The 288,358-nt window shown below is 47.1% G+C and overlaps 1 protein-coding gene across 1 annotated transcript; it reads right to left on the bottom strand.

The window, feature by feature from the left end:
• Positions 1-118,052: 118,052 nt before the first annotated feature.
• On the bottom strand, positions 118,053-270,259 carry MRPL58 (mitochondrial ribosomal protein L58). The gene is made up of 6 exons (XM_078654486.1): positions 270,063-270,259; positions 241,390-241,423; positions 233,829-233,888; positions 187,213-187,295; positions 119,742-119,911; positions 118,053-118,589 (listed from the first exon to the last, which is right to left on the bottom strand). The coding sequence occupies exons 1-6, from the start codon at positions 270,225-270,227 to the stop codon at positions 118,505-118,507; spliced, it is 597 nt and encodes a 198-aa protein (XP_078510612.1). The 5' UTR covers positions 270,228-270,259; the 3' UTR covers positions 118,053-118,504.
• Positions 270,260-288,358: the final 18,099 nt, after the last annotated feature.

The following is a 288,358-nucleotide window of genomic DNA, read 5'->3' as shown; positions in this document are numbered from 1 at the left end:
CCGTGGGTGCGACAAGACACGTGGGACCGGCCATCTTGAAGAGACTGCACTTCGCTTCCAGCACGACTTCTGAGGCATCCTCGAGTAAGTGATTTGGGGATTGAGATGCCCCAGCCCCGAGCACCTCCTGCACCAAAGACCAGCCCTCCAGCATCCACAAGATCTGCGTGGGGCCCTTTTGCTTGATTGCTGCTCGATGCGTTATCTGGTCACTTGCCGGTTGCTAGTGACCTCCTAGACGACGATCCACGAAATCTACACTGCTGGTGTGGTTGCTCCAGACTGGCCCTTGCTCCCTTCCAAAAGAGGGGCACCCTGGACCTTCCTGGTCCACTCCAGACGCCGTTTCCACTCACCGCGTGGGTTGCCTTTGCCAAGGCCTGTTGATTCCAAATCCGGATCCGACACCGCCGACAGCGAGAGCCTGCGTGGGACAGCTCGTGCCTCCATCCTGGTTGTCGAAGACACCTCCTGGTCCACGTGGCTGCAGAGACAAGCGTCCACTCTTCACCTGATCGCGACAACAGCATCTGGTTCCCTCCTGTTCCACACCGGTCACTGGCTAGTGACTTTGAACACTGTCCCCTCTGCTTTCAGGTCCTCTTCTTCCTCGATCCACCCTTGGATCGCACCGGACATCTTCCTCCTGGTCGCCTGCATCATCTTTCTTCAAGGCACCATTGACTTCAACGCGGAAATCCGACACACTTTCACACCTATGCACGCGCAGCCCGTGGGTGAGGTAACGAGAGCATTTCGGTGCTCATAGGTAGATTGACTCTCCTAGTGTCCAGATGCCCATTGACTTTGTTCCGCATCCCGCGTGTGAGTTCACACTCTGCACACGCGTCCCGTGGGCCTCCTGATACTTACCTAAGGTTAGGGTAGGGTAGACCCAGCGAACCTACAGCCTCTGGGCATCTTCATTTCCTAAATCGTTCTACTTAACCCATTTACTTAGTATATGGTTTGTCGTGCCCGTAGGGCACCATTGTAAATTGTGCGACTTATTGTGTTGTTCGTAAGAGATTGTCATGTGCTTAGCCCTCTGATCTCATAAAGAGTTCAGAGGTGTTTGTTATTAATAAATAGACTGTTTATTTTCATAACAACCTGTGTGGTGTCCTTTCATCTGTTATTCAAGGGGTTATATCTGGTAAAACAGCTGGCTTCACATGCCAAAAGAGTTTAGCCTAAGACTGCTTTGTCCATGCTACCATTAGGATATTTGGTCTATAAGGTTGACTTACAACCAATCACCATAAGGGTTGTTTGGACTGATACAAGGTGATCACAAGAACTAGTGAGCATCATATATCAGGCCAACTTCTCACATTGGTGTGCAGAGGTTGGGATTTGAGCTTGCTGTTGTTTTTACCAAATATAATCTTGAAATATCATTCGAAAGATCACATAAGGTACCATAGGTACATATAACAAGCTTAGAAATACTCTGAGTTCTACTGAACCAGCTGTTGTAGAAGAAAGGGCCTAGCACACCCTGACTACAACTCTTAGCAAGGTATCAGTAGGAAAACCCATAGTGTAGGTAAGTGCACCACTTACACCTCACTAGAAAGCATGTCTATCACAGGAGAAGCCTCAGTGGCTCCCCTTGTGGTTAGTGACCCTCCACAGGTCCTTTCCAGATATGCAGCCCTCACTTCCAGGAGATGAGACAATTGTGTACCTCCAGGAAACTGAAACAGGGTTCTAACCCTACCACTCCTTTTCTGTTAGGTCTCTTAGAGACATATGATGCTAGAAGGGCTTCTAACCCAGGCCCCTCTGATCCAGCAGATGGGAGCCTGCTCCCCTTAGAAGAGAATCCAGACTCTAACCTCCCTGAAACAGAGAATTTAGATGGTAGGGAAGAGGGAGACTTATCTGAGGATGAGGCAGACAATGGCCAACCTTTAGTCAGCAGACTTACAAGGGCCAACTTAGACCTACATAGGGAAGGAACTGGGGGAGCCCCAGTGCCATCCACAAGCAGGTCTAACCTTGGGATTAGAAGAGATAGGTCTCACTCTAGTGACTTCAATAGATCTGTTCACTCCCATGCCTCTCATGCATCTGCTCAGAGGAGGATGACTTCCCCTCAGAGGAGAGAGCACGAGGCAAAGATGAAGGAAGTTAATCTGAGGATCCAAAGGGAAGAACTTGCCCTTGCCAAAGAGAAACTTGCTTTTGCCAGAGAGCAACAATTGAGTGGGGTAGCACCCACCGGTGGCAGCAATATCCCTAGGGATAAAGACAGGAGTTTTGATAATAGACACCTGAGTAAAATAATGCCCTCCTATAAAGCAGGAGATGATATCCACAAATGGATAACTGCTCTGGAGAGGGCCTGCAAAGTACAGCAGGTACCCCAGAGTCAGTGGGCAGCTATATTGTGGCTCTCCTTTGAAGGTAAAGGTAGAGATAAGCTCCTCACTGTTAGAGATGAGGATGCTAATGATTACCTAGTCCTGAAGATTGCACTGATTGATGGGTTTGGCTTAACAACTGAACAGTACAGGTTGATGTTCAGAGACACCCAGAAAACTCAGGCTCAGGATTGGACTGACTTTGTTGATTGTGCCACTAAGGCTTTAGAAGGCTGGGTACTGGGTAGTAAAGTTACTGATTACACAGGATTGTACAATCTTTTTATGAGAGAACAAATCTTAAATAATTGTCAGAACCAGTTGTTGCATCAGCACCTGATTGACTCAGATCTGACCTCTCCCCGAGAATTGGGAAAGAAGGCAGACAGATGGGTCAGAACCAGGGTCAAGCAGCAGAACCAGAACCAGGGTGGTGGCCAAAAGAAAGCAGACCAAAAGGGTAGTAATCAGAATCCACAAAATGACCAGAAGTCTTCAACAGGGCCCCAACAATCCAAGGAGGGTGGGTCCCAGAATTCCCAAAAGAAGAAGACTGATGTTCCAAAGAAACCATGGTGCCAATACTGTAAAAGTAAAACTCACTGGTTTAGTGAGTGCACCAAGAAAGGCCAAACTCCTACCACTACTGTCCCTAAGTCACCTGCACCCCCCTTAGTACAGTTAGTAGTGGTAGTTTACCCCCCAAGGCTATAGTAGGGTTAACCCTGGGAACTGAGGTGGGTTCTGACTTAGTCAGAATACCTACTCAGGCTGTTCTTGTTTGTACTGGGGACATGGATATGACCCCTACTGTAAGTCCCAGTACTCTGGGCAAATACAGGCAAGCACCTTTAATCAATGGAAAAATGGCTCAGGCCTACAGGGACACATGTGCCAGTGTCACTATTGTGACACCTACCTATGTGGACCCTGATCAGATCATGCTAGGTTCAGACTACCTAGTGACCAATGCTAGCAACGTCACTACCAATCACAGTATGGCAGTTGTTAACTTCTCCTGGGGAGGGGTAACTGGCCTCAAAAGGGTTGTAGTTAGTTCAGACCTCCCAGTAGATTGTCTCTTGGGGAATGATTTGGAATCCTCCCTGTGGTCAGATGTGGAGTACAGGACTCCTGTAGAAATGTTAGGTCTCTCCTCACATGTCCTTGCTGTGACCAGGTCACAGGCCAAGGAATGCCCAGCTGAACAAGTGCTGGATCCTGGAAGAATGGACCAGACACTACCCAAGAGGAAGAGCAGTAGGGTTAAGGCAGAGCCTCCCCCCTGCCTCAGGTTGAGGAATAGTCCTCTCAGGAGGCTGACCCAAAGACCCCAGAAGGAACTGTCCTAGAAGAGTTTGAACCTGAACAGGTTGAGTTTCTTGGAACAGGTGGACCTTCCAGGGCAGACTTGAGGCAGGCACAGTTATACTGTTACTCCCTTGAACCCCTCAGACGGCAAGCTGCTGCTGAGGCTGCAGGGAATGCTACAGGTGCCCACAAGGTACACTGGGATGAAGGACTCCTATACTCTGAGGCAAGAGTCCCCAAGCCTGGTGCTACCAGGAGGCTGGTCATCCCCTTGTCTCTCAGAGGTTTCCTTCTCACCTTAGCCCATGAAATTCCCCTTGCAGGACACTTAGGCCAGAACAAGACTTGGGACAGGCTTGCCCCACACTTTCACTGGCCTCACATGTCTAAAGACACCAAAGAGTTTTGTCGCTCATGTGTCACCTGCCAAGCCAGTGGCAAATCAGGTGGCACAACAAAGACCCCCCTTATACCACTACCCTTTGAAAGAGTGGGGATAGACATTGTAGGACCAATGGACCCCCCAACAGCATCTGGGCAAAGGTTTATACTGGTGGTAGTGGATCATGCCACCAGGTATCCAGAAGCTATTCCCCTTAGGACCACTACAGCTCCTGTTGTGGCCAGGGCCCTACTTGGAGTTTTCTCCAGAGTGGGGTTTCCTAAGGAGGTTGTCTCTGACAGAGGTGCAAACTTCATGTCAGGATACTTGACTGCAATGTGGAAGGAGTGTGGTGTAAATTACAAATTTACCACACCCTATCACCCACAGTGCAATGGGCTTGTGGAGAGATTCAACAAGACCCTAAAAGGGATGATAAAAGGGTTACCTGAAAAGCTTAGGCGAAGATGGGACATCCTTTTACCCTGCCTCCTGCTTGCTTACAGACAGGTCCCACAGAAGGGGGTTGGCTACAGCCCTTTTAAGCTTCTGTTTGGGCATCCTGTAAGAGGACCCCTATGTCTTGTAAAGGAAGGATGGGAGTTACCTCTCAAAAAGCCTAAGCTTGACATAGTGGACTATGTACTTGGTCTCCGCTCCAGGATGCCAGAGTACATGGAGAAGGCATCCAAAAACCTTGAGGCCAGCCAAGAACTTCAAAAAGCTTGGCATGACCAAAAGGCTGTCCTGATTGTGTATCACCCAGGACAGAAGGTGTGGGTGTTGGAGCCAGTGGCCCCAGCAGCTCTCCAAGACAAATGGTCTGGACCCATGCCATCATTGAGCAAAAGGGAGAGGTCACCTACCTGGTGGACCTTAGAACTCCCAGGAACCCCAGCAGGGTGCTTCATGTAAATAGGCTCAAGGCATTTGTCGACAGGGAGGACATGGGCTTGCTCATGGCTACAGATGAGGGGCAGGAGGAAGAGAGTGACCCTCTCCCAGACCTGCTCACTCAGAATCCTGATGATGGGTCAGTAGATGGTGTGGTCTTTTCTGACAGCCTCTCTGAACATCAACAAAAGGATTGCAAACAGGTTCTTCAATCCTTTAGACAAATGTTCTCACTGACACCCAGTCAGACAAACTGGTGCACCCATGAGGTGGACACTGGTGACAGTCTGCCTGTCAAGAGTAAAATCTACAGGCAACCTGACCACGTCAGGGACTGCATAAAGAAAGAAGTACAAAAGATGTTGGAATTGGGAGTCATTGAACCCTCAGAGAGCCCTTGGGCTAGTCCTGTAGTTCTAGTGCCAAAACCTCACACCCAGGATGGTAAGAGAGAGATGAGGTTTTGTGTAGACTACAGGGGTCTCAATGCTGTCACTAAGACAGATGCCCATCCAATACCTAGGGCAGATGAACTCATAGATAAATTAGCTTCTGCCACATTCTTGAGTACCTTTGACCTAACAACTGGTTATTGGCAAATCAGGTTAGCTGAGGATGCCAAGGCCAAAACAGCATTTTCTACCCCAGGAGGTCATTACCAATTTGTGGTGATGCCCTTTGGTTTGAAAAATGCACCTGCCACTTTTCAAAGGTTGGTGAACCAAGTTCTCACCGGGTTGGATGACTTTTGTGCAGCATATCTAGATGATATTGCTGTCTTCAGCTCCACCTGGGAGGATCACCTGATCCACCTGAGGAAAGTTTTGGAGGCCCTGCAGAAGGCAGGCCTCACTATCAAGGCCACCAAGTGCCAGATAGGGCAGAGTCACGTTGTGTACCTGGGCCAACTTGTAGGTGGAGGCCAGGTTCAACCCTTGGAGAGCAAGATACAGGCCATAAAGGACTGGGCTCCTCCAACCACCCAGACACAGGTCAGAGCTTTCTTGGGCCTGTCCGGTTACTGTAGGAAATTTGTCAAAAATTATGGGTCCATTGTGACACCACTCAATGACTTGACAAGCAAGAAAATGCCAAAGAAAGTTCAGTGGACAGTTAGCTGTCAGAAGGCATTCGATGACCTGAAGCAGGCCATGTGTACTGCACCTATTCTCAAGAGTTCTGACTACTCCAAAACCTTCATTGTCCAAACAGATGCATCTGAGTTGGGTGTGGGAGCTGTTCTATATCAACTGAATATTGATGGTCATGACCAGCCCATTGCTTTTATAAGTAGAAGGCTGACCCCTAGAGAGAAACGTTGGTCAGCTATTGAGAGGGAGGCCTTTGCTGTGGTTTGGGCCCTGAAGAAGTTGAGGCCATACTTGTTTGGAACTCACTTCAAGATTCAGACCGACCATAAGCCCCTCTTGTGGCTAAATCAAATGAAGGGTGAAAACCCCAAACTTCTTAGGTGGTCCATTTCCCTACAGGGGATGGACTTTACAGTGGAGCACAGACCAGGGACTGACCATGGCAATGCAGATGGTCTCTCCAGGTATTTCCACTTAGAACAGGAAGACTCACCTGGTCAAGGTTAGTTTAATGTCCCTAAGTTTGGGGGGTTATGTAGGAGAGTAGGGTCTGCAATCCTATGGTCACCCCAGATTTTTGCTTTTTGCTTCACTGGTTTACGACTTCCCCTGGCTGTGGGCCTGCTAATCAGACCCACAGCCTAGCTGTTCTCTCTCTAAATTGACACACATGTACTTCAGGTGCATTTACCAATTGGTATTGGGACCCCCTTATCAGCCCCTGTACAATGTACCTTAGGTACCCAGGGCATAGGTGAACCCAAGGCCTACCAGGGGCTGAAGCATGTATTATGCCACCCCTGGCAGGCCATCTATACTGACACAACTGGCTGCTAAGACAGCTGGGGCAAGGTGGTGTAATCACCCTTTGCTGTAGATATAGTATACCTATATCTAACCCCAAAATGGACACATATACTCCTATCAGTCACTCCTATGGCAGGCCTGATCAATCCTGAAGGCAGAGTGCTTGGAATTATGTGAGATGGTGCTCTAGCATGAGCTGAGCCTGTCTGCAGCTTGCGGAACCAAGTCCTTATAGCTGTTCCATGATAACGCTATACCATATACTCTTAAGTGCATTATAATCCTCGCGGTTAAAGTTAACTCGAGCCTCAGCATCACAAAATGGATGCTACCACCACAGACACAAGTCTGACCTCCTGCTGCTGGGAGTCCTTCCAGCGAGGTAGGCCTGGACAAAGGGTTTCCTGCCTTGGGAGGTGCTAGCACCACCCCAGACAGGATTTTGTGTATTAGGTAGGAAAGGCCTGAAAGGAATGAGACATGCCTGGGGCACACAAGGTGTCCCTGTGCATATACCGGTTCAAACCAGTTGCTCGGGCACTCCAGCCCCCAGCACTGGCACAAAACCGGACAAAGGATAGGGGGTGTAACCACCCCCCTTCCTGGTCCCACCCATAGGAGGGACCTAGTCATAGTACTGCCCCCTTTAGCAGGATAAAGGTAGGAGCTGGTCCCATTCCAAATTAGATTATCCTGAATTGAAACTTTACAAGAAGAAACTCTGGACTTCGACGTTCTGCTCCACAGAAGACTGAAGAATCTCCCTTGTGGGAAAGGAGTGTCCACCCTGCAACTGCAGGCACCATCAAGCGTCCTAGCGGTCCACTTTGTCGTCCTTCCTGCCGGATCCAGACTTCAGAGCCCGACGAGACCCGGACTCCCAGACCTCTCCGACCTCTACCCACATCTGCAGCACAGCTGAGACCCGTGGGTGCGACGAGACACATGGGACCGGCCATCTTCAAGAGACTGCACTTCGCTTCCAGCACGACTTCTGAGGCATCCTCGAGTAAGTGATTTGGGGATTGAGATGCCCCAGCCCCGAGCAGCTCCTGCACCAAAGACCAGCCCTCCAGCATCCACAAGATCTGCGTGGGGCCCTTTTGCTTGATTGCTGCTCGATGCGTTATCTGGTCACTTGCCGGTTGCTAGTGACCTCCTAGACGACGATCCACGAAATCTACACTGCTGGTGTGGTTGCTCCAGACTGGCCCTTGCTCCCTTCCAAAAGAGGGGCACCCTGGACCTTCCTGGTCCACTCCAGACGCCGTTTCCACTCACCGCGTGGGTTGCCTTTGCCAAGGCCTGTTGATTCCAAATCCGGATCCGACACCGCCGACAGCGAGACCCTGCGTGGGACAGCTCGTGCCTCCATCCTGGTTGTCGAAGACACCTCCTGGTCCACGTGGCTGCAGAGACAAGCGTCCACTCTTCACCTGATCGCGACAACAGCATCTGGTTCCCTCCTGGTTCCACACCGGTCACTGGCTAGTGACTTTGAACACTGTCCCCTCTGCTTTCAGGTCCTCTTCTTCCTCGATCCACCCTTGGATCGCACCGGACATCTTTCTCCTGGTCGCCTGCATCATCTTTCTTCAAGGCACCATTGACTTCAACGCGGAAACCCGACACACTTTCACACCTATGCACGCGCAGCCCGTGGGTGAGGTAACGAGAGCATTTCGGTGCTCATAGGTAGATCAACTCTCCTAGTGTCCAGATATCCAGTCGTTTTAGTCTTAACTAGTCGGAACTGTCTGTTACTTACCTTTTCGTAATTTGTTCTGCCCATTGACTTTGTTCCGCATCCCGCGTGTGAGTTCACACTCTGCACACGCGTCCCGTGGGCCTCCTGATACTTACCTAAGGTTAGGGTAGGGTAGTCCCAGCGAACCTACAGCCTCTGGGCATCTTCATTTCCTAAATCGTTCTACTTAACCTATTTACTTAGTATGTGGTTTGTCGTGCCCCTAGGGCACCATTGTAAATTGTGCGACTTATTGTGTTGTTCGTAAGAGATTGTCATGTGCTTAGCCCTCTGATCTCATAAAGAGTTCAGAGGTGTTTGTTATTAATAAATAGACTGTTTATTTTCATAACAACCTGTGTGGTGTCCTTTCATCTGGTAATCAAGGGGTTATATGTGGTAAAACAGCTGGCTTCACATGCCAAAAGAGTTTAGCCTAAGACTGCTTTGTCCATGCTACCATTAGGATAGCTGGTCTATAAGGTTGACTTACAAATAATCACCATAAGGGTTGTTTGGACTAATACTAGGTGATCACTAGAACTAGTGAGCATCATATATCATGCCAACTTCTCACTCCTATTGTCTGGATACCCTCGAGGGTGACTAGCAGTGCTCTACAAATACTTGCAGATTGATTGACAACCATGCTTATACTCACTCGTCAGATACTGCAACTGCTTTTAGAACTGCCAAAACACTTCTAATACTCGAAACTGGGCCATAGAATTCAGGGACATGGGTTGAACTTGGGCAGATTCTAGATCTTTTCTGGGGTATTTCTAGGTCCCTACACTTCAGTGACAAACCATCCTCATTGCTACAAGTTGATAGGCGCACCTTTCTGTACCTGTAAGCTCTGGTGTAATCATCAAATAAATTGCTCTACTGGTCATATGGAACTTTTGTTTTTGACTGGAAGTGTATGAAAGGCGCAAGCATCAGCACCACAAATCAAATTACAGAAAAACCTATTTGGCTGCACAAAAATGACCGAGAGGATGATGTCCAAACCATGAATGTTTATTAGCAGATTAGTCAAAGTTGCAAGATTTAATCAATCGAAAAATCAATTTATCAAAAAGGTATATATATCGATTTGGTCAGTCTATCAGAATTTTTATATTATATAAAAGAAAATGCAAAACATAACCAAATAGGGGATGCAGAATAGAAAGTATATGGGTTCTGCAAAGGAACTTCCTAAGCTAAATAAAAGAGAGAATGAGGAGGGGAAATTCTAAGCAGAAGTGTCAGTGTCAGAAGAACCAAATTAAGGTTGAGGGGAAATAGGCGTAGATGTTCAAGAGAGAAACTTGAGCACCAGAGGTAGGAGAGCCAGCAGAGTTGAGTAAATGTATTCCTTCAGCAAAGTCAGGACAGGATCTGCTAAACTGTTCTAAGAGACACACAATTAAATCAAATAAATTCTCTAGAAACTTGTTCCCTCACAATACATATGGATGTGGCTAATCAGGCGGCACCGTCTTGGTGAGCGTCAGTTCTGTAGTAGGGGATCTCTGTTATAGTCATAATCTAGTGAATAGTCCCGCCCATGTGCGTGGACACCGGAGCAATCAAAAATAATCTTTTAAGTTGTCAAAACATGCAGAACTGCACAGACACTTAAGAGAGAATTTAAAGACAGATAATGCAGCCTATATCCACAGGCTACACTGTCCAGTACTTCAACTAGAATTTCCACCAAAAACCACAAACAGCACAGCCTGTCCAGGTTTCTCCAAGAGAAAAACCTTGCCTTTAACAGCAAAACCCTCTGGAATGATAGAGAGGAAGAAGTGGACAGACAAGCCCCATAGGCTGCCATTATGTGGCTCAGAACAGGATACTGTGCCTTTAAGAGAACTTTCCAGAAGCCTCACTGTATCCCAGAATGCTCTGCAGGTCCCTTTTACTTTCAGTTCTTTTTTTTCCGGCTCCTGCTAGCAGGACCCTAGAGCATTGAGCTCTCCCTTTCTATGGGTTTATTTGGTGATTTTTTCACTTTTTCAAAGTATTCGAGTGTTTTCATTTGAAGTACTTGGTGCTCTCTTCCTTGTGTGTGTTCTGAACACCCTTTTATTTGTCAAAATGCCTGCTTTGTTTGACAAATGCCCAGAGTGTTCGAGGAAGAAGGCCAAGTCGGACCCACACGAGGTGTGCATCATCTGCCTTCCCTCATCTCATGTCCCAGAGGAGTGTGACATTTGCCAGGGCTTCTCCAGCAGGACCCTGAGAGATAGGATGAAGATCAGGCTCCAAGGCCTGGAAGACAGAAGACGGAAGGCACAAGGTGGGTCTGGGCAGATGTCCTCTGCCCATGCTGAGGCCTCTGGGGGGCTCCCCAGGTGCAGGAAGAACAGCAAGCGTCCCTATTCTCCGCTGGCGTCGATTGCACCGACGACGGCATCGAGAGGGATGACTGCAGTCTGTTCCCCGTCTCCCCAGGGCTCTGGGTCAAAGCGGCGCTCGGCGTCGAGGGAACTGAATAGACCGCCGTCGAGATCTCCGGTGACGATTTCATCGTCGTCGTCGTCTAGTGATCGACGTCGAGAGGTGGCCCGCCATTGGTGAAGAGGAGAAGGTCGTCGCCAAGGGGATCCTTAACGTCCAGGATGACGTTGAAGTCTCACAGGCGTTCGGCGTCGAGGAGACGCTCGTCGTCGAGGCACAGACGGTCGCTGTCGAGGCGAAGGCGCTCGCCGTCGAGGCGAAGGCGCTCGCCGTCGAGGCGAAGGCGCTCGCCGTCGAGGCGAAGGCGCTCGCCGTCGAAAAGGAGGCGCTTGCCGTCGAGGGACCGGCGGTCGCCGTCGGGGCGACGTTCTTCGAGGAATTCTGGCACCAGAAGTCAGTCTAGCCAGCGGCATGTGCCGATAGGGGACTCCATCACCTGGGAAGAAGGGAAAGTCACCAGGCTCGGTGTACTCTGAGGCGTATTCTCCTCCTAAGCCGAGGTCGACCCCACCTCCTCCTCCCTTGCCCAAGGAACCTCCTCCACGGACTCCCCCCCGCCTCCGCTTCCACCTCATCCTCAGCCTCATCCTCAACCTCAGCCTAAGCCTCTTCCTCAGCTTCCATCTGGCGGACCGCCTACGGTTCCTCCGAGGACAGCGTCGCTGCCACGGTTCCCGACTCCACCTAAGGGGACCCCTCAGCCGAAGCCCACAGTCAGGCCAAGGTCGAAAACTCCTGTGAGGCCTGTGGAGCATCCGAAGCCAAGGAGATCGCGCTCTCGCTCTGGTCGTAGGGGGAGATCGCGGAGTCGTCACAGGTCATCAACGAGATCAAGACGACGCCACAGGAGGCGCAGATCACGGTCCCACACAGACTCTTCTGGGACCTAGGACTACTCACCGACTTTGTCGGAATCCCCTGGGACGAGGGTGTCGCCCGTAGACGACATCGTCATATTCCAGGACGTTCTGCTGAGGGGTGCAGCTAAGTTGGGCATCACGGTGACGGTGCCTACGCCCACGATGTCCGCAATCTTCGAGACGCTCCACAAAAAGCACCTGTCTCGGCCATTGCTGCCCCTCGTACCAGGATTGGTAGAGCCCGCCGAGGAGTTGTTTCTCACTCCTGCGGTGACAAAGGCTGTTCCCTCCAGGCTCCTTAAGAAGTACCGGACCCCGGATTCTGACCCGGCTTTCCTGCGGATGGATCCGACACCGGACTCTGTCATAGTGACGGCGGCTAGGAAGCAGCATGCCACCAATCCGTCATCTACGGTACCTCCTGATAAGGAGAGCCGCTGGATGGACTCGGTAGGCAGAAAGGTCTGTGGGACGGCATCTACTGCGATGAAGGCGGCTAGTGCCACGGCTTTGCTAGGGCGATACGATCGAGGCCTATGGGTGTCCCTCCAGCAATTCGCTGAGCTCCTTCCTCGAGAGAAGAAAGAGGATTTTCAGGAGATTCTGAAGGAGGGGATGCTGGTGTCGAACCAACTCATCAGCGCGGCGGCTGATGTGTCTCTTCTGGTGGCACATGGGTACTGTCATGGTGTCAACCAGCGACGCCACGCTTGGCTTCGACTTACATCGCTCAAGCCGGAGGCTCAGCAGTGGGTGGCCAATCTGCCTTTCTCGGGGGAAACCCTGTTTGGCAAGCATGCGGATGACGAGATGGCCCACATAAAGGCGGAGGCCGAGACCCTGACGGCTGTAGAGTTGGAGAAGCCCAAGGAGAAGAAGACCTACCGCCCATTCCAGAGACGGTTTGGGGAGCAGGGCAGAGGGCGTTGGCAGTCTTCCGGACAGCAGCAGCAACAACAGCAGCAGCAGTTCCGAAGGCCCTTCCAGAAGCGCCAGAAGGGCAGAGGCGGCCAGCAGTCCGCAGCAGCGAACAAAGGCCCCGCTGGGTCTCGACCCTGAGCGGTTACTTCCCCTACATCCGTTACCCGCTCCGGTGGGGGGAAGCGTCCAATTTTTTGTGGCAGAGTGGAGAAAAATTACTCAGGACAAGTGGGTGCTGAATATTGTTTGCAATGGTTACAGTCTTCGGTTCACCAGCCCGCCTCCAGCAATTCCTCTGGTCAGCTCGCGTTTTCAGCTGCGCGAGCTCCAGGCGGAGGCCAATATCCTGTTAAGGAAAAGGGCGATAGAAGACGTACCTCTGTCTCAAAGGGGAAGAGGTCTATACTCCCGGTTCTTTCTGGTTCGCAAGAAGGACAAGAACGAGTTCAGGCCCATTCTGGATTTGCGACAAGCAAACAAGTGGATTTGCAGAGAGAAATTTCGTATGCTGTTGTTGCATCAGATTTATCCTCAGCTGCAACAGGGAGACTGGCTCTGCGCTATAGACCTACAGGATGCGTACTTCCATGTGCCCATTGCACACAAACACAGGAAGTTCCTGCGATTCCAAGTCGGCGCCAATCATTATCAGTACACAGTACTGCCATTCGGGCTGAAGTCTGCGCCCAGAACATTCTCGAAGTGCATGGCAGTGGTAGCTGCACACCTGTGGAAGAACAAGGTGTTTGTCTACCCGTACCTGGACGATTGGTTGATCAAGGCCTCCTCCTTCTCGGAAGCTCAAGCGCACTTCCAGAAGACGTGCGTTCTCTTGAACAAGCTGGGATTGCACATCAACATGTCCAAGTCTGTCCCGACTCCGGTCCAGTGCATACAGTACTTGGGAGCCTCCATCAATACGCTGTCAGCAAGCGTGTCTCCTTCGGAGGAGAGACGATTATCACTCCTTCGGAAGGCTCAAGCTCTTATGACCGCTCCATCTACAACAGTGAGGACGGTGTCTTCTCTACTGGGGTCGATGGCCTCTTGTATCTTCCTCACGCCACACGCACGGCTGCACATGAGACCATTGCAGGAGTGCTTGGAGGATCAGTGGGATCAGAGGAAAGGATCTTGGGACGACAAGATACGACTGTCTCTGCATGCTCTTCAGTCTCTGAAGTGGTGGTGTTCAGCGGAGAATCTCCTCAGAGGGGTTCCCTTCCACAAGGACATTCCCACACAGACTATCTTGACGGATGCGTCTCTCCACGGCTGGGGGGCGCATTCCAGAGACTTACAGATACAAGGAACGTGGTCCCCGACGGAGTCCATGTATCACATCGATTTCCTGGAACTCAGAGCTGTTCACTTGGCACTGAAGGCTTTCCATCCGTCCTTCCAGACCAACTCTCTGCTTGTACAGACGGACAATACGACCACGATGTATTACCTCAACAAGCAGGGGAGCTCGAGATCGCGCACTGGCAGAGGATTGACGATAACGGCTACCCATCTGCCAGGTGTGCAGAATGTTCAGGCCGACGCACTGAGCAGACTGATTCAGGAAAACCACGAATGGGTCATAAACGACGAAGTACTAGGAGAAGTCTTCGCAAGGTGGGGGACTCCAGACGTAGATCTGTTCGCCACCGCCGAAAACAGCAAATGCCGAGACTTCGCCTCCAGGTACTACCAGCAAGGGACGCTGGGGAATGCGTTATGGATCAACTGGTCGAACAGCTTTCTGTACGCTTTTCCACCCATTCCCCTGATTCCAGCGGTGCTCATCAAGTTGTCCCAGTCCAGGGCGCGGATGATCCTGATTGCCCCGGAATGGCCCAGGCAGTGGTGGTTCACAGACCTGCTTCACCGGTCTCTCCTTCCTCACATACGGCTGCTGTGCAGGCCGGACCTTCTCACGAAGTTCGGGGGGCAGATGGTGCACCCCAACCTCTCGTCTTTGAGTTTGGCGGCATGGCTCCTGAGATAGTCCAATATGGCCATTTGAATCTACCAGAAGATTGTATGGACATACTGAAGGAGGCTAAGCGACCTTCTACTAGGACTTCCTATGCTTACAAGTGGAAGAGATTTTGCATCTGGTGCAAGTCCAAGAACTATGACCCAACGACGTGTAAGGAAGATGTTATCCTTCCGTATCTTCTACATTTGGCGCAGTCTGGCCTTAATGTCCATTCCATTAAGGTTCATCTCGTTGCGCTGACTGCCTACAGGAAATGCCCTTCACAGACTTCCTTCTTCCAGATCCCTGTGATCAAAGATTTTTTGGAAGGCTTGAAGAAAGTGTTCCCTCCTGTCCGGCTTCCTTCGCCTTCATGGGAATTGAATGTGGTGCTGTCCAGATTGATGAAGGAGGCTTTTGAACCTATTCACAAGGCTTCGTTGCAGCACCTATCCTGGAAGGCAGCGTTCCTCATGGCCATTACATCGGCCCGCAGGGTGAGTGAAATTCAGGCTTTGTGTTGCCAAGAACCTTATACTGTATTTCATGCTGCTAAGGTTGTTATGCGTACTCACCCTAAATTTCTTCCAAAGGTTATATCTGATTTCCATGTTAACCAGACCATAACTTTACCTACGTTTTTTCAGAATCCTTCATCTCCAGCGGAAAGGTCCTTGCATTCCCTGGATGTTAGGAGGGTGTTGAAATTTTATCTGGATAAAACCAAGGATATTCGTAGGTCAGACCAATTGTTTATCAATTATGGATCAGTCAGGACCGGTCTTGCTGCCTCAAAACAGTCCTTCTCGAGGTGGATTGTGTCCTGTATACAATTGTGTTACCTAAAGGCTAATAAGACCTTAGGAGGTAAACCTAAGGCTCATTCCACCAGGGGCAAAGCTGCCACGACTGCTTTGCTACGTAATGTTCCAATTGCAGAAATCTGCAAGGCGGCCACTTGGAAGTCGGTCCATACCTTTGCTAAGCATTACTGTCTGGACACTGATGCCAGAGCAGACGCTCAGGTTGGGCAGGCTTCGCTGCGAAATCTGTTCGCACAGTATTGGTGTTATTTCTTTTTCTCCACCGCCGCTTTGGTGTGGGGATGGGCTTGCCATTCTATTCACTAGATTATGACTATACACAGAGATCTCCTACTACAGAAGGAGTAGTTTCTGTCCTGTAACTCCAGTTCTGTAGTAGGGGTATCTCTGTTATAGTCAAAAGCGCCCACCCTCCTCCCCGGTGGAGAGATATATTCATGTAAGGAATGCTACAGGTCTGGCGTGTTACGCCTTCAAAAAGAACTGAAAGTAAAAGGGACCTGCAGTGCATTCTGGGATACTGTGAGGCTTCTGGAAAGTTCTCTTAAAGGCACAGTATCCTGTTCTGAGCCACATAATAGCAGCCTATGGGGCTTGTCTGTGCACTTCTTCCTCTCTATCATTCCAGAGGGTTTTGCTGTTAAAGGCAAGATTTTTCTCTTGGAGAAACCTGGACAGGCTGTGCTGTTTGTGGTTTTTGGTGGAAATTCTAGTTGAAGTACTGGACAGTGTAGCCTGTGGATATAGGCTGCATTATCTGTCTTTAAATTCTCTCTTAAGTGTCTGTGCAGTTCTGCATGTTTTGACAACTTAAGAGATTATTTTTGATTGCTCCGGGGTCCACGCAGATGGGCGGGACTATTCACTAGATTATGACTATAACAGAGATACCCCTACTACAGAACTGGAGTTACAGGACAGAAACTACTCCTTTCTCCATTCCTAGCACCACCCACAACCGTTGAAGCCAGCCAGTCAGCGTGGGAATTTGAGTGGTGCGTCAGTGAATCAGAATGTTCGGCAAAGCTGCTTCTATGGCAATCGCTATCGGACGTCCCCTGCGGGACTTGAGTGGGTACATTAGTGGGTTGAGTAGTTCTAAAAGTATGTAGGAGGGAAACCGATGGAGTTGAGTGTCTAAGTGAAGCTCTATGTCATCCAGGACCTGGGACCAATATGGCTGTATGTGGATGCAACTCCAGAGGATGTGTTCCAGCGTACCACTCTCCCCACAGCCCGTCCAGCATAAATCGGTGCGGCGAGGGTCGAAGAGGTGTATGCGCTCCGGCGTATAGTACCAATAGGTAACTATCTTCTTGAAGGTCTCCGTGAGGCTCATATGATACGCTGAGAGCCTTGCCCTTTGGTAGATGCCCTCCCACTCCTTGTGACTAAGGGTTCTTCCTAGATTCCTCTCCCATCGGGTGCGGCTTGCATTGTAGGTGTATGTAGTGGGACTAAGGAGCATCTGGTAGATGTTAGATATGAGCTTCTTGTCAGAGGTGCGGGTGATCAGCACTTTTCATACGGAGAAATCAGCCTTTGTGCTTGTGGCCTAACATGAGGGTGTAGTGCCCAGTGTCGAACCTGAAGGTATGGCAGACGCTCCGCCTCGGGGAGGCCATAGTGTTCCCTGAGCTATGGAAATGGCACAATACCCTCCAAGTCAAAGAGATGTCCCAAAGACGTGCAAGGGGAGAACGCCAAGCTTGAAAGGCTCAGGCCTCTGTACCTGGATGAAACTCCGGGTTATCAAACAAAGGCGTGAGAGGCGATGGGAATGTAGTCAGTTGTGCGTGAGTGCTGGTGCAGTCCCAGGAATCCATGATGTTGTTTGTGTTGTATGACACGTACAAGTTAGCTGATCAGTGAGATTTGTGGAGAAAGGAGATCCCTTGCAGTGGTCTGCCTGCAACTGCTTGGTCCTGGAACAGTCAGTGCTTTTCTGATTCCAGCTGCTGCCATTCTACCAGGTACCTGAGCTGGGCAGCGTGAAAGTATAACTGAAGGTCAGGTACTCCCACCCCCCCTTTTCCCGGAGGGAGAATTGCAACCTGATGGCGGAAACGTGGCTTGCGGCCTTGCCATATGAAACGCGAGACGTCTGCCTGCGTCTGCTGGATTCAGCCCAGTGGCGGTCGGAGGGGAAGTGTCTGGAATATGTATAGAACTTGGGGGAGTATGCTAATTTTAATAGCTGCTATCCTACCCAACCAAGGTATTGTGCAATGTTTCCATCGAAGCAACTCCTTTTTGATCCGCGTGCGTAGGGTGGAGTAGTTGATATCGGTGGTGGCCTGAATGGTGGGAGCAAGCTGGATGCCTAGATACGGAATCGCTTCCGTGGACCATCGTATCAGATGGTCTTCTTGGAGGAAGGCTAGGGTATTTGGGGAGAGGGAGAGGCTAAGAGCCACTGATTTATCCAGATTGATTTTAAAGCCTGACCCTTGGGTGAACCTGTGTAGCTCAGCGGAGAGGGCCCGCACAGACGTGATCGGGTCCAATAAGGACAACAAGACATCATCAGCATATAGGCTAATGGTGTGGGTATCCCCTCCAAATTTGATCCCTGTTATTAGGGGGTGGTGGCGAATTTTGAGCGCAAGGGGTTCCATGTAGAGTGCAAAAAGGAGGGGGTAAACATCACTTACAACAAAACTTTTACAACGCACTACCATTACAACGCGGTCATTACAACGCAAACTATTACAACGCATTGCGCTGGGGGGGCGCTCTAGGATAGGGAATAGGTTAATTTACTATCCAATAACCTTCCCTAGTGTCCACGGGGACTGGAGTTGGAATAGTAAATTAAACTATTCACTATTCACTATCCAACACCCAAAAGCGCTATGCGTTGTAATGGTATGCGATGTAAAAACCACGTTGTAAAGGCAGGCGTTGTAATAGCCTGCGTTGTAACGACATACATCCGCCCCTCCCAATCGCAAACCGGGAGGACGTATGGCCGTTGACTCGGACTGTCGCCATTGGCGATCTGTAGAAGTTAAGAATGCGAGTGCAGAGTTTTTCTCCAAAGCCAGCCGCGATCAGTACTAGGGCCAGTGCACCCTATCAAAGGCCTTTTCGGCATCTGTAGCCAGGAGCATATATTCGCCCTGGGTGCGGGACCCTTTCTCAATGAGATGTAGTATGCGCTTAGTATTATCGCTATTCTGACGTTGGGGAATGAAACCAACCTGGTCAGGTTCGACCAATTGTGTCATGTAGGGCGCTTAGCAGGTCGCTAAGATGCTAGTGTATAGTTTAATATCTATATTAAGCAATGAGATGGGTCTATATGCACTACAGGCCGTCGCATCCTTTCCGGGCTTCGGGATCACGACTACTGCTGCCTCCAGCATCCCCCCTGGTATGGCCCCAGTGAGCTCGAAAGTGTTAAACAATCGCGTCAGAGTGGGGGCAACTGACTGCAAGAAGGCCATCGGGGCCAGTGGATTTACCCACTTTAAGGCGGGATATTGCTGTTATGACCTCCTCCACCTGTATGGCCCTGTCTAGATAGTCTGCCTGCGCTGGGGAGAGGGAGGGCATGCCGGACACAGCTATGTACTCTGCGCTGCATTGAAGATCAAGTGGGTTCCAGTGTAGAGATCTGCGTAGAAATCTCTAAAGGCTTCGGCTATAGTTGCGTCATCTGTTACCGACTCGCATTCAGGGATACGTATGGCCTGAACTCCCTGTCGCTGCCTAGTCTCACAGAGGTTGTTGGCCAGGAGGCAGCTGCACCTGTCCCCGCCCGTGTAATAAGAGTGTTGCAGCCTGAGTGCTGCGTATTCTGCTTCGTCTGGATCTAGGGCTGCAAGGTGTTTCCTTTCTGTGCAAAATTGGCGCAATGCCCTGGAGGCCCCCGTCCTCTGATGAAGTTGCTCAAGTTCTGAAACCCTCTGGGTGAGTTCGGCCTTTTACGTTCCCTATCCCGATTTTGGGCAGAGGAGATCGCAATCAATTCCCCCCCGAAGCACGGCCTTCAAGGTTACTGTGGTAATGTTTAGAATTGTATGATGCAGTAGAATTGCATCACAGTGAATGTTCTAATGTAAACCAGTACTTGTTGGGACTACTGAAGGTTGCTACATGAAACTTGTACTCCATTAAAGATATTTCAAGAATTTACATGAAGCTTTCTTTGTGGATTATTACAGTTACCCACTGTGTAGCTATTGAGGTGTCAGGGTTAGCGTTAAGTGAGTGAAAGTCCGTGATAGCTTTCTGAATTTGGGCAAGAACCTGAGGTAGCTGCAGCAGCGTGTCGCGCAAACGCCAATGTCTGAGAGGGTGAGGTAAGCATGGAAGCTGAAAGTTAACCAAGACCGGGGAGTGATCCAACAGAGAGGCCGTCAGGTTGTCCACCCTAGACACATACGTCTGGAGGGAGGAGGAGCCCAGGAGATAGTCGAGGCGTGCATAGGTTTTGTGTGCCCCTGAATAAAGGTATAGCTGCGAGTGCGGGGGTGGGAGAGGCGCCAGAGGTCGGATAGTCCCAACTCCCGGGTAGTGCTTGGCCCGAGGGCGGGAACACTCCGGCCTGGTTTGTCCTCTGGCAGGACCGATCTATATCATTATCAAAGACTACATTCAATCAATTAGTCATTTGTTAAGCGCACTACATACCCGCGAGGGGCTCAAGGCGTTAGGGGGGGAGGTGGGGGCCGCTACTGATTGAACAGCCAGGTCTTTGGTATCCTCCTGAAGATCGGCAGATCTTGGGTCTGTCGTAGGCTCAGTGGGAGGGTGTTCCATGTCTTGGCGGCGAGGTGGGAGAAGGATCTTCCACCGGTGGTTGTTCTTCGGATGCGCGGGATGGTGGCGAGTGAGAGGTCAGCGGAGCGTAGGTGGTGGTTGGGGGTGTAGAAGGAGAGCCGTCTGTTGAGGTAGGCTGAGCCGGTCTTGTGGAGTGCCTTGTGTGCGTGGATGACGAGCTTGAAGGATATCCTCTTGTTGACGGGGAGCCAGTGCAGGTTTCTCAGGTGGGGGGTGATGTGGCCGTGTCGTGGTACATCGAGGAACAGTCGTGCCGAGGCGTTTTGGATGTGTTGTAGTCGATTGATGAGCTTGGTCGGGGCTCCCGCGTAGAGGGCGTTTCCGTAGTCGAGTCTGCTGCTGACGAGTGCCTGGGTGACTGTCTTTCTTGCATCTGTCGGGATCCATCTGTAGATCTTGCGGATCATGCGGAGGGTGTTGAAGCAGGAAGAGGAGAGAGCGTGACTTGCTTGGTCATTGAGAGCGTTGAGTCGTGGATGATTCCCAGGTTGCGTGCGTGGTCGGTGGGGGTCGGGGCTGCCCCCAGTGCCGTTGGCCACCAGGAGTCGTCCCAGGCTGACTGGTTGGATCCGAGGATGAGGACCTCTGTCTTGTCTGAGTTCAGCTTCAGACGGCTGATCTTCATCCAGTCGGCGACGGCCTTCATTCCTTCATGGAGGTTGGCTTTGGCGGTGATGGGGTCCTTGGTGAGGGAGAGGATCAGTTGAGTGTCGTCGGCGTAGGAGATTATGTTGAGGTGGTGCTGTCGGGCGACGTGTGCGAGCGGGGCCATGTAAATGTTGAACAGTGTCAGGCTGAGGAAGGATACTTGGGCTACGCCACAGATGATCTCGGAGACTTTGGAACGGAACGGGGGGAGGCGGACGCTCTGGGTTCTGCCGGAGAGGAAGGAGGTGGTCCATTCCAGTGCCTTGTCTCGGATCCCTGCGGCGTGGAGCCGTGCGTGTAGTGTGCGGTGGCAGACGGTGTTGAAGGCGGCGGAGAGGTCTATGAGGATGAGTGCTGAAGTCTCCCTGTTGTCAAGCAGGGTCCTGAAGTCGTCGGTGGCGGCGATGAGGGCGGTCTCTGTGCTGTGGTTGCTGCGGAACCCTGACTGGGAAGGGTCCAGGATACTGTTCTCTTCGACGTATCGGGTTAGCTGTCTGGTAACGATTTTCTCGATGATTAAGGTTCCCCCCAAGGAGTACGGTCTCCTCCAAGAAGTAAGTGCCTATCCGCTGTAGCGGCCGCTTCCCGTATAGCTGTGAGAAGAAATTTAGTTTTCCCTTCGTTAGGTGCATAGATAGATCCCACTACAAAGGTCATGTTACCTAGCGAAAATTGGCATGTCAGCAGGCGACCCCTTATCTCTGCTTGCTTCTGAAGAACCCTCCCCGAGAAGGTCCGGGAAGTCAGAATGGCCACCCCTGCGGATTTTGTAACGTTGGAGGAAAACAGTTGTATGGGAAATGCCTTAGCCCTCAACCTATGGTGATCTTTGGAAAGGAGATGCGTCTCCTGGAGTAAACATATATCAGCCCCAGAATGCTCAAGGTAGTGTAGTATGGCCCTGCGTTTAATTGGATTATTCAGGCCACACACGTTGAGGGTAAGAACTTTAGGAGAACTGTGCGCCATCAGAAACCTGGGGTCAGTGTTGCATGCGATATGTGGCGTTGGTTGTGTTGTGCATTGTCTGATCCAGCAGTGCGAGGGAAAGCGAACAGTAGCCAGAGGTCCGAATAGGAGTAGAGTGTCAGAGGTACCTAGGGGAGGTGTACGAGTGGACCCAAACCCAACAAAAAAACAAACAAACACATTCGCACCAATAACAGTGTCTGAAACAGGAACAGAGAAGTCAAAGGTAAAGAGAAAACCCATTGTCTGGGATTGAGTTCGCCAACCTGGAGGGGCTGGGTGGTCGTCAAATTGGGGCTCATAACGTGATATGGGGGGGGGATCGGCTTCTCCCACTGTCCACCAGAGTTCAGAGAGGCGCATATTGTTCCAAGCTTCACTCGTTGGTGGTCTGTGCTCCGTGCTAAGGCGTCGGCTGCGGAGGCAAGGGCCTCCTGCTGTCCCTTCACGACTTCTGCTGTATTGGGCTTTCAGACTCGTCTTCTTCTTCTTTGACGCTGCCAGCCAGAGGGAGCGATTTCAGGGTCCCGGGCTGTTACTACAGTGGTCACTGTCCTCATCCTCCGGCATTGCCAGGCCCAACAGCCAACATGATTCTGTGAGGGAGCACATCTTGTGGAGCTTGCCATCTAAGTGGAAGATGAGGCGGAATGGGTGTCCCCAGGAGTAAGAGATGTTACGCTGCCGAAGATGGTCCGTGACCGGTAGAAACTGCCTACGGCGTTGCAGGGTGACCAAGGCAAGGTCTTGGTACAATACAGGAGAATGGTCTTGATAGGAGATAGGGTGAAGGGTTCTCGCTTTGGCCAGGATGGCTTCTTTAGTTTTGAAGTCTTGTACGCACATCAGTATATCCGCCGGGGGGGCATTGGGTGCTCGGGGGGGGGGCGACGCTGTGTGCTCTGTCCAACACTATTTCAGGGTCCTGTGCAGCCACCAAGATATGGCGGAACAGGCCTTGTGTGAAGGCGAAGAGATCTTTGGTGTCCTTGGCTAGCTTTACTCCGCGAATTCGGATGTTATGTCGACGTGATCTGTTCTTGAGATCCTCCAGATGTGTTTGAAGATCCAGTTGCTGATCCTGGAGCCGTATGACCTCCTGTTGGAGCATGGTTACCTCCTTTGTGGTAGTGTCGTGTTTAGCCTCTAGTGTTGCTACACGCTCCCCAACGTCGTCTACGTCTTTACGGATTTCCCGCATCTCAGCCGTCAGGTCCGTCTTCACTGTTTGTATGTCGGCTCTAAGGCTGTTAAAGAGTGACTCCAGGAATGCCTTAGTGATAGGCTTAGCTCCAGCGTCCGATTGGGGCTGCGTAGACGCCATTGAGAGGTATGCCGCAGCGGAATCCGGTACAGACTGGACCTTCCCAAATATGTCCTGCAAGGTTTTCTGCTTCCTCGTCCTGAGGGATCTCAGGGAGCGCCCGAACCAGCCTAGGACACCCGGCCTAGGATCGGGGGGGAGCTGAGGTTTCCACTTCCAGAACCCGCTGTGAGAGGGTTCAAAACCTGCAGTCGTCTTCTCTCAGGGCTCTCACACTCAGCGAGAGGGAAAGCTCTCCGGATAGTCCAGCAACGTGGGGGTTACGATTCAGTCAGTGTGTCCCAAAGCCCCCGCAGCTGCTCCGCATCCATGAATGCTGGCGCAAGCTACCTCCGGAGTCTCACCGCGGCCAGTCCTATGTCCCACTAAGCCCAAGCTCAGTTCCGCGCCACCATCCACCTGTCCATGCCTGCAGGCCTCAGCCAGGGGGGGGGGGGGGAACCACCCACGTTCAATCGCGCGTCTAGGCGCCCTCGACAACTCCCAGCCGCTCCCGGAGCACTCTGTGGCTTGTGTTCTAGGGGTAAATGCCCGTCCGCGCCTCCTCGGCCGCCAGGAACCACAGCCAGCCACTAGTCACAGAGGGGGTCTGCGTCATCCTCCGCAGCCGAATTCAGCGCTCCCCAGCTCTCAGGAATGTCTTAGATGCTGTTAGTGGTGGACGGCGGGCAGGAGCTGAGACAAACACGTCCTACCTCGCCGCCATCTTGGCCACGCCCCCGGCACGACCTTTTAGATATCAGTAGCTCGGTCCACTTGGTACAGAACGCTCTTTCTCATCTCTTCACACCACGTAAAGCACAACAAGTATCCAATTAACTTTGAACTAACATTCTTGAACAAACAAAGAACTGTTTCTTCTAACTAACGAGGATGAGAAGACACCTGTAGGGGAACAGAAAAATGTAGAAGCACATGGAAACCAACAGCACATTTCATCATTTATTTCATTTCAGTACATTTCATACGTTTAGTTAAATGGATTCAACTAAGTCATGAGCAATCCATTGATTACATTTGATTTATATAAATGTGGCTTGGCTAAATCGATATACTGCCATGCGTTAACACAGAGATTAATGTATTACCACATTGATTAACATACGGTTAGTAATTTAAGCAGTAAAATTATTCTGCTCCATACGTGTATCATATGTTAAAGTGGATTTCCCTGGCCTCCATAGAAGCAGAAGATGAGTGTATATCTCTTACCATATGCTCCCACTGTTTGCTAGAGTTTTGCCTATCTACGGTTTGTTCCCATTTCATAGTATTTATCAAGTGTTGTTTTGCTTCAGCTAGTATTTGACAGAGATTAAGATTGCTGCCCTTAGTGCCTATAAGTTTAGGGAAGAGGATCTCAAAAGTGTTTTTCTCTATATTGGCTGCTTGGAGGATGCGAGGGTGAGAGATCCGATGTCTTATCTGTGCATATTCTAGGCATCCTTTTTCAGTGAGTCAGAACTCAGCCTTGCATTGCTCAAAGTTTTCGTGAGCGGTAATGTAGCATATGTCAGATATAATTGTGCATTCCCCACTGCTGAAATGGGCGCCCTTCGCCAGTTGGTGTGAATTCACTATTGAAGTGGATGAGGGTGTAAAGGTGAAGGATACATCATCAGACTATAGGCTTCTGCAAATGTATCCCACCCAACCTTCAAGGTAGTACTAACTGGGGAGTGGCCAAGTAGGCATCAGGCATTCTATGTTTCTTCTCAATCCAAGTTAAGTCCCAGAGGGGCCTGCGTACTATTGCGTGATTCATATGGATATGTTTAGAAAAGTGCGAACAAATAGCAAAACATTCAATTAATTACTGCCAGAAGCTCTCCCTTACTTAAACTCTAAAAAACACATTGTGACTACCCAGCATGCATAGAATAGACACCCAAAATTTTTTTGGGTTTATATGAAAAAACATTATTTATTCTTTTTTACTAGACAATTAGTATATATTTGCTTTTTTCAAAGTTTTTATGCAATATGTACATTTTGTTTATGATTCAAAAATCATATGTATAGAAACATATATATATATATATATATATACACACACATACAATACATCAACAAATAACAGTAAACCGGTCAAAGCGCTTTATAAAGTAGGCAAAGCGGTGAATTGGGACTACGCGCGTTTCGGCATTCTGCCTTCGTCAGGTGACCGTCTTTGGCATATACATAGGACACAATATACAAGCACACAAATATTCGTGAATAGCGGAAAGAGTTCCTGTAATTTCCTTCTAGTGGCTTTGATTCTGTAATTTATGGCGGAACCTGTGTACGATCTTCACAGTGTTCGTAAATGTTTCTTAGCATTCCTCAAATTTTTCATGGACTACGGGTCAGAGGACAGCGACTGCCTTTATATTTTATCTACAATTGCATAAATCCCGAAACTGCCGGAATTTTGTTCTTGGACAGTGACGCTCTATGTTTATTTAGATGATTCTTCTAATGGCAGTTACTGTTATTCGATATCTTGGCGTCAAAATATAACAACGTCGTTGGAAAGATACTTGTAGTGCTTCGTAATAGAAGATTATGTCCTCTGTGGGGTTTCTGTTTCGCCGGCTGTGCCGCAAGGATTCTCTCCAGGATCGAAGTGTTTTTCTCTAAATTGGCTGCTTGGAGGATGCGAGGGCGAGAGATCCGATGTCTTATCTGTGCATATTCTAGGCATTCTTTTTCAGTGAGTCAGAACTCAGCCTTGCATTGCTCAAAGTTTTCGTGAGCGGTAATGTAGCATATGTCAGATATAATTGTGCATTCCCCACTGCTGAAATGGGCGTCCTTCGCCAGTTGGTGTGAATTCACTATTGAAGTGGATGAGGGTGTAAAGGTGAAGGATACATTATCAGACTATAGGCTTCTGCAAATGTATCCCAACCTTCAAGGTAGTACTAACTGGAGTGGCCAAGTAGGCATCAGGCATTCTATGTTTCTTCGCAATCCAAGTTAAGTCCCAGAGGGGCCTGCGTACTATTGTGTGATTCATATGGATGCCTTTTATTTTTATCAGATTCTGCCTTGGACCATTCCACAGCTATCCTCAATTGGCTACAGCATAATAGCGGGGGACTCTTGGAAGGCCATGCCCAGTGTTATCTCTGGCTTGACTAAGGAGATTCTGGAGCAGCCTTACGTTTTTTCTTCTCCACATACACCATGAGAGAAGCTTTTGAATATGATTTAAGTAGGGTCTATCAACCCATACTGGAAATGCCTGAAACAAAGATAAACGCCTGGGGAGGATGCTCATCTTAATGGTATTGATCCTTCGCATCAATGAAATGATCAATTTCCCCCAGGCCTCCAGATCCCGTGGCAGCTATCTTTGAGCTAGCTTTGAGGAGATGTTTTGGATGTTGATTGTTTTTTTTGTCCCCTAAGTACTTAATGTATTTCTTTGGCCCATCATAATAGAAGGAGCTCTGCTAATTCTTTGGCCTTGCAATCTGGAAGGGTTAATATTAAAGCCTCTGATTTCTCATAATTAATCTTGAAACCTGAGGCTAGTTTAAGTGATTTCAGATCAATTACAGCGGAAGACATTAGCATACAGATCCCAGAGTAAGAGGAACCCATCGGCATACAGGGTGATTTTGTATTCCCCGAAGCCAAATTTGCTGACTGCGACGACCTCAGATTGTAGTATTAGGCAGTCAAGAAGTTCAAAAATAAAAAGCAAACAAGAACATTGAGATGGGACATTCTATCAGCCGGAATGTGTCTGGCCAGCAGTCATTAAGAACATCTTCCTGTGGGGCTAGAGTAGATGGGAAAACAACATGCCCAAAAAGTGCCATTCAAACCGCATTTGCTTAAGGGTTATATACAGGAAAGACCAACACATCCAGTTGAAACCCTTCTCTGTGTTGAGTGAAAGGACCGTAAGTATGTCCTTCAGGGAAGCTTGTTCGATCAGATGGATTACTCACTAACATTAAGCAGGACCTCTTCGAGGTTAGCTGCCAGAATTTTATTGTAGAGCTTGCCATCTAGATTGAGGAATGCAATAAGACGGTAGAATGTGCAAAATCTGGCTTCCTTACCGGCTTTGAGTGACTGTGATAGTGGCCACAATCATTGTTAGTACATGTGATAGCCCTCTCGCTTGCACAGTGATTAAAACGTTCGACCAATTTCAGTGCTAATTTTTGTATGAAGGTTTTATAATATAGGGCCATAAAACTATTTGAGCCCGGGGCTTTATTCACTTTAAACATCTTAATTTCTACCTTAAATTTGTCAGCCTGTTTGTTCACGGTTTCCTGCTGCAATTGGGTCAGTTGATGGAGTTTAATATTATTTGAGTATTACAGCTGTTCCGACCTGGAGCTACATTTTCTGGAATAGCACACTGAATAAAAAAATAGTTCTAAATTCATTACGTTTCTTAGCATCATCAGTCAGGATACCTCCTGTGTGGGTTCACCTTTTTTTTAAATATATGTTCATTTTGTCGTTTGCTTCACAAACCATTGCTAATTGTGTTCCTACCTTGTCTACGGTACATGCACCGTGGTTTTTCAAATGAAGCAAAACTAGTTTGACTTTATTAGTATAGTGTATGTGAAGTTGACCTCTAGCTACAATAGGTTTGCAAATTATATTCCGACAAGGGTGGCTCGTTCTTTTATGCTCAATTTCTTGCACTTCCTCTTCTAGTTTGGGTACCTCCAAGTTATGGAGGCATGGGATGTAGGCCAAAATGGCTATTAATGTACAGTTTGTCACTGCTTAAGAAGGTTTCCACAAAACAAGGGGAACCTCACCATGATTGTTCAGGCATTGTTGTGGTCATCTTCTACCTGCCCAATACCTGGGACTTTTAATAATGCGGGATGAAGCTTTGCACGCAGATTTCCAGGTCTAATTCAGAGGTGACTGGGGCATGATCCAATTCCACTACTACACCAATGTCTAGGAGTCAAACTTGAGCTCCAAGGGCATTACTAACCATGATGCAGTCTATGCTGGAGTTCGTGTGATACTCATGGGAGTAATATGTGAATTTTATATCCATTTTATTTTGCTTACGCCAGGAATCTATCAACCCCAATTTATCAAGTGTCATTTTTTAGTTTCTTTGAAAATGCTCCGGTGTGCCCTAGCCTCTCCATCTCTCTGTCCCTCTCCGGGTCCCACACCTCATTAAAGTCTCCATTGAGGATAATACCACCCGAGCTAAAACTTCCACAGACTGCAATAGGAACACATCCTAAGCCGTCTTTGATGTGTATACCCTGGCTCGGGTGATATCCATGCAGGGTACCTACAAACATTAAGGAACGGTCTTTCTTTTCTGCTCTAGTCTCAGAATTTCTCAGTGGGAAATTGCCTTTAAAAAATAACTACACTCTCTTTGCTTGGTAGTGGCAGAGGAGTAAAATGCAGCACGATAAATTCTAGGTCTCATTTTGCACTAATCTTTCTTCTATAGATGATTGTCCTGCAAGCATAGGCTGCTAGGCTGCCTGTTTTTGAGGCTTTTCCAGATTGCCCCTCTCTTAATTAGGCAGTTCAGATTTTTAACATTCATAGTAGTGATCATAATCATCTGGCCAATATATAGGAAATGTGCATTTGCAAGCAAGAGCTCCTGTAAGTGTGCTACCTAATCTAACCTATCGTCCCGTTGGTGGTCTTGCCTCATTCCCAACTACCCTAAATAATTTATTAACTAAAATTTTAACTGGAATAGTTCCATTCCCTCAGTATTTACAGTGATACTAAGTCCAAGTTGTGTCGTGCAATCACCAGGAATTGAGAGGCAAGGGGCTTCCCTTGCTTCCAAACAACACCAGTCCAGCCAAGATGTTGCCCTGTCACCAAAGCAAATCTGTAAATCAAAGAGAGTGCAACTGGACCACCAACACAGCCCCAGGTGGCATCAACACATGCACTGCTGGATGTTTCCACATATCGTCATCCCCACCTCTTCCTTCAAGCGAGGCCAGGCTAACCCCAGCGTCCTCACCAGATTCACTTGAACATACCTTGTCACAGGGTCTTAGTTCCAAATCCGCCTCATCCTTTACCCTAATCCCCTCCAGCTCCCTTGGCTTCAGTGGGTCAATCAAGGGTTGGTAAGGTGCAACTACTCACCTGTGAGGGTCTCAGGGCGCTGGTGGGGAGCAGATCTGTCTAAGTGCTGGGGTAATTCGAAGAGCTAGGCCTTGAGGTCCTTCCTGAACTAGGGTAGCGTGGGAGATAATCTGTGGTGTTCCAGGCCTTAGCAGTGTGGAAGGAGAAGGACTTTCCTCCGGTTCTGGTCTTGTGGATCCATGAGACGGGACCAGAGCGAGCCAGGCGAGCGGAGGTGTCTTTTAGGTGTGTGGAAGGAGAGGCAGCTGTTAAGGTATGCTGGTCCGGCGTTGTGGAGGGCCTTGTATGCGTGGGTGACGAGTTTAAAGGTTATTCTTCTGTCTGATGGGAGTCAGTGGAGTTTACAGAGGTGTTGAGTGATGTGGCTGTGCCAGGGGAGGTCGAGGACCAGTATGGCAGCGGTGTTCTGAACATTCTGGAGCTTGCTGAGGTTTTTATGGGTAACAAAGAGTGTGTTGCCGTAGTCCAGTCTGCTGCTGATAAGTGCATGAGTGACGGTCCTTCTGGTTTCGGTGGGGATCCTTCTGAGGGTCTTTCGCGGCAGGCGGAGGTTACTGAAACAGCCCGAGGATACGGAGTTGATCTGGCGGTCCATAGTGAGCGATGTGTCTAGTATGATGAAGTTTCACGCGTGGGCCATCAGGGTGTGCGGAGTTACTAGCGCAGAGGGCCACCGGGTATTCCATGCGGAAGGGGTGGATCCCAGAATGAGGACTTCTGTCTTATCTGAATTGAGCATAAGGCAGCTGTTGCTCATCCAGGTGGCGACAGCTTTCATCCCTTCTTGAAAGTTGTGCCTGGTAACGTTGGGTTCGTTGGTGAGGGAGAGGACCAGCTATGTGTCGTCGGCGTAGGAGATGATGTTGAGGCCGTGGTTCCGGACGATGGTTGAGAGGCGGGCCATGTAGACGTTGTAAAGGGTGAGGCTGCGAGAGAAGCCCTGGAGCACTCCGCAGTTTGTCTCGGTTGGTTCCGAGAGGTATGGCGGAAGTCTGACCCATTGTGTTCTGCCTGTGAGGAAGAATCGGATCCACTTGAGGGCCTTGTCGATGATGCCGGCGTCATGGAGTCTATAGGTTAAGGTGCGGTGGGAGTTAGTGTTGAATGCTGGCGAGTTGTCCAGGAGGATGAGGGCCACAGTTTCACCCTGGTCGAGGAGAGAGCAGATGTCGTCGGTGGCGGCGAGGAGGACGGTCTCGGTGCTGTGATTGCTTCAGAAACTGGATTGGGAGATGTCCAGAATGTCATTTGTTTCGATTAAGTCGGCTAGTTGGTTATTGACTGCTTTTTCAATGACTTTGGCTGGGAAGGGGAGCAGGGAGATGGGCTTGAAGTACTTAAGGTCTGCAGAGAGTTTCTTCAGGAGTGGGTTGATTTTGGCGTGTTTTCAGTCATCGGGGAAGGAAGCGGTTTCGAGGGAGCAGTTGATGGTTCGGCGGCTGGGATGGTGGGTGTTGGAAGTGGAGGTCCCTGTCACTTACTGCCACCACCAAATGCTGGAGGCGTGTGTCCCCGACCCCTCGCTTCAACGTTAGGCTAAGTAAGGACACCGTCTGAGATAGCCCTGCTCACCCCCTTAGTAGCTTGGCACAAGCAGCCAGGCTTATCTCCAAGGCACAAGTGTTCAGTATGTAACCCCATGATGTCATCACAAATAGACTCCACACGAGTATTGATAAAATGAGTATAATGTTTATATAAGCAATTATACGATACGACCACACAATACAAAATCAACATATAAGAATGGGTAGTATTCTTTCCGGTGGGTTGGTAGGTTCTAATCCCAACCACCGCTTCTAACCAACAGTTAAGCTCACTTCTAACCGCTTCCCAAAAGGTTAGGCAAGTCGTATTGCTAGAATCATACATGTTGCAAAAGGAAACAATACTGCAATGCGTAACAATATTCTCTTATACTGTGCAAACGAGAAACAATGCAATGTGTAGCACCACAGTCATGTACTTTGCAATTGAAGGAATAATGCAATGCGTATCACCACCAGCATGCCCTGTACCAGGAAGAAACAAAGCAATGCGTCACGCTACAATTCTGTACGGTGCAATGAAGAAATAATACACTATGCCATGTTATACTCAGATACTGTGCATTGAAGAAATAATGCAATGCGCCACGTTACAGTTGGGTAATATGCAAGGGAGAAATGAATCAGTGCATAGCGCACCCAGCATACAGTTTGTCAGGCACAAATGAGGTCAGGCGTCATACGACAGTTTGATAGTTCGTTAGCAGCAATAATGTGTAATACGATAGTTTTACGTGCTCCGTTAACATTGCCCCCGTTATGGATCAAATGATGACACAAAAAGTACTGCTTCCTACTCCGGCCCCAGTACTGCCCCGTCTTTGGTCAGCACACGAGGCCCAGGTGCTCTTCACCAATTCCTGGGCTGCACCACAACATGCACCCTTGCGCGTCCGAGCCTCGCCTTGTCTCCCCGTGCACATCATGACCAGACGCTCCTCACCAACGCCTTGGCCTGCACCAAGACACGCACTCTAGGCGTCTGAGACTTAGCTTTTTCCTGGGTGCCCACGATCACAAGGCACAACTTCTGAGGGTCTCAAGCGGCAAAAAACACGTGCACACCGCATTGCTTGGGACTTCTCCAGAAACTCTTATGATACTGTATTTCCAAACAGGGAGCCAGCTCACCTAGAGCCCTTGGGGTTACAAGACACAGAACAGCCTTCTTCAAGCAGGGGGACCCAGCGCCTCCAAGCACAGTCCTAACAGCCTCTTCCTTATTTAGAACAGCAAACTGCAGACCAGCCCCAGATAACAAAGCAAGGATTGGTCTATCCACAGCACTCTCTTCAGTTGTTCCGTCTTCCGCAGAGGTTCCTCTTGACAACAGAATGGGTCCAAGCCTTTTCAGTCTCAATCCATATCTGTTTCATTCCAATGTTCAGGGGCTTCAGCACTCATAGTTATACCCCTTAATGTCTTTGAAGTTTGTATGTGCTCAGGGGTCCCTGGGATCCGAGCTGAAGCAACGGCTCGCACAGCTGACTAAAGCGGGAGGCTGAGAGAGTGTCCCTCCGGGCCCGCACCCCACCCCAGGTGTTGATCCACGTTACCTGGGGGGGCGGGGGGCGCGATCCCACTCTCCTCCCCGACATCAGCGACTTGGGCCTTGATCCAGAACTCAGTCACAGGCTGCGTCAGACTGGGGCCGGCAGGTCAGCTCTTCCTTGGCTGCCGGTCCGGGCCACTGCTGATAGACTCCGATGGCCTCATTGACTTGGCCCTCACTCCGGCGGTCTCAGTCCACACCAAGACCTGCCCTCAACACTCTGGAGACTTTACTTCAATTCGGTGCACACCCTAACCAGGCACTCCTCACCAGCACCTCAGGTTGCACATTGACATGCACACCGCGCGTCCACGACTCTCGTCTTCTCTGGTGCTCACGATGATCTGGCGCTCTTCACCAACGCTCCGCTTGCACCTCAACACGCCCCATGCGCGTTAGAGCCTCTCCTTTCCTCCCGGTACACACGATGTCCAGGCGCTCTTCCCTAATGCCCTGGCTGCACCACGACACGCACTTTTGCAGCCTTGGGCATTAAAATCAGTCAAGATCTTACCATGCGCCCCCAGATCAGCGCCGTTGTGTCATCCTGTTTCCTGTCCCTTAGAGTTATACGTAAGATCTCTCGCTTTTTTTCTAATGAAGCCCTCAACCTTATCATCTTGGCCATGATTATTTCTCGACTGGATTATGGAAATGGTCTGTATGTAGGCATTCCTGCCTACGAACTTCGGCGCCTACAATCTATACAGAATCAAGCTGCGCGTCTTATCTATCGGCTTCCCAAGTGCCACCGTATTACCCCTTTGCTTAAATCTCTCCATTGGCTTCCCATCCTACATAGATCCTTATTTAAGATGGGTTGCCAGATCTTTATGGCTCTCGCTGGTACTGGTCCAGTTTTTATTAACTCTCTGATCTGCCTTTACGTTCCTAGTCATAGCCTTGGCTCCTCTTCTTTAGTCCTTCTGAATGTTCCTCGCTTCCGGAGGAACAAATTGGGTGGCATGAGGTTTTCTACCCTTGCCCCCCGCTTCTGGAACGCTCTTCCTCTTTCTACAGGTCCACCACTGCCTATCTGGATTTCCGCAAAGCTCTAAAAACTCATCTCTTCACCCAAGCCTACCCACTGCAGTAACTTCTTATGGTGTTCCCCCCGTCTTGTCAGTCCATAGCGCCAGGAAACCGCTTGGTGTCAGAGCGCTTTATAAAACGCTTCAACTTCAACTTCTGCATGTCGGAGACTCACGTCTTCTTTTGGTGCCTACGAGGCCCGGCGCTCTTCACCAACACCCGGGCTGCACCACGACATGCACCCAGCACGTCCGTGACTCACTTCTTCCATTGGGTCACACGATATCCAGGAGCTCCTGTAATGTATTGTAATGTAATGATGTCTTGTAAAGCGCATGAATCACCCCACATGGGGTATCTCCGCGCTGTAGACCGCTGGGGAACCCGTCCTGGCTTTCCCTGTGAGATGGTCCCTACTGGGTATCTCCAAGGTGAAACCAGGCATCCCCGGCGTATGTGGGGGGCCGTTGTGGAGATGAGGCAAGCTAATGCCCAGAGTTGCCGAGTGTGATCCCTGGTTAGAGTAGGCACCGAGGCGAGAATTATCGAGTCCGCTGACCTTGGTCAACGACCCTGCCGCGTCAGGAACCTGGTCCTGGGCCGTCCTCTGCTTCCGGGTCTGCCGCCTCTAACCAGTGAGCCACACCACTCCACATCCTCACCAACACCTTGGCTGCACCACAACATGCACACTGCGCGTCCAAGTCTTGCTTCTTCCTTTGGTGCACACGAGGCCCAGGTGCTCTTCACCAACGCCTGGGCTGCACCACGACACGCACCCTTGCGCGACCAAGCCTCGCCTCGTCTTCCCGTGCGCATCACGACCAGACGCTCCTCACCAACGCCTTGGCCTGCACCACAACCCGCACACTACCCGTCTGAGACTTAGCTTACTCCTGCGTGCCCACGATTACAAGGCACAACTTCTGAGGGTCTCAAGCGACAAAAAGCATGCACAAACCACGTTGCTTGGGACTTCTCCAGAAACATTTATGATCCTGTATTTCCAAACAGGGAGCCAGCTTACCTCGGGCCCTTGGGGTTACAAGACACAGCACAGTCTTCTTCAAGCAGGGGGACCCAGCGCCTCCAAACACAGTCCCAACAGCCTCTTCCTTATTTAGAACCGCAAACTTCAGACCAGCCCCAGATCACAAAGCAAGGATTGGTCTATCCACAGCAGTCTCTTCAGTTGTTCCTTCTTTAGTGGAGGTTCCTCTTGACAACAGACAGAATGGGTCCAAGCCTTTTCAGTCTCAATCCATATCTGTTTCATTCCAACGTTCAGGGGCTTCAGCTCTCATAGTTATACCCCTTAATGCCTTTGAAGTTTGTATGTGCTCAGGGGTCCCTGACCCCCACTCCATAGATCAGTTCTGGGTGTCTCCTTCCCAATGCCACCTCTCTCCCTTTGATACTGGGGATCTGGATCCTTAATCACTCAGCAGGAGATGGGTTAATTGGTTTATAGCACCAGCCCAGGCCTTTTCACCTCCCGGGCTTCTCCTCCCCTTACTCTCCAGATGCAGAGCAGCCTGGTGCCATCTCAACCCCTCCCTGGGTCAAGACCTCTCCCAGCTCCTCTCACCTTTCAGTTCCAGACAGACAATCCACATTTTTGAGACACACAAAAATGCTCAGAGCACCGAACTCAGTCACTTTCTAAAAGAGTGGTTTATAAACAGACCGTGACAAAACCACCTTCACAGAAAGATGCATTATGACACAGAGTCCATACATACCAAAACTTCACCTCTCCATTATAAACTGACAGGAAACTAGGCTAACGAACACAACACCCAGCCTCCCCATTTTGTCCTATGGGCAGAATGGCCTTTCAGCCATGAAAAATGAAATGGAGAGATTTTCACTGTCAGAACATAACACACACCTCAGTTTATGTTCTGCCTTTTACCTACGCTGCACCCTACCAAGGGGTTCCTGGTACCTACCACAGGGGTGCCCCATGTGTATGTAAAAGGGAAAGTCAGGCCTGACAAGTGGTTGCACTTGTCAGATCTACATACTAACTCAGCATTCTGCACGCAGGCCCTACACTGAAGGCCTGAGTTCCCTTCTCTGCGCGCCCTTGCATTAGTAGCCCTTGCACACACAGTGCACATCACTAGGGACTTTTACTAGTTAGGCAAACATACCAATCATGGCCAACCAACCACCATTACATTTTACATAGGGAACTCTTGTTCTTTGATTATGATCCTCAGTGGCAAAGTACCCAAAGCATCTAAATTGGCATCTCTAGGTCAGGAAAACGGTCTGGGGGAAAGCAAAATGTTTAGGGAACTTTAACCAAAAAGGTCAAGTTCTACAGTGGAGGAGCGGCTCTGTGGAAAATGCAGTGTGGGCAGGAGTCCACTGGTGCTCTGGAGTGGATGCTTTTCATGGTCTATAGGGTGTTGACCATTGTGAGTGGGGTCCAACTGAGCAGGGCCTGTCGGGGCATTGGTTGAGGAGGTTGCTGGTGCGGTGGGGAGGTCCTAGTTGTTGTAGATCATCTTGATTTTGTGGTGGATTAAGGTGCATAGTCTGTTGCAGAGGTGTTGGGAGGGTGGGACGGAACGGCTCTGTGGAAAATGCAGTGTGGGCAGGGGTCCAATGGTGCTCTGGAGTGGATGCTTTTCATGGTCTTTAGGGTGTTGACCATTGTGAGTGGGGTCCAACTGAGCAGGGCCTGTCGGGGCATTGGTTGAGGAGGTTGCTGGTGCGGTGGGGAGGTCCTCGTTGTGGTAGATCATCTTGATTTTGAGGTGGATTAAGGTGCATAGTCTGTTGCAGAGGTGTTGGGAGGGTGGGACGTCTGTAGTTTCGCTGTTGGGTGTTGATTCTGTCATGGAAGGTCTTCTTCCTCGTGTTTTTGATGATGTGGTGGTGGCTGCTTTGAAGATGGTGTAGGCTTCTGGGGTTTTGTGGTTCCTCCATGTCTTTTCGAGTTGTCTGCAGGAGCATCTGGATTCTTGGAGGGCAGGTGTGAACCAGTTTGCTTTCTTGAAGTGTGTGCCGGTAGCTTTCTTGAGGGGGGGGCCAGGTTGTCGGTCCCTCATCGCATCAGATTTCAACATCGTTCTTGACCCCTTTCATTGAACCATCTTCCTGAGCGTTCTACAGCATTTCCATGTTAGTCTCCATGACTTGTAGCCTATGGCCCACTGAGTCGCCGTCAGACGTGAGCACTTGAATTTTTGCACCAAGTTCAGTTGGTAATTCCATTATACTCCATTCTGTATCCCTTTCTGTTCTTCTCTGAGCTATTTTAAGGTGCATAAACTCTCCACAAGGTCAATTTGTTTGTTAGTCAAGTCAAGTCAATATACAAATTTAAATAATTGAAACCATGGGGTCACACATTGCTTAATCCACCTTGCAGCGATCTTTTAGCAAACAATCTTTACATTGAAGCATCTATTGTGTCTTTGGTATCTCGGCTCAAAATCAGAGTAAACTGTTTGGTTATTGCCATTTTTTCCTCTCAAAGCTTGAGACTAAGTTACAGTAACTGCATACAAATTGGCATCCGCCTTGGTGCATCATGATACCCAACAAATCCGGACAGGACTTGGGTTTACACAGGCAATCATCTGTTCTCTGGCTCAGTGTCTGTGAGGTCTCCTGATGTATATACATGTCATGCCTAAGGAGATAATCCCTCAAGGGTCCCCATATAGCCTTTGACCTAGAAGTCAATGGTTGCATCATGGCATATGTTTCTATATGATCTATACGATCGTTAAAAATGACCATGTCCTTCAGCCACTCAGCAACCGTGGGGCCCCCATGTCTTTCCCATTTTATAGCCACTCTATATTTGGCCAGTAGGAGCAATAATGGGATCCAGAGCTGCATACCCTGTGGGAGCCGCTATACATACCCCAGCAAAGCTATAGGTAGGTTAGCCTCAATGTGCTGTCCCACCCTTACATAGTGTGGCATGTCCACACTAGGTAAATGAAACCAGCAAAGTCTTGGCCACACCTGAGGCACTTTTGCAAATATGGCTAGCAAGTTCTGTGCTGTCACGCTGGTGTGATGTAGGAATTTATAGTGCAGTAATTTAGGTCTGAGGTTCATGGAAATGATTCTGGTTTGTGTTCAGAAGTATGTACTTTGGGATTCAGGCAGCGGCTCACCAAGCTTTCTCCCATGTCTGTGAGGGCATGCGTAAAACGCCCCACTTTGCAGTTTGGATACAGCTGCATACAGTCTGGGGACCCACCCAGACATGTTCAGTGACTTAATGAAACCTGTAAGTGGTGGAAATTTGGTTAGCTCGTCCGGAACACACAGTATTATATGGTTGCCAGTATTACGCAGCCTAGCATATGTGAAAATATCAAGAATGGTGGCATCTCCTAAATTCTGACAGTGTCATTTTTGTCAGTGTGTTCTGCCCAATCTGTTCTACAGTTAGTGCCAGCAAAATAATATTTTTAGGCTTAAGTGCAGGTGAGTACAGAAAAGGCAGACCAGTTTTGCGACATACTGTTCTCCAAGCCCAACTTGTTGTGCCTTCAGTTTTGACCTCTGCAGTGAGGGAATGTCTAGTAGCAGCAATGACGCCTGTAGTTTGTACTTAGTTTGGTACAGTTTGGTGATGATATGGACATCCAGACTGAAACAATATTTCGCAAAATGACATTGTGCCATAAAGTACTACATTGCTAGATCCAGAATCTCAACCATCCCTTGTGTATAAAAGTGGTATTGTGATCCATCGGATCAGAGCCAGTCCATTTGCCCATACCAATTTGGTCCTTAGTACTGTAAAGTATTTATTCAAGGGGATGTTTGTGAAGAGGAGCACGAATTTCAGGAGTACTATCCTATTTATCAACACCAACCTACCAGCCAATGACAGTGGAAGTTTTGATCCAGGTGTCAAGCTGTTGTGTTAGCGATTCAAAAGCGGTTTCGTAGTTAAGCTGAATAAGAGAGTAAACTATTTTGTGCATAACCATACTCAAGTATTTAATCGAGTCAGTGACCCACTTGATGGGATGTCCCAACCCACAATATTTTGTGCTGTAAGTAAGTGGAAATAAATCATTCTTAAAGTTTATAGATATCCTTTACATTTCTTTTTTTTTATTGAGAGTTCATAGACATAAATATAGGACACAGGCATCTCATATGACATTCCAGCATATTTGGGGACACAACAATTGGTGAAAAAAGTTATCAAAACACTAGTCAAATACAGATTTAAAAGTGCTCGATAGTGCAGTCACAGTTCATATGGTCAAAAAGAAGATAATTTTCATTTAAAGTGCAAGGTGCTGATTCAAATACATACATTTTTAAGAAAAATCCTAAAGCTTCCGCAAATTATAATCAAGACCTCATTTAGATAAAGTGCAAAGAGATACCAGAGGACCTAAGATTCAAACACGATGGTGCAGTGACAGTTCCTATATTCAAAAGGAAAATTATTTTCGTTAAAGTGCAGAGTGCTGAATCAAATACATACATTAATAAAAAATCCTAGATCTTCCGAAAGATATGCTCAAGATCTTATTTTAAGTAAAGTGAAAAGAGATACCAAAGGGCCTAAGATTCAAACACAGTCCAGTACTTCTCATATTTTCTCACTGCTCCTGATCTTAATGCATATTTCTTTTCCATCCCTTGTATTTTAGACAATTTTACACTCCATGCATTGAAAGTAGGTACTTTGTCAGTTTTCCAGAGTTGCAGGATTAAAGATCTTGCTATTAGAGGTGCAATGAATAAACTTTTGTCGTGCGCAGAGATGGCAGTAGAGCAGCCCAGGGTTGCTATAGATTCATTAAGTGAGATTTGGGGGTCTATTGTACATCTAAGGTATTTCTCGATCTTTTCCCATAGATTCTGAATTTTTGGGCATTCCCATATGATATGTGTCCAGGTGCCTTTCTCTGCACAGCGGAAACATTTATCTTCTATTTGCGGGTATATATTATGGAGAAAATAAGGTGTTCTATAAATCAACCATTTCTAGTAATATTGCATACGCTTAAAATTTGCTCCTCGGAATATAACTGCATTGATTTTATTCAGTTTGTTCCAGGTTAATCTACTAATCTGTATGTCTTCCCTTCTTCTCCATCTATCCCTGATCTTTTCATATAACAGAAGAGATTTGCCTTCGTCAAAAATCTTAATCCAAATATTGACCTTGGGGCCATTAAGGGCTTCACTTATACTGGATTTATAGCGCAGTTTTTCTAGATCTAGCTTTTCCAGTGTAGCATTTAATCTAAAAAAAGACCATTTTAAAATTATATTAGAATGTTGAAGCCCTTTCTCGATCTCTTCTCATGTTTTCCAGCCATCCCCCTTAATGAAATCCTCGATCTTATCGTACCCATTTTCTTTCCACAATCTCAATGTATTTCTATCCAAAATACCCATTTCACCTGTGTATATATTCGCAAGTCTGGTTGAATTATTAATTCTTAGAATTTCATAATACGCCAGAAGCTGGGCTTTTTGTTTAAGTAGCCATTGTAAGGTCTTATAGTGTACTTTCTTAGGGTACTTGGTCACTCTTGAAGGATCAATAATAATTTATTCCCTTAAAATCTTTCTCATAAAAAAATTATCTGCTTCGTGAGTGTCTAAAAAAAGAACCTAAAACTGTGATGTGCAAATGTCGCATAATAATAGTCTCTAACATTCGGAAGTGATAATCCTCCTTCAGCGACCGAAGAATATAAAGTGCTAAGTGCCAATCTTGGTACCTTATTTGGCCATAGGAAAGAGGAAAACATACTATCTATCTGCTTAAAAAAGGAAGTCTGTTTTGCGCAAGGAGCTGCACTGAAAAGGAAATTAAAAAGTGGAAGAATAGACATTTGAATTAACGCAACCCGTCCCATTATTGACAAAGGGAGCTGATTCCATCGTGCTAGCTGAGAGCTCACCTTTTTCAGTAATGGAATATAATTTAATAAATAGAGATCTTCTATTTTTTCTGATATATAAATTCCTAGATATCTCTTCGGACGGGTATTATATGTCTGTCTAAAGTCAGTCAACAGAGTGTTTACAGTACAATTGCATAATATGATTTCTGTTTTGGTTTTATTTATTTTATACCCGCCTATTCTTTGAAAATCCACGAACACTCATCGTAACTTCTGACTGAGTGGCTATCTTCGAGTCTAGAAATAGGACAATATCATCGGCATAGAATTTTATATTAGTCATTCCTCTAACCGGAGCTGTATGAGCTCTTTTTTCCCTAATTGCAATTGCCAATGGTTCGATAAATAAGGCAAATAAAATCGGGGAAAGGGGACAGCCTTGCAGAGTGCCTCTATTTATTTAACATGTCCCTACGTTTAATGAGTTACTTAAAATCTGCACCTGGGAGTTCCTATAGAGTTGCTTTAGTAAAAATACAAATTCGTTTGGGAAGCCGAACCTCTCCAGGATCGCAAAGAGACAATTCCATGAGACCAGATTGAATGCCTTTTCGGCATCTAAAAACCAGATCTGTGCCTCCACCTTATTAACACTAAAAAAATTCAAAGTTTCCAGTAAAAAAATTGTATTGATATAAAGCTGTCTCCCTGCTACAAAACTACACTGGTCCGCCCCAATAAGTGTTCCTACCATCTTATTTAATCTGTTTGCAAGCAGTTTAGTAAAAATGTTGTAGTGAGTATTTAAAAGGCTTATTGGCATATAGGAGTTCACATTTTCCCTATCCTTATCTTTTTTCAAAATTATGACAACTACTGCAGTGCGAAAAGATGCTGGCGGCACCCCCCCTTGTAGTAGGTAGTTGGCAAGTGTTAAGAATTCAGGGCTGAGTGTTGCAGAAAATGTTTTAAAAAATTCCACTGGAATACCATCCTCCCCGGTGGTTTTGCAGTTAGGCAGAAAGCTGATCACCACATCTAGCTCTTCTTTTGTAAATTCCGCTAGCAGCAGCTCTTTAAAGTTACTTCCTAACTTTGGAATTTGTAATTCCTGTAAAAAGTCATTGATTGTTTCTAATGTAACCTGGTGAGATATCTGATATATATCTTTATAATGTCTGAGAAACACCTCGCCTATAGATGAAGTAGTCTCCATACGAACTTTAGATACTTCATCTTATATACAGTCAACTCTATTACGGACTTGATTTTCTTTTGCCTGCCAGGCTAGCAATCTTCCCGTATACTCGCTCTCTTCATAGTTTTTCTACAAGTATATCTTACTGGCCATGTCCCCTAATTCATAATAGAATTCCCTCATTTTTATTTTGGCATTAGATACCTCTTGCCTGTTGGCTTGGGTCCTATTTTTATAATATTCTTGGTTTGCATGGCCCAATCTGGTTTGTAATGCCATTCTCTCCTCCCTTTTAGTCTTCTGTTTTGATATTTCTTTGGAGATGATTAAGCCTCTCAATGCGGCCTTAAAAGCGTCCCATTATTCATTGATTGGGGCCGAGCCTTTATTTATTTATAAAAAAAAACCTTATCTCATTCTCGATTTCTGCACACCATTGTTGCTCTGCTAGATTTAGTTTATTGAAGTACCATCTTCTTGATAATTCTTTGTCTATCTTACCTAAAAATATTTCCATCTTAATGAGTGCATGATCTGAGAACGCATTTGCTAAGTGCTCGTATTTACCAGTTTCGAGATTATGTGAAGTTAAAAAAAAATCCAACCTGGATGATGAGTCATATTTTGAAGAGTGACGAGAATATTCACGTTTAAGCGGATTTTTAAAACGCCAGTTATCAAATATATCTAGATCAGTCTTACATCCCTGCAGGGCTATACCAACTTGTGGTTTATTTTGTCGCCGATCTTTTTTGGTGGAATCAACCGTGGGATTTTGTAAAAAATTAAAATCACCTCCCCATAGTATTTGACCAGGTATACCTGTCAGCGCTTGCTTTAATTGTAAAATAGGGAGTGGATCATCTATAACTGGCGCATAGATTGTAGCAAGTATTATATTTATCTGATTTATTTTCCCATGTAGGAATGCCCACCTACCATTCCTGTCTGAATGCGAGCCTTCAATATGGAACTGAACATGCTTGCCTATAAAGATACTCACACCCCTCTGTGCCGTCCCTGTTACAGATGAAAAATAATAGCCCACCCAGTTTCTAAACATTTTGCTAGAATCTGATAGGACCCTGTGATGAGTCTCTTGTATAAAGATCACATCAGGGTGGTGACCTTTTAGCCAGCTCTCTATAGCGTGCCTTTAACGACTGTTGTTCAACCCATTTGCATTCAAAGTCAAAAATGTCACCTTATTTCTATTCATAGTAAACTAAAGAAAAGGAAGTCCTTGCTTATTTTTATCCACAGGTTGCAGCTAATATCCAATAAAGTGCAATTTTATGCTCTATGTGCAAAGAGATGTTTCTGAAGTGCAATATGTGCAAGGTATTTTTCCTACTAGAATTACAACAACACTAAAACCACAATAAATACCTGCTATATGTTCTAAAAGACACGCCATTTTTGATTGTGAAAATTGCGCGAATATTGGACCAGCACACCAACATCGAAATATTATAGCAATTGTGCAAAATAGCATTAATGTGAAAATTAGGCAGTTGTCAGATCAGCTGTACAAATAATCTTTAAAGTGCGAATCATGTAAATGTTAAGCCAACACAGCCGGCATAAGCCTTATAGCAATTGAGCAAAGATACCATTAATGTGTAAACCGCACATTTTGTCATATCAGAGTGTTTAAAGTGCAAATCGCGCAGATATTAGAGCAGCATACTAACAAAAGTGCATTAAAGTGCGATGTTCAATGTGCGTAAAAAAAAAACAACGTTCCTTAGCAGCATTATTCATCCTACTGGAAATATAGCAATTCCTATAAAACATCCAAACAACACATTTTTCATCTATGAACTCTCTTTTTTCCACTGCTTCACCCCCCCCCACCCCACCCCCTCTAGAAGGGACGATAAAACCCCAGCTGTCCCACGGTCGTTCCCTCCTTCTCCTTCTTCTGTGATGCCATCTTATTGCATCCTGTCGTGTTTCCTGATTCACCCTCCATCTGCCCCATAGAAAAGATTTTTAAGTTTCTGGATTTCTTTCAAATGATTCTCATTTCCTTATGTTGTATTAAGACGTTCCAAAAGGGTCTGGGCTTCTTGTGTGTCCGTAAAGATAAAAAATGTCCCTTTAGCTATCATTTTTAATTTGGAATGTTGTACAATCATCGCTTGTGCACCTTTGGCCTTGAAAGAGTCAATCATTTTGATAAAATCCTTACATCTGTGGGCAGAGGCAGCTGACATATCTGAGAAAATGTTAAAGTTTTTGACTTCATCTGTATTGAATGTTCTAGATATTGCCACATTTAAGATTTGCTCTTTAACTCTGTAATCTGAAAAGTTCATTAAGATGGTTCGTGGATACTTAAAGTTTGCGGGTTTATGTGCGGGTACCCTATTGGCTCTCATAATTGTTAGATCACATTGTAGCTCAGGTATCGCCTTTTTCAGCAATGACTCAGTCCATTTAACCATTTCCGCTGCCTCCAGTCCCTCCGATACTCCCATAAGGCGTAGGATGGATCTCCTATTATAATTTTCTAGATCTTGTAGTTTTAACTCCATCTGGGACTTATTTCTGTTGAGCACCTGGAGATCCTTCTGCATGGAGATGATGGTGTCTTCCAAGGTTGAGACCTGTGCCTCCGCCTCCGCTACCCTTCTGGGCAGATTGCCTAGATTCTCCTCCATCTTTGTCAGTCTACTATGTATCTGAGATATTTCAAAAGCTTGTGACACTTTCAGATCCCTTAGTTCTTGGAGAATAGTCATGAGCATTTTCTGCACTGAGATATCCTGTTCGTCTCTTTTCTCTCCGAGATTTTCATCAACCCCTGAGGGCAGACATATTCCTTTTTCTGACGGTGATTCTAATTCTGACTCAGGTAGAGAAGCCAGCTTATCGGATAATATCTCTATCCCATCTATCTTTTGCGGCATCTGTTGGGGTGACCAAGTGTCCTGAGTTTCCCGGGTCTCCTCGGTTTCCGGGTTTAGTAGCTGGGCAAGGGAGGCGCATTTGCAAGGATATCTGTACTTATTTCTATAAGATCTACACGATCTATAGGTTCTGGCGTTCTATCCGACTTTGGTTGAGGCTGCGACTGTGTGCGTGGTTTGAGCTAACAGGGCGTGCTCGAAGGTAGGTATCAAATTCTGATCTTGCACATCCTGCATGCCTTTCTCACCCACTTTCACCTTTTCCTTCTCCCGGTTTGATTGTGGGGTGCTGGTAAGTTTACCTCGTATCGCCAGAGGTTTACAGTACAGGGGATACTGTTTAGAATTTACCGGATCCTCTTCCCTTCTGCACGGAGCATCCCCTACTTCTTTCTCCTCCCCGCCTCCTTCGCCTTCTTTATCCCCCACAGCCAGCATGCTTAGATCTGCCGACAGGTCCGATAATGCCTCCGCCTCTTTGTCTTCCTCTTCCTCCTCCTCTTCCAGGGATTTTGCAGAGGCATTTTGTCTGTTCTTCTCCGCCAATGCTAGCGCTCTAACTTTTGGGTCCATTCTTTACTGTGCATTTCTTCTCCCTTTCCTCGCACACTTGGATACAAGTACTCGCGCTGGTGGTGACTGGCCAGTTTTAAAAAAATCCTTTCCAGTACCTGCCTTCACCTGCTTATTTCTGACTTTTGCTGACATCTTAGCTTTTTAGTTCCTTTGGGGCAGAGAGAGTAGATTGTAGCTATCTCTTTAGAATCCTCAAAACTTTTATGTGAGCGCCTCGTACCCCTATCGCCAGGCAGATTATGCTGATGAGAGCTCTGAGAGGTCCAAGTACACCTTATGCTTCAGCCCCTGCCCCTCACTCGCCAGCGGTACAAGCTGAGATATAGTTCTTGCTCCCAGGTAGAGGTACAGCTTCAGGTTGTTAATTGAATTCCTCCAGGGGAGAACTTAACACGTAGCACCATGCCACACCTTGATACCACCTCGCAATGACTCTCCAGGTGGCTTTCCTCACACATTGCTATAGTGTCCTTCTCCCTATGCGTCCATATAAGTACCTCAGGAGGGGACCTCCCCGTCCTTCTCCACCATCGCCCGTCTGAGTGGGAGCTGAGTCTCAATATAGCGCCTGAGTACCGCACAGTGCAGCGCAGGGCTCAAGGCTCAATGTTTAGGTTTTCAGTGCTTTTATTACACACTGCCGCACGCTTGCACCTTACCGGCGTTCTTGCCCTTGCTCGAGCGTCCTCGCCTTCACCCACCTATCTCCTTCTGGGCGGGTAAATACAACCAGCAAGCTCCGAAGCTCAAGGGGGCTCTTTTTAAATGCTGCTATCTTCAGACGCAGGATCGTTTTCTCCTGTCTTGGCGTTTCTTGATGTTTTCTTGGCATATCGTATCGCCTCTCCTCGGCCTCTCCTCGGCGCCCTCTCTAGTAATCCCCTATCCGCCGTGCACGCGCGCACTCAGCTCTACCCAGTCGAGGCGATCGCGAGATGGGCGATGCGGCGGGAACAGCAAGAGAGGCAAGGGAGGCGGCTGTGATTCGCCGGCGGCTCCGAATTTGAGAGATTCAGAAAGGGGGGTGGTGATGAACAGAGTGCCTGAATTAAGCAGACCACTCTTACCCAGTCCAAAGATCAGGGCTTGATCCATCACCGTTTTTTAGCTCACTGCACCATCCCAGCTCAGAACTTGGCTATATGCAAATTAGTCTGTTCCTGTCCCAGTGCATGATGGGAACAGGGCAAACCAAACTACCAAGCCAATTCTTATACTGGGAAGGAAACAAGCTTCCGGGGACCGGTTTCTGCCATTTCAGGCGTCGTCGGCCCGGCTTGCTTGAATCCTGATGGTGCAATGAGCAAGGGACTCACATCTGAGTATACCCTTCCACGCTTATGGTGGACAAAATGATTCAGAAAAGGGGGTGGAGATGAACAGAGTGCCTGAATTAAGCAGACCACTCTTACCCAGTCCAAAGATCAGGGCTTGATCCATCACCGTTTTTTAGCTCACTGCACCATCCCAGCTCAGAACTTGGCTATATGCAAATTAGTCTGTTCCTGTCCCAGTGCATGATGGGAACAGGGCAAACCAAACTACCAAGCCAATTCTTATACTGGGAAGGAAACAAGCTTCCGGGGACCGGTTTCTGCCATTTCAGGCGTCGTCGGCCCGGCTTGCTTGAATCCTGATGGTGCAATGAGCAAGGGACTCACATCTGAGTATACCCTTCCACGCTTATGGTGGACAAAATGATTCAGAAAAGGGGGTGGAGATGAACAGAGTGCCTGAATTAAGCAGACCACTCTTACCCAGTCCAAAGATCAGGGCTTGATCCATCACCGTTTTTTAGCTCACTGCACCATCCCAGCTCAGAACTTGGCTATATGCAAATTAGTCTGTTCCAGTCCCAGTGCATGATGGGAACAGGGCAAACCAAACTACCAAGCCAATTCTTATACTGGGAAGGAAACAAGCTTCCGGGGACCGGTTTCTGCCATTTCAGGCGTCGTCGGCCCGGCTTGCTTGAATCCTGATGGTGCAATGAGCAAGGGACTCACATCTGAGTATACCCTTCCACGCTTATGGTGGACAAAATGATTCAGAAAAGGGGGTGGTGATGAACAGAGTGCCTGAATTAAGCAGACCACTCTTACCCAGTCCAAAGATCAGGGCTTGATCCATCACCGTTTTTTAGCTCACTGCACCATCCCAGCTCAGAACTTGGCTATATGCAAATTAGTCTGTTCCTGTCCCAGTGCATGATGGGAACAGGGCAAACCAAACTACCAAGCCAATTCTTATACTGGGAAGGAAACAAGCTTCCAGGGACCGGTTTCTGCCATTTCAGGCGTCGTCGGCCCGGCTTGCTTGAATCCTGATGGTGCAATGAGCAAGGGACTAACATCTGAGTATACCCTTCCACGCTTATGGTGGACAAAAAGATTCAGAAAAGGGGGTGGTGATGAACAGAGTGCCTGAATTAAGCAGACCACTCTTACCCAGTCCAAAGATCAGGGCTTGATCCATCACCGTTTTTTAGCTCACTGCACCATCCCAGCTCAGAACTTGGCTAAATGCAAATTAGTCTGTTCCTGTCCCAGTGCATGATGGGAACAGGGCAAACCAAACTACCAAGCCAATTCTTATACTGGGAAGGAAACAAGCTTCCGGGGACCGGTTTCTGCCATTTCAGGCGTCGTCGGCCCGGCTTGCTTGAATCCTGATGGTGCAATGAGCAAGGGACTCACATCTGAGTATACCCTTCCACGCTTATGGTGGACAAAATGATTCAGAAAAGGGGGTGGAGATGAACAGAGTGCCTGAATTAAGCAGACCACTCTTACCCAGTCCAAAGATCAGGGCTTGATCCATCACCGTTTTTTAGCTCACTGCACCATCCCAGCTCAGAACTTGGCTATATGCAAATTAGTCTGTTCCTGTCCCAGTGCATGATGGGAACAGGGCAAACCAAACTACCAAGCCAATTCTTATACTGGGAAGGAAACAAGCTTCCGGGGACCGGTTTCTGCCATTTCAGGCGTCGTCGGCCCGGCTTGCTTGAATCCTGATGGTGCAATGAGCAAGGGACTCACATCTGAGTATACCCTTCCACGCTTATGGTGGACAAAATGATTCAGAAAAGGGGGTGGTGATGAACAGAGTGCCTGAATTAAGCAGACCACTCTTACCCAGTCCAAAGATCAGGGCTTGATCCATCACCGTTTTTTAGCTCACTGCACCATCCCAGCTCAGAACTTGGCTATATGCAAATTAGTCTGTTCCTGTCCCAGTGCATGATGGGAACAGGGCAAACCAAACTACCAAGCCAATTCTTATACTGGGAAGGAAACAAGCTTCCGGGGACCGGTTTCTGCCATTTCAGGCGTCGTCGGCCCGGCTTGCTTGAATCCTGATGGTGCAATGAGCAAGGGACTCACATCTGAGTATACCCTTCCACGCTTATGGTGGACAAAATGATTCAGAAAAGGGGGTGGTGATGAACAGAGTGCCTGAATTAAGCAGACCACTCTTACCCAGTCCAAAGATCAGGGCTTGATCCATCACCGTTTTTTAGCTCACTGCACCATCCCAGCTCAGAACTTGGCTATATGCAAATTAGTCTGTTCCTGTCCCAGTGCATGATGGGAACAGGGCAAACCAAACTACCAAGCCAATTCTTATACTGGGAAGGAAACAAGCTTCCGGGGACCGGTTTCTGCCATTTCAGGCGTCGTCGGCCCGGCTTGCTTGAATCCTGATGGTGCAATGAGCAAGGGACTCACATCTGAGTATACCCTTCCACGCTTATGGTGGACAGAATGATTCAGAAAAGGTCCCCGGTAGCTTGTCTCCTTTCTGGTGAAGAATTGGCTTGGTAGTTTGGTCTGCCCTGTTCCCATGATGCACTGGGCCAGGGACAGACTAATTTGCATATAGCCAGGTTCTGAGCTGGGATGGGGCAGTGAGCTAAATAACGGTGATGGATCAAGCCCTGATCTTTGGACTGGGTAAGAGTGGTCTGCTTAATTCAGACACTCTGTTCATCACCACCCCCTTTTCTGAATCGATTTTGGCCACTATAGGTGTGGCAGGGTATACTCAGACATGAGTCCCTTGCTCACTGCTCCATCAGGATTCAAGCAAGCCGGGCCGACGAGGCTGAAATGCCAGAAACCGGTCCCCGGTAGCTTGTCTCCTTTCTGGTGAAGAATTGGCTTGGTAGTTTGGTCTGCCCTGTTCCCCTTGATGCACTGGGCCAGGGACAGATTAATTTGCATATAGCCAGGTTCTGAGCTGGGATGGGGCAGTGAGCTAAATAACGGTGATGGATCAAGCCCTGATCTTTGGACTGGGTAAGAGTGGTCTGCTTAATTCAGACACTCTGTTCATCACCACCCCCTTTTCTGAATCGATTTTGGCCACTATAGGTGTGGCAGGGTATACTCAGACATGAGTCCCTTGCTCACTGCTCCATCAGGATTCAAGCAAGCCGGGCCGATGAGGCTGAAATGCCAGAAACCGGTCCCCGGTAGCTTGTCTCCTTTCTGGTGAAGAATTGGCTTGGTAGTTTGGTCTGCCCTGTTCCCATGATGCACTGGGCCAGGGACAGACTAATTTGCATATAGCCAGGTTCTGAGCTGGGATGGGGCAGTGAGCTAAATAACGGTGATGGATCAAGCCCTGATCTTTGGACTGGGTAAGAGTGGTCTGCTTAATTCAGACACTCTGTTCATCACCACCCCCTTTTCTGAATCGATTTTGGCCACTATAGGTGTGGCAGGGTATACTCAGACATGAGTCCCTTGCTCACTGCTCCATCAGGATTCAAGCAAGCCGGGCCGACGAGGCTGAAATGCCAGAAACCGGTCCCCGGTAGCTTGTCTCCTTTCTGGTGAAGAATTGGCTTGGTAGTTTGGTCTGCCCTGTTTCCATGATGCACTGGGCCAGGGACAGACTAATTTGCATATAGCCAGGTTCTGAGCTGGGATGGGGCAGTGAGCTAAATAACGGTGATGGATCAAGCCCTGATCTTTGGACTGGGTAAGAGTGGTCTGCTTAATTCAGACACTCTGTTCATCACCACCCCCTTTTCTGAATCGATTTTGGCCACTATAGGTGTGGCAGGGTATACTCAGACATCAGTTCCTTGCTCACTGCTCCATCAGGATTCAAGCAAGCCGGGCCGACGAGGCTGAAATGCCAGAAACCGGTCCCCGGTAGCTTGTCTCCTTTCTGGTGAAGAATTGGCTTGGTAGTTTGGTCTGCCCTGTTCCCATGATGCACTGGGCCAGGGACAGACTAATTTGCATATAGCCAGGTTCTGAGCTGGGATGGGGCAGTGAGCTAAATAACGGTGATGGATCAAGCCCTGATCTTTGGACTGGGTAAGAGTGGTCTGCTTAATTCAGACACTCTGTTCATCACCACCCCCTTTTCTGAATCGATTTTGGCCACTATAGGTGTGGCAGGGTATACTCAGACATGAGTCCCTTGCTCACTGCTCCATCAGGATTCAAGCAAGCCGGGCCGACGAGGCTGAAATGCCAGAAACCGGTCCCCGGTAGCTTGTCTCCTTTCTGGTGAAGAATTGGCTTGGTAGTTTGGTCTGCCCTGTTCCCATGATGCACTGGGCCAGGGACAGACTAATTTGCATATAGCCAGGTTCTGAGCTGGGATGGGGCAGTGAGCTAAATAACGGTGATGGATCAAGCCCTGATCTTTGGACTGGGTAAGAGTGGTCTGCTTAATTCAGACACTCTGTTCATCACCACCCCCTTTTCTGAATCGCTCCGAATTCGAGAAGCAGAGCCGAAGGCTCGAGACCTAATTGTAGCTCATCAGGTCGGAGCTAGGTCGGAGCTAGAGGCCATCACCGAGCAGCCTCTCATGTGGGCGGGGCATGGTGAACCAGGAAACACTCCGGCAATGTGCGTGGGGTCACGGTGGCCGCATGCTCCCCAAAATGTATAGATATCCTTGAGTACTTCCCAAATAGTATAATTTCAATGATCACCTGCATACATAGAAAGCGACAGCCATTCACCACGAAAGGAAAATGCTACTTACCCAGTATGCATCTGTTCTTGGCAAGTAGAGCTGTAGAGTCACATGCCGTGCATAGCCTGCCATCTGTTGTTGGGTCCGGATGTTTGCACTTTGTTTTTGTCCTTTCCAGTCACGAGGTAGGTGACTCCTCCTTTCGGTGATAGTGCGCATGGGCATCGACTATATTGTTAGATTGTTTGCCGCAGTGGGTGATAATGGAGTTAGTAAGAGATGTCCATGTATCTAAGTAAGATGTAACTGCAACAGATATAGGTACTTGGGGAGGCGGGTGGGCGCAAGTGACTCTACAGGTCAACATGCCAAGAACAACAGATGATTACTGGGTAAGTAGCATTTTCCGTTCGAGGCATGTGAGCTGTAGATCACATGCTAAGCATAGACTAAAAAGAGTTATCTCCCAAGGCGGTGGCTAACCTGCAGCTGTTGCAGTGGTTTGAAATGATGTACGTAAAACTGCTTGGCCCACACTAGCTTGTTGTCTTGCTAACACATCTACACTATAGTGTGTTGTGAATGTGTGAGGTGTAGACCACGTTGCAGCTGTGCAGATATCATCTATGGGTATGTTTCCTAAAAATGTCATAGAAGCCCTAGTTTGCGAGTGGAGTGTGCTCTAGGATGAATTTATGTGGTGGAGCAAAAAGCGACAAATAGCTGTTTTGTCTTGCTGTGGTAAATAAATAAATAATACCCTATTTTTGACTAGGCATATAGCATAACAGATAGCTCAATAAATAAGAGTCAAGATTCGAGGTAGTAGGAGTTTCTGCAGGTTTATTACAGCATAAGGACAGGATCAGGACAACCTGCATAGGAATAGGACAATAAGGCCCGGCAGCTGCCGGGGCTGGGTCTGGGATGAGCGCGCTAATATTCAATAACAAAACACAGGCATATATACATAGCGCGAACACATAGCATTACATTGCAGTAGGCGTAGCAGTGGGTGGAGCAGAAGGCGTGACGCGTAGCAGTCGCGAGAGATAACAGTAAAAGTAGGTGTAACTGGGCGTGTACATAGACATGTGGTGCAAAAGTAACAGAATATGTCATGAATGGGCGGAATCATTGGAGGGGGCTACCTAAGGAGCCGGGACCTCTAACCTAATGGTGCGCGTAAACTGGCAATGACGTATTACTAGGAGAAGCTGGGGGCTATGAACTCTGTGCTAGGAGCAGAGACTAGAGTCTGGAGGGTCGGAGCGACATGTACCTAAACCCTATCTAGTATCTGATGTTTAGGGAACATGTTGATATAAACTAGAAGTCATGAGGGGAAAAGCTAACTTGATTCTAAGACTGGACCATGCATTATTCTACATGTAGTGCGTGATGAAGAATATTAAATGACCATTTAAATACAGTATTTCTCTAACGTGGAGACGAGAAGGCTAGACAATGACGGAAACTATTGATGCAGTTCAGTAGCTTAGGAATGCAGAGAAGGAGGACTGAACTGATAACTGGAACTATAACATACTTTTGGCAGACTCAGAGGCAGAGCCAAGCTGCACCGGGCACTGCGAGGCAGGAAGTAAGTGAAGGGTCGAGGATACAGGTGGGGGCTGTATCGCTCCTCAGCGAGGCTTTCAGGAGACAGGAGCTGAATCTGATGTCCGGGCCCTGTTGAGGCCTGGAAACGGGGACTTTATAATGGAATAACGTGCACACTGAGAAAACGTGGCAACGTAAATTTACATAGGCCTGATATTCGTAGTATTCACGAGGACTGGAAACTGACATACCAGAGGTGGACACAACTGTAATTGCGTCATTAATCAGACATGGGGAATAACATATGCATATTGGTCATGCACACATAACATATGATGGATGAGGCGTAGGGACACAGAACATGGCAAAATTTACTTTTCCACATTCCCTCCTTGTCACTACGTTTCCATCAGGAAACATCAATATTCATGATACCATCTATTATTTCATACAGTACCATTTGCTCGTCTCGAATTGTCTTGGAACGGGATTTAGAACGGGGCTTAGGACTAGGAATACAAGAGGTAGCACACATGCTGCAAATCGCAGGGCCACATTGTATACAGAGGCAGCAGCTAAATATGATCGCTACTGCAATACCTAGAAAGGACAGGAATTTCCATCCCCATGCGGAAATTATATTCCAGAACCAACCGGACCATGTCCAGGTGCCTGGATCTTGATGTAACAGATGGGCAATTTTATGAAGTCTGGTTATAGCTGAATAAACAGACGGCGCGTTATTTGGAATGAAAATGCAACAACTAGATCCGAGAACTCTACAGGCCCCGCCCCTATCGGCCAGTATGACGTCAAGGACGAGACGATTCTGTAAAACGACAATTCTCATAAAGGATTGCTCTTCGGTTAGGTTACCTAGAGCGGAGGCAGTCTCATCTACTACTGCTTCAAGGGTTCTTGTTAACCTACGGATTAGCTTACTATTTATAACTGTACCTAAATAAGGGAAAACACCTTTATCTATATCAATGAATTGTTCTGCGGCGGTTTCAGTATAATCGACAATCGGGAGATTTCTCTTGTGTCTAGTATGTACTAGGAAGGAATTCCTATGGTAGTCAGGTGGGGCTAGGAAAACAGGTGGCAGTAGGAAAGCAATGTAACAGGTTCCCTCCCAATCGAGGGGCAGACGAACATATGCGGTTTGACCACAAACAAAATAAGAATGACGTGAAGCTTTAAAAATAGATTTCCCACTGTCACTATACTTGATAACAGTAGTACATTCACTATGTCCTACGTGTACAGAACCATAACTACGGACACATAATTCGCCTTTGACTGGTAGTACTGAAATAGCAGGTGAGTCTGGAGTAGTATCAGACTGAACATTCAGGACCATGAAATTCGACGAATAATTACCTAAATTATAAACTTCATTTTCTAGATCTAAACCTGTTCTGTGGGGGAAACCTTGCTTGTCTGGAAAACATGTACTGTTAAGAAAAGACATATCTGTTGCGGATGACGTTAACGTGGACCATGCTCCACACGAACCATTATGTGTGAATGGATAAGGAAAGAGTGGCAGAACTCCCTTCGGTGTCTGGAAAGGGGGGAGTCGACCACACACCCAACAATTAGTGGCATTGCTGGTCTGGTGTGAGTAATGTAACATACGGATAAATGTGTTGTTACGCATAGCGAGGCGGTAAGAATATTCGTGAGGAGGCAGATCACTAAACGTGTGCTCTACTGTAACATTAGCAGACTTATTTACATGAGGAACTGGAAAATACAGATAGAACGCATAGCTGATGCAGGAAATCATAATGCTGATGAATAATATGAAACTTAGAAAAACGATACATCTGATTGAACTTTGACTGACTCTCTCACTATGGGGGTCTATTTTATACATGTCAGAAACAGTCTAACCGTTTCACCTAGGGGAGGACTTATACAATCAAACTGACTGACTTATTTTGCTAGACCTGAGCTTTAACTTATACTCCTGTTGCGGAGTTTTCTCTAACAAGGGAGGGGTTGTAGTAATGTCTTTTGCGGGACAGTCCTTTAAAACAATGTTTTGGCAGTCTTTAGAATCTTGGGAATCCTTGGAAATGTTCTTGGAGACTGGTTTCAATCCATTGAAAAGTTTTACATGAGAAAGATGGACCCACCCCTTCCTGCCTTCCAGCTTGACGGCAGTACGGGTGGTCAAGAGGACCTGACGTGGCTCTTTCCAACGAGGCTCCAGCGGACTTGATCTGTCAAAATTTCGGACCATCACAAGGGAACCTGGAACGATTTCATGCGGTGCCACCTCGGTGTTGTCTGGAAAGGCGGCAGCAACCTGTGAACGACATGAGTTGAGGGCAGACATCAAGGAAGCTAGGTAATCTGTCAACATATTACATGAAACATCGGTAATACTTCGGGGTCTAGGAGTACCCCACATGTTAGGGGGGCGGCCGAATACGACCTCATACGGGGACAGACCTGATCTGGAATGTGCGACCATGCGCATATAAAACAAAGCGACTGGCAGAGCTACTAGCCAGTCCACACCCTTGTCTTTGCATACTTTAGCAATACGGATTTTCAGGGTCTGGTTATGTCTCTCTACGAGACCGGCTGCTTCAGGATGGCGTACACAATGGAACTTCCACTGGTACCCTAACAACAGGGAAACGTGCTTCATTAACTCTGAGGAGAATGGCTGACCGTTATCAGAATATACGACTCTAGGGAGTCCATATCTAGGGAAAAATTCACGAACCAACTGCTTGGCAGTGGTCGCGGCTGTGTAATCTGGGACTGGATATGCTTCTGTCCACCTGGACAAAGCGCATACTACTACAAGGACATACTTGAAACCTCGACATCGCTCCATCTGAATATAATCCATCTGGAGGACCTCAAAAGGGTGGTCAGGGGGCTGGAAACCACCTTGTTCCACCGAGACACTTTTACCTGGATTAAACTGACAACATATCATACAGGTACGGACTTTCTGTTTGGCTGCAGCTCGTAAATGCTTATTGAACCAAATATTCTGGATACTGTCTAACATAGCTTTTTCTCCTAAATGTGCTGGACTATGTGCGGTATTGATAATGACTTGAACCATAGAGTCGGGGAGAAACCATGTGGCTCTACCCTTCGTTAACCATCCTTGATCTGTCTGGACCCCTCCTTGTTCAGACCATTTCTTGATTTCTTCGGGAGTAGCATGTAACTGGATATCTATGACATCTTGAGTAGGGTCCTTAACTGTCATGCATGTAGTCGGATCTGGAGTATGTGTCATGTTAACTGGAATGTCTGGAGTCTGTGCTGTAAGCTTGGCTGTGCGATCTGCTAGATCATTACCTTGGGAAATAATGTCAGTAATTTTCGTATGTGCTTTGCATTTCATGATAGCAATGGATGTCGGTAAATGTATGGCATCTAACAGGGCTTGAATAAGGAGACCATGCTGAATCTTGGTTCCATGAGAAGTCATGAAACCTCTCTCCTGCCAGAGCACTCCGAAGTCGTGTACAACTCCAAATGCGTAACGTGAATCTGTGTAAACATTAACTTTCAGGTTCTTGGCGTGTATACAGGCTTGTGTCAGAGCGACTAGCTCTGCTGCTTGAGCGGACAGGGTATCAATACGGTGTGTTTCAATAACTTCAGTGTCAGTAGTTACTGCATACGCGGCGACTAGTTCTCCTGTACTAGTTCTCATACATGAACCATCCACATAGAGTGTCAGATCGGGATCTGGTAACGGAATGTCTGTCAGGTCTTGTCTTGGCTTTGTCGTAATGTTAATTACTTCCACACAGTCATGTGGGTCAGAATTTGAACTAACTGATGGTAACAGTGTAGCAGGATTCAGGACGTTGCAGCGTCTAATTTCTATGTGTGGCTGGAACAGTGTCAATTCATAACCTGTTAAACGTGCAATTGTCAAGTGCTGAGTTTGTGTTCGGTTCAAAAGAACTTCCACGGAATGTGGGACTTGTACTGTCAGGGAATGTCCTAAAACTATGGAATCACTTTGTCTGATAGCTAGTGCTGTGGCTGCAACTGACTTGAGGCACACAGGCAACGCCTGGGCGACTGGATCTAATGTGCTAGAAAAATAAGCACAGGGCTTGTATTGTCCTGCTTGATCTTGTGTAAGAACAGATAATGCTGTACCTTCACGTTCAGTAACGAAAAGTGTAAAAGGCTTACTGTAGTTCGGTGTAGCTAGAACTGGAGCTTGGCATAGGGCTTTCTTTAACTCGTTGAAACTAAGTGTATGTTCAGATGTCCAAGGGAGGACAGTCGATACGGCTGCCTCCTGTGTCGTTAACTGTATCAGTGGCTTGGCTAGAAATGCATACTGGGGAATCCATTGTCTACAATAAGAAGTAAGGCCGATAAAGGCACGTACCTCCTTCTGGGTTCTGGGCTGGGGAAGACTCGCTATTAACTGGATACGGTCGGGTGTCAACTGCCTACCCCTCTTGGACAGCAAGTGTCCTAAGTATACCACTTGCTGGACACAGAATTGAAGCTTCGAAGGTGACACCTTGTGCCCCATCTCGGCTAGGAAATACAAGACTGTAAGTGACGCTCGCTCGCAATCACGTTCAGAACGGGCTGTGATCAGTAGATCATCGACATACTGGAGCAGGGCAGTGTCAGTTGGCATATGAATGTTGTCTAGTTGTCTCTTGAGTGCTTGACTGTAAATACTAGGGCTTTCTGTGAAACCTTGAGGAGCGCGTGTGAACATATAGCTCCTTCCATTAAAACAAAATCCGAAAAGAAACTGGCTGTCTGGATGAATTGGAACACTAAAAAATGCATTCTTGAGGTCTATGACAGTGAAGAACGTGGCTTCAGAATCAATGGCTGTTAATAGGGAAGAGATATCTGGGACTACTGGGTACTGAGGAATAATACATTTATTAAGCTCTCGTAAATCAATCACTAACCGATATGCTGGGGGTGCATTTGGATCAGTACGTTTCATGACTGGAATGATCGGAGAATTACATACATTGGAGTCAGTTTCTACAACTACTCCTTGAGCCATGAGCTCGTCAATAATTTTGGATAAGGCTGCTACAGCCTCAGGTGGCAATCTGTACTGTCTGATTCGGGGTAACACTACACCTGGTTTGAGAGTCACACGATAGGGTGTGATTTGCATATAACCTACATCAGTTGGACCTTGCGCCCATAAATGCTGCGGAACTTTAGACAATCTTGAATCAAAATCTCGTAGTACATAGTGACCCTTGAAGTCACGTAGGAACAGACGTATTCCCTCTGGGGAACAGCAAATGACTGCACCTAACTCTTTCAGTGTCTTAATGCCTAACAGATTTTCTGGACATGACTTAGTAAGTAACAGATCAGTAGTGCGGGACAGTGGACCTACTTCTAGAGTAACTGGCTTAGATATCTCATTAACTATTGGCTTTCCTGAAAATCCAAGGGAAACATTTCTTGAGCCTGAGAGCGGAGCCCCTGGAACTTCGGCATGACTAATTGTGGTCCTACTTGCCCCTGTATCGATCAAAAACTTTCTGTCTTTCCCTAATACTTGACTGTGAACATAGGGACCTTCTTGATCTACAGGTATCTCGATGAGAGGCAAGCCTACCTCCCTCTCTAGGCTGTTTCATGAATATGGCTGGTACTCTGGATACTCAGACTGTGCATACTGGTACATCTGCGATGTAACGTGCTGTGTTGCAGCGATAGGCTGCGGTACTGTAACTGTCTGTTGTGCATTCTGTGACTGAGGAGTCTGTGAAACTTGTTCTTGTCTCGGCGGACGTGGTCTTTCTTTAGTCTTACCAGTAGCTATGTTGTGTTTCAGAACTGCACACTCGTTTATAAAATGACCTGGCTGTTTACAATAATTGCAGTTCCCTTTAACGGGAGCTGCAGGATGACTGACTTGATTCGGACCCCTCTTCTGACTGTCTTGAGGAACAGATTGTGCAACCAGCACTTTCATTTTCGTGTCTTTCATACGTTTTCTCTCGTGTTCTTGCTCTTCCCTGATTCTATTCTGGTGATACTGAAGCATCTGGAGCATCTGGGACGGAGTATTTGCTTGCCAGGTGCTTTCGACTTTCAAAACTCGATTTTTAATTTGTGGACTTGAATTCTCGACTAATTTAGTAACGAAAAGGTGAGGGTATGACTCACTACTTGTCTTGAGACCACTGTTAATACTGAAACATTTTTCAAACCTAGAATAAAAATCACTAATATCTTCATCTTGTTTCTGTTTACAGGCTGAGATTGCATCCCAGTCTTCTTTTCTCGTTGTCAATAATCTGGGTAAAACTTGAATCAATAATTCTGGTAATTCTTTACATTTATCTCCAAGACCGGTACCTGGTACTCGTGCCTTGTCTTCAGCTTCTAGAGCTGTCCAATCGATCTTTTTCTCTCCCACCTCCCATTCTTTTTCCTTTAACTTTTCATACACCCCTGCGGGTAACAGGACCTTTAACATTTTAATGATATCTGGGTAAGTGTATTCTCCCATACGGAGCATGTCTTTTAATTCTCGATGGAACCCCGCTGGATCTTTGTCATGACAGGGAATTAATTTCTTCATTTCAAGAAGTTCCATCTTTGATATTGGAGTGTATACAAACACTCGTTGCATTTCGCCACCCGTCCCTTGGACTGGGTGGACTTCTCGTAACGGATTCTGTCTGTCTATGTAAAACGGTTTACTTTCTGGGGGTGAGACATGAACAAAATGCGGGTTCAAGAACGTTCTATATTTGTGGCGCTGTTCTAGAATTACACTAATTAAATCGGTACCTAGACCTCTCCATTTGTACTGGAGTAACTCGTTCAGAATATCATGTAACGGACCTGGATCAGAGTGTTGACCCTCATACAGAGTAATGAGGTGCTGAATCATATACATACCCACCAGTCGTTGCTCGGCTGGGGGCAGTTTCAGAAACATTTGTGCCACTATTTCGTCTGGAAAAGTGGTAGAATCAGTAATCCATCGGACTGCTGATCGGGCTAGTTCTTGTTCATGCATAGTACTTAACTCACTGTAACCGACTCGTGATTTCAAAATGTGATCGGTAGCTTGAAATACTTGTTCTAGAGAACCTTGTTCTGGTGCTGAATGATGAAAAATAGACTTGGGTTCTAGGCGTAAATGGCGATCTGGAAATCTAGATTTTCCTACATACGCTATTCTGGCGGGATTCTCGTCGTCTACCTCTTCAGTATCAGAGTTACTTTCTTTCTCACTTACTTGTGCTGCTTTACGTTGTTCGTGTATCTTTATTATCTCTTTACGGATTTTCTTGTACATACTCTCCATAGCACCGACGGTCTTGTGCTTACCCTCGGCTATATTATCACTCCACCTTGTCAGGATTCTCATTTCGGCTGAATCTTTAGACGGGTAATCTTGTTCTCTTATTAGACAATTGATCAGGAACTTTAATATCATGAGCTGGATCTCGGCTTTCCTTTGAGACATAGTCTCGCTAATACTTTCTGGATCATCCCCTGTACGGATGAAACGATATATTCTGTCTAGATCTTCTTTCATATTCGGTAAGGTGACTAGATACTCGGCCACCTTTCTTACGCGGAATGAATATAAAACCATATTATCCTCGCCTGGGACTGGATCATAGCAACATTCGGCAAGGGATTTTCTTATTTCTGCAACAGACTGATACCTAGGCGTACGCTGTAATGCTTGTGCATGTAATTCGGCTAACGTTAAACGCTTGTGTGGCGGCGGGGTTTGAGGAGGACCTCCTCCTGCGGCCCCTAAACTGGAGTCATCGACGGACATTCTTCGTGGTGGAGCGGGAAGTTGAAATGCTGGCTGGACCGGGGGTACCGTAGCAGGTACTCCGGTGTCTGGAAGAGCGGGAAGTGCCTGATTTATAGGGACTGGCAGAGCGCGAACAGGATTTGCATATTCGGGGACTGTGTCGTCCAAATAGGACGAAATAAAAATATCAGCTGCGGTCGGTTTGTGACGTAGCTTGGTCGGAACTAATGGTGGCGGGAAATTACTGGATGCCTCTGGGGTCGCTTTTGGCAAGCCCTCGGCAAGAAGAGGATACATACCCTTAATGAGGGCATGCCTCTGTCTGTCTAACTGTTCGGCTTTGACTTGTTCACCTATCTCGATTAATTCTCTTTCTTGGGCTCGTCCTTGGGATTCTCTACTTAACTCTGACTTTCTGACTTCCTTTTCCGTTCTTTTATGCGCTTCTTTACGCCATAACTCGATGGCATCTTTCTGTGACTGTCTGGCTTTCTTTTTCCATAATGCTTCTTCTACTCGCATGATACATTCGGCATCCCATGTACCCGATACGGGCCATCTATACTTTTCTTCTAACTGTTTGGTATACTCTACCCATAAATCTAGATATAATATGGCGCTTATGCCATGTTTCTGATACATAAAGTGACCTGGACTGTCCCTAGGCGGAACAGGAACTGCTGCTTCCAGCAGACCCTTTCTAGTTTTTAACTGACGTAACTTGGAAAATATAGGCATGACTGAACTGTAATCTGGACACAATACAATATACAATGAAAACACGAAATCACATCACACTCATACCACAACATTAAAATACATAAAGAACATTATAAATAACAGTTCGAACAGAATATTACCTGAAATACTGAGAACAGAAATACAAGAATTTTCTCGAGAACGGAACAGACTAGAGTTACTAGATGCACTGCTATAACAGTACGGAACATACCGGTCCCATAAAGGGACACATCAAGACCCGTATCCACCTAGGTGAACACTTCGTTTGTGAGTCTGGGCACCACCAACCCACGGACCAGGAGTCAATTTAGATTGGTCCTGTCTAGATACTACCCCAGCAATGGTACTCACCGGGCAGCACGGAACGGAAGGCCTCGGACTGGACTCGATTTCTACGACGACGAACTTCGGACTTCAGTTACGGGTGGGCCTCCGGATACCTCGGACCTTGGACTCTCGGCTTGGGCTCTGGTCGGGACTCGCCGCGTTCCTCCACCGTCTCGTTCGGATGCTGGACCGCCTCCTCCGTCTCCTCCGTGGGCCTGAGGGATACTTGGAGCAGAAATATCTGCCAGTGCACGGTATGGTTCCGTCACGACTGCAGAGGGTCAGGGGGTCGGCGTGGCTTCACCGACGCGTGGGGAAAGGGCAAGTCCCTATTCGGGCGCCATTATGTGGTAAATAAATAAATAATACCCTATTTTTGACTAGGCATATAGCATAACAGATAGCTCAATAAATAAGAGTCAAGATTCGAGGTAGTAGGAGTTTCTGCAGGTTTATTACAGCATAAGGACAGGATCAGGACAACCTGCATAGGAATAGGACAATAAGGCCCGGCAGCTGCCGGGGCTGGGTCTGGGATGAGCGCGCTAATATTCAATAACAAAACACAGGCATATATACATAGCGCGAACACATAGCGCGAACACATAGCATTACATTGCAGTAGGCGTAGCAGTGGGTGGAGCAGAAGGCGTGACGCGTAGCAGTCGCGAGAGATAACAGTAAAAGTAGGTGTAACTGGGCGTGTACATAGACATGTGGTGCAAAAGTAACAGAATATGTCATGAATGGGCGGAATCATTGGAGGGGGCTACCTAAGGAGCCGGGACCTCTAACCTAATGGTGCGCGTAAACTGGCAATGACGTATTACTAGGAGAAGCTGGGGGCTATGAACTCTGTGCTAGGAGCAGAGACTAGAGTCTGGAGGGTCGGAGCGACATGTACCTAAACCCTATCTAGTATCTGATGTTTAGGGAACATGTTGATATAAACTAGAAGTCATGAGGGGAAAAGCTAACTTGATTCTAAGACTGGACCATGCATTATTCTACATGTAGTGCGTGATGAAGAATATTAAATGACCATTTAAATACAGTATTTCTCTAACGTGGAGACGAGAAGGCTAGACAATGACGGAAACTATTGATGCAGTTCAGTAGCTTAGGAATGCAGAGAAGGAGGACTGAACTGATAACTGGAACTATAACATACTTTTGGCAGACTCAGAGGCAGAGCCAAGCTGCACCGGGCACTGCGAGGCAGGAAGTAAGTGAAGGGTCGAGGATACAGGTGGGGGCTGTATCGCTCCTCAGCGAGGCTTTCAGGAGACAGGAGCTGAATCTGATGTCCGGGCCCTGTTGAGGCCTGGAAACGGGGACTTTATAATGGAATAACGTGCACACTGAGAAAACGTGGCAACGTAACTTTACATAGGCCTGATATTCGTAGTATTCACGAGGACTGGAAACTGACATACCAGAGGTGGACACAACTGTAATTGCGTCATTAATCAGACATGGGGAATAACATATGCATATTGGTCATGCACACATAACATATGATGGATGAGGCGTAGGGACACAGAACATGGCAAAATTTACTTTTCCACATTGCGGAAAGGTTTTATCCTTTCTATATAGTAAAGAATTGCTTTTTTCACATCTAAAGTGTGTAAAGCACGGTCTGCCACAGAATCTGGTTGAGGGAAGAACACAGGCAACTCAACAGATTGGTTGATATGAAAAGCAGAAATTACCTTTTGTAGAAATTTAGGGCTGGTCCAAAGAACAACTTTGTTTTGATGTATTTGTTAAAATGGTTCTTCTATGGTTAATGCCTTAAGCTCACCCACTCTCCTCAGAGATGCGATAGCTATGAGGAAAGCTACCTTCCAAGTAAGAAATTGTATTTCACATCTATGCAATAGTTTAAAGGGTGTACCTATTAGCCTGGTGAGGACAATGTTGAGATTCCCTACTGGAGCAGGTGGAATCCTCTGAGGAATGATTCTTTTAAGTCCTTTTATAAATGCTTTGATGACAGGCACTCTAAAAAGAGACAGATGTTGTGTGTTCTGTAGGTATGCAGCAAGATGTAAGAGTATTAAAAGAGTACGCTAAATTGGAACGCTGCAGATGTAGTAATTAGCAAACTATGTTTTGAACTGAAGCGTCTAGTGGGTCTATTTGATTGTTATGACAGTATATCACAAATCGCTTCCACTTTGCTATACAGCATACTCTTTTAGTAGGACGTCTAGCCTCTTTGATAATGTTCATGCAGTCTTGCAGAAGATTAAGGTAGCCAAACTCTAAGATTTCAGGTGCCAGATCGCAAGGTTGAGATGGCTGGGATCTGAACGTCTTATCTCTCCGTGGCTCTGAGTGATCAGATTGGGAGTGAGTTGTAGTTTTTGGTGAGGTACTACTGAGAGCTCCAACAGGGTTGTAGAGCCCATGTGGGAGCAACTAGGATTAATATCAGGGATGCCTGTCTGAGCTTCCGAACCACCAATGGAATAAGTGGGTAAAGCATAGGCAAATATCCCTGACCAATTCATCCATTATGCATTGCCCTTGAACAATGGGTGTGGATGTCTGGATGCGAAGTTTGGGCATTTTGCATTTAGGTCTGTGGCGAACATATCTGTGTGGAAATCCCCACATTTGGAAGATTTGGAGGAGAACTTGAGGGTGGAGTTCCCATTCGTGGATCTGTTGTCTTTGACAACCGAGCAGATCTGCAATCTGATTGTTTACTCCTGGAAGGTGTTCTGCAAGGAGAAACATTCTGTGATGTATGGACCATTTCCAGATGTTCTGTGCTAGCTGGAGACAGTGTGTACCCTCTTGTTTTTTGTACGTAGTACATTGCTGTCATGTTGTCTGTACAGATCAGGGCAGCTTTGCCTACTAGATGAACTTGAAACGCTTAGAGCGCTAGAAAAAGAAGATTTATGTGAAGCTGGTTTTGTTGCACGTTCCACATGCCCTGAATTGTATGCGTCTGGAGATGAACTCCCCAACCAGTGAGTGATGCAGCTGCTGCAAGCACTATCTGCGGAACCAGGTCGATGAAGGGCCGCCCTTTTAAAGGTTTTGGGTATTCCACCAATGCAGAGAGCGGTGGGTGCGGCAGTCCACCAACACTAGATCTTATAAAAGACCCTGTGCCTGGTTCCACTTACGTGCTAAGCACTCCTGAAAGGAGCGCATGTGAGGTCTTGCGTAAGGTACTATTAGTATGCAAGACACCATCATCCTTAGTAACTGCATGAACACTGAAGCTGGCAAAGAGTGTTGAGGCTTGAACTGGCAGAGTAGAGTCTGCATGTTGCGGATTCTGGCCAGATTGGGATAGGCCAAAGCCTTTCGTGTATCTATTGTGGCTCCCATATATGCATGTGTGTTGGATGGCTGTAGATGAGACTGGGACAGGGTCACTGTAAATCTCAGATCCTGGAGCAACGGCACTGTTTTGTAAGTGTGATGGAGACAGCTTTCTTGTGAGCTGACTTTTATGAGCCTGTCGTCCAGATATGGAAAGACATGAATGTGTATGAAAACTCTGGGTGCTGTAGTTACTCCGAATGGGAGCACATTAAACTGATAATGCTGTCCTGCTACTACGAACCTTAGGTATTTGCGATGAGCAGGATGTATTGGGATATGGAAATAGGCATCCCTTAAGTCCAGAGTGGACAGAAAGTCGCCTTGTTGAAGGAGCGGAAGCACTTGTTGGAGAATGACAATGTGAAAGTGGTCCGATTGAATGTATAGATTTAGTTCTCTGAGGTCTAGTATGGGTCTGAGAGAGCCGTCCTTCTTGGGAATTAAGAATTACAGGGAGTATACCCCGGTACCTTGATGTTTTAGTGGGACTGGTTCTTTTGCTCCTTTTTCTAACAGGGAGAGAACTTCTTTTTTTTAAAGGGTAAGATGTTCCTGTGATCTTGCATGTGATCATGGAAGAATGTTGGGGGGAGTGTCAGTAAGTTACAGGCAGTAACCATATTGTATAATTTGTAGAACCCAGTAGTCTGAGGTGATAGTATTCCAGACAGGTAGACATTGGGAGAGACGTCCCCCGACAGGAGTGGAATGCTCAGGGTAGTGGAAAAATGTCACTGCTTGTTGTTTGCGGGTGAAGTGTGTGCTGACTATATGGTTACCCCAACTTTTTTCCTGGTGTTTTGCTGGTTTTCGACTTAGTTGGCCTGGGACCCTGCTATTCAGGGCCCAGGACTATCTGCTTTCTCTATAAAATGGACTCCATGTACTTTAGGTACATACCAGATTGGTTACTGGGTCACCCTTGTGAGCCCCTGTATAGTGTACCATAGGTACCCAGGGCATAGGTGCACCCTAGGCCTACCAGGGCCTGCAGCATGTATTGTGCCACCCCTGGTTTGCCTTCCAAACTGACACCACAGGTCTGTTCACACAGCTTGGGTAAGGTGGTGCAATCACCCATTACTTAGATATAGTATACCTATATCTACTTTTACATATAGACACATATACACCACTCCTATGGTTGGCCTCGATATAATCCTGGGGGAAGAGTGCTTGGTTTTATGTGAGAGGGTGCCCTAGCATGAGCTGAGCCCCTCTGCAGCTTTCGGAACCATCTCCTTATAGCTGTTCTATGATATAGCCATACCAAATACTCTTAAATGCATTATAATCCTCGCGGTTAATGCTAACTTTGGTTTGGCTTTATCAAAACATGTCGTGTAAGGTGTCAAACACTTTGGAATACTACCCCCTCCCCCGCCAATTCTGGCGGCGGGGGTAGCATTCCACCCTTCTAGAGGGAAAAGACTTGTATGTTACTGCTTTACCCGGTTAAAGTTAAACAGAGCCGCAGCATCACAAAATGGATGCTGTTGCCACAGACACGAGTCTGACCACCTGGTGCTGGTGGAAACTCCAGCAAGGGCGGCCTGGACAAGAGGTTTCCTGTCCAGGGAGGTGCCAGCACCTCCCCAGACAGGGGGTTATGTGTATTGGGGCAGGGAGGGCTTCATTCAGTGAATGCATCTTATCACTGCCTGGGGCACACAAGGTGCTCCACGCATAGCCCGGTTCAAACCAGTTGCTGGGGCACTCCAGCCCCAGCTCTGGCGCGAAACTGGAGAAAGGGAAAGGGGTGTAACCACCCTCTTCTCAGGTCGGCCCATAGGAGGGACCTAGGCAGGTAATCCAGCCCCCATCCTTAATACAAGTATAGAAGCTGTGTCCCCAGGACTTTAGATTATCCTGGAACGAAACTTTAATACAGAACTCTTGGACCTTCGACATTCTATTCTGACTAGAAGATGGAAGACAACTCCCTTGTGGTCAAGGAGTGACCACTCTGTTCAAACAGGCACCAACAGCAACTTTGCCGGTCTGCAGTTTCAAGGCTCCCGCCGGAACCCGAAGACTCTGCGACTCAAGAACTGGGATTCCAGACTTCTCTGACCCCGACCCACATCCACAGCAAAGCTGAGACCCGTGGCGGACACGAGAGACGTGAGACCGGACATCTTGGACATCCTGCATTTTGCTACCTGCACTCCTTTCCTGAAGCCTCAGTAAGTTGTGCATTGGGGTACAAGAAGCCCCAGCCCGAGCATCATTTGACCTGAACCCCAGGCCCCCACACTCCGCGAGTGTCACGTGGGCCCCGCCTTTACATTTGTACTCGACGCGTCTTCCCGGCTCCTTGCCCGTTGGCTAGTGAGCCCCCTCAAGTCGCCATCTTGATTTTGACTTGTGATCCTGGTTGCTCCAGGCTCGCCCCAGCTTCCCTACAAAGGAGAAGCGCCACAGACCTTGTTGGTCTGCAACAGAGCCAATCTCTACATCCTGCATGGGTTGAGGTTGCCAAGGCTTGTTGGGTCCAATCCGGATACCGACACCGCAGTCATCTAGATCCATCGTGGAACAGCTCGAATCAAGCTCCTGGTCATCGTCGATGCCTCCTGGACCTCGTGGCTGAAGAGACAAACTCACCTTCTTCACCTTCAAGAACGCGACATCGCCTGGTTCCTTCCTGGTTCCTTTCTGGTCACTGGCTGGTGACCCAGACTCTGTCCCCTCTGCTTTCAGGTTCTTCACATTACCGATCCACCCGGACACTTTTCCCCTGGTCGCCTGCAGCACTTCTTTGCAGCTCTCCATAGGAAACAATGACAAAACTAGACACGAAAAGGCACCTATGCACCCGGCTTCTCTGGGTGAGGTAACACGAGTACTCCGGTGCTCCCTTGGGTCTTGACTCTCGAAGTGTCCTAGTTTAAAAGGGTTCCATCCGGAAGTGTCCTTAACTTGTAACTTTTACGAACTCCATAGAAAGTCAATGGGGACCCGCGCCTGTGTTTAGACACTGCACGCAGCTCCCGTGGGTCTCCTACTTCTTAAGCTTTGGTTGCTTAGTGGATACCCAGCCATTCTACAGGCCCTAGGCCTGCTTTCTAACTCTCATGTGGTACTTATACCTCTTTCTTAGTATATGGTTAGTGAGGCCCCTAGGGCATGACGTATACTGTGCAACTTATTGTGTATTAACTGTGTGACTTGTATTGTATTTTTACCTCTGACCTCATAAAGAGTGCAGAGGGGTTGTGTTTAGATTAAATACATATATATTTGATATATACCTTGTGTGGTGTCCTTTCATTTGGTATTCAAGGGATTATATATGGTAAAGCAACTTGCTTAACTCGCCTACTGAAGTCTTAGCCTGCAGACTGCTGGTTCATGCTACCACTAGGATAGCTTTCTATAAGGTTGACTTTACAACCATCATCAATAAGGGTCGATTAGACTGGTGCAAGGTGCTTGGTTGTCGCCCTAATAAGAGGAGGAGGGAGTCTCTGTGGATATATTCTTGGAGCCACCACTGTAAAAGGAGCGACAAAAGGATCCCCTATTTGAAGGTAACTGCAAAGCCCCCATGGATTTGGCGACCTCAGTGTTTTTTTTTTCATTTTTTCCAACAAAGTGTTAACTGCTGGGCCAAAGAGGTGTTACTTTTCAAATTGTTGACTGAGAATAGAGGCTTGCACCTCAGGTTTAAATCCTGTAATTCTCAACCAAGCATGCCTGCGTAGCAATACGCTGGTATTTACTGCGCAGGCTGCTGTCTCCGTTGCATCTAAGGCACACATGATGGAGGTATTTGTTTTTATTTTATTTATTTGAAAAGTTTTATATAGCGCTGGCTAGACCCGGAGGTATCAGAGCGCTTTACACGAGGATCAGCGAGTTACAGGTTACATAGTTACATCAATTAAATCAAAGAATCACAGAGGGAGAGGAGGGGGAGGGAAGGAAACACAACGGGGAAACGAAGAAAACAGTGTCAGATGACCGGCTGGGGAGGTGACGCCTGAGGGTGTGAAACCAAGGACAGACTCCTCTATAGCTGCATATGACAGTTCCACCGGTGCATCGGCCAAGTTTGCTCGTGCACCGAGGTAAGTACAAACAGTTTTGGTATCCGCACAGAGTTACAGGTTACATAGTTGCATCAATTAAATCAAAGAATCACGGGAGGGGGGAAAACATCATGGGGAAACGAAGAAAACAATGTCAGATGACTGGCTGGGTAGGTGACGGCCGAGGGGGTGAAACCAGGGCCAGCCTTCTCTATAGCTGCATATGACAGGTCCACCGGGAATCGGCAAAGGTTGCTCATGCACCGAGGTAAGTACAAACAGTTTTAGTATCCGCCCAGGGGGCATCGTCAAAGGTTCATCGAAAGTTCCATCAAAGTTCCACCGGGCATGGGCCAAGTTGATCCGGCTCCGTGCTATGCATAATGTTCAAGGTTTCAGTCTGGGGGAATAGTCATAGATCAATTGGCAGCACCCATTCTGGAGTTACTGGGAAGCTAAGACTTACTGTCGCGTTGATATGCACACAATAGCAATGCTTCCAGGGGACAAGCCAGGACAGCCATTCTAAGTTCTGGCATATAGACTGTGTAAGCCTGAGGTTGTAGGGCACTTGGCAGTTGCCCCAAGTAATTTTCTCATGAAAAAGCCCAGCCTTCATGTGTGAGCAGCGGGGGACATTGGGGGAGCTTGATTTAGCCTCAGAGATTTTGGCTAAGGCTGCTTACTTAGAAATCTCCGGCCACCATTTTAAGGTCAGGCAGGCCGTGAAGCTACTTCCCGACGAGTCTCTATTGGGCAGGAGGGGTGTGAGGGGGGGCATTCTGCTGGTCTCCTGGGATAAGTTTGCTGATGACTGCTGTCGCTGCACCCCTGCAACTCGAGTGGTTGTTGTTTACATTGAGGCTACGCCGGCCGCCATTTTGGAAACAGGCAGGTCACGTGTCAGTGTCCCGGTGAGTCTTTGCTTAGCAGGGGCAGGGGGCACTCCACCATTCCCTCTCGGTGCAGGGCATGCAGATACCGGTCTTTTTAATTTCACCCCGCATTGGCATTACACACGGCTCGCTGTCCCGACGTTTCTGTGTCTCCCCCCGCAGCTCACCTTGTGGCACGCACCGGACTACGGATTTCCCCCGCCAGGAACGCTCGTACTTCTGGGGGTCAGAGAGTGATTCCCTACCCCACCGGAGCAGCGGTGGTCAGTTGCAACGTGGTGGCTCGTATCACCCCACCCGGTGGAATCCTCAGCGGCACTGTCTGTGTTACAGGATACGAGCTGGGGGCGCCACCACATCTCGACTACACACTTTTCAAATCTGGAATATATATGTTAATTCATCCAAGAATTAATCTCCAATTTAGTGGACTGGGCTGCACGTAGGTGAGCTACTTATGCGACGGAGAGCTGCAGCACGCTGAACAGGCCGGAGCTTTTGTGCCATTTCAGACGATACCGGCAAAGCGCCCACTTCCAAACAGTACTGCTGGTAAGGGAAATACCTTAAAGATGCTGACCTACCAATCACGTTCCGATCCGATGCGGCTGCGGTAATAATCCAATGCGCCAATATTCCTCGGGGTAATTATTTATTTATTTATTTATTGCATTTATATGGCGCAACAGCTACCCTGAGGGTTTCCCGGCGCCCTGGATCAGCATTCCTTGTAAACGTGCAGAAGGCAGTTATAGATCAAATAGCCAAGCTTTCACTCCCTTGCGGAATCGTAGGTAGCAAGGTTCCAGTCTTAGTTGGATAGGGAGTGAATTCCACAGTGCCGGTGCTAAATGGGAGAAGGATCGCCCACCTAATAATAGTAATAGTCAATCCACGTCCACAAATGTGGAAATCCTTGTTCAGAGCAATAAGTATTCCATCAAAATCTGTGAGTTCTGGAGGAGCTTCGCGCGCATCCGAGATGGCCACGTGAGCACAGGGCTCCCGAGAACCTCGCCACCTCCCGCATCTATCCTGCCTAATATCCTGATCCTGAAGATGGGTTATTGATGACACAGCCCAGCTGATATACAAGCTGCTTTCAGGGACTGATTTGGACTTCGGGTTCCTGAGTTATGACATCCTGCACTTTTGCGGCCAGACACCTGGGCCTTGAGTCGCGGCTGTAACCAGGCAGTAATTCAACAACACCGGCTAAAGGGGTCCAGCTCACGACCCAAATTGACTTTCGGTTTTGTTTTTGCTGCCTGGCATCGCTCCTCACCGAGACAGACACTGGGCGTGGCTGGCTACAGTGCTCATCACTTAGGCCTGGAGCCGGCCAGTGCTTGGCTGCGGAACTATATTGGCATTTATCTGCCTTTGGTGATCCCGTGGGTGAACTCTGAGGAGCCATTTGGACCAGATCTCAAGCGCCCCTCCGGGGCACCCAGCCCGCCATGACAGGCAAGCCTGAGGGTGACAAACGGAAAGTCAAGACCACCTTCCCGGGGAGGTGCAACTCAAACGAACGTTATGGATCGCTACACCCATCCTAAAGGATCCCCCGGAGGCGCACCAAGGGCCCGGAAAGAGGCGACTGATGACCCTACTGTGTCAGCAGATTTAACGTTGCAAGACGTTATGGGCGCCATTGCTGGCATCAAGACATCTATCGGCCAGCAATACGAGGCCCTGGCCCTGAAGCTGGACACAGTGGCCATCGATGTTAATCTTATCAGAACGGATTTGGCGAAGACTAATGAGAAGGTCAAATCTCTAGATCTGAAGACCTCCAGCCTCACGACGGACATGTCCGACTTGCAAACGGAAGTACGCAACTTGAGATCCGCCAACGATTTCTTTGCTCGTCGGCTGGAGGATTTTGAGGGCCGTGCTAGGCGCAATAACGTGCGTATTATTGGGGTCCCGGAAGACTCTGGGTCACTGTCCACTGATCTTCGTGTCGAGGACCTCATGCTCAATCACCTCACCCCCAAGGGTCTGAGTAAATTCTTTGCGGTGGAACGTGTACATAGAGTGCCGGGAGGACAGCCGAAGCCAGGTTTCCCCCCACGGCCGATCATCGCCAGAATTTTTAACTTCAGAGACCGAGACGCCATTTTGCAGGCTGCGCGGACGGGCTGTCCTACGCAGTTTGAGAACACCACGGTGAAGTTCTATCCGGATTTTTCCCAGTCCGTCCAGAAGCAAAGAATGGGATTTCAAGGGGTGAAGAGGCGTCTCAGGGATATGGCCTTGAAGTATGCGATGCTGTTCCCAGCCCGGTTGCGTGTGGAATATGAAGATTGGACACTCTTTTTTGATCGCCCGGAGGGAGTGAGTGACTGGCTAGATACGTTGCCCAACCGTCGCGATCGAACAGAACAATCAGGTGGTGCTGAAGGGGGGCTACTGGAACAAGAATGAACAATGGAGCCCGAGTCCCGGACAATGCACACAATAGACAACTGTGGCTTGCTGATTTCTGTGATCATCTGCTTTTAAGTACACTCCCGGAGGCGGCGGGAGAAAGAGGGACCCTTTCCTCACACTGCAAGTTGGGGTGGCTTTTGAGTCTATGCAGGGGTGCAGGGTGGGGGGAGTTGCACTGGGGTATTGTCGGGGAGAGAGGGGGGGAGTATGTTGGGAGTGTTTCATTTTCCTTTTTCTTCAAGGCAACAAACTGTTACAACTTTGGACTTTGGTGTGGAGATCATCGAGGGTTCGGATGGGGGGTAGGGGGCTGAAGCTACTGTGTTGGAATGTTAATGGGTTGGGAGACCGGATAAAGAGGGGGGTGGTCTTGCAGAGGTTGCGACGCCTCTCCCCTGATGTCGTGCTACTACAGGAGACTCGTTTGATTGGTAACGCTTGTTACGCTCTGAACAGGCGGGGATATCGTCTCGCTACTCATTCTGGGTTTACCTCTAGTTCCATAGGGGTGGGTATCTTGGTCAGGACTTCTCTTCCCCTGGAAATCGATGACATAGTTCTGGATGCTAGGGGGCGATATGTAGCACTCACAGGCAGGTGGGAGGGGAAAAACGATCTCATTGATATCAGTGTACATCCCACCTGGCTTACAAACCACTACTTTTGCTGACTTGGGTCGAGTAGTTTTGGGTCTCCCGAATGGTATCCTGATACTGGGTGGTGACTTTAATTCAGTTGTCTCCGGGAGGGAGGATCGCTATCCCCCCCAGAGTCCTCATGAGTGCACAATCTTGGTTGGGTGAATTTTTGGAAACAATGGGGCTCGTTGATTGTTGCAGATTGATGCATCCAGAACAGACACAGTATACTTTCCACTCAGGCGCACATGGTAGTCTTTCCAGACTGGATTATATTCTGATACCGGCGGCCCAATCTTCGTCAATTGGGGAGATTAGACATCTGACTAGAGGCATATCGGACCACTCCCCTCTATGGTTTCAGATAAATATGAATATAGGCGCTGATGGGAGGGTGGCCCCGATTAATCCATGGTACCTTCACGACCCCAAAACCCGTACTGAACTGATTAAGTCATTGGATCTGTACTTCGCAGAAAATGTGTGGTCTGTGTCTTCGCCTGTCTCACTGTGGGAAGCGTTTAAGATGGTCATCCGGGGACAAGCATTATCGATAATTGGGTGTGCTAAGAAAAGTAGAAATGAGGCAGTAGTCCGTCTTGAGACTGAAATTACTGAGTTGGAGAGTGCCTTGGAGCGGAATGTTACCCGAGATGCGCTTCACGTCCTCAGTCTCAAGCAACTTGAATATAAAAATGTGGTCACCGACGCAGCTAAGATGATGGGTAGGGAACAGCAGGGACGACTGTATGATGTAGGCGATAAGGCAGGGAAATTGATTGCTTGGCTGGATAGAAAGGAGAGGGCAAGCCATGTGATTCCGGTGATTGAGAAACCTGATGGCACGCGCGTGACTGATCCGGTTGACATTGTTGAATGCTTTGCTGATTATTTTCGAGAAGTGTATTCTTTGGCATCTGACAGGCCCGAGGAGGATTCTCATTTGTTGTTAAGGGATATTGCGTTGCCTTGTTTGTCTGAGTCCGACAGGGACTGGTTGGATGCTGCACCCTCAGTTGACGAGGTAGCTCTCGCGGTACGCTCTATTCGCTTCGGAAAGGCTCTGGGCCCTAATGGTCTTCCCATCTTACTTTATAAGCTGCGCCCTTACACGCTAGCGCCGTATCTACGTGATATGTTTTTGGCAGCGCTGGAAACTGGCTCCCTTCCTCGTGATCAGCGCCTTGCGACCATTGTGGTGATCCATAAGGAAGGGAAGCCACGGGACTGCTGTACGTCTTACAGGCCTATCTCGCTCCTCAATGCTGAACCTAAGATTCTTGCCAAGCTGCTCGCAAACCGCCTGATAAAAGTAGTCAGTGAGTTGATCCATCCGGATCAGTCGGGCTTCATTCCAAATCGCAACACAGCATTGAATTTGCGGCGCTTACATGGTGTTCTCGCGAGGGCGACGTCACTGCGTGAGCCGGCCATCTTGGCGTCCTTGGATGCCACGATGGCCTTTGATACAATCGAATGGCCATATCTCTGGGCTGCACTCATAAATTTGGTTTTGGTGCTGGATTTATTAGTTGGGTAAAACTTCTGTATGAGATGCCACTGGCACAGGTTGTGGTAAATGGTCGGGTCTCCGGACCCTTTGTTCTTGGGAGAGGCACGCGGCAGGGTTGCCCTCTGTCTCTGCTTCTTTTTGCCCTTGCTTTGGAACCCCTCGCTGCCTGGATACGGTGGGAGCCCTCGATGAGAGGCATACACTGGACTCCGGATTTTGAGGACCGCATATCGCTCTATGCGGACGATATTTTGTTGTACCTCACGTCGCCTCAAAAATCGTTAAATGTTTTGTTCGATGTGCTTAACTCGTTCCGGAAAAACTCCGGCCTCGTCATTAACTGGACTAAGTCCCACATATACGTGCTCGCTGGTGGCGTTCCCCTCCTGCCGCGTGGATGTCCTATCCAGGTGACGCAGTCCGGTTTTAAATATCTGGGAGTTTTTGTATCATTGGACCCTGCGGTCCGCTACGAGCGTAATCTACTTCCTCCGCTTCAACGTTTACGATCGGACGTAGTGAATTGGCGTAAATTACCGTTGTCTCCGTTAGGGCGTGCAGCTCTTTTTAAAATGATGTCCTTACCGCGGTTTTTATATGCACTCCAGAATACATTTGATGTGATTCCGGCGAGGTACTTCCGAGAGGTAGAGTCTTTACAGAGACAATTGATATGGGGCGAACATTCGCGTATCGTTCTTCCAAAGTTAACGCTTCCCTGGTATGACGGCGGTATAGCACTTCCGGATATCCGGCGGTATTATTGGGCTTCCCAGCTTGCTGCAATTAACCACGGAATGTATGGCCCGGCGTTGAATCCGGCGTTTGAAATGGATAGATGGCTGTTACCGGGGGGAGACTACAACAGGGCGCTCTATTCCGGATCCTCTCGTTTACAGCTTTCGGGACCCACCGGGATAGCCGTACAAGTGTGGCATAGTGCGACTGCGGCCATGGGCTGGAGAGATCGATTAACCCGTGCGACTCCGCTTTATATTTCTGCGAGACTGAGTTGCCTGTGGAGAACGAAAGGATTCGAGAAATGGGATATGATTGGTATCAGTAAAGTGCGTGATCTTTGGGTTAAGGGAATGATAAAGTCTTTCGCAGAACTGCAGACGGAATATAAACTAGGTGATAGGGAATTCTTCCGCTATGCTCAGGTTCGCCACGCATTGAATTCGGTTTTCCCCGTGGGTAGCGACATTCCGGAACCCCTCGAAGATCGCATACTAGATGGTCACGTGCCGGATAGCACTATTTCTCTGATCTACAAAAAGATGATCAATGATCGCTCGAGCTTGCTCGAGCACCTCAGGGCGACCTGGATTGCGGATGGTATTGAATTAGACGACGAGGACTGGCAATCAGCGATATCCTCACCCAAGGAGGTCGCAATCCCGGCCTGTCTCCGCTTGCTTAAAATCCTACATCAGATTTACGTTACCGTCCCCCGCTTGATCCGTATGGGCTATTCGACGGATGGCTTGTGTAGGCTTGGTTGTGGTCTGCTTGGTACCTTTCTCCATATAATGTCCTGAGATGGTGCTTTTTTGGAATCGCATACATGAGGTGATGAATGAAGTAACGGGTGCTGTGATGTTGCCAGAGGCCCGACGATGTTTGCTGAATGTATGGGAGCCGAATGACTATGATGTGTCGCAGATACGATGGACGACCCTTGGTAATATGATTGCTAAGAGAGACATTGTACAGCTTTGGGGTTCCCAGAGGCCTCCTACAGTGACAGCCTGGAAAGAGAACATGGACTGGTGCATGTTTAGGGAGAAGACTGTATATGTGGCGAGAGGCAGACCCAGAATATGGGGGAAAATTTGGAACCAATGGAACTCGTACCGGGGAGACATATGTACGCCCCCTCTCACGGAGATCTCTAGTCCCTCCCAGTCTCCCCGACCCTGATATTCCTGATGTAGTGTAGCGACTTTTGTTCTTGAATTTGTGTTTCCTGCCTCCAGCCCCCTCATCTGTGTAGGACAACTCCTGTATCGTAATATTGTATATCTCCCGTCCTCCTTGAGCGCTCGCCCGATTGATGTATTAATGTTTTATTGCCTTGTCTGTTCTTTTATGTTCTTTCCTTATAATAAAAAAGTTACCCAAAAAAAAATCTGGGAGTTCCTTGGTGTTTCCACCACGCTCGTCGCCAAATTGTAACGATTGACTAAACAGGAATTAGTGGAAATACAAGTTTATTTCAAGTTGAAACACCAGCGTAATGGAGCGGATATGCACAGAAACTGCTGAGGCCCTAGGCACAGAGCTTAGGGCCTGGATACCAACATCATGCATCACCGCAGGCTAGGTGATGTACGGTCTGTTACCAGGGACAAACACACTCAGAGACCTTCAGGACTGCTGGAGGCTCCTGTGATGCTTTAAAGATGTTCTTCTGTTTTCCAAAAATTGCCTGGTAGTGGGGAAGGAGACATAAGACCTAGTGTGCAGAAAGATGAGCCACAGTCCAATGACTTAGCTAGACCTTGTGTCGCATGTGGGGGTCCCTTACATGCAGCCCTTGGCGGCTGCATGTAAGAGTGGCAGTGATTCCTGTGACGGCTGCACCACGATGGCCGCAGGTAAGAGCACAGGGGGACCGCTCCCCCCCTTGCTACACCACTGCCAGTCTCCTGCATGACAAAGCTGCAATGGAAGGATCAGATGACGACAGCGACGCCGAAACCTGAGGACCCAAAGGGGTCCCCTTGTACCCTAACAAAGGAGAGGGGGTCTGGAAGGCTCAGACAATGAAGAAGATAACGACACCTGAGTCACAAAGGGATCCCCCTGCGCTTACCTGGGGGGGTGGGTGCAGGGGCCTCCAACCTCTTTTGTCTTTTTTCTCTTTAGCCCAGGAACCACATAGCGATAGGGCCGATTAGAATGCAGATGAAGAGAGGTGGATAAATGTACATTAAGAAGTAATGTGTGCCTGTAGATACACATGTTCTGCAGACAGTAAAGCAGTCCCTCAGGAATGCAGTTGTTAAATAGCTGATAATGCAGATGTTTGAAACCGTGTTCTTAAAATCTGCTTGGTCTGCAAAAGGATGTTGACTTGCAAGCACATCTACACAGAAATGGTTAGTGAAGGTGTGTGGTGTAGACCATGAAGCAGCTTTGTATATTTCCTTGACATGGCTGTTTCCTATAAAAGCCAGTGTGGCTCTTTTTTTTACAAAAAGTGCTCTTTGGGACACAGGAAATGTGTTTTTTGCTTTATGGTAGTGGGTTTGGATACATTTAACTATTCTTTCAGCAATACCTGCTTTGGAGATGGGAAACGTTTATGAGGCTTAGCAAACAGAGCACAACGTTGATTAGACTTACTAAAAGCTTGGCTTCTGTCAATGTAGTGCATGAGCACTCTCTTAACCTCAAGCATATAGAGCACTCTTTCAGCTACTGAGTCTGGAGATGGCAAACCGACTAGTACCTCACTGGGCTGGTTGCTTTGAAAACAGGAGACCACCTTTCCACAAGAGGAACTGCAATGCACAGGAGTGGAGGGGTTCAAAAGGGAGGCCACTAAATCTTATGAGTTATTAAATATTTAAGTTCTAAATGGCCACAGGGGTTGTTTTCTTGGGGGATAATCCTTTTTAGCCCTTCCAAACTTTGGGGCATATTTACTAGAGAATGACGCAGTGCTGCAAGCCATTTTGCTGTGCCATAAGAAAGTGCATGGATGTGTTGTATTTACAGCAATATGATGCATCCCTGTTCCTCTGCACTGGAGCACAATTGGCTGCCTAGCCCAATTCCAGCACCCTTGTAGCATGGTGCAAGGGTACCTGCATTGCAGGAATTATTGTTTTTGTGCAGGAAAGGAGACCTTTCTGTACAGAAACAGTCACTGATGGCATTTAACTCCTGTGTTAAAGTGGCACAACATTTGTTGCTATTTCTGTGTGTGCTGCATTCTACAGCACACATAGAAATAGCAACAAATGTTGTGCCACTTTAACACAGGAGTTAGAAGCTTGTAAAGCGTGTATATCTAGGAATGTGTCAGGTTCCTTGGATGTTGTGTGGGAACACCCACAGCAACACCCATGGAATGCCCCTTTCACGCAGAGTAATGCATGAAAGCAGGTCATATTGTAAATATGGGCCGGCACACTGCGTCGTCAGAGTGTCACAAATGTGATACTCCAGTGGCCTAAAGGTGCCGCTGGCACATTGTACATATGCCCCTTTGTATGGTGTCAGGCAAAAGGGTAGAAAAGCATAAGCAAATATCTACGACCAGTTGTGCATTGCCCTTGTATTGAGGATGTGGGTAGCTGGTGGAGAGGTTTTGGCATTTTGCCTTTTAGGGCGTGGCAAAGAGGTCTGTTGTTGAAGTTCCACAATGTTGGAAGGACCTGTGAAGGACTTGTGGGTGGAGTTCCTGCTTCTGTACTTGTTGGTGTGTTCTGCTGAGCAGGTCAGCAAAGTTGTTGTACCTCATAACGTGCTCTGCTAATAAGGGAATGTTGTGATGACTGCCCAATGCCAAATCTCCTGTACCAATGTTATCTGATTTTTTTTTTAGTATGGTCTTGTTCAGAAGCATTGGAAGAAAATCTCTGAGGATTAAGCGTGAAAGCCATTAGTTCCAGGTGGTTGATGTGGCAACCTTGGTACTTTAAAGCAAAGCGTCCAGACTTGTCATGCGATAAAGGTGGGCTCCCAAACCGATTTAGAGAGATATCTGTGGTGACAGTCACTTCGGATGCAGGTCTAGAAAGTGCCTGTTTCGCCATATTTTCATGCCATCACATCACAGTGGCATCACATGACCTTTCACTCTGGTGATGGCCTATCTAAGCTTTTCAAACGTTTACTTTATGGCCAGCTATTGTTAACAGACCATAGCACCTGTTGAGGGTGTAAACCATTGTTAATTGCCCACTCTTTAGTGGAAGAAAAAGAATAACCTATATATTGCACACTCAGAGGAAATCATTTAATTGCTAGTGATGGACATATGCTATATCTTCTGCCACATCCAACACGTTGTTCAATACATCGAGCAATTACTCTGCTCTTATCCTCAGAAGGCCAATTCCTCCCGGGGCCCCTGTGACAGTCGGCTCAACTTGTGACTCCTCTGGCTCTTTCCTAGCATCCTCGCCTGACTCTTCTATTAATTCAACCTATCTTTTCTTTTGCGATGTGTCTGCTAATCGCTCATTACCTCTTCGGCCAGGCCCCTAAACTGTGGTTCCCTTTTCCCCGAGGCAACAATTCATTTGGACTCGTTACCAGGAGGAGGGGCCTCACCTGTGGTCTGTGAGTTAGCTCTCTTGCGAGCGTTGGAAACTATCAGTGAGTCTAAAGGCAGCATACCCATGATCTAGGTGGGGTCAGTAGGTGCAGGTTTATATTTTTTCCCCACCCTGGGTGTAATGATCCTTGTCCTCACAGGATCCTTACAGATCTCATCTGTATGCTTAAACATCCCTTTAAGCATTGACAGTGTGCGAGTAACTTTCTGAGAGGAACTTAGGGTTTCGAACAAGAAATCATCTTCTAAAGCCTCCTTATGCAGCTCCACCCTATGGTAATGAGCAGCCCTGTTAAGCAGTTCAATGTATCCTATGTTGTCTTCGGGTAGTGAGGGTCTGGATGGATATAAATCAGGGTCAGTGTTCGTGTTTGGGTCAGTCTCATAATGGTCCTATGGGTCAGTATCTTGTGGCCTACACTGATCCCCATCCCATTCATCCTGGGGGTCAGGTGACAGTAGTGGTGGTGAATTTGTGGATGTGATGAGTAAATTTGGATCAGTGGGCAAAGGAGGTGGAATATAAGGTGGAGAAGGATTAGTACCCACATTTTTCTTCTTCAGGGGAATGTTGTAATCCTCCACTAGGCCCATTTGCCTTTTTTCCGGCAATTTGGCATGGATATGCCCAGTGTCTGGCTTTATTACCAGTTCTTTCTGTTTCTTTTCAAATCCGAAAGTGGACAGAGGCTGTTTTGACAGTCTTTTCTTTGGTCGCCTTTTTCGGCGTCGGAGTTTTCAGTTCCGAAGTCTTCGGCTCTGAAGATTTACTCCTTGGAATGGTTACCATGACATGCTTCGGTGCCAAAGGTTTCAGCTCAGCGCCTTTACGGGGTCGACTCGAGCCCGAACTGGAAGGTTTTTCTTTATGCTTCGGGGCCGGGCCTGAGGGCAGGGCGCTCAAAACTTTTTGTCGGTCCCGACCTTTGCCCGTTGGCAGAGGAAGGACCCGAGCCTTTTGTGTAATAAATACTAGGGGGAAGGAAGTCTCAGTACTCACGCTACGTTGACCTTGTGTTACTTCGTCCTTTGCGTTGGAGCCGGCTTCAGAGACGGAGATGTGTTCTTCCTCTACTTCAGATTCTTGTGCGTGGGATTCCTAATGATCGGAGTACTCTCTCCGAAGGGATCCGGTGAGGAGTGGCTTTGTTGATGCATTTCGGGACGTGTAGCCAGATGGTCACGAAGCACCTTATTTGATCAAAACAATCGGCACGAGTCACAGTGTTTTTCATCGTGTTCCGGGGATAGACAGAGGTTGCAAGTCAGTGGGCGGAAAATTAGCGCGACACCCGAGACAGAGCTTGAATTGTCTGTTCTATGGACTGCTGGCGAGCCCGACGTGGATAGGTCCAACGGCCCTCCACGAGTCTTCCGATCGAAGGTCTTTGCCGAAATGATATATGGAGAATGGGAAACGCGATCGAGAAACCATACCGTCGAGGGTAGTGGATTGCGCGTCGAAGGAAACCCAAGAAACGGTGCCGAGCCGGAGTGCAGCAATTCACATCCGAACCCGATGGCGGAAGAAACAATCTGACAATGGAGTCGATGCCCATGCGCACTATCACCAAAAGGAGGAGTCCCCTACCTCGTGACTGGAAAAGACTTCTCTGAACAAAAATAAAGTGCAATAATCCGGACCCAACACTAGATGGCAGGCTATGCACAGCATGTGATCTACAGCTCACATGCCTCGAACAAACAGTTATCTACGCTAATGCTTCTGTTTAAGTTGCCAGGTCAGAGGATCCATTGTGACTATTAAACAGTAAGGGCAACCGAGGGCATTCCTGCGCCATGCCCTTTGAAAGTATTTTGTCATTAGCACATAACGAGTTATAGGCCTTCCATATAACCTTAGCTGTGCCAAAAGACTATTTGGGATGCCATATCATTTGAGAATTTCCAACACAAATAGCCATTCCAATAAATCAAATGCCTTTTTGGTGTCCAGCAGACGCTGCTGCGTATATTTGAGGATTTATCTGAAGCGATACTGCAAAGACCATGCATAAAGTAAGCTCTGTTGACCTGTACAGCGTAATTCCAGACCATGCAGAAGATACTATACTTTCCAATAAGAGAGACAGTAGGGTAGCAATTACTTTGGCAAGTATCTAAGTGTCACAATTTATTAGCAAAAGCAGGTGGTCGGAGGCACACTTATAGTTGGATCTTTTCCCAGTTCAGGCTGTATAATTATAATTGTTTCCTGCATCAACAGTGGCAGCTCTCCGTTCTGCAATGCCTCAGTACATAACTCTATGAGGTGTGTGACTAGAAAATGTTTGTATGCCTTATTAAAAACATCTGTTGTCAAGCTATCCAATCCTGGGACCTTAAGTCCTGCCAGCGAGTCTATAGCCATAATCATCTCTTTTGCTGAGATGAGGGGACTCAAAAACAGATGCCAGTCTTCCAACAAAACCAGTTCTATTTCATCAAGATGTTTAACAATGCCGTCACGTTGTTCCATCACTCTAGTGGCGTATAACAATTTAGAATATTGCATAAACTTAAACAAAGAACCAGTTTCCCCCTCTATAGGTCAATGTTGGTCCCAGTAACTATGTAATGTTTTTGACTGACCTCTCCTCCATGTGGTCTAGCTAAGCCATGCTTACCCCAAAAAATTAACTGCTCTATCAGTTAGCTCTCTGTAGCAGCTGGTTTTGCTTGTGCAGGTATACTCATAGGGGTGTCTGGCAATTGTAATTTCTAATGGTGAGAGTATGCGTTCTAGACACACTAACTGTTCACGTATGTCCTCACGTATGTACACCTACATGTTGCACTGTTACCTTCCTCATATAAATGTATTTTATTGCCTCCCATAAAGTAGCAGTTTGTGATCGTCCCTGTATTAAACTTAAAATATTACAAAATAGAAGTATTACACAATAGAAGTTTAATTTATCTTTTAATACCAAGTCTACAATGGAGGATGCTGAAAATCTCTTGCGCGGCCGGTGTAGGCTTGATCCCAGCAGGGCCATTGTGTTTAGCCGAGTGAACCAACAATGTAGAGAGTAGGTGGCACCTTGCCGTCATCCATATGTGAGGCTGTCAAGTCTAGAAGAGGACTCATGAGCCGCAGAATAAAAAGCATATTCTATGGGATGCGCGTAAACAACTTGTCCATAATGCTTCATTGTCATGCATGACCCTTGCCTTCTGTGTGATCGTTTGGAACAATGTGGGCATCGAACACTAGATTAAAATCAGAATTAGAAATCAGCCTTCTCTATTCTCATGTATTTGGTGCAATATGAGGTCCCATCAGGATACAAACCCCTTGGGAGTATGAACTATATAACACAGAGTACCCGTGTGGAGACAACTTTAAAGCAGAACCGTGGGATGTCTCTTGTTGGCATGCAATGTCAATTGCATGTCTGTACAGATAGGTCAGTACTCTGCTCACCTTACGGCAGTCATTAAGACCCCTAATATTCCACATGAGCCATGTGATCACTTCTTGTGATGCCACAGAACCAGATCAGGTATGTTCTGAAAGTGTTGTGGATACATTTGTTGCTAGTCAGTGGTCCAGAGTTCAGTCGCAGCAATGTGTAGTACCACAATACAACAACCAATAGTGTCTGAACCCCCCTCCCCTCTCCCCCCAATGATGCTCTTAACTGTCAGTCCTGTAAGCCAAGAATTTGCAAATCAGCAAAAAATAAAACATAGTAAATGAAAGGTGATCCACACAATGAGGCGTAGCATAGTCCTGGAGCCTCATCTATTTCAACAGCCAGTGTAGTATAGCTAGGCATTTAGGTGCCCCTCAGTGTATTTATGTTTAATTATCATAACGGGGGTGTTGTAATATGGACTGTTACCCAATGACATTTAACGGTGTTTTTGTAGTCTCCGTTTGTCTTCTAGTAAACATTTTTAAAATCTAACAACTGTACCATCAAGTCATTCCTCCCCAACAGGCTCACGTTCTGATTCATGCGGACTCTGCCCGTCATGGGGACCTTTCAGTATGCAATACTTTCATGGAACTGGCAAGGGTTTGGCAGAATTTGGCTGCCTTAGTGACATTGGAGAGAGAACTTCTTTTATTTTTCCCATCAGATCTATTTTCAGCCGAGCGGGTTACAACATTGAGTCTTCTTAATGTGCACTTCACCTCTGTAAAGTTTCATCTTGCCTACTGAAAAGCAGCTGTGAACTACAAAAGGATGACCTTCATGTTGCAGCAGACCCTTTTCTCATGTCAACTATAGTATAGTGTTCCGGTCATGAAAGTTAGCAACCTCAAAATTATTGGCCTCAGCTGTGTAGGTCGTCTGTCCTATGACCTGTTCACAAGTTTCACCAGGAACATCCATGTCTAACTATTATGGCCAAAAAAATATCAGTTTGTCTCAATTTCACATAGGTATCCGTTTATCCAGTGTTTGTGGATTTGGCCAGACCTAGAATGGGCACATTGTTGCGCCTAGACAATGCTTCCAAATCTTCGTTCTTCGCTGCAACAGCCTGAATCGGTTTTTCCAGCTAAGCAACGTCAGCTTTGATGTCTGTTGCATGATCTTCCAGATCAGAGATCTTGCATTCCAGTCCATCCATTCAGACAGTTTGTCTATCCAGTCTTTCATCCAAGTGGTCGAGGCAGTTAGCAATCAAGTCTATTTTTGCATCAATGGATGACAGACTGGTTTTAAGGTCAAGCAAAAAGGCAGCTGTTATGTGTTGGGATCATGTTTCTCCCCTTTCAGTGAGGTGATCAGAGGTGAGTAATAGCATCTCAGTACAGCAAAGCGTGTTCCATGTATCGAATAAAGGTTTTTCTTGTTTAGTGTCTCCTATGCCTATTGTGGTTTCTCTCAGTAGAATTTTACCCCAAGCAGTATGTCCGATCTCCTTGCTCCACTTTCCGCATGTGGCTGCTACCATCCAGCTAACTGAAAGAGGTCTCTCCACGGCTCACATTAGACCCATCTCTGATCTACCTTGGTGTGGTAGTAGCTGGTTGGAAAACTTGTTGGTTTGAGCTGAGAGTTTATGGATTCATCCAAAATTTGCTTTCATAGAAGCTCAGCTGGTACTACAATTCTTGTGGTGTCTTCGCCTTATTCACTGTGAGAGGTGATAGGATAGTCAGGGTACCTCTTTCGTGTAGTTATTCCAGATTTTAGTTAAAGTACCCCAGCCTAGCCCAGATCCATGATCTGGACTTTTCCTTCATAAGGTACTCTGCGGTCCATGGCAATCCGTAACCAGGTCCCAGACGATGCAAGCAGTGGCAGCCTGCTGCTCCGCCCAACAGCGCAGCACAGCTCCACAGCTCCACTGCTCCACACTCCAGCACCCAGATCTTACTCACTGATGAGGCAAGGTGGCACCGCTATGTGTGCGAAGGTAACGCAGCTTTGGGATGTTGGGGATTTTATCAGGCCTTCCCAATATGGCGGGTAGGCAAAGGGGACCAGCTCACCAGCAGTCTCTGTCACAGCCAGTCCTCTAAGGCATGTCAGTCTAAGTAGTTCATAGTTATGGACAGGTCCACAGCCACAGTTTGTTGTTTTGTGCTCCCATGGGTCCAGAGCATGTTATGTTAGCCCCTCTCACACATCAAGGTGAGGTGCGCCAATTGCTCCTGGCTCCCACCTTCTGCCATGGATCTTTCATGCTGCTTGAGGCTCTGCGCTAGGCTGCCATCTTGGTCACCTGCATGTCCACGGCTTAAGGTCCCATTTTATTAAGGACATGGTAGGAGTTGTGTCTCTGTGAAGCAGTGCAGCACCTGTGCCCTTTTACTGAGTCTGACCAAGTCCTTGGTTTATCAAAATAGCCATCCCAGGGCCAACGTTTGCGCTTTCTTTTTCGGGGCATATGGTGATTCCAGCCAATCTCTTCCCTTGTTCAGGCCAGTGTTATTCATGGCTGGAAAAGCAAACAAAAGAATGTAAACAGAACTTTACGTTATGAAAAGTGCCTTTATTTGGTTTGGTGTAAATCTTTCTCCCGTTATGCATTGCTGATTTGCAAATCCACTGCACTCCAAATAGCTGGCCATTAAAGAAGAATTTCTTTTGCTGCCACTATTACCTTACATAGTGTTATGTACCCCCAACTCACGCCTAAGTAGCTAAACGACCTTTCACCTACATTTGTCCCACCTTGCTCTGCATAACAGTTCTAGCGCTGACCTTTTCCAGAGTTATGTGCTGAATAAATGTCAATTGGTTTCCTTGAAAGTAGACTTATTTAATATGCATGAGGATTCTTAGAAAGTCCCCTGCACATGACTTGCATAACAGGATTAACATACTCTGTATACAAGTCATGATCATCTTCATCCTAGGGCGAGAGAACTAGTTTGTATAATTGCAAGTTTAGATTTAGGCTCATTTACATAATCGTACTCATAACATATCTATTGTGTTAGGAACCCTGAGGCTATCTTTTTGGTATAAAAGAACCATACCTTCACTAGATAGATAGACAGAGGAGACACTGCCACTGGGGTCCTGCATGCCGAAGCTACAACACGCAGTGGTCCGACATCCCTTGAGGGGTCCCATCCAACTCGAGACCAAGACAGGTCCTTCATTCTCTCCAATCAGTTAATGGGGGCTGGCTTTCTCCTAAGGGATTCTTGGCTTTACACCCAAATACATGCTAGGCACACTTAAGTAGGGTCAGCATCGTAGGAGTACGCTTGATACTGTCATGTTTATATGCCTGCATATATTCACTGACTTAGCACCATGGTAGAATTCTACCTTCTATTTACTCTGTTGGTGCTTGTAATCTTTTACATTTGCTTCTGTCTAAGGACTGTCGCAAACCTGTTTTATACTAGGATGGCGCTGGTTCAATAAATGCTTGTTGAAAATGTCCCCACTGTTTATTCTGTGTATCTCTCTGAGACTAAGTGAGCACAATTGACTGAGCAAAAAGTACTGCACGGTTTCCATGATCCCTGAAGGGTAAAGGGTTGTCTTGTTTGATGGTTGCCAAAAACTATTAGCTCCTTGGTAAGGTTAGGGGTGCTTATAGTGGCACTGTGAGCTAGCTGGTCTAAAGGCTAACATATCCTTTGGGGGTTTTCGGAATCAGTCTACACACCAAGCCCTTAGTTTTTGTTATCTAAACGCACAAATCCTCTGTATGTTTAGGAACTACACAACAATACACTATGTAGCTAAAAAGGAATAGGAGAGCAGTGTTAACCTACCCTGACCCCAGAACCACCAACAGTTAGTGCATATATATATAGAAAAAATATACTTTTCTTCACAGGTTTTTGAATGCTATCAAAAATATTTAAAAATGGACAAGTATTCAGTGCACTACTGCTGCACTTGACCAACAGCCACAGATGGGCATTGGCCACATGCAGCAGGTTGGGAGCACAGTCCATTCTCTGCTGCCTTCCCCAATGGTGCACAGCCAAAGGGATTGCATAGCGAGGGGGTTGTCCCTTGTGGCATGACAAAGATCTGCTCCACAGAGTCAAAGGCCTTTTGCAACAGTGGTTGCTTACACCCAGGGCCTGGCAGTCTGTGGCCAAACTCCACGGCACATTTGCAGAGTGGGTTGGCCTGCTGTAGCATCTGTAAACCAGTCATACACACCAAGGTCACAATCAAGCTGGAGTACGGAACAACCCTCTATGCGGAGATCAGCAAAAAAAAAAAACTCACCTCACAGTGCAGACCATTCAGAACTCAGTTAGAATCGCTCTTAACCACTAACATCACACTACACCTGAAGAAGTTTCATTGGCATCCCATATACAAACTAGCATAATTAAATTTCTCACCCACACTTTCAAGGCACTTCATAACACTGGCCAAGCATACCTCAACAATTGCATCTGCTTTTACACATCTTCCAGACACCTGCACTTGTCCAAACTCCTGCTTGCACCCAACCCACATATATGTAAAAACCAGATACAGCAGACAAGCTTTATCCTACTTTGCTCCTTAATGATAATAAAATTAATCAAAGAAAATACATACACATACTTTTTCTCCATTTCTAAAACTTCGATTCAACTCAACAGTGGATAGTCTGCAACAACAAACTGACAGATCAAATATAAAGAACACTTAGGTCTGATTGTACAGATTCAATAGAAAGACAATATTAACAGATATAAGCATGGACATTATATATATATATTTATCTTTTCCAGAAACCCTAGGTTGCCTAAAGGGGATGGCAGGTTGGAAAGTAGTCTCAGCCTGTGAACTAGATAATATGTTTAAGTAAATAGGTATTTCTGAATTCCTTTGAAACACTGTTTTCCATGCAGGCATTGAAGATCCAACGGACTGGTTTGCATCGAAGCAGGCCTAGAGGGCCGTGGCCATGGCCACCACCAAGATGGCCGCAATCCTGTGAGGCTCCAGCGGTAGCAGCCTTCAAATTTACCGAATCACTGCCATCATCGCCTCCTGCAAAAGGATATGCTTTGTTGCAGTTTTTTAAGAGCGGGAGCGGTCATGGGAGCTGCCTCGGGGATCGGCCTGTATCCGCTAGATGCCATTCCTCATATTAGTGGCCTGCGTGACCCAGCACAGCCTCGAAGGTCCCGTAGTAACAGGGGCTGCGTGCGAACTTCAGGCCCGAGACCACCCGGTCTCACTGGTGCCACCTTTGGATCTGGCCAGACCCTCCTTTATCTTTTCACACACTTATTATTTTGCACTGCACCGACCCGTCTTATCAGATTCTTATGGTTGTCCTTGTGTTGGCATGTGGAATCCATGTGTCCGCAGATGGTACCACTTCTGTCTCAATGATCTAGAGACACTGGACCGAGGACGGAGGACCACATGAGAATATTGATCATACATGATATTGATGGGAATCCTACATAGGTTTTCATTTTGCTAAACACAGGGTTAACCATCTTCTGGATGACGCCTTGAGCTAGTACTCTTACTAATCTGAGACAATAGCTCCTTTCCTGATACATGATTCAGATGTTAGACCCATGGGTTTTCTAGGTTGATCGGATTCTGGTACAAGGGGGATACAACCTATGCAGGTCTCTAAATATCCCTCAGGCCCTCCCTAACGATGTGTTTATATATGTTCTGAGCGGCAGCCTTGCCGCGGGCCAATAAACGACTGTACTTATAGAGACAGTTGCTGACTGATCACTAGCTAATACAGTGATTTTCTCTTCTTGTGTTGCTGTCCTTACCTCAGGGACTCCCCCCTTTTCTCCCCCTTTGGCTGCTCCAACCTTCATTCATTATGTCAGAACGCAGAGGCATAGCATATGACGATACTGTCTATCAATCGATCCTAGACAACATGCCGAGTATTCTCGATACTCTACCAGCACCAGTAGTGATAGGCACCGACGATTGGACTAAGGTCCTCTCCTTAAAAAAAGTGCATTCCCGGACTCAGACCCATGGTGCCATCATGGCAGAGTACTTAAGAGCAAGCTGTGCACCACCAGGGCTTATAGTAACAAACGCACCTCGGCTCTTTCTTAATGATAGAGCTTTTCTGGTAGACTGGTCCTTGATAGCTTGGCGCTGCACTCGTGACTGGCTGATATTGATTATCAGCACATCAAAACGGGTAGCAGACGCATTACTAATAGACATACAAGCCCTGGAAGGACAAATCAAGGCCACTTTGACCACACCTGTTTATAAGAAACAGAAGGATGAATCAGACAAGAACACCAAGGACTATGAAGACACTATCCTTCAGTCCAAGTTGGACAAATTTAAGAAAGACTTGGCAAAATTTAAAATGGACAGAGTATACCCATACACTAGTGATAACTATAAAGCACCTGACTACAATCACAGTGGTAGAAAGTATGGGTCCAATTACTCAGGGTCCAGTTCAGACTCAGGGAGCGACCCAGGTACAATGGCCCCCGCCTTTGGAGGTAGAGGGCAACGAAGATCTGGAAGATACCAGACATTTTCGGGACCACCAATGATGCCAGGACAACCCTGGTGGCCACCAACCCCGTGGGGGCCACCTGGTAATTTCCAACAACCCTTTCCACAACAGTTCCAGGGCTATCCTAATTATCCCAACCAGCCGCTTTTTCGGTTTGGCCCCCGCCGGTCTCGGGGGAAAAAAAAGACCAGGACAAGCACAGGCACAGGCACAAGGCCAGGCTCAAGCACAGGTACATTGGGACGAGACGGAGGGTCCCCATGCAGGCACGAGGAGCCAGAAGAGGAGAGGTGCACAGGAATAGACATCATATCTGAATCAAGTCTAGTGGTGAACTTGAGTAAACGGATCCTAACAGATACAGAGGAACACATTTTGAACAAAGGCCTAGGTTTCGTCTTTACTGAGGAGGGAGATCCCTTCTTATTGCAAATGGAACTAGCTCAGTTCTTTCGCAAATTGAAATTACATTACTTCTTCATGAACAAAAACACTGACGATCCAAACCAAACTAAAGAGATAAATACAGGCCTGAGTGTAAAATCTACCTTCTGCCCCCCTATCCACTCTATTCCATCTAAAGTACTAACATTCGAGCAGGCTGTCAAGGATGATATAGAAAAAATTTGGTCCAATAAAAACAAAGGCTTTAATAATCTATCAAGAGGAGAGAGACAAGCTCTTCGAACTCTGACACAAGACCGAACTATCATAATCAAGCCAGCAGATAAAGGGGGCTCTATCGTAATACAAGATGTGGACAGCTACAGGACTGAGTGTTTGAAACAACTCAATAATAGGACCGCATACCAAATATTGACCTCTGATCCAACTACTAGACTGACCAGTGAAATCAAATCCATGGTAGAAGAGGCATTGGCAGAAGGCTGGGTAACCCAGAAAGAAGCACAATTTTTACAAGCCCAAGCACCCACCATGCCATATTTCTACACCTTACCGAAGGTGCACAAATCACAACGACCACCTCCAGGGAGACCGATTATCTCAGGGCAGGGGTCTCTCCTAGAACCACTCTCTGCATTTGTGGATCACTTTCTACATCCCATAGTACAGACGATGCCTACTTATCTAAAGGATACAGCCGATGTCTTGAGAATTATCCCCGAAATTGATTTCAACCAAGAAACAGACCTGCTGGTTCACTCGATGTTGAGTCCTTATACACATCTATCCCCCAGGATGAGACTCTAGATACCATCAGATCCATCCTGGGGGAGTCGGAAATCGACTCCATCACTCCGGTTCCCTTCATTATGGGTCTGGCCACTATGGCCATGAAGGAAAACGTTTTCAAATTTGAAGAGACCCTATACCTGCAAATTTCGGGGACCAGCATGGGCAGTATTTTTGCCCCATCGCTGGCGAACCTATATGTCCACAAATTTGAGGAACAAACCGTGTTGGCAGCAACTAACCCTTTCCTTGTATCTATATTGTGGTGGAAACGCTACATAGATGACGTTTTACTAATCTGGAGAGGCAACACCGACACTGTGCTTCAATTCCACCAGTGGCTGAATGCACAAAATGACTTCCTACGGTTCACCATTGAGACCAGCAAGGACAGAATCGCTTTCCTGGATCTCTCTATCTACGCCACTCAAACGGGTTTAGAAACGGAGCTCTACCGAAAGCCCATGGCAAGGAACTCACTGCTCCTATATGAAAGCCAACATGCTAAATCCTTACGAGATAATTTGCCTGTGGGTCAGTTCTTACGTCTTAGACGTAACTGTTCCACCACTGATACCTTCAATACTCATGCTAGTGTTTTATCACAGCAACTGATACACAGACATTACCCCAAGAAGCTGATACAGCGATCCTGGAAACGGGCGGCGAACAATAATAGGGAAGCATTGCTTGAAGCCTCTACAAGAGAACCCCTGCAAGATCGATTAACTTTGGTCAGTACCTTTACCACCAAGTCTAATAATGTACAGAACATTATAAGACGGCATTGGCGGATACTCAACAGCGGTAAAGAGAAGATTGAATATCCCCTTTTTGCGTTCAAGCGAGCCAGTAGTCTGAGAGACCGTTTAGTACACACTCGCCCTCAAGAACAAGTCAAGAGACAACTAGGCACCCTATGGGACCTACCTGCAATCAAAGGGCACCATCCATGTGGAACTTGCTCAATGTGCGCTCTGACCTATAGTGTCACCAGTCTAGACATCGGAACCACCAGACCATGGGAGTTACGTCAATTTTCCAATTGCAACAGTGAAAATCTAATCTATCAAATTACATGTTCTTGTAATGATAAGTACATTGGGATGACGACAAGGAAAGTCAAGACACGCATGCTAGAGCATAAAAGCACCTTCCGGTGTAAGAAGAACATATCAAAGCTGACAACACTTTTTGGAGAAGAACCATGGAGAAACAGACTTCACATGGACTGTACTCGAAAAACCTTTTATACCATCACATATTACAGACGCGATAGGTTTTCTGTTTCGGAAGGAGCAAAAATGGGTGTACAAACTGCGTACAGATATACAGGGGTTGAATGATGACATCCCCTGGCTGAGTCTGAAATGAACCTGAGTATTTTTTACAAACTTTCTAACGTTCCATTTCTACACTGGTACATAGACTTGGATACACTACTGGCACTGCACTCAAGCTACACCAGTACTCCAATTCTACACTTAGGTATGAACGCCTGGGTTTCTGAATAGGGAATGCACTACGCGTAGCACTCGCGGTTTCTTGTGCTATATAACTGACATCATGGAGGGGTGATACACCGACCTCCACCTTTGCTAAATGTGGAGAGGTGATGACAGTTTTACATCCATCTAATTGTTTTCGTTAGAATAGGCTCTGTGCCTTTTGCACTTTAGGTCCTGAACCTAGTTGCCAGCCTCGATTATGCCACATTACATTGAGACTAGAACTACAAGAAAGACAACGATGACAGCATTTGGTAGTTCTATCTCTTCTAATAACATACGGTAACAGACTACAAAAATGGACGCTATGACGTCATTTTGTAGTTCCGCAAGCATCGCGAGATCACGCGATAGCGGTGCTCAACAGAGATGCATGTAACGGTCTGATTACCAGCTTCAGACACATCCAGGATGCGTTAATAAATGTTTCCTAAACAAGACAAACTGGGCGTTAGGAATTTATTTCCAACTTGAAGGACAGCGCTGGGGACTCGCCGCCTATCCTGATTGGTGGAGAGACCACCCAATGACTATGAATAGGATAGCTCGAGTCCAGCTCTGTGCCTCCCCCTGTCTCAGCCATTACCCGAAACAACGCCGGACAGGTAAGGAGTTCCACCCTGGGCTCCCTTTGTTTTTTCTGTTTTTTCCGTTTTTCCCGTGATATACCTCTGTAGCAGACAGGTGGGTATAATACTTACAGAGAGAAACTGATCACTAGTGGGGTTTATAGATCCCTTCAATATTCTGCTAATTGTTTCACGTGAGCAGCATCCGATGGGGCTTTTTAGTGGGGTGATGTCCCAGCCAGTAAGGCTATAGTAACATAAGTTCTTCTTTTTAAGTAAGGGAGAGTAATTACACTGGTATACATGGGAATGAGGGTTGCAGTGGATAAAGTTGTCCCGCACCCTTATTTAGTTTCGGTGTACTTTCCTCTTACAGAGCGGGGTCTCACTACGCCTGAGCCAGGACGAGGTGAGGTCTCTTCCCCAGGCACCCTGGGTGAGTGATTATATGTACTGTATTTGACATATATTTAAGGCATGTTTTGTCCTTTGCTTATAGATGGTTTTTCCCTGTGTTTTTGTTTGGTTTGGTTTCTTCCTCTATAGATTCAACAGAATTACCAGGTGTCATGGAGGAGTAAAGCCACAGTATTTGGAGACTCATATCCTTTACTGTTCAAGTATATTATATAATTATTACTTTGAGTTTTGTCACCAACACATTTTTCGCAGTCGCATTATTAAGAGAACAGAGGCCCTGATGAAAGCCTAGGGTCATATTCCCGCTTAGGCTGAAACATGTCGGCCCCGATGCAGATATTGGTTAAACTGCATGAGTATTGTTTTTGCGCTGTTCTTTGGTTTTAATTAGGAAGAGGTCTTGGTAGAATAAAATTGGAGTGAGATTCTCTATCCTATTTTATCTTTCCACACACTTATTATTTTGCACTGCACCGACCCGTCTTATCAGATTCTTATGGTTGCCCTTGTGTTGGCATGTGGAATCCATGTGTCCGCAGATGGTACCACTTCTGTCTCAATGATCTAGAGACACTGGACGGAGGACCACATGAGAATATTGATCATACATGATATTGATGGGAATCCTACATAGGTTTTCATTTTGCTAAACACAGGGTTAACCATCTTCTGGATGACGCCTTGAGCTAGTACTCTTACTAATCTGAGACAATAGCTCCTTTCCTGATACATGATTCAGATGTTAGACCCATGGGTTTTGTAGGTTGATCGGATTCTGGTACAAGGGGGATACAACCTATGCAGGTCTCTAAATATCCCTCAGGCCCTCCCTAACGATGTGTTTATATACAGACCCTCCTGTTGTCAAGATCGGTGGCTGAAGCCACCGCCAGCTATGTGCCGCTTGATTGTTGCGTGCCAGGTGGCTTGGGCCGATCTTGATGCGCCCCGTTGCCCATGCGCTGCTTCACCTGCATTGCTCCATGGTAGAAAAGTCCCACCATTACCTTGCAGGCCTCTTTGGCAGGACCTGCTAGGGTCACGGGTCTGCTTTGCCCCTTGGTATTGTGGAGTGGCAGACGGAGCTTTCTCCTCCTGACGGATGCCATGTTCGGCTGACATGCTTGTCGACCTGTTGTAGGCTGATCTCTTGGATTCCTGAGGTGCCCAGTGGAAGGCACGCTTCTTACGTGAGAGTGCACAGGCAAGTGCTCCTCTCCCCCCCTGCTGCCCCCGGGGGGAGGTAATCTCTGCCGATCCACCATTGCACAGGTACAGCTTCCAGTCTGCTATTCATTGGACCCTTGTGCACTCTCGGGACCTGCCACACTGCCTGTTTTCCCCGCACTGGTGAACAGGCTTACTGTTTATCTGGGAGACGATCCCCTAAACTCTGTGTATTCCTCTTCAAGGCTGCACAACTCTTGCTAATTTACATCACAGTGACTTTTTCACATGTGGGGAGCGAACAAAGCAGCACCAGTGTCTGGTCATCACTTGCTTCGACTGCTGGGGAACCTCATCAAAATACATCTGCATGCATTTCTTCCATTTATATCCATTGTACCACTTCACTTGCTCCGCCCTCCTTTACCAATATTGTGCTGGTTGGTCACTTTGTTATCTTCTCTTGAGGAAGCTGCCTCACTTCTGATCCTGACCCCACCATTCACACTTTCACCTCTCTCATCTAGGACCGCCCTACCTGGAGACACTCTTTGGAGGTAGTTTTCTATGTCATCTTCACCACTGTAGTACAGCACTGTCTCCTTCACCTGCTGTAGCTTACCCTTCTGCCTAAATGGATCGCACAGATCCTAAACAGCATTGAGCCTATTAAGAGTCATAGATCTCATTCTGACATAAATTAGACCACTGATCGTGAACCAGATACTGCCACTACTAACGACATGACCGCCATTATGGCGGAAATCCAGGTGGGTTTTCGCGCAATGGACATGCGTTTCGATACCCTCACAGGTCGTATAGACCGATTGAGGGGGAATTCTGGACTGTCAAGGAATGAGGATCGACGGCACAGAGAAGAAGATATCGGGACTAGGGGAGGGTACCTTTTCTATGCAGAAATGTCTTGAAAAGATAAAAACGCAACTTGAAACAAGTCGCAATTAAGAATGAAGAGCTAGAAGCTAGGTCTCAGAGAAATAACATTCGCATTTCCAGCATTGCGGAAAATACCAACATGGGTATGTCAGACACATTTGTGGAAATCCTATTGATCTTGGACGGCTCCACCTTTGCTGTGGAATGAGCCCATCGTTCCCTGTTTCCCTGCCCTCCTGAGGGAACTCCTCCTCGTTTTCTCGTAGTACGTCTCCTTAATGACAGGGACACAGCCCTCGGCTTAGCCCGGGAGGGTGTCCACTTCGCTACCAGGGCGCCAAAATTTACATTTCTCTTAACTTCACCCCCCTCATGGTGCAGGAGACCCGTCGGAAATTCAGTGATGTTAAAAACACTCTTCACAAACTGGCCATCCGATAAGCAATGCTCTACCCAGCTCGTCTTCATGTGGAGCACAATGGGAAAACCCACATATTTGACAATCCAGCAGATGTCACTGCCTTTTCCAAACAAGCATTGGCATAGCCAATAGGTCTCGCCTTTGGGACCTTATAAGCGTTTAGCCATGCAACAGTTGATGTTGTTGCACCAAGGATATTGTGCTGGATAACTAAACACTTATAAGGTCCCAAAGGCGCTGCCACAAATCGACTATGTTCAAAAAGCAGAAGCAATACAGAAGAAAATGGTTCCAAGACCAAACACTTCAACGCACAGGGCGAAAGTTAACAGAAGGTAGGCGCTGCTCTGTGGGCGGTAAGGAAAAGGGAGGGACTGAAAGACAGATTAGCCAATAGAAAGGAAGACTTTACATGAGAAATCATGGTTATATAAGAAAACTACCCGAAATAGAGTCACTTTAGAAACAATGCGTGTGCCTAGAAAGAGCATGAGTATTGAAAACATTACATTAATAGAAACCTTCCAAGCTCAGAGTGTAGTGCAATTATAAGGGCGGAATGTTTCTAGTGCTGGCACAGCTTTAAAATAAAAAACAGTGCTAACATTTTATAGGGAAAAAAAAAAAGCAAACTCCGCAGGATGGGGACGGCTGCATATTTAACTGTAAGGAGATCTGTCTGTTTACATTTCCTGTTAAGTTCACTTACACTTTACATCAATGGTCTTTGATATCCATTCCAGAGCTTAAAATAATAATTGCTTATAATGAACTGATGCCTCATGTTTGGGTCACTTAGCTGTTCGAACAGGCTTGCAAACTGCTGCAATGTTACAAGAATGATAAACAACGCTTGCTTTCCACTGCTCTGCAGTAGCACTTATCAACCTCAGAGATGGCGCCTGCTCCATGTACTAAACGTATATCTCATTGTTTGAAATACCACAATTGAACAGTGGTACTCTTTGGACCCATATACAACGTTCAATTGTAGATGGAGAACTGTAAATGAGTGAATGCTTTTTTTACCGCAAGTTTGTGACACTTAAAATCTTCGGTGAGAAACACCCCCGTTCCTCAGTGTTACCCACCTATAATTATATATGCTGTATGCTGATAATGCGGTAAGACTTCTAAGTACTTGCAACACGTCACCATTTCCAAACTAACAAGTGCGTTCAAGTTATCAATTACGGAATGAAGAAAGGCTGATTTGCCTCACAAGGGTTCAGGCCTACGGCCCACAAGCAGCACACAGTATTTTGTCAGTAGGCACATACGCCCACTGAGCTAGCCTAGATAATAGCCATGGGGTTCTGGGGTCCAATATTTGTGACACACACATGGTCCGGTCTGGTCCTTTTGGACAGTATGAAGTGCTACTATTGGGGCCGTTTGTGATTTTTTTTTTTTGTTTGCTTAGATTTTCTCTTGGCTATGTAGATTTGCAGAGGTCGTTGGTGTGAATGACAACATTAAAATAGCACCGATTTTTAACCAACCACTTATTTTTTATGCCTTGTGTTACACTGCAATGTTGTTTAAAAGTAGACATTTTGAAGCCTTTTAAATCCTCGTGTACCTAGATTAAAAGTTTAGCTAGCACCCCATGTGCTTCTGGTAAATGAATGTCTTGGTAATGGTGGTTTAGGTGCAACATGCTGATGTTTGCCAAATACTACTCTGATGAGGTATTTATTATTGTGGGCGTTTTAATCCTGCAACAACTGTGGGCGAAGAAAGGACAAATCAATAATGTTGTGATAGTGAAACATTACTGCCGCATTTAGTATCGGTTTCCCAGATTAGCAACTCTACGGGTTGACAAAGATAACACATCTCAGATGGATTCTAAAAAGATAAGGGTAAGATTGCTGACTCTGAAAGAAACATATATGTGAACTGAGGAATAGCTCTGCTGCATTTGTTGTGGCTGAGCTGTGGAACTTTAGGAATGTTGTGAAGGTGACGTGCAGTTCGAGAGATCACTCAGCTGCGTGAACTGTTGTTGGTCTCTGAAACTCCACAGATAGATAGAGAGTTTCTCTGCTTTGATAGTGAAGGTGGTGTGCAGCGCGAGAGAGTTTCTCACAAAGGCAACACAGAAGTGAATGCCTGCTTGGGTCCCGGGGGAACTATTAAGTAAGCATTGATCGGGAAACACTGAGGGGTGACTGCAGTGTGCGCGCTCCATCGGAGCAGGAATGCCCTTTGAAGTATGTATAAAGTTTAATTCAGAATGAAATCCAGCCCCATATTTATTGAAACGCCACCTTAAATAAAATAAAAAAGAAACCTAAACATGACCTTTTAAAGCCATGAAAAACCAAAACCCAGGGTACAAAAAACAAGTGTCCGTTATAAAAACAAGGGGGAGATTAGCATTGAAGTCTCGGAGGCGCATACGGCAGCGAGCATGAGCAGCGCTCATGAAAACTACTTGTAACAAGCATTTACAATGCAATAGGTTTCGCATTTGTTGGAGAAAAGCATTGTAAATGGCAATATTTTTTATTTTTTAATTTCTCTTTGCAGAGGAACAATTCTTTATAGAAAGAAAATGCACACTATACCATATTATATGCTTTTATAGCAACTGTAACAACTGTACAGTAAAGCAACGGCTATGTTAGCGTAAAGAAGTGTGAAATGATGAAAACAAATAGAAACAAGAGTACAAATAGAAACAAGAGTTGCTGTCCGCAGGATCCTATGATGAGGTGCCTGAAATAGAATGGTCAGGTATCAGCGGAACTGTCAGAAAGGGCCAACAGTAGCACTTGAAGCCTGGTTTCACAGTATGAGAAATCCAAAATATCGGATAGAAAACCTAGCTGTAGAGATAGATCACTATCAATAGTAGATGTAACCTTGAAAAAGGGGGAGGATATCTTTTTTCTTGAGTCCCCTCACTCACCGGAGTTTCCTCACGGTGACATGCTTCATCAATGGGGCCCTCCCAACCCACTGCGGGTTGAGGCGCGCTACGACTTGCGAACTACGTAGGAGCACTTGTAAGTGAGGACTATGTATGATGCAGTGAACGAGGTGAGTGGGCAGAATTACTTTTATTCTTGCTCCTAGTAGATATATTAAAACAGCCGTTGACTAAGTTAAAGCCATTTGCTTTGCTAATGGTATTCTATAGCAAAGCAAATGGCTTTAACTTGATGAAAGGCGAGACCTATTGCATTTTTAATGCTTTTATTTTTTACCTAAAAACACTCGTTGGCTTCATAAATGTTGCAAGTCAACATGTTTTAATCATTACAAACACACTGAACATGACCACTGTTCTTAGGTCACTTCACACTTGTTTCAGAAAATGATGAGGAAGCTACCAAAAAAGTGTGGCTGCCAACTTTTGACATCTCCAAAACATGAAGTGAACCATGCTTCTGCAACAGGCTTCCTCATAGCGTTAAAAATAGAAAAGTCATACTGGCGTGTGCGGAAGCCTCTTTTGCCTAGGATCTGAAGCATACTATGCTGTTTTTGTGTAAAAGCATGCACGATTCACCAGTGAGTGGTAACGGATGCAGAGTTGGAAATAAGAGAAAAGCTCACCACCAGCACAGAACTACAACAAAACAGAAAGACAGCGAGTAAAGGGGAAAGCAAAGCATAGGCCCACCAGGGTGTCTGCCCCTCCACACTCCATGGCCCACCATGGCGTCTGCCCCCTCCACACTCCATGGCCCACAATGGCGTCTATACCCTCCACACTCCATGGCCCATCATGGCGTCAGCAGCTTCCCAATATTTTGCCACACTCAGTCCACCCCAAGTATCATTCGGAGATCCAAATTCCAACCTGCTCCCCCATAAAAATAAGCGAGGGGGGTACAATCGAACAGACGTCAGTGCTTGTTGCATGCTACTTGCCATCGCCACCAGAGGGTGCCAGTTAGCATCCAATCGGTATCAGCTATCGGCTGAGAATGCTGCCAGAGAAAAAATAAGTGGGCTGTGTAGAAACGTTCAGGAAGGTGGGGGCGGCGTAGGGGAACGTGTCAATAGAAAAAAATAGGTGATCTAGAAAAGGGGCTATCAAACAGGGTGCTATAGAGATAGGCAGAATGAGAGGGGGCAGAGACGGGTGGAGATGACATGTGACCGTGAAATAAGCTGGGCAGTGAAGGGGTAGATTAAGGGGGGGGGCGATAGAGTGGAGGAGGGAAAGATGAGCTGCGTGCCACTGAGTTGGTGCACACAGACGTCTGGCGCTGTAGTGTCTGGAAAGCAGAGTATTCAAGCACGATATAACAATGTTTCACTTTATCATGTCCCCTGGTGCAAGGGGCACAGCTCAGTTGCAGGTAGGTGGCCTGTAATAGCAGCCTTTTTCCTGAGGGTGGGGGGGAAGGAGGCAGCTTGAGCCGCGAAGAAAGCAGGCAGCTTCCACGAACATCAATCGTGACGTGCTACTGCCTAACAAAGTTTATGTTTTTTCAGTCTTCATTTTTCAAAAGTCTGATGATTCCCCCCCTGATATGCCAAAGCAAGCAATTATTTCATTAAATGCCTTAGACACATGGCTGCGCATGAAAAGGGATTATTAAAGCCCTGAGGCTCCTTCTACCTGGGCCTTCGTAAACTGCCTGTAATCTCTGCAGCAGGGTGCCCAGGGCCATGCCTCCGGGTCTCGGCCAGATCACATCCTCTTGTGAAGCAGAGCTGCAGGCGAGCATGCCCCTTCCACAGCCACCTGCTCTGTGGCAGTGCTCCGCAGCCCTGCATGCCAATGAATCCCCTGGCTGTGGCGCGAAGTGCAGCCGAACGCGCAGACAGGAAGTAGCCTCCTCCTCTGCTGCGCGGCACAGGCTGTGCTGCCGGGGATGCACTCGCACCGGTGTCACCGCTCCAGGGTCACCGGGCACTGCTGGCCTGCTCCCCAGCTGGGACGAAATCGGGGCTTTGCACAGGGGGTGAGCTGGCATCGGACAGCGGTGTCGTGCTCATGCAGAGGTGGTCGGTGCAAAGTGGCACTTGCGGTGGATACCAAGGAACCGCTCTTATTATTTCAAGGCTGGCGGGGAGGTGGGAGTGGGGGGCAGTCTCGGCAAACAACCGCATTTCTTCCTTCTAAAGTAGATGAGCAAAGTATGGAGGCGCCTCCCTTTACAGCGGGTTTGTTTTCCAGGCCAACCTTTCCCGCTGCCTTCTGCTGGTCGGTGATGGTCTCGTTCTTGCCCGGCCTCTCGCTTCCCACCTGGCCCCCGCTGTACCCAGACTTGGAGGGTTGGTGCGGATCCTACAGAAGAATGAAAAGCATCGGGCAAGAATGCCCAGTTGTCTAGGGGCTCGTGTGATGCTTGGAACAGCTTCCCCGAAACTTCACTTTCATTCTCCTCCTGAGCTATTTTGAGCTCCTTGTCCAGCTTGCCTTCGAAGAAGCAGAGCTTATCCTCGTCGGTGAAGCCGTTCTTTTTGACAAGGCCTTCTTTCAGCTGCCCTCCGGAGTGGACACTCAGGCCGATCTCGTGCAGCTTGCCCTCCGGCGTCCATGCGGGGGTGTCCTGGCAGGAATCTCTCGGCTGGCCTGCTCTTGCACAGCGGGCTGTACTCGGCGATTAATGTCCCTGTTCTCGCTTCATCTTTCGTAGATGTAAATGATCGTAACGGTTTAACGAAACATTTCAGAAACAAAACAATGTGTGTGTTAGGCGAGTGTGAGGCGGGTGAAGCCATATTCGGTGAAATTAAACACGGTTCTACTGCCGTATCTATAATCAATTTGTTGCATGTGGTCTAGTGTTTAATAAACTACGTACAAGCATCCTGGTTGACTCGAATCCCAAAAGATGTGATAGGTTGTGGTACGTTAAAATAGAAGGCAATGAGAGAGCGATCTTAAAGAAGTTTGATGGAAAAAAGAGCTTAGATTTAACACAAGCGCTCGCCATACAGAGACTTTTCTCTTTTGGAGCCATCCCACTTCGACGGACTCAGCCTGACTTCCTGCTGACGTAAAAGGTTTATTATCTTCTTTATGGGGCTATCTGTTTCGCCCCATAAAGAAGATGAGAAACCTTTTACGCCAGCAGTAAGTCTTGGAAGTTCGTCCGAATGGGACGGCTCTAAAAGAGAAAAAGAGTACGTCACTAACCTTTTCCAATGGCTGGCCACCGTTTAGCATGAACGGTGATGCCAGCCAATGGAAAAGAGGGGCGGGCTTAACCCTCACTAGTGAAAGTACTCGAACATTAAATCTCGCCAGCGAGACTGCGCATATGCGCAGCCTACGCTAGCCAAGCCCTAAAAAGTACAATAAGAAAAAAGTAAACGGAGTGCGCTTTGTATCATCCTCTTCAACCAAAGGCTTTCATTGTTTTTCATGGAATGGAATGCTGTTCCTAGGATGGCCTTTTCATCAAGACTATGGCATTTCGTAGATTGCAATTGTATTGTATTGTAATTGCATTTATATAGCAATTACTACCTCTGACGAGCCGTCAAAACGCTTTTTCGGTGACCAGCACGCTACTCTGCAATCCATAAAGGATTAGTGGTGAATTAGAATAGTGAAAATAAGAAAGTAATTTGGGTGGTGGCTATGTTAGTCAGTTATTTGGATTTAGAAGGATAGCGAAGGGGTAGAAGAGGTAAACTGTTTGCATTTGTATAGCGCTTGCTAGCCCTGATAAGGTGTTTAAGTGCTTTTTCGGAGAGTGCACGCTACTCTGGTACCCATAAAGAATTGAGGTACAGAGGGTAGGGGTGTGAGGGGGCTTTCAGACCTTCTAGACCCCGCACTAGAATCTGAGAAGCAGGGACAACTCACCCCTGAATGCAGTTTCATCATCCTCCGCCCCCCGGGCTTGGAGTGGAAATTTCCCCTGCTGCATTCATGTGAGATTACTACATGATACATTCACTTGTATTTTACATGAAAACATACACTGCAACAGGCAACACGGTGCCACACACCACGGTGAACACGCACTGCACGTGGTGCTGCCTTTAAAACTAAGAGCATGATTTCTTAAATGAAGGATGCTTTTCCAATGGTTTCAACCCGCAGTCCAAACATTAAGGAGTTAGGCTTTTGCCGGGACACTGTACTGTATTTTAATTGCATTTGCACAGCCTTACGAGCCGCGTTGAGGCGCAGCTTCTCTATTATTCGGTGACATGTTTAAATAAATCTGTTTTAGAACGTTCATTGAAGAGAAGCTCATTAATGCCTATTGACAACTGTGTTGCATACGGCCTTCCTTTCTCACATAAAGGGTAAACAAAAAGTTTCAAAGGTAAGACAACTAAAAGAAAACGAACACTCGAATTGTATGTATGTTTACAAGGTCTCATTTGTATTCCCATTATGTTTTGGTGAAGAGTCACCAATTCGTTATTTATTAGACTGCAGATGCAACATGGCCTGCAGCTTGTAATCGAGACACATTGCGTGTTCTTTAATCGTTTTATTTTGCTTACACAACATTTTAATGTATTACTTTTTTGTTTAGGAAAGGCATGTTGTTTGGATGCCTTGCTGTGTTATACAGATAGGGTGCCAAACAATCACCCGTGTGAAATAATTTGTTTTACTCTGCTGTCATAATAAAGTGGTGGATTAATGAAGATTTGTTTCACAAAGAAAAGACTAGAAAGGACAATGAATACGACTGGCTCCTTGTCAAAATTATCTGTTATGCAATATTTCCTGTGTATGCTCTAAGTTCACCACTTATGGTGCAAAATTCGTGTAACGCATTATCATCACACTCTTCTTTGAGGTACAGCTAAATTATGCTAATGTTGTCTGTTGACAAAAAAAAGTGCTCTATACCCAACTTCCATGTTTTCGTTGCGCAATAAGTTGATTTATTATTAGTGATGGGTCGGAATGTCCTCTACATAATGTAGAGTCATGTTCCCCTGCCACGACTGAGTGCCTGGTTTCCTGTTTTACCCCCATTCTAACTTCACACTAACCTAGAGAGATTAAAAGTGTGTGAGTGAGCACCATACAGAGAGAGAGAGGGCCAAAGCCCATCCCTTGGCAGAAGTGAGGCTCTGGGCCCGTCCTGTGACCTGAAGGGCCACACCAAGCATGCATTCATTTTACTCACAGTGGGCTAGTGCCCCTTTCTTGGTTCAGCATGTGGAGCTATGGTTGAAGCCTATTGTGTTTTGGGAATCCATAGTAAAACCAGATTTTTTTTATCCATGTCACTGGAGTGAACTGACCCATTCATGTCACTTTCTGCTGCTGTTTGCGAACCCAGATCCTAATGCTAACATCCCATCTGTATGTTGTGTATGTGGCCTTTATGGTACCCGAGTTGTGTGTGTGAGCCAGAGAAATTGAGGCATGTGGGTTCCATTTTGGAAGTCCCTGGCCTGTTCTTGGGCACACAATGGCAGTGAGATTGTTTTCCAAACAGTGGAAATATGTTGGAGGACATTTCTGACCATGAGGAAAAGAGACCTACACATTGAGGCGGGGACAGACGAGCAAGGTTCCTTCAGAAATTGAAACAGGCTTGTTGCTGAGAGAGGTTATTGGTTAGTCTTCATATAGCAATGGCAAATGGTAGCTGGTGGGGGTGAATGGTGAGACTGCCACCTCTATTGTTAATGGGAAAAGGACCCCTTCTTCTGAGCTCAACCTTTTCTCTCTTCCGTGTCGCTGCTGATGGCCAGGATCAAAAAGGTTCACAACTCTTTGTGCATATGTAGTGGGTGCTCCAGGCTGGAGATTACCGTGCTGAGGAGAGAATTGCTGTGCTGTCTGGAAAGCAGCCTGTGTAGGACACTTGAAAGGAGAACCACTCCAAATAGGCTGTGAAAGTGCGGACAGTGAGTTCACATCTTCTTTCTCCTTGGACTATATACAAGTGGGAACCATGGACCTATTGGTTGGTCCAGTTCCAAGTTATTTTTCACCAAGGAAGGGAGTGCTCAGCAGAGAACTCCTGACTGCTGTGCAACCACAGCGGATGTCTGCATGACAGCGAGCTTCCCAGAGGTGAGAGGACATCGTCTGGGGTCTTGTCTAGCAGGAAGAAGCTGGTCCTCTGCCCTGAAGCACCTAGCAGCCAGCCAGCCAGCTGGAAGAGGGAAGGAGCCTGCCAATCCTGCAGGAGGTGTGACTGTACAGGGAGTAGCAGAAGCAGGTTGACCCTGGGTGGAGTACGGGTCTGCCAGAAGAAGGAAAATTGTGGAGAGTGATCGGTCTACATGCTCTGAGAGGAGAATGCACTGTCTCTTCATTGTAGCAGTTTCAGACAGGAGTCATTGAAGCTGTAGATAAGAGCCTTGCCCAAGGCCGACTGCCACCGAACCCAAGAATTGTGCGAGAGGCAGACCGTGCCACCACCCAGAAACTATGTCCAAGCCGGACTGTACTGCCACCATCAAGAACTGTGTCCAAGGTGGATGGTGCACTGTAACCAAGGACTGTGCCCCAGGTGAACCCTGCAGCAGCAACCAAAGACCCTGCCACAACTGTGCTCATGCTGCTGTGATCCCCGACTCTTGGCAGCCCATCTACTGCGCCTCACCGAGACTCAGAACATAGTTCACTGCTCGCTGAAGTCTGCTGCATCATCTAGTGTTCATGCCTGTCTGTCAGAGAGTGGCCCATGTTCATGTTCTAATGCTCCCCTCCTCTGAATCACAGCTTTAACTCCAGTCGGCACATCTTCTCCAAGAAGCAGGAGTGAAGAGTTGTGTGTTGCCAGTAAAGAACTCCGATGTCCGTGCTATGGTGACACTCTGCTGAAAGGGGACTTTTGAATAACAGATGTACGTATGGATTTAAAAGGTAATCTGCACGAAAGGTTTGACACATGCCCAATAGAAATTCTAAACTCCTCGAGGAGACAAGCCTGGAATTCCCAAAGGAGATAGGGAGGAAGGAAGGCTGGGAGGGAGGGGGCACCCAGGAGAAAGTGTGAGCAGAATCTATGGCACAGTAGATCAAGTGCCTGTGTGTTATTTGTACCCACTACATGTTATGTGAGTATCAGATTTTAAATGTGTAGTAATTTTCTTTTACTAAAGTAAAACACCAGATTATTACACAAAGAGCTACAGCAGAACTACCATTTTGCGAAAGCACATTCGCAGCTTTCAGTTTGTCTGGAAGTATTTTTCAAGGTTCAAGTATATTGTGGTGCTCTCAAGGCATGTGCTCCCCCCCCCCCCCCCTTCCGCCCTTGGGAGACCAAACCAACTCTAGGGAATAAGAATCCCCTCCGAGGTATACAAACGTCTTGCACAAATGCACAGGTGATTCAGGGGAGAACACAGTGGGATCGATTTACAGATACAGGCTTATCAAGGCTTTATCATGTGAATTTCAAACAGCGGGAATGGCTATCTATTGATTCCTGGGACTACAGGTTGTGTCCACATACACGCTTTTGATTTAGGTTACGTCATAAATTATTCTGAAAATCTATATGAGCTTCTAGTGTTTTCTAGCCTTAAGAAAGTCCTTTCGGACGAAACACGTGTCGGCTGCCTGTTTCTCCTATATTGGATTTGTTGATATGAAATAAAAGGATATACAGAAGGAAATTGGAATCAACTTATGGACTTCCTTGTTTCTACTACGGTGGTGAAAGCCTATGATACAGAGTTTGACTAATGTTTGGGTGTGCCACGGCATTTGTGCAAGAAGTAAAGTAAAACACTAGGTTGGACAATCAGTTATTGTGCAGCTGGGCAATTGTTGAGTTCTCAGCTTCTATCCCACCACACCAACCATCTCAGAAGCCTGTGACTGCTCCTTATCACTACTATGGATAGTCTAGTGCTGGAGCGATTGTACTAGGCCTAGTTTTTCAGAGTCATGGTGGACAGACCCCAGGTCAGAGGCAAATGACCCCAGCCTCCACAGCGGACACCCAGTAGCCCCTGGTTGCCTGTGGCCCTGCTGAATGGGATTCTCACTGTAGGCCAGGTGGGGGCAACAGACAAAACCTGTTTGACCATTAGCAAACACTTCGCCTAACAAAAAGCAATAGCTATTGGCTATGCCAGTGTTTGTTTAAACTTGCCTCAGAAAATATCAGGATCATCAAGAGGAAACTGACAGAAATAAAGCAGGTAGGAAGTCTGGAGGTGGAACACACTACCAGGCTTGTATCCCACGAACTGGCAAGCTACATAAAGTGAAAAAATATGATGGCTGGAATGCTCAATTTAATGGTATTCACTATACCTTTCTCTCCGACGCATTCCAGACCACTATTTTTGCTTATTGTGCCACTCTTGATAGGGATTAGGTCTAAGCAAACCGGCCTTCGTTCTGCTCCAATCTGAACAACCCCTCTGTGTGGGAACACAAGCAACCACGGGTCAGCTGTAGCAAAGCTGGGCCTCGCCAGTGTTTTCCCATGGATTGAAGCACAGCAAGGCTCATTAACACCCACCTATGTACCGGTGAGCAGGTGCCGGTTATAATACCTGCAACGGGTGACAGCACTCCAGGTGCCCTGTAACCCCGCCCCTGGATCAGGGGACAGTAAGACATGCTTGTGGTTCGGTGAGATTAGACCCTTTAATAATAGCCCATGGACCCAAGCACATTAGGGTTCTGCGATTCCTGTCCATGAAACGGAGGACAAGGGAAGCTGCATGATGCCTGCCACTGGACAGAGTACAGCAAACACTGTATAATACCGCGTGTGGACCAGGGGGCAGGACGAATGACTGCCTGTAGACAGGAGCACAGCATATTATGCAGTATTCAGCCATGGGTCACAAAGCAGGGTGTCTGCAATGCCTGCCAGCTGCTATATCGCCTGCCCAGGACACTGGCACAGTAGGGACCCTGCCATTACATGTGCTAGGACTAGAGGAGATGGTGCCCTGCACCACCTGTCTGGACTGATGCTAGCAGAGAACCCAGTACAACAGGGGATCCAGCACAGAGGTCTTACCTTCCACTGGCTCTGCTGACAGCAGCACGGAGGGCCGCAGAGGCGACCAGCTTCCCCAGCCAAGAAAGGCAGAGCGAAGACTGCAGTGTGGGAGCCTCACAGCAGCCGGACCCTCGCCAGCTGCCCAGCGCAGGAATTAACCCCTGTCCAGGACAAGCTCTTTGGTGAGCAGCTCTGGATTATCAGCTCGAGTCTGGAAGGATCAAAATGTAGCCTGAAGGCACGAGAGGCAGGAAGAGCCGCATACCAAATAATGCAAAAACACGTTGCAGCACCGAGACCCACGTAAAGGGATGCAGCAGTGCCCAGTCCCACATTCCATAGGATCCATAGGCCTGTCAGAGCACGTCCAGTCCCACAGAATCGGGTCTTTGGCCTCCTCTAACGCTGTAACACGCCCGGGCAGAAGAACTGAAGCATCAGATTGTATATCACAACCACATCCCAAACCCGCAAAACACAGCAAAAGCACGAATGCCTTCAAATCAACCTCACAAATAGGTGTCAAGCCCTAAACTCAAACCAACAGTGGACAGCTCCGCCAACTCATGGTTTAAGGACATCACGGCTGTATCCCAACCTCACAAACTCCAGTGACAGTATGAAGTGTCGCACAAACCGTAAGCCATATCAACTGTAAAGTATTTCTGTTCCCGCAACCTGACGCCGTGCTCAGTGCTTCAAATGGGAAAATAGAAGAGCAGGTACTCCATATCAGAGTACCTACTTGTTTCTGAGAAGTGCCGATATTCTCGCTCTCAAAAAAAAATGCCGGCACTCCGTTCCGGACAGTACCGGCCCATTTAAAGCACTGGCCCGTACTACAAGTGCAGCACACCCTGCAACAAATTAAAGAACAGTGTTTAGGACACTCCCATTGCACCAACATTTCAATCCATAATCCGCCGCTCATCGTCTCAGGACAACATGTCCGTACTTCATCCTGATCAAACCTGGCTATCTAAACTCTGATCATGCCCCACAAACACAGTTAAGGATCGTCACGGGCAACATGGCTTCGCATCTACCAGAGTACAGCACAGCTGCCAGCCAGGGCCATGCCGCACACAGAATGAATATCCTGCATCTTTAACAGTGGCCACACGTTGGCCCTGTGCTCCTAGCCAAGTAGGTATAACACCTGACAGTCGCCTGCGTGGGGCATTGCAGGGCTCTGAAATCTAAACACGTACTGGTCATCCTGTCCCTCAGGAAAGCAGCTTCACTCAAGGGGGGGGAGGGGGGCAGGGCAGTTAGCTCCTCAGCCTGCGAATCAGCACTGTAGCGAGCTATGCTATGCTCACTGCCAAGAATCTCCCCAAGTCACCAAAAACACTTACAATACCAGGCCAGCGAGAATATACGTGAATGCCTTGATTTATGGGTGCATCACGTCGAGATATCTATCTATCCTTTTTCACCAGACACAGGCAAAAACTCATTTAGTCCTCTTGTCACTCTTTAACAACGGACTTCACCCAACATAAATAGAAATGAATGTAAAATAATGCATCCTCCTGTTACAGCATCAAGGCCTCGAAAAACTAACTCCATGCTCAAAACATTCAATGGAAGTACTTTGAACTAAAAAATAAAAATACAAACCAAAAATGTGTTCTGCTCAGCTGACAGCCACTACAAGAACAGTATCCAACACATGCTTTTGGAGTGTGTCGAAAAATCAAACATTTAAATAGAGTTAGATTTGAAATCTTATTGGTATTGCTACATCAAGTCCTATCCTATCCCATCGCAGTCTAAACTGCTACAACCTATTCCCATTGCTCATATTTCCTACATCACGTTGTGGGTTAGATACCAAGCCAAACAGACAATAGGATTACTACATTTTCGCACAATTCAACTGTGCATTTAGCTCAAGCCAAGCCTCTTGATCCCCCAACTAATCTTTCGCCAATAGAAACACTTAAGCTTATGTGGGGCGCTGAAGCGCTTGCCTACATGAGCACCACACTACACCATGTTGGGAGTGTGGATGGAAGGTTGTTCTTTCTGTTTGAATTCTATGTGGGAAGTGCTTCCATGTTGTGCATAACGACCACTGAAGTGCGGTTATCATGGTATGAGACGCAGGACATAGCAGTGTTGGATAATGAAGTGTACGAGACAGACATGCAGTTACTTGGTTTTTACGAAGCTGGTAGCTTGGAACAGCTCCATACGCCCCTTTAAGGCGTTTCATGTGATATAGTGTGGCTATCAGATTAATGTGGCGCTTGCACCTTCAATGCCTGGTGGAATATGCGCAAGCAGCACGGCCTTCTGGGATATACCTACAATCAAAGTACACAAGAACTCATTATACAGTCACGGCCAATTGTACTGGTGCTATGCAGTGAGTCACACTAGCATATGCTCCTCTGGAGACAGGTTTCCTCACCAAAATGGATCACTGCCCTAGGGCCTCTATAAACCAATATAAGCATTGCTCAAGGCGTACACCAACCAAACACAGAGACCAAGCCTGAGCATCAGGCCCAGACCTGGACAAGAATCCCAGCATATTTCATAGTACTCATCTGGAGAATTGTGTGCAGTTCTAGATGGCACACCTGGAGCATCATGACCAGTCCTGTGAAATACATTTCCAGAAAGAGAAAGAGACTGGAGGCCGACAACAAAAACAAGAAAACCATAAGGTCATTAAAGAGGCATTCATACGCCAAAAGGAAATATAGGAGACAGGAAGGTACAATACTGGTAGGCAAAGGCGTCAGCGAATAACACAAGACACTATGAGAGTCAGAAGGTCAGATGTAACAGTACTAAAGGTCTGCACAGTTATGACACGAACACGATTCAGAATGAGTCAGACAATAAAGATATGGTCAAAGGGTCCAGTAGAGATAATGAAGGAACAGAACAGGGAAAGGAAGAATAAAGTCGTAAACTTCTTATGGTATACTTACAAAGTGAATGCAGAAAACGAAAGACTTTATGGGGCACCGTACTCTTTTCGTCTACACACTGAGCTACACCCATTTCACTTCCCCTCTCTTTAAACACTACCTCGCCGCTCCAGTGACAACGCCCATTACCTTCTAGTCCACCCACACTGCTCGAGATACCGCTCACTTCTTATGCCCTCTCCTACTGCAGCTCCATTCTTGCCTTTCCTCCCCACTCCTCATTATAATGCCTTCACGAGTCCCCCCACCCATTATGTCATCAACTCGATGCTAACCCTTTCCATGCCCATTTCCTGAATGCTGCCACCTCCTGCACCTTCGCCTCATCCTGATCATATATGCCTCCAACGCAGCCCTCTAACCAAGTGCTGTGTTGGTCACCCACCCTGCTGCCCCTCCAGCCAGTGCTGGCCACAAGCCGCTCCGTGCCACGTATCCCTCCTCCACCTGGACTGCACCCACCGTGTACCACTCCCTCCTCTGCTCGCCCCCTCACCTCCTTCTCGGTCGCTGTTACTTCAGACTGCAAATACTTCCGGCACCCACCGCCCTCCCGGCATCCCCGGCGTGGCGTACTAGAGGGTGGGGCAAGAGGGGTGGGTGACGGGAGGGCGGGGCTAGGCGCGCAGGGTAATGTGGGGCCGGAGGGGGTTAGGAGGCGTGGAAGAAGCGAGGGCATGTGGGAGGAGTAGTTACTGAAATATCGTGGGTTGGTTTTATGGTCGGGATATGGTACTTTTTCAATAAGAGGGCAAGTGTTGTGCTTCAATAACTGACTCGGTGTGGACTGCCTGACGTTACTACGGAATGTAGTATGAGACACGGTTTGATTAGAGGGATAGAATTTCTCGCTTTGTAATAATGTGCCTATATTGGAAAAATACTGAATAATTATTATCAAAATGCTGAAACATGTTCTTCCCACCAAAGATGGCCGCATCCAGGTCACAGCGACGCTTGTCCCTTTTCCATTCGTACCCTTTAGCGGAGGCGGGATCTCAGACAAGCTCCTCGGCCCTTATAAGGACTCAAACAGCACTTCAGAACGAAGGGTTTGGCCATCGAAATTACGTTTTATTTAGTCACTATGCTGGTACCATCTTGGGAGGGGATCACTTTTCTGTTCCTCCCTCACCAAGGCTTTTAGGTAGTTATTGCGGTTGCGCACCCGCCATTACAGATTGAAATAAAAAACAAGTCAGGTCCCGGGCCGCGCTGTGATTGGCTGACGTCACGGGGGTGTCCCGGGCCGGCAGCCAATCACAGCGCAGCCCGGGAATGACGTCACGGGGGTGTCCCGGGCCGGCAGCCAATCGCAGCGCGGCCCGGGACAAAGGGGCGGGGCTTAAAAAAAGCACCAGAAACGCCCCCGAATCGCGTTTTCGAGAGAAAGCGCGATTGACAGCCTCTGCCTCCCAATGGCTAGCCTCCATTTATGGAGCTAGCCAATTGGAAACAGAGGCTGTCCTAACCTCACTATTAAAAACAACAGATTTCGATCTGGGAGGGGCTTCGCCCCTCGGCAGGTTACGAAACCTAAAAAAAGAAATAAAAGAAGCAGCAACAGGCAGAAAAGCATGCGCGGGTAGAAAGCTACAATTTTAAACATGTCGAAAACATACGACTCCTGCGCCTGTAAACACTGCGGCATATCTGGCGTTTCCCTTGCGGGAGGGAGCAGAGAGGCACGATAATAGCTAACAGATGGCGCAGCTGTTCGCTCCCGAAAGGGAAACGCCAAACGTGCACGTGTTGCAATACAAAGCAATGCAAAACATGCAAGCATTTAGGCAAAAGTGGTGATCGATTCCAAAAGGTTTCCTACTATGCAGCGCTAGCGAGACCTAAAAACTACCCCCTGGGTCATCCACTCCCCAACACGCAACCCCCGAGCAGACTGGCTACTCCATTGTCAACACCAGATCACACCAGGTTAAAGTGACTGTTTCACAGTCGAATCACATTGTCATCCTTACCATGTCCTTTATTCCAAGCTCCATCAGCTATTCTATTAGACTCTCCGTGCATGCTATTATTGCATACTTGCAGTAAATGGTCTACTTTGCTCGATTATTTTTCTTAATGGGCCAAGACATGCCAAATTGTTGCAGTACGCTCATGGTGTACACCAACGTATTGTTCATCGGATTGCTATGGTTTTTTGTTCCGTTCTCTGGTATTCCCTGGATGTTTTATCTGGTGTGGGTAGGGGTTAGAATTTTTTGTTTTTATTCAACTTTAAATGCCAATTTAGGTTTGCTTGCTACAACACATCACAAGACCCACACACCATCACCTTCAATGTATCACTTCTCATCCACCATGTTTCTCTTTTATGCCATCCTTCAGCATACAAGACACTTGACCTCTCCCTTCTCACCTGGAATATACATGGAATCAAGAATCCTCACAAGAGGAACTAGGTATTTCCTACCTGAATAGGCATGGTGTCTAGATTGCATTTCTCCAATAGATGCACCTTCCCCCTAGCAAAGACTACACTTTTGCTAGAACCTGGGGAACTCATCGCTATTTCCCCTGTTGCAGTACAAATTTGTCACGGCAATTGCATCCTAATCACAAAGGTGCCCCATTTATCCCCCAAACCAACCACTCTGACCGGAATGGACGTTATGTCCTCCTCCAGGTATACTTGCTGACAAACACTTCTGATTACTAAATATCTATGCCCCCAATGTGGATGACCCCGATTTATTTCAGGATCTCTCTGCTCAAATGGGACGTTTGGATGTAGACCACGTGATATTGAGCGGTGACCCGAATATACCCTTATGGCCTCATACTGACTCGATTAGCTCACAACCCAGTGGCAAGCCTCAGGCTCTGGTGGTATTCCAACTTATTATAGATATTTATAAGCTCCATAACACCTGGCACGCCCCCTACCCATCCACCCAGGGGTTCACCTATTATTCCACTTCTCATTCCGACCCGGTCCTCCTCAAGCAGCAGGTCCCCTATGGCTGCAGCGTGGAACATACTTGGCGGTTCTACAGTGGAGCTCTTCATGATATAGTGTTCCAGAGTGAAGTTCTTGCTTTTATGAATGAATATTTCAAAGTGAATACAGATTCCGTTTCAACGCAGGGAGGCCTTCAAAGTGGTTATTTGTGGAATATGCCTTTCCAAACACGGGAATCCTCCGAGATATCCATGCCGAATTACAACGTATTGAGACAGACCTACAAGATTTGGACTGTCGCCGTTGTAGATCCTTGTATACACTGACGTTCTGTCTTACGGGTGGAGTTTCATGACCTCGCTGATAGAGATCGAATATTTGGGGAAACATGCCAGGGTCCGTCGTGACAGAGAACGTCTGGGTCAAACGCTTGCAAGCATGTTGCGTCCCAACCATCTACATTACTATGTCACTGAGCTGCGAGCGGACTCCGAATACTAGGTGGGGAGGGAGTACTGGCTGAATTTCAACACTATTATAAACTGTCTTTACACATCACACGTGCCCAACGTTCCCTCTGCGATCTCTGCATACCTTGCGCGGGATGTCCAGGATGAGTCGTGCTGAGGCGTTCTGGATGCGCTGGAGTCTTTTCTGGAGTTTGGCTGTGGTTCCAGCTTAGAGGGTGTTTCCATAGTCCAGACGGCTGGTGACTAGGGCCTGGGTGACCGTCTTCCTGGTTTCGGTGGGGATCCATCGGAAGATCTTTTGGAGCATGCGCAGGGTGTTGAAGCAGGATGATGAGACTGCGTTCAATTGCTTGCTTGGTCATCGTGAGGGAGGAGTCCAGGATGACGCCCAGATTGCGTGCGTGGTCCGTTGGTTTGGGTGCGCTGCCCAGGGCAGGCAGCCACCAGGAGTCGTCCCAGGCGGAGGGCGATGATCCCAGGATGAGGACTTTGTCTTGTCAGAGTTCAGTTTCAGGCGGCTGTTCTTCATCCACTCGGCGACGTCTTTCATCCCTTCATGCAGGCTGGTTCTGGCGGTGGCGGGGTCGTTGGTGAGGGAGAGGATCAGCTGGTGTCGTCGGCATAGGAGATGATGTTGAGGTTGTGTTTGCGTGCGATGGCTGCGAGAGGGCTCATGTAGACATTGAAGAGGGTTGGGCGGAGTGATGATCCTTGTGGTACACCGCAGATGACTTCGGTGGCCTTGGATCTGAACGGGGGGAGGCGGACTCTCTGGGTTCTTCCAGCGAGGAAAGAAATGATCCACTCCAGTGCCTTCTCTTGGACTCCGATGTTGCTGAGGTGCTGCACTAGGGTGCGGTGGCAGACAGTGTCGAACGCTGCAGAGAGGTCCAGGAGGATGAGGGCCGCTGTTTCCCCGTTGTCGAGCAGGGATCTGATGTCGTCAGTGGCTGAGATGAGGGCGGTCTTGGTGCTGTGGTTGGCTCGGAAACCGGACTGCGAGGGGTCCGTTCGTCTCGAGGAAGGCAGCAAGCTGTCTGTTGACGGTCTTCGATGACTTTGGCTGGAAAAGGGAGGAGCGAGATGGGGCGGTAGTTCTTGAGGTCACTGGGGTCTGCTGTTGGTTTCTTCAGGAGGGCGCTGAGCTCGGCGTGCTTCCAGATCTCCGGGAAGGTGGCGGTGTTGAAGGAGGTGATGATGTCCCAGAGTTGGGGTGCGATGATGGAGTCGGCCTTGTTGAAAATGTGGTGGGGGCAGGGGTCGGTTGGTGATCCGGAGTGGATGGTGTTCATCGTGCGGGTGGTGTCTTCGGAGCTGATCGGGGTCCAGGCGCAGAGGGTGGTGGTGGGGGGCGTTGGTTCAGTGGTTGGGTGCGTGGTAGGTGCGCCAAAGCTGTTGTGTATGTCGGCGATCTTGCGGTGGAAGAACGAGGCGAGTGAGTCGCAGAGGTCTTGCGAGGGGGTGGTGTCGTTTCCGGCGCTGGGGTTGGAGAGCTCTTTGACGATGCTGAAGAGTTCCTTGCTGTTGTGGGCATTGTTGTCCAGTCGATCTGTGAATGCGGTCTTCTTGGTGGTGCGGTTCAGCTGGTGGTGTTTGCGGGTGGCGTGCTTGAGGGCAGTCATGTTGTCTGTGGTCTGGTCGTGACGCCAGGCTTTCTCGAGGGTGCGGCAGTTCTTCTTGGAGTTCTTGAGTTAGTCGGTGAACCAGGAGGCTTTCTTGCTGCCGGGTCTGTTGGGAGGGTTCTTCAGTGGTGCGAGGTCATTTGCGCAGTTGGTGAGCCACTGTGTGAGGTTGCTGGCTGCTTCGTTGGAGTCCGTTGTGCTGGCGGGAGGGTTCTGGCGGAGGGAGGTGGTGAGCTGCTCGGTGGTGATCTTGCTCCAGCTCCTGCGAGGAATCTGTTGTGGGTGGTGGTGGGTCGTTCTTCTGATGCAGATTATCGACCCTGTCCAATTCAGATTCATTCCTAATCGATCTACTTTACTACGATGTGCGGCCTATTTTTGCAGTCCTGAACAAGATATCACCATGTATATGAGCGGTTTTAGCCCTCTTGGCTGCTGAGAAAGCATTAGATTTTCTCGAATAGCCTTCTTGAAAGCAGTATTGTGCAAGTTTGGTATTCCTTCTCCCTTTTTTATCCCTTGTCATGCTTCTATACTTCAACCCTGTGGCTCGTATGCAGGTATACGGCTCACCAACTGATATGTTCCCAATCAAGAGAGGGTCCAGACAGGGCTGCCCCCTCCTCTTCATTATTGCAATGCACCCATTGGTCTGCTGTATGCAGACCCGCCAGCTGCACCAAGGCCTCCAACTTACCCATGGTCTGCTTTTATTATCTCTATATGCAGACAATATTTTACTATTCTAGTCAGACAATCTCACTCCTTTTATGAAGGAGATTGTCAGATTCTGCAATTTAACCGTACTCCAGATTAACTGGACCAAGTCTGAACTTTGCCCTTTGACAGATTCAGCTCAGCCTGCAGACTATCCCTTTACGTAGGCTGTAGATGGCACCAAATATTTAGGCATAAGCACCCACAGAGACAAAGATTAAATACTACAGCTTAATAATGGCCCAGTAATGGTGGACCATGCCACACAAATAGAACGTTGGATTAAATTGCCACGCTCTATGACTGGACATGTGGCCATCATCAAAATGGCAGCACTTCCCTGTTTTTGTATACCTCTCCCTAAACATCCCGATTCCACTCTCGCAGACCTTCTATTACCTGCGCAGCCTTTCTTTGCGCCTGGTTTGGGCCGGGGGGGGTCGGCCACGTGTTTGCTGGGACACACTCACTCTCTTACACCTGTGGGAGATTTCGGATTCCTAAACTCTTCCTCTATTATTTTGATGCCAGTCTCAGAGGATGGGGGCATCTGGATGGTACCTTCAATGTGTGTACTATTTGAGGCTGGAACAAGACCAACTGGGCATTCTCTTACATTCCTCGATCCTGCCGAAGGGCATCCCACTGAATGCCACCGACATTCAAACCGTATCCACGACCTGTGGGCATGGCGCCGACCTCGCCAGACACTGGGTGGGGGCTCACTTTTTTACACTTCATGACAAACTTTGGCTCCCAATTAGGCACAAGAAGTTGGTACAACATACACTTCGCAGTTATAAACTATTCACCATGGGTGATATTTTTATGGATGGTCGTGTCAAAAAAACATCGGAGTACCCCGCTTACATGGCACATCCTTTATGGATCTTTTTATTTTTCTAAGATTTCACAATACTCTATGATCTCCTCTTCCATCTTACCCATTGTCTCCAGATGATTTTTCTCCACTGACACTTGTGGTATGTGACGTGGATGGTGACCGCCTGACCTCAAGATTGTACCATCTCTGCATCGCCCTGAAACCGGACACTACCACATGGGTGTGGGCAGATGAACTGGGAATCTCCCCCTACAGACAAGATTTGGTCATACTGTTCACAGACGCAAAGCATTTTGACCGACCACAAGCATAACGTATTAAATTTCTCCATCGCACCTATCTTTCACTTTCCGACATAACCAAATTTGATTCCGATAGATTTGATTATTGTATTAATTGTCATGTCCCGGGAGCGGGCTTTACACACGAACATGGACATGCCCGGTGATATCCATATATTGGTCCTCAGTTTTTGCTTATGTCTTCACCATGACTTGTAGAACACTCACTCCAGATCCTCTTCTAGCCCTTTCAGGATACACCAGGGAAGATACCACGCTGTACGCTGATTTATCTCAACCAAATGCAAGATTGCACTTCACTGGGGCAGTAACAAAAATGTTAGGAGAGGTTTATGCCCTTCTCCAGCCCACTGCACCCCGTCCTGGAGAGACCTGGCAGTCACTGCACAATTATCTCCGCACCCTAGAGCATGACTACAGATCGTAACTAATCATCCCCCTACTCAATCACAGACTGCTCCTGACCTCCTCATTTTATATCTTGATGTAATGTTTACACCGAGCCATGATTTCCACACTTTTGTTTCCTACCCCCTGCTATAGTATGGTCATGATCTACTCTTGTGTTGTGATTCTCAACAGCCTGTAACTGTTTAAACTGTTTGTTTTATTTGAAAATCAAAGACATTTAAATAAAAAAAGTGGGCCTAGAAGCAGCACATTTATAACCAGATTGAGTATTAGCAAAGTGAAACATTTCCCTTCCCGGTTAAATCGCACAAATCGAGCAATAGACTTCTATGAGCAGACATCAAGGATTTTGAATCTGGTGGAGAACATTCATTGCAGAGGTATTCCTTTCAGCTTAACGAAAGTCAAAAAATGATTACTTCTATCATGTAGTTGTAATTGTTCCCATATGGGTTATTGGTCTGGACTTGAAAATGACTTTGAAAGCTTCTTTAACATGGATATTCATCATCAATGGCTAGGTCGGTGTCCAGCAAAGCTTGGGTATTTGTTATTTATTCACATTTTTACAAAGTTCCAACACTACTGTAATGGTTCAGTCCCGATGATAAAGTCTGTGTCTCCTGGTTAGTCCACATCAACCCTTCGACTCTGCTTTACTGTTGAGTGAATTCTCTTCTGCTGCAGCCGTTCTCGATTCATGGCCAGTACCCTGGAGCAAAAGCAGAAAAGGAGTCACGGAGTGATGAAAGGGCGCGCGTGCAAAGGGTGAAAGCAGGAAGGAAATGTAAAGCAGAAAGGAAATGTAAAAAAGAAAGGCCGGGGGAGGAGGGAATGATCAGCAACGTGGGGAGTGACATTTTGGGGAGCATGCAACAATATGGAACATAGGAAGATGGAGAGGAAGGCAAAGTGATTGTCAAGGATGTAAAAAAAGATGAAGGAGAGCACAGATACATGAGAGAAAGGAGGGACAAGGAAGACCGATAAGGCAGAAAATAGTGGATGTTATGTAAAGGGCAAAAGCAGCCAGAGGATTAGCAGAAAGAGTAAGGAAGCCATTAACGGTAGAGGAGGACAGAGTAAGAGATTAATGGGCAAGGTAAAAAAACGAAACAGAAGGAGGGACAGAGGCCACATCAGGAAGAGGGATTCAAACACCGAAAAAAGTCAGTGACACCAAAGTTAAAGCAACAAAGGCGACAGAAATGGTATGAAGAAATAAATACGAATTCAAACGGTGAGCACAGAGCAAGTAATACAGAAAAATGGAAAGAAAACACAGGCATGGTGGGTGAGGGTGAAATGCATTCAGTAAAATGAAGGCAGGCAAAATGAGGAAAGAGGTGGAGGCAGAATACAAGGTAAGTCGGATTAGAAAAGTAAGAGAAAGAAGGAGGGGAAAAGAGTAAGTAGTGATATGTTAACACCAGATAGGTTAAAAAATGTACAGATCTAAAAATCACTTCAGAACCTTTAAATGCATAGTGGGCAGACTCCCTAAATAAAAGCTTTTATCAATTTTACATCAAAGAGATAATCTGACTAATCCTGCAGACTTACACATGTACAAAGGTCAGGTGTTTCTGCAGTATTAAAGACAAGCGTTTCAGGTCAAATAGTACCTACCATGCTGGGCACTGCATTTACTGCAGTGGTTGTGTGCAGCATCGTCTGGCTAATATGCAGAATTATTTTATACTGTCATAGCGACAATTCTGCTAGCTTTGCACATTTATACTAGGGTGTTATTAAATAGTATGTAGTCAATATGAACAAGTGTGCCCCCTATTTCATATTAGCATTGCGCACGCCCACTGGCTACACAAGGCAGACACTCTGGTACTTATGAACTAGCTCTTACCTCATTCGCCGGACCTCTGCTTCCTCCTTGCTTACAACTTTCGGCATTGTACTCGATTCGGTTACCATGTCACGAAGTTTTTGTAGGCAATCTGCCAGATTCCTCATTTGGTACCTGCTCACTTCCGAGGTGATTATAAGCTCCCCAGATTTATTGATCTTATTCTTGTACTGAATCAGAAGAAATCATAAATATGACAGAATTACTGTTTTGAGGCCTTGCTTGTAGTGTTAGGTTGAAGAAAAGAAAAATGTTAACACTTAAATAACAGAGGCTAATATTTAATAAAATTCAAATTCTTTATTTGAATTACAAGAATTCATAAAAGCACATATATAATTACACAATTTCATAATTAATTAATTAATTAATTGTGGGTTTATGTAGCGCTAGAATCAACTCCCGGAGGAGTATCTCTGCGCTTCGACCGCTGGGGAACCCGTCCTGGCTCACCCTGAGAGATGGTCCGTAATGAGTATCTCTAGGGTGCGACCAAGCATCCCTGGCGGTCTGGGGGGCCGTTGTGAAGATGAGGCAAGCTAATGCCCAGAGTTTCCGAGTGTGGTCCCTGACTGGAGTAGGCACCGAGGCGAGAATTATCGAGCCCGCTGACCCTGGTCCACGACCCTGCCGCGTCGGGAATCGAACCCTGGTCCCGGGCCGCCCTCTGCTTACGGGTCTGCCGCCTCTAACCAGTGAGCCACACCACACCACTAAAATCCATAATAGTATTATTATAAATAATCACTGGTGGTTCAAAATTAAACATTGTCCATCATATTCTAGCACGGACAGCAATTTTTAGGAAAGTGCAAATGCGGCAAATTATCTCCTCATTATCCAAGGTAAGCAACAACAGATAAGATTCATCCCGAGTAATAGGTCTATATTTTAAAAAAAAAGGAATTAAAAGCCATTTGGTGTATGTCAAATAAAAATTACAGAAAATGTATGTCACTTTGTTTGCTTAACCCATTACAGGGGCAGCTTATATTGCTTAGACCGGGGTGGAAGCCCAGCGGAAAGTTTAACAAGAATCTAATGGAGCCAGCCCTTAATCGGAACAGGAGACTTCTTTCCCAATGCGGCAATGGTACAGTTAGGTACAGTGCTCGGGGATATCTGTATAATTCCATATACCTAACTACTGTAATTTTCTCGAGTTCTATCCTGTCTCGAGCCGTTGTATAAAGTGCATAAAGTGCTTCCTTCAATTCAGTTTTTCCCACCGTATTAACGTTGCTTGGATTGGTGAAGATGTTATCTTTCCCTATCTTGGACAAACTTTTGTGGACAAACGAGAGCCATGGGATCTCCATTCCCCTGTCACAGCTTAAACAGTCGATTATTATTTCTTCAGTCAGGGTGGCTAAGCTGTTCCTCCATACCGAGTGCCAGAATTGCACCGGTCGTTCACTAATAAAATCTGAAACAAAATGTACATTTAGTTCTCTGTGTGCAATATAGTTTGATGTGGAGATTGGTAAGCTTAGCAACTTTCTGCAAAATCGGTTTTCTTCTTGTTGTATGCGACAAGTGTTTCCGATACCCCATACTTCTGCCCCGTAGGTAGTTACGGGCACACATTGCAATTTACAAATTTTAAGAATTGCCTTAGTGGCTCCGGATCTTTTCGGTCTGGGGATGCTTAAAATAGAGTTAATGGCCTTTGAGAATTTGCTCGTGGCCTGGGCCAAATGCCCAGACCACGAGCCATTCGCAGCAAAGGCCACTCCTAAATATGGGAAAATTTGAGTAGCAGTAAGTCTTTCATCCCCTACCTGTATAGAGTCCAACGATCTTTTCCCTGGGCCACAGGACATTATAAAAGATTTTTTTAAATTGACTCGCAGATCTAATTCATCCATGAATGTCTTAAAACTTTTTACTAAAATGCGCAGCGAGTTGGGGTGCGGCCCATTAGGACCGCATCATATGCGTAAAGAAGAGCGGGTAACAGTTTGCCATGCATTATGGGGACATCCGGTGTGGAGTTTAAGATATTTATGGAGGCCGTTAATATAAATAATAAAAAGCAGTGGTGCTAAAAGGCACCCCTGCCGAACTCCCCCTTCCTATTGTTATTGGCCCGGATAGTTCCCCTCCCGATCCTATTCTCACTTTTGATTTTAAATCCGTGTGTAAAAAAGCTAAAAAAAATGAACCAATGTATCATCCAATCCGTAACCCAATAAAATAGACCAAAGCTTGGACCTGTTGACAAAGTCGAAAGCGGATGAAAGGTCCATAAATGCTAAGTAGAGCGGGGCAGAACGAGCAATGTTATACTTATCGATAATTAATTTAAGATTTAAACATTGCTCGACTGTGCCGACCCTACTTCTGAATCCCAGTTGACATGGTGATAGTATGCCACTTTCCTCTGTCCAGTCAATTATTCTATTATAGATAACACGGCCCAAGATCTTTAGAGTGTTATCTAACAGCAAGATTGGTCTGTAGTTTACGGGATCAGACCCATCTCCCTTTTTAGGTCTCGCCTGTCAATGCGCATGCGCATTGAGCTTGCGAGACTATGGGGGCTTAAACAGACTTTAACCAACTTGCGATTCCATGGCGATTCCCTGCAGTGCCCGTCAAATTGAAGCTCAATGCGCAAGCGCATTGACATTAAAAGCGCGTGCACATCCGCCAGCACCTCCCCTCTCTCTCGCACATGAAAGCTACAAGGCTCCCTCCCACGGCAATACCCACCCCCAGCCGCCAGCACCTCCCCTCTCTCTCCCCGCACACAGACAGGCTCGCATTCCTCCACAGCCAGGCTGCCATTTCTCACCCCCCTCCCCAGCCACCAGCTCATCCCCTCTCTCTCCCTGCAGTTTCACGGACGTGTCTCGTCTTAAACCCTTAAACATGTACACCTCACACACTGAAACACACTATTTTTAAAACAAAATTCGGCAGCCTTCGACATCTGTTCCCCAGCCCCCAGCCGCCCCTCTCTCTCCCTGCAGTTTCACGGACGTGTCTCGTCTTAAACCCTTAAACCTGCACAACTCCCACACTGAAACACACTATTTTTAAAACAAAATTCGGCAGCCTTCGACATCTGTTCCCCAGCCGCCAGAACCTCCCCTCTCTCTCCCCGGACACAGCCAGGCTCGCAATTCTCCTCCCCCTCCCCATCCGCCAGCACCTCCCCTCTCTCTCCCTGCAGTATCACGGCCGTGTCTCCAAGTTGCAGCCCCTTCCTTTCTGCTGATACTTAGTTTGTATCGAGTGCCGAGGCTGCATACTTAAGACCAGGGCTTCAAACTGAGCCTGCAAAGGGAAGCCGCATTGAAAGCCCCCTCAGCCACCCAGACCATCAAGCCACACGAAACAGATAGAGGGCTGCCATTGTATTTTTATTTTGTTGGGCTCACCAGCATTTGAACGCTGGCTAGTGGCATTGTAATTTATTGTTAATTATCTAAACTGATAAATTAAAGGCATTGTCATTTACAATGACAAAAGCTTAAACTCTTACCAATACAAGACCTATTGCCCCCATCCGACAGCACCTCCCCTCTCTCTCCCTGCAGTATCACGGCTTTCTCTCCTCTTAAACCCTTAAACCTTGTCTCGTCTTAAACCCTAACCTGCACAAATCCTTTTTGGGACACTGAAACAGACTATTTTGTAAACAAAATTCACCAGCCTTCGACATCTGTTCCCCAGCCCACAAACGCCAGCACCTCCCCTCTCTCTCCCCGGACACAGCCAGGCTCGCAATTCGACTCCCCCTCCCCAGACGCCAGCACCTCCCCTCTCTCTCCCTGCACACAGCCAGGCTCGCACAACACAATAAACGAAAGACTTGAAACTGAAATCGTCGTAAAAAAAAAAAAAAAATTCACAGACGAATTAGAATCTAAATCGCCGTATACATTTTGCTGTTGACACACAAATCAATCACCATCTCTCTCACTCAACATCATTTATTTAATACATTTACAATCTTAATCATACAGCCTCTGTCCCATTCTGCAGCATACATCAGCTCATACCATTTTGCCACACCTGTGTCTACATTTCGGTCTTTACACACAAATCATCCAGCATCTCTCTCATTCAACATCATACATTATTTTAATTACTATTCATCCAGCCTCTGTCCCATTCATCAGCATACATCAGCTAGCTTTACTTTCAAAATACTTATGTATAAACGAAATAAAAGACACAGACTCACCTCCATTCAGCAGGCCTATTTCCCCCCCCTCCCTCTACAGCGTGCTACGCAAATTTTTGCGATTGTATCTATAGGCTTGCACCTAAAAAACATTTCCTATTTTGACATCATTGGGATTACGTTATTATAACCTTTACAATGCTTGCGAACAATAAATACATGCAAACATTTACAGTATGTCTGTTGGTTGAGAAGGGAGATTTATTTTTACGAACGAATCAAACACAGAGCCTCTCTCACATCCACTTGACTAAACACTCCACCCAACCCCCCCAAACCCCCAACAATACGTCGGTACCGCTCGGACCACTCTTCAATTCCATTAACAAACACACAGGCCCCAGACTCCAAGGCTTTCGTCAACAAAACTACAGGATGCTAGAGTACTTTAAGGGCCGTCGTCAAGATTGTAATCAGTTGTCAAGTTGCTTTTGGGATATGCTAATTTGAACAGCAGGATGAGAGCCGGTTGTTAGCCCGAGAACCACAACAAAACAAAAAAAAAAAAAAAAACACATCCCACTGAAAGAAAATACTAACACTGGAAACGTGATGCTTTTTTTAAGAAAACTCCTATAGTTCACATACCATGCCTACTATTTCACAGCCTCCCTCTAGAGCGTGCTATGGAAAATTGGGGGATTGTACGTCTAGGCTTGCACATACTAAAGATTTCCTAGGTTGCCTTCATTGGGATAACGTTATTAGAACAATTCCAATGCTTGGAAACAATAGATCCATGCGGAAAATTACGGTATGTATTTGGGAACATAATGGCGATTGCTTTTTACAAACGGAACAAAAACACAGAGCCTGCTGGTTGTGCACATTTACCCGTTAGGCACACACAACAGCTCTGGTGAGTACATGCTTCTACAAAAACACACAAATTATTATTTTTTTTTATTTATTTATTTTTTTTGTAAAAATTTTTTATTGTCGCACCCTGTCTTCACATGTACTGGTTCAAGCATTCAGATATTTGGCGTCAACATTCCGCCACAATCAGTTTGAGTCGCAACATTTCTTTTCCTTAACATTAAACAACAAACAACATTCAGGTGTATATCATGATCTCACAGAAGCAATGTAGGAATATATAAGCTTCCTAGGTGTGCCAGGCAGGCTGTCAGTCTTCAACCCTCACACATACCCTTAACATCCCTTACGCCAGGAGGGCGAGACAGTGTCTATGCAATCCGCGCCCCTGCCGCCCCAACCCACCCGCCGTCCCAAGTTTATGCTACATCTTCCTCCTCCTCCGAACTATCCACATCTTCTTCCTCCTGTAGAGGTGCACAAGGCTCCCCCTGTAAGCATTCCACGGCAACCATAGTTTGTTCCATTTACGTGGATTGGCCCTCTGTTGATACACAGCCCGTTCCACCATCATGAGCATATCCATATTCTTGCACCACTGTGCCAACGTTGGTGTCTCCGCTGCCCCCCATCTTTGCGCAATGTCTCGCTTCGCTAACATCACCCCTATGACAACCCACTTCCGCCCGTATGACGTCAGGTCGTTCGGGCCCCACACATTCAACAGGCAAATTCTAGGGTCTGGAGTGAATGGGAGCTGTAGCGTCTGGGCGATCGTGCGTGCCACACGCTTCCAGTAGTCTAGTATAGTCGGACACGACCAAAGGGTATGGAACAGCGTCCCCTCCTCCCCACAGTTCCGTAGACAATATGGGTGATCTGCCCTCTGAATCTTGTGTAGTGTAGTGCGTGTGTAATACACTCGGTGCAATACCTTGACCTGCACTAATCGGAACCTTGCTGATATACCCGCCTCCCTAGGCGATGCCAGTGCGGCATTCCATTCCTCCTCGTCCAGTTCACCTACATCCGCCTCCCATTTCTCTTTCAATTTCCGTAATGGGTCAGGCAAATTATTCACTAACTTACGGTATGTGAGGGATGTAGCGCTAGCTTCCATGAAATCAGTGAGTAGTCTGTCCTCCAAAGGGGCCGATTCCGGGACTTGAGTACCTGGTGTCAGTGCGCCCATCAATGCGTGTCTAATCTGTATGTCTCAGTGATGTGCAGTTCATACTGTTCTCTCAGAGTAGCAAATGGAACCACCCCCTCCTTTGTCCATAGATCTCCTACCGTGGAAATCCCTATAGCGTCCCAGCGGTCAAATCCTTTGCTACGTCTCAGGTTTCCCAACACTCTAGAATCCCACAAGGGCGTGAGTTGAGTAATCACCCCCCCCCCACTTCAGTCGTGCTTGGGCCTTATGCCAGAGCATTACGGTGTGCTTAGTTGGGCCAACCAGTTTTGCTATTAGGCCTTTGTTGTAGAGCGGGGCCAGAAGTGTGTGAATGCCGAGCTGCCGTCTGTCTGCTAAGTATGCCGGGTCCGCCTGCGGTGCGTGCAGCCACTGGTTTATCACCTTGAGGTGAGCCGCCCAATAGTATAATTCCAGGTTCGGGAGTGCAATCCCTCCGCTGTACCAATCCCTAATCAGTTTCGCCTGCGCTATCCTTGCCGGACTCACTCCCCACAGCAGTCCCGACAGTTGCCCAGATACCTGCCTGAAGAAGGAAGGCGGAACTAGTGTCGGTGTATTCTCCAAAACATAGAGGAACCGGGGCCGCGCCATCATTTTGAAAAGCGCCGCTCTGCCCAACAACGTCAGCGGGAGTGACTTCCAGTGGCGCACGTCCGCTTTCAGTCTGTCGAGCAGCGGCTTCAGATTCAGTTCCTGAAAGGTCACGTGATCGCGGGTGATCTGAATTCCTAAATATTTGAAGGAGACTTCCTCCACCGCCAAGGGGCAATCAACCTCTAGACGTGGCGGAGCGCCATGCAGCATGTAGAGCACCGATTTCCTCCAGTTAATTTTGTAACCCGACACAACACCCTGCCGCTCACACAACGCCAGCAAGATTGGAATCCCTTCCGCCGGTTTAGTCAGGTATACCAGCATATCATCAGCATACAAGGACACTCTGTCCTCCCAACCATCACCCCAGTCGATACCCCGCATCAGTGGCGTGGTTCTAATGATGGTCGCCAATGGTTCCAATACCAGGGCGAACAGTAGTGGCGAGAGCGGACAACCTTGTCTCGTGCCCCTTGCTAGTGAAATGACTCTCGAAACATGCCCGTTCGCTGTCACCCGCGCCATCGGGCGCTCGTACAGTAATTTGACCCACCTTATGAATTTCGGGCCAAAGCCCATATGGTCCAGGACCGCAAAGAGATACCGCCACTCGACCAAGTCGAACGCCATTGTGGCGTCCAAGGAAAGGATCGCTGCATCTGTTGTCAGTAACGGGGCTTTCGCCAGAACACCATGTAGGCGCCTGAGATTCAGCGCTGTATTTCTGTGCGGCATGAATCCCGATTGGTCCGGGTGGATGAGGTGGCTAAGGTGAGGTAATAGCCTACTGGCCAACACCTTCGCCAGGATTTTGCTTTCTGCATTAAGGAGGGAAATCGGTCTATAGGAGCCGCAATCCTCAGGGGGCTTACCGGGTTTCGGGATCGCCACTATGGTGGCCATGCACTGATCAGGTGGCAAGTGTCCTCGGTCACAACTGTCAACGTACATATTGAGTAGCGGCGTTGCGAGCGTTTCGGACATGGTCTTGTACCACTCAATCGGGATGCCGTTAGGGCCCATGGCTTTTCCCGGGTGTAACGCCGCGATAGCCGACGCTATCTCCTCGGCCGACAAATCTGACTCAAGGTCCTCTACGCTATTCTGCAATAGTGTGCGGGTGGGCACTCCCACGAGCGCCGTCTCCGCCATTTCCCGGTTAACCTCTAAGTCAGAGGTATACACCGCTTGAAAATGATCAGCAAGAAGTTCATCTATACGTGCCGGGCGGGTGTGCAACACCCCCACAGAGTCCTTCATTTGCAAGATAGTCCTCTGTCCCTCCCGCTTTTTCTCTAGCCAGGCTAGGAGTTTACTTGCCTTGTCCCCTACGTCATAGATCCTATTGGAAACGGCCGTCATGTGTTCAAGCACTCTACCACGTAAAAAATCAGTATGACGTTGCTGACACAGCCTTAGTGCATGGAGCGTGTCCCCGGTCGGGTCAGCCATATGGACTTCGTTTGCCTCGGCTAGTCTGCCCTCTAGGTCTTGTAGTTCCCTCTTCTGGGAGCGCTTATAACTCGTTATTGTGGAAATGGCTTGGCCCCGGAGGACCGTTTTATAAGCTTCCCATAGGACCGATGGGGATGAGACCGAGCCAGTGTTCTCCGTGAGGTAGCATGTTGTCGCCGCTTTAAGGGCCTTGGTCACCTGCGGGACCCTAAGGAGACCCGGGTGTATCGGGTATATACGTTCTTGGGACCGTTCAGGGTTGGAAAGGGTGAGTGTCAACGGGGAGTGGTCCGAGACACCCCTCGGTTTAATTTGTACATCTTCGACCGTGAGCCGCCCATGCCCCGGTGCCAGGAAATAGTCGATTCGTGAAAGACTGTCATGGACCGCTGAGTGGTAGGTGTAGTGCCGGTCAGTCGGGTGCAATCGCCTCCAAAGATCTATCAGGCCTTGTGCCTCTAAGAAGTCATGCAGCCGGGAGGGCCCTGGGGCCAGCTTTCGTGTCGGGAACCTGTCTAGTGTGTTATGTGCCACTGCATTGAAATCCCCCCCTACAATGAGGTCCCCGTCCGGTAGTTCCAACAGAAATTTCCCAAGCTCTGGGAGAACCACCGTGTGTAGTGCCGGTGGAATATACACGGAGACTATATTCAACTGTCTCCCTTCCCACTGTCCGAGCGCTGCTGCAAAACGGCCCTGTGTATCTACCTTTGTGGACTGAAGTATAAAACGGGAGGATCTATGCATCAGTATCCCCGTCCCACGGGAGCCCCTTGTAAATTCCGAATGGGCGATCATACGGTAGCCCTTCCTGTCTAAGGCGTGTGTGGCTGTACCCGTGAGATGTGTCTCCTGCAATAGGACTAGGGCTGGGCTGGACCTTTTTATACTGTGGAGCACCAGTCCTCGTTTGACCTTGTCCCCCAGACCTCTCACGTTCCAGGACATAATTTGCAGAGGTGTCATGTGCCCCACCCCGCTCACCCCCCTCCCGACGTCACTCCATGTGGTGCGTGTCATGGCATCTGTGGTTGAGAAAGTCTATGTACAATAACAATTGCGATCTAAAAACTCGACATGAGCCCGCCATAGGCAATGTGTATGCCTCATCGATCCAATCAACACCTGCAAAGGAACTTGAAACAATCGAAACCCCCCCTCTCCTAACTCCCCCCCACCCTGCCCCCCTGCTCAACGGACTCCAAACTGCCCGCCCCCCCAACTCAGCAGAGTGCCTGAACCCATCCCCAAACATAGTACTTGCGCGCTGGGGCGAGGGACTCTCCGGAGTCAGCGGCCCCTCCTCTCAGTCACGGAGGCCCTCCGCCCAGTATCCACGGCGGCACGCCCGGGCAGCGTTACAAGTGTTCCCCAATGGCAGCTGGCAACGATCACAGGTCAGCCACTTCTTCCCCCTCCTGAAGGTCGTGCAAAGGCGAGCGTTGATTCAGTTCCTCCCCAGACGATTGAGAGCTCCGTTGCGCCTCTCCGGTTCGGTGTCCGGTCGGTCTATTGGAACGGCGCGGCCGCGCTGCTGTTCTCCATCCCTCCAACCAATCCTGTGCAGAATCCGGGGTCTCAAAAAACCATGTCTTACCATCTGCGACCACCCTGAGCTTGGCCGGAAAGAGCATCGAGTATGGCAATTCTCTGGCCCTCAGTTCTTTTTTCACCTCAAAGAAAGTTCTTCTCCTCCGAGCCACCTCCGCTGTATAGTCCGGAAAGAACGCCAGGGTGGAGTTTTGGATGCGGACTGGTGGTGACTTCCGCGCTGTCTGCAAAATCGCATCTCTGTCCCTAAAGTTGAAGAGGCGCGCTATGACTGGCCGCGGGTTCGCCCCCTGTTTCGGGCGGCCTCCTGGTACCCGGTGTGCCCGTTCAACAGAGAAAAAGACCGAAAGACCCTTCGGCCTCAAGTGTTGTTTAATCAGCTCCTCGACGTAGAGGTCCATTGCTCCCGTGCCCTCCGACTCCGGAATCCCAATAATACGGATGTTATTCCGCCTGGAGCGCCCCTCTTGATCGTCCAGTTTATCACGTAGGTCCTTGTTCTCCTTCGCGATCCGCTCCATGTTGACCTGCAGCTCCGAGACATCCTCCACCAAAGAATTAGTTACTATCTCCATCGACTGCACTTTCTCGGAGATTTTATGGAGATCTGCTCGCAGGAGTGTGATATCAGTCGATATTGACCCAACTGTCGCCTGCACCTGAGCCAGGGCCTTCATGACGTCATCTATCGTCGCCTTCTTGCCCCCCGTCGACTCACCGGTTTTGCCCTGCATCGATTTTGCATCAGGCGAGGAGGATGGGGCTCTATCATAGGCAAATTTTTCCAGCCGGGCCTGTGCGGCTCCTCCTTTCGATCCCTTCCCGGCCATCGCAGTGGCGACCCCTGTCTCGGCACTCGGGGGAAGAGCTTGGTGGACAATGTCACAACAGACACTCAGGCCAAAGGGAGACCGCCTCCACGTAGATCACTCCTGAATTGCGTGTGGCTCACTAACACAGCTACAGTACCAAGGAGCCAGCAGTATGGGAAGCCTCTACAGTGAGGCAGCTAAGGCAGGGCGTAAAGAATCAGTGTGCCCCCCGGGATATTCAGGCCAGTTCTCTCTCAGCCTTCAGGACCCGTAGTGTTGTGGGTAAACTTCGCTGGCCTTTGTACACCACAATTGGGACCTTCGCTGTGTTGTGGTAAATAAATAAATAATACCCTATTTTTGAGTGCATGAATGAATAACAGATAGCTCAATAAAATAAGAGTCAAGATTCGAGGTAGTAGGAGTTTTGCAGGTTTAATACAGCATAAGGACAGGAACAGGACAACCTGCATAGGAATAGGATGACAGGGCCCAGCAGCTGCTGGGGTTGGATCTGGGATGAGCGTGCTGGCTTTTAATAACAATACATGAACATATATACATAACGCAAACACATAGCATTACATTGCAGTAGGCGTAGCAGTGGGTGGAGCAGAAGGCGTGACGCGTAACAGTCGCGAAAGATAAGGGCGAAAGTAGGTGTAACTGGGCGTATACATAGACATGTGATGCAAACGTAACAGAATATGTCATGAATGGGGCGGAAACCATGGAGGGGGCTACCTGAGGAGCCGGGACCTCTAACCTGATGGTGCGCGCAAACTAGCAATGACGTATTACTAGGAGAAGCTGGGGGCTATGAACTCTGTGCTAGGAGCAGAGACTGAAGTCTGGAGGGTCGGAGCGACATGTACCTAAGCAGTATCTAGTATCTGATGTTTAGAGAACATGTTGATATGAACTAGAAGTTAGGAGGGGAAAGGCTAACTTGATTCTAAGACTGGACCATGCATTATTCTACATGTAGTGCGTGATGAAGAATATGAAGAATATGAAATGACCATTAAATGCAGTATTTCTCTAACATGGAGCCCTGAAGGCTAGACAATGACGGAAACTATTGATGCGATTCAGTAGCTTAGGAATGCAGAGAAGGAGGACTGAACTGATAACTGGACTCATAACATATTCTTGGCAGACTCAGAGACCGAGCCAGGCTGGGCCGGGCACTGCGAGGCAGGAAGTAAGTGAAGGGTCGAGGATACAGGTGGGGGCTGTATCGCTCCTCAGCGAGGCTTTAGGAGACAGGAGCTGAATCTAGTGTCCAGGCCCTTTTGAGGCCTAGAAACGGGGACTTTATAATAGAATAACGTGCACACTGAGAAACGTGGCAACGTAACTTTACATAGGCCTGATATTCGTAGTATTCACGAGAACTGGAAACTGGCATACTAGAGGTGGACACAACTGTAATTGCGTCATTAATCGAACATGGGGAATGCATATGCATATTTAATCATGCACACATAACATATGATGGATGAGGCGTAGGGACACAGAACATGGCAAAATTTACTTTTCCACATTCCCTCCTTGTCACTACGTTTCCATCAGGAAACATCAATTTTCATGATACCGTCTATCATTTCATACAGTATCATTTGCTCGTCTCGAATTATCCTGGAACGGGATTTAGAACGGGGCTTGGGACTAGGAATACAAGAGGTAGCACAAATGCCGCAAATCGCAGGGCCACATTGTATACAGAGGCAGCAGCTGAATATGATCGCTACTGCTATACCTAGAAAAGACAAGACTTTCCATCCCCATGCGGAAATTATATTCCAGAACCAACCGGACCATGTCCAGGTGCCTGGATCTTGGTGTAACAGATGGGCAATTTTATGGAGTCTGGTTATAGCGGAATAGACAGACGGCGCGTTATTTGGAATGAAAATACAGCAACTAGATCCGATGACTCTACAGGCCCCGCCCCTATCGGCCAGTATGACGTCAAGGACGAGACGATTTTGCAAAACGACAAATCTCATAGCAGATTGCTCTTCAGTTAAGTTACCTAGAGCAGAGGCAGTCTCATTTACTACAGCTTCAAGGGTTCTGGTTAATCTACGGATTAACTTACTATTCTGAATAGGTCCTATAAAAAAGAAGAAACCTCTATTGAAATCTGTATACTGTTCTAGAGCAGTTTCAGTATAATCGACAATTGGGGACTCGATCTCCCTTCTATGTCTAATGTGTACTAGATGTGTGTTTCTATGATAATCAGATGGGGCTAGAAAAACTGGTGGCAGTAGGAAGGCAATGTAACAGGTTCCCTCCCAATCGAGGGGCAGACGAACATATGCAGTTTGACCACAAATAAAATATGAGTGACGTGAAGCTTTGAAAATAGATTTCCCACTGTCACTATACTTGACAATAGTAGTACAATCACTATGTCCTACATGTATGGAACCATTATTTCGGACACATAATTCGCCTTTGACTGGTAGTACTGAAATAGCAGGTAAGTCTGAAGTAGTATCAGACTGAACATTCAGGACCATAAAATTCGACGAATAATTACCTAAATTATACACTTCATTTTCTAGATCTAAACCTGTTCTGTGGGGAAGACCTTGCTTGTCTGGAAAACATGTACTGTTAAGAAAAGACATATCTGTTGAGGATGACGTTAACGTGGACCATGCTCCACACGAACCATTATGTGAGAATGGATAAGGAAAAAGTGGCAGAACTCCCTTCGGCGTCTGGAAAGGGGGGAGTCGACCACATACCCAACAATTAGTGGCATTGCTGGTCTGGTGTGAGTAATGTAACATGCGGATAAAAGTATTGTTTCGCATAGCGAGGCGGTAGGAAAATTCATGAGGGGGCAGATCACTAAACGTGTGCTCTGCTGTAACATTAGAAGACTTATTTACATGTGAAACTGGGAAACACAGGTAAAATGCATAACTGGTGCAGGAAATCATAATGCTGAGAAACAATATGAAACATAGAAAAACGATACATCGGATTGAGTTTTGACTAACTCTCTCACTATGGGGGTCTATTTTATACATGTCAGAAACAGTCTAACCGTTTCACCTAGGGGAGGACTTAGACAATCAAACTGACTGACTTATTTTACTAGACCGTAGTTTCTGTTTATACTCCTGCTGCGGAGTTTTCTCTAACAGGGGGGGTTTTGAATCAATGTCATTTGCGGGACAGTCCTTGAGAACAATATTTTGGCAATCCTTCAAATCCTGGGAAATGTTTTTCAAGACGGGTTTCAGTCCATTAAAAAGTTTAATATGAGAAAGGTGCACCCAGCCCTTGCGTCCTTCCAACTTCACGGCTGTACGGGTGGTGAGGAGGACCTGTCGGGGCTCTTTCCAACGAGGCTCCAGCGGACTTGATCTGTCAAAGTTGCGGACCATCACCATGGATCCTGGAACGATTTCATGCGGTGCCACCTCGGTATTGTCTGGAAATGCGGCGGCAACCTGTGAACGACATGAGTTGAGGGCAGACATCAAGGAAGCTAGGTAATCTGTCAGCATATTACTTGAAACATCGGTAATACTTCGGGGTCTGGGAGTACCCCACATATTAGGGGGGCGGCCGAAAACGACCTCATACGGGGACAGACCGGATCTGGAATGTGCGACCATGCGCATGTAAAATAAAGCAACTGGCAGAGCTACTAGCCAGTCCACACCTTTTTCTTGACAGACTTTGGCGATACGGATTTTCAGGGTCTGGTTATGTCTCTCAACGAGACCGGCTGCTTCAGGATGGCGTACACAATGGAACTTCCACTGGTACCCTAGCAAAAGGGAAACGTGCTTCATTAACTCTGAGGAGAATGGCTGGCCGTTGTCAGAATATATGACTCTAGGGAGTCCATAACGGGGGAAGAACTCACGAACCAACTGCTTGGCAGTGGTCGCGGCTGTGTAATCTGGGACTGGATATGCTTCTGTCCACCTGGACAAAGCGCATACAACTACAAGGACATACTTGAAACCTCGACATCGCTCCATCTGAATATAATCCATCTGGAGGACTTCAAAAGGGTGGTCAGGGGGCTGGAATCCACCTTGTTCCACCGGGACACTTTTACCTGGATTAAACTGACAACATATCATACAGGTACGGACTTTCTGCTTAGCTGCAGCTCGTAAGTGCTTGTTGAACCAAATGTTCTGGATACTGTCTAACATAGCTTTTTCTCCTAAATGTGCTGGACTATGTGCGGTATTAATAATGACTTGAACCATCGAGTCGGGGAGAAACCATGTGGTTCTACCCTTCGTTACCCATCCTTGATCTGTCTGGACCCCTCCTTGTTCGGACCATTTCTTGATTTCTTCGGGAGTAGCATGTAACTGTATATCTATGACATCTTGTGTAGGGGCCTTAACTGTCATGCATGTAATCGGATCTGGAGTATGTGTCATGTTAACTGGAATGTCTGGAGTCTGGGCTGTAAGCTTGGCTGTGCGATCTGCTAGATCATTACCTTGAGAAATGGTGTCAGTAACTTTCGTATGTGCTTTGCACTTCATGATAGCAATAGATGTCGGTAAATGTATTGCATCTAATAGAGCTTGAATAAGGAGACCATGCTGAATCTTGGTTCCATGAGAAGTCATGAAACCTCTCTCCTGCCAGAGCACTCCGAAGTCGTGTACAACTCCAAATGCGTAGCGTGAATCTGTGTAAACATTAACTTTCAGGTTCTTGGCGTGTATGCAGGCTTGTGTCAGAGCAACTAGCTCTGCTGCTTGAGCGGACAGAGTATCAATACGGCGTGTCTCAATAACTTCGGTGTCAGTAGTCACTGCATACGCGGCGACTAGATCTCCTGTACTAGTTCTCATACATGAACCATCCACATAAAGTGTCAGGTCGGGGTCTGGTAACGGAGTATCTGTCAGATCTTGTCTTGGCTTTGTCGTAATGTTAACTACTTCCACACAGTCATGTGTGGCTGGATTTGAATTAACTGATGGTAACAGTGTAGCAGGATTTAAAACGTTGCAGCGTCTGATTTCTATGTGTGGCTGGAACAGTGTCAATTCATAACCTGTTAGACGTGCAATTGTCAAGTGCTGGGTCTGTGTTCGGTTAAGAAGAACTTCCACGGAATGTGGAACTTGTACTGTCAGGGAGTGTCCTAAAACTATGGAATCACTTTGTCTGATAGCTAGTGCTGTGGCTGCAACTGACTTGAGGCACGCAGGCAAAGCCTGGGCTACAGGATCTAATGTGCTCGAAAAATAAGCACAGGGCTTGTATTGTCCTGCTTGCTCTTGTGTGAGAACAGATAATGCTGTACCTTCACGTTCTGTGACGAAAAGTGTAAAAGGCTTACTGTAGTTCGGTGTGGCTAGAACTGGAGCTTGGCATAGGGCTTTCTTTAACTCATTGAAACTAAGTGTATGTTCAGATGTCCAAGGGAGGACAGTCGGTGCGGCTGCCTCCTGTGTCGTTAACTGTATCAGTGGCTTGGCTAGAAATGCATACTGAGGAATCCATTGTCTACAATAAGAAGTAAGGCCGATAAAGGCACGTACCTCCTTCTGGGTCTTGGGCTGAGGAAGACTCGCTATTAACTGGATACGGTCTGGTGTCAACTGCCTACCCCTCTTGGACAGTAAGTGTCCTAAGTAGACCACTTGCTGGACACAGAATTGAAGCTTAGAAGGGGACACCTTGTGCCCCATCTCGGCTAGAAAATACAAGACTGTAAGTGACGCTCGCTCGCAAGCACGTTCAGAACGGGCTGTGATCAGTAGATCATCGACATACTGGAGCAGGGCAGTGTTAGTTGGCATGTGAACATTATCAAGTTGTCTCTTAAGTGCTTGACTGTAAATACTAGGACTTTCTGTGAAACCTTGAGGAGCGCGTGTGAACATATAGCTCCTTCCATTTAAACAGAATCCGAAAAGAAACTGGCTGTCTGGATGAATTGGAACACTGAAAAATGCGTTCTTGAGGTCGATTACAGTAAAGAACATGGCTTCGGAATCAATGGCTGTCAATAGGGAAGAGATGTCTGGAACAACTGGGTACTGCGGAATAATACATTTATTAAGTTCTCGTAGGTCGATCACTAATCGATATACTGGGGGTGCATTCGGATCAGTACGTTTCATGACTGGAATGATCGGAGAATTGCATACGTTGGAGTCAGTTTCTACAACTACTCCTTGAGCGATGAGCTCGTCAATAATTTTGGATAAGGCTGCTACAGCCTCGGGTGGCAATCTGTACTGTCTGATTCGTGGTAACACTACACCTGGTTTGAGAGTCACACGATAGGGTGTGATTTGCATGTAACCTACATCAGTTGGACCTTGCGCCCATAAGTGCTGCGGAACATTAGACAGTCTTGAATCAAAATCTCGTAATACATAGTGACCCTTGAAGTCACGTAGGAACAATCGTATTCCCTCTGGGGAACAGCATATAACTGCACCTAACTCTTTCAGTGTCTTAATGCCTAATAGATTTTCTGGACATGACTTAGTAAGTAACAGATCAGTAGTACGGGACAATGGACCTACTTCTAGAGTAACTGGCTTTGAAATCTCATTTATAATGGGTTTTCCTGAAAATCCAAGGGAAACATTTCTAGAGCCTGAGAGCGGAGCCCCTGGAACTTCGGCATGACTAATTGTGGTCCTACTTGCCCCTGTATCAATCAAAAACTTTCTGTCTTTCCCTAATACTTGACTGTGAACATAGGGACCTTCTTGATCTACAGGTATCTCGATGAGAGGCAAGCCTACCTCCCTCTCTAGGCTGTTGCATGAATATGGCTGATACTCTGGATACTCAGACTGTGCATACTGGTACATCTGCGATGTAACATGCTGTGTTGCAGCGATAGGCTGCGGTGCGGTAACTGTCTGTTGTGCATTCTGTTGCTGAGGAGTCTGTGAAACTTGCTCTTGTCTAGGCGGACGTGGTCTTTCTTTAGTCTTACCAGTAGCTATGTTGTGTTTCAGAACTGCACACTCGTTTATAAAATGACCTGGCTGTTTACAATAATTGCAATTCCCTTTAACGGGAGCTGCAGGATGACTGGCTTGATGCGGACCCCTCTTCTGACTGTCTTGAGGAACAGATTGTGCAACTAGTACTTTCATTTTCGTGTCTTTCATACGTTTTCTTTCGTGTTCTTGCTCTTCTCTGATTCTATTCTGATGATACTGAAGCATCTGCAACATCTGGGACGGGGTATTAGCTTGCCAGGTACTTTCGACTTTCAAAACTCGATTTTTAATCTGTGGGCTTGAATTCTCGACTAATTTAGTAACAAAAAGGTGAGGGTATGACTCACTACTTGTCTTGAGGCCACTGTTGATACTGAAACATTTTTCAAATCTAGAATAAAAATCACTAATATCCTCATCTTGCTTCTGTTTACAGGCTGAGATTGCATCCCAGTCTTCTTTTCTAGTTGTCAATAATCTGGGTAAAACTTGAATCAATAATTCTGGTAATTCTTTACATTTCTCTCCAAGACCGGTACCTGGTACACGTGACTTGTCTTCAGCTTCTAGAACTGCCCAATCGATCTTTTTCTCTCCCACCTCCCATTCTTTTTCCTTTAGCTTTTCATACACCCCTGCGGGCAACAGGACCTTTAACATTTTAATTATGTCTGGGTATGTGTATTCTCCCATACGGAGCATGTCTTTTAATTCTCTATGGAACCCTGCTGGATCTTTGTCATGACAGGGAATTAATTTCTTCATTTCGAGGAGTTCCATCTTTGTTATTGGAGTGTATACAAACACTCGTTGCATTTCACCGTCCTCTGTCTTAACTGGATGCACTTCTCGTAACGGGTTCTGTCTTTCCATGTAAAATGGTTTACTTTCTGGGGGTGAGACATGAACAAAATGCGGATTCAGGAACGTTCGGTATTTGTGACGCTGTTCTAGAATGACACTAATTAAATCGGTACCTAGACCTTTCCATCTATACTGGAGTAACTCGTTCAGGACATCGTGTAACGGACCTGGATCAGAGTGCTGACCCTCATACAAAGTAATGAGGTGCTGGATCATATACATACCCACCAGTCGCTGCTCGGCTGGGGGCAATTTCAGAAACATTTGTGCCACTATTTCGTCTGGAAAAGTGGTAGAATCAGTAATCCATCGGACTGCTGATCGGGCTAGTTCTTGTTCATGCATGGTACTTAACTCACTGTAACCGATTCGTGATTTCAGAATGTGATCGGTAGCTTGGAATACTTGTTCTAGGGAACCTTGTTCTGGTGCTGAATGATGAAAAATTGACTTGTGTTCTAGGCGTAAATGGCGATCTGGAAATCTAGATTTTCCTACATACGCTATCCTGGCGGTATTCTCGTCGTCTTCCTCTTCAGGATCAGAGTTACTTTCTTTCTCGCTTACTTGTGCTGCTTTACGTTGTTCGTGTATCTTTATTATTTCTCTACGGATTTTCTTGTACATACTCTCCATGGCACTAATGGTATTGTGCTTACCCTCGGCTATATTATCACTCCACTTTGTCAGGATTTTCATTTCTGCCTGATCTTTAGACGGGTAATCTTGTTCTCTTATTAGACAGTTAATTAAAAACTTTAATATCATACGCTGGATCTCAGCTTTCCTTTGAGACATGGCATCACTAATACTTTCTGGATCATCCCCTGTACGGATGAAACGATATATTCTGTCTAGATCTTCTTTCATGTTTGGTAGGGTGACTAGATACTCGGTCACCCTCCTTACGCGTACCGAATATAAAACCATATTATTCTCGCCTGGGACTGGATCATAGGCACATTCGCCAAGGGCTTGCCTGATTTCTGCAACAGACTTATTACTCTTGGGAGTACGCTGTGATGCTTGAGCATGTAATTCGAGTGCTGATAAACGCTTGCGTGGCGGCGGGGTTTGAGGAGGACCTCCTCCTGCGGCCCCTAGACTAGAATCGTCGACTGATATTCTTCGTGGCGGAGCGGGAAATTGAAATGCTGGCTGGACCGGGGGTACCGTAGCAGGTACTGCATGGGGTGCCCCGGTGTCTGGAGGAGCAGGATGTGCCTGATTTACAGGGACTGGCGGGGCGCGAACAGGATTTGCATATTCAGGGACTGTGTCGTCCAGATAGGACGAAATAAAAATATCAGCTGCGGTCGGTTTGTGACGTAGCTTGGTCGGAACTAATGGTGACGGAAAATTACTGGATGCCTCCGGGGTCGCTTTTGGCAAGCCCTCGGCAAGAAGAGGATACATACCCTTAATAAGGGCATTCCTCTGTCTGTCTCTCTGTTCAGTTTTGACTTGTTCACCTATCTCGATTAATTCTTTTTCTTGGGCTCGCTCTTGGGATTCTCTACTTAATTCTGACTTTCTGATTTCTTTTTCAGTTCTTTTATGAGCTTCTTTACGCCATAACTCGATGGCATCTTTCTGTGATTGTCTGGCTTTCTTTTTCCATAATGCTTCTTCTACTCGCATGATGCATTCGGCATCCCATGTACCCGATACGGGCCATCTATACTTTTCTTCTAACTGTTTGGTATACTCTACCCATAAATCTAGATACAATATGGCACTTATGCCATGTTTCTGATACATAAAGTGACCTGGACTGTCCCTGGGCGGGACGGGAACTGCTGCTTCCAGCAGACCCTTTCTAGTTTTCAACTGACGTAACTTGGAAAATATGGGCATGACTGAACTGTAATCTAGACACAATACAATACACAATGAACACGATACTTATTCCCCATTCATACCACGACATTGAAATACATGAAAAACATTTAAAATAACAGTTCGAACAGAATACTACCTGGAAATACTGAGAACAGAACACATAAATTTTCTCGAGAACAGAAACTGACTAGAACAGAAACTAGATGCACTGCTGAAACAGTACGAAACTTACCGGTCTCATAAAGAGACACGTCAGGACCCGCATCCACCGAAGTGGACACTTCGTTTGTGGGACTGTGTACCACCAACCCACAGACCAGAGTCAATTAGATTGACCCTGTCTAGATACCACCCCAGTAACGGTACTCACCGGGCAGCAAGAACGGAAGGCCTCAGACTGGACTGTACTGCTACGACGACGGACGACGAACTTCGGACTTCGGACTTCAGTTACGGGTGGACCTCCGGATACCTCGGACCTTGGACTCTTGGCTTGGGCTCTGGTCGGGACTCGCCGCGTTCCTCCACCGTCTCGTCTGGATGCTGGACCGCCTCCTCCGTCTCCTCCGTGGGCCTGAGGGATACTTGAGCAGAAATATCTGCCACTGCGCAGAAGAGTTCCGTCACGACTGCAGAGGGTCAGGGGGTCGGCGTGGCTTCACCGACGCGTGGGGAAAGGGCAAGTCCCTGTTCGGGCGCCATTATGTGGTAAATAAATAAATAATACCCTATTTTTGAGTGCATGAATGAATAACAGATAGCTCAATAAAATAAGAGTCAAGATTCGAGGTAGTAGGAGTTTTGCAGGTTTAATACAGCATAAGGACAGGAACAGGACAACCTGCATAGGAATAGGATGACAGGGCCCAGCAGCTGCTGGGGTTGGATCTGGGATGAGCGTGCTGGCTTTTAATAACAATACATGAACATATATACATAACGCAAACACATAGCATTACATTGCAGTAGGCGTAGCAGTGGGTGGAGCAGAAGGCGTGACGCGTAACAGTCGCGAAAGATAAGGGCGAAAGTAGGTGTAACTGGGCGTATACATAGACATGTGATGCAAACGTAACAGAATATGTCATGAATGGGGCGGAAACCATGGAGGGGGCTACCTGAGGAGCCGGGACCTCTAACCTGATGGTGCGCGCAAACTAGCAATGACGTATTACTAGGAGAAGCTGGGGGCTATGAACTCTGTGCTAGGAGCAGAGACTGAAGTCTGGAGGGTCGGAGCGACATGTACCTAAGCAGTATCTAGTATCTGATGTTTAGAGAACATGTTGATATGAACTAGAAGTTAGGAGGGGAAAGGCTAACTTGATTCTAAGACTGGACCATGCATTATTCTACATGTAGTGCGTGATGAAGAATATGAAGAATATGAAATGACCATTAAATGCAGTATTTCTCTAACATGGAGCCCTGAAGGCTAGACAATGACGGAAACTATTGATGCGATTCAGTAGCTTAGGAATGCAGAGAAGGAGGACTGAACTGATAACTGGACTCATAACATTCTTGGCAGACTCAGAGACCGAGCCAGGCTGGGCCGGGCACTGCGAGGCAGGAAGTAAGTGAAGGGTCGAGGATACAGGTGGGGGCTGTATCGCTCCTCAGCGAGGCTTTAGGAGACAGGAGCTGAATCTAGTGTCCAGGCCCTTTTGAGGCCTAGAAACGGGGACTTTATAATAGAATAACGTGCACACTGAGAAACGTGGCAACGTAACTTTACATAGGCCTGATATTCGTAGTATTCACGAGAACTGGAAACTGGCATACTAGAGGTGGACACAACTGTAATTGCGTCATTAATCGAACATGGGGAATGCATATGCATATTTAATCATGCACACATAACATATGATGGATGAGGCGTAGGGACACAGAACATGGCAAAATTTACTTTTCCACAGTGTCACCACAGTCCACTGAAACTGTGCCGGGCAGTTCGCCACACCCCGCTCAATGCCCGCTCCTGTATGCAGTGCAAGGGTACAGGTGAAGTCTCACTAATTGAATAAAATGCGGGGTACCCAGCCTGCCAGTCCGGGCCCAAAGGGCTGTGTGCTATCCTCAATGACCAGAAATATGCAGCCGGCTGTGCGAGGCCTCTCACTCTCGCGTCCCCACCTGGCAAACCTTCTCACCTCGGCTCCTCCTCTCGCCGGTGGTTCCTGGCTCCGACGTGCAGCCCTCGCGGGCTGAACAGTGTCCGGATTTCACCGCAGCGCACTCCGTCCTCAAGCCCTCCGGGGCCCGGAGTTCACCAGTGGTCGTCGGCAAAATGGCGCCCGCTCTCCTCTCGGTGACCAGGACACCTCCGCAGGCTCAATCCGGCTGGGTGGTGCAGGCGGGACCCACAAGTGACCTCTTCTCGGTCGGCGGTGTCTCCGGCGTTGTCTCCGCCCGGGGAGGAAAAAGTTTTTCGGGTCCACGGATCCGAGCGGGCGCTTCCGGCGCAGCCTCTCCCGGATCACCGCACTTCCGGTCCGCTCCCTGCCTCAGACCATACCCCGGCTCACGGGCTCTTCAGCGGCCTACCAGGACGTCGCTCAAACTGCGCTCTTCAGCCACGGATCAAGAAATCACCGATCCCCAGACGTGCCGCCCGGTCCCGGGCTTCAGAACCTACCCGTCAGTGATAGGTTTGTGACGGATCAGTTGTCGGATTTAGCAAAGAGGCCGCTTCAACTACGGAGCTTGCCCTCTAAGCTACCGCCATCATCGGCTGCTGGCCACGCCCCCGCCACAAATTATTTTAAATGCCAGCAACACGTACACACACAGCAGCATTACGTAACATAAGCTCATACTACTTCGCAAAACCACAAACACAAAAGTGAAAGCAAGAGCAAGTCACAAGAGGGATGGATAGTTTTACTTAAAACATACTTGTGTACAAAATTAATAAAAGCCACAGGCTCACCCCCATTCACCATGCCTACTCGCACACCCTCACTCACCTTCGCACACTCACACCCTCACAACACTCGCCCTCACTCACCCACACATAGCATATCACACACTCACACCCCATTACCCTCACCCCCTCATCTTCAAACACCCTCACCCCCTTACCCTCACAACTCTCACTCATACTCACACAGTCACCCTCACTCGCACTTACACACCATCACACACCCTCACACCCCCTGACCCTCACATCCACTCACCCTCACACTCACACCGTCCAAGTCCACCCTCCAACTCCACCCTACAACACCACCCTACTACTCCACCCTCCAACTACTACTCCACCCTCCAACTACTACTCCACCCTCCAACTACTAATCCACCCTCCAACTACTAATCCACCCTCCAACTACTAATCCACCCTCCAACTACTAATCCACCCTCCAACTCCAAACGTAAATAGCATTAGCCAACATTTAATTACCCTCACAACTCTCACACCCTCACTCATACTCACACAGTCACCCTCACTCGCCCTTACACATCACACACCCTCACACCCCCTGACCCTCACATCCACTCACCCTCACACCGGCCAAGTCCACCCTCCAACTCTACCCTACACCACCACCCTACAACTCCACCCTCCAATTTTTAAAGGTGGCTTCATACTTATACTTTGCCACAATTAATGCGCATCTGTAGGCGGAAATATAAAAGGAGGTAAACTTTGTCTCTAATGAGCAAACACAGACAAAATCAATGCGCATCTATGTTAATGCAAGCCAAGCTTTTGCAGTGAAAATTTATGTGTACCTTTCAAAAAAATGAACACTTTTTACATGCATTACATAAAAAACGTTACTGATGTGTTTGGTTTTTAATTCAGCGTTAACAACAGCATCAATCAACATTACATAGGTCTTGATTCGCTTCTAAAACAACGCTTCACAACATCAATACATTTGAAGTGTACAATATTCACGGAGAAAACATGATCACTTATAGGCATCATCACAACCACTCACACCCTCAGCCTCACACACCCTCACTCATCCTCACCCTACATCACACCCTCACACTCTCACATCATCACACTCTCAATCACACTCATACCCTCACACACCACCACTCATCAACACCAGGTCAGCCTCACTCACAACCTCAAACCCTCAGACACTCGCATCCACTCACCCTCACACTGTCCAAGTTCAACCTCCAACTACAATAAAATACCACACTACAACTCTACACTCCAACTACAACTCCACCCTCCAACTCCACACAAATAGCGTTACGCAACATTTACCCTCACCCTCTCATCCTCACACACACACACAACACTCACACCCTCACTCATACTAAAACAGTCACCCTCAATCACTCACACACCATCACGCACCCTCAAACACCCAAAGACTCACATCCACTCACCCTCACACCGTCCAAGTCCACCCTCCAACTACACACTATAACTACAATACAACTCTAGAACTCTACCCTCCAACTACAACTCCACCCTCCAACTCCACACATAAACAACGTTAGCCAACATTTATTTTAATACGTAAAAATCGGATTACACAATTGTAGCTATTCAAAAATTAAAACTTAATGCAACGCAAAGACAGTGCACCAATTAATACACAAAAATGAAGAAAGGGATTGTAAAATAAAACATTTTTCACAAAGATCATAAATGCACACAAAATAGGCAAACATCTGAATACACAGCAAATAAGGCAACAATTTAAAAGTGGATAAAGCGAGCTAAAGGAAATAAAATTTACAGAAAGCACTTACTAAAGTAAGAGAAAATAAACCATTAAACAATGCAAGAAAAAAACAAAAACACAAATAAAGTGCGTAATCACAAAAAAAAGAGACTCTGGTGTTGCTCTGACTGATGCTGCTGTTGCACGAAGTGTTTTGGTGGTGCTAAGTGCACAACCACAGGAACACCAGACACCAAAACAGCATCAAAATACCACAACTCAACAACACAACAGCCAACGCCCCTTGCACACGCAGCTGTTCACAAACATCTAGGGAAGTACAGAAAATACAAAAACATCCTAAGACGTCTCCCCTTATGCCCATAAATTGGAAGCAACACCCTTATTCTCACTATTGCATACATCAAAGATAGTTCACATACACATTCTGATCTAACACATAGAAAGCTAAAAAACACAAAAAACGCTTGGGAAATAGACTGCATACACTACTACAAAGTCACACATACTGTGGCAAACTCCAAAAGGCTCACATGCACTCACCCTCACACTCACACCGTCAAAGTCCAGCCTCAAACTACACCCTATAACTACAATACCACTCTACAACTCTACCCTCCAAATACAACTCCAGCCTCCAACTGTACACATAAAAATCGTTAAGCAACTATTTCATATACACGTACAACGCGGATTACACACTTGCACCTATTCCAAAATGCAAACTTAAAGCAACGCAAGCAGTGCAGCTATTAATACACAAATATGCAAACAGGGATTGGAAAATAAAACAGTTCTTTCACAAAACGCATAAAATACACACATTACATCACTGTGCATCCTCTTAATACATTGATAGGGAACATAAATTCTGCAAATACAAAAAGTTTCCTTTAATACATCGATTACCTCAATAACATATAATCAGGCTAATTCAGCATCACAGGAAAAAAACAATGCAAACACAACATACATAAATATAATAGCAACTAAATAGTACTTAGAAATTCAAACAACAGCTCTTGTACGTCAAATAACAAACACCAGCTAAAAATACATTACATTACACTTTACGAAAACATATACATTACATATCGACGAATAAAAACAAGACTTTAATTTACATTACATAATAATCATTTACAAATATTGCGATCGAAAACAAACAATGTCAACATTTATAAAAATACACTCCTATTCATTCGTTAAGTTAAACATACTATAGATACTACATTACATTACTTAAAAAAAAAAATTGGAATACATTCTTACCTGTCAAACGACGCAGCAACAGCACAGGAACAAGAACACGCCTTCCGCGCTTCAACATTCTCGATCTTCTGGGGAATTCCACCGTTGACGTAAGCAAATCAGAACGCAACGTCAAAAACGTCGCATTCCGATTGGCTACAAATAAACGTCAAGGAAACGTAAACACTCAACAAAAAAAACTAGAACGCTAACGTAGGCAACGTCAAGGTGACGCATTGCGTCGGTCATTTTAAAAATACTATTAATACGGGACTCCACTGACACAAAAAACATAACACCACACATTAATTAAAACACACACAGTTAAATTACATAAAAAAATACACATAAGGCAGGACAATTACAAAGGGAAGCTCGATCACGCGTTTTTCCACACGACACATATTAAAAAATTCTTATTAACATACACACACTCCTAACACCCTCACACCCCAAAACTCTCACACACCTTCACACACTCTCAATCACCCTCACACAACATCACCCTCACACACCATCACACACCTTCAGCCTCACACACACTCACTCACAATCACCCTCACACACAATCACACCCCCTCACACTCACACTCACACACCCTCACTCCCCTCAAAAACTCACACCCCTCACAAAAAGCTCACACTCACTACACCGCACAGACTCACCCTCACACACTCACCCCCTCACACTCCCTCACCATCTACACCCCTCAGCCTCACACACCCTTACCCTCATCCCCTCACACACCCTCAATCACCCTCACACCATCACCCTCACACACCATAACTCACCCACAACAACACACACACTCACACTCCCTCGCTCACCCTCACACACACTCACACACCCTCACACTCACACCCCCTCACACTCACACACCCTCACAACCCTCTCACTCACTACACCTCACACAATCACCCTCAAACACCCTCACACACACTCAGCCACCCTCAGCCTTGCAAAATATCATCATCAACACCCCTCACCCTCACACACCCTTACCCTCATCCCCTCAACCACATTCACCCTCAGTCACCCTAACTCTCAAACTCACCCACTCGCACACCCTCACACTCCGTAAATCACCCTCGCACACCATCACACACCCACACACTCACACTCAATCATTCACCATCAAACACACACACTCACCCTCACACACCGTCACACAACATCGCTACACTCACAACCACACCCCTCACAACACTCACACTCACTACACCGCACACCCTCACCCTCACAGACTAACCACACTCACCCTCTCTCAACATTAACTCCCTCAGACTCACACACCCTTACACTCATTCAGTCACCCTCACACACCCTCACACTCACACACCCTCACTCACCCTCAGACACTCACACTCACAACGTCACACAACCACACCCTCACACCCCCTCACTCACACTCACTCACACTCCCTCACAATCAATCACACTCACCCTCACCCTCACACACCCTCACACACCCTCTGCCTAACACCTCTCTCACCCTCAAACACACTCACACACAGTCACACACCCGAAGCCTCAAACCACCTCACTCACCCTCACACTCACACACACACACCCCCTCACCCTCAAACACCTTACACTAACACACCCACGCTCCCCTCACACCCTCACAACACTCACACTCACTACACCTCGCACCCTCACCATCAAACACCCTCCCACACACTCACCCACCCTCAGCCTTGCAACTTGTCACAATCAACACGCCTCACCCTCACACACCCTTACCATCAGCCCCTCACCCTCATTCACTCAATCAACATCACAACACCTAACTCTCAGACTCAACCACTCACACACAATCACACTCCCTAACTCACCCTCACACACCCTCACCCTCACACCGTCACACAATCACACTCCCTAACTCACCCTCACACACCCTCACCCTCACACCGTCACACAATCACACTCCCTAACTCACCCTCACACACCCTCACCCTCACACCGTCACACACCCACACTCACACTCCCTAACTCACCCTCACACACCCTCACCCTCACACCGTCACACACCCACACTCACACACCCTCACCCTCACACCGTCACACACCCACACTCACACACCCTCACCCTCACACCGTCACACACCCACCCTCACACTCCCTCAATCAACATCAAACACCCTCAATCAACATCAAACACCCTCAATCAACATCAAACACCCTCAATCAACATCAAACACCCTCACTCACCCTCACACACCCTCACACCGTCACACACCCACCCTCACACACCCTCACACCGTCACACACCCACCCTCACACACCCTCACACCGTCACACACCCACCCTCACACACCCTCACACCGTCACACACCCACCCTCACACACCCTCACACCGTCACACACCCACCCTCACACTCCCTCAATCAACATCAAACACCCTCACTCACCCTCACACTCCCTCAATCAACATCAAACACCCTCACTCACCCTCACACCCCCTCACCCTCACACCCCCTCACCCTCACACCCCTCACCCTCACACCCCTCACCCCTCACCCTCACACCCCTCACCCTCACACCCCTCACCCTCACACCCCTCACCCTCACACCCCTCACCCTCACACCCCTCACCCTCACACCCCTCACCCTCACACCCCTCACTCTCACACCCCTCACTCTCACACCCCTCACTCTCACACCCCTCACTCACACCCCTCACTCTCACACCCCTCACTCTCACACCCCTCACTCTCACACCCCTCACTCTCACACCCCTCACTCTCACACCCCTCACTCTCACACCCCTCACTCTCACACCCCTCACTCTCACACCCCTCACTCTCACACCCCTCACCCTCACACCCCTCACCCTCACACCCCTCACCCTCACACCCCTCACCCTCACACCCCTCACCCTCACACCCCTCACCCTCACACCCCTCACCCTCACACCCCTCACCCTCACACCCCTCACCCTCACACCCCTCACCCTCACACCCCTCACACCCCTCACCCTCACACCCCTCACCCTCACACCCCTCACCCTCACACCCCTCACCCTCACACCCCTCACCCTCACACCCCTCACCCTCACACCCCTCACCCTCACACCCCTCACCCTCACACCCCTCACCCTCACACCCCTCACCCTCACACCCCTCACCCTCACACCCTCACACCCCTCAAGCCACAAATGGGTGTGCGATGGGAGGACGCTCAGCTTGCAGGGCTGTGCTTCTATCCCCTGCTGCACTCTCCTGCTCTCTAAAAGGTGGCATAACAACAAAAGCTGCCATCAAAATCACGTCAATACAAATCATGTGGCATTCCAAATGCTATAGGTGTCACATTCACAAAAATTACAACTATTGGCATTGTAAATGACAACTCTATCAATGTAGCTATTTGGAGAAACTACACAAAAAAAATCATTTACAAGAATAGCTCCTACTTTTCTAATGCGAGACCTATTGCATTTCCAATGCTTGTTATATATGGGGACAATTATACTAGTTTCCCAGGTTTCGGGCATCGCTGCTTGAGGTAAACTATTAAAAACATTCACGAGCATAGGGGCAAGGGTGCCTTATTGCCAAGACTCTGGGCGATTGCCTCCTCCACTTTATTATTATTATTATTATTAAATGGAATTTATAGAGCGAGCTGACACCATGGGTTTCCTGGCGCTATGAGACATCGAATTCCGGGGCTGAGGTTTTAGTGCAGGGTTAGCAGGGCGAGGGGAAAAGAAAAGTTTTTAGCAACTTCCTAAAATGAAGGAGGGAGCTGCTTGATTTGATATGCAAGGGAAGGGAGTTCCAGAATTTCGGAGCCAGAAAGACGAACCTACGTCCACCGAATTTGTTAGTTCTAGTTTTAGGTGTGACGAGTGATTTGAGATGGGTAGAGCGAAGGTTGCGATTTGGAAGGTAGGGGGTGATCAAGGAGATCAGGAAGGCAGGACTGGGGCAATGGAGGGTTTTATACGTGAGACAGCCCAGCTTGAAAGCCACCCTTTGTTCCATTGGAAGCCAGTCGAGTTTGTGTATCATGGGTCTGGCGGATTGCCATTTTGGAGATTTGAAGATGATCCGGGCTGCCTGGTTTTGGACCACCTGTAGACGGTGAAGGAGAGTTTTGGGAAGACCGTGATAAATGCTGTTGGAAAAATCCAGAAGGGAGAGTACAAGAGAGATGATAGCCTGAGTCAGGGCAGGTGTGGGGAGCAGATGGCTGACCTTCCGGATCTTTTTAAGCTGGAAGGAGCAGGATGAAATCACGGAGCTAATATGAGGTCGGAGGGAGAGTTCTGCGTCGATTAGTACGCCAAGGCTTTTTACAGAGGCGGAAGGGGTCGGCGGGGGGCCCAGTTCGGGAGGCCAGAACTGGGTGCCCCAGGAAAAGAAGCTGGAGCCTGGGAGGAGGAGCTCGGTTTTCCCGGGGTTTAGCTTCAGTTGGTTGGAATTCATCCAATCTAGGATGTGAAGCATGGCAGAGTGGAAATTGTCTATTGCATTGGGGGAGTTGAGTGGAAAAATGATCTGCAGATCATCGGCATAGTTGAAAACTGTAATGTCCCAGTTGCGGAGTGAGTGGAGTAGGGGACGGAGGTACAGGTTAAACAGGAGGGGTGACAGGGAGGAGCCCTGAGGGACTCCGCAGGTTGTGGGGGTCTTGGGTGCTGTGTAGGGGCCCAGGCGGACGGCTTGGGATCTGTCAGACAAGAAAGACCGGATCCAGCCGAGAGCGGAGTCCTGGATGCCAGCCTGTTCGACACGGTTGAGCAGGATTTTGTGGTCAACCGTGTCGAACGCGGCCGAGAGGTCTAAGAGGACAAGAGCCTGGGGGGTTTCTGAATCGGCATTCCTTCTCAGTGTGTCGAGCACAGCTAGGATGACGGCTTCAGTGGAGAATGAAGGTCTGAGGCCAGCCTGATTAGGCTCCAAATAGCAAGAGGACTCAATGAAATTGGAGAGGCATCTAGTAACATGTGCTTCGAGAAGTTTTGAGAAGTAAGGCAGAAGCGAAATAGGGCGGTAATTGGAAAGTTCCGCTGGGGCCGCGCCAGGTTTTTTTAATAGCGGGACAAGGATGGCTTCTTTGAAGGATCTTGGGACAGTGCCTGTGCTGAGTGAACTGTTCAGGAGGGGTAGGATGCATTCAGGTAGGGAGTGACATACTCTTCGCAAGACTGAGGGTGGACAGCAGTCGTGCGGGGAACCTGATTTTATCCGGGATGCGAGCTGTAATAGGGAGATAGAATTAATAGGGGGCAAATCAGTGAAGGTAGGAGTGTTATTAGAGGGGGTTTCCGGGGTGATGATCTGAGGGACGATAACGATTGATGCCTTAATTTTATTGATTTTTTCGACGAAGAAGAGGTTGAGGGCGTTGCAAGTTTCTTGGGTGGGAGTCTGGCCTGGGAGGGTTCTGCCATCAGATGTCAATTCATTCATAATTTTGAAAATTTCTTTGGATTTATTATCTGAAGAGGAGATTCTGTCCGAGAAATGGGTAGATTTGGCAGAGACTATGGCAGTTTTATAGTCTCTGCGGGCTGAGATGTATTGTGATCTAGCTAGTTCGGAATAATTACGTCTCCATGCCCTTTCTAATTGACGTACCTTCAATTTCAATTTTTTGAGGTCGTCCGAGAACCATCTATGGGAGTTTTGATGTCTGGTCAGGGGAAATTTAGTAAAAGGGGCAAATTTATCACTGGCTGACTGCAGCCAGAGGGAGATGTCATTTTCTAATTTATCCACGTTAATACATGGAACAGGAGCGGGGCGGGTGTCTGACAGGTTCGCAAAGAATCCTTCAGCGGCATATGTATTCCATTTGCGGGATAGACCACCAGCCATCAATGGAATGGGGGAGTAGCCACTGATCGAGAGAGTGGTGTCTATTAAATGGTGGTCGGACCAAGTACAGGGTGAGACAGAGGGGGGGGGCGGGGAGAAAATGAGGTTTTGGTGTTTGGAGATTATGGCCGCTACCCCTCCCCCGTGGTGGTTTCCTGGCCGATCGGCGCGAAGGATGTAATAATCTGGGGGGAGGGCTGCCAGAATATCAGGGAGTGAGTCCGCAGTCAACCAAGTTTCAGTAAGCAGGAGGACGTCGGGTTTTTCGTTAGAGAGAAGGATAAAAATATCAGCGTGATGTTTTACTAAGGATCGAGTATTTAGATAGAGAACTCTAATAGTAGTATTGCTCTGAGTGGGCAGAATAAGAGATGCGGCAGAGTTGTTGAGATGCCGATCTGGTTGGGCGATGCCGGTCATGGAGACGCGTCTGATGATAGAGGGGGAGAGTGTGAGGTTGGATGCCTGCAAATCCCTAAGGGAAGTGGCCGAGTATGTGATAATATGACCAGTCTGGCTGGCCCCTGGGCCCGGTCTGGCGCGGACGGGCGCAGACGGGCTTGCCTTAGGCGTGCCTTTGGCGCGCAAACGGCGCGCCCGCTGCGCTCGTCCGCTGCGCTTCCTGAAATGGCACATTTTTATGGGTGTCGCGAGGCGGCAGAGGGGGGGGGGGGGGGGGGGGGGTGGCCTAAGAGGGGGGCCTTCCCCCAAGGTTATCTGTAAACTGCTAAGCTGTTCTGGCATGGCGTAAATCGGACTATCTGATGGAGAGGCATACATTTTTATGAAATGTTGTTCCCAAGCATTACTTGCAATGGTGCAACTTATTGATGTTAGTTGTTGGCCCATATTCCGGAGTTCTTTTACCGCGGCCCAGAATAAGTTGCTACATTTCCCCCCTGCAGTTTCGGCTAGGGTTTCCGTTCGCCCAGGAGCGTGCCTCTCCGTTTGTCTAGTGCTAATTTGTAGGCTTTCCTTGCCATGCTAACAGTTGACCTGATTCGAGGGCTCTCGGTAAGAGCTTTACGCAAGTTCCTATTTGCCTTTGAACAATTACAATCAAACCACTTCGGGTCCTTTGGGCCATAAGTTACTGGCACTGATAGAAGAGATCTGACCGTAGAGCATATTTTGATAAAGTGGGTGATAACTTCATGACCTCTGGCTGTTGTATTGGAGCATAGATCAATTGATATCTGGTCCTCCCTTGATAGGGCATTAATAATTTCTTCTTTGTCTATGCCTCTCCATTTTAGCCTCAGTCTATCTGTAGATACACTTATGTCCCTTGCCCCCTGCGTAGTGCCATCGACAGGTCGTTGGGCTAGTCTTAAAATAACTGTCACTGGGTTGTGGTCCCCAAAGTCTGTTGGCACAACTTCTGTTGCTAATATACGTTCCGCCAGACCGGGGGAGACAAAAATGAAGCCGATAGTTGAGGTACTGACTCTCCCTCTATGAGTTGGGGCCAGCTGGGCGGTCGATTGATGGCCAAAACCCGTTGCATTACTCATGATGTGTTCATTTATCAGGGCTCTCAGTTCGAAGCCCCTCCGCTTTGCTGGGTCCCCCTGTCTTGTTCCCATTTCCCGCATATATTTTGGAAGATTTGCATTAAAATCACCACCCAGTATGATCTCCAAACCTTTACCTTTACCCCTATTATGCTCTAGTTTGGAGATAAATTTAAAAAGTGCAACAAAATTCTTGTTTGGAACAGAAATAAAATCATTATTATAGAAAGTTATTAAGAAAAAAAAGGGACTTTGCGCTTATATTCAATGACTTGTATATTGGGGTTATTGGGATTATATTCCTATAACTCCCACCGGCCAATATGCTGAACCCAACAAACAGCCCTCCTACTGCCCGTCCAAAATGTGACTTATGAGCCGCTATATTGAAACAGTGAAACCCATCTATATGCAGATCATGTTGGGCCCAGGTTTCTTGGAACATCACTATGTCATACATGGAAATTAAGTGTACCCAGTCTTTGTCCGTTAATCTGGGTTCGAGGCCTGCAACGTTCCAACTAAGTATTTTAAGGTCGTGGTCATTATTAGGCTTAGTTGGTATAGGTCCTGCTAGCACACTAGTTATTGCGATTGGTTCCTTAACTAGACTTTTTTGATTGTATAGTTCCTCATCTATTACAGATTGCCCTAATTATTCCTAGCGTCATACATGACCCATGGAGTATTTGGTAACAACGTTCCTATTCTATCTCCTGGGACAGTTGTTACTATTATTGGAGGTAGTTAATTTTTACCATTACCCATAGTTACTACACCTCTACATGTATCAGGAGAGTACTGGGTGATAGGGATGGATATTTCCTCACACCGTCAGTCTACTCCATCAAGACCTTGTGCATATAAGACATCAAATCGGTTGTGAATAGGGACTCGAAACTGGTTATTATAAGAGTCCCTATACCAATTTCACTGCGTGCTTTGAAAATGTATATTGTGTGGGCCCATGGGAGGTGGAGGGTAAAAATAACTCAGGTCTACTGTTTGTATCTTACTCTCGAGGTCTCCTACCCTCCAACCACTGATATGGTTTGCCACCCGCCTATCTCTAAAATTTACTATGATACAATCACCTTCTTGATCTTTTTTTCCATGCCCCTCCCCCCCCCCCCAACTTAGTCTACGGACATGGAGAATTTCGCCATGTAGGAATGGGGGAATCGGCCTGTACCTTTTTAGCCAGTGGCTAACTTTATTTTTCAATTCAAAGTAGTTTTCAGATCTTCCCTCTTCTAAAACTGGTACCCCTATTAAGACCGTAGTAAATGTGAATGACTCAGGTGGCAGGTTAATACGTGTGTGTTTATTCATTGTTCTCACCCTGCCAAGTTGGCCCGATTCTTTCGATTGGTTCTTGCCCTGGGCATCTTCTACCCGTTTCTGCCCGTTCTTCCCGTAGTTACCAGGTTCTAATTCCCTAGTCCGGGGGATAGTCAGTATCTCCCTTCTCTCTGCCCCTGGGATTGCTAGGGGATTATTTGTTGTGTCCGCATGCCCGGTAGCAGGTGTTACAGGCAATTGTGAGCATTTGGCGGGCTTAAGTATACCGGGTGCAACTACGGAGTTACTGACATTTTTCGGCGGGTTTACTGGTGTCTTAGTATTTGAAGTTTGTGTTATTTTTACACACTTCGACAACAGCTCATTATTCAGACTCTAAACTTCCTCCATTTTTGACCCCTATCCCTTTTACCCTTTCATACAAGGGTAATATAATCGATTTTATCAGATGTTCTATCTTTAACAAAAGGCCCTCTTCGGAGTATATTTTATCCGATACCTGTGTTGCATATTCTACCGTGATAATGTCAGGGACTATAGTTCCCTGGGTAGGTGTTAGCGGGGTGTAATCTGTGATTGTTGTAGTCTGTACAGCTATACTGGCACTCATGGGTTCTTTGGCCTGATTTCCTCCATTCCCAGATATGCGTGTTGTCTTATCAACCCTTTGTTTCCTATGTGGTTTGGGCTTATTTATGGGTACTTCCTTACACATTTTAGATTTCCCTCCATGGATTGAGATATTTTTTGTCTTAGACCTGGTCCTGGGGGTGGGGTATTATTGTTGGTTGTACTATTCGAATCACTAGACTCCGCCAATTCTACAATAGATCCATTATTTTCTAATAGTTCCAAGTTTGGTGTGGAAGTGAGGGAGCCCTCATCATTAGTTACCGAGTTGTATACCCCCGCCAATGGCCTAACTTGATGTGGTGTGCAAGAATTTGCTATAATTCCCATAGATGAACGCCTATTATATAATGGTTCCAATGACAAACGTCTCTCGGTTAAAGCAATTTCTTTTTCGAGGACGCTAGCTGCCCTGATTATGAAGTTGTCGAGTGTCCCCGTGATACTGCCTCCAACCCCACCCATTCGCACTGTGTCATTCCATGTACTCAAATGGTCCCGCCCTTGTCCCGGGCTTCTCCCGGGACGCTCCCTCGACGCTGGGAATGATGCGTGATTTTAAGCACCTCCTGGCGCGTTCACACGTCGTGCCACTTCCGGCCGCAAGGGCTGCTGGGGGTTGAAGTTTCCTACCCCTCCAGCTCTTCCCCACACAGCGGCTGCACTAGATTGTAAAAATGCAGCGGCGGGGGGTGAGCACACACGGCAGCACAAAGCGGCGGTCCCGGTAGAATATACAGCCCCAGTGGCAGCAGGTACCGTTTTGGCAAAGTTCACCAGTGGCGCTGATAGTCCCCGCTCCACCGCGAATGATGCGTGATTTTAAGCGCCTCCTGGCGTGTTCACACGTTGTGCCACTTCCGGCCGCAAGGGCTGCTGGGGGTTGAAGTTTCCTACCACTCGAGCTCTCCCCCACACAGCGGCTGCACTAGATTGTAAAAATGCAGCGGCGGGGGGTGAGCACACACGGCAGCCCAAAGCGGCGGTCCCGGTAGAATATACAGCCCCAGTGGCAGCAGGTACAGTTTTGGCAGCAGGTACAGTTTTGGCAAAGTTCACTAGTGGCGCTGATAGTTAATAAATTATGACCCGACAGTGCACCAGTTACAATAATGCAAGATCTGCAATTGAAAAGTTATAACTTGCACACAAACATGCATACGAGGATCAGAGATGGAACATATCTGCTAAATACTATCCACAAAGAAAATAATCATATGCTTGCACACAAAAAATGCAACATGAGCGCCTTAAACAGCAGTAATTCTGAGCAGGGAGAGGTATACAGACACATCTCTGCTTGCACATGCACCCAACACGTGGAGTCTGCAATTAAAACATTGTCGCATATCACATCTAGCCAACAAACACACTTGCTCAAAATACACATAATACTTGTCCAAAACATCACTGCATACACACAGATAACAGACAGCTTACACATACAACATAAATGGCCTGCGATTAAAATATACCAGCTTAATAACATACACAGGCTGCTAACGTGCATAGATCCACAGACCGAGCAGAAAAGTCCTACAGTCTCCAGAAAGCAGCTGTAATCCCCTCTTCCTTTCAAAATATCCTGCAGATAAAGTGACCAACTACTCGGCGTAGGCTTGCTTTAAATGACAGATTTCACACCAGGTATTCATTTAGGTACATTTCTGGTAAATCGAACTAACTCGTTTTATTGTGTTAAGAGCGTGAGTCCACTTTTCGGTAAGAGATTCAGTGCTCTATGCTTTCCATGGGGTATTGTTGGGTTTGGAAGTGGGTTGGCAGTTGGCGGTTGAGACTAGAGGAAGACAATAGTACCCTGATGTAGGCACTAGGCATCTCTTTACTCGGTTTAATAAACTAATTCATACTTTTATTCTATACCTTGTCTGTAGTCAACTGCCACACATTGGCTGGCGACGATTAGAGCGGCTTTTTAAACCCTGCTCGCCGCTCGTCCCCGGCAGGAAACTCTGTGCATGATGAGCGTTCATCAGGAGATGCAGCTGCGGTGTGGACTTTCAGAGGGATCCATTCTGTCCACTTTCAGCCTCATCAAACTCCAAACAGCTGTGTATGGTAACAGCACTGGTGCCCTCCCGCTACGATTTTCTTGTACGAAGGCAACGGTTGTGCGGCCGATGGGCAGCGATCAGCAGGTTATACGTAATCCGACATGGTTATGACCGAGCGGCCTCCAGCACAGACAGCTGCCATTACAGGGCCGATATCTCGGTTCCCTGCCTGCGCTCTCGACATTGGGGGAACAGCCCGGCGCACGGAATGCAGTGAATACATGGTCTACTTTCCTCCTCCCAGCTTGAAATGCTGAAATCAAAGGGCCTACCTCTGCTCCTTCGAGACGCCACGGTCATGATCCTTGCTGCCATAGTAAGGCACACTGTTTTCCTGGCCGCCTCCAATTTCAGTCTCCTCTGCTTATGCTGCACCGCCATCTAGTGGCCAATAAACATTCACAGGCACCAGTTTAAACAGTTATCAGGCTCTTCTAGGGGAAGCACTTATATTTCTTCTTACAGGTCGCTGCATGTTTCTGAGGTAACGGGTTTTTAGGAACCCGTTTGGTGCCAGGGGGTAACACCCGAAGACCTCTGAGTTCTCCCTGTTCCGGACCACAGAAACACGGAGTCTTCTAGTCGAGTCAGAGATCGAGTTTTATTGATAGCTACCAAGTAACAGGTGTCCTAGAAGCACGACAAACACGGGTCATGTGTTCTCAGGAGACTGTTCGTTTTTACAGAACCCGCCTTCTCCTTATATACAGAAATAATAGCTGCAAGCAAGAATTCTTGAGTTTATGATATGGCTATACACATTTCTACAATAATACGAAAGAGCGAAGTCATGTAGGCAAGCCCGTATTTTAGATGTCCAATGCGTGATAGATTACTCAGCCAAGCCCGGAACTCCCATCAGATATCGATGAAACCCCAATAAAGGAAGGCACCTCCTAGTCATAAAACTGGTCATAAACAGGGAACAGGACAGGTGTGTGTTTGTAGAAAGCATGGTTTGTATGTAGTGAATGGTTAGAGGAATGTTATGTATCGATGCTATCGCATTAGGCCACTGGGCGAGGGGCCGCCCAGACAGGTTTGGCTAAAGGCGATGGAGTCAGTTGGGACAGGTCAGGGGGGAGTCAGGGAAGAAGGACGTGTCCTTTTAGATCAAGCTCGACCTTTAATTGACTTATGAGGGCAAGACGTAAGATGGATGCCGTTCACAAAATGGAGTCTAAGGGGTTGGGACGGAAACTATGATTTGGGGGTGTTGGCGACCCTCGATTATGACGCAAATGCATGGGAATGATGCCCTAATCATTATCGGTTTGCTGACACCAAATTCGTCATGGTACGTTGATATTTTGTGACACGGGTATTGGACCTCGATATCGGGATGACAACAGGGTCCAAATTTTCAGTACCACATTTCCATGTTTATCGGTGCACATCTGCGTATTGGCTCACGCCGGCACTTATTCCAGCCGGGAGTCTCCAACTCATCATGTTGAAGGCAATTTTCAGCCGGGGGCTTTCAAAGCATATTTACCTCTTCTTCGAGCTGCAGCATACGTACTGCCAATACAGCATGGAATTAGATTGAGCTTCTCACATCTGTTCTTGTGCCAGTCCAACTGGCGATAGCTTTTATTAGTTGTGATCCTTGCCTCGTGTTCAGTGGCCGCATTTTTTTTCCCTCAGACCTACACCTCACAACGCGGCATCTTCTGCACTGACAAGTACTCTAGCGTATTGTTGATGTCTCACAATTGCTGCAGTGTTCTACGGTGAAAAGCACACTTTTGCTTGTGTCTTCTACAAGTGTCAAGATCGGTAACAATTAAGTTTCTATTGCTGTTGCTTGTTGCACAGTGATCAGCACTCTTATTACTACACAGTGACAAGCACCCTTTTCATGTCTAATAATGTCTGCATAGTGTTTCTTCTACAGTAACAAACAGCCTAACAATGTAATGTTAACTTTTGCATGTTGCATCTTGAAGAGCACACTATGGCTGGTCTACAATAAATCATATTATTAAATCGTTAAACACTCTTTGGCTTTTCACGTTCTCACAAACTCATCTCTCACAGTTCGCAAGGTTCACCAATCAGTTCCCACACACATTTCCATACATATGACCCCATCAGCACGAATATACTGCCACAGGATCATGGATTTTATATAATAATAAAAATAAAAAAAAATTATATATATATATATATATATATATATATATATATATATATATATATATATATTTCATGAAAACAGATTCATTTGTATAAAGTTCCAATATCTACAAATATAATAAAACAATGAAAGATAAAGGTGGGAGGGGAGGGTAATGATATGTTTTGCTTGGCTGACTCGCTATTCATTGTAACTCAAATATTCATAACTGCACAATGTCTTTCCGATGTCTGTTTTCATAAAAAAAAAAAAAAAATGAAAGATTAAAAAGAGTACACCATAATAAAAAAATTCACACCATAAGAGTAGAACAAGGAGAGACAAAGAAACACGCAAGAGACAATTTTCTAGGTCATAAAATCATCAGCTAATTTGTATAAACAATCAATACAGCCACATGATGGGTCGCTCTCATCTATTGCGCAGGTATGTTCTCCAAATTTAGCTTTACGTAAGCGTTGACGAGTTTCGGCAGTATTAGACAAATTCCAAACGTCTTCAAGACAGTAACTTGTGCTCTCTCTACTCAATATAAAATAATCATTGGAACCACAAAAGCATCTTATTTCCTTGTTATCTGTATGTTTTTATTTAAAAACATTCCTCCTCTTTCACTTCAGTTTATATTGAGTCTTAACCCTTGATCGTCAGGGTAACACCCCCCCTCCTTATAGAGGGATACAAGTGCTGTATATTGCGGTAAATTGTCAAGTTTTGAGCACCTAGTTGTCCAACGGCCGTGGTGTCATTTTCTTTACTGATCACCTGCTGTCCTCGTTGCTAGCAGCATCGCATAATGTATAGTTCGCTCGATGGCTTCAAATACATTTTGACAAGTAGGGACAGAAAACTTGAAGTTTGACCGCAATATATATGGTGATTTTATGACCGAGAAAAATGCCTTTTATGTGTTTCATTATCTCTCCTTGTTCTTCTCTATGGCATGAATTTTTTTTATTGAAGGTGTATACCATTTTTTTAAATCTTGGTTTTATTGTATTTATAGAGAATGATATTGGAACTTTATGCAAATCAATATCTGTTTCAAATATATATATATATATATTTTTTAAAAATCCACGATCCTGTGGCACTGTGTATTCCTGCTGATGGGGTCATATGTATGGAAATGTGTGTAGGCATTGATTGGTGAAGCTCGCGTTAACTGAGATATGAGTTTGTAAGAGGTTGAAATCCAAAGAGTGTTTAAATCGTACAGTGACACGCAAACTATATACCTTCTATACAATTTCTATGTTAGAAGTTTAAAATGCTAATTTCATTTTTGCTGTCATAGCCACAATGCAGTTGGTGACTACACCTCCATCATTCCAAAACACTCTAGGAGATCCTACAGTCAGGTGGTCGATAAGGTTTGATGTGTTTGAAACTTATTTGGGGGCAATTGGAGCTTCCATATTCAGGCAAAAAGGAAGAAAGTTCTTCTTTTCCACTTGCTGAGTTCTCAGGGGGAGATCTACATTCAAGTAGTTACCGGCGTTATTTTTAGATTAAAGTGAAGTGCTGTATGAGGTGGCAATAAAAACACTTCAAATGAGATTTGATAAGCAACCAAGTTTAATTGTCTTGAGACACAAGTTCTTCTAACGCAAACAGAAGGTTGAGGAAGATGTTGATACATCACGGTCCTTCGTAGACCTATTTCTGAATGCCAATTTGAAAATGTCATGGATCAGTTAATTAGAGACCAATTTGTGTGCCAGTGTAAACAAATTCGTCAGAAACTTTTATCCATGGGAAACCCATCTTTGGATGACACAATCAAAACAATTGAAAATCACACATTTCTGTAAGAGAACTTGGAGAAGCCTAGTGAGTCAGTGAATGTAATTAAGACTGTAAATTCATATCCGAAAAAGTCCAAGAAAAAAGTTGGTACCAAACCTTCTGGGTTCAAAACGGAACCATCTGTGGTCATCAGGTGTTACCGTTGTGGTAAACCCCCCACGCGCAAGTAATGGTAAACCATGTCCTGACCAAAAAGTTACTAGTAACTACTATAAGAAGGTAGAACATTTTGCCAAGGCCTGTCATGTGTGACGCAATCGAATAGTAAAACTTGCAATCTGATAGTAAAACGGATTCTGAATCAGATGTGGAGGGGTTGAATGATTTAGTGCTTAGTGTGGGAGATGTAGTATCAAATTGTAACAATAACCATAAAAAGCTAAAGAAACCAGTTGTGTTACAGGGGATTCCTCCCCTTGTGTTGATCCCATTGTTGAGAGCTGGGTGATCGTGTTAAACTCCTAGTCGATTAAGAAGAAGGATCACCCTGATCACCCAAAAATTGATCAAGGACACATGGGGAGGGGTGGGGTGGGGTGGAATTTATTCCCACCTGACCGTTCACTGATTGTATATGAAGGGTGAAAAATTGATCTCTTAGGCTACATAGAAGTTATGTTGGAATTTAAAAACAGGACAATAAAAGATGAAATGTATGTTGCCATAAAAGGGTTGAACACTCTTGTATGGTTCCACCAGGGTTTGTTCCTAATGATCTTTAGACCAGAGCACAAAGAACAAGTGTTTGTGGTGGAATGCAAGGATATTGAGGAAGAGTGGAACACCATAAGTTCCCTGAAGTCTTCTCAGAAACCTTGGGTAAGTTGAAGGGATTCAAAACACAAAATGAAAGTCAAGAATAGGGCAGTCCAGCTCAAACACAAACTACTTGGGGTACCATTCAGTGTTAGGGAGGATTTAGAGAAAGAACTAAAATTGTGTGACCAAGGTATTACTGAATCCACTGAGTCATCATTATGGTTGTCCTCGTTAGTGGTGCACACAAGCGGAATGTCCATCTTTGTGTGTGCTTTGTCCCGAGGTCACTTAATAAAGAAATTTGGGTTGATTCCCACCCATTACCCAATATCAATAACGTATTTGCCCGCACTGCAGGGGGTAGTTTATTTTCCAAACTAGACTTTGCATCAGAATACCACCAAGTAGATGTGCATCCAGAGTCAAAGCACTTCATGGTGTTTGTCTCTCCAATTTTGGAAATTTCAATATCACTATGCGGTTTAGGCTTGCTTCAGCGGCATTGTTTTTTCAAAGAATAATGTATAACATGCTAAAAGAGGTGAAAGGTGTCTTGGTTTATCAAGGAGACGTGCTGATTTTTGTAACAAATGTTATCGCATAACGTCATTTTGAAAAACGTACATAGAATTTAAGGACTATGGGGTAATACAAAAAAAAGAGAAATGCCAATTCTTATGCAGTGAAGTGGAGTATCTTGGACACATACTCCTTAAGGATAGTATCAGACCTAGCTCATTGTGGAAGATGCTCCTTTGGTAGACCAGTGTGGTGTCAAGGCATTTTTAGGGCTGTATGAACTGTATGCACAAGTAATTATAGACTAAGCTTCCAAAATGAGACTCATCAGTAGTGCGCTAAGAAAGGGAGCAAAATCAGTTTGGGATTAAGAATGTTCTGAAGCCTTTAAATTGATACAAGCTCAATTGGGTGAGAGTAAAGCTCTAAAGCAATTTGATCCCTCAGTAACTTGCTGCATCACAGTTGATGCTAGCAAAATAGGGTTAGGAGGTGTGCTCACTCAAAAGAAAGGGGATTCAGAATATACCATATCATATCAGGGGAGTTGTGTGATGCCGAATTGCATTATTCAGCGAGTGAGAAAAAATTGTTCGCGTGTTAGTGGGTGATTGAAAAGTTCTGATGTTATGTCTGGGGGAAAAGGTTTCTATCTACAAACTGGTCACAATCCGTTGGTGAATATTTTGGTTGGAGGTGGTGGTAAATGTTGTACGCCAAGGATTTTAAGGTTATCTAGTAAACTTTTACAATTCCAGTTTGATGTGGTACACATTTCTGGGGGCAAGAATGTCCAAGCAGATTTTCTTTCTAGGTTCCCATGTAGAATTAGAAGTCTGTTAGGTAGTGTCCATCAAAGTACCTGAATTAGGTGTGTGTTCTGAAGAAGCATAAAGAGTTTCACTAAGGGATGATCAGGTGTTTTAACAAGTACTTAGTTTGTCAAAAATAATTGGCCAAGGAATAAAAGGTTACCTCTCATGAATCAGCTGTTTTGTAAAGTTTGTGAGGAATTTTCCAAGGAAGACTATGTACTCAAGTTGAGAATTGGCATAATCAATTAAGCACGTGAGGGACACCTTGGGTCCACTCTCACAAAAAGGTGCATTTGTGATTCTTTCTGGTGGCCTAGAATGGATGCAGACATCGAAGAGGTGGTGGTGTGCGTTAGCTGACAAAAGTTTGAAAGTAGCAGCTCCTCCTTTGATACCCCATTGAATTTCTTTTGAGACTTTCAGTAAAATTAGGGATGGAGGTTATGGGTCTTTATGATTCATTAGCTAGAGGTGCCAGATTTATTTTGGTGCTGATGGAATACTGTTCAAAGTGCCCGGAGCTTTTGTAAAAGACCCTTATGCTAGCTCTGTGGTGGAATTTCTCAGAAATAGCTCGCCGAGGGAAGGGTTTCCAGAAATTCAAATGTCTGACAATGGCACCTAATTTATTAGAAAAGAATTTCAGTATTTTCTAGATTCCAAGTAGAATAAAACATCACAAGAGTTCCTTATACGAGCCCCAAATAAATGGTCTTGTTGAAAGGATGAACCACTGTGTGGGAGTGTGTAAAATGGGCAAAAGGTGTTAACCATGGCATTGTCAAATTTGTGAGGTGTATGCTGTGGTTCTATAGGAGTATGCTGTGGTTCTAAAGGACCACGCCTCATTACCAACCAAGTTTCCTCCTTTAGAGTTGTTAAGGGGTAGAAGACCCAATACCACTTTTCGTCCAGCTTGGATGGCCAAATGGTTGAAGAGTGAATCTGATGTTGAAAATGTAATGTTATTGTTAAAGAGAATGTCCTTCAAACTCAAAATAAGAAGTAGTTTTGGTATGATCAAAAGTGTGAAAAATGTAGTGTGTATGTTGGAAATGTAGTGCAAATTAAATCAGCCAATCATGTACAAAAAGGGAAAAAAGTTTGAATTTCCACAAATGTTACCAATTTTCACGGGATAACTAGTTGCTGGTGGCCATTGGTTGAATCTCCCAAGGGGGGTGAATGTGAGAGAACGCCAAAACCATTACCAGTGATAAGGAGCTTAATTCCTTTACAAGTGATCAAAATGTTCAACAACTGGATAGGGGTTCTGGCATAAACACAAAACCCATTAGGTTTTGGACATATGATTTTTATGGGGTAACAATGCACATTTTGAGGTGAAAGTATATTTTTCTTGTTATTTTTGTGTAACTGAGGGAGTGGGGAGATGTATTGTGTTCTACTTCGAACCTTTCAGTTTTACTGTGTTAAGAGCGTTGAGAGTCCACACCGTGGTAAGAGACTTCTCTTCAAGAAAAGTGTTATTCTGTTAAGACGGGAAGATGTGTTATATAACAATCCAGTTTTATTGTGTTAAGAGTGTTGAGACTCCACTTTGTGGTAAGAAACTCAGCGCTCTGTGCCTTCTATGGAATGTTCCACACAACAGGTTCCATGAGCTAGTGTTTGGTTTTGAAGTGGGTGGACCATTGGCAGTTAAGACTGGGGGAAATCCAACAGTACTTAGATAGACACCCTCAACCGTAAAGCGCATGCACGAGAACACAAGGAGCTGCCATGTTAAGCAAGCCAAAGAGTTTCGATTCTCAAAAAAAAAAAAAAGGTACAACATTTCTCAGTAGTTACCATTATTTAACAGGTTAGATTTGACCAGCTGCTTCTGAGAAAGCCTCTTCTGAGCTGAATCCGACATTGAAGGGCGACTAAGGGATAATTCATACACATACTATTATGCTGTGCAAATAATAGCCCGAACAGACTCTTTATATCCGATGAACCAAATTGCACTACACCACAAAGAATTAGTCTCATAATGGATGTGATTTTGGGTGAGAATTGCAGAAGGAGTCTAGTCAGAGTCCCTGTGCTTCGGTTTACTTGAGGTTTTGGTTTTAAATGATCAAATTAAGTTGCAGCTGGAGAGGGTACACCTTCATGAACAGGTCAAGGGATTGCTGCAGCCTTGCCAGAGAGGAGTGCCAATTACATTTCAACTGGAGTGCCAATTAAATTTCAAAATACAGGGCCACTAAGATATTGGGTTATTAGTTTGAGGGGGGTGAGAACCCACCTCAAACAATCTCAATGTGCCAGGGTGAACCACAAAAGTCACTATATAACCCTGTGCTTAACCAACTGGTAACTTGGCACAAAACAGTCAGGCTTCAGTTTAGAAGCGATGTGTAAATTATTTATGCGGCACTAAATAAGCAATAAAGTCTAAATGTGCATCCTTAAAGAGACCAGTAGGTCCACCACACAGGGCTGTTATACGCCCAAGTGGAAAAGGTTGGTCTAGTGCTGCCACGCATTGATCAACTAAAACCAGTGGTCCAAGACAGTCCGTTACCAACTTCATCTTCAAACGTTAGGCCTTGCCGACACTTCAACCCATTTCCACTAGCCTGCAGTTGCAGCTTAACTACAAAACAGGGACAATTCTTCTTTATTCAAAGTCCATCACCAAAGCCTTCATGGAAGGAATCAAATGGATTATTCCACACAGAGTGCCCCTGGCCCCAGTTTGGAATGGGAACATAGTTCTGACTCCACTCATGGGCCCTCCTTTTGAACCTCTTCACTTCTGCCCCCTCCAGTTCCTCTCACAGAAAGTTGCCTTTCTCGTTGCCATTACATCTTTAAGGCATATGAGCAAGCTTCAAGCTCTTACAGTAGAAAAATCTTTCTTCCAAGTTCACAACTGAGTCGGCTTAAGACTAACCCAAGGTTTCGGTCTAAGGTGGCATCTCCCTTCCACCTTAATCAGGCAATTGAGCTTCCGGTGTTCTTACTGCAGCCAGACACAGTAGCCGACAGGGCTCTCCACACACTTGATGTCAAGCATGACCTCATGTATTAATTACCCTGACTCCCATGACTAGGGAAGTGATCTGCTTTAGGGGATACTTTGGTATCCAGATCAACTGGAGCAAATCAATCCTATTTCTGCTTACTGAATCTGCGAGATCCTTCCAAACGAACTAACCTTTAAAATGGACATCCAAACCGACTAAATATTTAGGCATATTTTGTGCAGAGACCCAGAGGAACTGTGGAGAGTAAATTATGGCCGTACAGTCGAATGGATTGAGACACATACAGGGATGGAATAAGCTCCCACTCTATTGCTGGGCTCATAGCAATAGCAAAAATGGTTGTGCAACCGAAATTCCAATATCTTTGTTAACATCCTGCCTCCTCTCAGGTCACAGTCCTTTAAAAGACTGCGCTCCAACATTATCGCGCTAGTATGGGCAGGTCATCGACTCCGTGTCTTATGAGATCCTTACGATGCCCCCGACAGGTGGCAGATTGGGTGCTCCAGATTTAAAATTATACGCTCTGTCCACAGGTGAGCTTTTTACACTTTTGGCTACAAACCACACCGTTTCAGCCACATTTGGCAATAGAAAGCGATCAGACCGCTCCATGGCTGCTGAAAATGGCATTGTTCCAACCATATACAGCACCGAAATAAACACAAATGAGTGTGTGAGATGGGCATGGGAGGGGATCCTTAGACTGATTGGTGCTGGCCAGCTCTATGCACCATCCGTAGCTCTGGCGGCTAATCCTTCCTTTCCCCCCTCGACAGGGCTGTGGTATAGCGCAGCAAGCTGCGACATTGGGCATCAAAACATATTTCGACCTGTACCCAAACGACCAGTTCCTCCCCCCATTTACTAGTACGGACACAGTGAAATCACTTTGATGGGTACACTTCTATACTACCAAATTAGACAGACTTGTAGAACTGTAAATGACTCATTCCCTGCCCCGCACCCCTCGAACTACTGCAGCACTAATATATATATATTTTTTATTCGGCAGAAGGACGTCTCGCAGCATCAAAAGACGAGGCAAACCCAGGTACTAGTGCTCTCCACCACACCGCGTGACAGACAGACAGACAGACAGACAGACAGACAGACAGACAGACAGACAGACAGACAGACAGACAGACAGACAGACAGACAGACAGACAGACAGACAGACAGACAGACAGACAGACAGACAGACAGACAGACAGACAGACAGACAGACAGACAGACAGACAGACAGACAGACAGACAGACAGACAGACAGACAGATAGATATATAGAGATAGATATATAGAGATAGATATATAGAGATAGATATATAGAGATAGATATATAGAGATAGATATATAGAGATAGATATATAGAGATAGATATATAGAGATAGATATATAGAGATAGATATATAGAGATAGATATATAGAGATAGATATATAGAGATAGATATATAGAGATAGATATATAGAGATAGATATATAGAGATAGATATATAGAGATAGATATATAGAGATAGATATATAGAGATAGATATATAGAGATAGATATATAGAGATAGATATATAGAGATAGATATATAGAGATAGATATATAGAGATAGATATATAGAGATAGATATATAGAGATAGATATATAGAGATAGATATATAGAGATAGATATATAGAGATAGATATATAGAGATAGATATATAGAGATAGATATATAGAGATAGATATATAGAGATATATAGAGATATATAGAGATATATAGAGATATATAGAGATATATAGATAGATATAGATAGATATAGATAGAGATAGATAGAGATAGAGATAGAGATAGAGAGAGATAGAGATAGAGATAGAGATAGAGATAGATAGAGATAGATAGAGATAGATAGAGATAGATAGAGATAGATAGAGATAGATAGAGATAGATAGAGATAGATAGAGATAGATAGAGATAGATAGATAGAGATAGATATATAGATATATAGATATATAGATATATAGATATATAGATATATATATATATATTGCAGTACTCTATCCACAAAAATCCACTGCCACAACGGAACAGGATAGACACGCGGACCCAATTCTTTGTGCTTTTCTTTATTTAAAGTTATTGCCCTGCATCTAATGCCGCCATGACGCGTTTCGGTCCGACCTGGACCTTGATCACATGACGCGTTACTCATGGATAGGCGCCACATTTAAAGTGAACAGTGCCAAAATTAACAACAGCTGTGTGTGAACACAATAAAGCTGGAAAACAGACTATGGGGTACAATTATTACATATAGTAACACAGAATAAACAATACCGTGGTTGCTCAAATGTTTAAAACTGGAAAAGCACAAAATGTTAAAATATCCATTGTAACAATGAACCTAGTGCATAATAATTTACATATGCAACCAATTAATAACATAATGTTAGTAAAAAGACGGTTCTAATAGTGCTATACAGGATTTGAGTTAACCATGTTAATCTTGTGCCCCATATACAGTCTGTATATCATTGAAAAGAAAAATTAAGCCCCAGTGGGCAAGCACTGCAAATAGGCAACCTATATCCAAAAATTTAGTGGTCGAATGCATAAACTACAAAGGTGCCAATGGCATAAATTGTAAAATGCATAACATAAAAAGTGTATTACAAATAGAGAACCCCGTGTTGGATCTGAAATGATCCAAAATAAATTATACCAATATGAACAAAATATATAAGTATGTGTTGTTAAAAACAAATGCATAGCTTCATATTAAAAGGAAAGGCGCTTCATCTCAATTCATTTGATAATGCGTTAAATGCTTGGCAAGTCGTTTCCAAAATGTGTAAGATGGCAAATAGCAGATAAACATTAACACATATATATTAATTAAGCAAACAGTTGACTCTCTATCATGGGTTACTTGGGAATCTCCCAACAGACATAATGTACACAAGGAGTTGATTCATATACATGTGTGTAAGTCTTCCGTGGCATTCAGGCCCATCGGAGACTTGGTATTCAGTTCCAGGATATATTTAGTTTCCAACATGCGTAAGGCACTTTCTCTGTCCCCACCCTTACGTGTCGGCAAAATACAGTCAATGGCAAAGTAGGAAAGAAGAGTATTGTCACTACCATGCTTATGTTCAAAATGCCTGGCAACCGGATATGATTGATCTTTATTCGTGATTGCCCTGAGGTGTTGTAAAATCCTCATATGTACAGGTAACTTTGTGCTACCGACGTATCGGAGTGCACATGGGCATTCCAAAATGTAAACAACGTATTCAGTTTTACATGTGATACGGTGTTTGATTTTGACTGGCCGGGGCAGGAACGGAGTGGTGTATTCCTTAGTATTTTTAGCATGTTTGCACGCTTTGCAAACAAAGCATTTGTAGAAACCCTTTTGTTTTGAAAGCCAGTTGGAAGGCTGCCTGATTTCAGAGTTACTTTTTACTAAACAATTGCCCATGGATCTAGCTTTCCGAAAGGTCATTTGAGGAGTGCGATTGTTCTTGATTAATTCACCCCCAATGACCGGGTCCTTTAGTAATAGATCCCAGTGTTTCCTCAATATCTTCCTAATTGCACCTTGTTGTTTGCTGTAAGTGACAATAACTCTCACTTTATTGGAAATGTCACTGGGTACAGTAGGGATTTTAAGGGTCAATGTGGTGTCACGAGTCAAGGACTCAGTTTTATGAATAGCTCTCTCAATAATGGAGTTGCTATAACCCCTTTGGAGAAATCTCTCCTTGCAGCTTTGCTGTGCTAGCTTACATTCCTCCCTGTTGCTACAAATACGTTTGATCCTCAACATCTCCCCGTAGGGGATGCTGTTGATCAAATGTTGGGGATGGTGGCTGGATGCATGTAATAATGAGTTCCCAGCAGTAGGTTTGCGGAAAAGTCTGGTACAGATCTTATTGTCACATATGTAAACCTCAACATCAAGGAAGATTACTGATGTCTTACTCATTTGTGCTGTGAACTCCAAGTTTAGTTGATTGATGTTCAATTTCTTAATGAACTCCCAGGCCAGATCCTCTGGCCCCCTCCACAAGAGGAAGAGGTCGTCTATGTATCTGAGCCATAGGGGGACATGTGTGTTCAGAGTTTCTTCATGTTGTAATTTAAGAACCTGCTCCTCCCACAAGCCCATGTGCAAACAGGCATAGCTCGGGGAGAAGCAGGCCCCCATAGCTACCCCCCTAATTTGCTGGAAGACAGTATTTTCAAAAGTGAAGTAATTATGTTCCAAACACATTTTGATCATATCAATCAACATTTTGTTATGTAACAAAAAGCATGCAGGTCTGCGATTAAGATAATGTTCAACCGCTTTGATCCCATCCCGGTGGCAAATAGAGGTGTATAGGGACGTGACATCCATAGTAATAAGAATCAAGTCATCAGACCAATTGCTTTCCTGGATCTTTCTTAAAAAATCTGAGGTGTCCCTAATATAAGATGGTAATTTAACAACCCATTCCTGTAGAAAATAATCTACGTATTTAGATGTGTTTTCTGTTATACTACCAATAGCTGAAATTATTGGGCGTCCTGGGGGTTTAAGAATGTTCTTATGTACCTTGGGAAGTAAATACATGGAAGGTATAGCGGGGAAACTATTATGCAAGAATTTGTGTTCATCATTGCTAATAAGCCCACTACTCTTCCACGCCACCAGTTTACCATAGTAGTCCAACCAAGAAGATTTCACAAATTGCAAATTACTACGTTTATAGCAGGTTGTATCGTTTAATTGGATATACGCCTCCTCCAAATACATGTGTCTCGGCCACAGGACAATGTTGCCCCCTTTGTCAGATTGTTTTATGACAAGATCTTCATTTTTCTGCAGTTTTTTCATTAATTCAATGTAACACCGTTGTTTAATAGTCATTGCGGTGGCAGTGTGGTGAGTCACCCTGTATAAATCTTTCAAATCCGAGGCAACCAATTCGTGGAATCTGTCTATGTTGTCATGGCTCATTATCGGGTGGAAAACAGATTTAGGTTTAAATGGTGTTTTAATCGTGCTGCCCAAGTCCATTCCCTCCAAGCCTAGTAAACCAATTGACTCATTTTGTTCAGTTTGAAGTTGTCGAAGGTCAAAGAAGAGGCCCACATCACCTGCGTTGATCAGAGGCGGGCTGGTAGCATAAGTGGGGACAGTGGACGTTTCTTTATCCGCCTTGAGCATATGGTGTTTTTGCAATTTCAGTTTCCGTATAAAACGGAAAACGTCCATACGTGTTTCTGAGTAATTGAAGTTACTTTCAGGACAAAAGGAGAGTCCTAGAGATAATATTTGACATTCCGCTTTATTGAGGGCGATATCCGAGAGGTTAATCACAGTGTTGGAAGTATTTTCCTGAGTTACTTCCGGTTCCATCTGCCTCTCTTGGATTTCTTGGGCGATTTTTTCGCGTTTTCGCCTCCGGTTGCACCTCCTCCTTGCCCCCCGCTTGGCATTTGAAAGCCTTTTTGATGCGGCTGTTTCTTCCGGGGTCTTAGCGTGTCTCGTCTGTCTTGGCACAGAACATTCATTTCTTCCGCGCGAGACAAGATTAAAACTTTTTCTTTTGCTATGTTTGAAGGTCCGCCATTCTCTTCTTCGTGTTCATTTTCGCTGCCAGTGACACTCTGTTCAGAAGTTGAGGTTAGGGAAGGTGTACTATCCCCCGTGGTGCCTTGGATTTTGCGAAGATTAGCCGCACCGCCCTTATTTTTTACTGCTCCATATTTCCGAGCAAAAGTGAACACAGTGCCATTCTGGTAATCCAGTTTGTCTCTAATGAATTTGAAGGCTTTGCGTTTTTTAATGGCGTCCTCATCTTTCTGCAGTTTTATCATCATCTCTTTCCTCATTCTCTTGATACTTTCAGTTTCCTCAATCAGAGCAATTTCTGCATTTAACTCCTCGACTTTAGCCTGTAATTTAAGCCGGTCTTTGGCTGCATATTTAACCAGTATACGCAGCAGCCTGGCAGATGAGTCTAGGTTACAATCCGCCCATTCTCCCAGCATTTCCGGGTCCGGATCCTCATAGCTGGGGGCCAGAGTTAACCTTAAGCCCCTGGGGACCCTGCCAACTTCCAAATACCGAGCAAGCGATTTCTCCTCCCACCACTTTGCTTGCTCGGCACGCATAAATTTCTCCAAGCGTCTGAATAGATCCCTCGCGCCTGAGTTCACTTGGGGCACAGCAGCCTGCTGCACCTCCATTGATGACGCCCCAGCCGGGGAATCATCAAATATATCGACCGCAGCCACCTCTCGGCTTCGTAACGCCTCCGCGGCCATGATGCAATTTTTGTTCGGGCAATAACAGCGCTATAGCAGCGAAAAGCTATTGTCAACAATGTTCTGAGCTTTTCACTATGCACTCTCCTTACTGGATTGTCCGCAGTCTCCTACCTTGCCAGATATCTTCCAGTTGCTCGGATTCACACACCGGCCACCTCGATTCCAGTCTCTTTGGTAGGAGCAGTTCAGCGGCCTCCAGGGGCTTCCGTACGGCTTGCTCCACACCAGAGCCAAATGAGTAAGTATATATATATATAGTGATGCCCCGGAATTGCATATGTCGGCGGTGCGAAGGCTGGAAGTACGGGAAAAAGACGGATGAGAAACCCTGCCCAGAAATATACTGCGCATCCTTACCTGTTTCCAGTAACAGCCAGACTCAACAATGAGGAAATGAACGATATTGGCTGTCTTGGACCGCATAACCACAGCACGCTGATCCACTGAACTGCACTCTGGGAGTTGCAGTTCTACGTGTTGGGTACTGAGCGGCTCCACCCAAATGGAACGCAGGTGTGCACGCAAATCTACTTCAGATGCCAAAAACATTAAAACTTGGGACCGCAGTAGCAGTGGCAACTAACAAGGAGGTGCATCTGAGGAAAGCCTATGCTGAAACGCGTCATGCCGAATCCTTGAAAAATAAAAATTATGTTTTGAAATCCAGCGTGCCCCCTTGTCTATCTTGGAAGAAGAAAGACGCTTTGTGGAAATATATACATACATATACATATATATATATATATATACACATATATATACATATACATACACACACACACACACACACACACACACACACACACACACACACACACACACACCCTATACCACGTAAACTTATTACCCAACTCTACTCCTTAACGATGTCTGCCTCCCTGTTATACACCTCGAGGGCACGCCGGGTGTGGCTATTAGAGGTTGGCCTGAACATGCCTGATGAACAATGGTATTACTGCTGCGGTCAAACAGAACGCCTCTCCCCCAACTATAGATTGCACTTTATCCATTTTAAATTTCTGCATAGAAATGATCACACCCCCATATACCTACACAAGATCGGACTGTCTAGCGACACGAGATACTGCACCGGAAGCTAACTTATTACACCTGACCTGGACCTGCCCAAGAGTGTTGAGCTTCAGGAGGTTGGTGTGCGAGACGATTTGTGCCATCATGGAAGACCTGACCTCACCCAACCCATTGTTGTGTTTGCTTGGGTATGTTAAGGAAACTACAGCTGCACACCGCCGGCTCGCAGCGAAGTTGCTACTGCTGGCTAAGCGGCGGATGGCGATACACTGGGGCCGCAGACCGGCACCTACAAAGAATGATGTAACACGCTGCCAAACGCAACTAACTACTTTTTGGGACCTCATGCCGCAGGCAAGTCGCCCCAAGAGCATATGGGACCCATTCATGACGTGCCTACACACTACCAGCCTGTTGGGCTTCCCTACTCCCGCACTTATCAGCAACTAGACTAACTCTGGGCGGCACACGAGGTCTGGACCATATAACCGGGCCAGTCTTATTAACATACATCACATGACAACACAGCTGCAGAGGCCACCCATGTTAATACTCTTGCATGTCTGGGTGTAGACAATGTGCATTAAGTATTAAAATGATAGGCATGTACTAAGTCTACTGTAAACACTTGTACGTTTATGTTGCTAATAAGTCAAATGTTAACACTTACTCCCAAGAATGTATATCCTTGTGAATGTTGATGAAGTGTTTTCAAAATAAAAAAGGGGGAAAAAAAAGCATGTTTGTAGATTCACATGCACCTAACTTCCTTTTTGGAAGCCTCTGGTTGATGCAGTCTTTCGCATGGTCGTCATCTTTTCTATGCTCTATCTTCATCCTCACCTGCCATACAGAAAATAATCTAACAATGGAGCTGATGCCCATGTGCATGACCAGTCACAGGAGGAGTCACTATACCTCATGACTTGAAAGACTTCTGCGAAGAAAAAGAAGTTGCACATGCCTGAGCCCAACACTAGATGGCAAGAGTATCCACAGCATTTGAATCTACAGCCCTACATGCCACAAACAGATGCTAAGTAACATTTTCCTTCTGTGTAAAGTTTGCACAACTGCAGACTTTGCTGAACCTGTTCTGTGTGATGAATGCATCTGCTGTCAATGCTATGAGGCCTTCTCACTTCTGCCTTTGTCGGTGCAGATTTTCATAAGTCTGCAGTGTTTAACACACAGACAAGGCCATTTGTGGGCAGAGCATGCCTAGGAGTCTCTATTAGCTTCGTCCTTCAGACCCACTGAACATGTGCAAACTGATGGTGCTAAGGACTGTCAGGTGGCATACAGGACTAAGCTTAAACATCTAAAAAACTCGACTGCCAAGTATTAAACCATGTGAAAAAGGCTGCAAACAGAAGAGATGGGCCTGATATTTGCCTCCTCAAACAGATTTCACTTAATGTAAAGCATGATTTAGAGAGAGAGGTGGGTATACATGAACGTGTGGAAGGAAGCAAGACAAAGGGTGGACTGACAAAAGAGGCAGAAGCAAAAGGTTGGAATACGAATTGAAAACGGGGTGAAAAGGTAGTTCGGTGTGGGAAAAAGACAAAGAATAGCAGTGGAAAGAGACAGAATCGAAAATGGAGAAGAAAGGAAGGACTGGTATGGTGGGACAGAACTAGGAAGGAGTAGTTTCTGTCCTGTAACTCCAGTTCTGTAGTAGGGGTATCTCTGTTATAGTCATAATCTAGTGAATAGTCCCGCCCATGTGCGTGGACCCCGGAGCAATCAAAAATAATCTCTTAAGCTGTCAAAACATGCAGAACTGCATCGACACTTAAGAGAGAATTTAAAGACATATAATGCAGCCTATATCCACAGGCTACACTGTCCAGTACTTCAACTAGAAATTCCACCAAAAACCACAAACAGCACAGCCTGTCAAGGATTTTCCAAGAGAAAAACCTTGCCTTTAACAGCAAAACCCTCTGGAATGATAGAGAGAAAGAAGTGGACAGACAAGCCCCATAGGCTGCCATTATGTGGCTCAGAACAGGGTACTGTGCCTTTAAGAGAACTTTCCAGAAGCCTCACAGTATCCCAGAATGCACTGCAGGTCCCTTTTACTTTCAGTTCTTTTTGAAGGCATAAAAACGCCAGACCTGTAGCATTTCTTACATGAATCTCTACTCCAACGGGGAGGAGGGCGGGCGCTTATGACTATAACAGAGATACCCCTACTACAGAACTGGAGTTACAGGACAGAAACTACTCCTTCTGTAGTAGGGGATCTCTGTGTATAGTCATAATCTAGTGAATAGAATGGCAAGCCCATCCCCACACCAAAGCGGCGGTGGAGAAAAGAGAAATAACACCACTACTGTGCGAACAGATTTCGCAGCGAAGCCTGCCGAACCTGAGCGTCTGCCCTGGCATCAGAGTCCAGGCAGTAATGCTTAGCAAAGGTATGGACCGACTTCCAAGTGGCCGCCTTGCAGATTTCTGCAATAGGAACATTACGGAGCAAAGCAGTCGTGGCAGCTTTGCCCCTGGTGGAATGAGCCTTAGGTTTACCCCCTAAGGTCTTATTAGCCTTTTGGTAACACAATTGTATATAGGACACAATCCACCTCGAGATGGACTGTTTAGAGGTAGCAAGACCCGTCCTGACTGATCCATAATTGATAAACAATTGGTCTGACCTACGGACATCCCTGGTTTTATCCAGATAAAATTTCAACACCCTCCTAACATCCAGGGAATGCAGGGACCTTTCCGCTGGAGAGGAAGGATTCTGAAAAAAACATAGGCAAAGTTATGGTCTGGTTTACATGAGTCAGATATAACCTTTGGAAGAAATTTAGGGTGAGTACGCATAACCTTAGCAGCATGAAATACAGTATAAGGTTCTTGGCAACACAACGCCTGAATTTCACTCACCCTGCGGGCCGATTTAATGGCCACGAGGAACGCCGCCTTCCAGGACAGGTGCTGCAATGAAGCCTTATGAATAGGTTCAAAAGGCTCCTTCATCAATCTGGACAGCGCCACGTTCAATTCCCATGAAGGCGAAGGAAGCCGGACAGGAGGGAACACTTTCTTCAAGCCTTCCAAAAAATCTTTGACCACAGGGATCTGAAAGAAGGAAGTCTGTGAAGGGCATTTCCTGTAGGCAGTCAGCGCAGCCAGATGAACCTTCATGGAATGGACATTAAAACCAGACTGCGCCAGATGCAGCAGATACGGAAGGATGACATCTTCCTTACACGTCGTTGGGTCATAGTTCTTGGACTTGCACCAGATGCAAAACCTCTATCACTTGTAAGCAGAAGAAGTCCTAGTGGAAGGTCGCTTAGCCTCCTTCAGTATGTCCATACAATCTTCTGGTAGATTCAAATGGCCATATTGCACTCTCTCAGGAGCCGTGCCGCCAAACTCAAAGACGAGAGGTTGGGGTGCAACATCTGCCCCCCGAACTTCGTGAGAAGGTCCGGCCTGCACGGCAGCCGTATCTGAGGAAGGAGAGACTGGTGAAGCAGGTCCGTGAACCACCACTGCCTGGGCCATTCCGGAGCAATCAGGATCATCCGCGCCCTGGACTGGGACAGCTTGATGAGCACCGCCGGAATCAGGGGAATGGATGGAAAAGAGTACAGAAAGCTGTTCGACCAGTTGATCCATAACACATTCCCCAGCGTCCCCGGCTGGTAGTACCTGGAGGCAAAGTCTCTGCATTTGCTGTTTTCGGCGGTGGCGAACAGATGTACGTCTGGAGTCCCCCACCTTGCGAAGACTTCTCCTAGTACTTCTTCGTTTATGACCCATTCGTGGTTTTCCTGAATCAGTCTGCTCAGTGCGTCTGCCTGAACATTCTGCACACCTGGTAGATGGGTAGCCGTTATAGTCAGTCCTCTGGTTAGAAGCCAGTGCCAGATCACCTGCGCCTCCTGCGACAGAGTGCGCGATCTCGACCTCCCCTGCTTGTTAAGATCATACATTGTGGTCGTATTGTCCGTCTGAACAAGCATAGAGTTGGTCCGGAAGGACGCATGAAAGGCCTTCAGTGCCAAGTGAACAGCTCCGAGTTCCAGGAAATTGATGTGGTACGTGGATTCCGTCGGGGGCCACGTCCCTTGAATCTGTAAGACCGGAGTGCGCCCCCCAGCCGTGGAGAGACACATCCGTCACAATAGTCTGCGTGGGAATGTCCTAGTGGAAGGGAACCCCTCTGAGGAGATTCTCCGCTGAACACCACCACTTCAGAGACTGAAGAGCATGCAGAGACAGTCGTATCTTGTCGTCCCAAGATCCTTTCCTCTGATCCCACTGATCCTCCAAGCACTCCAGCAATGGTCTCATGTGCAGCCGTGCGTGTAGCTTGAGGAAGATACAAGAGGCCATCGACCCCAGTAGAAAAGACACCGCCCTCACTGTTGTAGATGGAGCGGTCATAAGAGCCTGAGCCTTCCGAAGGAGTGATAATCGTCGCTCCTCCGAAGGAGACACGCTTGCTGACAGCGTATTGATGGAGGCTCCCAAGTACTGTATGCACTGGACCAGAGTCGGGACAGACTTTGACATGTTGATGTGCAACCCCAGCTTGTTCAAAAGAACGCAGGTCTTCTGGAAGTGCGCTTGAGCTTCAGAGAAGGAGGAGGCCTTGATCAACCAATCTTCCAGGTACGGGTAGACAAACACCTTGTTCTTTCTCAGGTGCGCCGCTACCACTGCCATGCACTTCGAGAATGTTCTGGGCGCAGACTTCAGCCCGAATGGCAGTACTGTGTACTGATAATGATTGGCGCCGACTTGGAATCGCAGGAATTTCCTGTGTTTGTGTGCAATGGGCACATGGAAGTACGCATCCTGTAGGTCTATAGCACATAGCCAGTCTTCCTGTTGCAGCTGAGGATAAATCTGATGCGACAGCATGCAAAACTTCTCTCTGCGAATCCACTTGTTTGCTTGTCGTAAATCCAGAATGGGCCTGAACTCGTTCTTGTCCTTCTTGCGAACCAGAAAGAACCGGGAGTACAGACCTCTTCCTCTCCGAGACAGAGGTACGTCTTCTATCGCCCTTTTCCTTAGCAGGATATCGGCCTCCGCCTGGAGCTCGCGCAGTTGAAACTGCGAGCTGACCGGTGGAATGGAGGGAGGTGGGCTGGTGAAACGAAGACTGTATCCATTGCAAACAATATTCAGCACCCACTTGTCCTGAGTAATTTTTCTCCACTCTGCCAGAAAAAGTTGAACGCTTCCCGGTAACGGATGTAGGGGAAGTAACCGCTCAGGGTCGAGCTTTTGTTTGCTGCCGCAGACTGTTGGCCGCCTCTACCCTTCTGGCGCTTCTGGAAGGGCTTCCGGAACTGCTGCTGCTGTTGTCCCGAAGACTGTCCTCGCCCACGGCCTTGACCCCCGAACCGCCTCTGGAACGGGCGGTAGGTCTGGTTCTCTTTGGGCTTTTCCAGCCAGACCGCCGTCAGGGTCTCGGCCTCCGCCTTCATTTCTATTTTCTATTTCTATTTAAAATTATTTATACAGCGCACGTACACCAGCGGTTTCATGGCGCTAGACTGACAACGAGCTAAACATGAGGGGAAAGCTCAGATTATTGGTTAGAAAGATTTAGCAAAGAGATATGCCTTGAGCTGTTTCCGAAACAGTAGGTAGGAGGTAGAAGCTCTGAGCTGCGGAGGTAGTGAGTTCCAAAAGATCGGGGCGAGGGTCGCAAATTTGGAGCCTCCCCATTTCTTTCTCCGGAACCGTGGGACCGTAAGGAGGGATTGGGTGGAAGACCGCAGTTCCCTAGCGGGGACATAGGGCACAATCTCAGATGAGATGAAAGCCGGGGCCGTGCCCAGTCGCGCTTGGAAGGTGATAGAGGCAAGCTTGAACTGGACACGGGCACAGACAGGAAGCCAGTGTAGGGACTTTAGGAGGGGAGTGACATGGTGGGACTTGGGGAGTTTAAACACCAGGCGCGCCGCCTGGTTTTGGATCTGCTGCAACCGCCGAAGGCTATATGCAGGAATACCAGCATATAGGGCGTTGCCGTAATCCAGGCGGGACACGACCATGGCCAGGGTAATCAGTTTAAGTGCGTCAAATGAAAAAAAACGGGATACCTTGCGTATGGTACGCAGTGCCAGAAAGGAAGAAGAGACCACAGAGCTGACCTGGGAGTGAAGGGTGAGTTGGGGATTAAGCTTAATGCCAAGAGTTTTAACTGAGGTAGCGGGGACAGGAGGGGGACCAAGGGAAAGGGGCCAGAAAATGGGGGACCAGGGGCTGGATGAACCACCCGTCAACACCAGCTCTGTTTTGTCTGGGTTGAGTTTAAGATGATTGTGGTTCATCCAGTCACGGATGTGAATCATGATGGTTTGAAAATTATGAGCAGAGTCGGGGGAAGAGGAAAGGTTAAAGACAAGCTGGAGGTCGTCCGCATAATTAAACACGGCGACCTCCATTTGTTGCAGTGAAAAAATAAGAGGGGAGATGTACAAGTTGAATAAAAGGGGGGAAAGGGAGGAGCCTTGGGGGACCCCGCACTGGACGTTACAGAAGTCCGCAGTGAAGTCACCCAGGCGGACGGCCTGGGTGCGGTCCCTCAGGAAGGAGGATAACCAGACCAGCGCCGTGCCCTCGATCCCCGCCGCCCTGACACGGGAAAGCAAGATGGAATGATCCACCGTGTCAAAAGCGGCTGAGAGATCGAGGAGGACAAGGGCCTGAGATTGGTTGGTATCCATACCCTCCCTGAGGTTATCAAGGACCGCTAGCACTACGGACTCCGTAGAGTGTGCGGGGCGAAACCCGGCCTGGCGAGGGGCGAGGACCCCGTTCTTCTCCACGAAAGAACTCAAGGCAGAAGTAACATGGCGCTCGAGAACTTTCGCCAAGAACGGCAGGAGGGAAATGGGGCGAAAATTGGCTGGAACTGAGGGATCAGCGCCCGGTTTTTTCAGTATGGGAACAATGATGGCGGATTTCAATGAATTGGGTACCACGCCCTGAGAAAGAGAACTGTTTAGAGCGTGGAGAGGAAGGTCGGGACAGCTGAGGAAGATGTGACGGAGAATATGGGCCGGGCAAGAATCTAGTGGGGAACCAGATTTGACGAGTGGGATTATAGCAGTCAAGGATTCTTGGGTTAGAAGTGGGAGGGCAGTGAGGCGTTCCTTAGGGGAAGGGCACTGAGGGTCCACAAAAGAGAGGGGAGGAGGGGGAATGTTGGATTTAATAGTGGCAATTTTTTGAATAAAGAAATGATTAAGGGAGTGACAAAGATCCTGGGAGGGGGTGGGTTTAAGCGAGGTTCTGTCTGAGAACGCCAAGTTGTGGATAATCGAAAAGATTTCCTTCGATTTGTTTTCCGCTGCGAGTATTTTGGAGGAAAAATAGACGGTTTTTGCCTCCAAGATGTTTTTTTTGTAGAGAGTCAAGATGTTAATAAACTCTAGTCGCAAAAAGGGGCAATAGTTCTTCCTCCAAGCTCGCTCCGCCCGGCGAACTGCCAATTTAGTGGTTTTTAGATCTTGATTGAACCACTGATTGGCATCCTTCTCTCGTTTGGTTGAGACTCGTTTCAGAGGGGCAACCGAGTCACAGCCTGCCGAGAGCCAAAGATTAATGGCCTTGACCTGAGAATGAATGGGCAGATTATTCAGGGAGGGCAGGGAAGCGGTGAGTAAGGAAGCTAGACTCTCCGGGTCTACTCGGCCCCATGCACGCACCCAGATGTTTTTCGGGAGTGGGGGCTTGACCTGAGGGTGGATAAAGAGCGAGAAAGAGATAAGATGATGGTCAGACCAAGTACAGGGCAAAACAAAGGGAGACTCTACTGGGCAATTTAGGGACCAAATCTGGTCAAGGATATGACCCTTGATGTGGGTGGGGGAATGAATATGAGAAATGAAATTGAGAGAATGGAGTGTGTCTGAGAATTCTTTGGAGGATGAACATTCCGCTGGATCGGAGGGCCAAAAATTAAAATCACCCAGAAGCAAAATGGAGGAATTATTGACTGTAGTGGTAGCAAGAACTTCAAGGAAGTCCGGAAGGAATAATGACGCGGATTGAGGGGGACGATAGATAAGTATACAAGTAAGGGGGGGCGTGATGGAGGTAGTGCGGATGGCTAGATACTCCGTAGTGGCAATGTCAGGTAAGGATAAGGTTATGAAGGGGAGGTCGGTTCGGGCAATGACTGCCACCCCGCCCCCAGGTCTGCCATTTAAGCGATCAGCACGGATAGCGTAATATGGCGATGGAAGAGTAGCTAAGAGGACGGGGAGGGAGTCCTCGCAGAACCAAGTTTCCGTTAGGAAAAGCAAGTCAGGGGCATGAAGATCCAGTAGAACCGAAAGCTCATGAGCGTGAGCTACTGCAGACCTAGTGTTTATATAAAGGGCCGTAAGGGCTCTAGGGGTAGCAGGAGTGGCGCTACCTCTGGGAGGAGGAGAGGGGGCAGGTTGGGGGAAAGGAATGGCAGGAGGGGCAGGTGGAAATAGGCCAAGAGCCTTAATGCGTGAGCAAGTAGAGGCAGGTAATGACCAGGGGCCCTGAAGACAACGTAATTGAGAGGAGGAATAGCTGGTAGGGCGAGCAGAATGACATGCCCCTGGCCCCGGACGGTCGCGGACGAGCGCAGACGAGCTTGCCTTAAGCGCGCCTTCGGCGCGCAATCGTCGCGCCCGCTGCGCTCGTCCGCTGCGCTTCCTGGGGAGGCACATACTTATGGAAGGTAAGTAGGGGGCGGTGGGCGTGGCCTCCGAGGGGGGCGTGGCCTGTCGATTTCTCGAGGCGCTGGCGTTTTGCACGCCGATGTCACCGGGGGTCCGCTTGTCAGGTCAGCGGTATTAAGGTGAGTGCAATTGGTTAAAAGAAGAACAAACAATCTTTCAGCAAAGCAATTTTAAAAAACATGGAGCTGTCTCCCGGCTTTTCGCCTCAGGAGCAGCCAGTTGTCAGATGGGCGCGCTTGTGATCAGCGTCCCTTAAGTACTGCGGGCGGTGGGCGTGGCCTCCGAGGGGGGCGTGGCCTGTCGATTTCTCGAGGCGCTGGCGTTTTGCACGCCGATGTCACCGGGGGTCCGCTTGTCAGGTCAGCGGTATTAAGGTGAGTGCAATTGGTTAAAAGAAGAACAAACAATCTTTCAGCAAAGCAATTTTAAAAAACATGGAGCTGTCTCCCGGCTTTTCGCCTCAGGAGCAGCCAGTTGTCAGATGGGCGCGCTTGTGATCAGCGTCCCTTAAGTACTGCGGGCGGTGGGCGTGGCCTCCGAGGGGGGCGTGGCCTGTCGATTTCTCGAGGCGCTGGCGTTTTGCACGCCGATGTCACCGGGGGTCCGCTTGTCAGGTCAGCGGTATTAAGGTGAGTGCAATTGGTTAAAAGAAGAACAAACAATCTTTCAGCAAAGCAATTTTAAAAAACATGGAGCTGTCTCCCGGCTTTTCGCCTCAGGAGCAGCCAGTTGTCAGATGGGCGCGCTTGTGATCAGCGTCCCTTAAGTACTGCGGGCGGTGGGCGTGGCCTCCGAGGGGGGCGTGGCCTGTCGATTTCTCGAGGCGCTGGCGTTTTGCACGCCGATGTCACCGGGGGTCCGCTTGTCAGGTCAGCGGTATTAAGGTGAGTGCAATTGGTTAAAAGAAGAACAAACAATCTTTCAGCAAAGCAATTTTAAAAAACATGGAGCTGTCTCCCGGCTTTTCGCCTCAGGAGCAGCCAGTTGTCAGATGGGCGCGCTTGTGATCAGCGTCCCTTAAGTACTGCGGGCGGTGGGCGTGGCCTCCGAGGGGGGCGTGGCCTGTCGATTTCTCGAGGCGCTGGCGTTTTGCACGCCGATGTCACCGGGGGTCCGCTTGTCAGGTCAGCGGTATTAAGGTGAGTGCAATTGGTTAAAAGAAGAACAAACAATCTTTCAGCAAAGCAATTTTAAAAAACATGGAGCTGTCTCCCGGCTTTTCGCCTCAGGAGCAGCCAGTTGTCAGATGGGCGCGCTTGTGATCAGCGTCCCTTAAGTACTGCGGGCGGTGGGCGTGGCCTCCGAGGGGGGCGTGGCCTGTCGATTTCTCGAGGCGCTGGCGTTTTGCACGCCGATGTCACCGGGGGTCCGCTTGTCAGGTCAGCGGTTTTAAGGTGAGTGCAATTGGTTAAAAGAAGAACAAACAATCTTTCAGCAAAGCAATTTTAAAAAACATGGAGCTGTCTCCCGGCTTTTCGCCTCAGGAGCAGCCAGTTGTCAGATGCGGGTCATTTCATCATCCACATGTTTACCAAACAGGGTTTCACCCGAGAAAGCCAGATTGGCCACCCGCTGCTGAGCTTCAGGCTTGAGTGACGTAAGCCGAAGCCATGCGTGGCACCGCTGGTTGATACCATGACAGTATCAGTGTCCAGCCAGAAGGGGCGTATCCGCAGCCGCGCTGATGAGCTGGTTCGACACCAGCATCCCCTCCTTCAGGACCTCTTGAAAATCTTCCTTTTTCTCCAGGGGAAGGAACTCAGCAAACTGCTGTAATGACTCCCATAGGGCACAATCGGACTGCCCTAGCAAAGCCGCAGCGCTGGCCGCCTTCATAGCAGTAGAGGCCGTCCCACAGACCTTTCTACCTGCCGAGTCAATCCAGCGGCTCTACTTATCTGGAGGTACAATAGAGGACGGGGAGGTGGCATGCTGCTTCCTAGCCGCCGGCACTATGACCGAATCCGGAGTAGGATCCATCCGAAGAAAGGCAGGGTCAGAATCCGGGGCCCTGTACATCTTAAGGAGCCGCGAAGGAGCGGACTTAGTCACCGCAGGGGTGAGAAATAACTCTTCTGCAGGCTCAACCAGCCCCGGCACCAGGGGTAGTAAAGGTCGAGACAGGTGTTTCTTATGTAGTGTCTCAAAGATCACGGATGTTGTTGGAGTAGGCACCGTCACCGTGATACCGAACTTCGCTGCACCCCTCAGGAGAACATCCTGGAACGTGCTGATGTCGTCCACAGGCGATAGTCCCCGGGGATTCCGACAAGGTCGGTGAGTAGGTTCTGGTCCCGGAGGAATCCGTGTGGGACCGTGACCGTCTCCTCCTGTGACGCCGTCAAGATCTCGTTGAGGACCTGTGACGACTCAGATCTCCCCCTCCGATCCGGATCGCGATCCCCTTGGCTTCGGGCGCTCAGCCGGCTTCACCGGAGTGGGCGACTTTGGCCCGGCAGGGGCCCTCGGCCGAGGGGTACCCTTAGGGGGCGTCGGGAATCGAGGCAGCGACGCCGTCTTTGGAGGAACCGGAGGAGGTCTGTCAGCGGGAAGCTGAGGTTGAGGTTGAGGTGGAGGAGGAGGAGGAGGAGGCGGAGGCGGGGTGGGAGGCAGTGGCCCCCTGGGCAATGGAGGAGGGGGCGTAACCGACTTCGGCCTAGAAGGCGTAAACACTTTGGAATACACAGAGCCGGTGATCCGCCCTCTTTCCTAGGCAGAGATGTTGGAGAATCCCCCATAGGCACCTGCCGCCTGCTAGACTGACTCCTGGCGCCAGAACTCCTTCTGCGCCTCTTCGGCGTCGAAGAACGTTGACCCGACGGCAAGGGTCTCCTCGACGGCAAGGGTCTCCTCGACGGCAAGGGTCTCCTCGACGGCGACAGCGAACGGCGGTGTCGCCTTGACGGCGAGCACCTATGCCGGGCCACTTCGACGTCGAATACTCGACGACGACGAAATAGTCACCGGTGACTTCGACGGCGGTCTATTCAGTTCACTCAACGCAGACGCCGCTTCAACCCAGAGCCCTGGGGAGACAGGGAACAGACTGTAGTCATCCCTCTCGACGCCGTAGTCGGTGCAATCGACGCCAACGGAGAATGGGGACGTTTGCTGGTCTTCCTGCCCCCGGGGAGCCCCCCCCAGAGGCCACAGCATGGGCAGAGGACGCCCTTCCAGACCCACCTTATGCCTTCAAACTTCTGTCTTCCAGGCCTTGGAGCCTGATCTTCAGTCTGTCCCTCAGGGTTCTGCTAGAGAAGCCCTGGCAGATGTCAAACTCCTCTGGGACATGAGATGAGGGAAGGCAGATGATGCACACCTCGTTTGGGTCCGACTTGGCCTTCTTCCTCGAGCACTCGGGGCATTTGTCGAATAATGCAGGCATATTGGCAAATAAAGAGTGCACCAAGACAAACACAAGGAAGAGACACCAAAGTACTTCAAGAAAAGCACTCAAAAAACTTGAAAACAGCGAATAATCACCAAAGAAACCCTTGAAAAGGGAGAGCTCAATGCTCCAGGGTCCTGCTTGCAGGAGCCGGAAAAAAGAACTGAAAGTAAAAGGGACCTGCAGTGCATTCTGGGATACTGTGAGGCTTCTGGAAAGTTCTCTTAAAGGCACAGTACCCTGTTCTGAGCCACATAATGGCAGGCCATGGGGCTTGTCTGTCCACTTCTTTCTCTCTATCATTCCAGAGGGTTTTGCTGTTAAAGGCAAGGTTTTTCTCTTGGAAAACCCTGGACAGGCTGTGCTGTTTGTGGTTTTTGGTAGAATTTCTAGTTGAAGTACTGGACAGTATAGCCTGTGGATATAGGCTGCATTATATGTCTTTAAATTCTCTCTTAAGTGTCGATGCAGTTCTGCATGTTTTGAGAGCTTAAGAGATTATTTTTGATTGCTCCGAGGTCCACGCACATGGGCGGGACTATTCACTAGATTATGACTATACTACAGAAAAGAAGTTACAGACCGTGAAGAAAATGTAACAGTGTTCCAATGGGTGCCTTAGCTACCTTTAGCAAACGTGCAAACAGAAAAAGGATTTCTCACTTGTATATTAAGCTGAATCTCAGGCATACCATCTTACCAAGGTTAAAAGACTCTTGAAGCCTGGAGTACTAAGCCCGTTACCCAAAGCAAACATAGTACTCGTGTTGATAACACATGCTATACACAGGGTATTGACCACGGTATACCAGCCCTTACATCGGGTGTGCAAGAAACAACTGCACTAAAGGATACTCTGGAGTTCATGAGTGTAGTCTTCATCCAACTCAAAACAACCTTCTCTACTATCTAGATAAGATGCCCTGGCAACCAATACCTGCAAAGTCATTAGAATGACACACTTGATGTGGATGTTGAACATTCCTCAGCTAGACAGCTGATGGATGAACAGATCATTCTAATTTCTACTTGCTAATGAAACATCAGTTGGTGAGCAAAAAATTATCACCCGCTGAAAGGATGGGTTTAGCTAAGGTTTTTTAAGAATACCATCACTTACATACATTGCATACTTCATTTATAGTTCAGGCAAAGGAGTGTGTCAGACTCTGCAGTGGCAAGAGATTTGAGTTGTAAACAAAGTTAAAAAAACATGAACCTCTATGATGGAGGAGGCTCTATGTGTACTGCTTCTCCAGTGTAATAGCTTAGAGAGGAGCAGATCTAACCAGACATTAGTGACACCTGCAGCAAATAAATGTGTCAAGAGGAATCTGTTGAAATGAAAGCAGTTCAAAGAGCTGGGCTTTGTTAAATGGTCCTACTTAAACACAAACTCAATTTACATGCTAACCACTCAAGTCACTTGTCTAGTCAATACCTTTTCAGCTATTTTCAGTCGTACATCCTCAGAGATCCAGTCTGCTGATGCCAGGTGGAAGCGAATTTCAGCCTTTGTATTAACTGCAAAAAAGAAGACCAAAACGCATGAGTCTTGCTAGGATTCTGAGTTGCAGTCATGGTTAGAGGTCCTGGTTATTGCTTGAAAACCATCCATTTCAGAGTTTCCAGTTTAAATATTACATTATAAAACAAATGCAAATCAAGACAAACAAATTAGCAGACGTATAAATATTGGTGTGGCCAGGATTACAGTCAAAGTTTGATGTAGGCAACTTAATCGCCAGACTACTTATCTCCCTAAAGAACAAGTTACTTACCTTCGGTAACGCTGTTTCTGGTAGATACAATATCTGCCTGTGGATTCCTCACCTTGTGAATATCCCCCTGCGTCAGCAACATTCGGAAATTCTTTTTGTAGCTTTGCGTCGACGTGGACCCGGACGTCATAGAGGCACGGCATCGCTCGCGACTCCGCTGCTGTCACCGACGCCTATATTAGGCCCACGCCGGCGTGATGACATCAGTTCCGCCCTTTTTTCCGTGCCTTCGTGGCACACGGACGGACCAATGACAGTAGACATATACACAGTATACGCAGTACAAATATCAAGGTAACAGTGTGAAGGAAATGCAATAAAACATTGGACAATAAAATAAATACATAATAGAAACACTGGCATAGAAGAGTGGACAACGGGGAGGCGGGTGGGTCAGTGAGGAATCCACAGGCAGATATTGTATCTACCAGAAAAAGCGTTACCGAAGGTAAGTAACTTGTTCTTCTGATAGATACATCTGCCGTGTGGATTCCTCACCTTGTGAATAGAGTCCCACAGCAGTCCCCACTCCCGGAGGAGGGTGTCCACTCTTCTAAACCAGCAAATTCCTGGAGGAAAGAGAGTGCAAAGTGACCGTCCCTTCTCACCTCGGAATCCAAGCAGTAATGCTTCGCGAAAGTGTGGAGGGAAGACCAAGTTGCCGCCCTACAAATATCCTCTACAGGAACACCTCTAGCCAATGCAGAGGATGACGACTTGGCTCTAGTAGAATGAGCCCTTATACCCTCTGGAGGATCCTTACCGGCCAAAGAGTAGCAGATCTTTATACAGAGGACGATCCATCTTGATAAAGTTCTTTTATGGACCGCTCTTCCTTTCTTGCAGCCAGCAAAGCCAATGAAGAGCTGGTCATCCAACCGACAGTCTTTAGATCTGTCCAGGTAAAAAGACACTGCCCTCTTGGGGTCCAGACGGTGCAATCTCTCCTCCTCCTTTGAAGGGTGTGGGGGGGAGGATAAAAGGTAGGGAGGGTAATGGATTGACCAAGGTGGAAAGGAGTCGCCATCTTAAGCAGAAAAACAGCCCTGGTCCTAAGAACCATTCGATCAGCATGAATGGACAAGAAAGGGGGCTTGGAACTAAGAGCTTGAAGCTCACTTACCCTCCTTGCCGAGGTTATTGCAACGAGGAACTGTCTTAAGAGTCAAAAGCCTCATAGAACATTTGTGAAGAGGCTCAAAGGGAGCAACCATCAGAAAGGTCAAAACAAGATTTAAGTCCCACTGAGGCACAATAAAAGGAGTAGGATGGAACTTATTTGTGAGGCCCTTCAAAAACCTTAAAACCACAGGAGATTTAAAAAGGGATGGCTGGTCAGGTAAACAGAGAAATGCCGACAACGCTGAAAGACAGCCCTTCACTGTGGCAACAGCAAGCCCCTGTTGCGCCAGAGAAAGGGCAAACTGGAGAACAGACAAATGGGCTCTCAAAGGGTCTATAGATTTCTCCCCACACCAAACGACAAATTTCGACCACCTATAAGAATAGATGGACTTCGTGGAATCACGCCTGGCTGACAAGATGACATCCACCACGTCAGGCGGGAGAGAAAAAGAACTCAGGTTGCCCCGTTCAATCTCCAGGCATGAAGGTGTAAGGTCTGGAGGTGGGGTTGTAGAACCTGCCCCTCCATCTGGGAGAGGAGATCTGCCCTGTGAGGGAGACGGAGCGGCGGGTGAGAGGAGAGGTGGAGAAGGTCTGAGTACCACACCCTTCTTGGCCAATCGGGGCGACCAATATGACTTGGGCCCGGTCTTGGCGAATTTTCCTCAGAACCTGAGGAATCAAAGGTATGGGAGGAAACACGTAAAGGAGTTGCGAGCTCCAACTCAACTGAAACGCGTCCCCCAAGGCTCCTTGCATCGGATACTGGAGACTGCAGAATAACGGGCAGTGAGCTTTCTCCTGAGTGGCAAAAAGGTCCACCTGAGGAGTCCCCCACGTCCGAAAGACGTGACTAACTACCTCTGAATGAAGCCTCCACTCGTAGTCGGCAGAGAACTGCCGACTGAGACTGTCTGCACGAACGTTCTGAACTCTGGCCAGATGATTTGCCATCAGACAAATCTGATGGTCCTGAACCCAGGACCAGAGACGCAGAGCCTCTCAGCAGAGACACTGCAACCCCACTCCTCCCTGCTTGTTGATGTACTACATCGCGGTTGTGTTGTCTGTCAGGACTTGCACTGACACACCGCGAAGGGAAGGGAGGAAGGCCTTGAGTGCCAAACGTATCGCCCGCAATTCCAGAAGGTTGATGTGAAGCAACCTTTCCTCTGGAGACCAAAGACCCTTGACCTCCAGGTCCCCCAGATGAGCACCCCATCCGAGAGTGGATGCATCCGTTATCACCTTGGCCACCGATGGAGGAAGTTGAAAAGGCTTTCCATGCGACAGATTGCCTTCCACGCTCCACCAAGACAGATCCGCTGCAGTTTCTCTGGAGACCCTCACTGACTACCTGAGATCTCCGTTGTGCTGATACCACTGCCTGCGGAGGCACCACTGGAGTGCCCTCATGTGCCAGCGTGCATGGTTGACCAACAGAATGCAAGAAGCTATCAGACCGAGCAGGCGAAGAACCTTCAGGACTGGAACGACCGCTCCATCGTAGAACAAAGGAATCATTTCCTGAATGTCGCAAATCCTTTGAGGTGGAGGGAATGCACGACAAACAGTAATGTCCAGTACCGCACCTATGAACAGGTTGCGCTGGGAGGGCACCAGGTGAGACTTGGGTACATTTATCGAAAAACCCAACTTGTGTAACAACAGAGTTGTCTTTTACCGATGATGGAGCACCTTCTCCGGCGTCTCTGCTTTGATAAACCAGTCGTCCAGGTACGGGAATACATGTATCCCCGACCTCCTGAGATGTGCTGCCACCACTGCCATCACCTTGGTGAAGACTCGAGGTGCAGTTGTAAGACCAAACGGAAGGACCGCAAACTGGTAGTGTTGCGACCCAACCGTAAAACGGAGATACTTTCTGTGCGACTTCAAGATGGGAATATGAAAATACGCATCCTGCAAGTTGATCGATACCATCCAGTCTTCTTCCAGCAGCGCTGAAGAACCTGTGCAAGAGGGAGCATCTTGAACTTTTCCTGTTTCAGGTAAAGGTTCAAGATCCTGAAAAATAATATTGCGGAACTTTGATGAAAGAAGATTCGGATTACATTAAAGGGTCAATGTTATTAGTGGATTATTACTTGGATAGTGAACAATTTCTTATTGGTATTGGATAGTGAATAATTTCTTTTTAGTATTGTGGATACTGGAACACTTAAGTCCTACAGGGTGGGTTTTTACGTATGGACGAAATGACAGCCTTGGTTTTCTTAGAAGACATGAGGCACAATTGTGTTTACTAGGGAATGTTTAGTACTTTTAGACATCGAGAGTGATCTACTTGGCTGTTGTAATGTTTACTTTGTGTTAGAATCTTAGATGGAGTGATTGTCTGGTTTAGATGTGAGTTTTTCAAATTGTGGGTTACTATTTCTATTGATCTTTTGACTTTGCAGATAGAGAGTTGTGCGTTTGATACCGATACGGACCAATTTATAAGTTATATATTTTGGAATCTGAATATCAGGTGAATTTGGTATAATAATGTCTACATTACTTTTATTTACAAATATCTTTTGTTTTGGCCCATGGGCTTTCACAAATTTGGGTGCTGACACAAGATGTTTTGTGTTATACTTTTTAATGGTTGGTCGTGGAACTCTATTCTATGTCACACTTGGTGATGGTTTTCATTGACACTCTGAATTCTATTCTTTTAATTCTCAATAACTTGATAAGAACTAAGGAAATGTAAGGGGTCTATATTTGTGTATAAGATATGAATATTGTTTGCTTATACTTTGCTTATCTGGGTTTGCAGCCCTGAAGAAGTTAAGGATGCTTAAATATAGCATGACGAAACACGTGTTGGCTGCTTAGAATTTGTTTTTTATTCGAGAAATACCCAGATGATGGTTTTAGATGCAAGGACAAGAGAAGTTTGCTGTACCAACGGAAGAAAACTTGATTTAAAAATAAAGAAGAAAGAACACGTGTCTGCAATTCCAGAACTTCGGGGAAGCATAGCAACCAATCTCTGGCTCAATCTATTCTGGGAGTGGGAGGGACTGTAATGCGTAAGGTGACTAAGATTGGAGCAGGTCTCCTCTTTATGGTTCAGATCTCTTTATTTGCATTTTCTTATGAAATGTAATGACAGATTGAGTGTAGCAGCGTTCTGCTTATGTAGTATATTGCATTGTAAACAACAAAGAAATAAAACACCTTCCCAACAAAAAGCCTCGCCTCCCCACCCACCCCTTGGTACTCAATGTGATGTTATATAATAAGTGTTACACTAGTGACCTCTATGGGATTCTGGTTGACTGGAGTCTGCCTGAGGTTCAAAGGAGGGGAGGAAATGGGGCTTAATGGTCGTCAGACAGAGTAGGGGCAGGTATTTGGGACAAGTACGTTCACAGAATTCAGTCAAGAGTAGCACTATGAACAGACGCAAGAGGTCCATATACAAGGCACTCTGGGCAGGGAGTGTAATCTTTTATTATCCAGTATTGGGGTATCTTTCATAGATTCACATGCCTGAATCATTCCCCGTCGTTGAGGCAGGAGTCCCACGGTAAATAAAAATAGCAGTGCCAAAGATAAATAACAGTAGTAGCCCCTAAAGAATAAGGCCTGAGGCCTAACTCTTAGTAGCCTATCTACATCATTATACTAAAAGAACCAAACTTTTGGCACAACCTATCAGCACCCTCTAGAACCCTCTATGCAGAGCCACTTCTCAGATTTTCACCGCACGTCGTGTAGAAGGGAGTCTCCCTGAGTGTCAGCTCAGTTTTTTCTTCAAGATGTCTGATAAGAAGGCCTTGTTCAAGCCCTACAGAACCTGCGACAAGAAAAGAGTCCCTGTTGATTATCAACATAAGGACTGTATCTACTGCCTCGACCCCAAGCATGAAGCAAAAGATTGTAAAATCTGCAGCACCTTCCCTTCTAAGACTGAGGAATAGCGAGGCAAGAGTCCTGTTGTGGCTTAAATCCTCCTCAGCGGAAGAGGATGACAGAGCCTCAACGTCCAGCAAGAGAGCCAAATCTCAGGACAGTTCTTCTAGTGAGGGCAGAAACATCTAAAGTCCTCCCACTTTACTTCTGACCCTCCTCAGAGGTCTCCTCCTACGTCCTCTGGGCCTTCAAAGTCTCCACAGACTTCTGCTCTCAAGGACTCCCACAAACAATCTTCAAAAACAGTGAGTAAAAGCCTTTCAAAATCTCTGGCTTTCCCTCCATCGTTGGTAGTTTCTGTCACTTCTGCTCCTTCGTCAACGGAGGCTATATCTACTTCGTCAATCACATCTCCTATTTTGTCAACGAGGACTGCTGTGACTTAGAAGACCGTCATCGAAGCATACGTCGACGAAAGCTCAGTCAACGAAGCCTGCATAATCGACGAGGGACGTACCGTCGACGAGGACACAGATACCTTCTACGCCGTCGATGACTGCTTAATCGACGACTGCCCCGTCGACAAAGACCTCTAGTCCGTCGACGATCATCCTGTAGATACAGAGCCAGTCGATGATTATTCCATCCATGATGATCCAGTCGACGAGGATTCCGTCGACTATGATTCTGTTGACTGCAAGCCCGTCGACGAAGATTCCATCGACAACGATAACAAAGAGTCCGTCGAACGACAAGTCCATCGACGAGATTCCGTCAACGACCGTGCCATCTACAATGCTATTTCCAGCTACAGCTAAGGCTTTAGTTGCAGCTCCAACTTACTCAACTCCTGTTCCATCTAGGAGTTTTCAACTAAAGACATTTCAAAGACATGAATATTGTACTATTTTGCCTCTTACTCCGTCGCATCTTTTAAATACATATGCGCAAGAAAAGGCTGACTATTACGAGGATGAGGATGAAGGACCTTTTGGAATAGCTCATCATCCTTCTGAGCTACATATAAAGTGTCAAGACGAAGAAGGAGGAGGATTACAGTGAGCATTATTACCAGGAGGACATTGTGGTTCCACACCATAAGGTGTATGATAGACAAGTTCATCAGTCGGACACCAGCTATCTGCCTCCTAATCTGATCCAGGATTGTGAGGGCGCTATATTGAGGATACAATGCAATGCAACGCTCCCCGAGTAGCAGCAGGAGCAGGAGAGGGGTAGCGACTCTGAAACAGACTGTAATTTCCAACTCTACCAATGCATAATTATATTTAAAACAAGCATATGTAATGCAATATGTATCGCATTTACGTGAGTTTGAGCTATTGACATTGCAAATAATACCTTGTATTTTTGTTTTCGTTTTTTAAAACATAAATAAAAGGCTTTTTCATATACAATGCGAATAGTTAAACTATAAATGAGACCTATTGCATTGCAAATACTAGTTAAATCTGAGCTGCAGACTCAAAGCACAATGGAAAGTATTTCATGACTGTATTAAGATTTTGAAATGTAGAGCAGTATAAAATTTCTGAAGAAAAATGGAAAAAGCAATAAAAGCAAAGCGTTCCATAAACACCGGTAAAACACCCTTCATTTGTTTTTTATGGCGCGAAAATGAGTATCCACTGAAAAGCACTGTTTTATTGAGGTACGGAAAACACTGAAAAACACCACCAGAATTTCCCAAAAATAGAAACTGAAAACAGGAAAGCCTAAATATAAACGTGGAACATTCAGAGGCGCTAAGGGGCATGGTTATTCCTCGAGAGGAGGTTATCAACAGCAGAACAGGCAGTACCAGCCCCAATATAGGCAGAACAGGCAGTACCAGCCCCAATATAGGCAGAATTATCAATCATCGTATCGCCAATCCAACACGGCTAGTTTCGCTCGCCAGGGATGTCGAAAGCGATCCCAGAACCAAGGGCAAGACTCTAGCAGGAAGCAGTGATCTCAGCAGGAAGCCATTCACACCTTCTCCCCTTCCCGTGGGCGCGAAGATTTCAACATTTGTGGACAGGTGGCGAGAAATTACCACCAATCAGTGGGTTCTGGACCTGGTGAAAAACGGGCATACCCTAGAATTTGTCACCAAGCCACCTACCACTCTGCCCAGGGGACCCCCTGCCCCTCGTCTTCACTTATTGTTCAAAGAAGCTTGTACAATGCTCCTCAAGAACGCCATAGAGAAGGTCCCAGTATATCAGACAAACCGTTTTCTATTCTTGTTTTTTCCTGATCAAAAAGAAAACAGGGGAATGACGACCGATCCTAGATCTTCGCAACCTGAACAGATTCCTCAAAAAACAAGGATTTTGCATGGTCACCCTCTCAGAGATCCTAGGTTGCCTAAACGAGGGAGATTTTCTGAATTCTCTGGACATGGAAGACGCTTACTTCCACATCCCAATCCATCGCAAGTATCTCCGCTTCACTGTGGGTGGCGTCCACTATCACTTCAAAGTGCTCCCGTTTGGACTGAAATCTGCTCCAAGGATCTTCACAAAGTGCCTAGCTCCTGTGGCGGCAGCAATGCGATGCTGGGGAATCCAAGTATTCTCATACTAATCAAAGGTCCTTGGGAGCAATCGGTCAGGACTTCCATTGCAACATGTTGACATCTCTTCAACTCTCTGGGGCTAACTGAACAAAAGCAAATCCCAGTTACGTCCGATGCAAGTTCTTCCTTTCCTTGGGGCTCATCTGGACACGGTTCAGTGCAAAGCATTCCTGTCACAAGAAAGACAGCTTCGTCTTCAGAAGCTAGCACTACGGGTCTCAAAAAGAAAGTCAGTTTCGGTCAGCATGTTCGCCTCACTCCTGGGGATGTGCTCTTTGGCCATAAACCTCGTCCCTTTGGCAAGACTCAGAATGAGACCGCTACAGGAAGAACTGCACCTGCAGTGGCCACAAGCTGTAGGTTCCTTCAGCAACATCATCAACGTCATATCACGCATGGTAAACTCTCTCGATTGGTGGTCACAGAGTCAATTTGGCACAAGGTCTCACGTTTCTGCTTGAGGTTCTGGATTTTGTTCTGACCACAGATGCCTCCATGTAAAGGATGGGGAGGTCATCTCCAAGATTTGCAGATACAAGGCAAATGGTCGCAACATTACAAACACCACATCAACAGCCTAGAATTGTGAGCAATTTTTCTATCCCTGCAAGCTTTCCTTCCAAGGATTGCCGGCTCATCAGTGCTGGTTCGGACAGACAATACCACCAGCATGTTTTATGTGAACAAGCTAGGAGGGGCAAGATCGGCAACTCTGTCAAGAGAGGCTCAAGAGTTGTGGGAATGGTTGACGCTACACAACATAACACTCAAGGCGGAGCATGTCAGAGGCCTCAACAACACCCTGGCGGACACACTCAGCAGGTCCCTCTGAGACTGTCACGAGTGGGAACTAGAACACATTCAAGTGAGCAGGATATTCCAGACTTGGGGCAAACAGACGTTGGACTTGTTCGCAACGAAACAAGAAATGCAGTAATTACGCCAGCAGATATTCGCAACAGGGGTCAAGAGGGAATGTCCTGTCCATGCGATGGTCAGGGATTTGTGCCTCCGCTTTTCCCCCAATACCTCTAATCCTGAGTGTGTTACACAAGATAAAATTCGGAAAGCTACCGTCTCATCCTGATTGCACCCCGATGGCCACGTCGGTACTGATTTCAAGAGCTTCTATTGCTGTCCCAGGACCAGCCGTCTTCTTCCAACAGTGCTCTCGAGGAACAACGGACAGATACTCCCAGATACTCAGTCTTTAAATTTACACACATGGCTCCTGATTTCCATGAGTTCAAGGACCTCGACATACTTCAGGATTGTCGTGACATCTTAGCTAAATCACGAGCTCAAAGCAAAATTAAGACTTGTCGTCTTAAATGTAAAAGGTTTTGCTGTTTGTGTGAGAATAACTAGGTTCATCCGACAGAAGCTTCCACGGAACAAATTCTTCCCCATCTACTGCATCTAGCGAGATCTGGACTCACTTTATCGGTTAAAGTCCATTTAGCCACACTATCCAGATTCAGAAAAAGTGCTGCACGGCCTTCCTTATCTTCATTAATTAAACAATTCATGAGAGGTTTTTTCTGGGCATTTCCTCCGGTGCGCCCCCTCCTCTGGAATGGGAGCTTAACACAGTCCTCACACAATTGATGAAACATCCGTTTGAGCCCATCCATAAGGCAGAGCTCCAATTGCTCACATGGAAAGTAGCTTTACTTCTAGCCAGAAGAGTAAGTGAAATTCAGGCCTTTACAATAAAGGAACCATTTTTACATTTCTCTCAGGATTACGATACTAAGGACTAATCCTACATTTATACCTAAGGTACAGTCCAAGTTTCACCTCAATGAGCCAATAAAGTTGCGGACTTTCTTTCCAAATCCATCTACACCAGCAGAAAGAGCTTTACATTCTCTTGACATCAAAAGATGCTTAAAATTCTATCTACAAAGAACAAGCACATTTAGAAAATCTGACCAATTATTTGTGGCCTACGGTCAAGCCACTTTGCGAACTGCAGTCACAAAAGCCACGATTGCCTGTTGGATAGAGTCTACTATTCATTTCGGTCATGACAAAGCTAACAGGCCATTGCAAAGGAAGGTCAAGGCCCACTCTACAAGAACTGTGGCAGCGTCAACCGCTTTATTCGCTGGAGTGACGCTAGAAAATATCTGTCGTGCTGCGACATGGAAAAATGTCCACACCTTGACCAGACATTACTGTCTCCAATCTGCATGTCAAGAGGATTTGGCAGTTGGACAGGCTGTCCTACGCGACCTTTTTCTGTGACACCACTCTCAGGTACCCTTTACTTTTAAAAAAATTATTATTTATCATGATATCTATCTATCTATATATATATATATATATATATATATATATCTATATCTATATATCTATCTATCTATCTATCTATATATATAGATAGATAGATAGATATATATATCTATATTAAATGAAAAAACCATAGGTTTCAGGCCTTATATAGTTAGGAATTAGCATTTAAAAAACCTTTGAAATTCACTCAATAAACTATACGTTTTAGGGGTGTTAGTTAGCTGGGCATTTCACTCATACAAAACCATTGAAATTGCTCCTATATAGTTAGTTGGACTAACTATATTTCGCGCACCCGCAATCCATTGCTGATGATGTCACATATTACATCATTCATGACATGGTCAGTGACATCACTGATGACATCTCAAATGACATCACGGATGACATCATCCAGTGAATGTGGTTTGCTTCGTTATTTAAATATGCATTATATAGAGCAATTTGCATTGAAGAATGAGTGGATATATAAAAATAAATATTTGGATGGAGGATTTAGTAACAATGTAATTGACTGTTTACTTTAACAATGTATAGTGTCTCACTAAATATAGTGGATAGTGACTAAACTGTGTGAATATCTGTATCACTTTGTCAGTTGTTGTGTAAACTGGTTCTCCAGTTGGTTACTAGCTATGTGAAAGTCTATATTACTTATTAATTAGTTAACTGAGTATTTGTATTGGAGAGTGAATGTGTATGTGGTTTGGTGGGGGGGGGGGGGGCGAGTGCCCAAAGATGTGCGAATAGTTGATTCAGTAGATTTATGAAGTTAAAACTACATGTTATAATAGTTGTTTGGGTGAGTGAATATCTTTATGGGAGTGGTGATGAGCAAATATATTTCTCTTTGGTGCATGTCCAACAAAGTAGAAAAATAAAAGGCAGTGTATATGTCAGTTTATATGTCAGTTTTTGTATATAAATAAGTATTCATAAGACTCAATGATTCTGTAAGTGACTATATGGATTACTGTATACTTGTAATAATGATTTTATAATACAGTAAGTATGACTTACTATGTCAATGAATAGATGAAGTGGTGTTTGTATAAGTGTGTAGCTAAGTAAGTATGTAAGTATGATCCATTGTTTGCATAAGTGAGTAGGATAACTTCATATTTTAATAGGTTGTGTGCTGGTGTGTAATGACGATATAGGCGTATAAGTATTTTTGATATTGTTCTATTTTTCATTGACAGCATGTATGATTGAATCTACAGGTAAGTGATTAGATGTGTGTATACATCTAAGAATCACTGAGTGGGTTTTTAGATACTTGTATTGCTGTGTCAATGGATTCAAATATGATACTCTGTATTTTACAAAGAGTGATGAAAGATTTTACTAGTGTATGAAAAGGTGTATGTGATTGTCATGTGGATGATGTCATCAGTGATGTCATTTGAGATGTCATCAGGGATGTCACTGACCATGTCATGAATAATGTAATATGTGACATCAGCAGTGGATTGCGGGTGTGCGAAATATAGTTAGTCCAACTAACTATATAGGAGCAATTTCAATGGTTTTGTATGAGTGAATTGTCCAGCTAACTATAACACCCCTAAAACTTATAGTTTATTGAGTGAATTTCAAAGTTTTTTTTAATGCGAATTCCTAACTATATAAGGCCTGAAACCCATGTTTTTTTCATTGAATTCACAAGGTTTTTTAAATGCTAATTCTCTTAGCGGATACCATTTATATATTCAAACTTTTTTTAATGCTAATTCCTAACTATATAAGGCCTTAAACCTATAGTTTTTTCAGTGAATTTGAAAGGTTTTTTAAATGCTAATTCTATTAGCGGATAACGTTTAAATATATTAATATCCTAGTGGGACCACATGAGCAGCCCTAGGGGGTCAGGGTGTTTCTACCCTGCCCCCTTTTTGTGTTCTACATGTTTGTTATTCTGCTTTCTTGTGACTCAGTCTACTAAGACCCAAGATGGATGCCAACACTTCCTGGTTAGAAGTGTTGACAGCCAATGACCATGCAGCTTTCTCGGGAAGGCATGCTGATTGGCTGCCACTGTCTGTCAACACTCCAAACCAGGAAGTGTTGGCAGCCATCTTGTGCCTTGTTAGAACCAAGGCACAAGAAAGCAGTGAAACAAAGGTGTGAAACTCGCAAAGGGGCCAGAGTAGAAGCACCCTGACCCCCTAGGCCTGCTCAGGGGGTCCCACAAGGCACAATTTTAAAAAAAGAAAATTTTAAAAAGTCGCGGGGTACGTGTACCCCGCGAATTTTTTTAATAAAATTTTTTTTTGCCTTGGGGGTCCTTGTGGGACCCCCTGAGCAGGCCTAGGGGGTCAGGGTGCTTCTACCCTGCCCCCTTTTTGAGTTCTACACATTTGTTTTTCTGCTTTCCTGTACCTCACTCTACCGAGGCACAAGATGGCAGCCCACAATTTCTGTTTTAGAGTGTTGACAGACAATGGCAGCCAATCAGCATGCAGCTCGCGTACCGTACGCGTACTGGTAAGCTTAGGGTGAGCTCATATAGATAATGTGTTTTTGGAGTTAATTTTTATAAAAACCACTGGAGCAATTTTCACCAAACATAGCAAAGGCACATCTGCGTACCAGTCCCTACAATTTTGCCAAGTTTGGTGTAATTCCGATCAGCGGTTCGGGCTGTAGACTAGTCAGACCGTCCTATGGAAATTAACATGGGGAAAACACGTTTTGGGACCCCTTTTTTCTCAGCCCCCACTCCACGAATCCACCCGAAACTTCCAGGGAAGGAGCAGAGCGGGCCAAAATTTTGGAAAATTACACGCAAATTCCTCAACCTGCGCCAAAGTTATTCCCAATAGAATGTTGCGGATTTCCTATGGTAGCCAATCCTAACTATATATACCTATATATACACACACACACAAACATACATACATACATACATACATACATACGTGCTTAAGGCTTACATGTTCATGTACTGATATTACTAGACATGTCTCTTTTTCTGAGCACTAATATATTATTATAAGGTTTGGTTTTTTCATACTTCTATTAACAGATGATGGATGCACCTGGGAGTTTATCAGCACAGGTCTCCCACCATCCGCAACAGACTGTATACGTTGCATACTGCTTGCTACTCTGATTCAGGCATGTGATTCTATGAAAGATACCCCAATACTGGATAAGAAAACAAGTTAGTTACCTGTAACTACAGTTATCCAGTATTGGTATCTTTCATAGATTCACATGCACCCACCCTCCTCCACCGAGTCTCAGTTCTCTATTTTGTGATACTTATTTCCCCACTTAGGCTAACGAAAACCTGAGGAGAACTGGCTCTGCAAAGAGGGTGCAGATAGCCGATTGGTTTACCAAAAGTTTGATTCTTTTAGCATAATGACCTTGCCCAAGGGCCTGGTCACTCCCGGTGCCGCTTCTGATCCAGCTGATTGCAGCCTCCTGCAGAGTTCGAGCCCCCTGAGCCTCACCAGCGCTCCACTTGTGGTTTTCACTATTTCTTGCCTGTAATTTTGCCATAGTTTCCGACTGTTGTTCCTGCCACATCGTTTTCTGTACTTTCTCCCCCGCTGCTTCCCACAATGTTTTTCCCCCTGCTGCTTCCCTGTAGCCACGCCCCCTCCCGCCTCCTCCCCCCGCCTTAAATGGTGACCGCCGACAGGACGCGAAGCGAGCGCGCCAAAGGCAAGCCCGTCTGCACCCGGATTGCGCCCAGCGCAAGAACCCTTGGACACCGAAGCCACCACAACACCAGACTGCACTACGACTCCAGCACCCTCCACGCACTCAACGCCGGACAAGACCACTCCTGCTGCCGAGCCACCCCGAAGCACACCCAAGGGCCCATCACCTGCCGGAACTGCAGCTTCACCAGCATCCGACCCGCCAAACCATTAACCAAAGAACCCAACCACCTCCGTTGCATCTTGTTCAACACCCGCTCCGCTCGCAAGCACGCCATCGAACTCTGGAACCTCCTAGACTCAACCACCCCCGACGTCGCCTTCCTGATGGAGACCTGGCTGAACGCCGCCTCGGCACCAGACATCGCATCGCCTTAGCCATCCCGGAGGGCTACAAGATCTCCCGCAGAGACCGCACCAACGGAGTGGGAGGGGGAATCACCATCATCCACAAGGACACCCTCAGAGGCTCGACCAACACCAACAACCCCATCTCCGTCGCCGAGCACATGCACTTCCACATTCACACCGACCCCAACACCACCCTCAGAGGACCACTCGTCTACAAACCACCCGGACCCCGACCACAGTTCAGCGACACCATCACTGACCTAATCAGCACCCACGCCTCCAAGGACTACATCCTCCTCGGCGACCTGAACTTCCACCTCGAGAACAACGATGCCAACTCCACCACTCTGATCGCCAACCTCGGCCTCAAACAGCTCGTGACGACACCCACCCACGCCGCTGGACACACACTGGACCCCATCTGCTCCGCAAGTCCCCGCGTCTCCAATTACACCTCCGAACCCCACTGGACCGACCAGATGCGTCCACTTTACCTTCAAGAAACCCACCACACACCACCGCACCCAACAGCTACCACGCCGCTGCTGGGGCAAGGTCACCAAGGACCAACTGACCACCACCCTCGCCTTGCTACCACCCCCCCCCCCCCGACACCACCGCCGCCACCAACATCAAACAGTGGATCAGCGACTGCGCAGACACCCTCGCCCCACTCAAGACCTCCGCTACCAACCACACCAACAAGAAATCCGCATGGTTCACCGAAGACCTCCGGACCTCCAAGCGCACCTTTCGGAAGCTGGAGAAGAAATGGCTCCGCGACCGAACTCCAGACAGCTACACAGCGCACAAAAACGCCACCCGCAGACACCACCAACTCATCAGGACCACCAAGAGAACCGCCTTCAAGGACCGCCTAGACAACAACGCACACAACACCAAAGAGCTCTTCAGCATTGTGAAAGAACTCTCCAATCACAGCTCCAACACCAACGACATCCCACCATCACAAGACCTGTGCGACTCACTTGCCATCTTCTTTCACCGCAATATCACAGACACCCCCACACCCACTGCCGAGACCACCACCCCTACGACCTCCACCCACACCAGTCGCCTGACCACCTGGTCCAACGTCAGTGACGAAGACACCATCAAGACCATGGAATCCATCCACACCGGATCCCCATGCCCTCACCACGTTTCCAACAAAGCCAGCTCAGTCATCGCACCCCACCTCCGGAAAACAATCAACACCTCCTTCGAGACAGCAACCTTCCCGGAAAGTGGAAGCACGCCGAGAACAACGCCCTACTGAAGAAACCCAAGGCACACCCCATCGACCTCAAGAACTTCCAGCCCATCTCACTACTCCCTTTCCCGGCGAAAGTCACGGAGAAGATTGTCAGACAGCTGACTCGCTACCTCGAAGACAACAATCCTGAACCCATCCCAGTCCGGCTTCCGCAGCAACCATAGCACCGAGACCGCCCTCATCGCCACCACAGACGACATCAGGATCCTGATGGACAAAGGAGAAACAGCCGCCCTTATCTTTCTGGACCTATCAGCAGCCGACACGGTCTGCCACCGCCCTCCAACAGCACGCCTCCACGATGCCGGAATCCAAGAGAAGGCCCTGGCCTGGGCCACATCCTTCCTCTCCGGCAGAACCCAGAGCGTCCGCCTCCCACCGTTCCGCACCAAAACCACCGAGATCTGCGGTGTCCCACAGGGATCCTCCCTCAGCCAGACGCTGTTCAACATCTACATGGCACCACTCGCCCACGTCGCACGACAACATAACCTCAACATCCTCTCCTATGCCGACGACACCCATCTGATCATATCCCTCACCAAAGACCCCCACACCGGCAAAACCACCCTCCACAGTGGAATGAAGGCAGTCGCTGAATGGACAGCAGGCTCAAGCTGAATTCAGACAAGACGGAGGTCCTCATCCTCGGCCCCACCCCATCAGCCTGGGACGACTTCTGGTGGCCAACATCGCTAGGAACAGCCCCAGAACCCACCGACCACGCACGCAACCTGGGGATCATCCTTGACTCCGCCATCTCCATGACCAAGCAGTTCAACGCCGTCTCTGCGTCCTGCTTCAACACCCTCCGAATGCTCCGCAAGATCTTCAAATGGATCCCCCGGACACAAGAACAATCGTCACCCAGGCCCTCGTCACCAGCAGACTGGACTACAGGAACGCCCTCTACGCAGGAACAACAACCAAGCTCCGGGGACGGCTGCAACGCATCCAGAACTCCTCGGCACGACTGATCCTCGACATACCCCGACGCAGCCACATCACACCTCACCTGAGAAGCCTTCACTGGCTCCTTGTCGACAAGAGGATCACCTTCAAACTCCTCATCCACGCACACAAAGCCCTACACAACGCAGGACCAGCATACCTCAACAACCGACTCGGCTTCCACACCCCCACAAGCAGCCTCCGCTCTGCCAACCTCGCTACAGTCCCTCGCTTCCGGAAAACCACCGCCGGTGGCAGATCCTTCTCCTACCTCGCCGCCAAGACCTGGAACACTCTCTCTACCAACCTACGACAGACCCAGGACCTGCTAGCCTTCAGAAGACCTCAAGACCTGGCTCTTCAATCAGTAGCACCCCCCCCCCCCCCCCACCCCCAGCGCCTTGAGACCCTCGCGGGTAGGTAGCGCGCTTTACAAATGCATTGATTGATAGATCGGCTACTAGGAGTTAGGCATCAGGCCTTTTTCTTTAGGGCCTACTACTGTTATTTACCTCTGGCACCGCTATTTTTACTTACTGTGGGACTCCTGCCTTGGCGACGTGGAATCATTCAGGTATGTGAATCTATAAAAGATAGCAATACTGGATGACTGTAGTTTAAGATAAGCAACTTGTTTTCATCCCCAGTATATGCCAGAGGTAGTGGAGCCACACCTGGTGTGTTGGAGTACGTTCTGTGCCCTAATGTTCTGGAATGCAGCTCCCAGTGCCAATGCCATCGGTCTTTCCCTACAGGATTTTAATGCGAAAGTAAGTGGGTTAGGTAGCCTTAGAATCGTATAAGCAGGGAATCTGGGAAGTTGCATGTCTAGATTTGAATCAATATCATCTATGATCGGGGTCCAGTACTCTGCTATTTTAGGGCAATCCCATAGTAAATGTAGTAGTGTTCAGGGGAGTCGCAGCCCCTCCAGCAATCCGGACTCCGCTCTGGGCTCCCTTTGTGTAGGCATACCAGCGTGAGGTACCAATGGGTGCTCTGTGTTGCACTCTATAATACACCTCCCGCAATCTTTCGGTGTCAATTGCCTCTCTAATCCTGTCTCCCACCTCTCTAGCTTGCTTTTGATAGTGGCAGTGTAGGCTGGTGCAAAATAGTATATAATTCAGTGATGGGCTCTTTATCCAAGGTTTTGGTTACTAGCTAGTTCTCAAAAGATGTAAGGTACCATTGGGCCCCAATGCGATTAGGCGGGTACATCAGCCAATGTCTCAAGCGCTCAGATTCTGGCAGTGTGTACTCCATGTGCAGTTGGGCAAATGATAACATCCCTTCCTCATCGAACAAATGACCTATCGAGCGGCACTTCACATGCTGCCCTGGTAAGAACCTCATCTGATGATCCGTGCCTGGGGTGAAGACCTTACCCAGGTTTTACCCCAATTGAGAGGGGAAGGATGAAAGGCCTTTATGTAGTCCCACCTGAACCCAGACCTCCATAGTTCCATAGTAGCCCTGTTAATGGGAGAAGAGTAGAGGCTACTCAGGCAGTATGGCCTCTTCAAGATGTACTGCTCGGCTATCGCTCGATCTTGAAATAACCAGCGCTTTTCAGATTCTTCCCGGCTCCATTCCACCAGGTACCATAGCTGTGCTGCTTGGTAGTATTGCAGGAGGTTAGGAAGACCTAGGCCCCCTTCATCAGTGGGTCTGTAACTGTGCCTTTTGCATTCAGGTTTGACTGTCCGCCCAAAGAAGCAATTCATTTCTCCCTGTAAGGCCTGGATCATCCCAATAGGGACTGTCACTGGAGGGTCTTGAATAGAAATAGGATCTTGGGCAAAGCAGTTATTTTCAGAGCAGTCACCCCTCCGTGCCAGGAATGCCACTAGTGCCCCTATTAAGACAAGTGTTCTTTAAGGTGAAGGAAAAAGGATGCGTAGGTTAAGGCGGTGGTCGCCTGTTTCGAGGAGGCTCGTTTTATCACCAAATATGGCATGGACTTTGGTGTCCACTGTATCGGATATTGTATTGAGAGTTGTTCCACCGTTGCCAGCGATGCCTACAGGTTAAAGAGCCTGAGATTTACCACCGTTAACACAGAACCCAACACCTGGCAGAAGGTCTGTGATTGGGATTATCTAGTACCATCAGAATGTCAACTGCATGCAGGCTGATGGTATGTTGTTTCCCACCAAATGGGACTTCACTGATGTTGAGATTGTCTCGAATCCACTGGGCCATCGGTTCCATGTACAGGATGAACAACAGGGGCTAGAGTGGGTACCCCAGTTGTGTGCTTCTGCCTATGGGAAAGGCCGCTGAAGCTTGACCGATTACGCGGACTACTGCGCAAGGATGGCTATAGTTGCTTAGGACCCATGCCCAGAATCTCTCACTAAAGCCAAAGTAGAGGAGAATCACCTCGAGATATGGCTAGTGCACTTGATTGCAAGTCTTCTCTGTGTCAATTGTTAAGAGCATTATCTCCCTGCTGGAACGTTTGGCTTTATCCATTAGGTGATGGATGCGTTTAGTATGATCGCAACACTATACTAAGTATAAATTCTGCTTGAGCGATTGGGTTCAGCCTGAAAAAACCCCGGTGAGGTTGAAGAATACTGATAAAAAGTTAAATATCTACGTTAGAGGGATATTAGCCAGTACGAGCTGCAATGTAGTTTATCCTTTTCTGGCTTAGGAATAACCACAATGCGCACTGTCAACATCAAAGAGGGAAAGACTCAGGCCGGTAATGGAGTTAAAGATCCGGCTCAGAATTGGATTGGGAAGTGACAAAATGTTTGGTAAAAAATAGCTGTCGGGTCTCTGCAATTTCAAGGGTTTCTGGCAGAAGATGGAGGAAACAACCTTTTCAATTCAGATTGGGCAGCCTAAGCAGTGTCGCGTTTGTCCCTTGAAGTTATGAGGTGGGGGCTTCTGGGTCGAGAGTTTGCCCTGTACAAAGCTCTCCCAAAAGGTGGATGCTATGTGGTTGTCTTCCACTATATCGGTGCTGTCTGGAGCCCTAAGAGTGTACCCCCGCCACATGTCTTTGTGCTCGCAGTCTGTTGGCTAAGCGCTGTCTGCATTTGTCTCTCCACGCAGAAGGAGAGTCAGAGGCGAGGAACTGCGTATTCAGGTCAATACCCGCTAACTGATGCCATACTCCTGGGGCGCCTGTGTATTGGTAAATGGGCTCGAGTTCTCTCACTTGTTGGGATAAGCAATCTCTTTTCCTACGGAGCTTGTGGTCTGAAGCAGAAACTGTATCAATTCCGCCCTTATTACAGCTTTTAGAGCTTCCCAAAGTGTGGCGACAGAGGTGTCCATCATGTCATTGATTGCTGAGAAGTTAACTATTGCTTGATTCATCAGATTCACTACCTCGGGTCTATGTAGGAGGGTTTCCGGCATCCTCCATGGCCAGGTGGGATGGCCTACTGGGGGAAGTCCAATGATAAGGGACACTGCTGTGTGATCTAAGAAGGTGCATGGTTCTATCTCCGACACTGTTAAAATGTGTAGGTCCTGTGTCCCTAGAAAATAGTCAAAACGGGCATATGTTTTATGAGCGTGAGAGTAAAAAGGTATAATCCTGTGTGTGTGGGTGGTGTTCTTGTCAAGGATCCTGCAGCCCCATCTCTTGTAGCCAATGTATTCCTTCCCGTGATAAGGCCACAGTGAGACTATAGCTCAGATCTGTCTAGATCATTGTTAAACACCAAGTTGAGCCCCCCCCCCCCCCCCCCCCCCCCACCCAAGTATCAGCCAATCTGTTGTCAACAACACTTCTGACACTTCCTAGCGTAAACAGCTTTTCTGACCTTCATTTGGGGCACATAGGGAACCTAATATGAAAGTGTAGTCACTAGTAATTACAGTGTGTGTGTGAGGAGTCTGCCCATTATTTCTGGACCCCACTTTGACACGGGTTACACCCGTTGTCTTGGAAGATTGGGATAGGAATTGCTGGGGTAAGTCTCTTGACCGGAGCTGGTGTCAGCCACTAGTCACCAGGTTGGTCTCCTGGAGGAGGCACATATCTGCCCGAGATTTTTCAAGGTAAAATAGAATAGACAATGTTATGGAGACCTTTCACATTTAGGGTGAGGACCTTTAAGGTAGCAAGTGATGTGGAAAAGGGATAGGAGACAGCTTCTCTCAAACCTGGCCTCCAAATTGTGTGTCGCCAGTGCCCCCTCCAACTAAAGCGGAGCCCCTGTGTTCATGTGTCAAGACTAAAGTGTCATCTCATATGGGGAGTACATTCCCCAAGAACAGCAACATTGAACAACAGCATAGAAAACATTATCGCCAGGTTCAAAGCTTCAAGGACAATCGTACTGTCCCTTCGGGATGTAACGAGGAAGGGTCAGAATTGTGGCTCAAGGCCTCGGCTCCCCCCATTCAGTCCATCCAAGAGCAGAAGCAACCGTTGAGACCCAGCGCTGGCACATAGCTTCTGCTCTATCCGGGTCTCCAGAAAGCAAATTCAGCACCTCCTTTCTTTCCAGTGCTATGGCCTCTGGGTCAGACCTCAGTCCACCTGCTGGCGTCTTATGTCCCTGCCATTGTGGGCATCTGCTTCAGTCTTGTGGGCGAGATTGCTGGTCTCCGATAGCTGGATCTTCAATGTAGAGTATCTGACATGCTGTCACCAGGGATGGTAGTTTATGCATCTAAAAGGAAGGTGAGCTGGAAAAAGTGGCCCCAGGAATAAGAGATCCTGTTGTACCTGCTCCACTTCCTGGTCGCGAATGGGTTAATGGTCTTCAATAGCCGAGACCCGGTCTCCTATTGCCCCTAGGTCACAACACTTCTTTTACGGTCATTTGATAGATCTTGTTTGACTGCTTACAGATATTCCTCAAGAAATGCAAACAGGGCATCAAGAAAGGAGCGAGTTACTGGCCGATCTTGGTCGTCAAAATTGGGTAGATGGCCTGGGCCAGATGTCGGTGGACATTCCCCAGCTGGGATGCCAGGAAGTTTAATTAGCATATCTTTCAATATGCTTGGGGGCGAAATTTATGGGCGACTGCAGCTATGACAGCAGGCCACTGGGAGGGAAGGTGCAGAAGTGGCTGTCGCAGCATCTCCTTACTGAGCCAGTCTGCTAATCCGTTGTGCACCAGTGCAGTTGAATGGGCTCCGATGAGTCAAGGAGCTGCTCTGAGGCCCAGTAAGGTTATGGCTAACAGCTATGGGTGCAATGTGGGGCCCCCATAGCTCCCCACCAGGGCCATGGCATGACAGCTGTGGATGGGCCCTGCCCTAGAGGGTGGCAACCTTATAGTTGACTGTCTTTCTTGGAGGTGTTGGCCACCTCTGAGATTTTTCCCTTGCTGACCCCCCACCTGGGCCATGGGGAGGTTGTGGGTATGGCACTGCCTGACCCACCTCTAGTATGGTCCTGAAGGAGGTATTGGAGGGCAATGCACACCAGCCCCCACCCTGGTCTGTGACAGCTTGACATCAAAGCAGGTGAGCAGGGAAGCGGCAAGTGTCTAGACCATAGCAGTCAGACCGGGCAATCAGGAGCAGGTGCCACGAGGCATGTGCAAATGTGGCTGGGTGGGCGCGCTTGGACTCACCTCTGTTGCACTCTAGGGGGCACTGGATGCCATAGAGACCAGATCCAGCCCACCGCTGATTGATCTAGACGGCTGAGCGGATGAGCGGATTTGCAGTAGAGGCCCAGGTCCGAGGAGCAGGAAGATAAGGACCGGGCAGCACTTGGCGATCTGCAGAGGGCAGATGGAGAAATTGCATATGTGGCGTGGCCAGGCTTGCCTCCAATGCGACTTTGCTGGGGATGTCTTGTAGCCCTTGTCCAGTACGACCAGGTGATTAGGCAGGCGAGCAGCTTGTAGGCAGTTAGGCAGCTTGTAGTGGTGGGAGAGTCGGAGCAGAGTCTGAGCCAGGCCGATTGAGTCAGGCTCGCGGCCGCCATGTTGAGGCACTCTGATCCCCTCTGGTCTTGGTCGGTTGCCAAAGCCACCATCCTTTTTAGGCATTTAGGGCCTACAAGTGCCTTAGGCCGGGAGAGAGGATGGAGAGACGTATAGGCACGTCCTACTTGTCCGCCATCTTGGCCAGGCCTCATGTCTCCTCTTTAACTAATCCTAGTACTTGCATGGAAGTACTTGCTGATTGGCTGCTTATTCTACACGTGTTGCAGCTGTGTGCAAATCACTGTATTGACGGACTGTGTTACTAGGCTGATTCTATGTCTATGTGCTCTGTAGGTGGATGAATGAATTAGTTACAGAACTGATACCGATAGACTGTCTTGCTGCTACCTTCGGTGATATGGATAGCGCCAAGAACTGCAGCAGCTTGGAAATTTGGCTACGGTTGATTCTGTATGGGGAGATTGTGCGACTGTCAGCTCTCTCATGTGGGATTCACGTGTTTCCTGGGCCAGCCTGCTTTCCTGCATCATTGCCCATGGTTCAGGATTGGTTGACAACTGACATGAGACCTAATTGCAGGGTCCATAATATGTCATACTAACCATCTTGTAGCTCACCTGACCAGTGTGCTTGCAACTTTTAGGACACAGATCTTGCTCAGAGTGAAGTGTGCAGGTCTTGCCAGATGTCAGACCCAGCAGTAAACAAAAAACTGGCATTTCCCAATTGGGCTCACTTTAGATAGCTTGACTCCCGTGCTCTCCATGCCACTGGAATCAAACTATCCTGGCTGATGACGGCTGATAGCCAGAAAGCGGTCCTAGGATGCTTGATTCCTGTCCAGGGAAGACATGGCTTGGCAGTTCGGGCAGGACTGTTCCCATGAGACACAGACTGATTTGCATATGGCCATGTCTGAACTGGGGTGGTGTGGTGAGCCAAATAACAATAGATTAAACCCAGATCTGTGACTGGGGGTGAATGTTTTGCCATTGTGCAACATTCTGCCCATCAATTGTTGTTTTTGAATATGCCTAAAGTTGAAGCACGGCAGCTGTGAAACGGGCGCTATATCGGTGCTTGTAGCAAAGTTGTAACATGGCGGGAGGGAGCAACACTTAAGGTACTGCCCCAAAGAAGTACGGCCTCCGGAAGTGGCTGCCATGCTTAAAGACAAAGTATAGCAGCCGTTAATCGGGCAATGCGCTGATCAAAGGAAACGGACGAATGCCTGTATGATGCAGTTTTACCTCAACCAGTAACTAAAATGGGACAAGTGGAAGGCTAATGGTTATAGGGGCCTGCTCGAGGGGAGGGTGCAAACAACGAAAAGGAGGGTAAAATAGGAACAAATAATCAATAGGAGGCAAGGATTTTTAAAGGACACTGAAACAAACAGTGGATGGGCTATAAGCCCACAAAGTATATACAAAATGTCTAAGACTGTAGAAGCGCTGTCTAGGCTTGACCCAAGAAGGACGATTTTCAAACAGCGTAAACGGAGGAAAGGTAACAATTCTCTTGGGATCCCACAAACCTTGTTATATTATAGTTCTGCCACTGGCAAATCATTCTTAGCGAAGTGCTAAAAAACATTGAAAACTGGCAACTCACCTCTTAAAAGTTCATTAGGGAAAACACACTAATCAGGTTTTACTTTGATTTAAGTGATGTAACTATGTAACCTGTAACTCGCTATAACTCATGTAAAGCGCTCAAATACCTCCAGGTTTAGCCAGCGCTATATAAAACTTTAAAAATAAATAAATAAAAACCAAAAAGAAAAAAGCAATGGAAACGGAAACAGATATCCTGTAGCTTGACAAAGCACTTTTATTCTGTATAGAAAAAAAAATGCACACGTGATACTGGTCACCAAGTTTAGATCTTGTAACAAGTCTCCCGAACTACACTCCGTTTCATTCAAATTGTTTAAAATTAGAATGAGAACAAAAGTTATATCATTAGGCATGCTTGTACGATGCTCTACCTAGTTAAATAATTCACAGATACATTTTGGCAAATGTCCACCAATGTGCAGAGCTCAGAAACTTTCAGATACCTGCCAGGTACTGTTTAAATTCAAATAAATAAATGCTTAAAAACAAATACTTATCCCTTTCTTTTCCTTCAGTACCTGAAGTTTTATCATGTTTCATTATATTGGCTGTGCATTTGGAGTGTATTCTTACCTACAGTGACGTTTTCAGATTACGTTTCCTCAGGCTGCCACCCTGCGTTGCATCCTATTAGCCTACTTCCACGTTTCTGTGCTTGTTGACCAGCAAAATCTAGTAGTCAAAAGACACAGTTTGGATAGCTATTTCATATGATTTTTGAACATTGTGTATCTTGATTCTGGTAGTAAAACCAAGAAAAAGCTGCAACCCTATTTCTTCTTCCAATTAAAAGGAGAAATAGGTCCTAAGGTATCCTTTTCGGTATCGTTTTACAGTATTGTTTTATTCACATGTTTGAAAGATTCCATGCTGGCTTGTACTAGTGTTATGTTCCATATAGGTACCCTAATATAGGGCCGGGTAATATACACCTTCACCTACATTACCTCCTTTACAGTACACAGAAACGAGCCTTTTAGGATTGAACCTTTACCTAGTTCTAAGCCTGAGTGCAGAAGGAGGGTTTCTCCCTGACCAATAGCGACCTATAACTATGAATAGACTCTCACAATATTCATAAGGGTTCTGGGAAACCAGGCAGGGGCTACTCCACTTGCATAATAACTACGTACAAGGTTCCTCCCATACATCTTCCTCAAATCCAACAATGGTTAATACAAGAAACAAGGGACAAAGGAACCTTAGATACTTTCTGTATAATTACAGCACATCTTGCTAGTGTTAGCGAGAGGAGACAAAGACTTCCAGCTGACACATGGACCAGAGACGCTGAGGCTCCTGCATGCAGACGCTCCAGCTGACAGTGGTCTAACACATCCCTTGCGGGGTGCGCAACTAGAGACCAGGACGGGGTCCCACACTCTCACTTCAGGTAATGGGGTTTGACTAAATCCTAGAGGGATTCTTGGCTTCACACCTACTCACATGCTAGGTACACTTAGGTACATCTAGATTGGCATCGTAGGAGTACGCGCTCTTTTTATCATGCATTTTATATTCATGATTATTGTAAGATGGTAGAGCTGTACTATCCTTTTATATTCACTGTTCTGCTGATCAGATTATATCTGCTACTGTCTAACGGTTGTTGCAGCACGTTATTTTACACTAGAAGAACATCTGTGCAATAAATTCTTATTGTAACACGTCCGACTGTTTCTTCTGCGTAACTCTCTGAGACCAAATAAGTGAGCACGAGCAAAAGGTAGTACATTGTTTCCACGATTCTGAGGGATCAGGGTTGTCATGTTCTAAGGTTGCCAGAAACTATTCTCTCCCAGGTAAGAGGAGATTTTAGTGGCACTGAGCTAGCTAATGCAAACAGGTTAACACTCTCGTTGGGGGTGCTCGGAACCAGTCTGCCACCAAACCCACCGTTTAGGTTATCCGAACACGCAAATTCTGTTTAGGAATATATAGGAACTATACGACCGGCACCGCCAACATTGTTCGGGTACTTATTTAACAGCAGAATCGGAGTAGTTCAGTTGTGCTAATTCTCAGAGACCCCTACAAACAAAACGCCAGAGAAGTCTGGAGGGGGTGGGCACAAAAATCCGCCACATCAGAGTAGGCGAAATATGCTTTTTATTGGCTGCTGGTTAATCAAACTTGAAGGACACTAGGATCGTATTGATGGAATTTGAACTGCTGCTGATGATGATGCTTTGGGTCTCTAGCCTACAGAGATTCGACCACCTAACTGTATCCCAGACTATATATCGTTTGTTTTCACTCTATTCCTTGGTCTGTTTGTGGTCGGACGGGTAGATACTGTGCTTGGGACTGTCCACCGCCAGGTCTATTCTATGCAGGGGTGCTATGCTGCGGGGTTGGGGGGGGGGGGGGTGTTGGGCGGGGGGCACTCAGGAAAGTGCGTTAGTTGCAGGGGACTGAGGGGCTTGAGGGAGTTACTGGGGATCCATTGGGGTAGGGGGTCGCCGGCATCCAGTTGGATGTTGGTCGGTTGCTACTCCGCGACAGGTACTTCACTGTTCTTGAGGTATGGGGGCAGGCGAGGGGGGTTGGGAGTTTTCACAGTTCTGGGGTTGGGGGGTAGGTGGGGGGGGGGGGTGCAGGTTGGTGAGTTCCAGGGGGGGTTTGTGGGAATACGATTGCACGACAGTAATGGTATCTCCTATGAATCTGTGTCTCTTTTGGTGTGGCCCGCCGTGGGGCGCTCTCATTTCCTGGGATCCAAATGGCGACTGATGGGATGAAGGCTCCGAGTCGTGGGGCATCACTCAGAGTTCTGATCTGGAATGTGAGGGGTATGTTGGATAAGATGAAGAGGGGCGCAGTCCTGCAGCAGGCAAAGAGAACGTGCTGACATATTGTGTCTACAGGAAACTCACTTTTGGGTAATAAGATATTATGCTTACAGCACTTTGGTTATCAGCAGGTCTACCACGCAGGCTTTGTTAGAGGGTCCCGGGGGGTAGCAATTTTGGTCCACCGCAGGCTCTCATATATTCACTCCACCCAGTGGGTAGATACGCAGGGCAGGTACATATTCATCAGGGGGAGGGTGGGAGAGGAGCCCCTGGTGCTGGGTAGTGTATTTGCCCCACCCCCGTTGCAGTGGTCCCTGGTGGAGAGGTTGTTCACGGTCTGGGCTGATATTCCAGAGTCACCAGCGATAGTGGGAGGGGAATGGAACGATGTCATGGATGGCCAGCTGGATATGTCACGGCTGCTGGCTCCTCGAGGTCAGAACGATGCTCAAATGGGGTCCACCTCCTGATGTCCCTGCACTCTGACTAATAGTACCATCCAGAGCACAAGGCAATCAAGCGAGGGATTGGTAGGGGTAGGAGCAGCAGGGGTAGAGGGACCTGCAACAAAAAAGGACACACATTAGTACACACCCCTCTTCTCTCTAAGCTCCTATACTATTCTTTACCCTTAAAACCATACCTGAATACTCCGGAGATGAACCCGTCCCTCTTCGGAGATACTTCTCTCCTACTGCTGCACAATGGGTCAAAAAGGGGCAATACGAGGAGTAGGGCGGGGTACTCAGCTACTCAGTTCTCCAAGCCAAACCACAAACCCCTCACGAAGTCGATAAAGCAAAGTTACTCCACAAAAGGTAACAAAGAAATACACCAAAGGACACAAGAGTTTTTTGAGTTCCAGGGGGGTGCAAATCCAGCGTCCCCTGACTCTAGGGAGGATGGTAACACCCACTACCACCAACAATAGAAGTTGAGTTCCAGGGGGGTGCAAATCCAGCGTCCCCTGACTCTAGAGAAAGAGGTAGCAACTACCACCGGTTTACTTGATGTGGTCAGGAAGGGGGCAATCCTGCGTCTTCCTGACCGGAGTCTCAAGCTGAGTACTGGCCCTATAACTCCTTGGTCGGTTACACTCAGCCGAGTGCAACGAGTGAGTGCGGAGGGGGCAATCCGGCGTCTCATGCGCCTCACCAAGGTAAGTACTGCAGTACCCGCCGGGAAACTGCTTCAAGCCGTAGAACCACCGTGAGGACGCGGAGGGGGCAATCCTGCGTCTCTCGCGCCTCACGGAACAACAATGGCAGCACCAGCCGGTGACTGCCTCACAGAGAAAAAGAACACAGCGAGGACGCAGAGGGGGCAATCCGGCGTCTCTCGCGCCTCACTAAACGAATGACAGTACCAGCCGGTAACTGTCTCAGGCGTTCTAGCTCGTCTGAGCTAGAACAACAACTTGCTTCGCAGCCACGAAGCAGGACAGGCTACGCGAGAAACTGGACAAACAAACTCCGCAGCGATTCCGCAGGGAACAGACGTCCGAGATATCCAGCTGACTCCAAGGACGAATCACGAGCGCCTTCCTTTGCCTCTCAAGCGACTATATGCCTTTTGCGGTACGTCCCCCTTCCGCTAGGCATTATGGGAGATGTAGTCTTCCTTCATTTCTTATGCAGGCACATCCGCTAGACCCTGACAGTACGCCCCCATGCTCTGTGCCTCCTAGCGCCCGGCTTCCGCGGGTGTCGGGCATAGAACGAGCGGATCAAACTAGGGGCATGGACACCCTCACTAGGTTCCCACGAGTCGTCCTCCGGCTGATAACCCTTCCAGGAGACGAGAAACCACAGCTTCCCCAGGCGAAACCTGGAATCGAGTATCCGTCGTACCTCGTACTCCATCTGGTCGCCCCTCTGGATAGGCGGAGCGACCCTGCGCCGCGCTGACCCCGCAGGTTTCAGTAGACTGCTGTGGAACACAGGATGAATCCTCATAGAAGATGGCAACCTCAGCTTGTAAGCCACAGGATTGATTTGGCGAAGGATGGTGTAGGGACAGATGAAACGCGGATGAAATATGCTGCGATAGCAAAAACTGATGTTTTTCGTTGACAGCCAGACTTTGTCTCCTACAGCATACCGAGGGCTCTCCTGTCGATGTTCATCAGCCAACCTTTTATACGAAGTCTTGGCATGAACCAGGTTCTTTTGAATACGCCGATGCGTGAGCAGAAGGGCCTTTACATGGGCAGCTACCGTGGGATGATTTTGGACTTCTTCTGGCACCGTAATGGGCAGAGTGTTTGCATGAAACCCCGTGTTTGCCTTAAACGCTGTCTCTCCGATGGAACTGTGCCAGGCATTGTTTTAAGACAATTCTGCAAGCCATAGCAGAGAAACCCAGGATTGACTTGCTTCCTCTGAATAGCACCTCAGGTATTGCTGGAGTGTTTGGTTGAGGCACTCCGTCTGTCCGTCGGTCTGCGGATGGAAGCTGGTTGATAGGGCGTCTTCCACCCGAAGAGCCTTACACCACGTGTGCCAGAACCGTGGCACGAACTGTGGTCCCCTATCGGAGACGATCACTCAGGGAATGCCATGTATCCGCACCACATGAGACAAAAGCAACTGAGCAGTCTGACTAGCCGTTGGCAGGTTCTTACACGGGATGAAGTGTCCCATCTTTGTTAGGCTGTCGACTACAACCATGATTGCGTTACATCCCTGATCAGTGGGAAGGCCAACAATGAAATCCATACTCATGGTGTGCCATGGATGGGATGGAGTGGGTAGAGGCATGAGCTTTCCTCGGCTCGTAGAATGGTCTCCCTTTGCTCGAGCACAAGTATCACACAGTTTAATCCACTTCTCCAAATCCTTTGCCATGTTCTCCCACCAGAACTGGCATTTAACCAGATGCACCGTTTTTCTGTGTACCGGATGCCCTGCAAGTACATCGTTATGACACCAATTGAACGCCTTCAGCCTCAGGGTGTGTGTTGGGAGAAACAGTGTTCCATCATGTAGGGGTATACCGTGTTTCATGGTGCGGTGACTGTTCTGGTCCGCCCATACCTGCCACTGTGCCTGCCTTCTTTGTCTCTTAACTAAATCTATGAACTGGTCCGCGGTTACTGAACACACCACCTTTTCTGGGGCAATGATGGCTTGCTGTGTCTCTTGTGCTGGTACCGTATCTCCCCCTTGTCTAGAGAGAGAATCAGCTTTTCGATTTTCTGTACCTGGGCGAAAAGTAACGAAGTTATATTCTGCAAAGAACAGCATCCACCTCATCTGACGGTGGGAGAGATGGCGAGCGGTCTTCATGAACTGCAGATTCCTATGATCGGAATACACGGTTATTGGATGTTGTGTTCCCCAGAGGTAATGCCTCCACTCCTGGAACGCCCTTTTTATGGCTAGCAACTCTTTTTCAGAGATGGTATAGTTAGCCTCGGCGGAGTTGAGCTTTTTTGACAGAAATGCACCGGATGCAGTTGTCCAGTTTCTCTGTCTCTTTGTGACAACACCGGCCCCACCGCTGAGTCCGATGCATCTGCTTCCACTACGAAGGGAATATCCAACTGAGGGTGCTTCAGTATTGGGGCACTGACATGAAATGGCAGACGCCACCTGGGACAGGTTTGTGGGGAACAAGTGAGGCCTACAAGAAAAATGAAGGGTGATCTGGGTCAAGAAGGCTTGTATCTTCTGAGGATCCCCCGAATACCTTTCAGGACTGGCTAACGGAATAGGTGGCGGAACAGTTACCTGTATCTGACGTGACCCTGAGGATGCGTCGAAAGGATTACCCTGCTGTCGGTCTACTCTTTCTCTTAATGCATCAGTCTCCGTTTTAGACGCGGCTAGTTCCTGCTGTACCAACAGCAGAGCCTGAAGCACATCGTCCATAGTTGCCATACTTTGAGGATCCTTCCGACCCGGAGGAGTGTATTAACGTGGGCTCATGATTCTGTCACGGCTGCTGGCTCCTCGAGGTCGGAACGATGCTCAAATGGGGTCCACCTCCTGATGTCCCTGCACTCTGACTAATAGTACCATCCAGAGCACAAGGCAATCAAGCGAGGGATAGGATGGGGTAGGAGCAGCAGGGGTAGAGGGACCTGCAACAAAAAAGGACACACATTAGTACACACCCCTCTTCTCTCTAAGCTCCTATACTATTCTTTACCCGTAAAACCATACCTGAATACTCAGGAGATGAACCCGTCCCTCTTCGGAGATACTTCTCTCCTTCTGCTGCACAATGGGTCAAAAAGGGGCAATACGAGGAGTAGGGCGGGGTACTCAGCTACTCCGTTCTCCAAGCCAAACCACAAACCCCTCACGAAGTCGATAAAGCAAAGTTACTCCACAAAAGGTAACAAAGAAATACCCCAAAGGACACAAGAGTTTTTTTAGTTCCAGGGGGGTGCAAATCCAGCGTCCCCCGACTCTAGGGAGGATGGTAACACCCACTACCACCAACAATAGAAGTTGAGTTCCAGGGGGGTGCAAATCCGGCGTCCCCCGACTCTAGAGAAAGAGGTGGCAACTACCACCAGTTTACTTGATGTGGTCAGGAAGGGGGCTATCCTGCGTCTTCCTGACCGGAGTCTCAAGCGGAGTACTGGCCCTATAACTCCTTGGTTGGTTACACTCAGCCGAGTGCAACGAGGAAGTGCGGAGGGGGCAATCCGGCGTCTCACGCGCCTCACCAAGGTAAGTACTGCAGTACCCGCCGGGAAACTGCTTCAAGCCGTAGAACCAACGTGAGGACGCGGAGGGGGCAATCCTGCGTCTCTCGCGCCTCACTAAACGAATGACAGTACCAACCGGTAACTGTCTCAGGCGTTCTAGCTCGTCCGAGCTAGAACAACAACTTGCTTCGCAGTCACGAAGCAGGACATGCTACGTGAGAAACTGGACGAACAAACTCCGCAGCGATTCCGCGGGGAACAGACGTCCAAGATATCCAGCTGACTCCAAGGACGAATCACGAGCGCCCTCGTTTGCCTCTCAATCGAATATATGCCTTTTGCGGTACGTCCCCCTTCCGCTAGGCATTATGGGAGATGTAGTTTTCCTTCATTTCTTATGCAGGCACATCCGCTAGACCCCGACAGGATAGGTGTAGGTAGGCCAGGGGGTGGCCAGTTGACTCCTAGGGTCACTAAATTGGGGGATTTGGTACGAGGCCTGGATTGGGTGGACACATGGGGATACCTACATGCACATGGGAGGGAGTATACCTACGTATCAGCAGTACACAAATCCTTCTCTAGGTTGGATTACATATTCGTCCCCCACTCAGTAATTGGGAGAGTGGAGTCGGTGACCATACAGCCTAGGGGGCTCTCAGACCATTCTCCCGTAGTCATGGACTTCGCTCTGGATAGGGGGCGGCAGCCGGTCCGATGGCGCCTTTCTACGTGGTATCTCCAAAATGAGGAATACCAGAGACATATGAGGGAAGCCATAGCACACTATTGGGTAGAGAATGCGGGACCTGGCCTGAGGGCCGGTACTCTGTGGGAGGCTATGAAGCCCACGCTCCGGGGAGTGGATATTGCTTGGTGAGCGGTGGAGCGCCGACGAAAGAAAATCAGACTTGCTCCAGGCGGCAGCGGAAGTGGAGGCCCTGGAGAGCCGTTGCAGTATAGGTGGAGATAGTCTAGCGGTGGGGCAGCTCCTTCTGGCACAACAATCTTACGCGTCACGGTTGCTGGATGAGGCGCGGCAGGTATGGCTGGCGACGCGTAGCAGAATCTATCAGTGGGGGGACAAATCCGGGACAATGTTGCACCGCATCTGCCAAAATACGTATCAGGCACAGGTCCTACCGGGACTTCTAGATGCGGCTGGGGGTCCGATCACAGACCCACGGGCGCTGGCGGAAAGCTTTGCGACGTACTACGCAGCCCAATATGCCCCAAACGAGTGTCTACCTGCTGAAATGGTAGACAAATTCATTGCGGACTTGCCGCCTCGGGCGGTGACAGATTAAGTACGGGACAGGCTGGACCTCCCCCTTACAGCAGAGGAGCTGGGGCAGGTGCTGGGGGAACTTAACGCGGGGAAAGCTCCTGGGCCCAATGGGTGCCCCAGTGAATTCTTTAAGCACTATCACTTACAGCTCGGTGCCCACTATAGAGCTGCTCTGGAGGAGGCGAGGGAGAAGGGCACTCTCCCGGCGGATTGGCCTTTCAGAAACCTGGCAGACCTCCGGAACGGCACGAGTCGTACCGCCCTATTTCGCTATTAAACATTGAGGCTAAAATCCTTTGGCTAACCGCCTCCTGCCTCATATCATGGGGCTTGTGCATCCAGGCCGGATTTATGCCAGGTAGGGCCACTAGACAAAATACGTAGAGCGCATGTATCTGTGGTGGCTATTCAGAATACTGGGGTTCAGGCGGCACTTCTTCTTGCAGACATTGACAGAGCCGTCGACTCCCTGAGCTGGACTTATCTATTTGCGTTGCTGCCCCGACTTAACCTGGGACCCCACTTTTTGTCCTACCCGAGACTCTTATACACGGATCTGACAGTGTCAGTTAGGGTAGCAGGGGCGATATCTTCTAAGTTTTACGTGTCGGGGTGCCCCCTCTCCCCATACCTATTTGCCCTGGCAATGGAACCGCTGGCGGCCTGGGTGCGAATCGATGCACAGCTCCACGGCTTCAATTGGGGTCGGGGTCTGACTGACACAATCGCCCTATATGCCGATTAGGTCTTGTTTTTTCCTCACACACGACTGGACAGATCGGGACCGTGCCTATTAGAAATCATGCAGATCTTGGGCGAAACATCGGGTCTATATTTAAATCCTCGTAAATCGACTGTGGGTCCTGGGGGATGGTCCAGGTGTCGGGGATTGGGCTTCCGCGCTGCAAATGGCCGAGGGAGGTATCAAGTATTTAGGGGTGTTTATCTCCGCGTGTCCTACGTTGTCCTGGGAACGTAGCATGCTGCCGGTTGGGGATAGGGTCCGCTCGGAGATTAAGACCTGGTCCCGGATGCCCCTCACCATATACAGCCGGTCAGCCATCTTCAAAATGGTGGCTCTCCTCCTCCTTTATCAACTACAAAACCATCCATACCCGGTTTTGCCTCAGTGGTTACGCCAAGTGGATTCTACGCTAGGGCGGTATTTGTGGGCTGGGGGAATGGTGCGGGTAGCGCTGCGCACCTACTTTTTGTCCACCTACGATGGGGGATTGGCGACTTCTGATGTACTGTCTTACTATCAGGCCTCCCATCTGTTAGTCCTCAATAAATGGTGGTATGGAGATCCATATGCCCTTAAAAGACATCTCATGGGCTCCAATACGCTGCACACAGTCCTCTATGCGGCACGGCTTCGGAGAGGACTGCCGCCGGCCACTCGGGTGGTGTTTCAGGTCTGGAGGCAGGCTCTGCACCGTATGGGTTGTTGGGACAGACTGACGCAAGAGACCCCCACTGTGGAGCAACGGCCGTTTACCAGCTCTGGCGTCCCTCCAAGGGTTCGAAGGTTGGGATGCCATAGGCATCTCGTCCCTAGGAGATGTGATGTCCGGTACGACGATCAAATCCTTTCAGGATCTGCGAGGGGAGTATGGTATGCCTAACTCCCAAGTTTTTTCGGTGTCTGCAGTTCCGCCATGCCATCTCGCCGAGTATCGCGGATCTAGATTCATTGCCGGAATTCAGCCCACTGGAGGCCAAGGTCTTTATGGGAGATATAGGGGGGGAAAAAGATATACCGCATATACCGCATATTAGTCATACATTGCTCGCCACCTCTTCGGAAACTTCGGGAGTCCTGGGAGCGAGATGTGGGGGCACTGGAGGAGGATTGGAGAGAGGCGCTGGAGGCCCTGAGGGGCGCAGCCATAGCAATAAGGCTGCGACTGATTCAATTTAAATACCTGCATAGTGTCTATTTCACAAGAGAAAGACTGTGGCGGGCTGGCCTCATAGCATCACCAGATTGTCTCAGGTGCGGGGTAGAGGTGGGGACGATGATCCATACAGTGTGGAGCTGTAGTGCGCGGATTAGATTCTGGACGGAAGTGTGGAACTGTTTGGCTGAGGTATTGGGATGGGAACTCCCTCGTACACCACAACTAGGGCTACTGCACGTCTTGGAAGGGGTGGGGGGTAACATTTATAAGAGACACCTACTGTTTTTGGGTCTTACCCTCGCCAAAAGGGACATAGCACAGGCATGGAAGGACCCCCGCCCTCCCTCAGTTTTGGTGTGGAAGAAGGGCCTGGACTTCTGTATGGGGTTGGAACAGCCGATATTTGTGGCCCGTGGGTGTCCGCAAAAGCATTACGAGATATGGAAGAGGTGGGCGGAATATCAGGGCCTTTGGTTGGAACCCCCAGTGGAACGGGAGATGGATCAGGAGCTGTGATAAGAGATACGGAGGCGGAGGTACACACACGCTACTGGTTTGTAGTTATACTTGGAGAATCTGGAGCTTGCTGTCGTGCGCTCGGGATGGGCGGGATCCGGGGGGGCAGGTGTTTGGAAAGGGTTCAGGGGGAGGGTTGGGGAGGAAGGGGTGTGTTCGATTTGCTGTAACATCGGATTTTAAAATACTGTGTAGATTGCCGATTTGAAATGTGCCATTTTATTGTGCAGTTGACCTCGGTGTGCGAGGGGCTGCTTTATCTGTGCAATCTCTCAATAAAAATTTGTTCTAAAAAAAAAAAAAAAAAAAAAAAAAAAAAAACTTGAAGGACACTTTGTTCCTAAATTGTGCAAAACACCTTATCTTAGTTTCCTTGGAAAGTTATTCCGTGTTCTAAAAATACAATGACTAACCAAGAAGGAGATGTAGACCCGCTGACACAAGCACTTCCTCACTCAGAAGAGGAGGATGATGATCCGAATGGAATAAAGTTTCATCCAAATGTGAGACACGCACTCACCTTCAAACTACTTAAATACGGTTTGACAGCCAGAGGTGGTGCAGTAGCATACATGATAGAGGCACACTAAGATTTCCAAACAGAGGTACTTTATTCATGGGTTACATTCCCAACAGCAAATGCAAGAACAAAAACATTTCATTATTACATACATGATGACATACCAGTGGAATACATTCCGTATGAGGACACTGAAGTTCCACTAACATACCAGGAACATGAATACTAGTTTAAAGGCGCCCTCCCCCATGCAAGAAGAGTAAGGCTCGGTCCGTTAGGAAGACCAGGAGCAACATGGCCAATATTAGCAGCCTACACCCCACATACTGACATTGACAATGCCACAAGATGAATTACTTTACAGAAACATGACGCTATTGGTCATGAGGACAATTACAGTTCAACCGGCAGGAGCTACAACAAATAAAGCTCCTACACAAAATACTGCAACTAAAATTACTCCACAAATATTGCACGCAGTAATGGGAAAATGCCCACGAAACATGAACAGATACCATTCTGGATAGCTCAGAAAATAACACAGTTAGAAGCATTTTCCCAAATAGTAGCCAGTATGAGAAACACAGAATGCTGACAATATGCAGGCCAATGGGGATTACACCACAAATAGAGGATTGTACCTCTTGGGGTACAATCTTCGTAGCCATCTATACCAGGACTCATGGTATACCATTCTTAGCTGTAACACCACATGTATTAAGACAAATACAAAATGTATATGGGGCAGAACCTGCTCTGAACTTAAGGATGAAATTACTAGGTAATTACGCACAGGTATCAGCGATAGTATTAGCAAATATTAAAGGAAAGACAGAATCAATGCCAATCCACCAATTCCTACAGTTCGGTCCTTTACCACAGGAACGTGAATTACCCAAAATTATAGAAACTGCATATGCAGAACTAGGCAGAGACAGTTTGGGTGGGGAAGGTCTAAAACCACAATTAGTAGGCAATCCTAAAAAGGACAATTCCAAGCAGACACCTGCTTCTCCTAAAAAAAAAAGTGGGATAATAAAAACAAAACAGAGAAAAGATCTCAATCCAGAGGTGGATCTCCTTCACAGGAGCCCTCCGAAAGGAGGTACAACCTCTGGAATAGGGATAATATTAGGAAACCTACAGGTATCAGGATACTGATACAAGTTCCTCTCGTTCCTTTCCGGGCTAGTCGAAAAACTCTGAGAAAGAAAGACGGCCAGAACACAGAAGAGCGTTCAAAATCCAGAGACAAGCAGCACGCTCAAGATTATACTTGAGAAAAGCCAAAATCAAAAGCTCCGTTAAAAAAAGAACAAAAGTTGCAGGCCTGAAGATCAGACATGCTCAGAATTCTGAGGACACAACTTCTGAACGGGTGCGGCAGAGGTACCAATATCCCTTGGGGGTAGCTGTGCGCTATATAAGATTCTAAATAAATACATTCTAAATAAGAATCTGAATGCATTTTGCGACTCAATCTAAAAACCTGGCTGTTTACTTTCCTTTAGTTGCTTAGTGACACTTATGAATTTATGCTACTCGCAGCGCCAGGACACCCCCGTTGGGGTTAGCTGCGCGGTATAGAAGATTCTAAATAAATAAGAAGCTTATTAAAAAAAAAAAAAAAAAAGTCGGGAGATCTTAGATCATTTTGAATATGAAGGGGTCATTGAAACATGCACCTCACCAATGAACAATCCTTTGTTTCCTGTAATGAAACCAGACAACTCCCATTGTGTGGAAGAAATTCAAAACTTCACAAATGGATTTTTCAGCCAAAATGTATCGCCTGAAAGCAGGTATTTGACCGCATTCCCAGCGTTGGGGTCCCAGTGACAATTTTGTAGTCTCCCGCAGGGGTAGAAGAACAGCCAGGAGGTATTTTCAGCAAGAGTAACTGAGTTACTTCAAATTTTGATGAGGAAGCATTGTCCTATGTGGATGATATTTATCTCACGGACGACGACTTAGAAAGGCACTTGACCAGGGTGAACACCATAATTATGGGATTCGCCTCCAAGGGCTACAAATTAAATTTTAAGAATCAAAAATAGCCCACCTCAATGTCCTGTTTTTAGGATACGAGCTTTCAAGTGAAGGGAAAAGTCTGGTAGCAAACTTTTTAGAAGTGTGAGATGCTCCAACCGCCAAAATCATTAAAAAAAATTACAATCAATACTGGGATTCCTAGATTTCGGCAGAACATACATTTTGGATTACGTAGAAAGAGAAAAACTTTTCACCGGACTGTTCAGTAAGACAATGGACACAGGAACACACAAACATCTTACGTTCATTACAAAAAGACATGATAGCTTCAAAACACAGACGCGGATAAACGTACGCAACTTCGTGATCTGTGTAATAGGGGTGAATGCGGGTACACTTACTTAACCTTCAATGAAGGCAAAACAGCACCAATCGCTTATAAATCACACCTGTATACAAATGCAGAAATGCGTTTCACTTCAACATAGAAAATCCTGACTGCAGTTCAAACTACTGTAGCAAGAGAAAGAGCACTGGCGCAGGGAAAACGCATAATTGTCGTAACCCTGGTACCAGCTTTAGAAGCGGTTTCAAAGGCTAGCATTCCAAATGCAAAAGCATTACATCCAAGATGGATACAATTGGCTAATTCTCTTACTGCAGCGGATGTTGAATACAGATTTGATCCAAGACTAAAAACACAAGCATTCCTGCAATACGAACAAGAATACTCTCTACCGGATGAAATGTTGCCTCTAGAGCAGTATGAATATATAATTTACACTGAAGGATCAGCTCAGCCGGCCATCGGGAGTAAGCAGCAATACAGTGCAGCATGCGCAATCGTTAAAGGTCGTATGTGGGATGGAAAGTTTTATCCAAGTTGCACGAAAACAGTCTCTAGGAGACAGTACGGCGCAGCTGGCAGAATTAAAAGCATTAAAACTGGCAATTGTGACTACGGATCACAAATTCCCCACACTGATAGTGTGTGATACTTCTTACTGTGTGCAATCAAAAATGAATATTTACTTCACTGGGAACAAAACGGGTTGAAAGATGCTAAATGTGGCACAATTAAGCATAAAATGCTATGGGAACAGGTTGTTGAGTTGGGAAACGAACTACCACGGGCTCACGTGATTCATACACTGAGTCATCAACGTGATGGCGTTCACATTGAAGGGAATTCATTGGCTGATGAAGCTGCGATGGGGGCTGTATGCACAGCTTCCGTAGCTGCAATCACTCATTCAAAAACGAGGATAGACGGTGATATTATGGTTGCGGTCATTGCTTCACGCAAAGGTAGCTCAGCAGTACCAAAGAAATGTCCACTCAAGTACTCCTACAAGTCAGATGCAAACAACATTCCATATGATCAGATTCCTGGAGTGGGGAATAGAGTAAAACCAAATAAGGATTGTAGACAAGGTTTGATTGTTGCAGCACATGAGGGTTTGGGCTCTGCGCACACAGGTGTTACAGCGCCTATTTCATTATTGAAACAGTGCTATTGGTGGCCAGGTTTAACAAAGCAAACTAAAGACACCTGCCAGCAGATGAAAGGCTCCGCCATAACACGCACGGATGGCACAGACACCATTAAAAATCAGACAAACCTCTCGCTGTGTGCATCTGGACCACTGCAGCCCCTTATAATCTGATGGGGCTAACAAGTATATTTTGGTGGCAATGGATTCATGCTCCAGATTCCTATGGGCTTGGCCTCAGCGCTCGGCTGGCACTCGAACTGTTATCAAAGACTAGGGACATATGCAGTTGGCAGGTTACATTCTGACCGTTATCCAGTGTTTAGCTCTCTGGCTTACAAAGAGGCCATTGAAAGTATGGGCGTAACATTACGGTACTCTTCTTTGTATCATCCTGAGGGAAATTCAGTTGTGGAAAGGAAAAACCAGGACCTAAAGCAACAGCTAGGGTATTAAGCAAGGGTGGTAGTTGGGTCAACCATCTATATGGGGTACAGAGAGCCCTCAACAACCAGTTAGGAAGTTCTCTAGGGGGTGTCACTCCTTACGAGGTCCTATTTGGGATGAGAATGTGGGTAACTGATCTGGATTGTGAAGGCATAGTTGCGGATGAAAAACCTTTTGGCTATCTTACAGGAAATTAATGAAGCAAGAGCCTTGCACAGTAATGTGCAGGTGAAACAAACATCCACTGGGGGAATCAAGGTAGTCACAGCAAGACCGGCCTGGATCCCAAAAGTTGGGTATCTGGTCAGAGAGAAAATAGCGGATAAAAAAAAAAAGAATTTGGACCATCATACAGAAAGCCTGTACCACTGCTAGCAATTCAAGGAACAAGAACTGTGCTTTTGCCGCCTCTTGTCGCAGAAAAAAGGAGAACAGAGGTCTCAATTGACCTAATCAAACCACACTATGTAGCAGATACGGAGTAGTAGGCCACGTGGATGCCAAAGTAGCAGACGCCCTCCTCTCGCTACAATTCAAGAAGATCAAACAGAAAGACTCATCACATTCGAAGATTCACCTATACGGAATGAAGGACTATGCAACAACGCAATGGAAGTCGTTCCCCTTGAACAAGAAGTTCAACTTCAAAAAGAAACTCAAAATAACAATCAAGTTGCAATTAGACCCAATAGAGAAGTCTACGTTCAAAATGCGATTTCAACAAATCCTGATGCAATTCCAACAAAAGATCGAACTACTTCTGGCTCCTTCATGAACTTTGGTTAGTTTTCTTTGGATCCAAGTGAACCAGACGACGCCAGCCCAACAAACACGTAAGCAACAAGTCAAGGAACTTGCTGAAGTTTCTCATAAAGACTTACCTGGTTTTGCCTAGGGTAGAACTCTGGGTAATTAATGGGATCCTGTGCTTTCTTTTCTGGCTAAGCTTAGTTATAACTTTTAGCATGCTTATTAATGGACGATACCTTCAACTAAGCTCTACAGCCCAAAAAGTTAATTTGATTGTGAAGACACAACAATCTCCTCATTGTGAGCAAAGAGACTTGTCATCAGTGAACATTACAGTAGTTCCTATACCGGACGGTATAGTTTGCGACAAGGTTGATTGACATAGTCGGTCCTACGGAACTTTTAAACATTTCTCATGTATTTAAAATTTCATTGAGTGATATCATTACCTGCTGTACACTTTAAGATTGGGACTCTGAAACTGTTAATAACATGTTGTCTGATTTAGAGAAAACGGCCGCATTTCTGAACAATGAAATGCTAGAAGGTACTTCAGACTACGACACTTTGTACTGTTACCAACATTATGGTTATCATTTCTTGCACAAATCTAGAACACCTAGAAATGTTTTTGAGTGCCACCAGTGGGAAAATGGCCCTACACCACCAAAAAGTAGTTCGCAAACATTTGCACAGAAATGTTCATATTTTTCGGGGTTTAACACCACTGACCCGACCTCATTATTATAAGGTTACACCGACATTAGCACTGAAAATTATGTTGACTAACACCAAATAGATTCACTAGGCTTCCTTTATTGCCCAATTGTCGGAACAGGTTTTTGACCTATGGAAGGACACAATAGACTTAAAATCAGTCTGGGGTTCTAGAGACTGGCAAGTCCAGGGAACAGAAGTGCCATTTAGAGCATGCCTCATTCCACAGCAGATGATATTTTTAAACGACACCATTCAACAGACATCTTATCTTGGACTAGCCAAGAACAAGGACCTTAACACACCTCGGTTTCCAACACCATCACAGATGGATGGGTGGCAACATTCAACTTCACAGGAAGGGGCAACAGTAGATGACATTTCACTGTACAACAGATCAGACCCTAGTTGGAAAGAATGGTTGGTTTGGCCCTTAGACACGAACAGATGTCAGAAAAGATTCTGGGGTGCCACCGAAGGGTTCAGTATCCATAGGCCAGACCCGCGCTATGTAAAAAGAGAAAATCCAGAGGTAGTGACATCCTACAGTGTTGGGAAGTTGTGCCTTGATTGGCTAGAAACCGCAAAACTGACAGAAGTAAAACAGCACTTATCCTTACTCACACAAGACATGAATCTTAGGGATTTTTTACTAGGTCCCAGGAAACCCCGTCAGAAACGTTTAATATATGCTGGCATTTACGCTGGCTATAATGAAAAATATCCCATCAAGAGGCCGCAGAGAGAATACGGGAAATAGACCGTATTAACTTAGCAAAGGCGTTAGCTGTAGTGGACAATGGGTTAACTTTAACTTCCAGAATATATTCCTTAGGCAACATTGTATCTTCTGCAATAGACATACTGGAACAAGATTTGGCCATATTACAACACGGGCAATCTCAGTAACGGTCTATTATGTTGTTAAGCTGGACGGTGCAATCTTTCCGTGCAGGCTATGTGCGTTGGTGTTTTATCAAAAGTACATCTCTCTTTTCTGAATACAATCTAACAGATAAACAGGTAGAAATTGCACAAAGGGGAGCAAAGATTACAATAATGCGTATGAAAAACCGGATAGATTACCATTTACAGTGGCAGAATCACTATCAACGGAATGGCTAATCCATGGCTACATAACTCTACCGGTCACTACTTTTCAATTTCAATATTGCCTCGAGCAAAGGCAAGCAGGCAAATATGAAGAAATAGGTAAGGAATACATTAAGGAATCTTGGGAATTACCATACAGATTTCGATCATGGAGTGGGGATCGAGAAGTGTTTCTAAGCGGTACAAACTGCAAGAACGCTTTGAGCGGTTCGCTCATGTGCCAGGATATTTCACTGCACAGAGCTTGTAATGGTTCAGTAGAGAACTTGTCCTGCCACGTGAAAGGGACTCCAGCAGCTGTGATTAATCCGGTATTCAAGCTACTCGCGAATGGTAGTTACTTGATGCTGAACGTTCAAGGTTGCTGTGGGATGCTTCCGGGCATTGCCTATATAGTCACTGAACTCCAGGGCTACTTGCTGTATGCAAGTATTGTGTTATTGCCTTCGTTGAATGTTTCCTTTATACAGTTTGATACTTTGAGCAGACTGAAAGCCACGCTTTTACAGTAAACCGTACCCTTAAACTCCGACAGAGAGACCTTTGATCTTCAAATCGCAAGGACCTCAACCGAGATACGTACAAATTGCCCGTTACATTTCGCAGAAATGGTGGGTCATATCTTTAATATGTCTGATACGAGTGGTATTGTAGACCTATTTAAGACCATAGGGTCAGGATTTCTAAGCACCTTTCAGACAGTCCTCTGAGTTATTCCAAATTTTATACACTTTGTATTGGGAAGAATTTTAAGAGGTCTTTCGCAGTGGAGAAGTGTGGCTCGAAGGTTAGAGCGGCAGACCCCGATGCAGAGGTCTAGCCCCGGGTCCAGGGTTCAATTCCCCGCCTCGGCGGGTCTTGGGCTCAAAAAATTCCTCGGACCTGATAATTCTCGCCTCTGTGCCTATTCCAATCATGGAGTCCCACTCTGCAACTCTGGGCAATAGCTTGCTTAATCTCCACAACGGACCCCACAACGCTAAGGATGCCTGGCCTCCACCTTGGGGGTGCCCAGGAGTGGACACCTCACAGGGAAAGCCAGGATGGGTTCCACAGCGGTATTCGTACAAGCGCCTTGAGACCCTTGCGGGTGAGTAGTGCGCTATACAAGTATCAATTTACAATTTACATCCTGCTTTCAATAGCAGGAATCCTGATTGTTATTTTTCTGCTGCGCAATGGACGGCCCAATCACCAACGAGATGGCAAAAGCACTCCTAGAGCACAAATTACGTGAACGCATGGTTCAACATCTGGGCACACTTAGTCTACAGGAACTGAGCGCCTCTTGGTTCCTATACTTTAGACCAGTCTGGATGGACTGCATTTTACATGTTCTTCGATGCCTGTTTTGCGGAGAAGAATGTGCATTGGATCTCTGTCTGACACTTCCATCGGACACACCTATGGACTTGAATACCAGGCAGGAACTCGTGAGGTCCCATGCTCGGCAATGTCCCCAGCGTATTCCTACATTGATGGTGGCATTCCTCGAGAACCGCACGTGCCTTTTGCTACAACTGGGTTAAGCATCAGCTCTTCCACTAGCACTCGGGTATAGACTACAGCACCAGCTGCCTCTACATCAGCTATTGGCAGTTCTCAATATCATCTGTGCTCCATCGACGTACTCTGCGAGGTTTTACAAGGACCGTCCTCTGCAGCGGCGAGAAACGACGATGTTGCATCTCCCAGCCAGGACACTTAATCTATAATTGGCTCACCGTGTGCTGGGAACGAATTCGGATTTTTCCTTTTTGGTTTCAAAACTCAACTAAATTTGATACATTTTCTAAAAATTTAGACTTTTGCTGGAAACGCATGGCCTTCTGGCGCTTGTAGTGGTTCTACTTATGTAAATGAACTCAACTAGGACTTTGGTTTAAGTAACCATTAAAAAAACGAATTAAAAAACAAATCTCTCCCCTCAGCTATTTTTAAATGATTTTAAAGACAATGTTTTTATGAGGCTCACTGATAGTTTTATGTCCTGCTACCTGGTAAAGAGAGTAGTTCGCTAGCATTTTTTTTATTGTTGACTATTCTAGTGGCACTGAGAGCTAGCTAATACAAACAGGTTAACATTCTCAGTGGGGGTGCTCGGAACCAGTCTGCCACCAAACCCACAGTTTATGTTATCTGAATGCGCAGATTCTGTATAGGAATATGTAGGAACTACACGAAACTAGTAGGCAGTCTTCTGCTTGGAATTGGGGATGGGTGGGAAAGTTGCAGTCTTAAAGTTGCATAACAAGTTGGGTAACAGGTTAGTTAACACTGGTCTTTTAAAGCACAATATTACCCAAAAAGATACCAGAATGAGTTACCAGCAGGGACACGAAGGCTCACTAGAAGGTAGATGGGAAAGAGATTTCAGAAGGTCCTTCCTGGACAGGAGGTAATTCGTGTCCGTTCTAAAACGTACAGGTAGTGGATTTTGCGAGGCCAGCTAATGAGCAGCCACCTGCTCTGCACTTTCTAAACTGGCAATCCTGTCACTGTTCTCCACCAGGGAGCCTTCATCCTCCAGTTTTGCCAAAGTTTTGCTTGCAAGTATTCAAGGGGTGTGTGGTGTCAGACCCCAGTGAGAATGCATACTTTTGAATACGATCTCTTCATTAAAGGTGGCAATTAGGAGTGCAGCAACCTCAAAAGCGAAGAAGTTAGATCCTTCTAGCAATGGATAGGGAAGTCTTTGCCACCAAGTTCTGTACATGCAGGGTTGCCAACAAATACTTAGGAAGACCTTCAGATGGAGCACTGCAATAGTCAAGCCTTGCTAGAATAATAACTTGTACCTCTTCCCTCCGACAGGCAAGTTAGCATTAGGCACATTTTGGGGTGCAGTCTCGTATGACATACAAGAACATTTAATTCTGTTAATGTGTACTAACAGATATTTTATCTCCTTGACTGGGGTGGGCGATGTTCCAAGCTGCATGGGACCTCAACGCATGGACCACATCTTGACAGAACCACCAAAAACAATATTCCTAAAAGTTTAACTAAGTCAATGAAGCTTTAACCCACTCCTTCAAGAGACTCCCTGCATTTCCCAGGTGAAAAGCCAGCTGTGTGTCATAGGCCATAAAGGTGAAACCAAATTAACTGACCAATTGAGCAAGAGGGCTTGTATACATGTCAAATAGCATAGGGTTTGAGATGATTAACGAAGCACGCAATGTATCAGAGCCTTGAATACACACTTGAAAGAGGACCTTTTGACTGCTCAATTGTCCTCCACGTAGGATGTAATCCTTGTAAGTACGCGGATCCCAGAATTGCAGTTTCGGTGCTGTGCAGCTAGCTAAATACTTACTAAGTCGGGCAAGTAGATCACTTATTTATGAACTCTTACAAAATTTGGTGAATACTTTTGTAAGGATTTTGATAGGAACCAGGAGCAGTGCTTTAAGACTGCAATAGCTCAAAACCTTACGTTGAGCAGACTACATTTTTAAATAAAGGAGTGATTCCAACTTGCTTCCAAGGACAGCTGCTGCTGGAGCAAAAGATGCAATGCACTAAGAGTTCAGTATAGAGGCAAACTCATCTGATGCTTGATGTACAATCCTCACAGGATAGTTTCCCAACAGAGAACAAGATTTAACAAGGAAAGCCATACTCTAGCCTTAACCGCAGTGAAGGGGGTCCAACTGGGAAAGACAGCCTTCAAGAGGCCTTAGTGTGATAGACAATCCCTCGGACTCAGAACAGATGGGAGAAGGTTTTAAGGTGGTAGTCTGAACAACAGACTCCACTTTGAGAAAAAAATCCACTATAGCACAGCTCTTGCCAAACCGGAAGGGGAATAATGTTGCAGATGCGATTTGCCAGCAACTCAACAATGCTAAAAAGTTTTACAATTTGTCAAACTGGTTATTTTATTTTCATACTACTCTGTCTTGGCCTTAACAAGTGATTTACAATGACGACTAGCTACTTAATAGCAGTGCTTGCTGTACCCCTATCTAAAGAAGTCTATGGAAAATGCATGGAGATTTTGTTTTTTGGTATCTTCCTTTTTTCTCAACCCTGCTAAACTGATTATCTCTAAACTTTCCATGTACAGACTAATCAAAAAGTAGCATTTTTTGGAATGTTTTGTGGAGATGTCAAACTATAAATAAAATTGTAGTAAAACTGGCTAAACCGAAAAAAGGAACTCCCAGCACAATTACACAAAATAAAGATTGAAAAGTCTGGAAAAAGAGGGGATATTATTTGCACCTGCAACGCCTGATTAAGCAAAATTAGTCAATCTGATATGGTCTCAAAACTGATAACTCAAAACATACAGAAATGATGCCTCCCAATCAAATGTTTACCTAAATTTAGTTCCAAGCTATCTGTACTAATGTTCCTCATCTTCTGCAATGTCACTTTTACCTGAACCTTGCTCTCAAACACCTAGCAGTGACATTTCTTCCATGGCCCCTTCTCAACGACATTCATACCTTTATTAACATTCTGTCCTCCAGGTCCACTGCTGCGGCTATAGGAGATTCTGAGGCGGTCTGGAAGAATAAGAAAATGCACGTGAAAATCAAGGACAACATGAGCATAAACTGCTATGTACAGCTCAGATGCTTGCTGTGGCCATCCATATACATATATTTTTTTTTTACAACTCATTCAGCCATTTGTGTATTTAGTTCAGGTTTATTTTTATTTCTCTGCATGAATTAAAACAAAGCGATTTTAACGTACTTTGGAGACTCACCTTTATAATTACCAAAGGTGCATATATGTCTACATTTATTCACCTTCCAAGAAACAGAGATCCTATGGTAAAAAGTATATAGACGTGCAAGCACAGAGACATCTTTGTAGGAAGTTTTATAGGAACTCTGAAGGTGCACCTAGGGTGGGGGATAGTTGTCAAAGTGCTAAAATCATGAGCCATAAAACATTCAACAGTGGAAATTTGAATCACTCTAAATGCTCACATCACAGCAGATTTTGCTGGTTCTTTATTAGACACCCGTACAAAGTAACTCTTTAAGAAATCACTAATATGTTAGGATCACTTATAACCATATCTTGAGTGATAAAAATCTGTGGATCGATGAAGAATATAACAATATAGGTCTAGTATAAAAGGTAGTATCCGCATATGCAAAGCCACCGATTACAGTAGCAGTCAGGATAAATTAATTCTATGTTGGGACTAGCGGCAAATTTTATGCTATTCTTACTTCACTTTATTGCAAAATTTCGAAAACCGCAGCCTTTAACAATAACAAGAAAAAAAGGACTGCTCCTAAATCATCCCTTAGGGAACCATATTAACAACTTGAGTGCTCATGACGAGCTCAACCCGTCATGAGGCACAGTGGCGCTGTGCTCCTAACGAGCTGAGCTCGTCATGAACACCGCGGAACGCCCATGCGGGGATAATTCCCCTGCTATGCTGAGCGTTCCATGGAAACGGGCGTGGTTCCCCTCCCCCCAGCACCACCGGGGAATTATCCCTGCGGCGAATGGGTTAAGTCCATTCTCTACAGCTTCTAGTGCCAATGTAGTCCATCTTCTTTTTCAGGGCTCCCTCTGTCGTCGCTGCTCAGTAGCCACGTTAAGTGTTTTTCCCCCCTCGTACTCTGACAATTGCCTCAATTTTCATTGCGTATTGGTAATTAGTGTTGGATTACTGTTTATTGCTTCTAGCTTGCAGTTTCCTCGCGTAACAGGTTCCTCTTTGCCGCGGGACTGCCTCGGGGGTCTGTACTATTACTGCAATTCAGATCAGACTCACCTCTGAGGTCCATGTATCCCTCAGTTTAACAACGCCTCCAAGGTCTGTAATTCCATGGCTGTGAAGGCTGACTGGTACACCTTGCCAGGCATTTTCCCCAGTGATCAGTGGGGTACGAGTCTCTAGGACTTGCCCCAACTAATTGTGGGTCTCTGGCCACCCATATCATCTAGGCCCCCTTCCAGAACCACATTTGCACTCACTGTGTGCCATATATTTGCTCAGACAACACTTCTCTTCACCCCCTCCCCTCCAAGCCTCTTGATAGCGGTGTAGTAACCCCAGTCTAGTGCACAAGACGCATCCATACGAAATCCTGACATCCTGGGCAGGCACTTACCAGGAGGATGACTCCCTGCCCTTTCTCCAATGGGACGATGAGTTTTAAGAGGTTGCAGATGCCTTGATTTAGAAGGCAGTTAAGGAAGCCTAGGAGCCCCTCGAGCAGCGCCTCTCTGAAAATGTTGCATACAAGAGCACAAAAGTCGGCCAAGTATGTGGGGAGGTATCTTTGCAAACCTTTGGAAAAAGACACCTAAGAAGGGTATTAACAACTCTTCGTGTTCTTGCTAAGACAAGCTCCTCAACGCCTTAAGTCCAATGATGAAGATCCAAGCCATGGCCAAGGAGACAATAGTCTGAGGTTTCCTCATTCCCCTCATGGAGGGTCCAAAGCGCAATAATATTTATTTGGAAATGCAAATTGTGCTCTGTCCACTGAGCATCGCCGCTCCTTGCTTATTAAGATCGATCTCAAACCAGGCGACCTAGCCTCATCGGAGGCGGGCGTGGTGGCACAAGGAGGTCTGTGGGGTTCCCTACAAGGGTTCCAGGCCTTGCCTCACCTGCTTCTCCCACCAGGCCGCTAATCTTATAGCCAGGAGGTAGAGTGGGGAAGTGTGGCTCAATGGTTAGAGCGGCAGACCCTGATGCAGAAGTCTGGCCCAGGACCAGGGTTCAATTCCCGCCTCGGCGGGTTCTTGGGCTCAATTTCCTCGGACCTGATAATTCTCGCCTCGGTGCCTATTCTAATCCGGAGTCCCACTCTGCACCTCTGGGCAATAGCTTGCTTAATCTCCACAACAGCCCCAACAACGCTAAGGATGCCTGGCTTCACCTTGAGGGTGCCCAGGAGTGGGCACATCACAGGGAAAGGCCAGGAAGGGTTCCTTAGCGGTATTCGTACAAGCGCCGAGATGCCTCCGGGTAGCTGTGCGCTATACAAGTGCGTAATTATCCTTTATGCACTTCTGCAAAAAGGGGCCATCTGCTGTTCTGTGACGCAGCAAAATGGTTTAATCAGCAATCTGAGGGCGGGCAGAGGACAGTGATAAATCTCAGGGAATTCACGAGTGGCTGGTTTACTGCCACTTCAAGATGGAGGGCATCCACCTCCGCCACTGGACTGGATGGTGCGTCTAGACCTGAAAGACGTTGCCTACCTGACTGTCCCAGTTTTCCCTCCCCTCCATTGGTTTCTCCAATTTATCTGCTGTGACCAGACATTAGAGTTCACTGCCCTTCCATTCAGTCGGTCATTTGCCCTGTGGTGCTTCACGAAGGTCCTCAAACCAGTGTACAGAGCTTACTTATCAACTGTTTGGAGCTCCTAGAAAGTTCTCACACGGTGCAGTGTTGGACGAAACACCGAATTCAATCTTGTGTCCTTCTAGAAAACGGACAAACGCATCAGTGATTGTTATATCAATCATCTGGTGGGTACAAGATCAAAGCTCTGGCAGATTTGGCAAATAATTTTTGCCTGGGGAATCACATCTCTGTTGAGGTGGAATACCTCCGAGGCTAAACCTGGTGTATTGGCACTTTCGCTACTTTGAGACTCAAGTCTGTGGAAGCTAGACACACAGGTCTACCTACAGCTCTGGGACAGATGAGCCCGTTCTCAATGGACCTTTTTGCATCCTGTCTCGACCACCAGCTGCCTCGGCTCTTCAGCCGTGGCGACGTGAAGGGATATGTGTTCCCCCCCCCTTTTCAATGATCACCAGAGTGTCACTTGAGGATCGCCATCAGAGGTGGTCATCATAGCACCCTTGTGGAGGTCTCAAATGTGGTTTACAGTTCTTCTAGAACTTTCCTGGGATTCTCCAATCGGACTCCCACTCTCTCCTCACATTCTGCTGAGTAACTCACACCAAAGGTTGGTGATGGAAGGTTCACTGCAGCAGATGGCCTGGAAGATTGCATGCAATGTTGGTCGCTCCCAGCACTCTTGCAATATGCTTAATTCCTCCCATTCAAGGCTGGTCAGACAAAACAACCAAGTGATAGCAGTCAGCCTCAACGAGATGGGTGTGTTGGGCTCTGCAACAGGGTGTGGATCCCTTGGGCACAGGAGTATTTCAAATCCTGAACTTCTATTTCTTTGTTAAGGTTAGCTGAAGAGGGGGGTTAGCTTACCCATCTATTAACACCTTCAGGTCCGCCATCTCTTCGGGACATGCTCCGGTTGAGGCAGCCCAGTGGGGGGAAAGAGGAGAACCTCGTTACTCTGAGTTGTGGAACATCAATCAGGTTCTCAATCTTTTTCTAGCTGGGCAACCGAATAGATTTTTATCCCAGAAAGAGCATTCAGCCAAGTTTGCAATGCTTCGGTCTCTGGTCTCATTCAGATGGGTTTCTGATGCGAGAGCCCTGGACCTCTCTAGCGGAGTGTTTTCCCCAGATGGGGTGGCATTTACAGTAAGTAGATGGACTAAGTCTAACATCCACATCATTTCTTTTCCGGCATTTAAGGATGCACCCAATTTGTGTGTAATACAATGTCCTAAGGCTTATGAAGATATGAGAGGGGTCCACCCCCTGGGGGAAAGGCAGCTCCTCGTTACCTTACCGAAACTGTGTTTTCGCCTACTATAGCCCGGTGGGTGATGCAGGAAGCCGGTATTGACACCAAAAAGTTTGGAGCACATTCAACAAGGGGGGCCAATGGCCTCGATTGGCTTTCAGCACTGTGAGCTCACTTGGCAGACAATGACTACAGCTTATCCCACCCGGTGGTCAATTTTGATGCTTACCTTCCCATTTGGAGTAAGTAATGCATTTCATATTCAGGGTTTGTGAACTGTACAAGTTGTGATACTAGGATGACCCATTCGAAGGAAGTTATTCAATGGTTCATTTGTCTATTATTGCAATGTGTTCTTTTCTCTACTGTTAAAGGTGTTTCTGCTGACAAAGATGTTCAGACCGTTATTTTCTGGGCTACCTCTCTTTATAGGAAATGATGGGTCGACAAGACGCATGAGGATTCAAATTAGGCGTGATTCACGTTAAGAAAGAGGGTGCCCTGAAAGAGAAGATAGACTATATTAGAACCAGATGCTGTGGTTAGAGGATGGACTTAAAATTTTTCCCTAAGGTTTCTGGAACAGTGTTTTATTTCTTGTTAATATTGAATTGGCTGCGGTTTTGGAAATGTTGTAATGAAGTAACGTACGAACAGCATAATCCTTGCCTCTGTTTCCAACTTAAACTTACCTTCACTAAAGCTAGGCAAATTGTTTTTTTTGTGTTACGGTTTTAAACTGGTACTTATACCAGAAATGCGATGCATAGCTTAAAATTTGGTACATATGAATTGTTTTACAGTTTGGGTAGATACACAACCTTCAAGCAGAACTGTCAACAATAGCAACACATGATCCTAGCAGTGACATAATTGTTGAGATTTAACTAGATTTATGAAAAACAATTTGATTGGGTAGAAATTCATTTGATGGCTAAAGTCGGTAAGGATTCTCTGTAGAAATGTGGCTTTTAGGGCCATCTTAAATACTGTCAGGGCAATTGTGGAGCATTCAAATGGAGTCTGCCTAGTATCTTGACGGATTTGAACCTCGAGAAAAGCGTGGCAGTTTCATAAAGTAGGAAATTGAGGCGGGCTGAATGTTTGGAACATATGTAATTGTTGAAACTTTTCAAATTCCATAAAAATATTTGCTCTCTAACAGAGTTGTGAATCAAAATAGGTTAATGAAATTCAGGAGGCAATGTCTAAATTGAGAATTGGCAAAACCACTGGCCCAAATGAAATATCGGCTGAGTTTTATAAGAGATGCATAGATCTGCTGGGGCCACACCAACTGCGCCTCTATTAGGACACGCAGAAAGAAAGAATTTTACCTATAGACCTGTGGTCTGCCGAATTTGTAGCAATACAAAAGGAGGGTAAGCCTCGGGACCAGTTCGACTCCTATCACCCCATCTCCCTAGTAAACACTGAAGTGAAGATCCTGGCCACGATCCTAGCGACACAACTTCTAAAGGATATAGCCACTCTGGTGCAAGACCAATCAGGGTTCATGCCCTGCTGCGCCACTAGATTCAACTCACGTAGAACACACAACTGGTTGATGAGGGTCATGGAATGCCACACACCGCACTTATTTCTTTCCCTAGACGAGGAAAAAAAGTGTTCGACGCAGTCCATTGATCACTCGCTTAGTAAATTCGGCGTCAGGCCTAAATTTCACAGTCGAGTAGCACTGTTGTACAGAGCACCCGTGGCCATAGTTCCAGTTAGAGTGAACAGGCAGGGTGTCTTCATAAGCCTTACCAATCGGCCAGGGCATGAGGCAGGGGTGTTCCCCTTTCCCGCTCCAGTTTGTGCTTACCCTGGAGTCACTGGCGTGTGCCATTCGTTGCCACCCATAAATACGAGGCTTCCGAATAACTCCTACTGATCAATGGGAAGAGAAGATCTCCCGCTAGGAGGACGACGTACTTTATGTTACAGAGCCGGACAACACTGTTCCCACCCGGTTTGACACAATAGAGGAGTATGGGAGGTACTAGAATCAATTTGCATAAATCGACAATATTCGGCCTCGGCGGAATCCCACCTGGTCTGCCCCTGCCTTGTGACCGGAGGATGGTCTCTGATGGATTCCAATACTTGGGTATCTTTATTCCCCCCCCCAAAGGAGCTATGCAGGCAACGCAATCTTGGTATGGGGACATTAGGAAGTGTAGAGATGGAGCGACCTCCCCCTGTCACTGATCGAGAGGGCGGCTCTCTTTAAAATTATAACTTTGCCATAATTATTATATGCCCTCCAGAACACGTATCATCTGCTCCCACTGGTGTTTTTCTTCGGGCTAGAGGGGCCTGTGCTAAGTACAGAGTATGGGCTACATAGAGCTCTTTTTTTAAAATTATTTTTATGTACAGGCAACTATGCCATGCTGGTGAGCAGAGGGAAGAACGTGTTCCAGACTCCCCGAATATGCCCCTCTTGAGGGGTGACTATTACAAGACAAGCTGGTAGAAAAGGGGGTCTACATATATAAAACAATAAACAATAACATACTGTATAAGCTCGGGAAATTGCGCGAGAGATGGGAGGGTTACATTGGAGAATTAGAAGATGTAGATTGGGAAGCTCCCCTGATGCACTTTGGGGAGGTGGCCATTTAAGATTACGCCTGGTCCAATACAAAATCCTGCATAGAATTTATTATGACAGAGACAAACTACATAAGATGGGAAGGGCAGACTCACTGCTCGGTCTTAAATGCAGGGAGATTTTTAAGACACAATATGAGGATGCACCAAAATCTAATCGTACTGGAGGAGTATAGTGAAAAAGCTGGGTAGGGTATTGGGGGCACCCATACCCACAAATCCTGGGTTTATCCAATTGGGTATACCAAGGGAAGTCGATATAAATAGGGCTCAGCTACCTTTCGCACCATTAGGCCTGGTTGTGGCTAAGAGACGTGGCACGGTGTTGCAGAGTCGCGGAGACTCTCACGATAAAAAAGTGGAGGAGGGCATGGACTGCTACATGGCCACGGAGTACACTACACTACCTGCATAAGCAGGGGATGCACACGTAAATTTCGCAAAATATGGGGCCCATGAAGAGGTGGAGGATTAGCTCTGTTGAATGACACATGAGTATCCCCACCTTTCAACACCAAACCTTAATGCCTTGGTTTAGGGTACCCATAATCAGACTTGTTAAAAACACATACCAAAGCTTTATGAACATTCAGAGGGGTCCTAATGTCGGGGCTACTACAATTTGGAGATAACCTTGATCATTCAATGATTTAATTGGTGTTAATGCACGGTCCTTCTGGAATGTACCTCATGTGAAACAAGTTATCGTTTTGATTGTGGTTATTCTTTCTGCTGTATGCAAGATGCAAAATAAGAATGCTGAATAATACAAATATTTATATATAGATTAAAAAAAGGGTTAATAACCCTCAATCTAAATGCCCAGAAGACTCACCTGTTGGAATATCAAGGTCAGAACTTAGGCCAACCTGTAATGTAAAAACAACAAATTGATTAATGACAGGAGCAGACAAAGACTATATTGCGAACACCCACAAACTGAACATTTTGAAAAATGATTTACATGCAAGGCTAGAAGAAGCGATCATCCTTTTTTCTAACTGAGCATAGTTAAAACAATAGCATCGTGTAGTGCTTAGATCTAATGCCTGCTGGGTCAGTGGACTAATACATCCATTGCAGGGGCCTGTGTTCGACCTCTTGGTCACAGGTTCAAATCCTGGCCTTTCATCCACCCGAGGTCGATAAAATGAGTACCCTTGAGTTGGGTAACAATAAACATCTGTTATTCAGCGCGAAGATACCCCGTCTGGAGTGAACGTGGACTTTACAAATACAAATGTTAATAAACCTAGCGTTATAGGTGTTCATTTTAAATAAAGGCCAATGGAGGGAGTTTCAGAGATAAATGCTTAAGGCACCAGGGTGACAATATACACCTAGTGCGGCCCAATTGTTGCTGTGGTACAAGGAACAAAAATAAAATTCCAGCATACTCATCAACACCAGCACCATCCTCCTCCTTGGAGACCTTAATTTTCACTTAGAAGACACTGACCCAAACTTTAAGGCTTTTCTAGAAAACCTTGGCCTCACTCAGCAACTTCACCAAACACACCAACACTGCCAACTGGTTCTCCTCAAACCACAATGTCACAGTCATCAAGCCATGATATATGACCTGGACAGGCCACGCCCATGTCTGTTTCAGCATACTAGCCCCACGTCACCACAGACCTACCACCGCTGGAATCTTCTGCAAGAGCTGGAAAAGCTGGAAAAGCATCACAGAAAAGGAGTAGGCTTCGCCCTGATCATACACCGGCCTGAGCACACCAGCAACTTGCCAAAAGCCAACACGAGCTGGATCACAGCAAGCACACACATCTTGGCTCCACTCAAGTGCAACCCAACGGCAAGAACCCTACTACAGGACAGTTTGTACACAGAGGAGCTCAGGCTGACAAAATGCTGCTGCAAGCAACTGGGGCGCAAATTAAGTAGTCATGACACCACAGATAAAGACATATTCAAAACAGCCCTAAAGCACTACCACAAACAGATATGGAAAACCAAGTGCACAACTCTTGCAGATCAAATTGACTCCGACTAACAGCAGCAAGGAAATCTTCACCAAAGTTTTCACTATGCCTTTTGCAGCGCCCAGCAACATCTACCCCTCACAAGACCTTTGCAACAAGCTCTCTGAATTCTTCTGTAACAAAAATCACCTGAATATATGGCATCTTTAGCCCTCAACCGGAACCAATCACTGTCACAACTCAACTTCCATCACGGCTGAAGAATGAACCCTCAACTTAAGGCCCTCAACCATTACAGTAGAAATCACTGCTATCATGAAGATAATCCATCGCACCCACGCCCCCACCACACCTTCACCATAGGACTAGTGCCCATCAGTGAAGCACTAACAACCATCTTCATCAACTCCATTGACTAAGCCACATTCCCAAATGTCTGGAAACATGCCACTGTCACATCCCTTCCAAAATAACATTTGCTGACCCAGCTACAGTTTAGAACTACAGCCTCATCTTCTTCCTCCCATACCCAGTAAAGGTCTTCGAGAAACCAACGCCTCAACGACCACCTCAGCAACCATCAGCTCCTTCATGCCATGCAGTCCAGATTCAGGCACAACCACACTACAGAAACAGCACTCATCGTCGCCACAGAGGACATCTGCATGATCCTTGACAGAGGTGACTCAGCAGCTCCCATTCTCCTGGATATTTGACACTATCACACACCCCCATCCACATCAGGCGCTGGCACAAGACGGACCTACTTTCTCCTGGATCTGCTCCTTAGCTGGAGAGAAAACAAGCTGTCAGCCTGGTACTTTTTTCAGAAGCCCTCAAACACATCTGTGGAGTGCCTAGTGGTTCATTGCACAGCCCCACCTGCTTGACGCATACAGGATTCCTCTGCAAACTTTATTTACACATTAACATCCATTCCTACACCGATGACGTGCAACTCATTCTCCCTCTCGTACAAGACTCCCAGTACAAGAAACAGGTTAGAGTCTCGGCAATGACGCTGAACATCATGTAATTCTGGGCAAATCACATAATCTCCTCGTGCCTAACAAAAATGAATGTGTGTCCTCATGTAACAGAATTGGTGCTATGTACAGAGCTGATACCCTATACCGGGTCAAGTTCGCGCTATATAAACTCCCTAAAAAAAGAAAAGATAATAAATGGATCCTAGGCTACACTAGAAAAACTGTCACTCATACACTAGTCACAGGCAAGTTCGACCACAGGATTAACCTCTAACCCAGTATCACTGAGCAACTCACTAAAACTAGAAACCAATCAGAACTCAGCAGCCAGATTTATCTTCAACCTCCCACACAGACTCACACCACACCTCAGAGAGCTCCACTGTCCCTTGATACACAACCCCCCTAATTTCAAACTTCTCATGCACACATTTATGGCACTACACAACTTAGGCCTAACCTACCTACCAGAACAGCCATGTCTTGCGAGTGGGAACACATTGATCACCAGAAAAGATGCCTAATGGCTACAGGTGTCACTCCAACCCTTAATTTTAAATTATGGCTTTGCTTAGCCCATGCCTAGGATTTAATCTGTTGCGGTCCTGCATCACCTTCCAACTTGTTGCTAGCATCAGAATGCGATCAGTCCATTGTGGGATTCTTGCAAAACTGCAGGTATCACCCGTTTTAGTATCCTGTGAAAAGTTGTCGGTAGCGAACCAGTCGCTCTGCATGCAGAGCTCAACGGTCACCATTGCCTGTTAAACCGTTGACTCCACACACTTCAATCCCTATGCTTGTAGAGTTTTTTTTTTGGTTTTTTTTTGGAAAACCTTTATTAAGCTGGTGAGCAGTACACAGCGTCTGCCTACAACCACTACGGGCCGGCCGCCATGACAAACAGGAACATTACAGATCGGCACAAAAAGCGGAAAGCAAAAAACAATATCACTACATCGTACCAACAGCAGACTGGAAAAGAATCAAATGGGTTTCATTTTATGAGATTAGAGAAAATTCGTACACTCAGGTCAGACAACCAACAAGGTGGGCCGTACGACAGAATAGCAATTAAGGGTGCCACCACAATGGGAGTCGTGCGCAAAGCAGTGCAACCAACATGGAAAAACAATACATTACATTCCGCGCAAGACTGCGCCCATACCAATTGACAAAACACTTCAGGATGTCTGTACAAACGAAGTCGCTATCCGGCAGGACTTAAAAGGGGCACTTTTAACAGCCGGAAGAGAGGATACGGCGTCACTCAGTAAAGCGAATTGTATCGGGAACAAGCCACAAAGGAGGAAACATACCCATTGTAAACACAATCAGGAGGAGAAACAGGATATGCGAACAGGCAATGGGGACATATTGTTAATAGCGCTACGCACACAAAAATCCCAGAAACAGCGCAAACCCCAAAAACACAAGGCACAGAACCCACCCCGAAAGGAACACCACCCAGTCCCTGCCCGACCCAAATACACGAGAAGAAAGAGAATACAAGAAGGAATAACAAAGGGAAAAGGGAAAACAACCAAAACAACAAAAATAAAGAAGGCCATAGAAACATAAGACAATACAAAACATCATCCCCCCACCCTGCACCACTGCACGTGACTACGCCCCCCCCCCCCTCTAGCAGCGTGCCTGTCGCCCAGTAGAACCCCGAAATATAGACAAAAGACCGAGGAAAGAGGGATAAAACACGGAAGGGAAGACAAAAAGAGACAAAAAGAAGACAAAAAAGAAACTAACAGCGGGGGAGGAGGAGAAACAGACATGCCCTCGGCCCCACGACCCCCAAACCACAGCCAACATCCCCGGGCATCGATCCAACCGGTATGCTAACAAAACATAAAAACAACAGCATCTGGAGAGGACGTTTATCCCGGCCCCACCACCCGACAGCCGAGATGACGAATAGATAGCTCACCACAAGTTCCAGGTGTCCATCAGAGTCAACAAACTCACCCCTGACCCTGACGAATAAACACATAAATGACCGTAGCCAGCATCCGCACCCCCTTAAGACAATGCAAAGTCCCAGTATGTCCATGAATCCACGCAGCGGGTCCGGTACGATCCGTCGGGACTCCACAGCCAAGAGCCGCCACAATACTCGCCTCCACCATATAAAAGTACATACCCAACAAAGCCCCTAACGAGATACTAGGCAGATAGTCCAAGGGAATCGACCAAGACCGTCGGGTCGTCAAAGCAACAGTTCCAGACGAGGACAGGAGTGAGAAGTCAACCAACAACAAAGATGGCGGGTGGGATGGTGGAACAATAGGGTCAGCTTCTCCAAGCGGCCGGAGTGACGGTGGTAAGGCCCCAACACAAAACGGACCCGGATCACCTAGGTGCAGGCGTGGCGCAGAATAAGCCGACATTCCAGGGGGATCAGACAGACCAGGGCCCTCACATAATCGGCCCGTGGCGACGGTAGCTGAGATCCGAGCGTGGAACAAAGAAGCCATATAGTTGCGGAGGTCCCCAATGGCGGCCAGCACGGCTCCCAAAGACAAAGCATCCCCATCCCGCACCGCCTCCAGCGGAGCAGTTCCAAGCATCTGTGTATCCACCACGGGGCCGATCGCACCCGGGGATCCAAGCTATGCAGGGCGGGCGGGAACTGGAGGAGCAGCGTAAAGCAATGTCGGGGATTCACAGGCGGGGGCTCCGACCCGGCGGGGACGGGCAGGCGCCGGGAAGGGGGTCCCCCACCTCGCAGCCACCGCCAGGGGTAGTGCACCTCCGCAATACGTAGGGAGCCTCAGGCAGACCGCCAAATCCGGGATAGGATGTGTTCCACAGCCACGGTCCAGACCGCGTCCAGATCCCCAAACCGCTGTTGCTACGCCACAGCCCGATAAGGCCAGTACTCGCAGACCCGGCTCGCCACCGGCGTCACGCCTGCTTGTAGAGTTTTAAATCCATTATCTTTGGGCCCCTTTCTCAATGCGCACCAGTATTCGGGCACGAGGAGCCCATGTTCACTGCAGTCGTTATTGGTGCTCAGCTGTTTTTTTAAGTACACATATATAACACTTCTACAACAGGAAATCGCTGACAGTTGATTGCCAAGCGCATGGTTGTGACAACCAGTTTTGCATGACGTAAACATTTTTTCCAGCATTGTGTTAGTTTTATGTAGTTAATCCAGGTTTTACTGAAACTAGGGCACACTTCTGTGTACACCAGTTTTCTAGCTCATAATAATAATAGTAATATACACAGCTAGTGTGTGTGGGGATAAGTATTGTACATAAAATGCAATCTGAGTCTACATCCACCATTTTTAGACACTCCAGGAGACTCACCCATATTTGGAGACAATGGTTCAATACATTCAAAATGTATTTAGGACAGGCCTCTAAAAATGTATTCGTCCACTCGCAATTGTGAGTAAACGTTTATCAGGTCGAGCTATTTTTAGCACCTACTAGTCCCATCTGGTGAGTGAATTTAGACTGAAAAGGAGTAGGTGTTCTGTTCGTTCAGAAAGTGAGCAATAAAGATTCCATTAAATCTTGTTTTTATCTTGACACATTTGCTGTCTTTTCAAGGAAAGAGGTCAAATGTCAGTTTGTCTGTTTACTAACTACTGCTTGGAAATTTTAGTTTATTTTTCTTTCTTACTAGAGTTAGAGGTTTGTCATGTGAGTGTCGGAAGATGTCAATTATTTTCTCTAACACATAACATTTAAATAAATAGCCTGTTAATTAATATTACCCATATTTCCAAATTTATCGGGAATTATGAAAGCATTTTTTTTATCAAGTAGTATGATGCAAAGAAAGATTTAAATAGCAAAACAAACCAGAATACGTAACTGTGATATGCAAATGACACATACTTGCAGAAACTATTTCCAAACACTGTATGTACACTGCATAGTTTGATCAGTAAAACCACACGACAGTGGGAAAGTTTGTGGCCATTTCAATGTAAAATCTGTTGATTACAAGTGACAGTGTGCTACCATGTCATGCTTTAATTATGTATTTATTAGAGGGGATCGTTTTTAAACATGATTTGACAAATCCTGCCCGCCCTTATGACAATGCTGTCAATGAACCAAACGGCAAGTGAGGGGTCACATACATCCTATTGCTAGATTTGTATTATTGATGGGAAAAAAATTGTCTATTAAATCACCCAAAAGTGTTTTTTGTACAGCAAACATGCTTAATTCACACATTTGGAGGTGAAGAGCCAAGAGGTTCTTGACCTCCAAGGGTCAAGAGCATTACAATTAGGTCGAGTAGATTTAAATCACTAGGTCTAGTAAAATGTTTTTTTGATTTTTCAGGCCTGTAGGAGCCATAGTGGCTTCAAGATTCAGGCCTCAGCGTAAAAAAATATGATTTGCTTCACTCCATTGGACTTGAAAGCAGGTCACTTTTTAAACATCTTCCAGAATGTTTTTCAAGAAACAGAAACGGGTAGCAAACAGATTTGTGACACTGCCTACCTAGTTTAGTGGTCTCCAGACATAAGTTTTCCAAAAGAGTACAGAAAACCAATGAAGATGCTGACTCTTATATTTCATCCTTACATAAACTGGTTGTTGAATGACAATTTGAGAATTTCAGTGACTAACTTATTTGTGACCAGTTCATTAGTGACTGTTCTGATACGAAAATACGGTAAACATTACTAACCATGGGAAATCCAACATCAGTAGACAAAATTAAGACTGTCAAAAGTATTGAAACATCTTTCAAATCAGCAAAGGAATTGGAGAACAGACAGTGAACAGGTTGCGCCCGTACGAGAAAGAGTAGGAATGGGAAAAAATGTCCACGGTCTCGTACTTTGAATCAGATTACTGTGAATTTAAAAAAATTGGGCATTTTGCCAAAGTGTGTCAAGCTTCAAAACATGAAAAAGTTACAGTTGTATCTGTGGCTGAACATAAGAAACAAGGTGATCTGTGTGAATGTGTAGACCAGTTTCGGCTCGACAAATCTGAAAAATTGTACTAGTCCTGCAACTTGCAAAATCCCCTTGATCCAACTGCAACCTACTTGACCTCTGTCTCTGAAAACGGAGCAAAAGAGACAAGTTAACAAGATTTAAAGGCATCTTTATTGCTCAGCCCCTTTGTGAAAAATAAAAATGCCTTTAAATCTGGTTACTTTTGCTCATTTTCAAAGACAGAGGACAAAAGTTAGTTTATCTTCCTACTCGCCAGCAAGGGAGAGTAGGACCTAAAAATAGCTCGTCCTCCTCCATTCTCCCTCGCAAATGCGAGCGGATTTGTCGAGCCCTGATATAATTTGGGGATTAACAGTCAAGTTGGCTAGTTGATATCCGGAGGGAGGAAATAGTGGGACTCCGAAGGGAACCTATGCTACACATTCTGCAGGCGGCAGGGAATGCCAGGGACGAGGCAGAGGGGGTGGCGGGACAATAGGTTGACATAGCAGGCAGGTGAGGGGAGCGCGCAGCGGACGTCCTACCTGGCACACTGCTTGGTGCATGACATGAAGAAGCGGGGAGGAAGCATTAAACATGGAAATGCGCGAGCCCAGAGGGTGGGGCTGGGGGGGTTCGGGCTGGGGGGGGGGTCGTGAAGGGAGGGACGAATTGTAATGTAATTCGGTGATAGTGCCGCAGTTCGATGTTCTTGTTTTGTTGTAAATGTTCACCATTAGGGGTTGGGATGCATGTGTATCGCACTGTCGGTGCATTACCACCCAAGACGGGTTGACAGGCTGCATTGTTTGTCATGCTGCGCCTATTGTAATGCTGAACTTTAGAAATGAATACAAATAGACAGATTTAAAAAATAAAAAAAAAAAAAGATTGCTAGTTGATTCAGGAGAAAGGATCACCATGATCACTCAATTGTTTTAGGAGCATGGACTAACAATTTTATTGCACCCTGATCGTTCTGTATCATACGAAGGAAGGGAATTAGAACAGTTAGGATTTTTTGTGGATGTATTGTATTTTAAAGTGAGGAGTATACATGGGAATATATAGGTCTCCTAAAAAGGGTTGAACATCCATGGGCGGTGGGGGGGGGTGGTCTGCCAAGCAGCGGAATGGCCGCTCTCAGAGTGTTCTCCGCTGGCTGAGACTAATCCTGCTGTAATCCTTGCAGATGTAGTGGCAAGCCTCTGTCCGATGTCCTCGAACTGCTCAACAACTAGGTCAGATCCTGATGGTGCTAATTGCGGAACCCACGGGTGCACTGAGGCGGAGCAGTATGCGGGCGGAGGTGTGAGAACAGTTGGCGCCGGAACTTCCTTAACTGGTCTTCACTGTTGCCGACATCTAGTTGATGCTGCGAGCTGCCACAGTTCACGAGTGTGGGCTATTTGAGTACATAGCACCTGTAATTGTACATTGCGGTGGGCGAAGTGCTGATTGTACTGGAGGGGCGCTTAGTATTCGCCGCATTGAAGATTAGCTGGTGGGGACCCCGCCGGAGATTTGGGTGATATTGCTAACTGCGACGCATCTTGGGACGCGACTGGCTGTTGGTGACTGCCTTGGTACCCCCTTGCAGCGTCGTTGCTTTTGGCCTGCATGACCCCAGTGGTGCATTAGAGGTCCTCTGAAATTTTGAACTTATATACACTCATATGAATCTCCTCGGTGCTGCTACTTGGGAGCATTGCAGGCTACAAAAAGGTTACTTGAGGAGAGCAGACATATAGAGTGCGCTACTGGAGTGCTAATGTGCTGAGTGGACCCGAGTGGCTTGGGCGACGCTTTTGCTGAAGAGGAAGAAGTAGTGGCGGACCACACCTGCGCAGGCTTGGTGCAATGATTGGGAGTGCTGGGTGCACTCTGCCTTCCCTCACAGTCTACACACTTCCGACTGCGTCTGCAACATAGGTAAGCAAGATGCTAAGCAACTGCAGCTCACTTTTGACAATAAACTAGCTACGCGTCAAACTGAACCAACCTCTGATGCACAATCGGACGGACAACAGGACCTGCTCGTGGAGAATCAAGGTGAAGATTTGCGCACTCTCATGTTGGAAATGCACTCGAGCCTAAGAAACATAGATTCCAAATTGGTTACCCGGACTACGCAGCTAGACTCGGCCAAGACCCAGGTAGCTGTGCACAAGACCCGTAGTAGTGAATGGGTCTGTGACTGTGGGTGTCGCATTACACAATAATTTGATATTCAGTCTGTTTGGGGTTTGTTGGGGAGGGCTTGTAACTTATTCCGCAGTACTCCCAGCCACCCTGTGCGAGCAGGGGAGATTGCTGGTGTCACCACGCCCCCATGGGAAGATTCCCTTTACCATCAAGTGGATTTTTGTGTTTTAGTTTGTTCTGGGAGGGTATTCTGCAACCTGATTGGGGTGAGTGGGAGGTGGGTAGGGATTGTTTTTGTTCATTGCAAGTATGATTGCGTGATGTTGGTCAGTGCACACAGCCTGTGATTGGGAGTGAACGTACCTCTGATGCCTGCTCCATTTTAATTGGTGCACTGTGAACATGAGCACGCTGCAACACTAAATTTCCTTACGTGGAATATTAGAGGGCTAAATGATGGTAGAAAATCTAGACTTGTGCATGCTTATTTATCCAGACATAATATAGATGTATGTTTATTGCAGTAGACACATTTAAATGTTACACCATCAGAGGCTGAGGCATAACAGGTGGGGGAACGTGTACTCTGCCATTTATTCCAACTATGCCAGAGGGGTGGCTGGGCTGGTCAAAGGGGGGGGGGGGGGGGGTGGATTGGCATGAGGGAGAGGTACATAAATATCCCGAGGGGAGGTTTGTCCTTATCCATGGAGTGCTAGGAGGGATTTCCCTGGTCGTTGTAGCAGTCTATTGGCCGAATGTAGACTCCCCCAAGTTCTTCCAGGATATTTGGACTAGAGTCAGAACGACTGGTTGCAGTACAATACTGTGGGGAGGGGATTTTAAGCGATCCTAGATGATGGACATGAAGGGTGCAGCCGGTTCCCTAAACCCGGCTGCCAGCGCTGCCCTGAAGGCTATAATTTCTGATGGGGTTTTAGTCGATATATGGCACAGTGGGCACTCCCTGATGAAAGAAGGCACATGTATATCTGATCATCACAGCGCTTGGTCTCGCCTGGTTTCTAGAGATGTTGCTGCTTGGACCACTAACATTTTGCATCTGCCGCACTCCCCGTCGGACTACGCCCCAGGTTCATTACGGCTGTTGCTCCCGGGGTCCCTTCCCCGTGCCTTTGCCTGGCGTCTCCCGCCACACGCCCTCCTGGACGAAGCCTTCAAGGAAGAGATAAGGGCAGACATTATAGACTACTTTGCCCATAATACGGGCTTGGTAACTGAGGCATTTAAAGTCGTAATCAGGGGCCAGTGTATTGCCAGGCAGGCAGGAGTATTAAAGGCTATCCGGGGCACAATCACATCTCTGGAAACTCCGATAAAAGAACTTGGAGCAATTCTAAACCACAAATGAACCACACATAGCGCATATCCTGAAATCTAAACTGCTAGATTTTGCAGAGCAGGCCCAACGTGAAGTAAAGTTTTTGGGGAAATATGCTGAGGCGCGGAGGTATGGCGAGGGAGACAGACTGGGTCGTACACTAGCTGGTATGATTAGACCATCTCGGTCAGCTACATACATTCATTCATGAAATACGAACCCCGCATGGTGTCACTGTCAGGGGCCAAGAGGGAGCCTTAGCGGAGTTCGCTGCGTTTTACTCCCGTTTATATATTACTACTCAGGGGCCGTGCACTGAGGGGTTGCAGAGCTTTCTTGAGTCAGTGGCATTGGTCTGGTTCAATGACAACCATAGAGAGTACATGGATCTCCCGTTCACCGCGGAAGATGTAGCCAAGGTTATACGAAGCTTACCCTTCGGAAAGGCCCCTGGGCCGGATGGCCAAACTACGTCCTTCTATAAAACATATGTCTAGGAATTGGCACCTAAGCTGCTGACAGTATATTCAGAAGCGCTGAAGGAGGGAGTGTTACCCCAGTCCATGAGGGAGGCAGTCATTATCACGCTCCTCAAACCTGGCAAGCAAGAGGAGGAGCTGGATTCCTATAGGCCACTGTCAATGATGAACGTGGATGTTAAAATCCTGGCCAAGTTGATTGCTAATAGGTTACAGCCTATGCTGCCACTCATTACGCTCCCAGATCAGTCGGGGTTCATTCCAGGGAGATCGGCATCCCATAATTTAAGGACAATTTTTTCGCTTTGCACTACTGGGAGACCTAGTAAGACTATGCAGTTTGGGGTAATGTTTATTTGTTTTTTTTTAAACGAAGGGAATGAAATTGTGAAATGATGTTGTTCATGTAGTAAGAGAATTGTTAATAATGTATTCATGTTATGATTTACTTGTTTTGACCCTCGACGAAGGGCACATGGCAGCCCGAAATGCATTGGGTATTTTTACATGAAATAATAAAGACTGCTTGCGATGGACTTTTTGCATCACTCATATTCTTTCTAAAATGCCTGGATGGGCACAGTTTGAATATAAGAAACCTGGAAATTGGCACTATACCCAGAGTGTTGGACCTCTGGATAAAATGGAGATAACTAAAGTTGGAAACATAAGAGTTAAAACATGGTTAAAAATTTGGAATATTGCAGATTAAAGATAATAGTTGTTCAAATAAGAGGTGCACGCTAAAACAGCGGCACGAAGCTGTGCATTTGGTTTTGGGGCTATGCAGTCCCTCATCTCTCAAAGTTTTCGTAACTAGTGGCAATAGGGCATGCCTTCCAGCCAATCTGCACGCAATCACGCCGAAGGATTGATAAATATGAAGTTGAAAAAAAACGTGGTTTAAAAACAAGGTGTGCATTCCCTCATTTTACATAAGTGTCATAACTATAGCCCTACCAAGGGATTGCACCCGTAATAAGAATGGATATATTCATGCAAAGAATGAAGAACGCTTTGAGATCCTAAAACATTCGGAGAAACCATCAAAGTTCATCGCATGTGGTTCGAATGAATTATACACAGACAGCAACTGAACTCAAGGACATATTGGAGACTGTGACATTTATTTACTTAACAATTTTGATGGACCGTATTCCACAGTGCAGATATGTATTCTGGGCAATGCAGTTCTTTTTGCGACCAACGCAGGAAGGAACAGGAAGCTTTAGGCTCCGGGCCAATGGGAAGGGAGAGTGCTGGGGTGTAGTGATTTAAAAGAATGGGCGGGAAGGGACACTTTCTAACAGCTTGGAGCAATCATGACGAGGGAGGGAGACGTTGTTTCATCAGCCGAGCAGGTATGCGGAATGGTGGGAGATCTAGGTTGCAGGTATTTTTAAGATGCGCGTAAGAGGGATTTTGAGCTGAAAATAGGATAAAGCCAGAATGAAAATAAACGTAGCATCGCACATGTTTACAAACTAACGGACTTGATGATAAAAAGAAGGGGATCTCCTTAGAGAAACATCGGTAGTGTCATGAGCACAGAAGGTTAGAAATTGGAGGGGTGGGAGTACCATCGGGAGTAATTCATTTAATAAACAGCGTGTTTGGGAAATTCGGTTCACACCCTGAGCATGAAGGCATGGAACGGGATGCTTTAATAACAGAGAGGGAGACCTAGTAAGACTATGCAGTTTGGGGTAATTTTTTTTTTATTTTTATTTTTTAAACGAAGGGAATGAAATTGTGAAATGATGTTGCTCATGTAGTAAGAGGATTGTTAATAATGTATTCATGTTATGATTTACTTGTTTTGACCCCCGACGAAGGGCACATGGCAGCCCGAAATGCATTGGGTATTTTTACATGAAATATTAAAGACTGCTTGCGATGGACTTTATGCATCACTCATTCTTTCTAAAAGGCCTGGATGGGCACAGTTTGAATATAAGAAACCTGTAAATTGCCACTATAGCCCGAGCGTTGGACCTCTGGATGAAATGGAGATAACTAAAGTTGGAAACATAAGAGTAAAAACATGGTTAAAAATTTGGAATATTGCAGATTAAAGATAATAGTTGTTCAAATAAGAGGTGCCCGCTAAAACAGCGGCACAAAGCTGTGCATTTGGTTTTGGGGCTATGCAGTCCCTCATCTCTCACAGGTCTAATAAAGGCATCAGCAGGCAGCCTATACACAAGCTGATACAGTTCTCTATCAATGAGTCAGAGTCATTTATTACCACTTGTCAGCAGGACATTGATCAGGTGCGCAGCTCCAACAGTTTTGACTGATTATATTTACTTCCCCTAAGAACACAAATTCTTCCTTTGGGGGTCACCCCAAAGATCTAAAAATGCCCACGTATCAGAGAGAGACCTTTGAGGCCTGGAAGTGGATAGCATCAAGCAACCCACGATGATCCGTAGATATAAAACTGGCTGAGACGGGTTTACGGGAGGGGTTGGTCCCGTCCTGGTGCTAACCTAGGGTGGAGGTCCTGTGCACCTGCTAGTCACTATTACCCATTAGCACTAGCAGAAGCACCATCAAGTGCTGCCCTGACCCATCAAGACAGTGGTGCGCTCCTGCCCTACCCAAGGGCAAGGAAAGGAGCTTGTCCTAATTGGGAGCTGGTTTACGGTGGTTGAGACTACAGCTTTCACCTCACACGTAAGAGAAGATTTGTCTGCCCAAGTACTGCACGAGAGCCGGTGAGCTGAAACATCACACAGACGGGGTAAGTAACTGAGCACGTGTTTACCATGAGCATTTTCGCATCTTTTGTTTCTTTATATAGTTGAAGTATTTATATGGCCTGTGACCTCATAACCTGTGGAACGGAACTCTATACCTGCATCGGCTACAAAGCTTCATTCACCTCGAGGCACAAACTCTACTGAATGTCGGCATCGGATCTCTGTGCCTTCGAAAAATAAACTGCAGCTATATGTGGGGTAAAAAAAATAAAGTAAAACATGGCAAGCATGTTCAGAAACCAGAGGCTGTGCAAGGTGAGGGATGCATCGAATGGAGAGAGGCAGGCTCTACTGCGCCGCAGAGTTAAGCATCCATGTTGGGCAAGAGATTACCAAGAGATCTGTAGCATGAGCATCAGGAGTAGACGGGGCACACGCGTACAGGGAGGACACTGTTTCAGATTTATCTCCGACCTCAGAGGGGTGGTGGGGACGGGCAAACAGGGCACAGGAAACATGCCTAACAAATTCAAGAACAGCGTCCTGAGAGTGGTGTGCGTGTGCTGTAATGAAAAAAACAGCTATCTCGTAGGGGTACTGGAGCAGGCAAACACGGCACACGGAGACAAGCCTTACATACAATAAACCTGTTGCTGCTCGTTCACCTGGCAATACTCCATGGGAGTTAACTTCTGAAACAAGGAGGAGGGGCCATCAGACGCTGTGCAGTGTGATGGCCAAACAAACCTTCTCTGAGTGAAATCGCCAGCGATGTAACTAAGCAGGAAAAGGAGGGGCACCTACACAAATGCACCAACAAGCCAGAATATCTAAATGCCACAGATAGTAATCAATGGCAAACAGTGGGTTTGCCAAGACCCACAAAAGAGATAGAACATGTTGATTGAAGATCGACCTAAAAATAGCACATCCAGAGTAGCAAGATTTACAGTGAGGCTTCTAAAATTTCAGTTTGAAGTGGTTCATATACCAGGAGGAAGAATCAGATAACTATTTTTCACGCTTCCCTAGTAGTTCTAGTATCCTGTGTCAAGAGGAGCATATGCCCGAAAGGTTTGCTGAGGACATCGAAGATAAGAGTTGTTTTGTTGCTGCCATTGATACGGGGCAAGTGTGTTCATTTTCACAATCTGAATGATAAACAGCTGCCAAAGAGGATGTGTTGTTACAAGAGGTTGCTATGTAAACCATTGAAAAAAAGAATTGCAGGTGTGTATCCAACAGTTAATGAGTTCTCTTTAGAAGAAGGGTTGATCAAGGGACTGGGTCCCGAAACACGTCGAGTTACCCGTATCTGCGAAATAAACGACTGCTAATAAGCTTACCTGTGTCCGCGGTTGCTGCTTCCTACAAGGGTTACAGCGTTTTGGTGGGAAATATATATACATACATATCTAGTTAAAGGGGTAGTACAATATGTAAAAACATCCTCTTAGTATGTTTCTCATGTTTTCAGGTGCAAACATTTCCTATTTGATTTTTACACATTCGCTTTTACTTTAACATGTTTACCCAGGTTTATCTTGTTATCTTTTTTATGTATATATGTTTCTTTGTGGATGGCAATTTACGGGTACTTTTGAAAAATGTTTAGTTATTGAATGAAAAGACCCATGTTTTATTCTCGTCTCATACTGCCTCTAGACATTAGGCAAGAAGTAACGTTCCACGTAGAATGTGAGCTAAATGTTGATAGTTGGTGGTGCGCTGAGCGAGGTGCCGGTGTGATTGCTCGGGCAGTTTCTCACTTGATCTCGAATAAATACCAAGTTGTTTTATTGGCTTGGTTTTCCTCTTTACTACACATTCTATAGACTTCTTACTCAGCGACATGCAGTAACAGGGGCTACTTGCCAGTTGGACCAGTTTCCTTTCTGCCTAGTAAATGGTCTAATTACTTAATGGTACTCTTCATTACGAGGAGTTATGGCTTCCTCCTCACATACATTTCTTTTAAATTTCGACCAACTTAGCTTTACAACAATAGTGAGGCGCCCGGTTTGCATTAAGCATTATAAATACCAGAGGGACCCAAAGGCCTTAGGTGAGGAGGAAGAGTATTTAAGGCTGTGAAAGGGATGCCATAATCTTGGAGAGGTGAAGATTACAAGTATATACTCTGGATATTACTCTCTCATGTGTCGTCACAGATCTTGCCTAGGAGGCTATTTCAAGCGAAGAGAAAATGAAATATAAAAACCAAGACAGTAATCACTACAGCAGGCTCAAATTTTCAATGGATATAGTTTAAGTATAGCTCGGTACAAGTTCCACTAACAGTGCACACACTAGCAAAATATAGTCTGTAGTACTGCACAAAAAAAAAGCAGTTGCCCAAAAATCATCAATAAAGTCTGTGTGTACCTCCAACAGGACATATGAAGGTTATTTTTATGATGTGCTGAATATTTGTAACAATGTGATGAAGGCAGCTGACTTGGTGTCAGCTAAAACACAGAAAGTTTTACAAGAAACCTTCTTATAAACTGAACCCTGTGTACAACATACTTTAAATTAAGTTTTGAGTGTTTCACTTCATAAATAAAGTGAAATCTAGTTGTGGATAAATGTCTAAACTTTTATGAAGTGTTAGGCCCTCTTTTTCCGTACACTTATTAGGACTAATGATTAAATAATTTGTACATTTTGGAAGATTTGATGCTTATTAATTTGGGTTATAGATTCTGCTGAACAACTGCATCTACAGGCCCGCAGTACATCACTGCTTCAGCCATTATGGAGCCAGAAGTAAATCTTGTCATTTCATCTAGCCATCAAGAACTCGGATTCTACCAAAAACTGGACTTCTGCAATAACATCTGGCAGGCCTGCAAAAATCTCAGTTATAGAAACTACAAAGGGTATCAAAACAAGCAGTGAGATTCTCCCTTTATCTTAGGAAATGTGAAGTCACCTGCCCTGTTGAAGCTCCACTGGCTCCCAATACAACACATGATCCAATTTAATATAGCATGTATTATGTACTAAGCATTTCACAAATCAGGCTTCGCCTACCGTCTGCCATTGCTTTACCATACCAACCAACAAGAAATCTGAGACCATGTGAAAAATCACCAGTTAAAGACCATCCACCCTCTTCTTACTCTACTGTGATCCAAAAGTATGTGCCTATTCATTTTCTGGTTCCTTTAGTCAAAATGTTATTAAATATGGGTCCTGTACCTCAGTCCCTCACATTGCGCTCATTTTGGTATGGTCCCTGTTTTCTTAATTTCGAAGTGCTCTGGAGTGACCATTCGGCGACACATAAGCACTCTAAAAAAAATCCATAAACAATTGGTTTGTAGAGGAGTAGCACCAACTCCATTACTAGTAGTTGCAGTAACTTTCATTGTATGATTAATAAAAATCTTTACAATGTCGGTCCCGAATCTCAAATCATAAAACAGGAGTAAAAGGCAATATCCAAGAGACAAACAAGTAAGAAAGTTAAAATATATGAAAACAGCTATTCGTAGAACAATATTAGAAGTGCGTTTAGTGCTAAAAAATCAAAAGGCTCGAGATTAGCAGCAGACACAACAAGCATTGAAAATGCAATAGGTCTCGCAATAGAAGAGTTTTACCTTTTTCGTTTTGCAAATGGATGAGTGGCGTTGCGTGGGTGAGTGGCGTTGCGTGGGTGAGTGGCGTTGCGTGGGTGAGTGGCGTTGCGTGGGTGAGTGGCGTTGCGTGGGTGAGTGGCGTTGCGTGGGTGAGTGGCGTTGCGTGGGGGGATGGATGGATGGATGGATGGATGGAGTGGGGGATGGATGGATGGAGTGGGGGATGGATGGATGGAGTGGGGGATGGATGGATGGAGTGGGGGATGGATGGATGGAGTGGGGAATGGATGGATGGAGTGGGGAATGGATGGATGGAGTGGGGAATGGATGGATGGAGTGGGGAATGGATGGATGGAGTGGGGAATGGATGGATGGAGTGGGGAATGGATGGATGGATGGAGTGGGGAATGGATGGATGGATGGAGTGGGGAATGGATGGATGGATGGAGTGGGGGATGGATGGATGGATGGAGTGGGGGATGGATGGATGGATGGAGTGGGGGATGGATGGAGTGGGGGATTGATGGATGGAGTGGGATGGATGGAGTGGGATGGAGTGGGATGGATGGATGGATGGATGGAGTGGGGGGATGGATGGATGGAGTGGGGGGATGGATGGATGGAGTGGGGGGGATGATGGAGTGGGGGGAGGGATGGATGGAGTGGAAACCGGGCGACAAGGGCTGTGATTTATAATGTGTTATGTTTAGGAGTAAACGGGCGTACGACATAGCAGGTATGTCCATCTTTAATGAATATGTAGGGCACAAATGACGTGATAAACAGAAGAGGCGCAGATTGGTGGTTGAAGAGCCCAGAGAGTAGTAAAAACAATAACAAAAGATGCAGCAAAGGCTTCAAAGTTAAGAAAAGATGCAGGCACTGCTTTGGTATTGTGAGGAGGAGGACATGTAACCGGAAATACAATGTTTATAATGTAAAAGTTTAAATCAACAGGAAACATGAGAAATTACCTGGCTGCAGTGGAAATTAAAGAGAAACATGCAGACAAAGGTTTTATGCCGGAGGACACAAATGAACCAGGACGGGAAAGCAAATATTTATGATGTAAAACTATATTAACAGCAAACCTGCGAAACCATGTGGGTTTCAGGCAGGCAAATCTTTCTGATTCTATAGAGGTTAAAACGCACGGGGAAGCTTTAATTTGTAATTTAAAACGTTAATGTAGCAGGAGTTTAGAAGTGTAGATAGTTTAAAAGATTAAATAAACAGGAGTAAGCAGGCAATGAAACATAACAAGTGAGACGGAAAGCCAGAGGCCAGCATCAAACGGACAATACAGAGGGTCTGTTGCTTGTGTGCTCAGCCGTGACCTGCGCCAAGGAGCTGAGAGCGTTGGGAGAAGGGGGTGTAGTGCACGCGCTGGGAAGAGCAGCAGCAGGGAGGGGGTGGCAAATGGTTCTTTGCTTTGTGCGCTCTGTAGTGGGGAAGGGGGATGGGGCACGTATAGGAGGTGGCAGGAAAAACAGGGACAGGGTAGAAGAAACAGTAAGGGGATGGGATAAGTTAAACAAGTGAAAAATGAGTGAGCCCCTTCATGGTTGTGTGTGACAGACACCTCCTTTATGCTGCAGTAATATCGGGGAATTCAGAAGTAACAAGGAGTGGGGGAAAGGAGCGGTGGGAGCGAGAGGAGACGAGATGCCAGCAGAGCCGAGGATGGGAACCCAGAGGCGGCCCTAAGGCTGGCAGCAGAGAGGGGAAGTCGGAGAGGCTGTGTGCGGGGAGAGAGGAACAGATGGCTGTGAAGCAGGGGGTGTGAAGGGTGGGGGTGGGTGGGGAGCGTAGGGACGGCTCAGATGCCTGAGGCAGAGCGCACGCTTTAATTTGTAATTTAAAACGTTAATGTAGCAGGAGTTTAGAAGTGTAGATAGTTTAAAAGATTAAATAAACAGGAGTAAGCAGGCAATGAAACATAACAAGTGAGACGGAAAGCCAGAGGCCAGCATCAAACGGACAATACAGAGGGTCTGTTGCTTGTGTGCTCAGCCGTGACCTGCGCCAAGGAGCTGAGAGCGTTGGGAGAAGGGGGTGTAGTGCACGCGCTGGGAAGAGCAGCAGCAGGGAGGGGGTGGCAAATGTTTCTTTGCTTTGGGCGCTCTGTAGTGGGGAAGGGGGATGGGGCACGTATAGGAGGTGGCAGGAAAAACAGGGACAGGGTAGAAGAAACAGTAAGGGGATGGGATAAGTTAAACAAGAGGCTGGGAAACAAAGAACGTGTAGCTGGAGGGGGCGGGATGGATTACAGAGAAGGAAGACGGGTGGGAGAAATGTTCGAAAAACAAGTAAACGAGTAAAACAAGAGCACTTACAGGGGGCGGAGCAGGGAGAGCGGCCTTTGAAGTGCACTTTACACGGCCGGCCGGCAGTGAAACTGAAAGCATGGCCGGCCGCCGTGAAAGCCTTTGATGACGCAGCAGGGGGAACAGACGGCTAGAGGGTGTGAAAGCAGCAGGGGCAGGCAGGCGGCTGGGGGCATGTGCACGCGCTTTTAAGCGCATGCGCATTAAGCTTCAATTTCACGGGCACTGCAAGGAATCGCCACGATTCCTTACAAGTTGGTTAAAGACTGTTTAAGCCCCAATAGTCTCGCAAGCTCGATGCGCATGCGCATCGACAGGCTAGACCTAAAAATGCTCAGAAGTTACTAAAATAGCTTTAAGTGAGACATTGTTTAGAATACACGGCCTAAAACCATAGCAGCAGGAATAGCCATAATATAGATAGCCTACATTAAAAAAAGAGTGGAAAGACAATATTATCAGCAGTGTTATAGTAGTATAGGAAGCTTGAAAATAGCCGCCAACATTAAAATGCTATACAGTAGAGAAAATTACAGTAAAGTACAAATGTTCCTTACAAGTGGGCCCTAGGTCCATTGCAGCATGATTAGCCATTACACTGATGATATGCATTGGGTTAGTTGAGACAGAAAAAACGATGAGATTGGCAGTGTTCAAAACAGCATTGGATAGTCTTGCGCATGATTAACACCAAAGGCTGCATGCCACTCCAGGCTTGTGGAGGTTGAATTTAGCCTTTTACAATTTAGGTTTGAACAGTCTTGTCAAGATCTTTGAAGGTCCTTTGCCACTCTGATGTATTTAACAAATTTAGCCACTTCATTTGGGTCCATCGTAGTGAAGACAAAATTCCTAGCCTCATTGCAGGTTCTTATGCTATGTTTTTTGAACAGTGGTTTTTATCAGCATACGCCTGGCATGCGCAGCAACATAATAAGTGGTTGAAAGACTGTTTTATAGCCACCCATCCTGCACATCACAATTGTGGAAAGGGGGGGGCAATTTGAGTTGGTTTCTTTAACTTGAAGGCCCATCAACCATGATTTTTTTAAGGTAGGCTTTTCCCATCGGGCACTGAAGGTATGGCCTCAAACAGGTTAGATGGTTATCATCTCGCTTTGACTATGAAAAAGCAGATAAAGGCACTGTCAATATAGATTTAAAAGCGGTGTGTGAGAGCAATAGTTTGTTCAATGCGGACTGGTCTATTTGCAGGATATTGAATTACTTATGTAAGTAAATGGAACAAGGGCGACTCTTGGGTTTAATCATGTGCTGCAGAACAAATTTCAGGGTGTTGGGTGCAGCCATGATGTGCCTATAATAGTATTTTCAAAAAGCACCCATGTTGGCCCATACTTGGCCTTCAAAGCCGAATTCAAGTCTAATCAGATAGCCTCTAATGTGTTGGGGCAGCCTAAAGACCCTCATGTAGGCTTTAAAGATGGAGATGTTTCATAATTTTAGTAAGTTGCCCCAGGAAAGCTTTTTGGCCTCAAGTGACTGCAGGTAGAAGGGTGGCCATAAGCATCCTTTGTATTGGAACTAAAGAAGGACTTTCTACGACAGTGTTAAGCAGGCAGAGACTGGTGATAAGTGCTCCCTTTTCTTTTAAGTGGGTCAAGTGAGTTTTACTTCTATCGCTTCCAGAGTCACACGCCTAAATAATTATACGATGTTGTTCAGCTGATTTTCAGAGGGCCACGGTTCAACAATAGTTTGAATGCTTGGTCGTTCTTTATAGCTTTTGTTTTTTACTCATTTGCCATCATTTAATTTGCCTCATTGTACTTATGAAGGGCAATTAGGACTTTCTGAATCCCGATTTTGGAATGGTCCAAGAGGACCATGTTGTCTGCATATTGCAATATGGTAATCTTGATATCTCCACTTTTTGGCAGGATTAGGGTTCCATGTCTTAGAGCCACTCATGCCCGCAGTGCACAGATTAAATAACAAGGGAGCAAGGACAAAGCCTTGCTTTAGTCCATTATCTGTGGAAATTTTCCTCATTATAACCGCCTAGGACAGCTTGACGCTCACCCATGTTGAAAAGTACAAAGATATCATCCCATTAACCAGATTATTCTGGATACCCCAGAACTGAAGCTTCCCCCATAAATTGCCCCTGTCCACCGCGTCGAATGTGACCGAGCAATCAACAAAACATGCGTAGAGGGGGGATTGACTTCCGACTGGTTACTGGATGAATTAACTAAGAGAGTGCAACTATGTTGTCCAAAGTTGAAGAGTTCGACCTAAAGCCAGTTTGCCAGAATGGAACAATCTCTTTAGCCGCCACCCAGCACACCACTTCATTTAAGATGATCTCTTGTAGTGAGTGGATTTCAAAATTCTCCAAGTCTCGCCGATTTTGTTTGAAATTAAGACGTAGTCAATAGTGCTTATTCCCTTAAATGTTTTGGGAAATTTTGGTGGCATTGGTGATTTTTCAACTATGAGCTGGACTGACTCATGCCCTTGTTTATTTAGGAGACTTCAGAGTAAGTCTTTTGGAGTATTTACCGACAGGCTACTAGGAGAGATTACTCCCAATTGATTCAGGTTAATGTCCCTGCAGATGAGAATATCATAGTTGGCATGTTCCGCATAACCCTATGCCCAGTTTTTCACATACAAGTCAACCCTTCCCCTCGCACGGAGTCAAAACAGTTGAAATCAAGAATGATCAGCAAAACCCTTATTCTGGAGTCATATGCTTTAAGACCGTCCGGCGTGATCAATTGGAGCATTTCATCTAGGACTGGTATTTCTTTAAATTTGAGTTACAAGCCGATATTAGGATATATAGAAAGACCTCCAGATGGCCTTGTGAAGAGGTTCCTTTTTTTCGCAGCTTGATGTATATCACAGAAGCCAGGGACGATTGTTGAACTTGTTGACAACGTTTCTTGGAGGTAAAGTAAATCAGCATTTATTAGGAACGAGTTCGCAGATTAAGGTTTTAATAGTCTCGACAGCCCAGCGATGTATCATGGCAATATTTTAGAGTATTGATGTCTTGCTGGGGCGTAGTGACTAATGCTAGGAGCAGATCTGAGTGTCACTGGACAAGGCAGACGATAACCAACTCCAGTCAGTTTTATGCTTTACCTCAGTTGATTCTAGGGCAACTCTCCTGGTGGTGCCCCTTGTACAAGACCCTCAGCAACTTCCTTTCAGTCTATGACACAGAATCCCCTTAAAGTAGCAACATCCCGCAGATCACAGCACTTCAGGGTGAGAGACCTCTTCAGCTGGCAGTAAACAAGGGAATAAGGGGAAGGCCATCCTGCTCACAGTGCGGCAGAATTCGGTCACCCATGGTCAAAGGCTTTACACCGACGTCTCAAATCACAATGGGAAGTTAAATGACTGCATTATGAACTCGTACGATCAAGCAGTCATAATTACTCTCATAAAACTGGAGGGTCAGAAGCGCACACTCCCTCCCCATTACAAATACTTGGCGACTCCAGGTTTCCTAACAAATAACCAAGTTAAACTTTCTGAGCGTGGCCCGATTACACCAGAACTCGATCACACTACAGAATTATTAAAGAGTATTCAGTCCCTTAATAATGCTACACCATAAATAACAGAGCCTTCAAATTGGTGCCTGGACCGAATCAAAGTGGAGACACTGGTGTAGGACAATAAGGCTGCAAAACTTCCAATCCCTTCCTCGTATTTGATGAGCACCTATTAGCTAGCTGCAAGTGAGAATTAACACCACAAAATGTGAAGATCTAGCAGGGTATCATTTAGAGGAAATGCTTGAAATCTGTACAACTGGAGTGACACAGTAAAAAATTAAAAGTTTCATTCAACAGATCAGTTGTTTTGTACTTCGAATAAAAGATCATAGTTGCGACTACATATACAGGCCGAGTGGTATAAAACAAGACGGGGGAGGGGGGGTAGTGCTCATTACTAAGAACTCACTGCATGATACATAGAAGTGGTTAAAGAGTGAGAAGCAAGGATACAAGACTAATGACAATCCCAGTAACTGATCAAAGACAGGAGGTGGCAGGTTCTGAAGTAAAATGACAATTTGGGAGTAGATGCTGATTTCTGTACAAAATCAAACACTGGTTAAAGGGCTAAAGACCAACATGCCTACACCCCATACTAAATTGGGAGGCTCAGAGGCAAATGGACATACTAGGAGTCTGGAAGGCTGAGGCTCAAGAGTAACATCGGAGGACCAGATTGGAGCGGGGCTTGGGAATAAGAAGTAAAAATATGAAACAGGAGGGTAGAGGTGGAATTACATGTGTGTGTGCAGGAGTAAAACCAGACAGTGACCACCATATGTGGGGGCTCGCAGATGCGAGATCACAAGAATAGGGGTGGCCGGACTAAAGACTGGGATCACTAATGTGGCATCACTGATATGAGGTCAGACTATGGTTACGTGGTTCTTATGTGTCAGGTTATGAAGGGGCAAGCAGGGAACGGTAGTGTGTTACGTCACCAGCAATACCTAGGGATTAGCATATTAAACTGCAGAGACCAATTAGTCGTAAATAGGTATGTTAGTAGATACAACGGTCAACTCTACTTTGTTCTATTAAAGCATATTGTAGCCGTTTGGTTTCTATGGGGTCCATCTAATGAAAATAGCCAGAAGAGGTCACAACGAGCACACTTATCTATTGGCTGTAGGCCTGTAAACGTTCCTAAAATGTAAATGGACACTGGCAAAGGATTTTACTGACATCTCAAATAACTGCCAATTCGACACTCTACGCCTCAAATGCGCTGCAACTGTTTACATGTGCCGTGAACTTTAAACATTATTTCCAAAAAACCAAAGAATGGGACACTGTGTCTAACCATAAGTCTGGTTGATGAAACATCTGCCTTGTTCACCCATTGTTGAAACATCTACTCTGTTCACCCAGCATGTTTTACAGACGATTTGAGATGGGGAGGAGAAGGTGAAATCAGTGCTGCGACCAAAGCGCGCTGAGATGCCGTCTCCCTCAGAAAGGTTCAACCATTCTTCGTCTTTTCAGGTGAGCACATCCCAGTCACCGCCCAATAGAACTATAGGAACTAAATTAGCACGTTACATAGAAATCATCTTGATCATTGACCGATTACACCGAAGCAGCAGCTCATCCTTCTCAAGGCAGATGTGTGGGGTGCATCTTCCCTCTAAGCTTCTTGAACAGAGATTTCTTGTAACTCATGGCTTAAGGTGAAGATCACCGCTGTACCCAGACATCATAAGATTGCTGGGGTACAAAGATCAGACAAAGGTCGCCAGCTCACTGGCATCGGGAATCCAAGGAGGCCTTGGGGTTGTCAGTGTGCCCTCCACTTGACAAAATTAAGTCGTTGAAATCATGCATCTTCAGTTTCCATTCCCTTGGTGATGGGTATATTGACACTTATAACATTCCTCAATGCAGATGATCAGTCTCCTCTAGGTATTTGAAAGGATTTACAGCAAGAGTTAACGCTCTATTTCAAAATCTTTTCATAATAAATGCTGCTAAGAATAAGGCCGTCTTTTTTCTATATATCAGAAAAGGTATTTTCACTAGCAATGTAGCAAGCTATGTAGGATAGTTTTATCTCAGAACCTGCCAAGTCTTCACTACATAAAACATTTAATAGGTAAACCAACACCAATTGGAGGTGCTCGAGGACCAGGTGTCAAAGGAAATATCTCGAAACTCCCCTGAAAGTGTCTTGTACCAATATGCCCCCAACGCTTTCATATTGGGATCAAAATGTATTTCCAGTACACAAGCTGTTTTTTTTATTATTATAGAAGAGGTAATACTTTGAAACCTTCGGATTCAGTAAGAAGCCTGCGGAGTGCTTATGCTCAAGCTTTACAACATATCTGATGTGAATTTTGTGTAAAGCTCAAAGCGCCCATAACTGCAAAGCAAATAGGAAAGCGTTAAGGGGGGTATGTGTCACTCGCCTAGTTCTAGAAAAAAAAAATCTGGAATTAACTCACAGAGCCATGAACTGTGAATATCATGACTTTCCGAGGTGGTCACGTATTAGCCAGGTAAACAATATTATTTGCCTAAAGGTGGAAGAACTATGTTTTAGACTGGATGAAAGTATTCTTCGCCATTGATTCGCATACATATTGTCACTAACTTGGCAGTTCTAAAATAAATGCCGTCTTCTTATGAAAAGTATTGGAAATGTCAACGTTAAGACTCTTTTTGAACCATCGGACTGATGATTCACATTTGCGGATTTCAAAGCATCTTAAGCTTGAGTAGCAGTAAAGAAACTGTTTCGGGGCACAAAGATACGCAAGTGATCTCTCAGCAACCAGTAATCCAAACTCTCTCAGATAAGAATGTTTTTTCAGTGTACAACGTCCCGACAGTTACTCAAATCACAAGGTAAGCCAGACGATGTTGAAACCCTACCCATGCCTGCCAAGTATCACCCATGGGGTGTGACACTAACGCATTTCAGTGTGGTGTTCCGCATCACCGCACTGAAATGTATTGTCAGGCATCTTAGTCCCATTCTCACTCTGCCATACCAGCGCTGATTGAACTGGCTATGCCATGCTGCTAACGCCGGCGCCAGTGACACATGTGCGCTGGCTCTGCTGCTCCCCCAGACTTGCCAGCAGGCTCAGTAAACGGTTAATGATAGTGTTCACTACTGCCCACTTAGTGCTACAATGTATCTTTTAGTCCTGCTGGCTTGAAATTCCCGCCTGCCGATGGCGCCGCACCGACTCATACCAAGACCCGGCATGGCCGGTCCTCAGCAGTGTGGTTGCATACTAGCTCCGCAGTTAAAAGTATTTGAGGTTGGCTAGGCTGCGTGCTAGCGCTGCTCGCGCCTAGGCAGTACATTTTAATCAATGAGGAGTGACCCACGCGGACCTGCCTCTGCTGTGAGCCTGAGTGAGTCTGATGGGGATCGCCGGGGGTGCGCGCACTTTTGCCATTCCTAATGGAGATGAGTAAAAAGTTGCGACCAGACTCTGGGGAGTAACCGAAATTCCGTGGGCCTTTCCTTGCAAGTAAGTGTGAGACCAGGGTGTCAAATATTCTTTTTAACGCTTGCCTGATAACATGAAGAGTAAATGAGCAAGAGAGACAGAGGTGCATTGCAGCCCCCGGAGTATGTGTGTGTTGAATTATTTACATTATACAAATAATTCCCTTGGCAGCTAACTGCAGTCAGTCGGTACCCCGTCCGTGTGACAGAACTTGCTGTAGCTCACTTACAAAGTCGGCCAGGCTCCGAACAACTGTGTTTATCTGCCCCCCACAATATCTGTCCGGTTTATTTCTCAAAAGATCCGCTGATAATACGTTGTTGTATGTGAGAATACTGCGCTGGCCTCAGTCAGCTTGTGAGAATAATACATGGTACAAGTCAGCTGAGACTAACACTTCGGCAGCCGAGATGCCTGCATCGGTTTGTAACTTCTTCATGTTGGAGCCTATCACATCCTTCCTGTTGGACCCGGTCCCACCTTGACAGAGAGGCCCTAAAATCCTGATTGCTCCCCCGATTGATTCCGACGGGAAGGGGCCCTGCTCAGTAAGTAGGCAAAGGCTGGCAATCTCTTAATTTGTTTTTCTACTGCCCATCTGCCAACACTAGGCACCACTGAGAATGAAGAGTGTTGTTGGGGCCTCACATCCCGTTTGGAATTGGCCAGGCTCCACCTGGGACAGAGAGGCTCTTAAGTGATGTTCTAAGCAGCTTCATATAATTGCGAAAGTGGGGTCCGAGAGAGGGGCAGTAACGGTGGGAAAATTAAAACAGAAGAGGGCAGCTTGTCACTGAAAGACCCGGCAGGATTTCAAACATCTGCACACGGTCACAGGCTGGTCGGCCTATTAAAGAGGTAACGCGTGGAGCAGATGTTAATAGGGATTTTTTAAAGTACTGTGTTAGTATTTATGTAGCATGTTCCAGATGATAGACCTGAGCCACTTTTGAATTGTGGAGTACTTAGGTGCACCTTCATGATTGTCCATTATATAGCGCTTATACTCACACCGAGGTTTCTCTGCGCGCTCTGGGTGCATGGTTGATAGGGCGTTGGTAGTGGTACTTTGTATGTGCCATTAGGATCGATTGAGGAGCTTTACCAAACTTCAGACGGTTTTTAATCTTTATTAAGTAATAGTAGCAGCTGAGATCCGCTCTTGCGCTTGTCAGGTAGTAGGTCGGGTGGACAGTTTTGTTTTCTGCAGAACCCTTTAGTTATTTAAAAATCGGAGGAACTTCTGGGTTTTTCTAGTGATGAAATTATGTAATTTAGGGGCATTGTACACGAAGGCTATTTCAGGTACACCAAATGTAGGGGCACATGCTTGTCTTTATCTTCATGTACTTATCTGGGACACGATGAGTTGTTTGTAGTGCAAGGTTTCCACTTGTCTGGCCTTGACTGTTAACTACAGAAGCTGGGTTTTTAACATGCATAATAATCGAAAATTAATAGAAAGACACAAAAATACTAGATACTGCTTAGATTTACTTGGTATAAAGTGTCACTCGTTAGGTAGTGAATGCCACTGATACGCACATTGAAACCACCAAAATGCAACACATAAGCAAGCAGTCTGAAAACTTGGCATCTATGCTGGTCAAGGTGACATAAGGATTAAACAAACTTACTGCAGTGTTTGCTGGTTTAATGTCTATCCAGCCACGTGCTGCAGAGAAATAAGTGTCACTAGTACCTTCAACAATCCATATTTATTTTGCTTTTAGCACGTCATGCTCATGAGCATAAGTAAACTGGGTTCTAGGTTAGTGTTTTTCCGTTTCTGGTGTTATGCAGGAAATTTTAGATATTCTTTGAGTTACTCGTTGCACAAATGGTTACAATCCTTGATATTTATATTGTTTCCCTAATCTTCATTGCTTTGTTCGCGAGAAAGTGTCACTCATACTCGTTGAAATGTCACTCATAATTACACTGAAATTATGAAAATCTCACACGTAGCAATCTGAAACCTACCCTGACCTTATGCCGTCCGACCCCGCAGGATAAGCACAGGGATTGTCCCGTAAACGTTAAAGCCGTCCTCACCTGCTTTGTCTCCACCCCTTCTCGCTGCGGGTAGAGCCTCTCCAGACTGTAAATGCTGCGGTACTCTGCAGTAAATCCAGTGCTGTGTAGAGCTCCCCGTGGAAGTTGCGCTGGTCCTACAATCACCCGGCACAGTCTAAAAGAGGACCTTAACAGAGTCGCCATATTTGAAATACGTCCGCAGAATAAGTTCCGGTGCAATGTACGCCGCGCTTACGTATTTCCTCCTGGCTGGTCTAGCTAGCGTCCTACATTACGCAGCACGCAGGTACGTGCACTTGGTTTTCTGTTCACGAATCACGAAAGGCAACTTCTCCTTTGGCGGCACCAGACCGTTATGAGAGGTCTCCGAGTACTACTAAAAATTAGTTTCTGAAGGTTGTTCACAGTCACCAGTCGGAGTTTACAATAGCAACCATTGGCAATACCTAAATAATATATCTATAGTTATGTACACAAAAACAGGTACAAAGTAATTTAAACATTTTAAGCTACAAACAAAAAGACATACAATGTAATTTAAACATTTTAAGCAGATTGTGAATTAAACATTAAGGTTTGTGGAAAGTCTAGCTGGAAATTCAGACATTAAATATATATACATGTATCTATATCTAGATATCTATATATTTACTGAAAAAACAAAGGTTACAGGGAGTTAGATTTACATTTGACTTGTACAAAACCAGAGAAATGCAGGTAATTAGCTGAGCTAACTATAACTTACGCCCCGCAATGTGCTGCTTATGACTTCACATATTACATCACTCATGACATGTTCAGTGACATCAATGATTACATTACTTATGACATTATCCAGTGATTGTGAGTGTTTTCTAAAACTTTCTTAGTGGTGAACATATATACTAAGTGGTGTATACACGAGTGAGTGGGTATGTAAGAGACTGGGCGTGTCAGTGAGTGTATACATAAGTGATTGGCTGTGTGAGTATAGGTGAGTGTGTTGGTGTGTAAGTGGGTGTAATGGTGAATGAGTGGCTGTATGGGTGTGGTGTATCTGGCTGTAAATGGTGAATGAGAGTGCATGAGTGGCTGAATGGGTGACTGAGCAGGTATATATATATGTCTATAGATGAGTGACAGGGTACATAAGTGACTATGGTTGCCTGAATAGGTGTGTAAGTGGGTGTATGGGTGAGTGGGTATGTGAGTAGCTGTATGGGTGAGTGAATGGGTGTGTGAGTGGCTGTAGAGTGAGTGAGTTTGACAGGTTGTATGAGACAGTATCTACTTGTCTCAGTGACCACATAGATGAGTGAGTAGGTCTGTTAGTATATCTATGAGTAAGGGAGTGGACGTGTGAGTAACTCTGGGTGGGTGAGTGGATGTTTGAGTGAATAGGCATGTGAGTATTTGTACAGGTGACTGAGTATGAGAATGGGTGTATGAGTGGTGTGTAAGTGTCTATGTGCCAGATGTATGAAGGCCCTGTTTTGCGATTTCCTAATTGCGAATCTTTGCTATTCGCAATTAGGAAATCGCAAAGCGGAATGCATGAAAGCGTGTTTAATACTTTTAGCAATTCCTAGGGGATCGCAAATTACCTACCGCATGAATATTAATGAGGTAGGTCACAATTTGCGACCCACTAGGAATCGCAATAATCACAGGGATGGTGGCCTGCTGGGCTCAGCAGGCCACCATGTCTGTGATTGCTTTTAAATAAAGCATTTCTTTTTTTTAAATGCAGCCTGTTTGCCTTAAAGGACAAGCATTTACAATGCAATGGTCTCGGCATTATTAAAGGTAGAGCTATTGGCATTGCTCATGACATTTTTTTTCATTTTTTTTAAAAACATAAATAAATGGTATTGTCATTTACAATGGCAATAGGTGAGCATTAGAGAGTAGTAGAGAGTATTGGTGGACACAGAACCACACACACATATAGACAGAGCCGTGCACACACACACACACAGACAGAGCCGCACACACACACACACACACCGACAAAGCCTCGCACACACACACACACACACACACACAGACAGAGCCACACACACACAGACAGAGATACACACACACACAGACAGAGCCACGCACACACACACACAGACAGAGCCAAGCACACACACACACAGACAGAGCCAAACACACACACACACACAGAGCCACGCACACACAGACAGAGCCACGCACACACAGACAGAGCCACGCACACACACACACAGACAGAGCCACGCACACACACAGACAGAGCCACGCACACACAGACAGAGCCACGCACACACACACACAGACAGATCCATGCACACACAGACAGAGCCACGCACACACAGACAGAGCCACGCACACACACACAGACAGAGCCATACACACACAGACAGAGCCAAGCACACACACACACAGACAGAGCCACGCACACACACACATACACAGACAGAGCCACTCACACACAGAGAGCCACGCACACACACAGACAGAGCCACGCGCACACACAGACAGAGCCACGCGCACACACAGACATAGCCACGCGCGCACACAGACAGAGCCACGCACACACACACACACACACACATACAGAGCCGCCCACACAGTCATTCTTATAGAGCCACCCACACACACAGAGCCACCCACACACACAGCCACCTACACACACACACACACACAGAGCCACCCACACATAGAGTCACCTACAAAAAAAGCTACACACACAGACAGACAGAGCCACACACACAGACACACACAGACAGACACACACACACACACACAGACAGAGCCACGCATACACAGACAGAGCCACGCACACACAGACAGAGCCACGCACACACAGACAGAGCCACGCACACACACTCACAGACAGAGCCACGCATACACACAGACAGAGCCACACACACACAGACAGAGCCACGCACACACAGACAGAGCCACGCACACACACAAAGACAGAGCCACGCACACACACACACAGAGACAGAGCCACGCACACCCACAGACAGAGCCACGCACACACACAGACAGAGCCACGCACACACACACACAGACAGAGCCATGCGCACACACAGACAAAGCCAAGCACACACACACAGACAGAGCCACGCACACACACACACACAGACAGAGCCACTCACACAGAGACAGAGCCACGCACAAACACAGACAGAGCCACGCGCACACACAGACAGAGCCACGCGCACACACAGACAGAGCCACGTGCACACACAGACAGAGCCACGCACACACACAAAGACAGAGCCACGCACACACACTCACAGACAGAGCCACGCATACACACAGACAGAGCCACACACACACAGACAGAGCCACGCACACACAGACAGAGCCACGCACACACACAAAGACAGAGCCACGCACACACACACAGAGACAGAGCCACGCACACCCACAGACAGAGCCACGCACACACACAGACAGAGCCACGCACACACACACACAGACAGAGCCATGCGCACACACAGACAAAGCCAAGCACACACACACACACAGACAGAGCCACACACACACACACACACAGACAGAGCCACTCACACAGAGACAGAGCCACGCACAAACACAGACAGAGCCACGCGCACACACAGACAGAGCCACGCGCACACACAGACAGAGCCACGTGCACACACAGACAGAGCCACGCACACACACACACACACACACATACTGAGCCACCCACACCGTCATTCTTATAGAGCCACCCACACACACAGAGCCACCCACACACACAGAGCCACCCACACACACAGCCACCTACACACACACACACACACAGCCACCCACACATAGAGTCACCTACAAAAAAAGCTACACACACAGACAGACAGAGCCACACACACAAACACACACAGACAGAGCCACACACACAGACACACACAGACAGAGCCCTACACACAGAGCCCAACAGTAAATTAACTTGTAAATCTGGGAAACCTGCAGCCTAGCCTGAAGGCACCGGGCTCACGTTCCTTACAAAAAGCAGATTGCGAGTCCCAAAAGGGACGCATTAAGTTCTCAACGTCTTTTACTGAAGATAAATTTGCACAAAGTTCTTCATAATCCCATAACTAGATCATATAACACTATCCTGCATATCTCCATCCACTGACATCTCACACCACAAGTCCATCATACCACTCTACAACCCATATCTCCCTATTTAGGACTACACCCCATATCTCCAGCTTATAACATTGTGCCCTATATCGTCATCCAAAATCACTACACCATACAACTCCATCCTATAACATGACACCCTGTATCTCCACCCTGTAACACCAAACCCTAAATCTCCATTCCATGACGCTGCACCCTATGTCTCCCTCATATAACATCAAAACTCATAACTACACCCAATATCTCCATTAATAACACTACACCTCAAACCTCCACTCTATAACACCCCAAAATAGCTACCCTATAGAACTTTACACCCTAAAGTAATCTTATAAAACACCTCCATATCGCCACCCTATATCACTGCACTCTATATCTCCATTTTACAATTCGTACCCAAAATCTCCATCCTGTAACCTACACCCCAGCTCTCCATCCTATTCTATCACTCCATCCCATAACTCCGTTTTATAACACTACCCACCCATACCATGTTAGGCCTCGTTTTATAACACTACCCACCCATACCATGTTAGGCCTTCCAAGTCTTTTCAAAATATATCAGAACATTACCCCACTTCTGACACTGATTGTTCTTTTCGGCTTTTTACAGTATTGTTGCCTGTTTTTTAATTAGACGTCATGAACGTAATGCATTTTCAATGAACTGAATATTGTACGACGTAGAATGACCCCCGAGCTTTGCAGGACCCCATACCCAGGAAGTTGTTGGCCCGTTGCCCATGACCACGGTGAGTGAGGAGTTAATGGAAGGGATGTAAGGTGCAGCCGGAACGGCCAGTGGGGTGCACCTTGGCTTGGTTTGGGGGGATTCGGGTAACCACTATGAATAAGGGGCCGATGGGAGGAGAGTTGGCCTTTCGAGAAGAAGGAGGGGCCCTTTGGGCGGGAGTTAGGCGCACATGGACACATTGAACGGAAGTCAGGTCTCATAGTTCGGGTTGGAGTGAAAGCCCATGGAAGAGGACCAAGGGGGTGTGAGAGGACAGTCCTGCGATGCGGGGTAGTGGTCACATTGCTTGTGATGGGGGGTGTGGATGGGGGCGGGGGCAAGGGATGGAGGGTGAAGGACCTGTTAGATGAGAAAAAAAATCCCCAGGGAAAGTTGCGAGGAAGCCATGGGTTTGGGGCGGGGGCATTGGGCGATGAAAGAGTGTTTGGAGGAAAGGACACTGTGGAAAGGGAGCGCCTCTCACCTCGACAGGGCGGCGCCCGAGCAGGGTTTCCATGACCGCTAACCCTCCTGCGTCCCTGACAACCAGGACTCCTCCTCTCTTTCCCTCCCTGCAGGAAACGGAACAACCAGCGGGGTCGCGCGATGAACCGGAAGCGAACTCCTGTGACCCCGAAGACCCCGGAAGTCTCGCCCCCATCATCAGCCCGAGACACAGAAAAGCCAGCGACGAAGAGTGGAGAGCGTTCCAGGCGGCGGACTCGTGGCAGGAGACAGCATGCAGAGAACCGGAGAAGGAGAGCGGAAGGAGTGTGAGGAGCGACGACGAGGAAGAGGAGGACGTCTGGACCGAAGACTGGTGGAGTCCTCAGGAGGTTGCTGGAGAGCGGCCGCGACTCGCTGGAGAGTTGCGGCGGGGCACGTGAGTACACTGTTACCTTTTCTCCGTGCCTCTCTGTAGATAGATCTAAATATAGCTGTACATAAAGCAGTTACCACTGCTAGATCACCAAAGCACTGTATATAATATTTAGTCGTGTCACATCACCTAACGCTTTGTACCATAGTCCCTGCACTCCTCCCTCACCTCGGCACCCTCTCCCCATGCCCCTATCTCTTCCCTCCCCCTCCTCTGAATCCTCCCTTACCGGCCCCATCCTCACGTTCTCTTTTGTCCACTCACAACCCGGGTGTTGGCGAGAGTACTCCGACGGTCCAACCCAAAGGACTAACCGCCCTGTTTCTCTCTCTATTCCCTCCGAGGCGAAACCGGATCCCGTCTGACGAACAGAAGACCCCCCCCCCGAAGACCTCTTCCCTCGGAAGGCTGCCCAGCCGTGAGACCCTTCGTCCAGCTGACGCTCGGGAAGGACTTTTACAGCATCCAGGCTCACACCCTCTTCACTACCCTGATACCGAACAATAATAAAACAGCTACAATAGTGCAATACATACGGCCTCCACGCCTGTTATTCCGGTCCTCACCAACCCCTAGTCCACAGACACCTTTGAGGGGAGAGCAAGGGGCACGTGGATTGAGAGCGCCTGGTCCCATGGAGGGCGGCGCAGACCCCCGGGGCACCAGTACCTGTTGTGACCAAGCAGCAGGTGAGCAGGGCGCCAAGCAGGAGCTTCATCTCCAGCAGGCTCTGGGTGACTGTCTGCCATGCACGCTTCTCGCCGGGACACTGCTAGACCCTCGGGCCATACATGCCTTTTATAGCCCTGCCTCAGGCATAGGGACGGACATTGTCTGAGACAGAAGATACCTGGGCGAGAGGTGCACGTGTCGCAGCAGGGGCAGGTGACTCGTGTTGCCCAGGGCAGTTCTTCGGTTTGTTGTAGGGTAGGGACTACACGAGGCCTGAGCAGGGCAGCATCTTAATTACGCAGCCAGAGTGCGTTCTTGAAAGGAGCCTGCATCGTGCAGGCCCCCAGCAGCTCTCTTCCATGGCACGCAGGAGCCCTCCATAGCTCACAGGCACCTGATTGTCATCAGCAACTGGCTCGAGGGAGTCTTATCGTAAGAGTCTTGTTGTCAGCGTGCATTTTCATGAAAGGCGTTTAATTTTTTAGGCTGTTTTTTGGTATACGGGCAAAAAAAAAAAACACCAAAAAACGCGTTTCTCGAACCTCGCTCTCACTTCTCGGGAATTTCACTGCCGCCCTTTGCTAGATTATTAGATTCCTGTAAGTAAATGCTTACGTGACCGCGCAGACCCCCCTCTGTCGGATTTGATCTGAGGAGGCTGCCTCACGGTCACGAGTTCAGGAGAAACGGGAGAAGGTGGCAACCAGAACGACTGGAGAACCAAGGGAGACAAGAGCAGGGGGAGATGACGAGCAGCAGGACCAGCCGGGCCAACCATCTTTCCCCGAGGCCAAGAAGAAATGCCTCGAAGAAAGCACCGCCGTTTTTGCGATTGCGTGTTTTTGAGCAGTTGAGTGACAGATGACGTCACGGCTTAAAAACTGCAAAAAAACACGCCCCCGAATCCGCTCAAGACGGGGCCTCAACCGAGTGACGCCCCTCTCCTCCAATGGCTGGCCAGCATTTACGAGGCCAGTCAATGGAGAAGAGGGGCGGGTTCAAGCCCCCATACTGGACAACATTAAATCTTCGGCTCCGCCCACTGCTTACAGCAGTGCGGACGAGGCCTCGACCTAAAAAAGGGATGCATTTCAAAAAAAATAAATGAAAAGTTTTCTTTTAAGAGCGGCAGTGGTCCGTGGAACCACTGCCTGCTCCTAAAAACATATTTTACTAACATTCACAAAGGAGAACGTGTCCCTTGGGGACCACTTCTCATTTGCAAATGGGTTACCACCTACTTGAAGTAGGTGGTAAAATGTGAATGTTTTGCAACCGCATTCACGGCCACGAAACATTCATGCATACCATTAGGATTCGCTATTTGGAAGGGATGCCCTGAACACGCCTCTTCTAAATAGCGAATGTTAGAATTGGGGGTCTCTGGTTGGCGCAAGTATTCACTTGTGACAAGCAGGGACCCTTTTCTCTAAGTCAGGGCGAAGGATGACCCCTTAGAATTACCCTTGCTCACCCTCCAGGTGCGTGGCGTGAGCAGCCAAGGCTATTCTCCAGGCGTTTCTGAGTTAAGCATTTGTAATAACACACACAGTAAATATACCAATCCCCCCACAAATGGACACCAGGCCGTAGTTATATAAAAATACGTTCTCGTTATGTAAAAATATATATGCACGCAAGTATTTATCACAAGACCATTAATAATGTTTTTCTAAGCCACAAGGTTATAAATAGGCCAGTGTTCTCTTTGCTTACAGTTCAAATATTGCTTCTTAGTCTCTTTTACTTCAAAAACGGTTCTCGTAGTTCTTTTAGACTGTTCTTAGTCCCTGAGGCCTCTTTAGGACTCCCTGGCCGCTTCTTAGGGCTTCTGTGCGCTTTCCCCGGTGAAAATGAGCGAGACCCTACCACGACTCACGCATCTCGCAGTGCAGGTTGAATGGAGACCAGAGAGGGGCCTCGAGAAACCCTGGGCCTTTTCCAGAGGTGGGGGCTCTCAGCTGCAGTGAGGAGCAGGGAGGCAATGAGAGGAGCCTCGAGGAACCCAGGGCCTAACCCAGGGCCTTTTCCAGAGGTGGGGGCTCTCGAGCCTCGAGGAACCCAGGGCCTAACCCAGGGCCTTCTCAGAGGTAGGCACGTACCTTTGTGATCAGCTTATGGGGAAATAAAACGTTGCGGGCCCCGAGCCCGGTGAAGATCCTTGGGAGGAGGCGTCCGGACTTCGGGGGATCTGTTCTCTGGGTCTTTGGGGTCCGGTGGGGGCTTCAGGCGGGAGCGTGGGGGGCACACCAGCGAGCCTCCAAAGGCGAGGTGATACAGTGATTTCCCTCAGCGGGGGGAGAGCGGCTCGGCGGAGCGGGGCTCTTCCTCGGCAGGGACGGGGAAACACAGTCCATCACGGCCTCGAGGAGGGGCTGGGGGGCACCAGGGTCACGGCAGCGAGCCTCCAAAGGCGAGGTGACACGGCGATTTCCCACAGCGGGGGAAGGGCGGCTCGGCGGAGCGGGGCTCTTCCTCGGCGGAGACGGGGAAACACAGTTGGTCACGGCCTCGAGGAGGAGCTGGGGGGCACCAGGGTCACAGCTCCGGCAGGAACAGAAATCCTCACAGATACCGGCAGATGGGCAGAGAGCAGGTTGAGCCAGATGATCCTGTGGCTCAGGTCAGGGGGCAAGCTCAGTCAAGGCCTCGGAGAAAGTTTCTAGCACAAGTCAGCAAAGTCTTTTCAGAAAGTCTTTTCCTCTCCTTCCTCAGCAAGGCAAGCAGCAGGCCAGTCCTTCCAGCGTCTTCTTCTCCTTCTAGTTGGGCAGAGGTTCTTTGTGGGAAACAGGATTCTGATTTACAAGGAGCAGGGCTCCTACTTTTATACAGCATTTTCTTTGTTCTTGCAGGCCAGGGGGGCCTTTGCATAACTTCTTTCAGTCCCTGAGCACTTTGTGGGTGTACTCTGGTTTCTTCTTTCAGTGTGAGGGGCAGGCACATCAGACGCTCCACAGGAGGTGGAGCCAGCATTGTGTGGACAGGGGCAGCCAGGAGTACCTTGTTGACAGTGCTTCGCCCTTCCTGGGCCAGGTGTCGGGCTGAGTCATCAGTCGCTCCCCAGGAGGTGGAGCCAGCATTGTGATGGCAGAGCACAGCCCTATTCAGAGTCCAGGGGCACTCCCACCTCCCACCGAGGTGTAATCCTTGCATTCACCACCTGTCATCCCCCAGCCCTGTCACTCACATAACCCAGACAGTCAGATACACATCCTAGCAGAGGCGGGCTGAAATGGTTAGGCAAGCAAATGCTAACTTTCTAAAAGTAGCATTTGCAAACACAGGATATTAAAATAAACTTTACTAAAAGAAGTATTTTATTATTCTGAGTTCAGGCATACTAAACTTGACTTTCTACCATGTTTCCGGAGCCTGCTGGGATTATAGGGTGTAATAATTCCAGCAGCTCATCTTGGCCTAAGAGAACAGGTAGCCTTACAATAGTGAAAAACGAATTTGGCTGTAATTCACTATTAGGACATGCCGCACACATCAGGGCTTATCCTACCTTACACTTACAATGCACCCTGCCCTAGGGCCTACCATAGGGGTGACTAACATGAAGTAAAGGGAAGGTTTTGAGGCTGGCAAGTGTTTGTACTTGCCCAGTAAGCATGACAGTACCAGACTGCACGCAGGTTCTACAATGGCAGACCCTAGACACATTTTCAAAGGCTGCTTCTGTGGGTGGCGCAACCAGCGCTGCAGGCCCACTAGCAGTATTGGCATTTACAAGCCCTGGCACTCCTGGTGCACTTTACTGGGGACTGATAGTAAATCCAATGAACCAATCATGGAAATCAATCACATATACATTTTGCACAGGGAGAGCATATGCACCTTAGCACTGGTCAGCAGTGGTAAAGTGCCCAGAGTCATTAAACCAACAAAAACAGGTCAGAGAGAGTATTGGAGGATGGCAAAAAGTTTAGGGATGACCCTGCCAAGAGGGCCAGGTCCAACACAACCCCCTTCCAGCCAAAACGCAGGGTAGACCAATCACCACTGTGATGGACTTCCCGGCTTTGAGCGATAGAACATGGACCTGGCCCGCAACAGCAGGGGCACATTCCAGTTCTACGCCAATCTGCACCTACTTCAAATCCTCTGTTCATACTCTAAGGGTCCACCAAGCCAATCCATGGGGCACCCTTCTCTTCCCTCGGGGACACCACCTGCGCAGCATCTAACCTTAACTTGCTCACAGGTGTGTCCCAACAGACAGTCATCAAATCACAGTGGCCACTGACAGTAGTCAGGGATGAGACCCAGGCCTCATGCCTCTCAGGGCTCTCAAACCTCTGTGGCCTCAGAGAGTGGGGGGCAGTAGCCCCAGGTGCTTGGCACCTTTTGTCCATTCCCTCTTCTGTCAGTCCAGGTAGGACATCCTGGCACTGACCCACCAGCCCCAGGTCTGTACCTGGCGGCTGGACCAAAGACTAGGGTGGGCTCTCCCATACCCGGTCCTCCTCCTTGGGGCTCTGTACCCTCCCACCTGGAGTGGTACCCCCTTCCAGAATTGTCAGGGCACCTGTGGCAGGTGCCTGCACAATTCGCCCACCAGTTCAGGGGTGCTATCCTGCAACTGGGGTACCAGGTCAGGGGGGATACCCTGCACCTAGCCCTCTATCCTAGGGTCTAAACCCTCTAGTTGAACTGGGGTCAGAGGCGAAGACTCCCTCCCTCTGCACCCCCTTCCAGGCGGTTGTACCCTCCCACCTGGAGTGGCACACCAAAAAGACAGACTGGTAGCGACACTGATTACAGTGGTCACACCCTCCAGGTCAGACAGCCTCTGAACCTGGCTTCCCAACTCAGGGACCCAGCCCTGCAGTTGAACAATTGCCTGGCGCACCAGGACCTCCCAAGGAGCACGCATGCCTCCCCTGAGGGTGGCACATAGCTCATGTGACGTGCTACAGTCTACCTGGCGCAGACCTCTCAACCCCTGTCCCTCTGACAGTGCGGGAAGTTCCCCCAGGACATAAGTGGTGTCCCCATGGTCATTAACTGGGGACGCAGCCCAGCTGGCTGCCCCCTGACCCATTGCTTCTTCCACTGGGGACTCTTTCCCCCTCTCGCCCCTCCTTCTGGAGGAGCGGGGCTCTTCCTCGGCGGAGACGGGGAAACACAGTTGGTCACGGCCTCGAGGAGGGGCTGGGGGGCACCAGGGTCACAGCTCCGACAGGAGCAGAAATCCTCACAGATACCGGCAGATGGGCAGAGAGCAGGTTGAGCCAGATGATCCTGTGGCTCAGGTCAGGGGGCAAACTCAGTCAAGCCCTTGGAGAAAGTTTCTAGCACAAGTCAGCAAAGTCTTTTCAGCAAGTCTTTTCCTCTCCTTCCTCAGCAAGGCAAGCAGCAGGCCAGTCCTTCCAGCGTCTTCATCTCCTTCTAGTTGGGCAGAGGTTCTTTGTGGGAAACAGGATTCTGATTTACAAGGAGCAGGGCTCCTACGTTTATACAGCATTTTCTTTGTTCTTGCAGGCCAGGGGGGCCTTTGCATAACTTCTTTCAGTCTCTGAGCACTTTGTGGGTGTACTCTGTTTTCTTCTTTCAGTGTGAGGGGCAGGCACATCAGATGCTCCACAGGAGGTGGAGCCAGCATTGTGTGGACAGGGGCAGCAGGAGTACCTTGTTGACAGTGCTTCGCCCTTCCTGGGCCAGGTGTCGGGCTGAGTCATCAGTCGCTCCCCAGGAGGTGGAGCCAGCATTGTGATGGCAGAGCACAGCCCTATTCAGAGTCCAGGGGCACTCCCACCTCCCACCGAGGTGTAATCCTTGCATTCACCACCTGTCATCCCTGAGCCCTGTCACTCACATAACCCAGACAGTCAGATACACATTCTAGCAGAGGCGGGCTGAAATGGTTAGGCAAGCAAATGCTAACTTTCTAAAAGTAGCCTTTGCAAACACAGGATATTAAAATAAACTTTACTAAAAGAAGTATTTTATTATTCTGAGTTCAGGCATACTAAACTTGACTTTCTACCATGTTTCCGGAGCCTGCTGGGATTATAGGGTGTAATAATTCCAGCAGTTCATCTTGGCCTAAGAGAACAGGTAGCCTTACAATAGTGAAAAACGAATTTGGCTGTAATTCACTATTAGGACGTGCCACACACATCAGGGCTTATGTTACCTTACACTTACAATGCACCCTGCCCTAGGGCCTACCATAGGGGTGACTAACATGAAGTAAAGGGAAGGTTTTGAGGCTGGCAAGTGTTTGCACTTGCCCAGCCAGCATGACAGTACCAGACTGCACGCAGGTTCTACAATGGCAGACTCTAGACACATTTTCAAAGGCTGCTTCTGTGGGTGGCGCAGCCAGCGCTGCAGGCCCACTAGCAGTATTGGCATTTACAAGCCCTAGCACTCCTGGTGCACTTTACTGGGGACTGATAGTAAATCCAATGAACCAATCATGGAAATCAATCACATATACATTTTGCACAGGGAGAGCATATGCACTTTAGCACTGGTCAGCAGTGGTAAAGTGCCCAGAGTCATTAAACCAACAAAAACAGGTCAGAGAGAGTATTGGAGGAAGGCAAAAAGTTTAGGGATGACCCTGCCAAGAGGGCCAGGTCCAACACAACCCCCTTCCAGCCAAAACACAGGGTAGACCAATCACCACTGTGATGGACTTCCCGGCTTTGGGCGATAGAACATGGACCTGGCCCGCAACAGCAGGGGCACATTCCAGTTCTACGCCAATCTGCACCTACTTCAAATCCTCTGTTCATACTCTCAGGGTCCACCAAGCCAATCCATGGGGCACCATTCTCTTCCCCTGGGGACACCACCTGTGCAGCATCTAACCTTAACTTGCTCACAGGTGTGTCCCAACAGACAGTCATCAAATCACAGTGGCCACTGACAGTAGTCAGGGATGAGACCCAGGCCTCATGCCTCTCAGGGCTCTCAAACCTCTGTGGCCTCAGAGAGTGGGGGGCAGTAGCCCCAGGTGCTTGGCACCTTTTGTCCATTCCCTCTTCTGTCAGTCCAGGTAGGACATCCTGGCACTGACCCACCAGCCCCAGGTCTGTACCTGGCGGCTGGACCAAAGACTGGGGTGGGCTCTCCCATACCCGGTCCTCCTCCTTGGGGCTCTGTACCCTCCCACCTGGTGTGGTACCCCCTTCCAGAATTGTCAGGGCACCTGTGGCAGGTGACCTGCACAATTCCCCCACCAGTTCAGGGGTGCTATCCTGCAACTGGGGTACCAGGTCAGGGGGGACACCCTGCACCTAGCCCTCTATCCTAGGGTCTAAACCCTCTAGTTGAACTGGGGTCAGAGGCGAGGACTCCCTCCCTCTGCACCCCCTTCCAGACGGTTGTACCCTCCCACCTGGAGTGGCACACCAAAAAGACAGACTGGTAGCGACACTGATTACAGTGGTCCCACCCTCCAGGTCAGACAGCCTCTGAACCTGGCTTCCCAACTCAGGGAACCAGCCCTGCAGTTGAACAATTGCCTGGCGCACCAGGACCTCCCGAGGAGCACGCATGCCTCCCCTGAGGGTGGCACATAGCTCATGTGACGTGCTACAGTCTACCTGGCGCAGACCTCCCAACCCCTGTCCCTCTGACAGTGCGGGAAGATCCCCTAGGACAGAAGTGGTGTCCCCATGGTCATTCACTGGGGACGCAGCCCAGCTGGCTGCCCCCTGACCCATTGGTTCTTCCACTGGGGACTCTTTCCCCCTCTCGCCCCTCCTTCTGGACTTCTGTACCCTCCCAACTGGAGGGGTACTGCCAGACACCAGAACTACTGGAGCTCTGTTTACAGAGCCGTCACGTTCTCTAGCCACTGGGGGATCCCCCTCAGAGGGTGACTCATCCGGACAGCCTAGGCTCCCCACCTGGTGTTCCCTTAAAGAACCATCCAGGCTCTGAGACTGAGGTTGGGCACAACCGGGACAAAACCCATTCTCACTCCTTCCCCTTAAGGACAGGATGTGAGGCCCTACACCCCTCTCACTACTACAGGACCTAGCTGGGCTACTCTGCGCCACTTCCACCACTCTGGGCTGGAAGATACCTGAGCCACTCCCCACAGGATCACACCCCAATGCCTCTCCAGACCCTCTGGAATCCACCACAAGGTCTGCCTCCAATGTGAGCTCCCTGGGATCAGAGAACTCACTCTCAAACAGGTGTTGGCATAGCTCTGGAAAACTGGGATTTAAAGTATGCTCTCCCATAATTGGATTACACAGCCCCCTAGCAGGGTTAACCAAACTATCCTTCAGCTCTCCATCCAGTGCCTCACACACATACTCCACACCATTCTTCTGAGACTAACCAGACAGTAGCGGACTGTCTCTGTCACACAACCCACACTCCTCTGGGCGGTCTTTACACTCACCCACCAGGACCTCAACCATGGGGGAATTCCTCCCACCACTAGGACCATGAACTCCTACGCCAGCCACCCTAATCCCTTCAGGGACGCTGCGCACTACTGGAGCTACCTCATGCCCTTGAACCTCCTAGTGTAAGTTAACCCCCTCCAAGTCAGGTGCCATATCTCTAGGTGGGCGCACTATGCTGTCAGCACTAGATACCTGAATGTTGCTGCCACCAGCTGAGCTGGACTCCACCTCCAACTCAGCAAAGCTCAATCTGCGAGCTACACAAATCTCTGGATGTTGGGCTGAAGCCCTCCTGGCTTCAAGCTCCTTGATCTCCAAATCAAGTTCTCTCATTTTCAAGTAGTGATCTCTTTGGCATTTTTGCGCCTCCATGGCCAATCTTTGTTTCTCCATTTCTATTTTTTGCTTTTCCATTTCCATTAGTCCAGCTAACTTTGCCATCTCCATTGCATGTGCCCTGTCTGCTGCCCTGTCTGCCAACTCCTCTGGCGACAGGCATCTAGTTGCTGCCTTTTCCATCCTCACTGAACCAGGCATGACGTTTTCAAAGACACATGGAGATCTCCCAGCAAAATTATAAAAAATGGAAATCTGTGGCTGCGTTATAGGTCTGCTTTCACTATGTGGTGATCAATAATTGACTGTATGTAAACCACAAATGCAAATTCGCAAATCCTCACCGCTGTGTCCAATGTTAGAATTGGGGGTCTCTGGTTGGCGCAAGTATTCACTTGTGACAAGCAGGGACCCTCTCCTCTAAGTCAGGGCAAAGGATGACCCCTTAGAATTACCCTTGCTCACCCTCTAGGTGCGTGGCGTGAGCAGCCAAGGCTATTCTCCAGGCGTTTCTGAGTTAAGCATTTGTAATAACACACACAGTAAATATACCAATCCCCCCACAAATGGACACCAGGCTGTAGTTATATAAAAATACGTTCTCTTTATGTAAAAATATATATTCAGGCAAGTATTTATCACAAGACCATTAATAACGTTTTTCTAAGCCACAAGGTTGTAAATAGGCCAGTGTTCTCTTTGATTACAGTTCAAATATTGCTTCTTAGTCTCTTTTACTTCAAAAATGGTTCTCTTAGTACTTTTAGACTGTTCTTAGTCCCTGAGGCCTCTTTAGGCTTCTGTGCGCTTTCCCCGGTGAAAATGAGCGAGACCCTACCGCGACTCACGCATCTCGCGGTGCGGGTTGAATGGAGACCTGAGAGGGGCCTCGAGAAACCCTGGGCCTTTTCCAGAGGTGGGAGCTCTCAGCTGCAGTGAGGAGCAGGGAGGTGATGAGAGGAGCCTCGAGGAACCCAGGGCCTAACCCAGGGCCTAACCCAGGGCCTTTTCCAGAGGTGGGGGCTCTCGAGCCTCGAGGAACCCAGGGCCTAACCCAGGGCCTTCTCAGAGGTAGGCACGCACCTTTGTGATCAGCGTATGGGGAAATAAAACTTTGCGGGCCCCGAGCCCGGTGAAGATCCTTGGGAGGAGGCATCCGGACTTCGGGGGATCTGTTCTCTGGGTCTTTGGGGTCCGGTGGGGGCTTCAGGTGGGAGCGTGGGGGGCACACCAGCGAGCCTCCAAAGGCGAGGTGATACAGTGATTTCCCTCAGCGGGGGGAGAGCGGCTCGGCGGAGCGCGGCTCTCCCTCGGCGGGGACGGGGAAACACAGTCGATCACGGCCTCGAGGAGGGGCTAGGGGGGCACCAAGGTCACGGCAGCGAGCCTCCAAAGGCAAGGTGACACAGCGATTTCCCACAGTGGGGGAAGGGCGGCTCGGCGGAGCGGGGCTCTTCTTCGGCAGAGACGGGGAAACACAGTTGGTCATGGCCTCGAGGAGGGGCTGGCGGGCACCAGGGTCACAGCTCCGGCAGGAGCAGAAATCCTCACAGATACCAGCAGACGGGCAGAGAGAAGGTTGAGCCAGATGATCCTGTGGCTCAGGTCAGGGGGCAAGCTCAGTCAAGCCCTTGGAGAAAGTTTCTAGCACAAGTCAGCAAAGTCTTTTCAGCAAGTCTTTTCCTCTCCTTCCTCAGCAAGGCAAGCAGCAGGCCAGTCCTTCCAGCGTCTTCTTCTCCTTCTAGTTGGGCAGAGGTTCTTTGTGGGAAACAGGATTCTGATTTACAAGGAGCAGGGCTCCTACTTTTATACAGCATTTTATTTGTTCTTGCAGGCCAGGGGGGCCTTTGCATAACTTCTTTCAGTCTCTGAGCACTTTGTGGGTGTACTCTGGTTTCTTCTTTCAGTGTGAGGGGCAGGCACATCAGACGCTCCACAGGAGGTGGAGCCAGCATTGTGTGGACAGGGGCAGCCAGGAGTACCTTGTTGACAGTTCTTCGCCCTTCCTCGGCCAGGTGTCGGGCTGAGTCATCAGTCGCTCCCCAGGAGTTGGAGCCAGCATTGTGGTGGCAGAGCACAGCCCTATTCAGAGTCCAGGGGCACTCCCACCTCCCACCAAGGTGTAATCCTTGCATTCACCACCTGTCATCCCCCAGCCCTGTCAGTCACATAACCCAGACAGTCAGATACACATCCTAGCAGAGGCGGGCTGAAATGGTTAGGCAAGCAAATGCTAACTTTCTAAAAGTAGCATTTGCAAACACAGGATATTAAAATAAACGTTACTAAAAGAAGTATTTTATGATTCTGAGTTCAGGCATACTAAACTTGACTTTCTACCATGTTCCCTGAGCCTGCTGGGATTATAGGGTGTAATAATTCCAGCAGCTCATCTTGGCCTAAGAGAACAGGTAGCCTTACAATAGTGAAAAACGAATTTGGCTGTAATTCACTATTAGGACATGCCACACACATCAGGGCTTGTCCTACCTTACACTTACAATGCACCCTGCCCTAGGGCCTACCAGAGGGGTGACTAACATGAAGTAAAGGGAAGGTTTTGAGGCTGGCAAGTGTTTGCACTTGCCCAGCCAGCATGACGGTACCAGACTGCACGCAGGTTCTGCAATGGCAGACCCTAGACACATTTTCAAAGGCTGCTTCTGTGGGTGGCGCAACCAGCGCTTCAGGCCCACTAGCAGTATTGGCATTTACAAGCTCTGGCACTCCTGGTGCACTTTACTGGGGACTGATAGTAAATCCAATGAGCCAATCATGGAAATCAATCACATATACATTTTGCACAGGGAGAGCATATGCACTTTAGCACTGGTCAGCAGTGGTAAAGTGCCCAGAGTCATTAAACCAACAAAAACAGGTCAGAGAAAGTATTGGAGGAAGGCAAAAAGTTTAGGGATGACCCTGCCAAGAGGGCCAGGTCCAACAGCGAATCGCAAACCTATTTTGCGATTCTGTAACGGGTTACTGAATCGCAAAATTGGGTTTGCTTCATCAGAAATGCATTCTTTGCAATCACAAATGGGCCGATTCTCAGAATCGTCCGTTTGTGAGAAGCAAAATGCATGATGCATCTGGCCCTATATCTATGAGTGATGGATGTGTCAGTGGCTATTACTAGTGAGCAAGAGGCGCTGAGGTGGTGGTATTAGTGGTGCTGGTATTGGTGGTGGTGGCATTGGTGGTA

Source organism: Lissotriton helveticus, chromosome 7 (genome assembly GCF_964261635.1).
Source record: "Lissotriton helveticus chromosome 7, aLisHel1.1, whole genome shotgun sequence".
NCBI lineage: Eukaryota > Metazoa > Chordata > Amphibia > Caudata > Salamandridae > Lissotriton > Lissotriton helveticus.
This window is presented reverse-complemented; position numbering and strand designations above follow the sequence as displayed.

What these genes read in the sequence shown, in the direction of transcription:
- MRPL58 (XM_078654486.1), bottom strand. Translation starts at nt 270,227, where the DNA reads ATGGCGACTCTGTTAAGGTCCTCTTTTAGACTGTGCCGGGTGATTGTA. An exon ending in AAGGGGTGGAGACAAAGCAG is followed by an intron (nt 241,424 to 270,062) that starts GTGAGGACGGCT and finishes TTTACATTACAG; the next exon opens with GTTGGCCTAAGTTCTGACCT. An exon ending in TGACCTTGATATTCCAACAG is followed by an intron (nt 233,889 to 241,389) that starts GTGAGTCTTCTG and finishes TTATTCTTCCAG; the next exon opens with ACCGCCTCAGAATCTCCTAT.